The following is a 228,687-nucleotide window of genomic DNA, read 5'->3' on the forward strand; positions in this document are numbered from 1 at the left end:
CATCCCATAGCCTACCCTCCTCCTCCCCAGCAGACATTCCCCCCTCCTCCCCCACAGAATTATAACTATCCACCTCCGCCGGGCGCTCAAGAGGCTACCAAATTTTCCCCGCCTCCGACTGGCGGCCCTTTCTCTCCCCCCCCCCCCCCCCCCCCCCCCCCCCTCCCCCCCTCACCGCCTGCTCCTTCAGTGGCGAATCCGCCCGTCGCCCGCCTGCTGAGCCCGCCGGCGTCTTCCCTCCTCGCCGTCCGTCGCCTTCTTCCTCCCATCTCGCGCTGGCGGGGCTTGACGCTGCCTGCCTGTCTGCCTCTCTGCCGCTCTCCCACTCCCACTCCCACGCCCACTGCCACTCCCCGTCCACCACACCCCCCGCCCACCATGCCTCTCGACGAAGAGGGCGCCAAATGGTCCTGGTATGTGTGCCCTCGCTCCCCTGCGCGCGCGTGAGTATATATATATATATAACTGACCCGGCCTGGCCCCCAGCGAGCCGTGCATCAGAGGCCATCGCTCGTCCAAATGCCAGCACTTCGACCGTCTGATGATGAAGGTGCCCAAGGCCGGCCGTCCGCTCGCCAAATGCCCGCATCCCAAGGGCACCTGTAGCTGCCAGAAGATCTATGCCTTCATGGTCCGCATCCCCAAAGGTGAGCACAATTGAGACTTTTCTTGTCCCTGCTGCAATCCCGCTGCTTGTTTGTCCATCTGTCTGACGTCCGCTCGCCCGCAGGCTCGACGTGCCTCTGCCGGCCGCTGTATAAAGTCCCCATGGCCGGCACCGAGCCCGGCCAGTCGCCCGCCCAGCAGCTGTCGCCCAAGGCCAGCCCGTCGCTGTCCGCGCCGCCGTCCACCGGCCCCACGCCCAGCCGTGTGCAGAAGCGGACGCGCCGCCAGAACAGCCTGCAGACTACCTCCGAGCTCGTTGCCAAAGGCCTCGCTGCTCTCGCCGATGCCCCCGACCAGCCCGCCCGCGAGCCTCCCGCCGCCGCTGCCGTCTTCCGTCTCGCCGCCGTGCCGCCCGAGCAGCCCTATCCGCGTCCCGCCGCGCTGTCCAGCAGCCGTCCTGACCTGGCCTTGCGCCCGCCGAATGGCGCCCTGGTGGCCCCGAATCCCCCGGCCCCGGCCATGGCCCCCTTCAGCCAGCCCGCCAGCGTGCCCGCCTCGCCCACTGCCCGCTGCCCCGCGCCCTGCTGCGATACTACCCGCACCGCCGAGCGGAACTCGACGCAGCAGCAGCAGCCTAAGGCCTCCTCGCCCTTTGCCTATGCCTATCCCCAGTCGCCGTATCCCTATCTGCCCTTTGAACGCCAGTTCTCCGCCCTCGACCGCCCGCCCTCTGTGCATGTCAAGGCCGAGTATGCCAACGGCATCTTGCCCCAGAATCCCAGCCTGGCAGCTATCCCGGTCTCGTTACCCGGCCCGCCGTCGTACGCCGGCACGCATTTTACGACGAACGACATCGGACAATCCGTGCTGCCGTCGCACATCCCCAATATCTTTACTGCTGATTACAGCGGGCTGGAGCCGCAGTCCCGCCACAACTGCGGCTGCGGCGATGGCTGCCAGTGCCTGGGCTGCGCCTCGCACCCGTTCAATGATACCACCCGCCAGTACATCCAGGAGATGGGATACATGATGGCCTTCGAGAACGAGGACGACGCCAACCAGCAGACCTCGCAGTATAACACGCACGGCTTCTCGCCGCCTTTTGACGCCTACAAATTCCACCAGAACCTCTACGACCAAAGCGCGGCGGCCGCTGCAGCCGCTGCCGCGCAAGACGCCTCCTCCAGCACCAACACCGCCGCCACCAACAACCACAGCAACAACACTCACACCAACGGCACCAATAATCCTAATTACCGCTACCAGTCCACCACCGCCGCCGCCTCGTCCTTCGCCCACGATTTCTCCCTCCCCAGCCCCGTGCTGTACGACCAGTCGCACGAGGCCGTCATGCAGCCTGCCGCCTACTACACCCTCGAGTACCCCGTCGGCATCCCCGCCCCGTCCCGCTGCTACAACGCCGTCGGCACCTGCCAATGCGATATCAACTGCAAGTGCATCGGCTGCCTCACCCACGACGGCCACAACGGCATCTCGCTCGAGCCCACGCGCCCGCCCGAAGCCGCCGCCGCCACCACCACCGCGAAGAAGTCGCCTACCACGACGAAGAATACTATGACGACAACAACAACGACGACGGCAAATGGCATTGCGGCGCCGCCGCCGCAATCGATTCTGGAGGAACCGCCGGCAACGGCGACTCCGGCCACCACGGCGACGGTAACGAATGGTGCGGTCTTGGGCTCGCGGGATAATAGGACCACGGATTGAACAAGAAAATAAAAAAGAAAAAAAGTTGCTTTGCCTGGTTTTTATATTTTTATCCGGCTCTCTCCTTGGTTCTCGCCACCATCCGCCATCTAAATGCATAATTCTTTCTTTTTTTTTTCTCTTCTTATGATACCCCCCCGCCGCCCATCCAATACGCTGGCAGGTGATGATGTGCCACTCCCCCCCCCCCCCCCCCCCCCCCCCCCCCCCCCCCCCCCCCCCCCCCCCCCCCCCCCCCCCCCCCCCCCCCCCCCCCCCCCCCTCCCCCTCCTCGCACTCTCTTCTTTTTTTTTTTTTTTTTTTTTTTTTTTTTTTTTTTTTTTTTTTTTTTTTTTTTTTTTTTTTTTTTTTTTTTTTTTTTTTTTTTTTTTTTTTTTTTTTTTTTTTTTTTTTCTTTTTTTTTATCCCCCCCCCCCCCCCCCCCCAAACCCGCGCGGGGGGTAGTGTGCCCCCCCCCCCCCCCCCCCCCCCCCCCCCCGCAAACTTTTCCCGCCTCATACCCGCGTTGATCGCTAGAAAAATTGTATTTTTCTTTTGATGTGATTATTGTGTGTGTGTATCTGAAATCTTCTTCTCCTTTTTATTTTTCATGTTACTTCCTTTTTTTTATTGCATTCAAAACACGTGGATTTTTCTGTCTGTAAATAGTGACATTATTACTCTTTTGTAGATAATCACTAAACTACCTGCTACTCTCTTCTCAGGGCGTTTTTTTTGTTTTTCTGTACCTTTTATTTTTATTTTTTTTTTTCTTTTTCTTTTTTCCTTCCCCGTGATAGAAAGAAATAGTCCCTGGAGGCCTTTTTTCTTTTCTTTCTTTTTTTTTTTTTCTGAATTTAATTGCCGAACATCATATCCGAGGCTTTTCCGATGGTGCATGGTTAATAGTTTGTTTTTTGACCCCAGTCTGCCCAGCAGCACTCTAACCAGATCTTGCTATTACTGTCCTGCTCTTTTCTTTTCATGTGTGTATAATGCAAGACTTTTTTTTTTATTCGTTGCAAGTACCAATAGCGCAGAAGTGCAAGAGCAAGCAAGAAAAAATACACAACAAGTTTTCCCTCAATATATCATGGACTCGATCTAAATTGCTTTCCAACCAACAAAAACCAAGGGCGAGAGGGAGATACACACACACATAGATCCCCCCTGGGCCCTTTCTATAAAACCAGCCGCACGCGTAGAAATGTTAATACAGCATATTTTGCGTTTTCCTCTCCTCCTCTCTTCCGTTTCTCAAGGCTTTTTTTTTGCTATACAGAACTCCCTCGTAGTCTCCCCCCCCCCCCATTTATTTCCCCTTGAAAGCGCATGCGTATGTTTATGTATGTACGTACGTCCATCCTCGAACCCCAATATTACCCTCCCCTTCTTCACGACTTCCGCTCCTTGCCCCAGACCTTATCTCCCCGGCGGAACGACGCTACCCCACATAATCAATCAGTATACACATACATACCCTACCTACCCACCACAAGGACTAAAGGAGTCATACCATCAGCCTCCTCCCACGCCCTACCGGCGCCAAAACCCAGCCCGACCCACGCCGGCCACGCGCGCCGCTTGAACAGCAGCACCGAGAAGATCACGCCGAACGAGAGCCCGAGCGTCGAGCGGATGAGGAGTGAGGATACGGCGCGGTCCCACTGTGGCGGGGGGGAGGGGGAGGTGTGTTAGTATTGGGTGCTGGTGTGTTCCGTGGGGGGGGGGTGGGGGGAGAGTGTATTCACACCTTGTCGTTGAGGAGCGCTTCGCTGACGGGCCGCGTGGATTGCGGGACGGGCACGACGGGCGCTGCGGCGGCGTCTTTGGAGTCTGCCATGGTTGTTTTTGTGTGTGTTTTTGCTGTGTGGGCGTTTGGTTCAATTGTCAGTAGGGCAAATCATTCCTTGGCTCCTCAATGGCTCGAGGGGGTAGTGTATTGTACCTGGTGTCTAAGGATCTGGGGTTTGATATCGGATCTTCCGCCTTGGGGCCGCCGGGTCTCGATGTTGGGCTGGTTGGTGCTGGGAAAGACCGGTTGTGGTGCTTCCCGGGCGGTCCGCAAATAACTACATAGTTAACCCGGAAAAATAACGGCCCGGCGGCGCTGGTAATCGTCAAGTTTATTTTTCTAGAGAGAGAGAGTGGAATTGGTTTGACGGCTGCGAAGCTTTCGGGGGCTGCGCTATTTTGCCAGCATGGCTGTTCTAGCAGAGGTAAGATGCCTTACTTGCGCTTTTATTGAATGGCGCTGATTGTGCGTGTGTGTTTTTGCTAGGTTCCCAAGTCCTACGAAGCTCTGGTGCAGCTGGAGAAGAGCAGCTATGGTTCGCCGCAGGACCACGTCAGAGAGGCGGCGCGGATCATTGGGGTTGATCTAGACACTATCCTGCAGATTGAGAGTGAGGGAGCTAAGAGTGCTCCCGGAGTGCTTCCTGCCGCGGCACCAAAGGAGGAATGGGTGCTGCGGTGGCTGCTGAAAAAATTAACGGTGCCAGCGAGCAAGACGACGTCGAATTACCGGCTCGAGAATCTTACGTGGACACTTTTCCATCTGCTGCTGGACAGAATCCCCGCCAGAACGGTGGCGATACTCCTGACCGAGAACAAGTTTCTGCTCGTCTTGCAGACGTCCTTGGAGGAACTACGGGAGCTGATATCATCACCACCTTCGACATCGGATGCCCCGCGAGATGATGGCTCGGCCGGCAAAAAGCATGCCAAAAGCGGTAAAAAGCGAAAGAGAACGGAAGATGATGCCGCCGACGGCGGCCCGCAACGCTCGTCCACGGCGCCCAACTCCCCCGCGGACACGTTCATGTCGGTGATCGCGGCGGTGAAGCACCTCGTCGAGCTGGCAGACAGGGTCCCGGCTGCGCAGGCTGCACTCAAGGCACAGCTGAAGCTGGTCTTACGGGGAGATCCAGCGACTGCGGCGAATATTCTCCGCCAGGCCTTGCAGAGTGCCGCGGCGACGGGGCACATGACCGAGCGGTCATTTGTTGGCTTGTCCGCTGTGGTGGAAATCTGGAACCTGAGGTCTGAGAGCTTGGACGGATCTGTGAGCTTGAGTAATGTTTGTGGCTCCCTCCCCCTTATTTTTGGCAGGATGTGGCTTTTTGAGTTTATATTAATGTCTTACAGGGTCTTTTTTGTTCAAGAGTCTTGGGACCTGCTCTGCAGCTGCTCCTAAATAACGCATCAACTCAGGATGAAACGAGGACCAGGCATCCCCTTGTGCAAGCTATCGAAAGATTGGTTGTACTACATGTTACCTTGCCTCTCCGAGAGCTCTTCTTTTCAACTCCCACCAACAATCAAAACGCTCAAGACGACCGGGTTTCCCCAGATACCATTGACACTATTTCGAAGGGACTTGCTTCCCGGTTAGGGGATGATGCAAACATAGCCCCTAGCCTTCTGTCGATTCTACTTGAGATATCTACCCGTGCTCTGCCGCGAGACACGTTCAAACGTCAGATGAAGGAGGCAGCATGGCTGGAGACCCTATTCGTGGTTCTCTCTGCGCGCGCTGGGTTTGATTTGTATACAGACTCCCGGAAAAAATCTGACCCGGCTATACTACAGTGTCTATTCCAGGTTGCTATTGATCGGGCATTTACCTTGTCTCTCGGTACACTCGTGCGATACACTGTGCGATTTTCCGGGCTGCTTCAGAGCAGCAGGAGTGAAATACCATGGAAATTGGTCTCACAGGTGATTCAACTTGGCGTTGATGTTTTCCTGCCCAATTCAGGACTCAGTGAATCAAAACCCCTTCTGGATTCCCTGGTGACTTGTCTCACTTCGGTCTGCCAGTCTCCCCAGCAGACTTTCGACGTTACGTATACGTTGATGAAGAACGGTGTTGTTCTACCTTTACTAAAGGGCTTCTTCGCGGCGAGAGATGGAGATGCATTCCTTCAAATTTGGAGTAGTCAACTTAAACTCTTAGACAAACGTCGTTCAGAGTGCGCCGATTTGCCTCCTTTTTCCGTCTGGGAAGATGATGACATCTCTCGAGCGTATGGAGAGTTACTCTCTGTTAACTATGCCTCTGCACGCGTCGAGTCTCAGATCGAGAGGGTCGTCTCGGCTTTGTCCAACTCCGATGATATACCAACGGCGTATGCCGATGTTGTGGTTTTGGACTCGATGCTGATGGTTGGATCAGAGAAGGACAGAAAACTGCAATCAGGCCTTTCTTGTGGGAATGTTTTAGAGACTTTGATAGCCTTTATCAAGTCCTCTTCTGGCGCTCTTTGGAAATGGCGCTTATGGAGAATTTCTCGGAATTTTATTGATGCCTCCGGCGCCCCAAATAGCACCCTTCCTGAAACTGTTACCTCATCTATGCTGCCTACCGCTCTGGAAACTATTGAACGATTTCGCAAGAAGACTTCGGCCTCGACCAACAATGCACAATGCCAAGAAGCCTTTTGGAGCTGTAAATTCGCCACTTGCTTTGCTGAAGAGCTAGAAGAAGCCGCTGCTACGCAGTATCTGGATAAAATCGCTTCAATACTTTGTGTCCTGCTCAGAAACTCTCCGGAATTTGCGGGTGTAGGCTGGAACGGTCGCATTGAAACTCTTATTTCCCACCAAACTGTAGCAATTGGGTGCCTAGCAACGTTATTATCAAACAACAAAGCTTTGGGTCTTCTATCAGCGGAATCCCGACGAAAGCTTTTTTTGGTATTTCTATCTGCAGCCTATCCAACTGAAGCAACGCAATCAAAAGAGGTTGTGCGCAATGAAACTCTTGAAGATTCATGTCCACAGCTACCAAACCTTTGGCACGACTTTGTATCCTACGATTTTCTTTACACTTCGTCGAATGTTGTGTACGACTTGACTTTCGTTTTGTCCGAGCAACTAAAGGAGGGCAAGAAAAACCGTGAGTTTCTTGTGAAAAGCCTTTTAAATATCCCCGTTAAATTGATGCCGCGCCACCAAAGAGGCAGTTTACTGGATCTCCTTGAGCAAATTCTCATGGAAGCTCCCAGGCCGGAAACGAAGGTTGACATTGTTTCTCTCATGGCGAAGTTGGTTGCTGCACCAAAATCGCCTGCCAAAATCACGAGCGATAGTAAAAATCTTTGGAAGTTGGCGGCATCTGTATCTACTCAAGATGTTCGGGCCGAGTCGGATTTCTTCCGTGCTTTTGATCAGCTACACTGTGCGGTGGTCTCAAAGATGTTGACTCCGTCAGGAGAGTTGGATGCATTTGGCGAAGAGACATTTGCCGTGGTTTCTGAGATAGGTGGGAAGATGGCGACTATCAATCTCGATACGGCGGAGCATTATTTGTTGTTCTTGTCCCTAAATCTGCTCCACAAACACCAGACGGATTTTGATGATAGGAAACGAAAACACATCCAAACGTTGCGAGCAAAAACCTTTAAGAAATTCGTTTCAGATCTCAAGACTTTATCACGAGAATTAAAAAAGGAGCCGTCCAGACCGCATCTTGTGGTCGGGATCTTGGAAATTTCAAAAACTTTAGAAGATCTGATACGGAAAGATAAAAAAGCTTTGCGGTATTTCCAGAAGCTTGACAAATATTTAAGTGTCTCCAGCTGTGCTGAAAGTATTAGAAATTCTGTTAAACGGCAAAAGATGTCATATGAAACCACGGAATCGGAGGTCACCACCAGCCTCCTCAGTTACGCTCCGTTCCTCAAAATACATCAACTCCAAACAAGAGACCAGAAATTGTCTGCTCATACAATTTACGCCCAGTTGTCATCTTTACCAAAAGAAGCTCTGGTTGGCTTCATCCGTGACTCGCGAATCTCAATTTCTTCAGGGGAGCACTTGGCCTATCGGTTACTGTTGATTGGCATGGCTCTAGCCTTGCTAGATCCGATTGAAGATAGAGAAAGTTCGGAATCTCTTGAATTAACCGCAACTTTCACCGAAATCACCGAGGTTCTGACAAAATGTACGTCGATTGAGGCCTTCAGTCTCGCGTCGGAATGTCTTGATATAATACTACGCACGCAAGCCCGTTCAGTATCCCAATGGAACGTTGACAATATCATCGCCACTTTTGCTATTATTGCGTCGCCAGCGGGCCCCCAGATCGCACGCTGCGATGCGGGAGCTGTATACACACGTACATGTCGTCTGCTAGGGACAATTTTTGGACTATACCGTAAGAAGATGAGCGGGAGGCTTCACCTCGTCCTCCCGGTCTTGCAACAACTATTGCGATGCCTCTTCTCGGGCGATTCCCGATCGATGAAGCAGTCACGCTTCCTGTCCACATTGCCCCCATGGCTTGGAAGCAGGGGCCCAACGCCCCTGACCGCCGAACATGCTGGCCAATATACACGCTTGCTGACGTCGCTCTGCGACCCAACGGTGTCGGCGGTTGAAAATCACCGTGGAGGCTTTAGTCAAGGCTTGAGTGACAACACGAAGAAAGTAAAGAGCCTCGTCAGCCAACACCTCCAGTATCTCATCATAGAATATGCAGGGTTGCAATTACGTGGCCACCTAACGCCTGACATGAAAGCGGTCCTGATGCCAGGGTGGTATGCCGTTCTAGATGTCATGTCGAAGACAACCTTGCGAGCAATGAATGCGAGCATGGATTCATCGTCAAGGGCGGTGTTCAAAGGGTTATATGACGATTATGTGAAATTTGGGCGGTGGAATCATGACTGATTTTGGGGGTGTTGAGATGGAGATGGCCAGTACAACACTGGACACGGCCCCTTATTTTATCGACAGTGCTGTATCCCACTCTGTACACTATCGTCTATAGATGCTCCACGCCCAAAAATACTGTTTTGAGCGGATTACTCGTACCGGTTTTTAGCGCTGGAGAGCACGCAAGGTAGCATTATCCGCACGCTTGTTTAGGGTGGGATCCAATCGGCGATGGCCGCTAGCGAGCATCTGTACATCATCCTCATCGGCACGGAGGGCTCCGTCAATCTAGCTCGGACCTCGAAAAACACGTATTTCTTCCCATGAGTACGGAGTAATGAAAACGTTCCCACAACATGCTTGGTGTTGCAGGGGCCCCGTTCTGACCCCCTGGCACCACACAGCGGTAGAAGGTCCAATTAGTGGCTGAGTCGCGTCGCGGCCAGCCATAACAGTCTACGAAAAATAATACACACACACACACACAGACATCCTCTCCTATGGGACTATTTGGGGATGATGCTGCACTTGAGGCGAAGGCAGAGGAAAGATAAAATATTTTGTCAAGACACTGCATGTCCTGCCGAGGCTGTGTGATGGTACTAGCTGGTAGCCTGTTCCTTCAAGGTCGAGCCAGGTCGTATGTGCTAGCAGAACTATGCGGGGCTAGGCCACGGCTTTTAATTAAACACGAACGCTGTGTCATTGAAGAAACTCCGCTCTTTCGCATGGGTTCGTGCACTGCGCGTAGCATCAACCTCCAACAATAATTCCCAGCAGTAACTCGTCATGAATTTGGAAACGCGCTACGCTGCTTTCATTGCTAAGCCTTGGGGCTCTGAGACTGGGTTTGCCCTCGCCGGTGCTGGTGCTGTATGAGACATATCGAGCTTGAATTCAAGATCTCTAAAGCTGAGAGCAAACCCCCACAGACCGTGGTGTTGCTTGGGATTATTGTAACCCAGAAATGCCCCGCTTAAATGATTCAATAAAGAAATATAATTACAAGAAAAAGCTATCAAAAGTCATCAATACCATTTTTGATGCCCAAGACAAGTTTCCATGAGAGAAAGGGAAAAAAAAAACGTTCATGATCGGCGACGATGTTTACGAGGTCTGCAGACCTTCGTCTGTGATGGTGGCTTTGACACTGGGATAGGGGCCTGTTCTGGATTTTGCGATGGAGTTGGCATTGGGGTTAGCGTCTGAACTGGAGGGCGGCTTGCCGATGGGAGCGGAGATTGAACCGGTGGGCGACTCGCCGATGGGAGCGGAGATTGAACTGGTGGACGGTTTGATGATGGAGCAGGGGATTGAACTGGTGGAGGAGATGGCGATGGGGTTGGCGTCTGGACTGGCGGTTGACTTGACGATGGCGCTGGTGACTGTCCAGGGACTTGAATGGGTTTATCCGAGCCAGGTGCTAAATTTGCAAGGAGGAAATCAACCATAACGCCAACTCTGGAATATACTCCGGCGTATGAGCTGTTGGCGCACCCAATTCCCCACGATACCACGCCGACAACGGTATTCGTTCCGGTGATGAAAAGAGGACCGCCGCTGTCTCCACCGCAGGCATCTTTGCCCTCATCTTTGGCGCAGATCATGTTTTCAGTAATAGTGTGAGAAGTTTTCGCATACAAGGCTTTACACTCCTGGCGGGAGACGACTTTGACCATAGTCTTTCTTAGTTTATCAACGTGCTCTCCTTTATGCTTTAACTGTCCCCTGATTTTAGAATAAGCACCATTCTTTAAACAAACAGAGATAAGCACATACCATCCCGCAACTGTAACATTTGTGCCTGCAGTAACATCTGATCCTTTTTGTTCTATTTTAGCATAACCAATTTTGCTGCTTGCTCGGATTGATGCATTCAAGTGTAAAATAGCAAAATCATTGTCGTGTCTAGGCTGAGGAGCGTATTCAGGGTGAAGTATAATTTTTTCAACGCCCACTTGAATGCCACCTGAATTCCACAACTATGAAAATGTGAGTATAACTTCCAGAATGAAGGCGAAATGACATACATTAGACCCCGCCCGGACTATAACATCGGTATCATACGCGTGAATACAATGAGCCGCTGTAAGGACAGTCTTTGCATTGATCAAGGCTCCTCCGCATTGCTTCGTGCCGCTTACAGTAAAATGAACGAGAGAAGGGAAATCGCCATCACCAGCCTCGACGCCGCCGACAATTCTAGAATCACCCTCGGGGAGTTGAGCGATAGCTGCTGCCATCGCTACAGCCGGTATGGCGAGGGCAGCAGCAATTGAAAGGAGTGGAGCCATAGTTGGAACTATGAATTTAAACGAATGTATATGGTAAGGAACGACTGAGAAAATGCTCTGAGGGGGTTATTTGGCTTGGTCCCGGGGGGATAGCTTTTATAATAACAAGCCAAACAAGGCCCTGGGCCCCTATTCTCACATGCCCACTTTCTCAACTCCACCCACGTCTAATGTAGACAGCCCACGCAAGACCGTACCGCAGACGTAGCATGCCACGGGTTATGGAGTTCAAGAACCAGTAATTTTCAAGCGCGTATTATGGTTGGTGAATTATCCAAGTTGCCGCGCGGAAGTGGGGATAAGGGTGAAGCGTTTCTAATTTCGCCCCGTACTTCGTATCAGAAGTAATTTGGCCAAGTACACTGCGATGGTCCGTTTCTGGCTCAATCTGCACAAGATCACGGTTCAGGCTCTCGAAGTCCCTTATTTATATTTGTCTTCATGTCGCACTTATTATTGCCGCTGCTGACGCGACATGAAGATATTTATCAACGCATTTCTAGACGGCCATTATTGGAGGCCGGCCTTCGAAATTTTTATGCCAAGTCTGCAGATATCAGCTATCCTTGTGTTGTCTGTGTGCTGATCGTACACCCAAGACCAGATGGGATTTTTTTTGAAGCACCGGGCATAATTGCCCAAAACACACCATCATCGAGGGAAAAATAATATCCCGAACCAAACCAATGGTAGTCGGAGACTAGAGAGAATGAAACGAAATACCGTACGGAGTATGGCTTTCCAGGCGCACGGAAAACCAGAACCGTAGCTTGGAGCGGAGAAGAAGATCGAAGGCTTTAGCGAGCGGGCTATTCCCAAACATACTTCATCTGTACGGAGTATAAGGTTAATCTCCGCGGCCGAAATTTGGTAGCAGAATTGAGCTGTCCAAAGGCAAGCCGTAAACTAATGAAAATAATATTAACAGAAGGACGTTTCTTGGAGAAAACTTGCCGGTTCCCGTTTTCCCCACCCGCTGTGGCGAACCCAGGAGCTCCTCCATCAGACGAAACATTTAGGGGCTTGACTTTCTTGACTCTTTTAGGGAAGACGCTGGAAACATAATTTAACAAATGATCATCAGGTTCGTGGGTCGTCAAGAAAACTTCCGACTTGGCCCACTAGTTGACTAATAGTCTTGGTGGAGCTTGCAGGCAGCCGGGCTGGTGCAGGCTATGGAACGTACGGAGTAGTACTGTTCCTTACATGTCTGGACCGAGAACTTGGCCCGCGTAGTACGATCATCTGTAAGATCCGAGGGGTGTTTTGGCGGCCCCGCTCCTATGCCTTGACCCAATTTCCCGTCGCGATTGCGATGCCTTCGCTGGGCCCTTTTTCTTGCGGAATGGCGTTAAATGATAATAACTAGGTCATGCATCGAGACCTCGATCTCTATCCTCCCACGGCATCGTATTTCGGCCGATTTTTGCCGTCCAAGGAACGATAGCCTCAAAGCTGCTGCCGGTGGCCGGTAGGATGCGGGGCAAGGGGGCTCCGTAGAAGTAGCGCGGCGGCTCGTGGCTACCACTTCAGCCAATTGCTCTGACTGGGCGCCGTGTTTGAGAGCATATCATCACAGGCTCAGTCCACTGTGCTGTCTGGCTGGCGGCTGGCTGCTGGCCGACCTGGGTGTGCTGTCCGCCAGGCTGCGCAAGGACTGTGCGATGTGTTGCTTGCTTGTGGTTGGGATAGCGAGTGTGGAGGTTGTTCCCGCTGTGGGTCGGGTCCTGAAACAGAGTGGCTCGCAGCGCTAACTAGTCCGCTTTGGGCCCTGCTGCCTTACGCCCCGTCCGTACAGTGAACAGGAGCTGTACGGCCACTGAACGGCGTCGAGACCGTGCCATAATACTCAAAGGCCCTGCCCTGCCCGCTGCCGATTCTCACGCTTCGGTTTCTGGCATAAGTGGTATCTGCCACCGTCCTGGATGACGATGTGTTTTGGCCCTCCTCACAACGCCGCGATTGTACCACGGATAGAAGACGCGTGACGGCCTGGCGGCTGGACCATCATTGAAATGGATCTGATGGCTACACCCATACGACTGCGCGAACAGCTATGGGTAGCCATGCCGCTGATATGTGAAAGCTGTCCTGAACCTAAGGGTAGCTGCACCGCCAATGGAAGGTCGTGTAACTAATGCGGCCTCCGAGAAATAACTATCGAATGATGTCAACCCCTGCAAACATCGTTTCTGCCTGGTTGATGCGTTGGGTGCCTGGAGGTGAATGTTTCATACTGGCAGAAAATCTCTGGTATCGATTTTCTTTAGCTTTCAATGCAATTTTGCATGGTCATTGTTAACTAATCCACACACTGCTGGAACTTGGAAGAGCCCGATCAAAGGAACATAGGCGGAGGCCAAATCGGGTAAGGTCCTCTTGAAGTCGCACAGCTCGAAACGATCACCGCCAGCCTTTCTCTGGTCCCATCTTGGGTGTCGGGCAGCTGGACAGGAAACCGCTCTCCGCCGAAGTATGTGTATAAAGAGCCTGACGAGGTGAAGCCGCCGAAATGCGATTTGGATACGGTCTCTGTCTCCGCATAGCTTCGAGCAGCCTTCCACGCAGTTCAACTCACCAATTTCGCGCAATCAATACATATCTTCAGTCCCCATCTTCAAAGCAGCCTTATTCCTCCTCGAAGACTCCAAGTGACAAGCAGTCCATACACACGATGACTTTAGCAGCTAATGACGCTCTGCCCGCCACCCTTAAGTCGATTACCGACACGAAGCTCAAGGAGCTTTCTAAAAAGCAGACACTCTTTGAATCTCGCAAGAAAGCAATATACGATGAAGCCGCAAATCAGCAAACTCTCGAAGATAAAGTCAGAATTCTCCTAGAGGGCGTGGCTCGTGTCAAAGGGTTTCCAGACGATGGTCTAGACACAACCGACGCAGATGACGCCGTCATTAGATCTGATGGGCAACGGGTCTCGGCTCGACATGTATACTATAATATTCGTCGAGAGCTCGTTCAACGTAAATACGACTCTTCAATATCTGATGCCAGACTAAGGCAGTCCGAGGAAGAGCTCCGCAAGCAGCTCGAGTTCATCAGCGCTAAACATGAACATGCCCTGTTCTTCAATCGGCTGGTGACGGAGTGGCTAAACAACCCTCGTAACCCTGTACCCGAAGTCCCTGATGGTAAAGATCTAGGTGCATCCTACAAACAACTTGAACGCAAGGAGGTGCAGGAACAGCGTACACAGTGGGAAAAGTTGGTGTTTGAGCGCCGGCAGGTGGATAGTGAAAAAATCAAGAGCTATCTTACGAACCTATTCCACCAATCCAGCTTATCTGAGCAAGCACTCAAAGATTTCCGTAAAAGGATCCAGCTATCTAGCAAACAGTTTCTAACAAAAGATGATCACTTTACTCTCAGCTCTTTAAAGTGGATCATCGGCGGGGTGATCAGTAAAGACATTTTGTCTACTGACAAGGTGGCTATCCTTAGAGAGTTCCTCGTCAATGACGCCGTTGCGCAAGAAGTTGCGGATGTGCTGAATGTTCGGATGGCACAGCTGGATAACTGGTCGTGGAGCTCCAGTCCAATTCCTGTGGAGATGAGGCGGCACCTAAATGGCAAATACCGAGCTTACATGGATGAGGATATCTTGGATGCCATGTTCTTACACTACATTGGTGTCAAATGGAGCATTCAATTCAAAGAACTTTTCATGTCGCTTTTCAATTCGCATGCCTGGAAAGCACAATCCGCAAGAATCCCAAAGCAGGATATTGAGAGGCGAAAATATTTCTTGTACGAAAATGGTAGAGAAGGTCGAGACGAGTACAATATTGTTGGGGCTAGAAAGAGCGATTTTCTGGAGAAGTACTTCATGTGTCAACTCCCTACAGATACTGACTCGATGGTGGTATACAACACCGATGCAGATCCGGAGGAAGAAAAGAAGAAAACCTTTGCTGATCTCAAACACTCGCTCCTCCATCTCGTCATGGCGGAAATCTGGCTTCACAAAGCACTACATGGAGAAATTACTATTGTCCAATCGGACTTTCGGTGGTTTGGGCCATCCCTACCCCACACAACTCTCTTGTCTATCCTCGAGTTCTTCCATGTTCCTCAAATATGGATAGATTTTTTCAGGCGTTTCCTCGAGGCCCCCTTGAGGTTTGTGCAAGATGGCGACGATGCGCCCATACGGGTGCGGCAAAATGGAGTTTCACTCAGCCACTCTATAAGTGACTGCCTCGGAGAGGTTTTGCTTTTCTGCCTCGACTTCTCTGTCAACCAGAACGCCGATGGATTGCTTCTCTATCGTCTACACGACGACTTTTGGTTTTGGGGACAAGAATCAACTTGCATCAAAGCATGGAAGGCTGTTACCGAGTTCTGCAGTGTGATGGGTTTGAATATTAATGAAGAAAAAAGTGGGATGGCGCGATTGTTTGGTAAAAAGCTGATGTCTCCAACAAACGATGACGGCGATTCTAAGTCGAGCGGCATTGGAGGTGATAATTCGTCTGTCTCCTCCAAATCCGAACCAATTATTTTGCCAAACGGATCAATAAAGTGGGGGTTTCTCAAGCTTAATGAGACCACGGGAAGATTTGAGGTCGACCAGAGCCAGATCGACGAACATATTCAGGAGTTAAGGCGACAACTTTCAGCGTGTAAAAGTGTTTTCAGCTGGGTTCAAGCATGGAACACATATATGGCACGGTTTATGAGCAACAACTTCGGAAAACCGGCACTCTGTCTTGGTCGTCCGCATCTCGAAATGGTCTTGTCAACTTTGAGACGCATCGAAAAGGAATTATTTGCCGAGAATACCGCAACAGGCGGCGTCTCAAATCATCTTCGCCAGGAAATTGAGAAGAAGTTTGGAATAACAGGCCTCCCAGATGGCTTCTTCTACCTTCCTGAGGAATACGGTGGTTTGTCATTGACCAACCCGTTTGTTTCCCTCATAGCGATGCGAGAAGGGATTAAGACCACGCCTGAGAGAATATTACGCTCCGCATTTATTGCGGAACAAAAAGAATATGCGACGGCGAAGGAAAAATATGAGAAACAGGGCCCTAATCAAACCTCTGTAGTATTAGCGGGCTCCAGCTCATCAGCCAGTTCGCCGTCCTCCACCACAGAGTTCATGCCATTGGAAGAATTTTTCCGATACAGTGAAACCACAAGCTATCTGATGAAGAAGGCGTACGAGGTGCTCCTGGAGCAGCCAAGCGAGGTTCCTGCTGCCTTTACTCCGGAGCTACAGAATGTGATCTCAACAAACGAATCGAATAAAAGCCTGTCCAGTGATTGGTATAGGTTGTCGTCATATTCTAAAGGTATTGTGGAGCTGTATCATCCTGGAATGCTGGAAAAATACGGTGGCCTCGCGGGAGTAGAAGATAAGACTCTGCCCCTGGGCGTGGTGAAGATCCTCAAAAGGGAGAGAATTAGATGGCACAGTTCGTTGTAATCGTTCCTTGAAGACCTTTGGAAAAAATGCTGTACGATTATGGATGAGAAATTTTGTACTACTTAAAAAAAGATACCCTCTGCTCAGCAATACTAAATATGTTACTCCCCTTTATGTAAAGTTCTCTGGGCTCTGTCGACCCTTCACCGACCTCTGTGTGAGCCAAATGGCCCCTTGAAACGGACTGTAGGCGATCTCCGTAGCAACCCAGAAGTGCGGGGTAAATCACATATGTAGCAACTACTCCGTGCTTACTGGGAGCTTGAGAAAATCGAGTTTATTTTACCCCTTAACTCGTAAGATCGAGCATGCAAGCATATAAACGAAGATGGTACAGTTGTCGAAACAGCCAGTAGACCTGGCTTTTACAAAAGCACTTCCAAAAATCGAAGTTAGTTCCTGCAGGGCTTTAATACGCAATGCTGGAACTTGCTAACATAATGTTAATCACCTTCCTTTAGCTACACGCTCATCTGAGCGGCAGTATATCCCGAGAATGTCTGCAGGAGCTTTGGGTCAGGGCAAAGGAGTCGGACATCAACTGTACAATTCCAAACCCAATGGAGGTCATGCCAAAAGGCAAAGTTGATTTTGACCTTGAAACGCAAGTACAAAATTTTTTTTTCACATCGGAGAGTCGATAGTGACTCGGCGAGCTGACTCAACTGCTTACGAGCAGGTTCTTTCCAATGTTTTCAAACTTGATATATCATCTTTGCAGTGACATAGAAGGGCTGCGATACTCTACACGTCGCGTCTTGCAGGACTTTCAAGAAGATGGAGTCCGATATCTGGAGCTGCGAACCACACCGCGCGAGAGCCAACGTCATGGAGTTTCAAAAAATGATTATGTGTCGACAGTTCTCGACGTGATCGATGAATTCGAGAATGATCAAATGTCAACATACTTGATCCTCTCTATTGACAGGACTAAATCGGCTGCAAACGCTCTTGAAGTCGTGGACTTGGCCGTCAAGTACAAGCACCGTGGGGTTGTTGCTGTAGAATTGAGCGGAGACCCATCTCGTGGAGATGTGTCCATATTCAAGGATGCTTTTGCCAGGGCAAAGGAGCATGGGCTCTATGTGACACTGCATTTTGCAGAAACAGCAAGCTCATCGTGCCCGGCCGAGCTAGAGACGTTACTCTCTTTTCAACCCGAAAGGTTGGGCCATGTGATCAATGTTCCCAATGAATTCAAGGAAGAGATTGCCCGACGTAGACTGGCCCTGGAGTTATGCCTGTCTTGCAACGTCCACGCAAAACTCATTCAAGGGAGTTTCCCCGATCACCATTTTGGATATTGGAGGCATCAAGATTGTCCAGTGATTCTCTGTGTAAGTCCTTTTGTTTTTCAAGCAAACAGGATGGCGAGAAGACTAATACTTCAAAAGACGGATGATGTTGCCTTTTTTGGTAGCCCACTGTCTAATGAATATCTATTGGCGGCTGAGCACTTTCAACTTGATCGCTCCTCGATTGTTGATTTGTGCAGAACTGCAGTTCCGGCAATATTTGGCAGCCAAGGAGAAAAAGATAGGATCCTCCAGTTGCTGTCTGATTTTGAAAAACAGGGTTGGTAGCTTACTAGCAGAAAATGGTCAAGTCGGTCTTCCACTCTGTACTTGCCATAGGGTCTTTGACGGCCTGTAAGCTGAAGCCAAGGTAACATACCTGGCATAATGTTAAGAAAATACCAATAGCCCTCCTTAACGGTTGGAAAAATCAGAATTTTTGTATAAAACAAATGATGATTCCCTGTGCAGTAGTATAGATGATCATTGTAACAACTGAAGAAAGAGACTGTATATTAGTTTTTTATTATCATATCCGAAATATGGTCATCCACTTGGCCGAAAGACCAGTACTGAAAGACCAGTACTCCCACACAACACCACAAAGAAGAGTGGAAATGATTTTCCTTGATAACCGACATCTCAAGTAGCAGTAATTTTCTGTTGGGTATGATTCAATTCAGTATATTGCTAGGATGCATGATTTTTGGCATAATGCTGCTAGGCTCAGAGGTCGTTTGCGTTTGTTTATTGTGATGATGCAATTGGGAGTGGATTTCGTAATCTGAGCCAGAAAAGACGTCACTTGCCACAACCCAATTCCGCAACCCATTGGACTGTTTAAAAAAAGGGAATAATCACTATTTTACATTCTTGCTGTCCGGAATTAAAGAGCACGAATTGCGCTGACTTGTCTCGAAGCTCCACAGAGCACGGAGTGGTAAATAACTACTGTTGAGTCGACTACCCCACCTGCTACCTTGTCAAACGAACAGCTTCCCCCGGAAACATCCCCGTGACCCCGTCCTTGCAAAACTCAACATGAGGCCAGGATACGCGATTACTGACGTCCTCCCACTCCCCAAATCTTCTGTCAAAATCCCCCGTCTTGGTTTCGGTGTCTACAAATCTCCTACCAGCGTTTGCGAAAACTCCTGCCTAGCCGCGCTTGAAGCTGGATATCGTCACATCGACACAGCTCAATTTTACGCTAATGAGCAAGAGGTGGGCGATGCGATCCGCGCGTCGGGTCTCGAAAGGGGGGATATCTTCGTGACTACGAAGATAATGACGCCGGCGGGGTCTTCGAAAGCGACATATGACAAAGTATTGGATAGTGTGCGGAAAATTGGTGGGGAGGATGGATATGTTGATTTATTCCTCATTCATTCGGCGAGCGCTGGCGCGACGGGTCGGAAGGAGATGTGGCTTGCCCTAGAAAAATTACTGGAAGAAGGCAAGACGCGCAGTATCGGCGTAAGCAACTATGGGGCCAAGCATATTGAAGAGATGAAGCAGTATGCGAAGATATGGCCGCCACATGTCAACCAAATAGAGGCAAGCATATTGCTTAATTCCCCAGTTCATTGAGGGTTTTTTCTGACCGCAATATCCTCTTTCAGCTGCATCCATGGTGCCAACAACGAGTTGTTGATGCATATTGCAAAAAACACGGGATCGTCATCGAGGCTTACTGCCCCTTAGTGCGAAACTATAAAGGAAATGCGCCAGTTTTAGTAGATCTAGCGAATAAGTATGGCAGGACCACAGCCCAGATTCTGCTGAGATATTCTCTGCAAAAGAATTGGGTCCCTCTTCCAAAGAGTGACAATCCGGAGAGAATCAGGGCCAATGCAAATATCTATGACTTCAGGCTTGCCGACGAGGATATGACAACTCTTGACGATTTGGAGATGGGCGCCGATGGGGCGATTGTCCAGGCAGTTGAAAACGAGTAAAATCATGTGAAGATACCCATGCCACTGTTAGGAATATGAAATTTTGTCTGATTTCAGCCTTTGCATCGATCCATTGCAGTTCAGTCTCGCCGTTCCATGAGATACCAATTTATCGACTGCAAGGTTGACCGTGATGGGTTTACATCATGTTTTGACGACACTATCCATGCCAGCCGTTGGCGGATATATTGTTTAGTTATGGGTTCCTGTCGCTTTTGGCGGGCGTAGACTCCTAAACTCGTCAGCGAATATATACCGGAAAATGTCACGGATATCGGAAAGTGAGGTGCCTACCATTTTCACCAAAGAATAGGCAAAGTACCATAAGAGCTACACCAACAGATAAATCTTTCCCAGTGTCACAGACTATAGTTAAATTTTGAGACGAGTCTTTGTTCAGGTTAATGGAAACAAATTCCTCAATTTTATCCAAAACTTTTCGTAAATCGCGGCTCCCAATCTTCCCTGTGTGGCATCCAAGATTGAATTGTGTGTTCTGTGAAACGGTTGGATCCCCATGACAATCGATTATTAGGCCGACAGCACGAGTTCTTTTGTCCAAAATTTTTCGATTACCAACAAAAATGTTTCCTGTAGGCGCGATAAGGGTTGTTTCCTCAGATGAGGGTGTTTGACGGTGTTTCTCAGTTAAGTCACGAATTATTTCAGGTAAATCTTCCTCTCTTGAATCCATCAAAATGCCTTTATGCTTCCAAAAGAGGTCTGGCGTGAGCCCGCAAGCCCACCCTTCGCTGTCATCTCCGGCTCCTTGGATATACCCACCTTCCGACATCTCAGCGCCTCGCACGCGTCTCGAGGCCGAGCATAGAACTATTAGATGGAAATTATTGCGGTCTGAGTAATCGGGATAATAGTAATCCCTGGTAGCCCATGCAATGCGTGCGGGTTTTCCCATTCTATGTTTTAGGCTACATAGGTCAAGCTGCAAATTCTAGAAAGGAGGTTAGACTGCCTTAGCTGTACGTGGAATTGGGAGGCTTACCTTGAACTGATCTACAAAACCATCAATCCGGCTTTGGATTTGCGATTCTTCAGACGCACCAAGAAAGTTTGGGGGAAACTGAACATCGCGGTATGCGATTTCCTCGGGAAACAGGGTTCTGTTCATGACAGCAGCCCAAATGGGAGCTGTCTTCGAGAGGGCATCTGGCATTGCTAAGGCAATTGTTAGCAATGCTGAGCGCAATACACGACCTAAATTTCGTACATTTCCCCCTTCTGGTCGAATCCACGATGATACATCTGTGAGATGTTTAGCTGCTTCCATCTACCGTGATTCACCAGCGCACCCACCCCCCATGTTCATTAAGAATGTCCAAAACCTGTAGATTTAGCCGGCGGAGGCTGAAATCCCACTGCCCTGCATGGCCATCGGTGCTCTTGAAATATGCACTGCCGGACTTGTGCTGGGTTGGAATATACCAGCTTCCACAACGCTCGTTGGCGACCAATGGCAGACCATAGTGGCCGGCCACTTCTTGGACGAATCTTGAATCTGTTTCAACGGACTTTAGCCTGTTCGTGATGGACAGGGTTGATCTTCGAAGGTCTGACAAGATGTGCGACAGGCTCTGGCTCTGGGACGGGAACTCAATGTCCGTAATCGAAATGGGCGCCGCCATGGCCAGCGACCAACCTGGGAGCCCGAAACCGCACGCCCTGGTTTGGTGCGAATGGCGCGTCACACGTGTTGGGGATCTGCGAGCAGCCCGCTCTCAGCAGCGCTCGTTGCGCGCACAGCGGGATGAGCCGGTGGCGGCTCTCTGTCCGGCGTGCAGTCCACTGGGGCCAAACTGACAGGCTCAGCGTCTCTGAGCCTCGATAGCACGGTGGCTTTCGTCGTCGGCCGGCGTCGTCGCCGTCGAGTTGACGTTGAATTTTGCTTGGAGAGGGGCACGGCGGTCCACTGAACTGGCGGATGAAGCATGTCCCCGGCTAGCATCGCGCGATGTGGACCTGGGTTTGACACCGTGGGCGAGTGCCAGCTTATCCGCAGCCAACACCTGGTCCACAGACTGGCATCGCGTCAGCGGCAACGGGGCCAGGGCGACGAAACCGGGCGTGGATTGGCCTGGGGCGCTGGAGAGCGGAGACGCTTCGCAGAACGGGAGACTCGCTGGCCTACAATCCCTGCTTCTCGCGCAGGAATCCTGCAGGCATTAACCGGCTAGGAGTGATGTTAAGAAGGGCAGACACAAGCAGCGCATGCACGGCTGCTGCACAGGCTGGTGATACTGCTGCTGCTGAGAACTGCCCCTCCCCCTCCAAGTGACGGTGCCTGCTGCCCCTCCAACTCACGTAACTTTCCTCCCTCTTTGTTTATCTTCTGCCGGAAACCTTCTCCAGAATTATCCCTCACCTCACTTCGCTGGCCCCCTTGCCTTCTTCTTCCTCTTCCTTCATCAACCACCTGCTTCTGCTCTGCTTGCCGCTCATCATCCTCCATTATCATCCATCTGCACAACCCAGAACGTTCTAACCAGCTCTCCATCATTCACAATGCCTAAGGTTTGTGCTTCATTGCAACCATCTCTTTGCCAGCTGGCTTTTGCTCAGTCTCTGTCTGTGAAATGACACGAGCCAGCAGTCAATCCTAGCAATTGCTCAAGGAGACTCGTTAAGCTGACGCTTTTTCTTCTGTCACCAGATCACTGAGATCCTTTTCGACTGTGACAATACTCTTGTCCTGTCTGAAGACTTGGCCTTCGAGGCCTGTGCCGATATCTCCAATGAGATCCTCGCGAAGAACAACATCAACCACCGCTACACTGGCGAGCAGCTCATCGTCGACTTTGTTGGACAGAACTTCCGCGGTATGATGGTCTCCTTGCAAGCCAAGTTCAACTTCACCATGGCCCCCGAGGAACTCGAAGCCTATGTCAAGGAGGAGGAAAACCGTGTCATTGCCAAACTCGTTGAGAAGGCTCAGCCCTGTGTTGGAGCTACCGAAGAGCTCGAGAAACTTGAGAAGTCTGGCAAGTACGGCCTCGCTGTTGTTTCTTCCTCTGCCCTCCGCCGTGTCCGCGCCTCCATCCAGAAGGTCAACCAGGAGCGTTTTTTCGACAAGGACCACGTTTTCAGTGCTGCAACTTCCCTCGAGAAGCCCACCACCAAGCCTGATCCAGCTATTTACTTGCATGCCATGAAGGTGTTGAAGAAGGAGCCGACTGAGTGTGTTGCTATTGAGGACAGCAAGAGCGGTGCTTTGAGTGCCATTCGCGCTGGAATCCCAGTCATTGCGTACGTTGGCAGCTACCACGGAGCCGCGAAGCAGACCGAGATGGCTGGTGTCCTTACCGATTTGGGATGCAAGGTTGTTATGAAAAACTGGTCTGAATTCGAAAAGTGCCTTGCTGAAATCGAGGCTCTTTAAACGACATTCGAGAAGACACTTTCCACCAGGTGTTCCATCTCTTTTTCCTTTGTTATCAGTCACGAAAAGACACGGCAGCTATGACAGCGATTCTCCATCTAGTTTACTTCTGCGATAGGCGATACGGTTCTTTTCTCGGCGTCAAATTCTTCAATTCGTTACTCACTAAACCGCTGTGGAGAGGAATGGGGTCGTTTGGTCGTTCTTCGATAGCAATCATAGCTAGTCACCCGAAACAGATAATAGACTTTTCATCTACATAGTCACGCTCCAAATCCTTTCCCTCATCATCGTCTGTTTCCAGCTACAGGGATGAGATCGTAGAACGTGATGTCAAGCTGTTGAAATCTATTTAGGTTGGTTGCAAGGCGTTATAGTGAATTAGTTATTAAAGGACATGAAAGGTGGCCGGCGCCATATGTATAAGACCTCATAGAATCAATCGCGGCCTTCAGGAAAAGGAGTTGGAAGCTGTCTTTTGATGGCACGACGAGCAAGACCAGATTAGGGTTGGACCCTGCTATTCCGGGGCTTTAGGTTGCGGAAGCCATGAACTCTAGCACGGGCCGCTCGCCTAACCGCACCCCTGTGCGCCCACAACAAGGGAAGTGGGAGCGATGGCGGACAACGGAGTATTTTCGGGCAACTGCAAATACGGACTACTCTATGGAGTACTGACACGTCGAGCGAATGACCCCCCTGCGAGCTTCTCCAATTTTACCCACTGCGCGGGCCTACATATACGCCGCGATGCTCACCGCCGCAGTAATACCAAGGTGCAAGAGCATGGAATATGGGGACCCTGACAACGACGCTGCAGAAGGTGTGACTTTGGGCGGGGTGGCGCTGTGAGAAGACCTTTGCAAATGATTAGCATCGTCGTGTCTACGCTTCGCGGGGAGCAGTCAACATACGATGTAGCTTGGTCTCCTTCAAACGAGGTCGAAGTCTCGCTGAGAAACTGTGCTGTGGGCTCCACCACCAGAGGCGCCGGCCAGGGTGTGATCGAACACGTCTGCAGCGCGGCTTGGTCCTTGAATTCCTTCTTGTACGCGTCAAACCCCGCGACGACTGACTTCATCTTGAAAAGAAGGCCGTTCGGGTCCGGGCCTGCCGGGTGGCTCAGCGTTTCGGTCGCTTGAGGCTGAGGAAACGATGAAAAGGGGACGTATACGGGCGTCGATGCCGTCACGCATGTCTCCTTGTTGTTGGATTTGGTTTGCAGCGTGCCGCTCCAGGTATATCCATCCGGCCAGGATACGAAGCTTGTGGGAAATGTACTGATCACTTCGTCAGCAGAAGCGGGCGCAAGGTGAACAAAGACGCTGGACTTACAGGACCGTTGTCTTAGCTAACCCTTGCTGAGTGTATGTCAGAGTTGACACTTGTTTCCCGTCCGAATTTGTGGGCGGGAGTGTGTATCCGCTCGGCAGACTATTATATATGGTGGACGTTCGAGTCGTGCCTTTAACCGTGTTGACGATTTTTACAATTGTGGCCGCCACGATAGTAGTTGAAATTGGCATAGGGAACCACCTGTATTCGTGCTGGACTCCGACCTTCACACTGCAAGATGGCGTGCATCGCTGGAGGGCCTGGCGTGCTGCAAACGCTTTGTACGCCACTGTATCATGGCCGGTTTTCTGCGCTACAATGAAGAGAGTTATTAACAGGCCTAGTTCCCAGACGAGTCTTTCATCACCTACTTGCCCCGAGACTGGCAGCAACAAGTACACTAATACAGCTGAAGAGAATCATTTTCTTCTTTGTATTAGGGTAAAATTTATAGATTATCAGATCTGTCGAGGCTAAGGAATGTGGTTGAGAAAAGCAAGACCTTATATGTTTGTGAACATTGACAAGCGCTGTCCGCGGGAAAAGGAATTATCTTGCGGCTCCATACAGCCACCCTACGCGAGTAGCCTAACACCTTCCCCGCCTTTGAATTCTTTTAAAAGATCATAGTCCTTTCAAACAGGATTTTGGGAACCAAAGGCAAATCGGTAAATTATATTTTTTAAAGAAACTGACAATCAGGATCGAAGAGGTATTGATATGCAGACAGCATGTAAGATCAACATGCAACGAACTGATTCTAAGAAAGTAGTTTCCAGCCAGAAAATTCAACGCTCTCAAGAGTGACAGGGCTATTTAAATCTTTCTCCAATAAGAAGAAATCAACCCACTATGGGGTATCTTCTGTCTATTCTTTTTCAGACGTTCCCTTTTGGCCCCCCCAAGCTTATTTTTGAATACCGATTTCCACCCACTGATATACCAGCGTTTTGCGCCAGCCTAGCGTTGCAGAAATAGCTGCCATCCGTTGAATTGAATTGGCCAATGATTGGGCGTCAATGCAGCCCAGATCCCTGGCTGATTCCCAGCAGCTCCGGCTGGTTTGCAAGCCTGAAGGCTCGAGTGTCCGGCCGTCTTGCCGTTCCCGGTGCGACATGGGCATCCGAAGTCATGAGGGCTAAACTGCTCGCCAAATTTAAAATGCAGCGGGCCAGCTTCAAGATGATTGGATGAAAAATAATTTATTGAGGTCGCAGCAGCCTCGTGCGAGATTTCTTGTTTTTTGATTTCGCTGTCTTCTTTTTCTTTTCTTTTCTTTTTTATTTTTGGAAGCTCCATGCCAGCCTGATTGATACGATGCTTTCACTGCTCGGTCTGTACGGAGTACATTGAAGTGACTTTCTCTTTACCCTAACCAGGTAAAGAACTGTTCTTTGGGCTCCCGCGTGGCCCAACTGACATGAATTTTTCAGATAATGGCAAACTATGTTCCTATGGAACAGGAGGCAGACGCTCTTCCGACGAATGCTGACGACACTATGAAGGAAGATTCTCAGAAAAATAACACTAAGCCAAATACCCCAAAGAAAATAAAAGCATGGTTTAAAAATATCGGACACTCCCCTCTAACTCTTCTGCTTTTGTGGTGCCTATTGTCAACAGCCTTGTTCAGTATTACTGCTTGGATTGCACAAGCAAAATTCTCGACGAGCTCGACGCTTACATGGCTTCGTACTTCGCAGGGTCTTCTATCAACCTGCTCAACAATTGCTCTTGCAAAAGCCTTTGAGTTGATACAATGGGCCCTGACTGGGAGAAATGGGGGTCTCTATTTCTTAAGCCTTCTTGGACTAACTCCAACAACTGGGGCTTGGGGAGCTACACAAATCGTCTTCGCAAAAGGGGCGAGAATTCTTGATAGGCTATGGCCTGCACTGAGGTACTGCCATGCGTCGAATCTTTCAAGATTTGGAGTCAATACGCTTTCAGCTACGGAGCTAACTGCGTTTTAATCCAGACTCTTTCTAACGGCGGCTGTTTGGTTATCTGGAGTCCTCCTTTTCGGTGAGATTTCTCCTCGCTATATCGAGTATATTTCTGCTAAGATCAAATGTAGCAAATACTTCCTTGGCGACTGGTTATGACGCTCTATATTCTTATAATGTCACGGCTGGTGTAGGCCAGTTCAATGGTTCATTTGTCGAACCTTACCTGCAAAAGCTCCAAAATCTTACTCCAGAGTATCCATATCGGATCATATCATATACCACACTGTCTACGGCCTACAATTTAGTTGTCAATCCGATGCATTCCGTTATAATACCGCCAATTTCTTGCAAAGAGGATGGATGCGACTCGTACCTCTTAAGCGGTGGTCTCGTTATGACGACCCCGTGGCCGCCTACTGATCACCCATCACATTCTGTGATACAAATATACAATGTGCCCTCGACCCAAATTGAATTCAGGCGAAACATAGACGAAGGTGAGTCCTTTCTATATGATGATTGCACTATGTTTGGCGACCAGTCATCCTTGATTGGGATAAAGCTATGTTTGGCACATAGTCGCAAAGTCAACGGATCAGTGATAGCAGGTAAATATCGCTCAAATACCCCCATAAAACACACAGCTAAACAACTGTTAGCTTTATATGTATGCCCTAGAGGTATCCAAGATGGCCAATGCAATGGAACAAATCTACCTAACTTAAAAACGACATTTACGATTTATAGCTGTACAGCAAACATTGCAGCATCACGGTCAAACTATAGCATTGTATCTGTCTCTGAACTTCGCGATCCAATCTTAACTACTGGTATTGATCTCATTGGCTTAAAAGCTGCACTAAGTTGGCTCCTTGATTTCAATATGGCGGCAATACCCCCGTCATCATCTATCGCAGGGCATTTTTGGAGCGGTCAGCAGCAACTTAGCAATCAGTATTGGTCTCGTGAACTGTATCAGACCTTTCAGAGCATTCTAACTTTCCCCCTTTGGAAATTCAATCCGAACAACTTCGGCAATGTCGAGCTATCAGCCCAGGAAATAACACCGTCTTTGCCTCTAGAATTCTATACTAAAGCAGCAATTGCCACCCCTTATACTAGAATCAAGCTGAACACTTCTATGTTCATTGCATTTCTGGTTTTGGAATCTGTCGTGCTCTCCTTTATTTGGGCCGTGTTTCTGTGGCTACTTATTAGCCGACAGAATCTCCCTGAAATCACGTCTTATCCTCTTTTTGATTTTGCCTTTAAAACAAAATATACAGTTCCGCCCCGTGCCTCGAGTCTGCAGGATGTAAACAAGCCGCCAAAACATCTACTGCGAACTAATGATGGGAAAATACTTTCTGTTCTGAACGGGCTGGAATTTTTCTTGCGAGGAAACCAGTTGGTGCCGCCACCATTTGAGACTATTGACAGTGTATTCTTTGGTGAATCAGCGCGTGAGGAACCAAACAGCCGTCATGATGAAGCGCTACTCTCAGAAAACGAGGACAGTCGGCTCGTCCAAGAATACACTGCCGAACCAACCACTCTGCCTTCGAACCATAGCATACACAATTTAAACACAGACTGAAATTATAATAAATACATATCGTCCTACCACTTAGTAGGCAAAAAAAGTGATGGTACTGTTCTCGGCATTGACTGTAATGATTGCGGGGAATTTTTGGTGACGTAGTTTCCTAATTTTAGCCTAAAAGCACCCCTAGTAATATTTTCTGCTTGGACAGACAAGCAATCTGTAGGTACATTCCGCCTAGGACAGGATTCGCCGTATGTTCTCTTCCAGTCCAGCTATTTGACAATCGGATTATTCCTTGTGGATTCAATAGTATTTAACGACATATCGCTGATCAGGACATTGCTTTCCTGTAGCCATCCAGAACGCAACATACCCCACTAGTAAATCGACCACCATGTCAGCCAGACCAGAGAATGTGAAAAAAGAGAAAATTCTCTCTATGGAGCCTTTGGTAAGACATCAAATATCATATCTCCTTAAACTATTCCTGGGACATACTGTTTTCCTCTGCAAATACCACATAGCCTGTGGGTTGCACTCCTTCGGGAAGCCATTCCGCCCATGGAGAACGCGACTCTTCGCAATTCTCTTCTTGTTTGCGCTCTGGATTTTTGAGAGGAATATATACCCCTTTTCAATATATACATGATCATAAAGTTGCTGATTTTGGCTTGCCCATTTTTGGGAAGCCTCTGTTACCGATAGGACCCCGCTCAAGCGCGTTGGATTCGGCTTATGAAATGCACTTATCAGGATCCTGAGGGCAAGAAACGGACATGGGAGAGTGCTGAAAGACAGGTACTGCCAAATTTCCCCATTATTTACCCTCGCTACTAAGAGGCTGAATCTAAATTTCTTATAGACACGGCCCAAAGATTGTCCAATTGATGGCGTAGGCATTGTTGCTATTCTCCAAAAACCGACTGGCCCAGAAATTTTGCTTCAAAAACAGTACCGTCCACCTGTCGATAAGATAGCTATCGAAGTCCCTGCCGGTCTTATTGACGCGGGAGAGACGCCAGAAGAATGCGCGGTTAGAGAACTAAAAGAGGAGACTGGATATGTTGGGATTGCAGAGCAGAGAAGCCCAATCATGTGGAATGGTATGTACGGAGTACACGGGGGAGCGTTTTCCAAGAGTCTTCGTGTCTTTCCAGGGCCCGACAAAACTCTTTGAAAAGTAGGAGGCTAATTTTAACTGACCAACTAACGACTAGACCCTGGCTTTTGTAATACAAATCTCAACATGGTACATGTGCGTGTGGACATGTCCTTAGCTGATAACTTGAACCCCAAGCCGCAACTGGAAGAAAGCGAGTTCATTGAGTGCTTTACGGTGCCTCTTAGGACTTTGTTTGCAGAGACGCGGCGACTGGAGCAGGAGGGGTACGCGATTGATGCTAGGGTCGGGACTTTAGCAGAGGGAATAGAAATTGCGAGGAAGTGGATGGATGTTCTTGGATAATTAATTCCCCTCCCCGAAGATTTGTGAACGGTCTTCGCCAAGGCTTTCTTTCCATAGATCATTAGGCAGTTCGTGCTGAACACCACCCTCCTACGCATTCCCCATATTACACCATAGTGTTCCTCAGCGAATTAAGTATGATTCATATTGATGATATCGAGCAGAAGAGGGCCGAGATTTTGAAATGTGTTCTCTCTGCTGTTTTGCAAACTTCTATTACAAGGGACGTTTTTGCGCAGGTCATTGATGGCCTTCCCATCAGCGAAACATACGAACTCACAATAACGCATCGGTTTGACCTATTATCACATTCTAGGCCTTCACAAAAAGCGAAGCTGCTTGCTCAGAATTTCTGTAACTGCACTGAGATACTTGATAATCTGAACTTGAATACAAAGGTTTGAGTCCCGATGTTACACCGCTGTGGGTTTACTAATAGACATGATAGGTTGCTCAGCAGTTTCAAGACTCAAAGGTTTTCTCATCATTCTTTAATATGCACTTGCTGGAACTGGTTGTAATCATAATTCATGAAATGGCTGGAAATCTGTTCCACAAGTTCCACCCTAATGGTGAACCCCACACTATTGATGTTAATCAGAAGCAGTTTTGCCCTGCTAATAGTGTATCCCTGTCTACCATGTGCTATACTGTGTCTGGCCGTTACTCCCGTGGTGTTTTGGACGTCGTTGGCTATTGGGCAGAAACACACATCTTTGGGGGTGTCGTTGTATTTGATCGAGGGCCGAATGAAGGGACTAGGCAGGTGAGCCAAAGTTCATTCTGGCTAGCTAGAGTACTCCATACTCCGTACTTCATAGGAGCTATTTTATCTGAACATTACTCCGTATAGGAGCAGATGAATTCATCTGTGTATACTAACTCCGGTTGGAAACGATTTTAGTGCAACGCAGCGTATATCCATCCTCAATACTCATCCGCTTTATTCCAGCTCGCCAAGCACCAGCTTGACGCATTCAGCCGAGCTGGCTACCCTGGAAACAAGGAACAGTCAAAACTTCGGCTTCCATTTCAATGCGAACCTGGAGCCAGAAAAATTGACGGCTATACCGCCTTTAGAGACTTGAATATATATCGCGACCGATATGAGAGAAGGGTGGATCCTATTCCCCGAGGAGGACCCTGCGTTATACGGCTTGAAGACCACCCGGAGCTTCAAGAATTTGGCAAGACTGCCAGAGAGATGTTTGAATCACCACCTAATCGCAACCGAGACAATCTCTCAAAAAACCTGGCTGGTTGACGGTGTTGAAATAACCACAAACGGACTTCTTCTGTTTGTCACTTACTCTCTCTCATAATAGAAAAGGCCTTTTCCATGGATTATGACTTGATATAACTTTTCCCATCATCAGATTCTATGCTGTACTGGGGACAGTAAAAGGGGGGGTGGCGCGGGTAGTTGTTAGAGTGTTAATTTTGGGTCGCAAAATTATAGATATGTTATCCTATTGGGCTCATTCATAGCTGATCAATGCACTAGTGGACGGCCTGCTTCAGAACGCTGAGGTCGGTGGACACGATTCATTTAAGTAGTAAAGGCGCAGGTTGGGGTCGAAGCTGGGCGGATATAGCCGGCTACTGAATCGGGTATTAGTAAACGGCTGACAAAGCAAGGTAGAAGCGGGATTAGGTAATCCAGAGCGAGGTCCGGCATTATTCATCATCGAGCTGGGCTGCTTTGGTTGCATCTCTTTGGCCTGTTGTTCCGCGCCCTGGAAACTTTCTGCTGACGCGAACTGCCGCTCCTTTCCCACGCTGAGGTACACGTGCGCCCTCCACGCATTCTCCAGGTCTCTGTTGGCGTTGGCTTCCCCACTCCATAGCTGCCCAACCTCGTTACCCAAGGCATTTCATTTACAAATCCGCGTGACCACGCCCGCCCCCCGATATCTTCTTATGCTTTCACTTTTGCTACGGCTCCCGCCCCCACCCCCTTTCATCTTCGATGCCCCGATCTATTGATCGTTGTCCGTCCCCCCGTCGAGAAGATAGAAGAGCCAGGAGTCGCAGTCAATCACCTCATCGCAGATACAATGACCACAATAATCAAGATATAAACAGGGACAGAGGACGCAAGAAGCAAGGCGGGTTTCGATGGAAGGAAAAACCTCGCCGCGATGACGACTCAGCCCGGGAACCCGAAAGGGGCCTAGAGCGCGGGTACCGATCGAGAAGGTCACCTCCGCGCGATCGAAACCGGGACCGTGACGGTTTACGCGACAATGGCAGGGAGAGAGACCGCGATGCTGACCGCGATCGAAGACCACGAGACAAAGATCGCGATTTGGAAAGGGTGAGAGATCGGAGTAGGGACCGCGATGAAAAGAAAGAACCACAACCGAAAGAGAAGAAGGAGAAGAAGCCTGCCGCCCCATCAGAACCCATGATCGTCGTTCATGTTAATGACAGACTAGGCACCAAGGCAGCGATTCCTTGCCTTGCCTCTGACCCAATCCGTAAGGCTACCACTTGAGTTGATTGTCATCGGGGTTCAGACGCGTTGTCCTATTTTACATTTTATTTCCACATTTACTAACACACTCTTTTTTAGGTCTCTTCAAAGCCCAAGTCGCTGCCCGAATAGGCCGTGAACCGCACGAAATTCTTTTAAAGCGGCAAGGAGAGCGGCCGTTCAAGGACCAGTTGACGCTGGAAGATTATGGAGTTAGCAATGGCGTGCAGCTTGATTTGTGAGCCGTCTTTCCCCCAACTGTGCGACACACTAGGTACTAACTGTTCGTAGGGAAGTAGATACTGGAGACTAGTTAACCGCCATAGCTCTGCTTTCTCCGTCTTGACGAATGTGATGATGAATTTGCATACTTCTTTGATGATAATGTTTTCAAGTACATGTACTATTACCAACGGTGAAGCAATGGATATCATGGAGCATTGACAATTCGGCCGTTCATCCACTGCTCAACTTTGCCGTCGAGGCTCTAGCTATCGCGCTAGTCCCGGTGCGGCCTAGGACGTATTATCTGACTGTCGGCGCGACGATAACCCGGATCACCCAATCAGCCGCCGGTCAACTCTATTTAAAACTCTTCGCTTTTTTCTTGATCGCGCAGTCCAAGCAAACCCACCAAAATTCTAATTTACTCACCATGGCCCCTCCTCTTTTGCCTGCCTTCATCTCTCGCCGTTACTCCCAGCGATGAGATGAGACTTTTGTTATTCTGATACTACCATCCCGTCTGTCTGTTTCCTTGATTCTGAACCCGACTTAGCCTTCAGCTGTCGACCATTCTGGGTTATCTCACGACTTGCCAAAGTAGTCAGTAATTGCCATCGTTCAACATCACTTGATCGTATTTTCCTCTGTCTTCCAGGGTATTTTCGCTCGTCTCAGACAACTATTCCATCTAGATGGTTCGAAATATTGTTGTTTTGGGCGGTACCTCGCACCCACATCTCAATAAGACGATCTGCGACCAGCTCGGGATCCCTGCAGCTGACGTCTTGCTCTCCAAATTCTCCGTTGGGGAAACTCGGGTGGAGATATACGAATCCGTCCGTGGAAAAGATGTATATATCATTCAATCCGGCGGAGGAAAGGTCAACGACCACCTCATGGAGCTTCTGATTACCATATCAGCTTGCAAAACGGCCTCGGCAAAGCGAGTCACCGCCGTGCTCCCACTTTTCCCATACTCCCGCCAGAGTGATATTCCATACAACAAAGCCGGAGCTCCACTTGTGAAGTCCTCTCTCGCCAGAACCGATTCTCAAGCTCCCTATACCTTCGAAAGCACCCCTCCGACCCCGCACCCCGGGAAGTCTGACAGCCTCGGCCTCACAAATGGTATTGATGGACTACAGAAAGGTCTTGCCATGGCGCAGCTTGAAGACCGAGATGGCTCTAATAATTCGAGCCCGCAAAAAGCAAGGATCTCCCATTACGTCAATGGCGTTCCTAAGCGCAGCGACACGCTAGATTCTGTCAGATTTGAAGCAGTCATGAAAAGCAATCGAACTTCGGCTCATATGAGCGGTGCCGGCTCACAAGAAGATGCCGCGAGTATTGTATCGAACCATTCGAAAATGGGCTCTTTCCAACCCCGCCCGGGATACCGACAATGGGTAGCCCAAGCTGGAACGCTTGTGGCTGATCTACTTACTTGTGCTGGTGCTGACCACATTATCACAATGGATTTACATGATCCTCAGTATCAAGGCTTTTTTGATATTCCCGTCGATAACCTTTACGGTCGCCCATTGCTTAAGAAATACATCCAGGAGAACATCCTCAAGTACAAAAGCTGTATCATCGTGAGTCCCGATGCCGGTGGTGCTAAGAGAGCTACAGCGATTGCGGATTCACTGGGGATGGAATTTGCATTGATCCACAAGGTATCTTTGGTCTGACGTGTCTCGCTGTTGCTTGATCAGACTAACAGGTTTCTGCGCAAAGGAACGTCGTCCCACCAAGATCACAGACAGACAAAACGCTACCATGATGCTAGTTGGTGATGTGAAGGACCGTACATGCATCTTAATTGATGATCTTGCTGATACGTCTAATACCATTACCCGCGCCGCTAAACTGCTGAAGAAAGAAGGTGCATCGAAAGTCTATGCTCTCGTCACACACGGCATTCTTAGCGGTGACGCGATTGACAGAATAAATGCAAGTGCTCTCGACAAGGTCGTTGTTACCAACACCGTTGATCAGGATGACCATCTAAAGCGCTGCCCAAAGCTAGAAGTGTTGGAAGTCGGCCATGTATTTGCCGAGGTACTCCTAACTTTCCCTTCGCTACAGCAATATATCTATTCAGGAGCTAACCTTGCTCTTAATTGTAGGCTATTCGTCGTGTTCACCATGGAGAAAGCATTAGTGTTCTCTTTCAATATGACTGAGCAAGTGTCGCCACTCTTCAAACATCCGTTCACTCGCTTCAGAAATAAACCCAACCCGCATGTTTTACAGTTTGCTTATTCCCGATGCAATACCTTCAGCAAACATAATGATGTCTGTGACCTTGAGGCCCTCCGCCCCAAGTCTAACGTTAATCGCAATCTCATTACATGTTTGCAATTTGTTTTTCACGTCATGTTGTTTACATGGAACTATTTCTCGTAAATTCCCCGATTTGTCGTTCTTTTACTTGCACTTACTTTTGCGTGCTTGCCCTGATGCATCATAAATGCAGTTAGACAGGGAGGTGAGCTGTTTTGTTTCTTCAGATGAGTTGATCGAGAAAAAAATGCCGGGAGATAAAAGAGACCATGTTTTTAACCAAGTGCTGGATGGAGGTGGTCGGACCGCTATATTTCTTGTTTCCCTTCTTTATACAGCACTCTTCGACTCGACTTTCATTAATGTGCCTTTTTTTCCTTCATACGTACGTATGTACAATGATAAACTTGGCAAAATATTTTGGATATCCTGTTTTAGATTGTTTCTTAGAACACAACTAAACTCCGTCCTGTATGGAGACATTTTTATGTCATTCAATGTTAATTTGATTCCCTGGAAGGTACAATATACGCCGACAACTCTGTTGATATATGCTACGGATATTTGCCGACAAACTTTGTACATATATACATAGGCATACCTGCATATTGGGTGTCCACCTTTTTGAGGCCGATTTTGTATATAATAATTCTATCGTCCCGCAAGATTTTGCTGGGAGCGAACTTTTAGAACTTGCCATCAGCAAAGTGTGACCCAAAAGATTTTTCCAGCCTTGTTCAAGAAGCTTGTTGTGTATAGTGCTATTTAAATAACCCACATAAACCAACCCCATTTGATATCACTCGGTACACAAATAAACTCGGGTTCAGTATGTTCCGATCAAAAGCAACCAAAAGTTTTGAAAAAGTGCTGTAAGGCTGACAGTAGTATCTACTCTACAGATAGTGTCTCGAGTAAAAAAACATTGAACACCAAAAAGAATTAACACTAAAACAGATGAAGCCAGAAGGCGCTGATATACCTAGAATTATTTCCCAAACATGTAATATATCACTAGAAAATACGCTGAAATATAGTATCTAAAAGACACTGATATAGTTTCCTATCCTTTCTTTCTGATTCTGAGCAATGCATTCGGCGATCCATGTGATGTTTCGGATTTCCTATGAAAGGTCAGCAAAATCTCAAACCTGGTGTCGTTGCAAGCGGCGAAAACCAACCTGCTCTCTTAGTTTTACCCAAGCATATACTACCGCTGGCGTGAACTGACGGGTAAATACGAGTTTCGAGAGCTCCATTTCTTTATGGTAGAACATATCTTCCAAGCTCTTTCCATCGCTTCCCGCACCACCAGCCATATTTCCAAGACTGTTATTTCCGGCTTGGTTCAACCCAACAGCATCAAAAAAGGCTTTATAATCACCAACACCACTGACCGCAAGGGCGACTCCTTCTACATCTTCTGCTCGTGAAAGCATGTAGGATCCTTCGGGATACAATTTTCCAAACTCAGGGTACAGTTTCTTCCTTTCATTTTTCGAGAGCTCGGTGCCGAAGGAGTTGAGGGTGATATTAATAGCTCGACGATCAGCCTCAAACTCCAATATTTCCGACATAGCCTCTGACGTCGGGGAATCTTTGAGATCGGGTTCCGTATTTACAAACCGATAGAAATCTTCTAGGTAATTTTTATATAGCATGTTCCTCACAATCTCGATATTTAACTCATCAAGGTCTTGATGACTCAGGCTCCCTTTAAAATAGGGCGCTAAAGGGGTCTCGACAAGAACGGAGTTATATAACTCCTCCATGTTTGTTGCGACGCAAAGAACAGGCATCGTTTCAAACCACCCAAGCGGGTGACATCTTTCAAGTAATTCTCTCGTGTCTCGTTCATGCAGAGTTCCTGTTATGAGAAGAGCAACATTATCGATCATATATCCGTAAGTCAAGTATTCCATGAACTTGGCTGTAGATCCGTTGGCTTGAGCTTGTAAGTAGCGAAACTCAGCGACCATTTTTTCTGTCGTTTTGCTGGCGAGGGAGGAGGTTGAGGGGTTCGGAGGAAGAGAGGCAAGGAAGTCGCCATATGCAGGGCCAAGTTGAAGTTTGACATCTAGGTTAAAGATGGTTAGATAACGGGGGCTATAGTAGAACGGCAGTAGAGTTATATACCATCAATTGTGTCGCATTGCGTTAAGTTGCCATAACTCTGTTGGTTGAGGAGATTATTGCGGTAACCTCGAACGATGCCCTCCACGTATCTATGCACAAGGTCAGAGCGAGTAGGTGAACCAACGTTGTAGTCTGGGCTCACCCTCCATCCACATTGAAATAGAGACCCTCCATCACGATTCAACTAATTTTCCGATATGCTATCGAGAGTTCGGTTGCGATGCACCATTCATAGCTGCTGCAGCGACTCGTTTCCATTGAAGCTGGTCATCAGCGTTGCCCGGCGCAGTAAAGCGGCCAGTCCGTTGCTGTATTACATAATGCAGCCAAGCTCTCGCTAGTCCAATAAGACCGACGTAATGTTGACGTACTGTACGGTCATCGCCAGCGTTTTTTGAGTGTGCGCGATTACATAATACAGCAGCAAAAATCCAAAATTTCGAAGAAAGAAAAAAACCAGCAACAAGAGCAAGCTGCGAACACACGACAACACGGACACAACACAGCAAAGCGCAACACAGCAGACATTCGACCAAAACAGCTGCCTTCCTATCCGGTGTGTTATTCTAAAGCGGAAGGCGGTGCCGACTGTCCCGCTTGAGCCGCAAAGATGACGCTTTTCATTCTCACGGAGACCAGCGCGGGCTATGCTCTGCTCAAGGCGAAGGACAAGAAGTTACTCAAGCGAGATGACTTGGAAGCTGAGACACAGACAGCGGAAGGTGTCTCAAATTTGTAAGTGCCACCTTCTCCGATCTTGTTTGCCTGGCACAATATGGCTAACCACTATGCTATAGAATGAAATTGAAGAACTTCCAGAAGTTTGATAGCGCAGCGACAGCTCTGGAAGAAGTTGCTTCTTTAATGGAAGGAAAGGTCACACCTCGACTAGCTAGTCTTCTAGAAACTATCAAAGACGAAAAGAAGGTCTCCTTGGCCGTTGCTGACCCGAAGCTTGGTATGTTCTCATATTACGCAATGCCTTCATCTGCAGCGTACCAGCTTTACTTACACGTTTCTTTCTGTTGTTTCTAGGAAATGCAATTGGAAAACTTCCGGGTATCTCAATACAAGCCATTGCCGATTCCACAACAGCCGATCTCTACCGTGCCATCCGAGCACACCTTCCCACTCTTATTCCAGGACTTTTGCCAAATGATATGTCCACAATGGCGCTTGGTCTCTCCCATTCTCTTGCAAGACATAAACTGAAATTTTCACCCGATAAGATTGATACGATGATTGTCCAGGCAATTGCTTTATTGGACGACCTTGACAAGGAGCTGAATACATATGCGATGCGAGTAAAGGAATGGTACGGGTGGCATTTCCCGGAAATGGCCAAAATCTTAAATGACAACATGGCATACGCAAAGGTTGTTTTAAAGATGGGCATGCGTTCAAATTCTGACTCGACAGATTTGAGTGAAATTCTCCCCGAGGAAATTGAAGCTGCTGTTAAAGCCGCGGCGAACAGATCAATGGGTACTGAAATTAGCGATGAGGATCTGGACAATATTCATGCCCTAGCGGAGCAAGTGGTTGGTTTCGCAGAATACCGTCAACAACTAGCGAGCTATCTGTCAGCTCGTATGAATGCAATCGCCCCTAATCTTACTACTTTGGTTGGTGAACTGGTTGGCGCGAGACTCATTGCTCATGCTGGAAGTTTGGTTAATCTGTCGAAGAGCCCTGCCAGTACGATTCAGATTCTTGGAGCTGAGAAAGCGTTGTTTAGAGCTCTGAAAACGAAACACGACACCCCAAAATATGGTCTGATCTACCATGCCTCCCTAATTGGCCAAGCTACTGGTAAGAACAAGGGCAAAATGGCCCGTATATTGGCCGCTAAGGCTGCTCTTGGTCTACGTGTGGATGCTCTTGCTGAGTGGGAGAAGGATGCCGATGGCAATGAGCCAACGGAAGAAGAGAGATCTGCCCTCGGTATGCAATCGAGATATTATCTTGAGAAAAGGCTGGCAGCCTTAGAAGGCAAACCACTCAAACCAAGGGGCGTTGCTGTGGATCCAAATGGTATTTCGATTGACCAACCGAAAAAATGGGAGATCAAGGAAGCTAGGAAATACAACCCCGATGCTGATGGTATGGCTGGTGATGAAGTTGCTGCAGCAGAAAGACCTAGCAAGAAATCGAAAAAAGAGAAGAAGCTTGTAAAGGAAATCAAGGACGCTGAAATGAAGGATGTTGTATCAAAATCTGAATCGGAGTCTGAATCGGAGGCGGAAGTCAATGGCGCTGTTGATTCTGACGAATCGGAGAGCGAGGAAGAAAAGCCCAAAAAGTTTAAAAAAGAGAAAAAGGAATCGAAACACAAGAAATCAGATAAGGCCAATGTCGAAGAGCTGGCTGCAAAGGCAGGCCTTAGTGTCAAGAGGTATCAGAGAAAACTCGAGCGCGGCGAAATCAATTTTGATGAGGATGGAAACCCGACTGCAGTGAGCAAGAAAGACTTGAAGAAGGCGAAAAAGGAAGCTAAAAAGGCCGCCAAAGCCGCTGAGAAAGATGCCGGCAAGAAGCGCAAGCGAGAAGAAGATGAAGATGTCGGAGAGTCGAAAAGCGAGAAAAAGAAGAAGAAGAAGAGCAAGGCATGAACCCATGAAGCTTGACTTGGAATTTCTTGTATGATATTACGCTATTTTTGCCTTTGTCTTTGATTCTTTCTTGGAGCATTTGGAGATATTTTTGTGACTTTTTGCTGTTTGGGGTTGGGGCGCTTGGGGTCGTAATTTGTTTGAATAGGTTCTACCATAAAGTAACCAAAAAATGTCATTATATTTAATACTTTGAAGCGTTTCTCGCATGTCAACGACCCAATCAAGTCCATATAGGCCCAAAGTTCATTTGTCGTTAAGATACCTACGTAGAACAACTACTCGTCCTTTGTTAACTTTGTTTTTTCAACCTACCCCTCGTACGGAGTACATCGATAGGTATGCCTCCGACAGTTCCTGCCCCGTCATAAAATCGACATGAAGGTAAGCCCCCCTTCGCTTGGAACTCGGCTAAGGCCTTGTATACTAATCCAGATTCTCTAGATTCTCGAACCGCAATCAGCGATACTAACCAACGTCGAAGTGCTTGCGCATTTCACCTTAAACCCACCCCATCGATCTCCGCAACCTCCGCCCAATGCGCGCAACTTCACTCCCCGCCCAGATCTTAGGGATCACAATACTGTCATTAAAGAAGTGAGTTTTGTATACGCTTTGGAGATGAACAATGGAAGACAATAGCACCTTTGGTGACTTAGGGAGGGTTGGTCTTTATCTGGATTTTAGGCACTCCGCCTATAAAATTGACTTGGTTTTTTCCATGGCCTCGTATTTCGTTCGTTATTCGAGATGGCAAGGGATATATCTAATGTGATATGACGTTCTCTAGCTGCATAACTACGTGACACGCCTTTCGCCACATCTTCTCAAATACCCTAGCTTTACTCCAAAATCCGACTCCGATGCTTCCCAACCTAGCTCGCTTGATGCCGAACCTACTGACCTCGATATCGCCTTGCGAAACTTGATAAAGGACTTGAAGCCCTTTGGTCTTACGAAAGGAGAGGTATTAACCATCATAAACCTTGGAGTTGGCCTTGATACAGCTGCCGTAGGCGATGGTGAAGTGGCACATGATGGCTTTGCAAACGGGGACGTCACCGCTGGAGAGGCGGATGAAGTGGAAATGGGCGATGCAGATGATGCGGATTATGGGGCGCTGGCGCTTTTAGACACCGTCATCGAAGATAGAGAGGAAAGGCTGACGAATGAGGATGTCACTGCAATCCTAAGAATTGTAAGAGAGACGTTGGGGACGAAGAAGTGAGGAATCTTCCGGTGAGATAATGAGAAGATGTACTATACTTCTGGCTTGGAGGTTGAACAGTTCTAGCATTATCTGGTGGAGTTTAGATAACTGTTTAACCCAGCGCCCATGAACTCGAGACGATAGTTTATCGATGTTTCAATCTCGAGCCCTGCCTCAGGGCTACTGGTCGCTGTGTGTATTCTGTACGGTCAAGATATGCTTGCCTAACCGCCACTAGGTCACCAAAATACATGCCTTTCAGAAAAATTTATGGGTAGCAAATTTTGAAGTATTTAGTCTAGGTATATCTCATCCCTTAAACGCTGCAGGTTTCGAAATAAACCACCACCGCTACTCTCTTGATTCGACCCTTTACCAAAATCTGACGGTTGTCTGCTTAGAGTCGCAGGGGGTTCTCCTCTTTGTCGAGATCCTTTACTATCTCGAGCCCTTGCCTGGCCCTCAAGAAGCTTCCGTCGGTCTTCCACTACCTTCGCCAGGCTATCAACAAATTTGTTACGTGCCTTTTCTTCGACGGTGCCTTTCCACACAACAGCCAGCTGACGCAAGGATTCTACGCGTAATGTAGCCTCTCGAAGTCCAGCTTCGCCTCCACCATTGCTTTCCAGAAGCTCCATGACCTCATTTTTCAACCTTTGGGCTACCTCGCGCCCTTTCTCTTCGCGGCTGTGATTTTGAGCACCAGGTTCAGGAGCGGAAACGGATATAAAAGAAGAGGCGATTGATACTTCTGAGGGAGGTATTGGCCATTCCATCGCTTCCCCAAATACATGAATCACATCTTCAAGCTTCGATCTAACATGACATAGCGTTCGTAGGTCACGAATATAATCTGGAACATGCTCGGTGCTTTCTAATTGAGGTTCGCTATTTGAGTCTGTAGATTCTTCCACAGGCTCACCCTCTTCCTGCTCCTTGGCATTTGACTGTTTGGGCAATCCCCCAGGGATGAGTTGTTCGATATCTTCTTGTAATACACCAGTGAGCGTGTCTGAGAGTCCGATAGTCTCTCCGCGCAACACTTCTACCTCATACGCTAAGCGGCCACTACTCCTCAGGATCTCATCTGTGAGTTGGGTTAGGGTGCTCGATAGCCGAGCACTCTGCGCACTTAATTGAGAAAGTAGTGATTGTGTGTGGGACGAAAGATCGGCTATCGAGACGGCACGGGAATCCTTTGAAGCATCAGATAACCGTGCTAAGGGAGGGAGAGAGTCGTTCAGGAAATCAACGGGGTCAAAGGCAGAATCGGCAAAATGATTGAGCGAAGAATGCAGTTGTGACTTTGGGCGTTCAGGTTCTCTGGAGGCGCCCATGGATCTGTGTGTAAGCGTAGTTTGAGCCATTGACAATCAACAATTGCAAGCATCGCGGGTCGTACCGAAGACGACCACCGAGCTCCTAATCGACGAGTCGAAGTCGAGCTTCCGATCAATGCGTGGCATATATCAGTGCAGGTGAGAGTGTGGACAGAACGTATCAGTGATGTAGTTACGCGATGTCAGAGACCGCAACAGAGTTTGGCCCCGTCGAAACCTAAAGCTTGTTGGTGGCAGCGCTATATGCAACTAGCTACTTAAGCAACATCAGCAAACAGTGAACAACGTGTCTGGCTGCTGGGAGATATACCGGAACATACCAGCAATGCAGGACGCAAAGGAGGGGGCTGGGACGACGCGTTGTTGCTGGCGTCTCTACGCCCGACGCCCTCCGGCAACAAAGCCTGGTTACATAGGCTAACTTTCCTGCCTGGAGGTTCCGCCGCCTCAACACGTCAGCCAGAACCAAGGCAGACGATTCCATGGCTGTTTTTGGGAGAGCCCCCAGAAAGTCTTCACTCTCCTTCCAGTCGGTGCTTTCTTTGCTGCCTACCACTGCGGTGCCCCCAAGAACCTCAAACACGGCCGATCCTAGTCTTCCATGGCTGAGCACCCAGACAACACTTCTAAGAACACACAAGGCCTATCGACTGCCCCATCACTAAACCGGGTAGCTGTTCTGCTCCGTTTTCTCATACTTTCCCCTCCATCCATTCTTGCTTTCGAGTAGCCGGAGCCCGTAGGCTTTATCGTCTCCCTCCCCCAGCGCTCGATAAACATGCCGAGAAAGGACTTCGTTCGCGATCTGGAAACGGCGATAAATTCTGCAGCATATTCTGGCTTTTCGCATATTGGCCCGGGTGAGGATGACGGTGTCTTTTCTTGCACCTTCACCTTTGCCGAAAACCCTGAAAAGCCTGTTGATATTCAGTGCTTGATACCCGGTAACTACTGCTACCCGATGTGTAATTTCTAGCTGTGTCCCTGATACGCCATATCTAGATGTCTCTGATTATCCTGAAAAACATGATTGTTTCGTATACACCACATCTGATGATATTCCTCGCGTTGCGGCGTGTTTGGAAAAGGCTCAGCCTCGTCTCCGGGGGCTGCGAGTAGCTGATGTCCTACTACATTTGTCAAACAGCTTAAATAAAGCTTTATCACTTCATACAGAAAACAATTCTTTATTATCTGACGATGCTAGACCTACGCCAGAAGGAGAAAGTGACAGCGAAATAGCTGATATAGACAGCTTAGAAGAATGTTTTGAAGATTGGCCACCCGCTTCTTCCTCTCTCCCTCGTCCCGCCAGGGGTTTCATTAAAGCCTTGGGGCTGGATTCCTGCAATAATCCAGCATTGTTGCATCAACTTGCATGTGACCTCGAAGCCGCAAAATTAGCCGGTTTTAGAGTGGGCTACCTTGGGAATCAAACAGCTCCGATTATTTGCATTTCTTGCCGTATTTCTCGTCTAGAAATATCAGAAGAAGCGATGAAGGCTTGGAGAGTTGATGGGCGCCAGTATCTAGTATGTCTCATTCGCTACGGTGGAAGCTATCAATCCTTTGAGGAGATTTTACACGAGGATATCGACTTTGGAAAAACATCGCTCGGCTTTACTGTTGATCTATGCAACTCTTACAAACCCACGTTTGAAAGCGCTCTTGAAGCTTTGAGTGAAAACTGTGCGCTATCAAATGTGTCTTTGGAGGGTTCTAGTAAGGGCTCGGGCACCAGTACAAAATCTAAAAGAATAGTTCGCTCCTTTATCAGCGGCCCTCTTAATTCACTTATGAATGAACGATTTGTCAAGGTTCTCCGCTATCGATTTACGTTTGGTTTATCGTGGGAGGGGGCAGAGCTGTTATTCAATGATACTCAAGGAAAAGCGGCACGCTATGGTCATCCAGAGGATGCTAGGCACTATATGCAGGATGCGAGAGGCTTATCAGATGTTCTCCCCCAATTTGTTACGGCTGATCACCTATCGGAAAACAGTGGAACCAAAATTTCATTTCCTTTGATTGCCATGCAATTTGCGCTTCGACACTTCGTGAGATGCACAGAGTTTTGTCTTGTATGCCATTGCAAGACCAATGCTTCGTTTGAGGCCTTGAAACCATATGTGTGCTCCAAACACCTGTGCCTCTATCAGTACATGGCCCTTGGTTTTGGTCCTAGCCTAGAGTGGGAGATTCTCTCTCAGCCTGATGTTGTTGATCTTCTCGTTAGTTTTACGTACTGCAGTGCTAAGGGAAGTCGGCTATGTGATTTCCCCATCGGCCTCGGCTTTTTGGTTCCTTCCAAACTCATAACCCCTATCTTATCGAGACGATTTGCACATCTTAGCACTACCGCTTCAACCAACGAGCCGTGGCAAACGATTGATGCCAGTCTTAATCGCCGTACTATGAAATTAACATTTCCCCCTTGTTCTGACGTCCTGTGTCTTCCAGCTGGCACTTGGATTGTTATTACTGAGTATTCCGGGGAAAAAACTCGGCTTCATTGCCGTGTCCAGGATGTCTCCTATTGGCCGACAGTTCAACTTGGCCGTCCGTTTTCAACTCAACCAAAAATATCAGAATATTCGAACCAAAACAGCCAAGACGTTCTTGGTGGATCTGAGGAACATGATATTAGCTTTGTTGTTTATGATACTAATTTTGACGATCTCGACGATGGCCGTCGACGGGCTGCGTTATGCTTTCTCCTTGACACCCTCCCGCCAATTGATGATATGAAGGCATATCTGAGCACAACCACCGGCACCTCTCAACCAAGTCTTAGTAATTGGAAGGACAGAATTTCTAAACCGGCACTTGATGTCCTACGTTGGATCGTATCTTCTAATCGCTCTTGTATAATTCAGGATAAGATAGAAACGCCATCGGACCCCAATTCCCGCGACTCCATTCGCCATCGAGTGTCCGGTCTAAGTGGATATATGCAATTCCGATTTGCACAGGGAGCGCCTGACAAAGAGCAACGATTCATACAGTCTGTAGCAAATTCGAACAATAACCCAGCATACCCAACGATATTTGCTTGGCATGGCAGCCCCCTGTATAATTGGCACGGGATACTAAGAGAAGGATTGCACTATAATGAAAAATTGCATGGTCGAGCATTTGGAGACGGCGTTTACATGAGTACGAAGTTTTTTACGGCAACAAGCTATGCTGGCACTCATCCGAGAAGCGCATGGCCTCAAAGTAAGTTAGAGATTGGAAGTGTGATATCTCTCAACGAGGTTGTCAACGCCCCAAAAAAATTTGTGTGTTCTTCGCCGCATTTGGTTGTTAAGCAACTAGAGTGGATACAGACAAGGTACCTTTTTGTCCGGTGCAAACAAACTATTAAAACTAGTAAACTGGTATCAGGTGAAAAATCTCAATCCCCGGGATATTACTATCAACAAGATCCATCATTTACCGCCATTGGCCCCGATTTAAAGCCAATTATGATACCAATGAGTGCTTTTAGTCGTCAACGTCGTACAGAATTAACAACGGGCACCGCTTCTTCCATTTCACTTGGAAATGGCGCAGGCTCAATTGGACTAGCATTGGGCAAAAAGGGACAGCCTACGGTGGATGTAATGGGGCCGACAGGACAACCTAACACTCTACAAGCAACGAAGGATCAAGATGGCTGGACAAGCGACGAAAGCGACAGTGACAATGTCGGCATTCTAGGTTCAGCAAATACAACTGGAGAACATCATGCTTCAAAAACCCCACAACAAGTCAAAACCGACTTCATTCCTGGGACTCTGATCAACACCACTCTATCATTGCTGGGACCCCCTGTAAATGCTACTCCCGCAGCCACCAAGGCCCTGCAAAGAGATTTAAAGACGACACTTCAGTTGCAAGAAAACAGTCCCCTACACGAATTGGGATGGTATATCGATCCTAATCTCATTACTACAGTTTATCAATGGATAGCTGAATTCCATTCTTTTGATGCCGACCTTCCGCTAGCATCTGACTTGAAACAGGCGGGGCTGACTAGTGTTGTGCTTGAGCTTCGTTTCTTCAAGGACTACCCCATCTCTCCGCCGTTTATTCGTGTCATTCGTCCCCGGTTTCTGAATTTCCTTCATGGCGGGGGCGGCCACGTTACGGCCGGTGGGGCACTGTGCATGGAACTACTTACGAACTCGGGCTGGTCTGCGGTATCTAGCATTGAGAGTGTGCTACTTCAGGTTCGCATGGCAATGTGCACCACTGATCCGAGGCCTGCTCGGCTACAACATTGTCAGAACGCGAAGGATGGAACAGTCAAAGAGTACGGAGTGGGTGAAGCTGTGGAGGCGTACATTAGAGCGTGCAGAATTCATGGTTGGGAGGTTCCTAGGGATTTTTCGCAAAGTATGAGCAGGTCCGGGTGGTCTGGAAGTCATTAATTTATTTTGCTTCCCCCTTAATTTGCTATGCACGGGTAACTACGCGAGACGCCAAACACAAAAGCAACAGCAGCATGGCATGGCTCTATACTTTCGTGCGACTTATTTGCTCGTTACCTCGCCTGGAATCTTACAGCTGAAGGCTTGGTTGATATCGGCTCACGGACCATCTCTTCAGAACCGTGCTTAACTACATACAGTACGGCGCAGTAGAGGTCCCACGCTATGCCGCACGGCAATGGACGAGACAATTGAGAAGTCAACTACCCACATTTTATGCGGTGAACACCGTACATTACATATTGCTGCAAAGTTGCGGGCGTACCCTACAATGAAAACTCCCAGGATGTATGTATATATTTCCATCCACAGCTTCGTAGCTATGAAGAAACAACCTTTGCACATTACTGACTTTAAGTCAGTGCCCTTCGGTATCATTCATAACAACATTCGTGGATTTGCCAACTGTTGCAAGAGTGCTCTGGAACATGCTCTGATTGCAGATTTGGTTGTTGGGGCGTGGGCCATAACGGTCTCTACAGCGCCTTCTGCCTGATATGGCGTATAGTTCTTCTTTCGGCTGTTGTCTATCCCTACTTGGGCCAGAAGCTGAACCCTTTGGTTGCTTGGACACTTGTAGGACTCATTCATTACATGACCATTTGTGCTGCTTCGGCGAATAATGCCTCTACTTAAAGCAACCACTTAAACTAGTCTTTGAATTTTCGCAGAGTTGCCTCTTCCATTATTAGTAAATGAAGCTTACATATATGGCTGATTATATAGAAGAACTGGTTAGATGGCTGGAACGTCAGGCACGTCCTACAGCTTAGCAATGCAGTGGCCTGCGGTGCACTACCATTAGATAAGGACTGGGAGAGTTAAAGGCTATGCAAGACTTAGTAAGCGTAAGGTATTATGGCGATAGACAGCAAGCGGGCTTCGCGATATGTATTACCATCCTGGGAAGGTAAAGGGCGTTCCTGGAGTTGATATAAAAAGGAGCTATGTAAGAGGCTAAAGTTTAGGCTTTGGGGAAACACCACCACAGTGTAACAAACTACGAGCTGGAAGAGCTTCCCGTGCAAAGTCAAACCGTGGCCTCTGAATCGCAGACGGCGTCAGAATAAGCCCCTGAGTCAGAACAGGCGTTCTCTGGGCAGGGTACGGAGTACAGGATAAATACCACGGAGTAATGACTCCGTGATCTCACTCAACAGCTTTCACATATCCCCAGTCGAGCACTCACAATGTCTTCGCCTACATCATACCGACAACCACACGACTTACACTGGACCGAGCACGTCAGCCTTGACCTTTTCCTGCGCGCTCTCCATAAGACGTTCCTCCACCCGTTCATCGCATGGCTTATTCCGCTATGTCTCCGCGCACAAGCCACCCCGTACTCTCATCCTGCATTCATCACCACGGTCGCATATGCCTCCCTCCTCTCGCTAGTCGTCCTCCTCGCAATGGTGAATAGACGCATTGCGTATGGACTGCCGCGCACTGTGGATCTAGAAGAGGAGGTGGTGGTTATTACCGGCGGCGCCAGCGGGGTGGGATTGCTGATTGCGAAGATATATGGAATGAGGGGTGTGAGTGTTGCGGTTCTGGATGAGAAAACACCAGACAGAGAGGGTAAAGACGGCCTTGGATTTGAGGAAATGCCCAGTGTGGAATATTATCGATGCAATGTAGGCGACGAGGCCCAGGTGGAAGAGGTAGCTAGGAGGATAAACAATGATGTGCGTTCCGCGATCAATCCATTCATCTATTTACCCAGCTACAGGCTAATAAGTCTGTTGCAATAATATGTTACTAACTTGCGTGAAGCTCGGAACGCCAACTATTCTCATCAATTGCGTCGCTGCATCCATCAATGGCCTTCCTCTTCTTTCCCTCTCTAGTAACGCTATTCAAAAAACTATCAACGCAAACCTCAGCTCTTTTTTCCATACCTTGCAAGCCTTTCTTCCCGGCATGCAAGAGTCCCCTAATGGCGGCACAATCGTGACTGTTAGCTCAGTTCTAGCGTACCTTACGGCAGCTGGTCTGTCGGATTATACAGCTACCAAGGCTGCTATCACTGCCGTTCACAAAACTGTAGAGGCAGAGCTCGCGTTATCCGGAGCAAATGTGAAAGTGAAGATGCTACTTGTGGAGACGGGACAAATAGCAACTCAATTATTTGAACGGATTAAAACCCCGAACAAAGTTTTTGCACCCGTCTTAGAACCTGTTCAAGTCGCCCAGAAAATTGTGTCTGTTATTGATAGTGGAAACGGTGGGCTTATCCGGATGCCAGCTTATGCATCTTTGGTTAGCTGGTATACGGTCCTTCCAGCGTCAATCCAGAAACTCGCTAGATGTCTGAGCGGGATTGACAAAGCAGTCCAAAAAGCAGGATATTCGGCGGACGAAAAAAAGGAGGCGTTGAAACTTTCGTAATGATCCAGGCTGCTGACACTTCGGCAATGTCTTAAAGAAATAATCATTAACCTGATTGCAATCAATATCCAGGGGTCATTCGTCAGAAATGGGTATCCCTGGTGTTTGTTCCTTTGGTAATGCTGATCCATGGGTGGTACAGGACAAAGGGAACGGGTAGCATAAATAGGGGTTTGCGTGAATCTGTATTAGTATTTATGAATTATTTTTCTTTCGCAAGCACCATCTTCTCTCGTTCGCTTCGTCGTGCAGGCAATGACCCCTTTTTACTATTCTTCCGTATATTCTCTTGCCTCCTCTTGATAGCATTGAGCTCCTCATTTTTAATCTCCCCGGCTTTCTTTACAGCTTTGGGAAGATGTCTATGGCGCTTAATGCGTCTGATCTCCGGCATGTGGGCATATCTTTGTTTAAGGGCTTCGTCATATTGGAGTTTCTGGCGTTGACGTGCGCTTTTGATTCCACTTCTGGAGGAGGCTTCCGCACGCCAGAGACGAATATTGCCGTCATCCGACCCGGATAACACGTATTTGCTATCTGGTGTAAATTTCACGGAGAACACCCTACACAACATGTTAGTTTGTTAAAATCCGCTGTGTCTAAGGAAACCGTACCTCTGCATTCGTTTCGTATGGTAGATATCTCTAGAGTGCCCATTGGAACGGTTCCATAATCTAACAGTACGATCATATGATGCCGTGACAAGTTCTTCACCGGTTGGGCTAAACTCGACATCCATAACAGCTGCAACGTGATCCTTCAAAATATTCAGAGCACGATCCATTTTTCGCATGTCAAATATATACACATTGTGATCTTCATTAGCAACAGCGAAATTGAATGCCTCCATCGGATTCCAGGCAATTGCATTTGAGGCAAGATTAAGAACCACTTTTGTAAGAGGCGAGGATGTGCGTAGGTCATACATTATAAGAGATCGATCCGTTGCAGCAGATGCTAAAATTGACGTTTCTGTGCGATTAAATGCCAGTGAGGTAATCGTATCGATGCTTGTTGGCCAGTGGAGTGTTTGGGATGGCGTAGAAGACGGCCGAGAAAGATCATAAATGGAAATGATCGATGACGAAGCAGCAAAAGAAGGATGTGTCTCATGCTGGGACAACCCGGTAAAAGCTCCCTGGCCAAGGTATGTTGCTAAAGGAGGTGTGTCGGATGCTGTATTATAAGGGTCAAAAAGTTTGACGGTTTTATCAGCGGCACATGATAGCAGCTTCTTGTCAGAAGTCCAACAAACGCTCTTAACAACATTTTCATGCCCTTGAGCCTGCCAGACTTCATTGCGATTCTCTAGATCCCAGACTTTAACCACACCATCACCGCTTCCACTCGCAAGACGCTCAAGCGAATTTGGATCTTTTGCCATACAATATACTCCGTCAACGTGACCATTTCCAAGCTGCGCAATAAATGGCGCAGCAAACATCCTTTCCAATTTGGTGGCATTCAAAGCCCTGGTGTATTCTCGTGCTCTTTCAAAGGGATGCTGAGAGGGATCGAGGTTTCGTGCAAGTCTTGTCGTGCCCGTTCCCGGAGTCTGCTGCGAAGCAGCAGACCGTGAAAGAGCTTTTATTTTCTACTACCTTGTCAGCACTAGCAGTTGAAAGTATATGAAGGCCTAAGTTACCGACCATATTGTCCGCAGTTAATAGCTTGTGAAGTAGCTCGCAGGGTATTTTATTATTTTTAATAAGAGTTGAGGCGGGCTTTTTATCATACCGGATTATTATTCTTCCGTATTGAGCTTGACTTGCTTGGCTGTGGTCTAGCTGGAGCAACATCAGAGCTCTTCTTTCGCATTCAACCGCCAGCATATCTTGCCTCTCTCTGCTTTTTCTATTTAACTGCTTTGCTTATTACTCAAACGTTGTTAAAATAGGGTACTGGATTGGGATGGCTCCTAACGACTCACAAAATGCTAGCCTTCTGAAAGAGGCCGCTGCCTTGTCCAAGACAGATCCGCCAAAAGCAGAGGCTATCTTTCACAAAATCCTTTCATCAGGGCCGGGCTCGACGGATGCTTCATCTAGAGATTACGAATCTGCCCTAGTTGGACTAGGCGAGCTATATCGCGACCAGAGGAGACCCAATGAACTTGCTGAACTCTTGAAGACCAGCAGATCCTCCTTCTCTTCTTTTGCAAAGGCAAAATCGGCAAAACTTGGTATGCTTCTTTTTAGAATATATGTGCTCTAAATTGCAATTGTCTAACTTATACAGTCCGACAACTTCTCGACTTCTTCGCTGCGATACCAAATACCCTTGACATTCAGATCTCGGTTATTAAATCATGCATAGACTGGGCTGTATCAGAACGACGATCTTTTTTGCGCCAAAACCTCGAAACAAGGCTTGTTTCAATATATATGCAAAAGCAGTCTTATTATGATGCACTTACTTTAATCAATTCACTCCTCCGCGAACTTAAACGTCTCGATGATAAGCTCGTGTTGGTTGAGGTACAGCTCCTAGAATCGCGTGTCTATCACGCGCTCGGTAATCAGCCAAAAGCTCGGGCTGCCCTAACATCGGCCCGCACCTCCGCAGCGTCAGTTTATACACCACCATTACTACAAGCTGGTTTGGATATGCAAAGTGGTATGCTTCATGCAGAAGATAAAGACTTCAACACCGCGTATTCCTACTTTATCGAAGCACTTGACGGCTATAACTCACTGGAAGAGGAAAGCAAGGCCACTTCTGCGTTGCAGTACATGCTTCTTTGCAAAATCATGCTGAATTCTGCAAACGACGTGAATACGCTTCTGGCCTCAAAACATGCTATTCGATATGCCGGGACAAGTCTAGAAGCTATGAAGGCAGTCGCTAAGGCTCATTCAAATCGATCATTAGAGGAGTATGAAAGGACGCTGACGGACTACCGATATGAGCTGGGAAGTGATATTTTTATCAGAAACCACCTTCGGAGGCTCTACGACGCCATGCTCGAACAAAATTTGATTAAAGTGATTGAACCTTTTAGCAGAGTAGAGATTGATCATGTTGCGAAGATGGTTGGCCTGGATACGCAACAAGTCGAGAAGAAGCTCTCGCAGATGATCCTTGACAAGGTGATTATTGGCGTATTGGACCAGGGTGCGGGTTGTTTGATTGTTTTCGACGAAGCGGAGAGGGACCAGGGCTACGATGCTGCCCTGGAGACAATCGACAAGCTCAACAGCGTAGTGGACGTCCTGTATACGAACCAGGCGTCGCTGCTGGAGTAGCCTGCAGCGATTATGTAATATATACATTAGCGCCAAGAAACCGACCCCATAGATCTATCACGTGAAGTTCTGTCCGTATGTAGTTTAGCGCGTGTGGGCATCCCAGAATCGACTGGGCTAGCAAAGCCAAACCCTTCCGCGCAGCTTTGTTCGCTGGCGCGGTTTCACGACAACAATCTGATCCTGTCGCGACGCATCCACCGCTTTGCAGTTCGCGAGCTCACTGCTGACCGCTCGTCTCTTTGGTCTAATTGCCGCCCCGGCTATCGCCAAGATGCACGCCCCAATGCAGCCCAACTATCGTTCTTACCCACAGCCTATTCATCACCGCCAACCCAGTACTCCGCGAAGAGTCGTTGGGGTCCCTGGTCTGTAGCATCCGCCCTCTAAAACTGAAGCTTGGATTTCTACAATCACTGCATTCTGGCGGATTCAAGTCCTTCAGTCGGTGCTGACCTTCCTTCGCGTCCATAGGAATGATGCCGGTGCCAGTGCCACAGCACAGTATCCCCAACCCACAGGTTCTCGCCGCGCAGCAGCGACACGTCCCCCTGCATCCAGATTCTTCGAACCGTCGGAGTCGCAAGCCGACCGATAAATGCCTACCTGACGCTATTGAAGATGTTGCCATTGGTGATGGAGTTCAGCAATATAAGCGGCTACAGGAGATCGAGAGAAGGCTCGATTCTGCGATCATGAGGAAAAGACTCGATATTCAGGACTCTGTGAATAGGAATATAAGAAGATATCGCACGATGAGGCTGTGGGTGTCAAATACGGTTGAGCAGCAGCCCTGGCAACAGATTGAGGACAATCCTGATGTTCCACCAAGAATCGGTACTGGCCGCTATAAAGTGAAAATTGAAGGACGCTTTCTCGGGGACATGTCAGACTTTACTAGCCCAGATGATGAAACTACTGGAGATCTAGAGAAAGATTCAGATGCGATGGAGGAAGAGAAGCCGCCGCAGAAACAAACCAATAGCACAAGGTCCAGTTTTGCAGTTAGAAAAAGACTGTCGCATTTTTTCAAAACCATAACAGTTGAGTTCGAAAAACCCTCCGAGCCTGGAGTAGCGGATTTGGCTACAATTGTCTGGAACAAGCCACCTTTACTGCCAAACCCAATAAACCCGTCTCCCGTCTCCGATTTCGACTCGTTACAGTTTTCACGAGCAGCTGAGGTCAACATCAACGGTTTTATAACAATGACAAGAGACGAGAATCCAGAACGGTATCTGTTGAGTAAGGACCTAGCATCGATACTTGACGTGGAAGAGGAATCCCGTGCTGGTATCATTATCGGGCTTTGGGAATACATTAAAGCCGCCGGTCTCCAGGAGATTGAAGAGAAACAAGCTGTCGCGTGCAACGAACGTCTAAGAGCGGTATGTATAACGCACGCCATACATATAGTACGTATCAATTGGTCCGAAGATAGTCATCTAATTCTCAGCTCCAGGTTTTTGGAAGAGACAAGATCTACTTCCCCGCAATCCCCGAACTCATTGGACCACACTGCACCCCCCTTCCTCCTATCAAAATTCCCTTCACAATTCGCGTCGACAAAGAATTCCATGATAATCCCGTTCCTGCAATCTATGACATTCGCCTTGCTGTTGATGATGTAATGCGTCGAAGAATGGTTCGACTCACTGCAGCAACGGAGTTTCCATCGATGCTCCGACAAGTCTCTAAGCTAGACGACCAGCTTGCCCTCGTAATCCAGGCCCTTCACCACTCCAAGGCCAAGCATTCTTTCTTTATTAACCTGAGTAAGGACCCCGTGCATTTCATCAAGCGATGGTTCCTTAGCCAAAGACGTGATCTGGAAATTATTCTGGGAGAATCTGCGAAGGCGGGTCGTACGGATCCTGATGCCCCTGAGTTTAGGAGAGGAGGGTCGGGCAGCGCTTGGGACACACCCATCGCGAAGGAAGCTGTTCGATATATGCTATCTAGGCCCACCCACGTGGGAAGGTGAGAGTACGAATGGGGTGAAAAGGAGATGTTGTTCATGTTCAAAAGGCGTCTATGGTCATATCAGGTATTCGGGGTGGGCGAGTTAAGGAATCTTGGTGTTGTGCAACAGTTCTAGATTTTATACACTTCTTTTCAAGGATTTTTCTCGTTAATCCTAAAACACTATAGTTATAGGTCGTCAAATAAATAATATGTTTCGGCAGTGATTCGAAGTGTAGGGTTTAGTGCAAAAGAATAGTCGCCTACAATTACAGTAACAAGAACTACAATAGATCCGAGAGGTTCACATCTAACATCTAACTTGATAATATCAATCACGAGTCATTATATCTACATTTCGAGAGTAACAGACCAGCCACCAGAGATCGCACAATTAAAGCGATGGAGAAAAACGCAAAATAAGGGAAGGGCTCAAACAGAACGTTTACGCAAAAGTCTCCCAACAGGTACATAAATTCATAGAATATTAGGCCTTTCGTCTTCGGGTCCCAGGGCCTTTATATTGAGCCGCTGAAGAAGGAGCTGCCATGGGCTTGCGGTCATCAACATCCTCGTCCTTCATACCACCATTAATAAATACTCTTTCCTCCTCTTCCAAAGTAGCAGCCGCTTCAAGCACCATTGCTTCAGCCTCTTTTTCAACAACTTTTGGAATAATTTCCTGTTTCACCTTACCCTCCGCGGGCGCCCTGAACCTCTTCATGACGGTATCAATCATCTTTGAAAACCAAAAGAAGTTCAAAGAGTTAAGGATGAGGTTGCTGCCGAGGTATAGAAGCACAAGCCAAAGTGGAATGCCATCTTCCTGATGATGCGCAAATTTGGATATTTCATTGCTGGCTTTCACGCAAGCCTCATCGATGCAAATCGTATTATTCCGTCCCTGGAAAACCATTGTGTAGATGTCGAATGGAGTTCGAAGATCTTCGGAACCACGAGACTGACTAAGTGCCTTGAAAATATCCGTGAAGACCCGTACTGACTGGTATGTTCCCCATACCAAACGACAACTAAAAAATACAGCGAGAAGTATTATGCCATTGTACCACTGAGCCCTACTTCCAGTCATGTTGACTTTGTCGAAGAACCAGTGAAAATTGAGAAACGGACTTGAAAGTTCGTAAAGAATAAATATCGGGCTATAGAAATTCACAAAAGGTCGCTGGATGAATCACAAGGGGGAGTTAGCAAGCCTTTGTGGATGGATAAGACAAAAGGGGTGGCGCTTACGAATCCCAAGCTGAAGACGCATAGAGCGCTAACGGCATGAAAGAATAACCCGATTCCGAATATATCAATATGGAGAGTGCTGACTATCAGATCCCAGAGGAAATACCCTGTAGCAAGGGCCTGGATCATTGTACAGCTGCTGTTGTAGCCGAATACCTTTTCGGCTGTATTCATGTTCTTCCTTTCTTTATCCACAAACAACACCCAGATAGCAACAGAATTTATCAGAGTACTCTGAACAAGCGAGACAACATGAACATCCCAGTTTAACTTGGTTCGTCGCGGGAACTTGGGATATATAGTCGGGAAAAGCCATGAGGACAGCATGGGTGAAATGACGGACTGGACAAGTTGGTAGAAAACAAAAGCACCAATAACTTCATGAATATGATATGGCAAAGAGGGTAAAGCAACGTATTCAGAGAAGGGGCGGACAGCATCTTGAAGCCATTCTGGCGGCGGAGGGATGGGGTCCAACATGGTAGTTCGCGCGCAAGCCAGACCCTGGGGTGATAGGAGAGAGTGGACGCGAAGCGAAATAAGGAGCAAATAAAGACCAAGCGCTCGCACCCTAGGACGAAGTGCGGAAGCCGGTCATGGCCTCAAGGCGAGAAGCAGAGCAAAGGCAATTCAGCGGGCCAGCATCGCGTTGGAAGGAGGATCAAGTCGCACGACCTGTGCCTCTGAGCAGTACTGCCGCGTGACGTCGGCCAATCGCGTCAGGTGGAGCCGTTGACCGCCCGCGGAGGATTGTTGGGGAGAATCTAGCCTCTCTAGGATTAGCTCCCGCAGCCCAACGCCCCTGAAACGGTCTAGCCAGGATGTAGATGACATAAGCGGACGAAAGAGCTTCATTATATAATCATTCTAATGACAACAATCGTCGGTCAACGACAGTGGTATCATCAAACACGCGTGCATACGAACACCTCGCTCAAAAACTTCAACTGGTAATTACCTGCTGGAGTGAATCCAGCAGCACACAAAAAGCACAGTAGAAGCAATCGCTGTCAAAACCACTGGTCAAAAACATACAAAATCACAAAGGAAACTATCAGCCCTCACACGGGGCGCCGGGAGAACAGTCATAGCCTACGCAGTAACCGACTCCTTCGCCCCATTTTCTGCTAGGTCCGCCCCGATACCGCTATCAGTACCCTGGGCATATCGAACTAGTTCATTCTCGTTCACCTCCGCCAGCCCATCGACACCATCTTCATCTCCAGAATCGGGCTCTAGCACGCTTTGCTCTTCACCCTCGTCTTCGATTGTATCCCCTTTTGAATCTATTTTATCACCGCTATTTGCTTCCTCAACGAACGCCCCTTGTTGCGCTGAAACGAGAGCGTTGGTCGAGCTGCAGCTAATCTTTCGATCAGCTGAGAAAATACTGCCATTTATTGAGGACAGATCATCCTCGCGGATACTTGAATAGCTCGTTCTTCTCTCTGTTCCAGTATCACTTTCATCAGCAACAGATGTCTCATCCTCTTCCTTTACAACTTCATTTTCTTTATTTGCCATGAAACTTGTTGTATCCCAAGAGGCTTTGCGAAATGGAAAGGTGGATTTAACAGAATGACTTCTCTTGAGATTAGACAGGCCACCACTGCTAGTTTGTGGCAAAGACTGTCGGTCTTTAGGTCCACGATTTCCTGAGACATGATTGAGACTGAGGATCCTCCTCTCGTTCCCCGAACTCGAGGATAAGGTGGATGAGGCTTTCGATCTCAAAGGCGGTCGTCGTTTCAGCGCTACATTGACACCACTTCCTAGAATCCCACTGTCTTTCGTGGACGTACTAGCAGTACTGCGCCGGGTCACTGTACTCGCAGAGCTTGGAACGCGTTTCATGTTCGCCATATCAAGAGGTATAGATCGACCAAGGAGTTGGCTTCGAGCATGATCCAAAACGCCTTCAACGATTCTACGTTCGAGATCTTCGGCGCGACTCTCCATAAGCTGAACTTCTTCACGGCGGATGCGCAAGGCTGTCTCTAGGCCTGCTACTTCTTTGGCCAGTCTGACGTTCTCTTTCGAAAGTTCATCGTTGTCTTTTCTAAGCAGTCTCATCGACTCGAGGAGGATTTCTTTCTCTTCATTAAGTGTGACAACCTCGGCCTCGACTTTCTCCTTTTGGGCCAATCTCTTTTCCAAAGCGATTGCCGTTTCTATTGCCTCCTTCTTCTTGCTCTCGTGCTCCTCGGTAATGATCTTTGACTGCGTCGCCATTAATTCGCCGACCTCCTTTGCCATGCTTGTGAGACGCTCGTGAATTTCATCGAGCTTGTCGATTCTCGCAATAGATTCGGTTGTTGCGTTCGATTCCTTTAACAGCGTGTCAAGTTTGTCATGTACCTTCGAGTCATCGTACACCTCTGCCTGTGGCTGCTCTTTTGCGAGAATGGCATCCAACTTCTCATGTACCTGCGTATCGTCGTACTTCTCCACTTCTGGAAAGTCCTTAAGAATAAGTGCATCTAGTTTTTCTTGAACTTGTGAATCGTCATACTTTTCGCATTGTGGAAGCTCCTTGCCGAGAATTTCATCCAGTTTCGCATGTACTGGACCATCGTCATACCTCTCCGGTTCTGGGATATCCTTCAGGAGCAGCGCATCCAACTTCTCTTGGATTTGTGAATCATTGTACTTCTCACATTGCGGATTTTCTTTGGAAAGGAGTGTATCCAACTTCTCTTGCACCGTGGTGTCGTCATATTTCTCGTACATTGGCTCTTCTTTAGGTTCCTCTGGAGCTGGCAATGCCAGCATGGGCAAAAGCGGAGTAATTGCCTGAGGTATTGTTGAAAGATCAGTCTTGATCTCTGCGGTCGCTTTTTGAGAATGCTCGTAGTGCTGGCCAACGATATCTAATATTCCTTTGAGAGAGCTCAGAAGCTCGGGGTGAGAATCTGCGGCATGGCGCTCCAATCGATCAGTTGCTGCGAAGGCTTGTTCAAACTGGCTCTTTATATCTTCATGCTGCATCTTTACATCAGAGTGCAATTCGTCAACTTTTGAAAACGACTGATCCACTCGTTCGAAAAATGTTTTTGCGTCGTCACTCATCCTGTCGCATGCTTCCGTCAAAGTGGTTCCCAAGCCATCTATGACAGCCTTGATATCTTCGACAAGGTTCTTTGTGCCAGTGAGTGACTCAAGCGCCTGCACGTCCCTTTCCTCGGTGGAAGAAAATTTATCTTCTAAGGAAGTTTGAGCATCGTCATATTTCGCAATAACTTCAGCAAATTTTTCGTCGAGTTTCGCGCCCAGGTCTGAGAGGATAGCACCCTTGCCGTCTTCCTGCTTCGCCAGCAATTCACTGTGCTTTTCCTCCCATTCCATTTTGACTGCTTCACGGTCCCCATGAGACCGTTCAAATTCACGAGTCACAAGGTCGGAAAGCTCTTTAATTGTTTCTGCTTTAGCCAACTCCTCAGCCGCATCGTTGAAGCCCAAGACCATCGTTTTAATATCACTAAAACTCTGGTCACTTTCAGCGAGCTTTTCCCTAATCTCGTCGCGGAGTCCACTGATCAAAGCCTTTGCGTCTTCAATTTTCTCAGCAATACCTCCGTGCTCTACTTTGCGGGCCTCAAACGCTTGCGCTGTCATTTGATTTTCAGCCTCTACCTTTTCTTTGAACTCATTTACTAAGGACGTGAGTAGACTGAGCTCATCTTTAGTGGGTAGTGTCTCCACATCTGGAAGGACGAAGTCATCTAGCTGGGCTTTAATCTCGAACATCAGGGTTTCCAGATTCTGGAAGTCCTCCTTGTTGATTTTTGCAGAGTCATCCTCGGGCTCCTTTGATGATGAGCTCTTAATTTCTTCTACGACTGTCCAGATGTCTTTCAAAACGGTCTCTAGATTGGTGACTTCGGCCTTTGTAGGTGCTTCTTTTTCCACGTGCGTGACAAATCCGCTGATTAGCTCCTTAAGTTCCTTTGTAAGGACTTCCAAGCCTTCCACACGTTCAGCAGTGACAAAACTAGCGTTTGTTGAGGTAGACATCTCGTCTAGGCGCAATTTGATATTGTCAACAAGCAATCCGACAGCTTCAACATCTTCTTTCATTGCTGCGCCATCCATTGGATTTTCACGAGAACCAATTTCCGAAACAAGGCCCTGCATCTCTTTGACAGCGTCGAGCATTTCTGTCAAATCCTCTTTTTTGGCGATGTTTGGATCTATTTCAGGGGTTTTAGGCGTTTGGTCGATGGAGTCCACTTTAATTTGCAACTGAATAACCAATGCCTTGAGGCTCTCAATATCGGCGCCAATTGACGACTCTTTCTTCAGCATCAACTCCTTGCCTCGTGCAGCATTGCTTTCATTTTCTTCCTTCTGGAACTCACGGAGCTCCTCAATTTCCGCCCTAATGTTTGACAATCCGTCTTTAAGTGTCTCGAACAGTTCATCATTGAAGCTGGTGTCTGAAGTTTTGTTCAATATCTTGTCCATATCAGACCGAAGGGCATCAACTCCGTCATGGAACGCGTCGAGGAGCTCGCTCGTGTTAGATAGGATGCTCTCATTGTCTTTCTTCTGGGTGTATTCACCAAGCAAAGTCTCGAGGCTTTCCTTCATGGCAGATATGATCTCATCCTTCTCCGTTGTTGGATCTGCCCTCACGATAGCCATGCTGAGAGTGTCTCGCAAGTGCCCAAATTCCTCTTGGATTGTATTTGTTAGCTCAGGATTGTCTTTCTTGAAATGATCCCCTTCTGTGATATCACGAATCGCATCAAGAATCTCATCTTTTTCACTGGAAACATTACTTCGGATAAGAAGGCCGCTAAGTGTCTGGCGGAGGTGTTCGAATTCCTTTTCCATAGCATCCAATAACTCGACAGTGTCGGTTGGTCGACCCGCTGAAGATTCTGCGATTGTCTTTTCTAAGTCGCCTTGTAGAAGTCGAAATCCGTCCTTCACTGTGTCAATTATTTCGTCTTTGCCAGTGACATCTGCCGCCCGGTCAACATATGATTCAATCTCTCCGCGCAACACTTCAAGGCCGTCTTTAATGGCATCGAGCACCTGTTCCGTGTCTCTGCCATTTGCTGCGGAGTACTCTTTAAACTCTTCTTTCATCTCCGTGATTACTCCATTGAAATGCTCAATTACTTGACCGCCGAAGTTATCACCGACCGAATTAGACGCGTCGTGAAAACCAGTTCGAACAGCTTCAAAGACATCCTCTCGGCTGATTTCGGGCTCTTTTGCGATGGGTTCTCGACTCTCAAAGGCTTCTTTAACAGCTATCAAGATATCCTCTCGTGACAGTGCTTCTCTTTCGAAAACTGCTGGAGGAACTGGCCACTCGAAGCTCTCCAGACATTCACGCACAGCATTAACAAGGTCGTCACGAATAGAGCATATATCCGGCTCCACGCGTGGTGGATTGAAGTCTTGAAGAGCAATATTGATGGCCTCCACAACTTGTTCGTAAGTGGCGCCCGGTTCAACGGCCTCTTTTTGGGGCTGGTATTCTTTGAGCCCCTCCGTCAAACACTCCAATATTTCTTCTCTTTCGAGCCCAAAATTTTGGAGTTCTATTTCAGGCTTGTAAGTTTCCCAAGCTTCCCTAACCGCCTCAAGAATTTCTTCTCTCTGAATTCCAGGCTTCGCTGGTTCAGGCGGAGGTTGATTGGCAAAAGAACTTTCTTCCACTGCTTTTTGACATGCCGAATAAATTTCTTCGTTACTCAAGCCACAGTTTACGACCGGTGGTGCTGGTTCTTGACGGCTTTCGGATATCAGCTGTTCCATCTGTTTCCGTAGCTGAACCAAGCCCTCTTCGACAATGTGTTCAATCTCCTCTTTGCTTGGTACAACCAACTCGGTGTCATTTGCGGGTTGGCGTGTCTCGGCCTCTTCGAGCTTTCGAGCAATCTCCCTGCCCATGCCCAAAACCTCGCCGCGTAGTTCTCGAACAAGCGCCTTGACTTCATTGGTAATTCCCCCACCTTCCGACACGCTGGCCTTGACCCGCTTTAAAACGTTGAGGATATCTTCTGCTTTGGATGGAGACGGCTCTGGTGAATCGCCCCTTGGGTCAGTGTTTACAAAAGGGTCGGATAAATCCCCATCAACCGAACCCCTAGACTTCGATTTTACCAGAGCCCGGCTATTAGAGCTTTCCTTCACAACATTTAGAATTTCCTCCAACATTGTAAGCATAGGCCCATCTGTACTTTTGTCGGTAGAATTTGACTTCATTCCTTCAACAAGTTGCAACAGCTGCTCCTGCCCTTCTTTCGTCGCCATCTCCCTCAAAACTTTCTCGAGAAGTGCGATGCTTGCGGACCCATCTGTGGATATAGCGGGTGAGCCTGCAAGCTCTCTTTCCATCGCGATGGCAAAGCTATTTGGACTTGGAATACGCGGTAACGTGTAGCTTTTTCTCGAGCCTGGAGATGCGTCTTTGTTTTCAATCATAAAGGGGCCTGCCCCAGCATTCATATATGAGCGACTTCCAGATTCTTCCAGCAATTTGGCAGACAAATTCGTCGCTAGCTCTTTCAAGCTTTTCCGAATGTCTTCATCTCTTGCGTTGGTGGCAGCCTTGAGGCTCACAAGATCGGTCGCATTATCCTTACTCCTGCGGCTGAGCTGCGCCATTTCTTGTTGCAAGGATGTAGCAATGCCAGTTAAACTAATTATTTGGGCAGAAAGGGCTTCAATGCTCTGTGGGGCTTGCTGCGGCGGCTGCTGTTGTTTAGCGACACTGTTGGTGGTATTTGACAAGGCTGACGCGGGAAGATCAATGTCAATAGGCACTTGCATATTTTGAAGCGCAAGCATTGTGGCAGAGGGCGGTGTGTTTTCCCCCAGGATTGGCTTGGACAAATATCGACTGGCCGGCCGATGGGTAGGAGATTCTCTTCCCGGGGGCGTTGCCGTACTGGATCGAGGTGGATTCTTTTCCGGAGTCTTTACTTCTTGGTCATATACGTTCGCACGAAGTGGTTTTTCCGGCGATCTTCTCTCGAGATAAGATGCAAATTCACGGCTATTTGTTGTGGCATTGTGATATGATTGCATTCGTTTATGATATTGACCTTTGATGAGCGATTTCTCCGCCGAAGGCTTCAACGGCATGGGGTTTACTGTGTATGTGCTGGGCGTGCTGTCATGGCTCTTTTCTACCAACGCGGTGGCAGCCGCTTGTATAGATGCAGAAATGTTGGCTCTTGTTGCTGGGCTGTTTGACCCCGGGTTTAACGGAAGCGGCGGCGGTGCTCTCTCGGGGTCAGCACTATCCCACCTGTAGAGTTGTTGGGTTAGGCATCAAGCTCCTCAATTCTAGCTGATTCGAAATGGAGCTGACATACATCGGGATATGGGGGCGGCTTGCTTCAGACATGGAATGATGGTGCCGGTGGCTTTTGAGCACAAGCTCTCGATCTGAATTGGGTTCTCTCTCGCCCGGCGCCATAGTTTGGCTGTGGGAATCCAAAAATAACGTGTCGCAAATGAAATATTTTGAGGTATCGTAAAATCGTTAACAACAAAGGGACATAAAATCAAAACGCCAGTACCTATGAATCACGCAAGTGTCATGATGCGGAGTCAGTAGATATCAATTCGGGAAGTGGTAAACAAAGCGGAGCAGCGCAGGTCACAGCAGTCTTGACATGGCAACTGCGTAACCGCGCGGCATCATTGGGCGGTTGGTCCCGGCGGTGAGTAAACAAGCACGAGGTTGCCGGGGCGACTGAAGGATGCTGCTTATGTGATCCTGCTCAGTACAGCGGAGCAACTATCCAAATAGGGCTAGACCAGTCCTCGATAAGCGGGCCAATCACCAGCCGGCACACAACAAACACACCGACTCTCCAATTTCGGTGCGTTTTTTGAACTGGTTGAACCCAACAGGCGTGCCGAAAAGTCGACCAGCACACGCTCTCTCCAACATCCCGCCTACCCAGAGCCCGCCGACATTCGCCAGGACTTTTGAAAAATGAAGTGTATGTTCCACGGACTCCGCGCCAGATAATTGCGATTCGGCGAGTGGCGCGATGCTGACTCTTTGAGATAGTCATGAAGGTTGGCCGTGTGGCCATTATCACCAGAGGTCGATATGCCGGCAAAAAGGTACGAAACAATTTTCTTTCGCATTCCCTGGGTGGACGATGGGCCTGCCTGTGTGATATCGATTTGGAATTTTGAGTATCGGACGAGTTATGGATTCAAAGAATTGGACTTGCGCATCTCAAAGTTGAAGATACCGGACACGCGAGGGCTCTCATGGCGGAAAATTTAGTTAAATATGCAAATTATGGCTGACTTTTGGCAAAAATTTTACAGGTCGTGATCATCCAACCCTACGACAACGGTTCCAAAGCCCACCCTTTCCCCTATGCCCTCGTCGCCGGAATTGAGCGCTACCCTTCGAAAGTCACAAAGAGAATGGGCACTAAGAAGGTAGCCAAGCGCAGCAAGGTCAAGCCGTTCATCAAGACCGTCAACTATAACCACCTGATGCCCACCCGTTACACGCTCGAACTGGAAGGATTGAAGGGTGTTGTCACAAACGATACATTCAAGGAGGTATCGCAGCGAGAAGAGGCCAAGAAGACGGTGAAGAAAGCGTTGGAGGACCGCTACACAAGTGGAAAGAACAGATGGTTCTTCACTCCTCTGCGTACGTCTCTACTATCGAAACTTTCTACCTATGATATTGGTGGACTTGTTTAGTATGAAGAGCTAACGAGGATTTATCTAGGTTTCTAAATGTTTTATCTCTTTTCCTTTTTTGATGGGATGGTCCCGGTTGCTATAAGTGCTTCGCGTCTTTTATGCATAGATATGCCATAGTGAGAGAGGGATCAAAAAATGGAAAAACCATGCATAACAGGCAATGAGATAACGAAGTTAATATTCTATCTTGCACTCCGTGCATCGTGAAAAACTCTCGATGAAACTGGGTCCAACGGTCAAGGACCAGCACCCACACCCAACCACGGTTATGTATGCTTTTTTCTAAGCCGAAGGCTTTTGCCGATAGCAATGGAAATAAAATATATGGCGAAATGTGCTACCATAACAATGTCAACAATTAACCTACTTCATCATCCTGACATTCATAGTGATATCTTTCCTGGCAGATAGTGCCATTGATCGTATCATGCCGGCATTGACCGCAGGCCCACTGTCGGGTAGTCATGGCAGATGACTCCCTACTAACCTTCAGCATAGCTCCCATATATGCAACAGTAATGCTCATTATTGTGCAAACCGCCAATTTATGTGTAGTTGCTCGGTGGGGGCCTGGGTGGCCAATTCTCTCTCGAATAGCCTCATTTGCTACAGCGGTTCACATGTGAAAAAGCTGTTCTTGAAACAGTATTGGCAGGCAGCACATACGCAAGATAAACGGGTCTCTAGTCTGTAGCCCCTGGTGGGTTTGCGGTTATGATAAGCACAGCGCCAACACTAGGCGCGGGCAAGCGCGCACAATTATGATAAGACACGCATAGACCTTTATCTACCCACCCGACGATATCGATCTCCGAAGCCAGCGGACATGTGGCCATGTATTTTCGGTTTTGCTTCTGGAGTTTGTGGCAAGATGATCAGCCAGAAGGGTTGGGCTGCCCATAAACTAGCAGCACTAGGGACTCCATTCTCGTCAGCCTCCTACCCAACTCGACACAACTGAACCACTCTACGAAGCAAAACAAGGCTGTAGCCAAGACGTACAGGTCCTACGGTAAAGATCCTCTTATTACGTCCGTCAAACAATTGTAAATTAATTGACATTATTGTGAGGAAAGCGCCGGGAGGACGAAGGGGGACCGCGCGCTAAATCCATAGGCAAACTCTTGCCAATAACGATCATGAAAACGTGAAACACGTGTGGGAGTGGGATGCCCAGAGCAGGCATCAGATGGGCACTCCGTGGCCTAGCAAGGATTCCAGGAGTTCGCAGTATCGGGGCGGGGCCAGATTGGTCCTAAAATAATGGCGCAGATTCCGGCGTCCCGCCCGGTAGCTACCAGATATCCAATGGAATCCGACAGTCATATTCCCAGAATGAGGCCATATTTAGACAAATGACTGAGTAATGTAGAAAGACAAGGCGTGGCGGTATTTCGCGGGCCGCAGCCGAGCAGCATCCCTGGCCGATATCAAACATGCATAATTTCGGTCGCAGATTTGCTCAGAGAGGCCGGACGAAAAAAGATGTTTCAGCGGGAGATGCAGGACGGTACTATCTGTGCGCATCTGCCTACAATCTATGCAGAAACATGTCGCAATCATCTCGCGAGATAACGCACCCGGGCATGGTTGCAGTTGATATGACCAAGCAAGGGTCCTCGCCGGGCGGAGTCTAGGCGGCCGCACAAGGTGAGGTGGTGAGGCAATCCAAGCCCGGCAATCAGGAAAAGATATCATGCCAGAAGTTGCGGTGTCGAATTTCCACCCCTGCGCTTGTGGTGCATCAAAGGGGGCCCAGCAAATGTCGCAGCGCAGGCACAGCTTCAGACAAAAAGCGGATCGCCCCGTCAGCGTCGGGCCCGCTCCGACCACCGCGAGCGCAGTCTGGAACGTGCAGCGGTGGATATGGGCGCTCACGGCAATAACAAGAATGCTGGTCTGTACGGCATTTCCCGCGCCCTGCAGCGAGGCCCGTAGCTTGACAGCGAGCGGTGCGGGTGTTCCCTCTGGCAGGGCCGGAGTGAGACCGCCCGCGCGCCTTAGCTAAGCAGCCATGACATCAGCGGCCTTCACATGTCAACCAACACATTCCGTTTTGGGCGGGCAGCAAGCAAACACGGCAAACAGTGACAGCCACTTCGCCGCCGCACCGCTGCCATCCGCGCCAGGAACAGCCAGAGAGCGAGCGTCAGCGAGGACGGGACGCAGCGTCGAAACAGAGCAGCCGCCAGACACTACTAGCCCGGCAGGCGTGGCTGCAGAGGACGGGCGGCGATTGCATCATCCAATGCCGCCAGCAAGGCCCAACAGGGCCGTAGAGTTTCCTGGCTGCCATGGAAGAGCGTCGCACACCGCAGGGTCTGCGTATCAGCCCTCGCACCGCAGCAGCAGTGCAGGAATGCCGGTGCCTGCTATCACATGCCGGCGTCGTGCGCCAAGGGTCGTTGTGCGGACGCCCGCTGTGATTTGCTGGGCGGGCAGCAATCTAGACGCCGCGCACACAAACCTTCGTGCTGAACGAGGCCAGGCTCAGAGTTTCGAATGGCTGTCGCGGCGAGGGGGAAGCTGGACGAAGCTTCAGCGAGCCAGCGCGCCAGTCGCTGGCATGGACGAGTGCCCCCGTCCCGGTCTATTTACTAGCGGTTCTGCTCCGAGAAGCCTGTTTGCCTCCCTCTGCTCCCCTATATAGTTTGCCCTCCCTGCTCCGTGGCCTGTGATAAATCTTGTCTAGTACCAGTTCAATTGCTTCTCCGTTTCCCTGCTGACCACGTTGCTCGTGTTGTGACTTTCTGCGTGTTTGCATCAGGTAAGCTGGCCCCGCGTTGGTTGGCAAATCGCCCGTCCTGCGAGCTGACTTGGATATTTCCTGCCTGTACAGAGTATTCCTCCTCCCACATTCTCACCCACCACCATCTATCTATCCATATATGCCGCACGCTGAAAAGGACGTCATGGGCGAGCCAGTTGTGAACGGCGACATGCCGCAATCCCAATTCATCAGCGTATGTCTCCCCCAGTATCAAAACGCCCGCTGCTCTCCATACTGACCCAATGCCTTCACCCAGCACCTCACCTCCTATCCCTTCGTCTCCGACTCGATTGAAAACCTAAAGACCAACCCCTACGGCAAACGCTCCCTCGAGCTCGCCGACCAGGGCTACGCCAACTTCGCGAAGCCCATGCTCCCCTACTTCGCGAAGCCCTACGGCCTCGTGGCGCCCTACGTCTCTAAGGCCGACGCTCTGGGCAACGAGGGCCTCAACCGCATCGACAACACCATCCCCGTCATGCTCAACACCTCCGAGACCATCAAGGAGACCTTCAAGGAATACGCCTCCGCCCCCTTCCGCATCGCCGAGGACGGCAAGGGCTACGTGCTCAACACCTACTCCTCTGAACGCACTGCCGTCGGCGACGGTGGCTACCTAGCTCTCAGCAAGGCTGCCGTCTCGACGGGCCTGAGACTCACGTCGGACTCGTGCCTGTGGCTCCGAGGCTACTTGGTGCCTACAGGAGTGGCGAAGACCGGTGAGGCCAGTCGAAATGGCAGGCCACGCCAGAACGGACATCACCGCACGAGCGGGAAGTCCTCTGAAAAATGATTTCTCGGCTCTTTTCTCTTCCAGGGGGGAAGACTCGTACTGCTGGCAACAGATAATAATGAATGACATTTAGATTGCAGGGTTCGGGAGCAACTGGGATCGCGGGGTTTCTTTTTTGCTTTTCTGTTCATGTTATTATTATTATTATTATGATGTTACAACACGTTTATACTGTCTATAACGGGGAAAAAGTTCCACTACAAGGCTCTCATCTTTGAATTTGCTGGTATTTCCTGTTTCCTCGCGGCTATTCTCTCTCCCTTCTTTCTCCCAGCGTTGGTCGAGAATAATGCTTCTTGCTATGTACCGCTTGTAATCCTCTTGTCCCCTCCAGATCTTCAGTGCGAGCCAAACCGTGTACTCTTAGTGACTGTAAAAAACTCTTCCCTGCCAACTCACCAATTCCTGCTCGATAATCCTTCGCGATAGAGAGAAAAATTCTGATACAAGACAAAAATTCTCACAATCACGAGCTTGTCGCGCATGTGATAGTGGGGGGGGCCAATGATCGCCACCGGGCATAAAGTTGTGATCGCGCCCGCGGGCTAGCTTTTTGCCTGGGAACGCTCCTAAAATAAAATCGTGAAAAAAAAAAAAAATACCAAGCTGATGCCAAACCGCGAAACCGCGGATAACGGCCGGACAAGCAACGTCTTGCTCCCGAACTGCCGTCCAAGCGAGATGGCCCGAGCAAACTAACTAACGGACGCTACGGGTGACCAGAGTAAAGGTCTGGCTCTGCAAGCGACGAGGAGGTCGAATACGATGCACAGCTGCGGGTCCTCTGAGAAGAGAGAGAAAGCAAGCCTTCAAGCAAAGACGTCTTTGCTCGTTCTTGTTAGCTCGAATGCCATGCATCACTATCCGTGCGCTTTTCCCAGTTGCAGACACGGGAGCCATCCCGAAGATCCTATTTCCTTTATCTCGAAATTAAAAGAAGACATACGTATGTTTTGTAACCGCATATCTCTCGTACTCCGTAGATAGCAACAGTGCATCGGGGCTAGGTCTTACACTTGAGATTGGTCTGCGAGTGGAGCCCGCCACAGCTGCCTCGCTTGACAAACAGGCATCTCAAGTGCCTAGGCTGATTGAGCAGGGCAATACGCGACAAATACCGGGTGGTCACAGTCAAAGACGCGATAAACCTGTCGGGAGTTCGTTATCGGCGGTGGGGGTTATTAAAGCGCATTTCGGTCAAAGGCCGTGCAAACAACAAAGTAATTGCATTAAAGGCCGAGCCACAGGCATCTTGTGGCCGAGTGTATGTAGTACTTATGCCCTAGACTCTGCTGTTGAAATATTACCTGATTGGAGATGAATCTTACACCTCAATTCTTATGCTGTTTCTCCGTGGATAAACTACGGGCGGAACTAGGCAGCGAACTGGCATATATGTACTGCTGTACGGAGTACATAGATGACGTACACTGAAAGAGCACACCATGCATACTGATAGTTGCAATCAATATCCACAGACATGGACAAGCACTTGGTGCCATGCTCACATGCATGGCCTCTGCTCACTGCAGGGGGAGTTGAAGACAGGTACCTTATCCCCAGGCACACCGCAGCGGCTCTACTAAGGCTCTTCCAAGAGTGCAGCCCTCAAGTGAAGGATTGGAGTTACCTGTTCGTTGAATAAGCAGAAGGGAGCTGGACCTCGAAATCGATAACAACCAATATCATGACTCATGTTTTGTGGGATCGTATGGCACTCTATCGAGAGGCGGAGCAAGGCATTTTGTATTCCTCCACCAGACGGCGCATCCAGATTCGCTGCAGAACAAGGTGGCCCAGCACTGCCCGGATCGCGCCGGCACTGCCTTCGCGGGTCGTTCTCGGTTGCGGATGGGAAAAGGTTGCGGGATGATCACGGTCAACGAGCGTGTTTCCTCGCTGGCAACGGCGTGTCTAGAAGTGAAATTAGCTGCAATACAGGGTACTCACCAGCTCGCACAGGCTCGACGCGTCGAGTTGTCCTCAATATGAGGTTCGCGCGGTGTCTGTGACCTCAGCCGCAGCCGCAAAGCCTGGGCGTCCCAAGCCCTGTGGAGGTGGAGCACGCGGCCGTCACGAGGGCATCCCTGCCGCCAGCCGCGGAGAAACAGCACTAGCTCGTTCACTACTTACCATCAAACTCGCTACCTGCTCAGCGATCACTGTTATAAAGACCAGTGTCCCCTCTTCCGTTTCATTCTAGTATCACGATCAAAACGCCCTCCCATCCAGACCGCCTAATCTAATCAATAATCCAATATGAATACAGACGGCCCATCCGTGTCTACCAACAGCGCCAAAGCCCCTCTTCGCAGCGAGTCGCCCGTCCAGCTCGGCTTCAAGTCTCAAGCCGCTTCGGAGACCCCCGGCATCATCGCTGTTCAGCCAGCGCGTCTCGAGGATCTCCAGCCTAGCTATGCCCAGGTGCTCCAGCACCCTACTGACAGCAACTCCGGCCATGGATGGTATTCGACCCTGAGTAAGTCGACACCAGCAGCTACAACTCTCGCTCGCATCAGACACTGACAATTCGCTTGCTACTGCGCAGTCCACGGTCTAGGTGAGATCATCGGATGCTTCGGCGCCATTCCATGCTGCATCTGCTGCCCCAACCCGTTCAGACCCGTCAGCCAAGGCAACGTCGGCCTGGTCACCAAATTCGGCCGTTTCGAGCGCGCCGTGGACCCGGGTCTGGTCAAGGTCAATGTTCTCAGCGAGCGGTTGAAGACGGTCGACGTGAAGATCCAGATCGTGGAGGTGCCGCGCCAGGTCTGCATGACTAAGGACAACGTTACACTGCATTTGACCTCCGTCATTTACTACCACATTATCTCCCCTCACAAGGCCGCGTTCGGCGTCACGGATATCCGGCAGGCGCTTATTGAGCGCACTCAGACCACCTTGCGACATGTCGTTGGTGCTCGCGTGCTGCAGGATGTTATCGAGCGTAGGGAGGAGATTGCTCAGTCCATTGGGGAGATCATCGAAGGCGTTGCCACTGAGTGGGGTGTGATGGTGGAATCGATGCTCATCAAAGACCTCATCTTCAGTGACGATCTCCAGGACTCTCTATCTATGGCTGCGCAATCCAAGCGTATTGGCGAGAGCAAGGTCATTGCCGCTCGCGCTGAAGTCGAGGCTGCCAAGGTAAGTAACGTCAGGATTCTACTCAGATACCCACCATTGATATTAACTACCATTTTTCCTTCTAGCTCATGAGAGCTGCTGCCGATATCTTGTCCTCCGCCCCTGCCATGCAAATCCGTTACCTAGAAACCATGCAACAGATGGCCAAGACTTCTGGTTCTAAAGTCATCTTCTTGCCCGCTCCAAACCAGACCATGGGTCAACTTCAGGAGTCCCTTAATACGGCAGAGAATGCTGGGGAAGGTCCAAGCCATTACTCCAACCCATTTGATGCCAACGCAAATAGTGGCTTCCAGCAGGCTATGAATGCGCGTGTCGTCGAGAACATTTAGGTTTCTCCCCTAGTGCATTTGTGGTTTTTTTTTTTTTTTCTTTGGTCATTTGGTGATGATATGATCTATTATGTATTCGATACCCCTTTCTGAATTCTTGATAATTTTTCTTACTCGTTTTTTTAACTTCTCATATTCTCCTTTTCCACCCCACACAATTGTATCAAAGCGGGGAATATCGAATACAGCGATGTCTCCGGACTGTGATTAATATCTTATCCCACGACTCCTACATTGCTGGATGTATGTACATAATCTAGCTCATAAACTCCTGTGATGCTTGAAGAACCATACTAATCGTAACTCCTGGCACCACTGCGGCCCTTTTATGATAATGAGGTTCAATAACAATCCCCATCAAATAATGAAATACATACATCTCAAGTTTCAAGCCTTGGCAGCTTCTTGGCCAATGCTGACTTTGCTGCTTATGCCAGTGACTTTGGCTTTTGGACCGTGCAATATATGACTGAATGTCGGACAATTCGGATCTTCGAGCAACATATTAAGGTCGAAGGAGTCAGGAGGTAGGCGAAATCCATTTCCTGGTTTCGGATAGAGACGGTGCTCGGCAACATACTCTTCGTCAGAGTCGTATTCTGCATGCCGAGTAGCACTGGCAGCAGCTGTTACGGGTGTAGATGCCGAAGACTGCGCTTGGGGCGTATCTTCTACCGTCTTGCTTGACGTCTGTGAAATGGGCAGTGGTGCGATGGTAGATGATGAGGGAAGGTCTTTCAGATTCACGGGGAAAATTGGTAGATTGGGGTCAGAGTTGGCTATTCCAGCAAGAAGCTCCACAAGAGCGGCGTGAGAAAGATGCGATAGGTACTGCAACCTTTCTGCTTGGGTGAAACTAGACCCTCCAACCAACTGTGGGGAATGCGAGTCGTGAGACGTAGCAGTTGATCCTATGGCCTTGACAGGAGGCTCAGCCGTACCCCCACGGTTGGACGAGGAAATATTGACAGGTTTGCACTCGCTACAGAACCACTGCGCCTCCTTCACAGCAATCACCTCCGCTTTTATTGGGGGGTCGTGGCAGTACTGATGCCATGCCCCATTGCAATCATCGCAAAACACAATCGAGTTACTCTGCGGGCTGTAGCCTCGATCGCAGCGTTCGCATGTGATATTCACCTCTCTTCCCTTTTTATATACCCGTCTTTTTTTCCTTGGAGGTGTCTGTCCAAGGGATGCTCCAGCAGATGATTGTGCTCTCGATTGCCCAGATATCGAAGCAGGGGCATCGTCTGGAAGAAGATACATGGGTCTATGAACCTGTCGACCGGATTTGGTCTGAGTTGTAAGAGGAGTAAATTCATCAGACTCATCTGAGCTTGAGTTTCCAGCCTTGACAATGCTCTCTCCATCGTCATCATATTCCCCAGCCCTCCGTCTTTTGCCACGGTTCAACGTCCTTTTCCGCCAACGTTGAGGTGTTTTAACGACTTGCGGGTCGGGATTTGCAACACTCTTTTTGTTTACTTCTGTGGCGGGAGAAGGTGCTAGTTTCTTTAAAGGCGCCTTCTGAGTGGTGGATGAATCGGACATTGTAGCTGGACCAGAAGTGGCATGCGTAACAGCCAGGAGTGATTTCTGTGATGCAATGGAGGAGGGTGACTGCAGTAGAGAATTGGGAGAAATAGACGATAGCTCAGAACTACTCGATAAAGGCGTAGTTACTGGCAGTAACGCTGCTCCATCGGCACCACTGGGTATATTTTCGGTTTGCCGTATAGTATTGGGTTTCGTCACTCCTGCGCCTGATTGGGAAGTGGCCGTAAAGCAGCTCGACACAGAGTCCAGGGAGGATAGCGGGGTGGGGGTGCTGAGCCGGCTTAGGGACACGTCTGGCTGATGTATATATGGCTGTGATTGGAACTCAATCCCGGTCGTACGACTCGATGGTAATCGGGTATCATTAGAGTCTGATATCGGGTCGGTAGTGGCATCAAGAGAAGAAGCTTTTGAAGAGCCCATGAGGTGTACGGAGTATCTGCACCGATATTTCGTCTAGCCAATTGAAGAGGCGGCGTTGCCAGCACTCTTTCGTCAATTGATCCTTGAGGAGGGAGTGCAGGGAGGAGGTAGTTAGCCTTACAAACAGAGTTTCGACGTCCGCCATTCCTAAAATGGAAACACCGATGACCACCTACCTCTGCACATTCAATGTTTCAACCGTCCACCGACCAGGACAAAACTGAAGCACAGATTTAGCCCAGACAGAACTCTCAATTCTTTGTCTTAATGCATGGACGCGAATCTTGAGTTAACCTAAGCTAGTTCCGATAGGCGTGGCCCTAGGTGCGACTTTCTCGATTCACCTATCACGGGCACCTCCCTCAAGCCTCCACGATTTAACCAGCCAGTTATAAGATATATCTTAAGGCAAATTATCCATAATCCCGGCTGAACAATGCTACCAACTCTTGTGCTTGGTTGTGGGCCATGAAATCACGTACGATTAACTCTAAAAATCATAAGACAGCAGATGTACGTTCGGGTAGCGCACCGGTACCTTTACGACAAATTATGGGGCGAAAATGAAATAATCGCAGACTTAACTCTATTTTATTTGGACCTCAGCAACAAAGTACCTACGATGTGCTTTGTCCAGGTACATGGATTCGGAGACAGCCAGACGCTAGTTCATATGAGAAAAGTTCAAGTGTTGCCCAATGTTGCCAAAGGTAAGTGGACTGTGGAAATATAAGTGAATTTTAGAATTATGTCTTCATCGGGCTGAAGATACATTTACTGCGTAATCGGCCGGCGTTATGGCATCATGGTGCAGTTCCTACATCATTAACCAGATGTTCAGCCTAAACAGCTGATCTTCTTTTTTGCCCTGCAGCTCTTTGAGGAGTGGTCTTTTCCTATTAAGTACTCTGGCCCCCGCAAAGTTTGAATATCGATTCAAAATGTCACTATTAGATGAAATAGGTTACTGAGAGTTGAACATCTACTGTTCAGCACATGAATGAACGCAGAGTGGGTATGGAGTATTCAAGGGCCATGTCTTATGAAATATGAGAAAAGCTGCTTGAATAAATGGGGCACACTTTTTACACCCATATAGATTTATGATGCTAAAATAGAGCTCATAATTTAGTTAGGCATTCATCATGCACCTCCATATAACAATATATTTGAAAATAACTGACTCTTAAGCTATGTGAGGCATCAAACAAGCAGCAGTACTCACACAATATCATGACTAGGAAAAATATATGCAGGACATTCCCTGCCGTCGACTGAGAAAAGACGACAAATGATCCAGTCTGCAGATATATAGAGGGTATTATTGTGAAACAAAAGTCTATCCCAACTTCCCCATTCTACGGTGTTCATGAGACAACACCGTCACGTCGTAATTGATCTATGCTCTTTGTACCAAGTCCCAAATCTTGGAGGACTTCGGTAGTATGCTCCCCAAGAGTTGGCGGGGGTGTTCGGATGCCAGGGGTTGCGTGTGAATACTTCACGGGGGTATTAACAAGCTTAATTGGCCCACATGTAGGATGCTCAACCTCTTGTACCATGCCACGTGCCAGAACTGACCATTCAGCTAGTGCCATAAAACAATAAATCAGGGGAGTTCACTGCTTACCATGAGAGTGGTTGAGAGTTCCTTTAATATCATTTATGGCCGAATACGGCATACCACTACCTTCGAGAATTTCGAGCCATTGCCGGGTTGTTTTTTCCTTCAGGGTTTCCTCAATTAGGGTGTCGATTGCCTTACGGTTTTTCACACGCTGATTGTTAGTACTGAATCGAGGGTCTGTTTTCCACTCAGGGTGATTAAGTTGTTCGCAGAGAATGCCAAATAGATTATCGTTCCCACCGCCCAGTAAAATATCGCCATCTTTAGTCTTATATCCTCGATATGGAACAATAGATGCTATAGAGGTTAGTTTCCCTACGACAATTCGGCATTTATGAGAACTTACGGTGGGCAGTCCCCCATCTACCCGAATCCTTTTCGCCGCTGATCAGTGCGGAGCTAGCAAGATTAGACAACGTAGCTACTTGACAATCACATAAGGCAGAGTCAATATGTTGTCCTTTGCCAGTCCTCATTCGGGCCAAAAGGGCAGCCATGATGGCGTTCGATGTATACAGGCCGGTGGTTAAATCGGTCACAGCGACGCCAACTTTCACTGGAGGCCCGTCTCGGGACCCAGTAATGTGCATCAGGCCCATCTCAGCCTCAACCATCACATCATAGCCCGCTCGTTTGCTATAAGGCCCTGTTTGGCCATATCCAGTAATGCTGGCGTAAATCAGACGCGGGTTTATCGTGCTAAGTGTGTCGTAGTCTAGTTGATATTTCTTCAGAGAACCGGGGATATAATTTTCAACGAGCACATCTGCGTTTTTGACCAGTTTATGAATTATTTCAGTCCCTTGAGGGTGTGCAAAGGAGAGGGCGAGCGACTTTTTGTTCCGATTAACCTATGCGAAGAAACCCGTTCAGCATGTACAAACAGAAAAGAGTTTCGAGAGGAATCTTCACAGCTAGGTAATATGCACTCTCTCCCGGGCCGTCCTTTGTTCCTTTTTTATATTTGGCGAACGGAGGTCCCCAGGCCCTGGTGTCGTCTCCTCGCACGGGATGCTCAATCTTTATAACTTCAGCCCTGTAGTATCCTCAGTCAACGGGGCCCAGCCTCTTTCCTCGGCCCAGGTAAGTCTTATCTCACCCTAGATCGCCGAGAATCTGTGTACAATACGGCTTCGAACGCAGAAATGTCAGTCCAGAGGCTCCTGGTCAGCCCAATGCTGGTTAAGAAAGAAACTGACTCCAGCAAGAACCCTGGTCATGTCCACGACCCGAATACCCGACAGGGGCAGCGTGTCCAGCTGCTTCGCCGGGGTTGAATATGTCCGTCTGTGCATCAAGGCTGTGCTGTTACTCAGGAGGGTGTAGCTGGTCCTCCTGGTAAACACCCGCAAAGAAATGTAGGCCACCATGATTGCTGTCGTTCTGCAAAAAAATGCTCTCGAAGTAGGGTGTGCCATCCGCGATGTCCATCCATCGCTCGGCGAAATCAACGGGGGTTTGAAGGGCCGCGCGAAATGCCGGCGGAGCGCTAAGCAGCATCTTTAGGCCGCGCAGCCCGAAAGCTTCTCCACGGTTCGGCTTCGGGCAACGGCGCCGTCAACTTAAACGAACGAGAGCCGAGAGAGCGCTCGACGCCATTGTCAGACACTCCAGCAGGCCGATTGCGAGAGAGATTCGCCCAGGATGTTCACTGGTCTCGTAGAAACAATTGGCAGTAAGTCCTTTGGCCGATGCGTTCCAGCTCCTGCGACTTGGCTGACGATGAGCTCCAAGCGGTCACGGCCCTCGAGCCCCAGGACGGAACTGCAAGTGGCGGCGGTGGAACGTCTCTGACCATCTCCAACTGTGCAGAAATACTCACCGATGCGCAGCTGGGCGATAGCATCTGCGTGAATGGTGCGCGCCTCTCGCTGAGCCCGCGCACTGCAAACCCCGCGCCCCTTGAGCTACCCCGCTGATCCAGTATCAAATTCCGTAGGGACATGCCTGACCATCACGGAGTTTGATAAGTCCTCGTTCAAAGTTGGTGTCGCGCCAGAGACCCTTCGCCGTACAAATTTGGGCTCTCTCATCTCCGGATCTCCTGTCAATCTTGAACGATCCGTCACCGCCTCGACGCGCATGGGCGGCCATTTCGTGCAGGGCCACGTCGATACTACCGCCACCATTCTTTCCATTACTCCAGACGGGAACTCGCTCGTATTTAGACTTCAGCCAACAGACAGAAGTGTACTACGATATGTCGTGGAGAAGGGCTATATCGCCCTAGACGGCACCAGCTTGACGATTACTAAAGTCGTTGATGGCGAAGATGGCTGGTTTGAAATCATGCTGATTGCTTACACACAAGAGAAAATTGTCACTGCTAAGAAAAAGGAAGGAGATCTAGTTAACGTTGAAATTGATATGGTTGGAAAGTATGTGGAGAAGAGTGTCGAGGCGTATTTTCAGGGCAAAACTGGAGGGGATGCCGAAGTACTAGAGAAGTTGGTCGGGCGACTTGTTGATGAAAAGATTGGAGGTAAACAATCCGCCTGAATCTCGTACACCCCCCATTTTAACTGTTTACTATATAGCCTCCCGAAAAGGTCAGGATGATGGGTATGTTCTATGAAAGCTATGGTCTCATCACGTCAACTGGCAATATTCGTTCATATCCTACCAAGAATCCCAATGCTGGTCTCCTGCCTACTAGAGATACATTTTATCCTCGCTGAACCCAAAAGGCAACCCAAACCTATCACATCTCATTTTTATGCAGGGGAAGAATGACCTTCTTCTGCGAGCGAATAACTCTTGAATTCTGTCTCCTTCAAAGCTAGTCATGTAAGCACAGAGAGTTGAAGAGAAATATTCCCGGATGCCCGGTATATAATACACTTCTTCGTCAGCCTCGGGCGTTTGATCAACGACATTTTGGAAAGACCCTTCGCGATATAACCAGAATTGACCGTGGGCCAGGCCGCATAAACTTCTCTCTCCCTTTTTTGACCCTTTCTTTTCCAGGCTGTAGTGATAGCATTCGGACTTTTTGACGCAATTTATGCAGAAAGGATCCTTCATTGTCGCTTCCATGTTATCTATGAGAGAATCCAATTGACACCTAGTACGACGGTCGGTCCATGGTAAATATGGGCCCATAAACACGTTTATGGAGCCGATTTTCATTGTCGGGTCATCGTGTCTATAAACCTTTGCCCTGACCTTTTTCAACAAATATAGAATTCTGATAAGGGAATGTTCCTTAAGGCGCCGTGGAGGCCAAAGCCGACAAACCTCCAATAACACATGGAATTGACAGCCCCTTTCCGTAGATTCAACACATATCTTAGTAAGTAATTCGCATATGGAAATGAGCAGACGGCTTCGGGCGCTGATCAGCTGGGCTTAAAGATTGTAAGCAGCTATCAAATGCAAAGAGTGAATGGTTCCCCTTACTACGAATTTCTCCTAGTAAATGATGCGGTTGATGAATGTTATCAGACACCGCGAGGCTTGGTATTGAGTGCTTAAGAATACAGTCCAATAAAGTGTTCAAGTACTCCCAGTGACGCCCATTGAAGAGGTAAATGAGATTTTTGTCGTTACCAAAAGGGGTACTGGCCATCAGCGGCACATTTACATTACCCAAAGTCTCGTTCTCTGGCAAAGCAGAGCTACTAGCCTGTCGAAGTGGGGCTGCGTAAATATTTTCGCTGACATTAGCCTCAGGGCCTGTGGTATCCGTACATGTCAGCCGAAGGCTTGAGCACGATTGTCTTGACAATCAGGGTTGACGCGCAGAAGAGGAAGAGATTCTTACCCACTAGCGCGTCATCGAGGCCTGTAAGGGCCATGGGTATCAAACCAAAACAAAACGAAATCAATAAACAACAGATCAATAGAAGAATAGAAAGGAATGGACCATAGATATCATGTAATATAATACAAACCGATCCACCAATATAGAGGCAAGCTAAAAGTATGCCTGAGTTCTGGAAGGACGCCAAAGTTGAGAAAAGTCAAGGGTCGCAGGGCTTTTTGCTTCTCACGCGCGAGATAGACGTCGGAATCAACCGCGTTGAGGGTGGTACTGGCCGGACACACCAAACATCTTTTCAGTTGACATCATCGCCCTCGTCCTCGCTAAAATCGTCACTATCCCACATCTCACTATCATCGTCAACATCCATTCTATCCTCGTCTTTCTCTGTCTCTCCTTCTTTGGCTTTCGTCTTTTTCTTCTTTTCGACATTTTCTTTTTGTGTCTTTTTACGAAGCTCTTTTTCCTGGCGCCGTTGCTCCCACGTCTTTTCCAACTCATCGGCCTCCGCTTGTGTTTTGTCCACCAAAGCATGCCACATAACTCGCCCTCCACATAGTCCTTCTTCTACCTTCATCAGCCTTAACCGCATGCGCGGGCCGATTTCAACTAATTTCACGGCTCTTTTCTCGACATTGCTGGAGGATTTGTGGTTCGACTTCCTTTCGCCTGCCTTCACGCGCTGCAGCTCTTTTTTGTTCAGTACCTTTCTCGTTTTGTTCTCCATGATTTCAACTTCAGCGTCTGTGTCGACTTCAGTTTCACTCGCAGATGTATAGCCTGCAGCTGAAGGATCAAGCAAATAATCTGCGACATCATTGAGCTTCCCTAGATTCGGGACGTTCCTATCCTTCTTGTCTTTTCGGCGCTGTTCCCGTGGGTCTAGCCGCCGTATTCTTTTTGATACGTCGACTCGCTTGGTGGTGATTGCATAATGCCGGAGGTTTAATATGTAGGAGTCCTCGTCTATATCATTTGAAGAAGTCGAGAGTTCTCTATTAAGAAGCATAATGCGGCGAATAGAAGATAAAGGCGTAGTCTGAGGGGATATGGGCGGGAACAGGGACTGGAAGACTGTTGTCGTAAGAGATTCCAAATGCTTGGGTATTTTCTTAGAAGTAGACTCTTCCTCTGGTTTCGAGGTTGTGAAATTGTTCATTACTAGCAGCGGGGGGTTCCTGTGGCTCTTGCTAGACATTGTGGGGTGCTTCTGTGATTTGGCGATGTCTTTACATAGGGAGTATTTCTCAACTCGAAAATGGAGTGTAGGGCCTCGTGGCGTCAGGGCAATTCGAAGGTTTGTATTTCCAGTGGATGACTTGGAAAATAGGAATAAGTGTGTGATCCCTAACGGGCCGGTCATTACAGTATAGTCCTTTAATTTGTTTCCTCTCCGTTCCTATGCAGTGTTAGCATTTGCAGACTTGTACTGGTATGGAAGCCAATCACCCTTAATCGAGAAGCTGTATCTGGCTCCATCATTGATCGGACATCCTTAACAAGTTGACTCACGCTCGGCCCAACCTCACCAGCACCCATCCGAATCACCATGCTCTTTGGTGTCCGGACTTGTGAAGCAAGGCCAATTTTGGCGCTAGAGTTTCCATTTTGTGGAGCTGCGTTGGCATGAGTACGCTTTTTCGTACGCCTCTTAGCCATTTCCCCTTGGGTAAATAGGTAGGTAAACGACGCAGGTCAGCGGGCTGTAATATCCAAATCTGTGTACTCCGTAGTTGCGGACTTTTCTTCCCTTGAGGTAAGAAAGTTAATCTAAGGATCATCATTAGGCCGATCTCCGTGATAACGAAACTTTATTTTTGGCATTATCAGCCGAGAATTTTACATCGCAACGCTTCTGTCTTGCTCCGTCGGAGTGAACCACAGAATATTGTATTTCGCCAGTATGCCGGTTACAAAACGAAGAAAACTGTCGCATACGCCTTCAGAGCCTGGAACAAGCGATGACTCTTCCAGCTCAGAGGCACCTCCACCCACTTCCCGCAACAAAGAGTCAGCTGACAGCAACGGCCATGAAGCTGTAGACGGCGAAACGGTAACCGCTGCCAAATCATTCCGAGAGCTAGGGATCATCGAGCCGCTATGTGAAGCTTGTGAATCACTGGGCTACAAGGCTCCGACACAAATTCAAGCCGAGTCGATTCCCCTAGCACTACAGGGACGTGATTTAATTGGGCTGGCGGAGACAGGCAGTGGTAAAACAGCCGCGTTTGCGCTGCCTATCTTGCAAGGTGAGAAACTTCCACATTTTAACGTTGAAGTTTATCCTAACTGTTTTAGCTCTTATGGATAAGCCTCAATCAATGTTTAGTCTTGTCTTAGCCCCAACTCGCGAGTTGGCATATCAGATATCCCAGCAATTCGAGGCCCTGGGCTCTCTTATCTCCGTCCGCTGCGCTGTCATTGTTGGAGGAATGGATATGGTCTCCCAGTCAATTGCTCTTGGAAAAAAGCCTCATATCATCGTTGCTACTCCAGGGCGCCTTTTGGATCACCTAGAAAACACCAAGGGCTTCTCACTTCGGAGCCTCAAATATCTAGTCATGGACGAGGCTGACCGTCTCCTGGACCTGGATTTTGGCCCTATACTTGACAAGATTTTGAAAGTACTTCCCAAAGAACGACGTACCTACTTGTTTTCGGCAACAATGAGCTCAAAGGTCGAATCCCTCCAACGCGCATCCCTCTCTAACCCGCTTCGCATTTCAATATCTTCAAACAAATATCAGACTGTTTCAACTCTTTTACAAAAACTGCTAATTTTACCCCTCAAGTATAAGGATCTTTATCTTGTGCATCTCCTTAATGAATACCCCGGGCAATCTGTGATCATCTTCACACGTACTGTGAACGAAACCCAACGTCTTGCTATCCTCCTTCGCTCCCTTGGATTCGGTGCTATTCCTATACATGGCCAGCTCTCGCAATCTGCCCGCCTCGGGGCACTAGGAAAATTTCGTTCCCGTAGCCGGAACATTCTGGTAGCCACCGACGTCGCGGCGCGTGGCCTAGATATTCCATCTGTGGATATGGTTCTGAACTATGATCTCCCTTCCGATAGCAAAACGTATATCCACCGCGTGGGCCGGACGGCTCGAGCAGGCAAAAGTGGGCGTGCATTCAATTTGGTTACCCAATACGACTTCGAGCTATGGCAGCGCATTGAGACTGCACTGGGTAAAAAGTTGGATGTATATGACCCTGTAAAGGAAGAAGTTATGGTGCTCAGCGACAGGGTTGGTGAAGCTCAACGTCATGCAATTACTGAAATGAAAGACTTGCATGAGAATAGGGGGAAGAAAGGTGCCACTCTGCGAAACAGAAGAGGCGGTGCAAAGAGAAGCCGAGATGAAATGGATCGCGAAGAAGGGTAATAATTCTCCCAATGATATACCAAGTTGCCTATGTAACTCCTTTGTCTGTTACAGCTAGGGGAAATTCTACATATTTCAGTCACATTGCTCATTAATTCTCAAACTATGAAGTAGTGTCGCAAAGCAATGTAACCATAAGTTTAAACTGCAATGACAGGGGTCTGGATCTTTGGTATTCGTTGTTTTTTAGCAGTTAGATAATAAGCATGGCAGAATCATTAAGCTCCCAGGTTTCAATCCTCAAATCCCTAAAACCAACGGACCTGAAAAAAAATTTTGAACACGATTTCTCCAATTGCCTTTAGATAATTTGGAAGGAAATTTTTGTTCAATAGCTGGTGTTAGACTTGGTCACCGCAATTTGAGAATGCATTTCTTAAAGACGCAAGGAAAATGTCAAATAAGTTCAAGTTATGCTTTGCCAGCCTTGCCAGCCTCCTGGACAGCGGCAGCAACACGTGTGGCCAAATCGTCAGCTTCAGATCTACTTGCAGCTTCGGCATACACGCGTACAGCATCCTCCGTTCCGCTAGCACGAGCAAAACTCCTACCTCTATTGTAGCGTGACTGAAGAGAGTCAATCCGCTGCTGAAGACCGGCCGGAGACTCTAGCTTGCGTTCTGCATCGACAGCTTTGAAAATCGATCGATCAGCGACCTCAATGCGAACAAGACGGTTGGGGAGATCTGTATAAGTTGAGATCCATTCTTTCGGGGTCCAAGTCTTGTGGGCGAGAATGACCTCAACTAGGAGAAGATCAGAAAGCGCATCTCCGACCGCCTGGTTAATTAGTTCGGTAAGGGCAACAAGGCTCTGCAACGCATACTGCTGGGCTGGCGATTGAGGTTCCGTGGTTTTGATAATCTTTAAAGCTGGCTCAGAAAAGGTGATGGTGCCATGGCCATTAGCTTCAAAATAAACACCAACGTCAAACCTCATAGCAGCGTGGTGAAGATGTTTGACACCAGTAGGCGTACAAATAACTGGAAGTTTTAAAACCTTTTCAATATACTCGGTGCTTGCACCGTTTGCATAAGCGGTCTGAACAACACCAATTCTTAATTTGCTCGCAATACCAGCATTTCTCGCTAGCTCACCAATGAATGAGGCAGCCAGCGTCGCGATACGATCTCCGTCTAGGAGCTTGAAAATACTTCCAGTATCAAGATAGTAGTATACCAATCTGTCAGCATCGCCATCCAGAGAAGCGCAACGATCGTAAAGTGCGGCCTTGGATGAAGGTGGAGCGCGTTGTTTCGTTTTTACAAAGTCAGCTCCGCACTAGAATGGTAACTGTTGTTAGCCAAGTGAAGAGATAAAATATAAGGTAAGAAAACAAATACCTCGTGATTCAAGCTATCTGGGTTAATAACATTATCGTTGACGACTTGAATGTCCACACCACCTTCTTTAGCTGTAGGCAAATATTTGAGAAGTTCTCTTAGCTTCGGCCCACCAACGCCATTAGCACAGTCGACAGTAACTGGGCCATTGGTACTTCGCCCTCTCATCACGGTCTTAAAAGCATTGCTTATTTTCTCGTAGTAGGCCTGTTCTGTTGGCTCGCCATATTCGTACGGAGTTCCAAGTGTGTTCTTGCACCTCACAATATAATGAAGCTGCGGAGTGGTCAGGTACTTAAAATCGATAAATTCGACACCGGTAGCTTTGAATGCCGATGTAAGAACGCCGACAAGACGAGATCCTGAGGCACGAGTGTCACGAGCAAACACGACACGAGCAGGGTTTTCCATATTGACTTCGATATCCTTGATAAGATATTCATACATATCTCCCAGCTTTTCCAAGGGGGTGTTTGCCAATTGGGTTGCATAGCTCTCCCATTCAGCCTATATCTCAACGGCTTAGCCACTTTGGTTCACGACTATCAAGCACTTTTAACTCACGGCCAGCATTTCACCCTATCAAGACAGAAACACCGTTAGAATGGACTCAAGACTAAGTACAGTTCTGGTGAAAAAAACATACCATAGGATCGATGAGTTTCACTCCATTGTCGCATGCGGGGTTGTGGCTCGCTGTGATCATAATTCCAATTGTCTGGCTCTTGAGCTTCCTAGAGCGTAAGCCTGCCAAGAGCCCAACAGCAAATACGACAGTATTGAGCATGTCCCTGGATACACATAGAAGCAGTTCCGGTCAGCAAAAGGGTATTCATCACGAAGGAGTAGATAGCAGATGAGCGAAACCATGGAAGGGGCCAAGCTCACGATCTCATGCGAAACTATTGAAGGCGAGCTATTAGAATTCAATGTACGAATGGCCTGCTCAGTGTGAACTTACCCCTGCAGTGCCATACTCAAAGGTCTTGCCTTCAGGCTTGGTGTAGGCCGAAGCGGCCTCCACAATAGCTTTCTTCGTATCCACGGAGGCCATGGTGAAGCTTGAAGGGCTGGCCTAGCAAGCTAAGGAGAGACAATGATTTGTAGCAGAGCAAATGAAAGACAAGAAGTTGATTGAATGACTGTGCTGGGTTTTCAAGTGAGGAGCACCATTAAGAAGGAGCCTGGTGACCTGTTGACGACAGAAACAGCTGAAGCACCGGCGTGGGGTGAGGCGGGGGATATCATAGGACGGAAGAGTCCAAACATGGCAAACATGCAAGTGACAACAGGGGTAACAACCAATCACGCACAGGAACAGCCAACACACAAGATGGTAAGGTACATGTTTGCGGTGTTTGCATGGCTTTCGTCGGATGTTTGGTTGCGTGCGCATACGTCTCAACTCATGCAACAGACCATTTTCCAGACCGCATGTATGAGGTATTGTTTGCTATTCTACGTATTCATGCATGGCAATGACGACATAGAACCCACTACGTGAGCACCTAAGATCCAACGTGTACCATACAGTAGTGTATCCCTTGTATTTAGCATAGCAGATAAGAGACCCATCCTTTCAAGAAAGAGTATGTATGTATATACATATGACTCACGCTTTTAGTCTCTGACCTGCCAAATCATCCTGCGCATCCTTTATTAAGAAGCTAAGGAAGCTTGCTATCAGCAATGAGAATAACAACGACCAGTGGGCATCACTTACCTATACCACCAAACAGTAGGAATGACGGTTCCTAAATGCCACAAGCTGTGTGCATCAAGCAAACCCCACACAGGAGGGAAATCAAGCAGCTCTAAGCTCATTGCGAGAATGATCCATGCTACTATCATGCCTGGCCACGCAGTCCACCCTTTCATATATTTCCTATATCGTCGTATACTAAACCAGCTCCACAGCAAGTTCTGAGTAATACCTATTGCCACATTGGCGGCCATATTGTACGAATAATCCCATGCCCAAAATGTCAGATATGAAATATGAGACAAATATAGTCCGCAGCACAGGATGGTCCACCAGCGCAGTAAGGTAGGTTTAAAACGCGGACGGCCTTGATCGAGACGGAATACTCGAACAACTGACAAATATAGCCCATAAAGCACGCTCGCTCCAGCGGCAAAGTAGTCGAGCTTTTCAGTCAGCGGGAAATCTCGGGTGTGAAAAAGCATACTAAAGACCCAGCTTGCCAGGCCGAAATATCCAAAGCCCAAGTAGTATGGCCGCAGGGGATATGATTCTGGTACCGAGTCTCGAACTCTCGCCATACCCTGCTGGTGTGCCAGGAAATTCAGGAGAGAAAAGAAAACGGAAAAGAATTCCTGAATTCCAAGTATACGATGAAACGGCCATTTTCCATGAAACTGGAGTACCGGCTCAAGCATTGGGGGATCTCGTGCGACCCGCTTGTTAGTTATAACATGTTGGCAGGTATAGTCGCATTCAGATGGGCAGTCCCAAAGAAGGAGTCGAAGATGTAGGGCTGTACGTAGCGATTAGCACTCGGCCATCTCGGATGCAATTATATGGCAGGACAAACGCAAATAAAAGCGACCCGTTTCGCAGTTCTCTTTTGTGCACACCTAAGCATATAAGAAAATGAGCAAATGCAGGCGACAGGGATAACGGAGCTCCGAACCTGCAAGCATTCTTTAAAATCAGGCAGCCGATCCCCAAGAGACGCTTCCGCGGTTTGAAAAAAATACACGCATAAGCACAAAACCAAAACCCAAGGGGTTTGTTGTAAACGGGAACTTATCCCCCTAATATTCATCGTTGATATCCAGTCAACGAAATTGACACTATAGCAGCTACAGTTTAGGGGGCATATGGCGGTGGAGGCTGGCAATTCCAGAGTAGCCAGCCAGGCCTTTTTTGATCAAGAATACTCCGTACGAAGGAACGATATCACATGGAAAAAGCACAGAGGTGTCAAAATTGTAGCGAGCGGGCAAAACTACTCCGTAGTGAAAGGAGTATTGATAGGAATTGTTCGAGGATCTTGGATTAGGCGTTGTGGGGAAAACAAAAAAATAAGACTTGGACGATGGGATAATCGAAATCCCGACCTTCTGTATTCACGATGATGCAAAACAGACGTTATACCACTAAACCAATCGCCCTTGTTGTTGAAAAAGGTTTAGTCTGTATAACCTATGAGCCCAGATACTTCTTGGCAAATCCAGTGGTGGACAAAGTTTTTCCTTGCGGCTGGGCTAGTCTATTTCTGATTTAGCGGCAAGACCCAATTATATCGCCGTTATCAAAAAAGCTCAACTGGGAGGATTGGAAGAGCACTTCAGTCAAGGGATACCCATATTTCTTCCAGCATATCTATTCCTAATCTTTGGATAGCTTGGTCTCGCTCTCGTTTTACTTGTCTACTGCAACAATTCCTCCTGTTAGCTTTTGTTCCTCCTTTGTGGGTTACATCCCCCACCATGGATAGCCCTCCAAACACAACTCCTACTGCAACAATGACCTCCAGTGCTGACAGAATGGTCGGGATGGACCACGCTGAGGTGCGCTATTTTACTAGGTATGAGTGTTACTGACTCATGGCTCATTGGATTACTGATTTAATGTGATTCTTTCAGCTATGATCATCACGGTACGCCGGCCCTCAAACTGGCATCCGCCGCGTATTTTTGAAGTACAACTTGAAGTACAAATATACTAATCAGCCATTCATGCACTAGGTATTCATGAGGAAATGCTTGTATGTGCAAATCAAAAGAGTCCCTGTGCCTAGAATCACATTAATGCGTTTACACATCTTAGAAAGATGAAGTTCGTACCCGGTCGTACCGTGATGCGATCTACCAAAACAGGCATATTTTTAAGGACAAGATTGTTCTTGACGTCGGATGTGGGACGGGGATCCTTAGCATGTAGGCAAATTTGTCAGATCCTGGGTGTACCTATCAATCTTAACAATCGCGCCTTGACACAGGTTCGCCGTTCGTGCCGGGGCCAAACATGTCATTGGTGTCGATATGTCGTCGATCATTGAGAAAGCCCGCCAAATTGTTGAAGCAAACGGGATGAGTAACAAAATAACTCTCCTTCAAGGCAAGATGGAAGAGGTTGTTCTGCCTTTCCCCAAAGTCGATATTATCATCTCTGAATGGATGGGGTACTTTTTACTGTACGAGAGTATGTTGGATACCGTCCTATATGCCCGTGATCGCTACCTGGTCCCGGATGGGAAAATTTTCCCCGATAAGGCTACTATATACCTGGGCGGAATTGAGGATGGCGAATATAAAGATGAAAAAATCGGCTGTAAGTAATTTCATCCCAATTGAGGAGACCATATTTGCTAAGCCCTTTGTAGTTTGGGATAATGTATACGGTTTTGATTACTCGCCTATGAAAGAGATTGCTCTGGCTGAACCTCTAGTCGATACTGTTGACCTGAAGGCTCTGGTTACTGACCCCTGCCCCGTCATCACCTTCGACCTATACACAGTGACCCCCGCGGACCTCGCATTCAGAGCCCCTTTCAACCTTATTGCCAAAAGAAACGACTTCATTCATGCTATTATTGCTTGGTTTGATATCGATTTTACGGCATGTCATAAACAAATTCGCTTTTCCACTGGGCCCCATGCAAAGTACACTCATTGGAAGCAAACGGTTTTCTATATCAAGGAAGTCATTACCATCGAAGAAAATGAGTGTGTTTCTGGGCACCTTACCAATCGACCGAACGAAAAGAACAAACGCGATCTTGATATCCAGATAGAGTACAAGTTCGAGACTCCGGATGAAAATCGCTATACGCAAGGTTCTTGCGAATATAAGATGTACGATTTTCTCATCACTATACAAAAGCGGACTTTTCTGACCTTCATTCCAGGTGTTAAACACGCTATGTACGCATTTTGCTTGCATCTATGCATCACTTGGATCTCTTGTTTCCACAATTTGCATATATGGTGCACGACATTGATTAGCTATGGGGTTTTCATGGGCCCTTCAAAAATTAGGCGTTAGGTGTGTTTGTGTATGGCTATTAAACGATGGTCACGATTACCTCTCACAGCTCCTCGATTTGCAATAGATACCCTCGAGTCGATGCTCAGTCTAACCAATTCATTACCTTAAAATACTATATCCAATAGTGGATATACTTGAAATGTTAGAAGTAATATTATTCCACCTGAACCTTTCAAATTTCACGAGAAGTATATAGCCTATCAGATACCATCTTGTGATTCCCACATCTCTTCTATTCTGGTAATGATATGTCCAAGTCCTGGAATAAATCCCCAACATTTAGACAAGCTTTATAAGAATAAGAGTATAGAGTATGCAGTAAGAACTAATACAAATCTTGACCAGTACTATGTGCCAGTACAGTATAACTGTAGTCTAAACTTCCATCACGGCGGCTTCTCGGCCTTTATTGAGAAGCTCATAGCGAGACATGAAATCATCGTGATTGACTAGAGTTGAGTACTGGTCAATAACATTTCCTTGCAAGAACGGGTCAATAAGTTGTTACTCACTATAGCCTCCGCACAATCTTCTCTCTCCAGAGAAGGCCGTTCTTCCATGAAGCATTCTCCAATTATCAAATACTAAAAGTTCAGTAATAAGTCAGCAGCCAATAATAACTGTAAGATAGAGAAGTATTTTCGGGGACCACATACTTAGAGGTGTTCCCGGCTCTAGCTGGAATCGACGCTCGAGAGTTGTTCTTTTCAGAATCGCAGACCATTCCCTCGCAGCAGCATACCATTTTCGTAGTATATGGGTTTCTGCACAATACGAAGCGCGTCGATCCTCATTATTCCAACGGACTTGACAAAGCTCTCTATCGGAGTTGCGGTGTAAAAAGGTAGGAAACTCGTTACTGGACTTGATGCAAACGTCTTTGTTCCCGCTAGAATGGTGGCCAAAGACATGGGTATTTAAAAATTGATACGCAATTGGGTTCTCGAGAAACAAAGTCTGAGCAGCATGGAAACCATCAACAAGTAAAGATTCACCTCCTTTACCTCCCGTATGAGAAAGGAGATGAAACATTTGTAGACCGGCAGGATCAGTGAAGTAGGCAGTATCGGTGTGAACACCGAGGCCTTCTGTGGTATACGCCATATCTTTGAGTTCTAAATTCGACGTAAAATCCCAGAAACCACCTAAAAATTTTAGTTTTATTTAGGCATAGAGGTTCGTGTTGCTCACCGTAGTGTGTCTGTCTGATGAACGCTATGCGTTCCAGTAGCTCCTTAGTGGCCTCTGGAGTGACCGGGCAACCTTTAACAAAGCAAAAGCCATAAACGTGCTAAGTAATATCAGATATAGGTATCGTAGATTAGGTACCCATGTTAAATAAACTAACAATTTTGCGCGTCCACTGGCGTACTCCATCATCTGAATCCATGACCTCGCTATAGTCAACAGTTGGAAATGACTCAGGGTCATTAGGCACGAGTTTGGCATCTGATCTAAAGAAGTTTAGTACTAGCAGATGCAAGGCATTTCGCAGGGTAGATGACCTAAAGTGAAACTTTAAGGAAGGTGTTGTTGGCTTATGGTTGCGCAGCCAATCCCAGCTGTATACACTCAAATGGTCATTTTCCTCCCCTTTATTTGGTAAGCTATTGCCAAACATGGAATGGCGGTAATATAGATTGCATACATGTTATTTTAAGACCCTCTTGAGGGTTTGTTTCTACAGATCTAGGATTGATATCCAACGGAATCTAGGTGGAGTCAGCATCTTTGTCTGGGAAAATAAAGGTTTCAACACACCGAGTTTGTGTCAATTAACCGCTGTCTTGTTTCTGGATGAGTGCACTTAGGGCATGGACAGTTTTCTCTGTGGCACTTTTAGACACGCTCCGACTCATGCGTAGAATTAGGAATGCCGCACCTCAGCCAAATAGGATGCCTAAACGCCATGTTAAAACAGGAAACCAGAGACACATGATCTCCTCTTACAGACTTAACTCTGAGTCCCCAGGGATAGTAACCGATATTGGAAAAGCGAACATATGCTTTATCTCTGCTGGGAATCTCCAGTGGTCAGGCAAGTGCTCGTGGTTGCTAGTCTTCCAACCATAAGCCTTCTTCCGCACTATTGGCTGGAAATTGGACTATATGCAAAAGTCAGGATCTGAATTCACGTCAAGCGGAGACACTTACCAGGTATGCAACTGGCGTCCGAAGGTGCCATGCCCGCGTTCTAAACCTATGGATTTTAATATTGGGACATGTACGAATAAGCACTAGATCTCACTGTAACGGCGCGATTTGGAGCGGGGCATTAAATGCCCTCAGCAATCGGGAACTCATCAGGATACAAGAAATGTCAGCCTCGAATGAATAGGTAATCCATCCGCCTCAATGGGGTGTAGTGGAGGTTAGCGTTGGGAGCCGAGGTTCTATGAAATTGGGGGTACATAAGTACGGAGTACTCCATATGGCGGTGCTATGAGAATAGGCACATAAGGCCCTAAACCCTAAATTCCCAATACATCATCCCATCAAAATCCTCGTACTGCGATTGCTCTAAATCCAAATTCAATTTTACTAGCCATTGATGACATAATAGAGATTCCCTTTAATCAGCTAACAACTTTATTGCTGACCTCAAAGACTCAAACAGGCGCAGGGCGCAGCTCTGTACCCTTTTTGCTTACAGTTTGCTTAGAGAATTGTGGCAGGAGCACTTATTAGCAGCTACTATGTAGCAAGAGTGGAGCAACAAAATGAGCAAGCTCTGCTCGTGTATGACTCCCACAATTCTATAAGCAAAAAGGACGCAGCTCACCACTTAACATCCGCCATGGCGCCTGAAGATATTGTACGCCCAGGTACTGAAACGAGCCGAACTGTGTTTGAACAAGGATTTCGTATCTGGACTACGCTTCGCACATGTGCTCAACAAGAACCCAGCCTTCCTCAAACTTGTTTCCAGATCCAGGATGCATTTCAACTATTACCCCCCTTGGTCCAGGATGTGGATCTGAAGTGTAAGCATAACAGCCTCTACGCGACAGGAACATCGATTTGGGGAACTTCGCAGGGACAGTGCAAGATACCTGTTGTGGAAAAAAGACTTGAGCTACCGGTTTCTATCAACCATTCGACACGGCTTGCTCTCTCTGAAAGCATACCGAATTGTCAGAAATGGTTTCAGCAGGAAGAAAATCACCTTTCTGTGCTAATATTGGCATGGAGCTATATATTCTCGGCACGTTGGGTCGAGCTCATACCCGGAGCAGAGCTGACTTATACTGGGAAGCACGCGGAATATGGTAATAGCAACGGAGACCGACAAACCCAAGTTGTGGTGGACGTAGGAGATGTCGACAATGATGCAGCCAGATGGTGGGCTGCTGTTTTGTCTCCTGATGAGGGGTGGCAGGCTTACCTTACATGGGAGCAAAGAAGATTCCGATCGCCTTGGTCAACTGCTTTGGAAACACGGGTGGACTTTACACTTGCCTGCCACAAACCTCTCTGCCATGTATCAACTACCGCACCTCCATTCACCACTGCAGTTCGTTTTCTCGCAGAATACTGTAATCTCCACAAAATTGTTGACCAAGCCCTAGCAGCGCTATCCTCGACATTGTTTCTTCCGACATTGAATAAAAAGGAAACTCCAATACCACTCCCGATACCCAATTGCCATAAGAGGAAAAGGCTGAAGCCGGCCATATCAGAGTCAAGTGAGCAGAAGGAATTTGACTTTATACTAACGCAGATAGTGCCAGAGCTGGACAAACTTTTGACATTGAGTTGCAACTCATGGGGCCTACGCTCTCTTTTGTCAAGTGTATTTTATGAACCTGAGATACCTTGCAATGCTGTAAGCCCATGGCTGCAGTCTGTGTTCGCTATTCTTGACTCTGTGAAAGATGACCATCTACTTGCCCATATCCTAATGAACCGAGTCCCGCGAATTTCTTTCCTTTGGCTTGGAAGTATAATTGTGGGTTTTCACAAAAATATCCTCCAAGATTGTCGATTCGGTCTAATACCGGTTGAACTCCATGCTGCATCATGGTGTGGTGTCACACAGTCGTTTTTACAGGCACCCGTCTCCCAACCTCTAATAGCAAATGGGGATATTTTACGATCAGATGAATGCCGACTTCTCTATCTGACCCAAGCAGAGGGGCACAGTCGGTGGCCGGTGTCTCCCTGGATGCCTTTTGGCACCACGACACTAGAAGATACTGAAATCGAGGTTCGTCTGCATGCACAATGTGTTGACCATAGCCTTCAATATTCGGGTTGGCATTGGACTTGCGGAAAGGGTAAACTGTTACACCCAATGTGCGTTGAGAGCACTACATTTGCCCATCCACCGGCACGACACCTGGCAATAAGTACGCCCATCAGATACGAAGCTTTGAATCTCGAGGAAGAATCAGCATCAGAAAATGCTACACGGAATATCTTTGGCTGGCTCCGAATTGATGGATATCCCCCACGGGAAAGAGCAATAAGCAACCACGAGTGGTTCAACCTTGATGAATCTGATAATGAATCAGCACCACTGAATGAGTCACCAAAGAGCCATACAGTCCCAACACCAAAAGTTGCGGTGGAAGAATGGATACAACAGAGCATTCTGATACCTAACGCCCGTTAAAAATGGCCCCTTATCTTCCTGTTTGCCTGTTTCTGCTAGACGACGTTTCAACTGTGGCAAGGACAATATAGAATAAATACGAAGTACATGATAAGTAAAGAAACCACGTCATATATTTGTATAGTTCCAGCTAAAGTTTACTCTTGGATTCAGCAACTTTCACTAAGGCACGACCATTGCTTAGAACCACCTTGCCTTCTTGGTTCTTGGTTGCGAAGATAACTTCTTCGAAGCCGTCTTCTTTCTTTGCTGTTCTCCACATCTCTGTTGTGAGCTTATCGCCAGGCCGTACAGGCGATGCAAAGCGAGCTTGGAATTCGCACAGATTCCGGGGATCGCTGCCGCCTAGCTCTTTCAAGATAGCATGAGCAGCCATGTTCCAGCTAAAGAGACCATGAATGATTACACCGCCGAATCCCATCTTTTTTCCGGGTTCTGGATCGGCGTGGAGGGGGTTGTAGTCGCCGTTCAAGCTGTACGTGGTGTTAGAGAAAGCTAGCACTTTGCGAGTATTGAAACGTACCGGTAAAGTAAGGGGGTAATAGCTGTGGTTTGGTAATCATACACGACGTCAGGGTTTTGGCCTTTGGGCGGAGGGTAGTTAACGGTAGCAGGCCCTAATTTCAAAGAAGTCTGTCAGGACAAGACACAAATTACCAAATATATAGAAATTTGGAGCATTTTCAGACCTTTAGGCCCACCCCAATTGCCTTGTCCAACGTAGAAGCCGCTTCCTACAGCAGTTGAGTAGACTTCGCCAGACTCTTTATCGACAATCTCCTGTTGGGTTTCCACCACAGATCCAGCTTTGCCTTTATCATAGACCCCAATGACTTTCGATCGAAGCTCAAATTTACGGCCTTCACTGGTAACGGGGAGGGGTTTGTGGAAAATCATCTTTCGTTGCCCGTCGACAACGCGGCGGTTATCAAACTTAGGAACTCCAGGGATCGCTTCCTGGGACTGCGCTCCATAGAAATCGACTACGTCCTGTTGCGTATGCTTGAATGCTATACATATACTCTTAGTATTACCGTTCAATATAACATTTTGCAGCCCGGATCGACGTACGAAGGATAATGGGATACGTCGGAAACATGGTGAAATTAGGGTGAAGTTCCTAAAGCTTCTATTAGCTAATTTTTCAAGCCAAACTTCCTTCCATTACTGCAATACAAACATATAAAAAATGGAGTTCATCAGCCGTGCATCCAATACTATTAGCAAAGAGAAGGGTGTCCCTCTTCAGCCAGCTAACATCCCGGGAGGGAAACCGGTGTCCAGCTCCGGGGTCGGCCATATTGAGTCGAAAGGGTAAATTGGGAGAAAAGTTATACACGGATTATTGCACCAAGTTTGACAGCGATGAAGAAAATCTTCAAGGAATTAAAGGCAAGATGAGGAGGTTCTTTTTTAAACACGCCTAACAACTGGAGAGCTTTTGCGGGGATTCGGTATAACACTGGAAATCTGCCGAGCCGAGGCCCTTGGCCAGCCATCCACAGCTCCGAACACCTTTTTAGTCGAGTGGTTTAACTACCTGTCATCCGACACTCCTGCCGTTATGGCTAGCTAGCTACATATCACGCCCGGCAAAGAAGAAAAACGGGAATTTTCTTGTCGATATTCCACTTGAGACTCTCAGACCATGAATTGAAGCTTGAAATTAGCTTTCCCTAACCTTTTTCACCTGTGTAGTTAATTACTACATCTCGGAACTTCGTAGGCCCGAAAAACGGCCGGAACGGAAGATAACTACCTAGTTAGGTAACTACGAGCACAGCTCGCTCACTTCGTTCGCTGCTTCACTCTTTCTAGTAGCTGCGAAGTGCTCCTACCACGAATCCACGATTCTATAAGTAAAAACAGCGCAGAGCTGTGTCCTGCGCCAGTAATTAAGGATGAGCTGAATAAGCAGAATGCGGAAACGGGTATGGAAATTAGGGTAGGGTTTCAAAAACATTTTACTGACATTTTTTGACAATCCCTATTCTCATAGTAAAGTGCTATAGGATTCTGTCGTGAGTTGCTGCATTTGAAGGATGCTCTTGGCACATGTAGTCCCTCCTGCGCGTTCCATTGTTGATCCAGCGTCACATAGTTACGGAGTACATATTGATGAAGGAGCCCTGCTACATGGAAGCTGACCCATAGAGAGACAAATCCCAGCAGGTTTACACCCCTTGCGTATCTCTAAGTATGCATATTTCAAGAGACCGGCAGACGGTTGAAACCAGGTGAGAAGGGCTAAACGTCTTCCCATGGAGAATGAACAGTGTCACTAACGTCGCCAAAGTAGATTGTGGAAGTGGAGCTTGAAAATGAGGATGGCACTGGGCTGGAAAAGAGAGGATCTTGGAAAACAATTAATCCTTCTCTATGTGACGTTGAGAGGCTTGATATAAAGGTTGATGCCCGGCGGAATATATTTCAATTGTGAATGATATCCAAGGGCGCTGTGAAAGCATGTCTGGAACTTGGAACCCTTTAAGGTAACCCTGGCCTTTACTAATTAGGTAGGTGGTGACTACTGCCAGAGCTGCAGCTCAAGCCCGGTCGGCGAATAAACTCAACTTTGACCACAACTGCCATGCCCTTTTAATTTACCTATTTTGTTCGTTTTTTATGCTTGCTCTGTGAGAACTGACATCTGTGCACAGTACTTCTCTGGATTTCAGAGTATCTATATGAAGCCTCTGTGCATGCTCGCAGTATTCCAATCAAAAATATCAACCCCTGAGCAGGAAGACTTCGATCCCTCAGATCCTCGTGGATAGTATCTTCCATACATACCATGACGTCTTTTTATATCCATAGTCTCACGAACAAGTGATCGCCTCTTCAACACCCATCCATTCCAATCTAGGAATCCGCCGATTCCTTGGCCTTCTTCAAGCACCTAAAAGTCCTCTGAAAGCTAAATCCGATAGGATGATCCATATTTGCGTAAGAAATGGCTCCTCGCAACCCCCGGGACTGAGCGATGTTGGTCTATAAATACAAGGAATATGGTTATAAAAGTGTCTGGTTTCTTTTTCTCCTATAAGCCTACCCAAGATTAGAAAGGCACTTTTTTCTGCGCTTCTGCGCAGCTCTCCATTTCATTAATCTCTGGGAATAGTAAACTGGTCCAAATATAAAGCCACTTCTCACTCAGTTTGTATTTCTGAGTCAATTGCCTGCAGTGTTGGGTAAGTTAGCAACGTAATCTATAACTACCTCAATTGTGCCCTCTAATGCCTTTTATAGCCCAGTCTCCCGCAGCTGAGATCTGGGGGGATTTGAATTACGATGGCAAAGTTGATATCACTGGCGATGCCGATGTTTCTAAGAATGGTCGCGAGGCGATCTTTCTTGCCAATATCGGAGACACAGGTCAAAGATGCTCGCAAATGCCCCAATTTCAAGGAAGTTTATCATCCGAGAACGTTCTTGACACTTGCAATGATGCGTCGGAGGAGTTACAGCGCAGCCCTCAATATATGGCCCCCCTTCGTACAGTTCCGATGCCAGGGTTAAGTGCAGATGCAAGCGGCCGTTTATCCCTTTCAGGCAGTCGCGACATCAATACGATTATAAGACTCTTTTTGAAAAAGGGTGATAAATGGGAATATATTCGGAGTACAACAAATTTCTCCTCGGCAGAGCTCGTCGCGGGCTTGGAGCTTGGGATTGATTCTTCGACAGACTCGAAACCCTGGATGGAATGGTCGCGTTACCGTCACCTTCAGTGTGGAGGACAAGGGGGTCCAGCAAGAAAGCAAGGTTAATCTTCGTGTGGCTCCGGTTCTCACGCACCATCATCTGCAAAAAGCTGAGCATATTTTAATATCTGACCCGAATCAAGCGCTGAGCGAAAGGCCATGGTTTTCAGCATTCTTCGATCGACTGACGGCTGCATTAGCGGAAGCAGGACTAGCAGGAAAACTAACCAAACTCAACACGGATGACAGATGGGCACAGGACTTTTTGGAGACCGGATTCACCAGCATGCCAGTTCCAAACGGGCCAATTACCTTAAGAATCATGATCCGTTCTTCTCAGTCCTTCCGCTCGGTTGGTCGACTAGCCTATCTACAGCTTCGTAATAACGGAACCGGTGCAGTTCAATATATTGGAGGAAGTACAGGCCGCTACACTACAGAGTCTTTGGGAAATTTAGAGACGATTCCACCGTATGAACATAACAATGTCAAGTATCCGGGCGGGCGGACTATTATGGGTCTAGGCAATGATCCTATGCCCCATATCCTTGCTTTTCTTGACGCCCAGGAGGTACAAAAGCCTTTGACACTCGACACTTCATGGCTTGCTGCTGCGCACGTGGAGGAGTTTCTTACATTCATCCCAGCTAATACTCCCCGAGGCTGGCGCTTGATGTATGGAGGTGTGCAGAAGGGGTTGGACTTCCTAAAACAGGTGGAAAAGGATGGGCACGGAAGGACGCCTTTCTTCTCAAGACCGGCTGAAGATACAGAGTTTAAAAACTTCGCCATTTCTGATCTCCTGGCAGACGAGGAGTTTCTCGACTTGAATGCTGAATGCAGTAAACGCACCCTGGCAAACATTAATATTCTTAAGAACGAAACCGGCCTCACAGATTCCGAGATAATAGGGGTGCATGCCCTTTACCATGACCTAGAAAAGACGTCCAGTTCTCGTGTAAGAGCTAAGAAGTCCAATTCAGATCTTTGTCCGAAAGTTGCTCATAATATCATGTCCATGACACCAAATGATGCAGCAATGCTTGCTCGAAAGCGACCTTCTCTCAGTGAACGGAGAACTGGCGCTGCACAGATTCAAGCAAGACAAGTCAAAGAAGTACAAGCTGTCTCATTTTTCCCATCTTTTATGAATGGACTTTTGGTTTCAAGTTCACAGTACCTTGCTCCCCAGCCATTCGGGCCCAGTATTAATGGAACCGATGTTCTTCAGGAAGTTCTATTACAATCGATGAAAGAAAGCGGATATAATGTTCAATTTATCGACGACCGCAATTTTTTTCTCGATTTTGGGGATGTTCACTGTGGGACAAATGCCTTGCGCGAAAGCAGGGTTGAGTGGTGGAAGTAGATGTGATCGTACATATTTTTGTCTTAACTATGATATCTGGGACTGCAAGACATTCATATTCACCTTATTCTATATTATATACTCCGTAGATGTCACTCCTTATACTGAATTGTTCAGTTCCCACCTAGGTTTTTATGTAAAATTCCTTGTCAGAATGCCTGCTTTGCAATACTTGTATACTTCTAGATGACCAAGGACATAAATGATATAGTTCTATCTGTGATTTGAGATTATCCCATGCACACAATGGCGCGTCTGTGGAGGAAAAATGTGCTGACAAATAGCGATTAGTCAACCTTATAACTATGCCAAGAGTCACGTGTAGCTAGCTAATTACGGCTGGCGCCAACGACCATCAGCTCCGAAGCTTGAAGCTGCTCGTCCCGTTGATACATCAACATCGCCTCTCTTCTTTTCTTTTACATTCTTACCTTCTAATTACAACACCACTGCACTACTCTCTATTCCCCGCATACTGTACACTATCTGCTCTTTTTTACCTCTTTGCGAGGCCCAGCACTCAGGACCACCACCATGTCCACTCTTGAAGAACTCGAAGACCTGGAGCGTGAGGATAGAGATAAGAGAGGACGGGGGGACCGTGATGGAAAGAAGTCTGACAAGGATGGAGATGCACTAATGAATGATGCCGATCAGAAGAAGGAGGAAGACAACTTACTAGATGATGAGATCTTGCTATCTAGCACGAGGGATATTGTAAACCGACGGAAACTGCTAGAAAACGATATGCGCATTATGAAGAGCGAGTTCCAACGATTGACACATGAGCAGAATACTATGAAGGAGAAAATAAAGGATAACCTGGACAAGATCGAAAACAATCGGTACGTCTGAGTGTCAATAGGAGTATTACCCACTGTTTGGCTAACGTTAAGTATGATCTTCCCCACAGGCAATTACCCTACTTAGTCGGAAATGTCGTTGAGCTTTTAGATCTTGATGTCGAGAAAGAGGCTGCTGAGGAGGGTGCCAACATAGACCTGGACGCCACCCGGGTGGGCAAATCAGCCGTCATCAAAACATCGACTCGCCAAACAATTTTCTTACCCCTTATCGGTGTCGTTGATCACGAAAAGCTAAAGCCCGGAGACCTAATTGGCGTGAATAAGGACTCATATCTCGTTCTCGACACCCTACCTGCAGAGTATGACAGCAGGGTGAAGGCGATGGAGGTTGACGAGAAGCCAACGGAACAATACACGGATGTTGGTGGGCTAAACAAGCAGATCGAAGAGCTCGTAGAGGCCATTGTCTGGCCGATGAAGGAAGCTGAAAGGTTCAAGAAAATCGGAATTAAAGCCCCAAAAGGTATAGTTGTCTATGCTTGCTTACCTTGACCCAGTCAACTAACCCTCGCCTGCTCTTAGGTGCATTAATGTACGGTCCTCCTGGTACCGGTAAGACACTTCTTGCCAGAGCTTGTGCAGCCCAGACAGAGGCTACCTTCTTAAAACTCGCCGGCCCACAACTTGTCCAGATGTTCATCGGCGACGGAGCAAAGCTTGTCCGAGACTGCTTTGCCCTGGCCAAAGAGAAAGCCCCTGCCATTATCTTTATCGACGAACTCGACGCCATTGGCACCAAACGTTTCGATTCTGAAAAGTCTGGAGACCGTGAAGTCCAACGCACCATGTTGGAACTCCTCAACCAGCTGGACGGCTTTGCTTCTGATGACAGAATCAAAGTCCTCGCAGCCACCAACCGCGTTGATGTCCTGGATCCAGCCTTGCTGCGCTCCGGTCGTTTGGATCGGAAGATTGAATTCCCTCTTCCGAATGAGGAAGCTCGTGCTCAGATTCTCAAGATCCATTCACGCAAGATGACCGTGGACGAGGGTGTCAACTGGGCAGAATTGGCACGGAGTACGGACGAGTTTGGTGGTGCACAATTGAAAGCTGTCTGTGTTGAAGCCGGTATGATCGCTTTGCGAAAGGGAATGAGTAAGGTTGGCCACGAGCACTATGTGGACGCCATTGCCGAGGTACAGGCAAAGAAGAAGGATACTAATGTTGGCATATATGTTTGATATCCTGTTGCATCTTACTTCAATGGTTATTTCTTGTTTTTCCATTTGCAATAGGACGAATGATGGGGTGTAGAATGCATTTGAACAGCCCAGTGGATTTCAAAATTCAAAAAAGCTGCTTGCCACAATACGTACACCTTTCTGGAATACATGAATATGATAAAATTACAGAATTAACCATTATCAAGCATTCGTATCATACATAGAAGAAGATGGCCTGAGCCCATCTCCAATTTCTAGAAAATAAAAGACAGGAATTGTAAACAAAAGGCACCAGGCACACTAGATAACCAGTCTCGGAATCAAAATAGATGAAAACTCCTTAGTATATGAAAACGAAAAATTAAATATTAGAATAAATGGCTCAACTCCAGCAGCCTTCCACTGTGCCTCCCATTCCCAACGACCTCTCGCTCAACATGGATCCACCAGTCTTTACCCAGCCTATGCCCCTGATTCCACGAGCCATTGCACATCTCCCTCGACCACGACGCCTGCTCGGTCGGCGCCGGAGCAAACGGCGACATGGGAGGCATGGGCGACGTGGGCGTGCGCGGCGACGGCAGCGAGGCGGGATTGCTGCCGGCGCCGCCGTTGCTGCTCCAGATGGTGAAGCGCGAGGAGGTTGGGGAGGGAGACGGGACGTCGTCGTTGCCATTGCCGCCCAGGCTCGAGGCGGTGCCGGCGCGAACGACCGGCAAGGAAACGGGGGACGGCGTGGAGTAGAACCAGGTCTGGTTGGCGGTGAGGATGTGTTTCCAGCTCAGCAGGCCGCCGTCGGCGTCGGAGCAGGGGATGTCCGGGCGGAGGGTGAAGGTCGGCGTGGTGGGGGCCATGGTGCTGTAGACGGAGTTGTACACGCGTCCAATGCAGCCGGGGATGGTGAATTCTTGGACTTTGATGGCGGGGGGGATGCGTCGTTTGTGCTTCGAGGGGGGTTGCTTCTCCTGTTTTTGTTTGGTGGAGTCCAGTATGCCGTCGATTTCATCGAAGTCGTCTTCCGAGCTGGAGTCGGAGAAGGCTGGCATTGGTGGTGTCTGGTTTGCAGAATGGTCTGTCACGATAACTTTGATGCCACGGTCAACTTCTCTCGCAGCGGAATCAATGAGCGTTTGGGCGCGTATTCTGGCGGAAGATAGGTTGTCACCACTAGGCAATACCACAGGACGTTTGGATATGGTTCCATGAGAGCTCCTGGGAAGACTATATCGATCAGCGACCAGCATTATCTGGCCGTTCCGAGTTGGACGGCAGACGGACTGTAAAGCCCCAAGAGGATCAATATCATTTGGCGCGCGCAGTGTTTTTAGGGCAGGGAAACCAGCATTTAGAATGCTCTGAGAAAGATGGAAATTGGGAGTATTTTCGCTATTTAAAGGCCTGTTTATCTGCTGAAGGTCGGCCAGGCATAGAGCATCCGGGTTTGGGCTCGCAAGATCCCAATGCAAATGCTTTAAACTTGAAGATGCCAGGATAGGCTGGAACACCATACGGCCCTCTGGAAGTGTCGGGGCTGTTTCCTGCTGAACAACACTCAATCGTTCCAGGCGCCTCAAGGATGATAAAATCTTAGATAATACCAATAAAGATGTCAAGTTCTGTTCTATAAGCGTCAATGATTGCAGTCCTCTTGCTTCTTGCCGCGATATATAGCGCGACAGGCCGTTCTCCGTCACCCCAGGTAGGGATTCAAGGCGCAAGGAGATGAGCGGCGGCAAAAACAACAGCGTCCGATCTGTGAAATCATTGGCATGAAAGCAGGATACAGACAAGTGACGCAATGCTGGCAGGAAATTGAGCATTCGTAGCACGATCCCATGCTCGAGAATGCCATTCGAACCCAGGGAGTGTAACATCAATGTTTCAAGGTTGGACCAAAAGGTGTGATAGCTCAGAAACTGGTACACCTGGCCTTGATCCAGCAATTTAGACGACTGCTGCTTTGCGCGCTCCGTCACCGCGGCATGCTCGCCGATCACCCAGGCGTGCTCTTTGAGCTTCTTGCGGGTCGACAGGGCGTGCGTCAGTCTATCGAAGTCATGGGCATACGGCAGTATGATTCCCAGCAAACGCTCGAGGTTTGGGCAGACCATGACCACGGACGCCACCAAATCAAGGTACTCCTGCGAGTTGGCATTTTGCTTTCCGGTGGGCATGGACAGGTCGAGTTCCGGCACGCGAAGCTCGAGAACGACGTTTGCCAGCAGTTTCCTCTCGCGCAGGGTTCTGCGGAGGAGCTTTAATCGGCTGCCGCGCTTCCATCGATACTTCTTGAGCTGGGCGGGCGAGTCGATGCCATTGATGTAGATTTTCTGGTACCTGCAACGGGGTCTCAGTTAGTTGACGGGCTTTGAGATTATCATCTTCCTAGTAACCAGTCCGTTCACTCACAGCTTGTTCCTGACCACTCGCTCCCACGCTCTATTGGTTAGGCTTAACGAATGGAGATCTCGCATGAGGCACGTTATACAGCCCTCGCCGTGGCCGCCGAGATGCAAGATTTGCAATTGGGCCAGGATACACTCGTACACCTCGGGCGGCAGGCATTTCGGCAGCGTCGACAACGCGGTCTCAGGCAGCACCGGGCTCTGTCTTGCCGGGCGGGCCGGGAACTGGGCGGCGGTGGGCGAGTAGATATCCGGGCCGGTCGAGCTCGAGCTCGCGCTCATGCTCGCGTTCGCGTTCGTCTTCTTGGAGTAGTGGTGGTTCGTGTAGGCCAGGGAGGACGAGCGCGGCGACGGTGGCGGTACCATGGGCCGGGCATGATGGGTGGGCGACGGCGACGGCGACGGCATGCTGCGAGGCATTCGAGGTGAATCGGGGGGTCTTCTCGCCACGACGCTCATGCTTCGACGGCATCAGGCAACGCAGCTCAACGACAACGACACAGCAGCAACAGCAACAGCAGCAGACAGCGCATGGCCCGTGGGAGATCGGGTCCAGCAGCCGCTCGGCGGGAGGAAAAAGGAGCTTCCAACGGCCGGAGAGTAAGTATGGAAGTAAGTTCGGATCGCGCGTCTCCTGACCGGGACCGGCGGCGCTGCTAACAGAGCGATCAGCGATTAAGCTCCACCGCCGCGAAAAAAGGGGGCGCGCGCACTGCTTTGCTTTTTGTCGCTCGTGAGCTGCACGTCTTCGCCGGGCGTCGACAGCGTGCCGCGGGCATCACCGCGCTGGGCTGCTCGCGCGGTGTGGCCGCGCAAATAACAAGCAGTGAATGGCTAAGAATAGGCCATCCATGGCAGCCAGCGCGCCGCACAGCACGCCCGGCGGCCAAGCAGTCCTGGAGGAAGCGCATCCGCTTCAAGACCGGCACCCCCAGCTGTGGGTTCCGGCCATGTGCAACGACGTCAGCTGGAGACAGTAGTGGGTGGCTGATACTGATACTGCTGCTGCTGCTACAGAGAGGCTGTTTGGTCTCAGGTGGCGGGCGAGGGCGGTCGCGGTACCAGAGCTTGCATGCCCTTCTTCATACTTGCAAGCTCTCATTAACCGAGCCCTGGCCTAGCGTTCTACGAAGATGTGGTAGAGGGAAGCCAACCGGCTATATTCTTCCTCACACAGGCTTTTCCAAGGGTCAGCCCAAGATCCAGTTGGCCAACTAGCCAGCCATAGCGCTGCCCGTCCTTCTTGGATCCATCTCTCTCATAGCCCAACCAGGTCACAAAACTTGTCCTGACAGAATTGTTCTTCCGGCAGCAAGCTTTCCTGGAGCCCCGAAACCAGCGGTGGACATAACGTTTTGACGTTTCCACAATCCAGTTGTTTTGCCGTGTTTCTGCTGTGGTTCACGGGCCCGTCCGGTCCAACTTTATGGCCCTCCTGACGCTGAAACATGCTCCTGAGACCAAGCTACCCACCCAGCAACGCGTAACTACAGACGCTCAACTGGCAACTCACAGCAGCGGCAATACTCCGTAGTTCGCAGTAGTAAGAGAAAAACCGTCGAAGAGACAGAGTAGCTGCTGGGCCGGCGCCATTTATTACTCCTTCTCCTTAATCCAATGCCGCGCGCAGCGGCAGGCAGACCGCGGCGGCGCTCTGTACGATGTCCCTCCGTACCGCGTAGCCAGTCAACGGCCCGTAACGGCGACGATAGGGCAACGGGGCAGACAGGCAACCCCATGGTTGGCGAGCCCCTAAAAAAAAACCTGGTTATACTTTTCTCCGCCACGAGCAAACCCGCTCTTCCTCACCAAACGGGGGAGACCCAGACCAAGAAAAAAGGGGGCGGACCCGAGGAGAGACGGCAGCCCGTCACGATGTCATCATCATACCTTTAAAACCCAAAAAACAAAAACCAACAGGAGAGAAGAGAGAGAGAGCGAGAGAAGAAAAAACCGCCAAAGAAAAAAGTCAATTTTTCTTCTCCTTCAATCCGGCGTCGCCAAGCCAACGCGAACGAGACGCCGCGGGATCGCACGCGCTAAGCCGTTGTCGGCGGGAATCGCCCATCCGAGCCCCCCCCCCCCCACCCTAGCGCCCCGCGCCTGCCTGCTTGCGGCCTAGCGCGAACCGCCGGAGTACCGTACAAGCGCTGCACGGGATACGCCCGGTATACGGCTCGTACGGCAGGCGGGCGGGGGAGAAGGAAACAAGCCTGTTTGATGATGGATGATGGCCGTATAGGAAATCCCTTGACTGAATAATAATAAGAATGGTTTCTGGCAGATGCAACCGGAACCCCAACAGGGTGCGTGCGTGGTGTTGCGGGTCGCGACCCTGGTTGTTCTAGAAGAGTAACCGTTGCATTCTCGCCATCATCTCCCCTCCCCGCCCACCAAGGCCAGCGTCATTCCTACTACGACTACTGCTAGTGTCTGCAAGGAGAAAGGATCATGGAGGGGAAAGGCCTGTGCTGCTGCTGGGGGAACTAATTTCGATATAATATTTTAGAGCTATCGGAAAATGCAACTGCTGGAAAGAGATTTCATAAGAAGAAAAAAAGAAAAAGCATTGGCCTGGGCTACTGGGTGCCGCAGGGTTGTCACCTCGTCATTTCATGCATATGTTTGTCGCTGGAAGAACATTAAGAAGATCAGACCGAAGTGGGACGACTGAGAAAGAAAAAGAACCCCAGAGGAAACAGCATAGGTAGGTTTGCATTCATTAGAAGAAAAACACAGAAAAACAACGGCAAGCAGCAAACTCCATTTGGCAAATTGGGAGCAATATTTGAAAGGAGTGGCATTAGATAAGAGATACCTAAACTCCACGAGGGGAAACAGGGCAGGGGGGGTATTAGATTGTGGATGCATGCGAGGGGGTGGGCATCAGTTAGGCAGCAATTTTTTTCTGGTAGGTGGGGGAAAAAATACCGGTAGTCAAGAGACGGCGGCAAGATATCATCGTAGAGCGGATGGGTATTGGCCATTTCTGGGATTTTTTTTGTTTAAAAAAAAAGGCGCAAACGCACGCACGCATGCATCCAGCAGAGAGATAGAAACACGACGTGACTTTTGGTGGATTTCAAGTACCATAAAAAACACGGGCTCCTCCGAAGATAATGAAAAAAATAAAAGAAAAAATAGAAGAAATCAAGGCAGTGACGCAGCAGATTCGCAAAAGAAAACGAAGAACATCAAGATCAAATCGTCTGCCCCCGTCGTCATGTACATAGCGAAAATAGCGTTAGAAGGCTAAAAAAAGGAAAGCTGAAACAACAATAAGGGATATCTCATGGTAGTGGGCATGTTTTCTTTTTTCTGTCACATCTCAAAGTGGTAGTCGTCATTAAAAATCCCGCCCTCATCGTGGCTGGCCTTCGATGCGGCGTTCATGCGGTGCTCGTAGTCCAGATCGCCCGGGCGCGCGCGGTTGACCCACGAGTCGTCCTCGCGGAAATCCTCGTCCATGTAGTCCACGTGGCGGTCGCCCAGGTGCTGCTCCATGGTGCTCTCGTTGACGAAGGTGAAGCCCTTGAAGTTGGCCTGGGTGGCGGGCGACAGCGGCGTGGACTCGGTGGCGGCGCCAGCGGCCAGAGCAGCAGCACGGGCGTTCAGCGACGCCGAGTGGTCCAGCGCGGTGGTGAACTCGGGGTCGAAATACGATGTGTCGGACACGGACTTGAGCTTGGGCTTGAACGGCGGGATGACGTTCTTCTGGCACATGGCGTGCCAGTCGACGTCGTGGAAGAACGGATGCGCCATCAGCTCGCGCGCGTCGTCCCGGGCGCCAAGGCGGTGCTTCGGGTTTCGGTTAAGCAGGCCCTTGACGAAGTTCCGGCCTTCCGCGCTGAGGGCGTCGCGCGGAAAACGAACTTTGCCGAACGCAATGTTCTTGTACATCTGCTGCGTATCATCCGCGTAGAACGGGCTCCACCCGCAGCACATCTCGAACACTAAAACGCCCAGAGACCAGAAGTCGACCATCTTCGTGTACCCCTGCTCGTCCATCAGCACCTCGGGCGCCAGGTATTCCGTGGTCCCACAAAACGTGTTGGTGGTGTCGTTTTTCGTCAAATTCGCCTTGGACAGGCCGAAGTCGCAGAGCGCAATGTGCCCGTTAGCATCCAGCAAGATGTTCTCCGGCTTCAGATCGCGGTACACGATGTCGTGCTGATGGAGGTGCTGGAGCGCTAGGATCAACTCCGCAATGTAAAACTTAGCCCGGTATTCCTGGAACCGGCCCTCCTTCTGCAGGTGCCAGAACAGCTCGCCACCCGACATGTAATCTGTAACCAGGTATAGATCCGACGGCGTCTGGAACGAAAATTTCAGGCCAACGATAAACGGAGAGTCAGTCGTCGCAGTACGGACAAGGATGTTCCGCTCGCCAAGAGTGTGCGCAACCTCTTTCTTCTGGATGATGACCTTCTTCGAAAGAACTTTCATCGCGTATATCCGCTGGGTATCTTTCTTTCGAACCTGATACACCTGCCCAAAGGTGCCTTTGCCGATGAGCTTCAGGATCTGGAAGTCGTTGGGGCCAAAGTGTTTCTTGTCCGTCTTCTGGAAAAACATCTGGAGGTGGATTTCGCCGGAGACATGACCATCGCCAGGGGCGCGGGCTTCAAGAGGGAACCAGCCAACAACAGCTTTCTTGTCTTCTCTCAAATTTAGTCGTAGGCGAACATGACCCAGGAAATGCTCCTGGTTAGAACGATCGTAGACAGAGACATCGATTTCGGAATCATCACCAAGAACATCACTAGTACAATAATCAGCACGCCCGGGGCGAGAACAAAAAAATATAAAAAATTCAACTTACAAAACGGCCTCGTGGTTCCAATGAGGATCGGTGACCTGGGTTGACGCTCTATAATTGAAACTATCCATGATACTATTCTGGCTGCTCTGTCGACTCTTCATCGGGATAGCCATTGCGCGTCCAGAATCGCTGTTCGAACGCTGTATAGGCACGGGCCCTAGAGTATCGAAGTGGTTCCTATGTCTGCTCTCGGAGTGATGTGATTCTTCGACATGCGCGCCCTTGGAGATGTATTCATTCCATTCAAAAACACAAACAACGTACGGGTCATAACTGGGACGTAAACCTCTGCCGTCTGAGATCTTGACGTTCAGTTTCCCTTTCAACGGGGCGACGGGCGGACCTTGGGTTTCGGGCATGGCTCCTCCTGACGACGACGAGCTGGCCGGTGTCGCGACGCCATGGTTTCGCATACGCGGGTCGGGGTGGCTACGAGAGGGCGAGCCGGCGGTGGAGTAGGCCTTCTTATCGGCGGGATGGAGCTCGTTCGACATCGCTCGCGGGGTAAGTGGTGGCGTGTTCTTTAAACGCGAAATCGCAGCCGAGGTGTCAGTCAGCTTTATCAGTTCTTCAGAAGATTTGAACGTATTTTGAGAATCATTAGGAGATTTCAAAGAAGTTGAAGGATCAGGAAGACATGGGTTGGAAAAGTGAGAAGCATGGACGGAATCATGAGTGATGCTGGAAACAGGATGGGAAGTATGTCGCCTATTTTTCACACTTGTTTTCGGCAGGATCAAATTCTTCAGGGTCTGGTATATGGAGACCACCCCGCCATCAGGCTTGCCATTTTCTGCTTCTTCCCCATCTTTCTGCATGACAGAGCAAAAGGATGAACTTGAATGGGGGGGTGTAGGCAAAGGATTAAAGTCTGCATGTCTCAACTCCTCAAAAGAATCGCATCTTGGCTCAGCAACAGGACTTGCGCTCCGTGCCGGGCCGTGGCCATGGTCTAGCATGACGGCAGAGCCCGACAAAGAGGAAACAGAGTCTTGTTTGTCCTCCTCCGGCACAGATTGAGGAAGTGACTGAGACCCATGTCTTTCAGAAATTGTAGAAGAAGTTGGCTGGTTCTCAAGATCTGCAGCTGAATCGGAAGTAGCACGAACCTGTGCAAAGAAGCTGTGCGTGATACCCGGAAAACGCTTATCAGACAGATCAGGCTGGGGCGTGGCGATGCCTGACGGGGTGGTGCTTATTGAGCCAATGAGATCTTGGCCGTCATCGTCGCGACGTGAAGAACTGAGGATTCCAGCAGTGTCAGTCATTTGTCGTGAGCATAGGTTTCCCGTCTTGCAGCACCAGAAAAGAGGGAGGGTAGGAAATGAGAAGGAGAAGCAGGCAGAAGCGCACAGCGTCTGCCACACTTTTTATGAGCCCCAGGGTACCAGTGGCCAAACCAAGCAACCCCCCGGGACAAGTGAGGGCTTTTGCAGCATGATGGAAGAAGCAACGGGCAAGCACCATGGCGCAACAAAGGAAAACTTGGCGACAAGCACTGGACAGGTGCGTGAAACACGGCAAATTGTCACAAGTTGGTAGCAGACACGCACATCAAAGGACTGCCCTTTGGCCCAAGCGTGGGTGCCATGGCTTTCAGGACGACGACGACAACATCATCCACCACAACAGCAGAACGGCAGGAGGAGGACAGCACGCAAAGATCAGAGCGAAAGACAGCCTGAACAACACGCAGAGAGAGGGCTGGGGCAGACAGGCTGGGGACTCACTTCTGGAGCATGGCCTGGCGCAGGAGGTCAGCATGGGCACGATGGTTCATTCCGCCGTTGTCAGCCATGGCCGAAATCCCATGCAGCACGAACGAACGATCGATCGGTCGACTGGATTGCGCGAGACGGTGTCGAAGTGGAGGAGGGTTGAAGGCAGAGAGAGTCGTTTGGAAGAGTATTATGACGAGGCGGGTTGGTAATCAGCAGGGCGTCTAGCGTGATCGGAGGGCGCAATAAGGAGCGAAGGCGTGGCGAGAACGGGGGTGGAGGGGGGGGGAGGAGGGTTGGCGGCGGTGGTGGTGAAAGCGGAGGAGAGAGAGAGAGAGGATGAAGATGAAGCAGCGCGGCGGACACGAAAGAAAAGTCAAAGACGATTAGGTTCGCGAGCGCGTGGTCGAGGCAAAGAGGTTTTGCTTTATTACTATTATTTATCATTACAGTCTTCGATTGGGAAAGGATTCCGGTGGGGAGGCGAGGGCGGCGGGCTCGGGGCGAGTTGAGTTGGTTCGTGAGCGTTGAGGGTTGGGGGGTTGGCCGCCCGCGGGCTCGGGGGGGCCGGGCAGGGCCTGACGTCGGCGTCGGGGCGATTCGGGGATTGACCCAGCGGGCGGTGAGCCAGCCAGTAGATCTCAGAGCGAAGGATGATGGGCGATGGCAATGGCGCAAGCTGCACATCGAGGAACAAGAGCATGCACCGCGCAGAGCGGGCGCGCACACTGGTGCGTTAAATAACTAACTAACTAGCTAGTTAACTCACAGCTGTGTGAGTCACCACCACCACCGCGCGCCCGTCACTCTCACTCTCTGGTGGTGAGCGCGCACCCACCACCCTTCGGCTCACTTCCCGGCGGCTTCATGCGCCGCACAGTGACCGCACTCCCGCTGACTTCTCCCTCGCGCCCTGTGCGTGCACATAGCTCTACCTTAATTAACTACAGTGCTCTCTAGCTAGTTGGCCCCTCTCTCCCCTCCCGCACAGCTCCCCCGCCACTGCCGCGCGCGCTGCGTGCGAACATCCACCTCTGCGCCCAACATGGGCCAGTGCCCAGTCTGCGCCACCTCCGCTTCAGCTGTGGGCAGGGCCCGCTAACTTTTTCCCGCATTTTTCGATTAGAAGGCCGACACCACCGGCGCGCGCGGGGGCGGGCGGGCGCCGCTGAGAGCTCGCACGCAACCCGTGTGCGTGTGTCTCCTGCTGCGGACCAGCGATCAGCAAGTCGTCACTTCGCGCCGTGGCTATTGGCTGCTTCGCCTTTTCTTGCTCGATTGGAAAAGACGAGAGGCTCCTCGCCTCGCCACTCCTGACAGCGAGGCGCGCGGAGTGAGACATCCTCGCCTGCATGGACGCCCGTTGCGTGCTGATGCTGCTGCTGCTGCTGCTGGCTGGCGTCGTCTCGTCCGCCGATGAGTTACACATGGCACAGCGGCTGGAAACCGCGGAGAATACCACTTTGCTACTAACGAGCTGACTACTCCGTACATACGTACACCCACGCAGCCACCGGTCGGGCGTGGAGGCGCGAGTCGGCGGGCGCCAGCCACGGGCGCCAGACCGCCCACACGCCCTCGCTCCGACTCGCTGCCCGCCTCCTTTCTCGGGATGGCAGGCCCATGCGGTGGCCGGCCGTGTAAGGATGCACTGCTCCGTACTACTACCACTGACATATCACTTCACCAACTAACTAACTACGTCAGGGCGAGCAGGCCCCATCCCATCGTCTCAGCCCTGATTGAAAGCAAGGCCGCATCTTCCCTGCCGTGTTCCTCCGCTCGCTGTTTTCTCAACGCGAGGCTGAGAAGCGGCTGGCGGCCTCTGGTCCATCCATCCACCCATCCATCCATCGGTCTGGTCGGCTGCTGCTCGCCATGTCGTGTCGGGTCAGTCCCAGCTGCTATTAATAACAAAGTCTGCGCGCGCAGAGCAACGTAGTGCAGCCCTCTTGGCCTGGGAAAGCATAACGAAGATCTTAAGCTACATCATGTAGGCTCATGCTGGATGCGGAGTAAGAGTCCGGGGAAGTAATGCATAGTTACATGACTACGGCGTCTGATCCCATGGCATTGTGGCGGCGACGTGTGTGTGTATTTCTGGCTCAGGGTTCGGACAGCCTTTGTCTTGGAAAATTCTTTTTCTTCTGTTTGCGTTTGTTGCCTCCTTTCAACAAAGAAGGGGCTTGCGGCAGCAATTGCGCCCGTTCTGATGCAATTCAATCCACGGGCAGCAAGATGACGCTGACCCTGCGACCCATCCGCTATCCTGGAATTTGCTGTGCCAACCCAACCCACTTCCAGTAGCAAGTACATATCTTTGTGAGACAGTTCGAAAATATCCCGGAGACCTCGACTCTGGCGGCTGTGGGAGGAACCATGTTTCGACAAGCTCTAGTTCGGTATCGAGCCGCGGCACTGCCAACACTTCCTCTCGGCCCGTGTGGCAGTTAACTAACTAACTAGTTAACGAAAAGGAACCGTTTTATGAAGCGGTACTGGCAAGGACCAGTGCATACTCTCCGGCGCTCACTAGCCGCACCTGGCCTTCAAGATAGCGAGAATACTTAACTATACCGAGACCAGAGAATAAAGCTTACCCGCTGCCAGCCAAGCGCCTGGCCGCGACGGCACGTCAACCCCCCCGCGCAGCAGCAAGCGAGAGCGGCGGCCAGCCCCAGGCGTGGGCGTCGGGTGCGCGGGGGTCGCTGCAGCCGAGAGCCCGCATCGGTGATGACAGCGAACCCTATCTATCACGTTTCAGGCCTCTGATGATGTATGTTTCCAGGGAATAATAATAGTCGTAAGGAGGAGACTATACGGCATATGGGGGGCTTCTTGCTCGGCCAGCGAGCTGACCGGCTTGGCTCGCTAGGCAGCCTTGTCGGGGCGCCTAAGCAGACGAAGCCCCGGCAGCGCTGGTCTTTATTCGCAAATACGGAGTAGTTAGTGGGCACCTAGCTGGTATGGGTGACTCAATCTCCACGCGTTGAGCGAACCCCTCATCTTCCCTTAGTTGACTACGTTTCTTGTCTGCGATCAAGATAACCAAATCAACAGACCAGCAAAATGTCTCAAGACCCTTGCCTATTCGAAAATGCCATTGAAGGGCACCCTGGGTAAGCTAGTTACCGCTATGCTGCCGTCCCGCTTCAAACTTGTGCTGACTGTTGCCTAGGTTCGAAGCTATCACGACGAGAGAGCTACAGATGATTAGAATAATGGAGGCTATAACTGATAAGCCAGGCTGGGAGATGAAGGTAGAGACTCTCTCTCTCTCTCTCTGCACAACTGGCTTGTATCTCTCTAAGCCCGACGAGACTAAATCCAGTCTGGCGTCTAAAATTGTAGGTGTTCGACGATAACATAGTGAATAAATGGCGGGCCGAGCTTGCGGCCATGGGAAATCCTCCAACGACGAAGATGGTGGACTGGATCATGGAAGAGCTCCGCTTCAAAGCGAATATGTACAATGAGATCGACATGGTCTACGTCTATGATGGCGATATTGTTAAATCCGATACCATGGTTCCGAAGTCCCTTCAGGCATCATTGAAGGCCGCGGTCGCGCCTTTGGAGAATGTCCCGGACGAGGACAAGGACTACCACCCAGGCACGAACAATCAGGTGCTTGACCTTGTGCACCCTTCTCTGTTCCCACTTGTGTATGGAAAGACGCGCGTTATCGCAGACGGATGCCTAACCGTCCAAGACGGGATCAAGCGCGCCGGGGAGGGCGAGATCGTCGAGTGGGCTGGACCCTACCCTGAAGATTCAGAGTCTTCTTTTTTTAGCCAGACGTTCCAATGGCTCCCATGCGACGTTGCTTTCGTTCCTGTCAAACGAAAAGCAGACACAGACCACCAGAAGAGCGGTGACTTGGCGCCCAACGGCGTCCGCTGTAAGATCAGCAGCTACATCAATAATCTCCACCCAGATGACCATGGCGATTTGTATTCCATCATCGAGCAGCTCATCTCTCTCTCTGTGCCGCTGTGGAACCTGACATTGTCTGGCCTGAAAGCGGAGATACGATCAAAGCGTATCGAGTATGACACCGTCACATATGACCCTGATCCAGATACGATGCCGAACTCCATGAAACCGCCGCGGATGAAGGGCGAGCATGAAAATGAGTACTGGGGCAGGCTGCATAGGTGGGAGAAGGAGATCAGGAAGCTGGTTTTGCCGGAACCGGGAGAATTCACGCCTCGCCCTGTCATTTCGAAGTATCACTTTTTAGGAGACTATAAGGGAAAGCCCAGCATGGTGCCGGAAGAGCATATTGTTGACTTATACGCGGACTATAAGGAATCTGGCATTCAAGTTATCGTGAAACTGGCAAATATCCACTTGACCCCAGACAACCCAACGTACCCAGGGGGTTCTTGGCATGTAGAGGGACAGCTGGTAATGGGCTCTTTCCTCAAGACGTTGACTCTTCTCAAGCTGACCACTACTGCTAGAACGAAAGAATATGCGCTACCGCGCTATACTACTATGACTCGGAGAACATCACAGAGTCCCGCCTCGCTTTCCGAAGGCAGATCAACGAAGAATGGGAACAAAATATCTCCTACCCGCAAGAACACCGCTCCTGGCTAAAGGAAGTGTTCGGGTTGAGAGATGGCGGCCCCATGGTTCAGGAGGTCGGCAGCGTAGTCTGCAAGGAAGGGCGTCTCCTCACCTTTCCGAACACCTTCCAGCACAAAGTCATGCCGTTTTCACTACAGGACGCCACCAAGCCCGGCCACCGGAAGATCGTCGCGCTCTTCCTGGTCGACCCCAACCTGCGCGTCCGTTCCACCGCAGACGTGCCGGCGCAGCGACGGGATTGGTGGGAGAGGGTTCTTTCTATAGACGATATCCTGGTCGGCCTGCCGCAGGAGCTCAAGGATCAGGTGGAGGACGAGCTGGAAGGGTTTATGATGTCGATGGATGAGGCGAAACAGCTCCGCCTGAAGTTGATGGAAGAAAGAAGCAGGTTTGTTACACATCACACTAGCTCAATTGAGGCGTTCGAGTTCTCGCTATGTGAGCACTGAGGTTGGACTTTGGTTAGCATTAGTAGGTAGGATAGATATCATATCCAGGCCTATATATGAAAATTCTTAGGTGATTGCATTACTTGGTCTCTGGTTTTGCACTGAGAGAATCCAGGCCCAGCCTGGGTGGGTGGAGATTACCAGATTAGGACAGGAGGGCGGGATTATCCGTCACGGGAAAATTTTGATCCGAGCTAACCACATTTAGGTTTCTTTGTCAGCAAACGTTCCGTCTGATGATTTCCTGTCATGGTGGAGCTTCAAGCAGCGCTGTTGTTTCCTGTATGGGCATTTGCTCTCACAATAGAGCACGATGGCGGCAAGACGCAAGCCAGCTACAAGAGCTGGGGCATCTTCCAGGCGTGAGCTTCAATCCTCCCCCACCATAGCTACCAGAATATCACTGACCGCCACGCAAACTGAAGGTACTACGGCAACTCCATCAAAAAGCCAGCCAGCAGATTCGGACGTAGAAATGGGCGACGTGCCGGAATCACCAGTCATTAAGAAGGCAGAAGATCCAGACGAGATCGATGCAGAAGAGCCCATCGAGCAAGGAAATCAAGCCGAAGACGAGGACGAAGGCCACGACGACGAAGACCCCGACGCAGAGCAAGCGCGAGAACGCGACGACCACGAAGGCGACGAGGACGAAGAGGACGACGAAGACGATGCCACGGGCCCGTCCACGCCCCTAGGCGACTCCGAACAGGCGTCGCGACAAGATACACCGTCGCGAACCCCGGGACGAAGCTCGGCGATCCCCACGGGCCCCCGTCGCCGGCGCCCCGGCCGGCCGCCCAAGAACAGGCCGCCGGACTGGGAGCCAGCGGGCGAGCCCAACGAGCCTCGCTCCGACAGCGGGCCTCCGCGGAAACGCGGGCGCGGGCGTCCGTCGGCGGGCGGGCGCTGGAGCAAGGCGCGCGGCGGCCCGTCGCACGTCACGCAGGTGCCCGTGGACAAGGAAGGGAACATGATGGACGTGGTGAACGACGAGGTGGACTTGCCGGAGGACGCGGCGGGGGAGGGCAAGGTGGATAAGATTGGCAATCTGCTGGGCGGGCGCGAGTACCGCGTGCGCACGTTTACGATCCTCGATCGGGGTGATCGGCTGTATATGCTGTCGACGGAGCCGGCGCGCTGCATTGGGTTTCGCGACTCGTATCTGTTTTTTCAGAAGCATAAGCTGCTTTACAAGATTATCATTGATGATGAGGCGAAGCGGAATCTGATCGAGAGGAATATCATCCCGCATTCCTACAAGGGGCGGGCGATTGGGGTGGTTACGGCACGCTCGGTGTTTAGGGAGTTTGGAGCGAAGATCATCATTGGGGGTCGAAAGGTGATTGATGACTACGAAGAGAAAGCCGCGCGGGAGCGTGGAGATGTGGAGGGTGAATTGGCCGTGCCAGAGGACATCCTGCCGGGGCCGGGCGAGACGTACGACCGAAACCGCTATGTTGCCTGGCACGGAGCCAGCAGCGTCTATCACTCCGGCGTATCGTCGGTGCCGCTGCCAGCTGGGAAAGTGGTGGACGCAAAGAAAAAGAAAGTGATTGTGACAGGTGATAACTGGATGATCGAACACGCTCGAGCAGCCAGGTATGTTTTAAACCGGGCACGAACGCATCGGCATTATCACATTGAGGCGCACGAGGCTCGTATACTAACCCAGTTATTTCCTTGCTTTAGCACGTTCAACTCGTCGCTCGTCAGCTACCGCCGTGAAACTTTGGGCGGGATCTACGACATACACACCAACCAAATGCTGTTCCCCCAGGACATGCAGCCGTCGCATATCCGAGTGGAACGCGTCAACCCGGCTGAGGCTACCGACGACCCGGCCAGCAGCGCCAACCTGATCGACAGCGCCAGTCGCGAGCTCCAGCGTCTCGAGCAAACAGCGCCAAACGGCATGCCCAAAACCAACGGCATCATGGCCAGCGACGGCGACAGCCACGGCGACGCGGACCCGGACACCGCCATGGACGACAGCAGCGCCGAAGCGCCCACCACCACCACCACCGACACCAGCGCCAGCATCTTCCCGGCGGTGGCGCCGCTGGTCCGGCGGCACTTCGCGGTGCAGGACGTCTACTACCAGGCGCCGGCGTGCACGGCGGCCAATGACGGGTCCGGGTGGTGCTCGAGCGGCATGGTCACGGTGGACCCGAACACGCGCGAGCCGGTGCTCAACCTGGACGACGCGGTGCTGCACGAGTTGCCGGCCGAGTGCCGCCAGGCGTACGTCGACGCCGCGATGCGCGAGTGGGAGTGGAAGCGACAGTTCGGCCCCGTCGAGCATGCGCCGCTGCGGTACTCCTATCTTGCGTGAAAGGATTTCTTATTTTTGTTTGTTTGTTTGGTGGGACTGATTATACTATGGGTAGAGAGCAGGCGAGAGGAGGATCTTGATTTTGATTTGTTTTTTTATCCTTTTTTCTTACATCATGAACGTTTTTCCCTCTCGGAACAGACCCGGTCTTCATTTGTTTTTCATGGCGTCTTAATCGGGGTAATATGTGTTTTTTTCCTTCTTTTTAAACGAAAACGGTTTCGGAGTTGATGGCGCCAACTAGCTGAAAAAAAAAAGGGGGGAAGGGAAGGGAAGTAGGGAGATGAGGGAGAATAAAGGAGTAAAAGACTTTTTTTTCTTTTGCCTCTGGAATGTGTTTGACCATGGACAAATTTTGAGCCTTCATGTTAGACATTATTTTAAATCACATCTCAAGCGTATTGGCCGTTCGGTGTTTGGTCGAGGGGGGCCGCTGGGTTCTTCTTAAACACGCGGGTTTCACAATCGCTGGCAGGCCTCAAAAGCAACCACAACACCCACCGTACCGAGGAGTTGCATATGTATGTATGCGCATGCGTGGGTGGGAGTTCAAGAGCTGCTGTGTACCCCGTAACTAGTGCAGCTGCACCGCGGGAGGGGTGGGCTTCGTTCCCGCGCGCGGTGAAACAATTGTCATTAGAAACCTTTTTTTTTTCCAAGAGGGGTTTTATTATGATAAAAGAATGAAATGACACAATAATAGAAGTGTATCCGTCGGTATGTAACGCGAAATATACTTACTCCGTATTTCTGTCTTATTAGGAACTACAGCGGACGGGGACTGATGTTGCATACAAACTCGATAGTGCGGATAGAGCGCCAGCAGCAGCTGCAGCAGCAGCTTCATACTACGACGGAGTACGGAGCACTAGGCCAGGACGGCGGAATCAGCCCTTCGAATAATGCGCCCGCATTATTCTCCCACGCTTGTCCACGGTGAGCGGACCACGACATGCACATGCGGTCCGTCCGACAGGGAGGCCGCGGGCGGGCGGAGAAGGGCCTTGCAGCGCCGTTCGATCTTTTTTTTTTTTTTTTTTTTTCCCTCTTCCCTCGGCTTGCTCCAGGGGCCGCACAGACCAGCCTGCCCGTCTCGTTCGACTTCTTCTAAAAACAAAGAGAGAGGGGGAGGGGGGATGTGCTGTCTCTCTTGTTTTTTTTTTTATTTTTTCGCTGCTTTGAGAGGGCTGCCGAAGGTTTGGCTGCACGTCCAGAGTCTGTCTGCCTGTCTGGCTGGGCGTGCCAGGGGGAGCGGGGGAAGATTGGGAATACCCGTTGTTGCGCTGCGACCCCGCGATGCAATAATAATAATGATGGTTAGTTATGTATGTCGCTAGCTGGAGACGGCCACGCGCATCGGAATCGCGAGGCGCATCCACGGGGGGCTGCTGCTGCTGCGCTCTGGCACGGACAGAGTCCTTTTTTATTATTATTTATTGAATATTGGATATTGGATGGAGTCGTCGCAGCGCTATTAGTCTTGCGTGGTGTTCTATTCTTGCGTTGCGGGACGATCCGCAGGCGATGATGGGCTTTGGCCCCCCCCCTCCCTCTCGGTGTGCGGTGAGTTGACTCACGCGTAGTTTGTTAGTTAGTTGGTTGGTTGGTTGGTGGCTGCGCTGTGCTGGTCTGCGGCGAGACACCCACCACCACCACCCACACACACACGGTGCGTCTCGCCAGTCCGCCCGCGGCGGCGGCGTTCGTCATCGTCATGTGCGCAGGCCCGGCTGGCAGGGCTGGACGGAGTGGCGACAGAAGATTCAGGCTCGCTGCACGTCGGCGCTGCTTGGCCGTGCGGGCGCCGCGCCAGGGCCTGGCGGGCGGTTCGTTCTGGCGAAGTTAGTAGTTGGTTTGGTTTGGGCTATTTGTCATGGCGGCGAGCCGGGCAGGCAGGCAGGCAACAGAGGGCAGGCAGCATGGTTCATCATCATCATCATCATCATCATCATCATCATCACGACGTACGGAGTCGTAGATGGGAGGATGGCGCCGTGTATATGCATGATGATATAACTATTCAGAGTCCGGCGGCCGAATCACGATCGCCGCATTTCCGCGCGCCAGCCGCACACGCACGCACGCACGCACGCCTGCACGCCCTCGGACGGCGCCGGAACAACGGGCGACGCTGGCACCGTCATCGCCGAGGAGGGGGGTAGCCAAACGGTCGCGGAACGAATCAAGGGGCGGGCGTCGCGCCCCCAGCATGGCGTCAATCCCGGGTGGGGAACGTGGCCGGGCGGCCTGCCAGCCAGCCTGCCAGTCAGCAGCAGCATCCAGCAACATAGCAGCAGCAGAGCATCAGGAGGTGGGTGGGTGTCGACGGGCCATACGAGCCGGGCAGGGCAGGGCAGGGCAGGGCAGGGCAGGGCAGCGCGGTTGCTCCCGGCAACAAGCCCAGCAGCAGCGCGGAAGACGACCGGAAGCGACGAAAGGGAACAAGAATCCTTTGGGGCCTCCACCTCCCTAACTACGGCGTGCAGCGCTGCGACGGAGTACGGAGTACGGAGTAGTTATACGGAGTGAGTCCTGTGGAAGCCGGCGCATGTGAGTCAGCCAGGCAGCCAGCAATCCAATCCAATCCTCAGACCTGCGAAATTACCGCAGCGCTAGCCGGCACCTCACTCTCACTCGCTCGCTGGCTCGCCGGGCGTTTGGGCGGTCCATGCTGCTGCTGCTGCTACTGCGGTGGCGCAGGCACACAAAAGGGCGGTATGGCGGTATGGCGGTATGGCGGTATGGCGGTATTGGCCTGGCGGTACGCCGTGTGGGGGGCGTGGTATTGCCCGTACCGCCGCCGCCCGCCGCCTGGCCCGCCCGCTGAGTAATGCGTGGGCGGCGACGCGGCAGAAAAGCCTGTCTGTCAGCCGGCCGGCGGGGCCTGCGTGACCATACCGTACCGTACCGTACGCCCGCTCCACCCGCCGCCCCCCCAGACCTCGCCCGATGCGGCCTAGCCCGCCGCCCTCACCACCGCTCCTCCTCTCGCCGCGCTGTTCTTCTTCTTCTCTTCTTCTCTTCTCCTCTTCTCCCCCTTTCAACGCCCGCTCACTCTCTCACCCTCGACTCTCCCACTCTCTCCCACACTCCCTCTCGCGCTCCACGCTGCTCTTCTCTTCATCTCGCTGTTGTCCTCGCCTCTCCTCCTCAAAACGAGCTTTTCACTAAGTCTCGTTCCGTGTTCTCCGAACTTCGCCTTTTCGCCAACCCGCCTCCTCCCCCCATCCCCCATCCCCATCCCGGTCTTGCCGCCAACCCGCTCTTCTTTTTTCTTCTCCTGATTCCCTCCCCCAGGGCTGCCCGTTCATCCTCCCGCTACTCACTGCCATCGCCATCTACTCCATCCACGCCGCTGTGCCGTCTCACTGCGCGCCTGCTCCGTGTCCTCCTCCCGTCGACTCGTCGTGCAAGCAAATCACCAACCTCCACGATCCGATGTCGCTCTGCTAGGGACGCCGCTTGTCTGTTCAACAGTCGTTGCTGGAGCTGCGGCTCGTCCGTGAAGCGTCTCCCTCCCTCCTCTCCCCCTTCACAGCTTGGAATTTGGATCAGGTGTAGAAAAGGGTACGTTCCTAACGTCCTAGTCACACCGCATCTCCCCTCCCCGCCAAGACCCCTTGTTGACCGGTATTTCTAGCTTGCGCGCCGTCTACGTCTCATCCACGACCAAGCTCCTCCCCTTCGGCTCACTATGCCCTCCTTCTACTCTGCGGCCGCCAACGGCCTCCCAACGCCGCCTCATGTCCACATGGGCAACCGCGTCGACGTCGACCAGCCGTACTTCCCGCCCGGCCTCCCACCGCCCTACTCGGCACGCTTCGCCAATGGCTGTGACCCAGTCGATCACTATTCCGCCGCCTATGGCCCGCCCGTGTCTACGCACCTGCCGCACTTGCATCCCGCACAGTCCAACCGAGACATGAAAGCTGCTTTGTTCTCGCGCCCGCAGCAGCCCCTGTACTCCTCCATCGTGACCGGTGCCCATGCGGCGTCGCTGCGCTCCAGTACTTCGCTGCCACCCATGGACAACGCAATTCCCCCCCAGTATCGCCGTCGTGAGCATTCTGGCCAGCAAGAACACAAGGCCAAGGAGCAAAAGTCCACCGGTGGCGTCGCGGCTCATTTGGACTACGATATGGATCAAATGACAGATTTTGTGGCAGAAATGGCCCAGGGAATGTATGCTTTGTACACGTCCAAGATCAGACTTTCAGATATTGACATGCTTCGAAGCGTTTACCCAGGAACAGCAGTCCCCCGCCAGTTTAGGAAATATGTCTATCAGATTCTCTCGTCCACCCGTCTTCCGAGTTCGACTATTCTCTTGGGCTTGTATTATCTTGCCTCGCGGATGCGAATGCTGTCCACTGCCGAGGTTTATGGTGCCGGATCTGGCGAAGTCTACCGCATGCTTACCGTTGCTTTGCTGCTTGGGAGCAAGTTCCTTGACGACAATACCTTCCAGAATCGCTCATGGTCTGAGGTCAGCAACATCCCAGTTGCTGACTTGAATTCGATGGAGTTGGAATGGCTCTTCGCCTTTGATTGGAGAATCCACAACCGCATCCACAACCAGAACGATGGCTTCATGACATGGAAAGCCCATTGGGATACATGGCGCGCCAAGTCGGACGCTCGTGTCTACGAATCTCGTACCAAACTTGCCCCGATCGATACCACCATTCAGCGTCATCATTCAATTCAGAAGCCACTTTTGTCGCCAGAAGGACCAATTCCTCCTCAGTACCAGCGAAGTGGATGGTTGACCCCCATGAGCTCTGATTATTCTCCTCCATCTGCGCCCCCTACTGGTCCAAATACGCCTGATTATTTCCAAGCAGCCCCATGGCCTTTCAACAATCCGCCGCCGTATTCTCGGTCCTGGGCTGTTCCCCAGCAATTTATTACCTCTAGGTCCCAGCCACCATCCTACCAGCCCACTCCGTCCTACGCCCCGGCATTCTCTGCCGCAGGCTGGCACGGACACGGCATTGCTTGTGGCTGTCTCTATTGCGCAAAGGGTCCCGACCACTATCTCTCCGGCGTACCTTTCGGTTTGCAGCCGGTCGCGGGATAAAAAAATCTTATTCTTTCGGATTCTTTCTATTTCCGTTTTTTAAACCATCTCTTTAATCACGTCCACAATATTCACGCGACGACTTAATGCATCAGTTCCAGTCAAGCGAAAATTTCAAAATCACGCACGCTTGTGTTCCGAAAAAATTTCAAGAGGATAAAAATGACCACCACAAAAATCTTTCGGTGTCAAAAAAAAGTCTTTTTGCTGGCTTTCTCGGAATCAACGAGGGGCTCGACTCGCTCGAGTCATTTTTTTTTCTTTCTTTGTCTCTTTCCTTTTCTCTGCTTTCTCGCTACTTTTTCACGTTTTATTAGGGATGGCTACGTATTTGTTTTGTTCCGCCCTGCTTTGAGAATGATTTGATGATTTCATTACTTTCGCAAACTTAACCTTTTCTTCTCTTCATTAACACTTGGTTTTTTGACCCGGCAATTCCCTTGGGGGCATTTTATCTGGTGGCGTATTTTCCTGGCATAGAACATTCCCTTTTTTCCCCTAAACCAAAATTTGTTTTAAATTTTACATGGCGTTGTATTTGACTTTTTTTTATATTTGACTGCGTTGCGAAAAATTGCTATTGCTTTTGTCCCTTGTTGGAGTTTTTTTGTCCTATGTATGAGTGCTTAATTCACTCTGCTTTCTATCCCATTTACTTGTCTGGGATGACCATGCCTTGGGCATCTGGCTTTTTACAAAATTGTTACTATTGCTTTATTTCCCATTGTTTCGCATTGTTAGTCCCTACTCTTTGATCGCGGCTTCGCTTTGCTTTTGATTGGTTTTCTCTCACGCCTCCATTCCAAAAAAATTTGGCCAAAAAAAATTACTCGGGCTCCATTGTTTTTGTTGCAACCTGGGTTTTTTTGTCATCTGAGTACTTGTAATGTTGTCGTACATTTGCCGTTTCTTCAAGATTGACTTTTCCCGCCCTTTTTTTTTCAACTTTTTATTCATTATGACTTTTCGAAAATGGCTTGTTTGATTTGGCAGAGGAAGAGATACCCTCGCTTCTTTTTTTCTTCTTGATACTCCCCCGGTATGTTTCACGGTGGTAACATTTGCTTGTCTCGAGTTCTCAGATTGCTGTCTTGTGTGGCTTTCTTCTATTCAGTTTTTACATACTCAATCAGAGAGCTACCTTGTCTTCTTCTTTCAGGACTACCGATCTGCATGTGGTCTTTCAGGACGAGGTCACGCCATTCGTGAGAATTAAAGATTGTTTTGTCCTATTTCTCCTCTTCTCTGTTTGGTGGTTTTTTTTTTCCCCTTTTGTGGGAGTGTCCCCTCGTTGACTGTTTTCTTCTTCTTTCCTCTGCGGGCATTTTTACATATTGAAAGCTTAGCTCAAAGGTACAAAACTAGTGGGAGAAATGATGAAAATACAGAAAATTTTTGGTGAGGATCAGATGAGGTTATCCTTGTTTTTTTTTTATATTTTATTTTATCATTTACAATTGCCTCTTCTGTATCCATCCATTGATGTGTTGTATCCTATACCTCTGGTGAGGTCGTGACAGGATCCTGCGATGCAAGTTCTTGTCTTGCGAATATATGTCTTAAATACTTGTATTCCCCCCATATAAACCAATATCTTGTTGTATTACTATCTACTATATATAATAGATGAGAAATATAGATCTATAGATAATGACCTATACACAATACCCCGTTATTCTTTTGTTTTTGTTGTATCCCCATCCTTTTCGCCAGTGCGGAGTATGTAGACTTTTTGTGTGGAGCATTCTTTTTTTGAAGAGCAGCGGAAGATTAGAGCAGAGAGCGACCCGCGTGACCGGTTTTCTTTTTCCTTTGCCTTTCTTCCCATCAATACACGCCCTCTTCGAAGCTCTGTTCCCGTGCCTTGATCACATCCAGCGCCTCCATCTTCTCCACTTCCCGTCTCCTCCAGCCTGACACCGCGCTTCCAGACTCCCCACCACCACCACCACCGCCCACTCTCTGCTCATCTCCCTCCTCATCATCCGACACCACCGCCGCATCACCACTCTCATCCGTATCACCCAACGAATCCGCATGCGCATGCGCATGCCCCAGCTTCCCGCCGCCGCCAAACGCCAGAATGCTGCGCGGCCGCGGTGTCTGGTCGGGATGCCGCCCGCCATCACTGTTGCTGGTCAGCGAGCGGCTGCCGCCGCTGGTGGGCGGCGAGACGGGCGCGTTTTGGTCATCATCGTCGTCGTCGTCATCGTCAAGGTGGTGTGGGTGGTGGTGGTGCGGGATCGAGGAGGAGGTCGTGGTTGAGGAGGTGAAGGAGGCGCGGCTGGTGGCGCCGCTGCGCGAGCCGCCGGCGTCGCGGCCTCCGCCGAGGTGTAGGATGGCGAGGCCGCGGGTGAGTTCGCTTTCGGGGGTGGTGGTAGGGGAGGGTTTGGTGGTGGTGAAGTTGATGGGTTCGGGGTAGGGGGTGGTGGTGTCTTGGGCTGCTGATGTTGATGCTGGCTGGGGGGTTTGTTTCTGTAGTAAGGGGGTTTTCTTTTTATATGATCGTAGGCCGTGGTTGCAGCCATCTGGGCAGCCGCCCCATCGCCTTCGCGTGGGCACGGGAGACGCAGAGGCCACGGAGCTGGCGGACGCGATGTCGGTGCCGAAGGCGGCTTCGCGGGCAGCCTTCTCCTTCTGCTTCTCCAGGTCGCGCTGCAGCTGCAGCTCGGACCAGGTGCGCAGGTTGTTCTGCAGGATATACTTGCCGTTGTCGTCGTCCTTCTTCATGACGACGAACTCGCAGTGGTTGATGTTGCGCAGGTCCTCGAAGTACTCGACGCTGAAGTGATACCACTTCATCAGGAAGATGCGCGTCATCAGGCCGTGCGTCACCAGCACGCACACGCTGGCGAAGTCGTCCTCGCCGAACAGCCGCCACAGCGACTCGTTGAAGCCGCTGACGCGGTCGTACGCATCGGCCGCCGACTCGCCGCTGGGGATGCGGTAGAAGAAGTGCCCGTAGTCCGCGCGCTCCTGCCACATGCGCTCCATGGCCGCCGAGCACGGCTGGAAATTGCCAAAGTCCTGCTCGCGCAGCCGCGGCTCCTCGTACACCTTGATGGTGTTGCGCGGGAACGGCGACGGGCTGGGGTCGTCGGCCGTCAGCGACGCCAGGATGCCCTCCGTGGTCTCGCGCGTGCGCCGGTACGGCGACGTGAAGAAGTGCAGCGTGTCGTCGGGCCGCAGCATCGCGCGCAGCCGCCGCCCGGCCTCCAGCGCCTGCCGGTGGCCCTCGGCGGTCAGCTTCACGCGGTGGTCCGGCACCGTCTGGTGGATTTCGCGGTTCTTGTTGCCTTCGGACTGTGCGTGGCGAATGAGGATGAGGAGCTGGGCCGCGACAAGAGCGTGGTTAGCAAAAGGCCAGCGTGGAGAGATATAGGGATATCGTGCTGGAGACAGACTCGAGGCTTGCCCATGATGGCGGGGAGCGGGCGATCACCACCACGGCGACGACTGAGAGCGAGAGATGGGCGGAGGAGGTGAGGTCTTGCGATCCGGTCGGCGCAGGGAGGATGCCGGGCAGGGGGGATGCAGCGTTCTTATACGACGCCGTTTATTCGATATGGGTACGCAGTAGTTATATAAGTATGTAACTAGTCGGCCAGTGAGCGACGGCGTCGACGTTGCTGACCGACAGTTGCGGTCACGGGCCAAGCGCGGCCATCGCAGGCTCATCCTCGTCCGCCGACGACGACGACAACGCACATCCTGCGCTCGCTCTGCGTCGCCTCGCATGCTCTATGCGCCATGGCCGACTCGCTATACGAGCTGCTGCTCCCGTCCCTTGACCGCCGCCCGCCGCCGCCGCCCGCCCGCGATGCCACCACCGCCCGCTACCTGGCCCGCCTGCCGACGCTCTCGCTCGCCGCGCTGGCCGACTCCGAGCCACAGTCGCTCGCGCAGTCGACGCACTCCAACCTCGTCTCGCTCCAGGCCCTCGCCAATCGCTCGCACAAGGCCTTCATCTCCTCCGCCGACCACCTGTCGTCCCTGCGCTCCTCCCTCCCGCGCCTGGCCGCCGAGACGGCGACGCTGCGCGATGCCATCCCCGTGCTCGACGAAGAGGCTGTGTGCTTCTCGTCGAGGTACAGCCGGGCCGGCGAGAACCCGATTCTGGACCGCAGGAAGAAGGCCATGCAGCTGGCTCGCAATGCGGACCGCCTGTCGGACATCTTAGAGCTCCCGGCTCTGCTGTCGACGGCCGTCTCGTCCTCCTCGATCAATGCTACTGCTGCAGGCAATGCTGCGGCTAGTACGAATTACTCGTCGGCCCTCGATTTGTTCGCCCATATCAAGCGACTACAAGCGCTCTATCCCGACTCGCCATTGATGCGGGACGTATCTCGTCAGGCTGAAGATGCGATGAGAGACATGACCAGCAGCCTAATCGCCAGCCTCAAGGTACAGAATATAAGACTGGCCGCGGCCATGAGGACGGTGGGCTGGCTTCGCCGCGTGGCGCCAGAGCTAGAGCGCCCCGCAAGCAACGAAGGGACCTTTGGGGCCCTGTTCCTGGTCTGTCGATTGGCGAATTTGCTCAAGATGCTGGGCGCCTTGGAGCCCTTACGCGAGCTTGCTGACTTGGAGACAGAGAAACGGCTACAAGCGGGTGGAAATCAGAGCGACGCCAAAAATGGAGCTAAAAATCTATGGGCGAGCGGGCAGCAGACAGAGCGGTTTCTCAAGAGATACATTGAGATTTTTAGAGAACAGAGCTTTGCTATTGTGTCCTTATACAAGAACATTTTTGCACCCGCACCATTGGAATCTGGAACTATACCAGACGGGGGAAGCCCCGAAGGAGACAAGTCAGCCAAAGAGGAACCTAGCAAAAGGGACGACACGCTATCTCAGCTGCCTTCCGCGCTAGCTACATTCCCCATGCACCTGTCACAGCTTCTTCTGGATACTCTTTCGACATACCTCCCCAATGTCCAAGACAAAGGGTCACGCGAGAGCCTGCTCACGCAGGTCCTTTACTGCGCTGCCAGCTTAGGTCGACTTGGCGGAGACTTCAGCATGATTTTGTCATTCCTCAGTGGAGATGATGGCGATTCTGACGGCGACGGCGACGACGACGACGACGAAGAGCCCGTCGACGCGGATGTAGTGCCTGAATGGGAGAAAGCGATGAAGCAGCACCGTATGCTGGCAGAACGCCTGGATTCGCTCACGTCCAAGGCGGTGAGCTAGGCATCTAGGCCAATAGGAGCGCGGGTCTAGCCGTCATGATTAGATAATGTAACACTTAATTAGGACTAGCGGTGTCTTAGTCGCCCCGGAAAGGGATTCCGGGTCTTACCGTTTCCGTACTAGCGTAGCCAAGCCATCCACGGAGCCTAAATACTTGGCGCTGATTGGCTCCACGGCCGCCGTTCATCCCCTCCCGCCGCCTGAAGCGCCTTTGGCTGCGATCCCGCTTGCTTGACTTCCTTGTCCGCGGCCTGAGAGTCCTGGTCTGCCCGCGGTTATGCTGCTGGCTTTGGGCATTGGGTACATTTTCCTTTGCCAGGGCTATGTTTGTGCTCCTGTGAGCTCTTCTTTCTCCTTGTCTGCCTTTCATGGGCATCCATAGATAATTTCCCATCGCTTTCTCTCATTTCGTGATTTAAGTAAATTGAGTGAATGGCTTTAAGGGTTGTCCGGCCGCTCTGAAAAGTCGTTGTTTATCATTATTCTTGTATCATAGTTACTATTTCCTCCATACCTCTCGAATGGCCGCTGTTTCCACTACGTCCGCCTTCGCTGGTGGGCTGATTGACCCGTCCAAACAGGCGGAATATCCTATTCTTCTCGGGGACAAACTGGCTGGCAAGCCCTCTTCGAGACAATCCCGCTTCGTCAATGTCGCCTACAATTACAAAGCGAAATCTGCCTCGCCACAGCAGAAAACAACCATTACAAAGGGCAATACGCCAGACCTCTACCAGCTGACGATTCAAGATAAAGCCAGCAATGCGGAGCGGACTAATTTAACGTACCTTTACCATGGAAGCGTTGATCCTGCATCTTCCGTGTCGGAGCCGGAATCAAGCAATCTAGTACTTGTTTTTGACCCAAAACGCAAAGCCTTCATACTCGAGCCGGTCTCGACAAAGCTAAACTTCAACCTGCGCTCTGCACCCGGAAAGACTGACAAACAAGTGGCAGAACAATATGAGCAACTTAATACATTGTCAAACCATGAAAGAGACGATAGCAGCAGAGAAGACGATGATGATGCAGCTGATGAAGGCAACCCCTACGATTTTAGACACTTCCTACCGAAAAGTGAACCGTCCAGTGCCAAAAATACCGACTACACTCCCCCGAAAAACGGCCACGACTCTCATAATCCCCCGAATAAAGCACCCACGCACTTGACTCCTGCTGCAGCCTTGAACGCCTTACCACCTAAAACGAAGCCTCCTCCAAAACCTAAGCCTCAAGTTAACCCTCTCCGGCCTCAGCCAAAACGAGTTACCAAAGCTGCGATGGCCAAAAACGCAAGTGCACCCAAGTCCAAGCCGAAACCAGCCCCTATCGTTGAGCCCGAGCCGCCTGTTGTCGAGTCACCACCATCAGAACCAGAACCAGAACCGAAACCAACACCTCCAGAAACGTCGTCGAGTAACAATATAATAGTAGATGGCGATTTAATCATCGACATGGGCTCTCCTCCGCCAGAAAGACCAAAGTTCAAGCTTAACCCACGCCATTTTGCTTCGAACAATACGTCTGCCAACGAAGCAGGAAGCGATGAAGAGGAGGACGTTCGATCACCGTCGCCGCCAAGATTAGCTGGGAGCCGGGTATGGCAGAACCACGCTTCGCAACAGTACGATGGGCATGATGAGGAGGAAGAGGAAGAGAGTGATGAAGATGCAGGCGAAGTCGAACCGGAAACCAACGACTACATGGCTGACGATGACGACCTAGCCGCCGAGATGGAAGCTGCATTCGAGGAGAGTGCTAGGGAAGAGGAAGAAGAGAGAGCCAGAAATTTACTCCTACAGCAACAGCAGCAGCAGCGACTACATGTTGTGAGTGACGAGGAAAGCGAAATTAGCGAAGAAGAGTGATATTTGTATCTATTTTGCGGGCCTACGGGCCATCAATCTGAGCGGCTGACTCAACTTTTTTTTTGGGAGGGAGTTTGAAAATCGGGAGTTTTAGATGCATTTGAGAACCACTTTTTTTGAAGAGTCTTGACACGGCATATGCCAAAGTACCCAGTTGGCACTACGCAAGAGCCGATTTTGCATGTATGTATCATAGCCACAAGAGCAGATATTTTAACAATAACAGACTTGTTTCGCATTCATTTTATCCATCCATCCATTACGGAGTACGGCGTGAATGTCTTGCATCGGGCCATTTTTGATATTGATCGGCACGGAGTATCTTTCCTCCGACAGCCTGCTTAAGGCGCGTCTCGTCGGTATCTCCTACGCTCAACCCGAATTTCACTCCTCACCCCGTGGGTGCTTCTCACTTTTTTCAATGACTACACCGAGGTACTTCATTCAATTTTCTCTCGTTTTATTGTCCGGTATCTCAAAATTTTCCTGAAGCCGATTGCGCTCCCATAGCTTCACATTTATGACATCAGAGTTCCTTCCATGTCTCTCTGCCGTTGACTGCTAAGGAGAGGGGGAAATTAATATCCACTCCTTATAGGGAGTTGAACGCCCTCAGAACTCCTGATTTTCCCCTACGGCTTACCGGGAAGGGGAATCTGAGAGGCTCAAACCCGAAAGCTATAATCCGCCCTGTTACTAAACGCATATAAAATGCCTTCGTTCTCTTCCAATAGTGGATCCTCTGCTCCTCCGGTTCCTGGCCCTTCGAATCCCGTCCTCTTGGCCGCACAATCGCAATGGCTCTTCACTGACGCGGAGCTTCTTCGAACTCCGTCGGCTCTCGATGGCATGGCTGTTGATAGTGAGCATATGAGCCGAGGGAAGGGCGTGAATTTCATCATGCAGGTTGGGATTCTGCTGAAGCTCCCGCAGCTTACGCTTTGCACGGCTAGTGTCTATCTTCACCGGTTTTTTATGCGATATAGTATGGTGGATTTGCCACAGCGGTCCGGAATGCATCCGTATTCGGTCGCGGCTACGTCGCTGTTTCTGGCGACTAAGGTGGAGGAGAATTGCCGGAAGATGAGGGAGTTGATAATTGCGTGCTGTAGGGTGGCCCTGAAAAAACCAAATGTCGTGGTGGACGAGCAGTCGAAAGAGTTCTGGAAGTGGAGGGATACGATTTTACATAACGAAGATCTGTTGCTGGAAGCCCTGTGTTTTGATCTTCAGTATGAGCAGCCATACCGGCTTCTTTACGACTTCCTTTGTTATTTCAAAAAACAGAATGATAAACCGCTACGAAATTCGGCGTGGGCATTTGTCAACGACTCCATCTATACAGTATTATGTTTGCAGTTCACTTCTCGAAAAATCGCTGCCGGCGCTCTTTATGCGGCAGCTAGACATTGCAATGCTTCTTTTCCTGATGACGATGCTGGCCGTCCGTGGTGGGAACAACTAGATGTCAACCATGAAGACTTGAAGAGAACGTGCAATAAAATGGCGGAGTTCTATGAGAAGTCTCCAATACCAAAACCGGGGCTGAATTACCCATCCGTTTCTGGAAACGAAGAAGAATCAACCGACAGAACGCGCCATCCCGCTCGTAAGGAAAACGAGAATTCGGAAGACCACGATGCCGATGATTCCAACGGTTCTCTGTCGCCCGGGGAAATCAGCGAACGAAAGCGCGACAGAGATGAAGGGGAGATTTCTCCCACTAGAGAAACCACTACGACTGGCGTTAGCCCGTCATCTTATGGAAAGTATCGTAATGAAGAAAGGCGGTCTCCGAAACGCCAGAAGCGGGATGAAGACGAATGTCACATTCCTCCGAATCCTTCCAGCAGGCATCCTCAATCTCAAACGCACCCGTTACCACTGTCAAACACTTCACCCAACCCTCTTCCTGCCAACGGCCCTAAAGCTTCTGCGACTGAGAGCAATAATCCTATCGCGTCTCATAAAGCGATGCTAGCAGTATCAGCTTCAAGTGATCCGCATCGGATAAATAGGCAATTAGATGGACAGGACAACACTGAGCAAAAAAAGCCGCCGGATTTTTCGCCGGCTAGAAGCACTACCCATACTGCTACAGACAAGCCATGGCCATCCCATGTTCCTGCTAGCTACCATCGTCATAAAGACGAGATGCTTCCTCGCCCTCCGAGTAATCTTCCTCCTAAGCCTCCTATTGCTTAGAAGCATCGGTAGCGAGGAAAATACGACATGCTGTGCATGTTGAAGTAGTTGGTTTACGAGGCGTAAAATAATGAAGGGCCTTTCTTTTAATACCCTGGTTATCGATGGCGGAGTTTGAACATAGTGTTTGCTAGGGGAAAAGCCCTTGATATTTGTATTGTTATAAGTACAGTGCAAAAATGACATGAATAACACTAAACTCCATCCCAAACCCCAAACCGAAAGGTAAATTTTTCGTAGAAAAAGGAAAAGGGCAAAAGCCGACTAATTATCACCAGGATACAGGTCAGACAAAATTTCTTTTGGGTCGGTTTTCATTACCAGTATCAGGAACCAGGACAAAGTGTGGTAGGAATACAATAACCGAGGAAGAGTAGAGAAGAAGAACATATAACCGGATTGGTGGTAGAACATAAGTCAGAGCGGAGAGTATGTTGGAGGCAGGTCTTAACAACATCGCTTGAACAATCCATTAAATGTCATATTTTAAGTCAAAAAAGCGAAGAAAATAGACAGATAGGACAGGGAAGTACTTCCAGTCAACGCTAGAGTTCATCTAATAATACATGCGAAAGGCCCATGGCAAGATTGAAAAACGCCATGATGAATGACACCTAAAAATACAGCGAGCATAGTGAATAAAAAAAAACGAAAAATAAAAAAGGGAAAGAGAAAAAAAAAATAAAGAGTCGTAAGAGGTCGTTGATAGATTGAAGATAAATAGGAAAGGGAGATCGGTTGGGCGATCGCGGTCAAACGTCGGCAAATATGGCGTCCAGCTCCTGGATGTCAATCGCCTCGGGACTTTGGAGGTCCAGCCACGAATCGAGGCCAGCATCGAGATGGAAATCAAACCCGGTGCTGAGCATGTCTAGTGACCGCTTGCAGCCAGTGATGGTGGTGCAAGGGACACCGGTTGATGTGCTGGCACCGTCGATAGGACTGGTGATGGCCAAATCATCGATTTCAACATCTGAAGTTGTGCTTGATGCGGATGACGACAAGCACAAGTCAGAGGATTCGGACGGCGAGGGCGGTGTACCCAAGATCTCAGCGTTTGAAGAGTCAACATCAGCGCTGGCCTCGCTTCGGATCATGTGGGACGAAAAATAGTCGTAATCATGGCCCTGAGAGTGCTCTTCATGTGATGCAAAACAATCCTCTATGGTTGCTTCCACTCGCACCTCGTCGCCGCCCTCCTGGCTGGGGTCTAAGTTCTGATGACCAGCCTGTTTCGTCACCGCTTCTTCTACCGACGACGTTCGCTCCCGGACCGCACTGGCGGTCATGGTGAACTCCTTTTCGTCGCCTTCCAAAGGCGGTGAGACCGCGCGGCTGCTGTGTGATAGGCTGTAATTTTGCGCAATTCTATTTCGAACTGAGTAACTACCAGTGGGGGTTGGTGGTCTCCCAGGCGCACAGTCCTCTATTAAAACGGGATCATCCTGCTCAAATGCCGGGGTAGAAAGGTCTACTTCGGGACTTGGACTCATGCGCGATCGTTCTGGGTAGTCGTCCTCATCGTCAAGGTCGACGCTAGCATTTGAAGGGCTGGGGGTAAGGTGCTTTACCCCGGCGAGCGTCGAGATAATATCGCTCGAGTCTTCCGGTAAACCTTGCGCGGGCGAATTGGTAAGGTAAAAAAATACCTTTCGCGGATGCACTTGTATGTGCTCTTTGGCGATCGGGCAGGGAGCAAGAGCACTCCAAGGGCGTTTCAGATACAAGCTTAGGCGGGATGAAATTAAGGCAGCCGCATTCGCTGAGCTGTATGGTTTATTAGTAAAGCTTAATATGGGAGGAGTCGGGGGAAGGGAAAAAGAATCAGCCACGAACTTTGCGATTGTCTCGTTTTTCGCCGACAGAACAGTGGCGAGCTCTTTGATGAGATGGGGCCTGTTTCCCGTTTTTTCCAGTTGCTCGATAACGGCGATGATAATGTCGTCGCTTATGCCCTCTGTATCGATCTTTGCGACGATTCCCAGGTCTGCTGGCGAAGGCGGTGGCGTTTGACCGTAGGCTCCAGCGACACGCGCGCCGGTTTTCCGGACGTGTATTTGCTCCTCAAGAGACGACGATGCCGCAGATTGCGATTCAGAGTCGTGTGACCTTTTGACCTTTTTAGGCGGCGGTTGGTTTTCGCTAGCAGCGGCACTTTGCGCTTTGGACGCGGAGAGCGAGCGATGGGAACGCGATGTGTTGGGGAGCTGGATGCCGAGAGAAGGAAGAGAAAGCGATTTTCGACGGGTGTTGTAAGGCATGTTGAAATAATGAGCGCAAGCAGATAGTAATTAGACAGAGATTGAAAACAAGAGGAAAATCTGGGTGTATTTGTTATGTTTGAAGAAATGTTTGGAGTGCAATTTTAGGGGAGAAGGGTAGAGCTGAGTGGTAGGCTGAAAAGAATCAAGGACAAAGGAAGGCGATCAAGGAAAAAAAGCAGTCAGGAAAGGATCGGTGCTTTGGCTTGCTTGTGGGTTTCACCCAGGAGATTATGGGCCGTTTCACGTTGGTGTGATTGGATATTCGTGGAGGATGTGTGGATCGGGGTGCATCGTGGGAAAAAGCCGAAGCGCACGCACTAGAAAAAGCAGCTCTCCACCGTCTGAACAGTAGTGAGCAGGGGGCGTCGAGCTTAGCGGTCGCTGGTGCTTGGGCGGATCCAGTTGTGGCGGTTGAGAGAACAAGAACCCTGTCCGTCCCAATCAGCTCGCATGGCGAATGCTTGGACTTAAGACCAGGAGCGCCGAGGTTTGAGCTCGCAAATGTCACACCGTTTTTGCAAGAGAGACCGGCTCTGAGTAGCAAGCAAACATCGTCTCTGGATCAAAAGGACAGCCTCTCACTTTCAGAAACGGTCAAAGAAATGCCGGCGCAGCCACCCGGCTCTATCGGTACAGACGGCGAACTCAGCCTGCCAGAAGCGAAGGCAAAAACGCGCATCGATGACGAGACTGGGTTGACACAGCAACCAATCCGCGAAACATAGTTTTCTGATTCGCCTTTTGGCCGAGCCTTTTTTCGTTGAACGTTATGTGGAAAGTTAAGGCTGCGGAAGTTAATAGGATCGTGCTTATGTGATCGCGTTGGACGAAAAGCAGCCGCTCACGATGCGAAGAGAAATCAAGAAATATCGATGCAATAACGCACCTACCATTTCAGGGACCCTCGGAAAGCACGTATGCTCACCTCACCATACTTCGTACTAAGGGGCGCCTGGGAGCTGAGTATAAGCCCGCTTGGCCGGATAGCGAAAATGGCGTCGAGGGCTGCATAATATGTATGCACTCCGTATGCAGGCACTTGGCCAATGCGAAGGCAAAATTCACGGTTGCCTGCACGGAGCACGGGGAATTGCAGGAAGAGCTCCAAATCCTCCTTACGGAGTAGATGGAGAGGTACGGAGTACCCCGTAGGTACCACACTGAGCACTGGGCAAGTCCTCTCCTTCATCGTGTCGTGTGCCATCTGTAACATGACCCCAAAAAAAGGCGGCGCAGTCTTTCGCCCAAACCTTCTTCTGATCAGTCATTTCAACTGGGGCCAGTTTTCCCGCAGTGCGAGCTCGAGGCTCCAGGGTGCGTCTCAACCCCAGTCCGGTGGGCCCCCCAAAGTTTGAAGGTCGTTCAAATATCATCAGGGGATTGCAGCGTTCCCCGACCAACTGAAAAAATATTTTAGTTTCGACTGCAGTGGACAACCCAAAACCGGTACCGCTGTATCACCGCCCAAGCACCAGGAGTCACATTTTTTTCTTGTTGTGGCCAGGTATGGCTTTGGCGTACATACGTAACTAGTGGAATGGATCTGTCAGCAAGCGGCCGCCGCCTCGCCGGCCTCTAATAATGAAGTCTGTTCTCAGTGCGTACCCCGAACCAGTTTTTCGGTTGAGTTTGTCGAAATCTTATTGTTGGCGTTTCTATTTGCAGAGAGTCGAGGAGGCGGAAACGCACCTGTCACATCGCATGATGTGCGGAGAAGGTTCGGGTGATCTTCGGTTGCTGGAAAGCCGTGAAATGCTTCTGTGCTGGTCTGGAACGGCCACTATCTCGTGGATCTTGCGGTTGAACCGCTGAGGGCTTCAGGGCTGAGGCGTTGAGAGTGCGCATTTCCCGTTCGGGCCAGCTCTCGTGACATTCATCCATCCCCCCATGCGAAGAGCGTCCAGCCTCTGCCTTTCTCGAGCACAATACTTCGTGCGGTTTACACATATACGGAGTACTCAGTACTCAATACTCTGTAGATCATGCATCTTTGTGAACTCTGCTCGCACCACCATAGCTTCGTGGGTACCGAGTCCTTCTGCGCCGTCCAAGAATTGCACCTTGTGGCAATATCCAGTGCCGCTTTATGTCACAGCTCAATATTGGTATCGCTTTGAAGATTACTTTGTAGAAAAAACTTGATCTACTACCTTGATAAGTCTACGTGGCGTCTGACGTCTGCTTCTGGCCCCGCTGGAGATCGGATGATATCTCGATCTAGAGAATGCGGCCCTCCACGTTTTCAAGGACGTCTACTGTGGATATACATACATTAATCCCCAGGCCTACATCCTGAGTAACTACTCTCACATTGACCATGAACTTTAATGTTAATCAACAGCCTGTTTATCCAATGTGCGCCTGACATGCATATACAGTGGGTATTTTTATAACAAAACAAAACCAAATTTCAATAAAGAAAATAGGAACATGATTACTTCTGAGCCCAGGGAGACAAACTACCCTCAGCCACAGAGCTTCCGTGGTTCTTGTGCTCAACCTCCTTTTTCGGACGCAGGACATATCTCCATGTCGTGCCCAAGTGCCATCTCTTAGACTCTACCACTTCAAGCCCGCTTTTCTGAACAATATCCCCAATATCCTTATTCCACCAACATCCATGTTGGTCTGCATGCGCAGGAGCAAGATCATCTAGGAGTCTATTGACCCATGCATAATATGAGCGGCCATGCTCGAGTAAGACAATGCGACCCTTTTCAGGTTCTGTAATGTCTGCAAGATGTTTCAGGAATGCAACCGGATCAGCAATGGAACAAAGCCCCATGGTCTGAACAACAGTATCAAATTTAGGCCCATTCGTTCCCATGGGGATTGTCATTGTTGTTCCTGTTGGAGGAAGAATAGGGTCCATCGCGTCCTGTGTCCGGAAAACAACTTGTTTAAACGCTGGGTATTTCGCCTCGAACTTCTCTCTGGCAACCTGAACCATCTCCCCACTCTGGTCCACAAAGGTGACTGATCTACAGCCGCGAAGCGCTGCTTTTCCAGCTGCATCCATCCCCCGCCTTTCACCTAGAAGGTAGTAATCCATATTTCGACCCGTGCCGCAACTGACTTCCAGCACATTCCCTCTAGCCATTTCAATTATCTCTTTCCGTCGCTTCCCAAGTCTCATAAGCATCTCTGCCGTGTTCACTTCAGAGTCGTATGTTCGAGCGGATCGGTCATATCGGTCGGTCAGATTAAGGGGCACGTCGAGTGACCGTGAGGCCTCGACGGCTTTCTTGTAGCTCACGAGCAGGTAGGTTCCATAAGTCGAAAAGGCAAAGACCGCAACCGCGGCTAGTGTGAGCATCTTGGGCCGAACAGACGGTGGATTCGAGGGTGTTGGCGATGCGGGAGAGGCAATGGGGGTATGCTTTTGCGCAACTCTGAGGGCGCATGACTGTTAGCTATAGGACACATCGAGACGGCGCAATTGTCGAGCTCATTGGGCAAATCATGTAGGCAATGCATAAATGAGAGAGGAAACAAAGCGCAGTAGTCGGATCGTACCGGCGCCCTCCTACACAACCAAGAGTATTCGTTCAAAGCAAAGACAGCTTTCGCGGTTTCACACTGACCTCCGGGGAGCCGCAGCGGCGGGTAGCGCGTCGACAGGCGGCCTCCGTCGCATCGTGAGGCCGCTTTGTTTCGCGCCAGCCTTGCCCAGCAGCCGTTTGGCGGCCGGCGACATCGTGTGCAGCAAAGACTAGTGCCTGTCGGCACCGCCTGAGAGCAAATTTCGGAGGCTTGCGAGATCGGCCGGATTGGGTTTTGAAGGATCTGTGGACGGGGATAACGGCGCGGGTTCCGCGGCGGTTGATAGTAAACGGGCAGAAGCAAGGGACCGCAAGGTAACTAACCAAGTCGCCCGCGAGCAGCGCGTAGACGATAAGGAGGCTTAAGGGGTGCGAGAAGACCGCCAGAGTGGCCCGTGAGGCCGAGCGGGCGTGGTGGTGTGGTCGGAGCAACAGGCATCCTGGCCCCGGCACGGCCCAACCCAACCCAACGCAAGCTTGCGCAGCCCAGCCTACCTGTCACAGAGTCACGACGCATGTCCAGCCTACCGTCGCCGGCGGTGCGATAATGGAGATATCGGACCTGCGAGCCAGTTTTTGGCTGGTCGGCAGCATTCCGGCGATATGCGGTCCCAAACGGGCGAAGGAAGCCCTCATCCCCACCCGCGGCGCCAGTCTCTCGCACGACACTCGCAAGCGACGCCGCCCACACATCGCGCGAGCACGGCGAGCCATCGACCAGCGGCCGTGGTGAAGGGACATGGCAACGAAACAGCTTCCGGAATCGATCCTCATTGTTGGGGGCGGCGTCTTTGGCTGTACGTGAGCGGACACCGCACTCTCGCCGGCTGGCTGGACTAACACGCCTCATGCAGTGTCGACCGCCCTCGCCCTGGCACGCCGGCACTCCGGCAAGATCACACTGGTCGAGTCTGCGGCCACGATTCCGAATCCGCACGGTGCTTCCGTCGACTCCTCTCGCATCATCCGTGCCGACTATGCCAATGGTGCCTATGCTGAGCTAGCAACGGATGCTATTGAGCAGTGGCAGGCCACCGAATGGGGTCGGGATGGCAGATACACCCGCAATGGCCTTGTGCTGGTGTCGTCCGATGCCGATGGGATTGCATACGTGAATCAAAGCTATGAAAATGTCAAAGCCCTGGATAAGGACGGGAAGGACGTAGAGTCCTTGCCGACCAAGGCGGACGTTCAGAGAGTCGTTCCCGGATACGGCACTGGCAAGAGCGTGGCCGGCGGCTACGTGAACTGGGGGTCCGGCTGGGGCGACGCTGAAGCAGCCGTGCGGTTTGCAAAGCAGAAAGTCGATCAGACAGGCAGAGTGCAGTTCAAGACCGGCACAGTGGACCGGCTTCTCACTACTCTAGGAGAGAATGGTGCACCGGCCATTGTTACTGGTGTGCAGCTCTCTGACTCAACCGTTCTCCATGCAGACTTGGTCATCCTTGCAGCTGGTGCATGCACTGGACGCCTCGTTGACCTGCGCTGTCGCGCCGATGCCACAGGCCAGGTGTTGGCGTATATCCGTATCACAGATGAGGAGCAAGCCCGCTTTGGCAATATGCCAACAATCCTGAACTTGTCCACGGGCATGTTCATCATCCCGCCTCGTAACAATGTCCTCAAAATCGCTCGGCATGCTTATGGCTACCGGAATCCCAAAACCATCCCCAACCCATCTCAAGAGACGGGCACCATTGAGGCCAGCCTGCCCGAAGATGACATCCATATCCCACCAGAAGGAGAAGAGGCTTGTAGAGCTGCGCTGCGAGAGATGCTTCCAGCTCTGGCAGACAGACCTTTTATCAAGACCCGTATTTGTTGGTATTCAGATACGTATGTGGTCATCCCTCAATTTCCCATCGTATCATGCTGACCATTGATATCCTACAGCCCGAAAGGTGACTTTCTAATCACCCACCATCCAGGCTATCGCTCTCTTTTTCTTGCAACAGGGGGCAGCGGCCACGCATTCAAGTTTTTCCCAGTAATCGGTGACAAAGTCGTAGACGCGATTGAAGGTAAACTTGATGCCAACCTCAAGGAACTCTGGGCATGGCCAGCTTCTCCCTCTTCAGCAACCAATGGCACTCCAGTGGTTTGCGAGGACGGGAGCCGCTCGGGCTTAAAGGGGATGATTTTGAAGGATGAAATGTCAAGGAAGCCAGAGGTCACGAGCAAGTTGTGACTTGTATACTCCGTACACCCGTAGAGTACTTCGACTATTCTATTTCAATCCGTCTTTGAATATTTTTTTTTGCACACCTTTCCTCTTCATTACTACCTAAAAGGTATGATACAATTTTTGATGCATGGTGTTAAGTGTGCAAGAGAATCCACCCAGTAGATACTTGGAATGAGTCTCTGTTATGCAGTTTATGCAAATTAAAAGTCTTCCTGTAACCACGTCAATAAGCCAGAGCATGGCCACTCCACCATTTCCCGCCAACGCCGGTGTATCCATCCCAACCCAGCCCACGATTCATCTAACTGAGCCTGACGGAAAAAGAAACACGCTGCTTTTTTTGTAACTGAGTCCAGCAATAGAAAACGGAGAACCATCGCTAAAACACCATGAAATGCAAATATGGCAACTAGAAAAAAAAGAATAAAAAGGCAAGGGGACAATATCAAGGCCCAGAAAAAAGGGCTGAGAAAGGGATCAAAGATGTGTTAATACAAAGAGACGAAGTACAAGAAAAGTACTTTGCTGTTTAGAAGAATTAAACTTTGCGGAAGTCTTAAAAAAAAGTTAGTCTAGAGTCATACCCGATACGGAAGAGCTAGCTTACCAGTGAGCACAGGGTAGATCATTTCAAAAGCCTGATAAATTTCTTCTCGGACTTTTGCACCTGTGAGGACGATTTTTCCACTGACAAAGATGAGTAGCACGATTTTTGGCTTCATCATACGGTAGATGAGACCGGGGAACAATTCTGGCTCATAGGAGCTGAAGTTATGATGGCGACTTGCCAGGCCCTCCAAACGAATAGGAAACTTGATATCGCAGGATCCAACAATGTTTTGAATCTTGAAATCAGTAAATTTGGCATTGAATCCAAGTTTTTGAATGATACGCGCATATTTTCTGGAAGCAAGCTTTGAATCATCTTCAGATTTTGCGCCAGTGACAACCATTTTTCCAGAGGCAAATATCAAGGCCGTGGTTTTGGGCTCGCGAATGCGCATGATGACAGCAGCGAAACGCTATTGGAAAAAACAAGATACATTTAGTACGTGTGGGGCTTGGTAAGAGTAAGTGATGGATGCCTACCTTTGGGTTGTACTCCGCATTTCGCGCGTGCAGAGCGATGGTTTTCAAGTCCAAACGGCAGTCGAGATTGACCGTGGCAACAATGTTTCTTTGCTTTTCAGCATTCTGGCAGACCAGATGAGAAATAGGAGTATAATACTCACTGCAATGTTGGCACAATACCACTCACACCCGGGCCAACACCAGGAGTTGCAGCAGGCGTAGCCAGAGCAGCACCATTATTGGTCCCCTGCTGACCGTTTGCCTGAGCATTGTTCATTCCATTGGGCTCTTTCTCAGAAGGCGGCGTGAGCTCAGCAGCCGCAGCACCTCCTGGAAATGACAGGGATGCTGGGGATGTAAAGGCCTTTGCCTGTTGCGCGGTGGATGGGTGTGTGGTAAGGGAATCCATCATTGCTATTAGATGTATGGAGGATGAAAGCACACTTCAGTAATCTTGTCAGTTCAACAAAGATTCAGGCCAGTCTGCAGATCAATGGCGCTGTTAGAGCCGTGTGCCTTAAGAAGAAAGAGGATCGTGATGTTGCTAGTAAGAAGATGGAGATTGCCTCAGGAAGCGCCTCGTCTTGGGCAAAACGAGCTCCAGTACTAACACAATATAGGAAATAGAGGATTAACTTACATCTGGATGGAAGATGAACAACTGAATGTCTCCTCCACTGGTTAACTGCAACTCTAGAGCTTGAAGAAAATGCTGAATTTCAAGGCAAGCTAGGTGTGAGGGTGAATTTAAGCGAGGAGATGGAGTGTGCAAGCCAACTGAGCAAACAGTAAGCTTGAGCGACGAGGCCAGGCGAGGACAACGATCGCGAGCGATTCCCGAAGCAGAAGGTAGGGCAGCAGCGAGGTTGATCACGCAGAGGCCCGAAGCGGCGAACGGCGAGGTCACTTGATATAAAATCTACCGGCGGCGATGAAGCGGGGCGACAGCACAATGCAGAGAGTTCCGTGTTGGACTCTGCAGCAGGCAACGGGAATTAATGAGAATACGGGTGGTTTAAGCAAGCTCGACGCAAGGAACACTAACCGCCACCAAGTCCTGCACGGCCAGTCCTGCTCTGTGCGCTGGGCGCGATGGGGGGGCAGGCGGAGAGGCGGGGTGTTGATTAGTCAGACGGCGTGACGTTCCAGGCGGGCGCCAAGACCAGCAGCAGATGCCAACGAGCGAGTGCAGGACAGAGCGAGGGCGACGCCCGCCTTATATACCCGTGACTCATCCCGGCTGCGCGGCCGTACGCGCACTGCCGCCACGCCCCGTCCATGCCGCTTTGGGCCGCAGCCTGCCGGGGCGTCCGCTGATTGGCCCGTCTCCAGCGCCATTCTGGGACCGGGGGGCTCCACCCCAGCTCGCGCTCGCCCGCGCCCGTGGCTGCGCGACATCACCAAGCGCCGTCCCAGCCAATCGTGCGCGCCACACCGCCCCTGCCGGAACCCTTGGCACCCCCTGATTGTCGCCACCCTCGCGCAATCGCCCCGCCGCGTGCGTGGCCCGACGTCGCTGCGGCCACCAAGCCCGTAACCCCACGCCCGTCGCCCCTGCGTCACATGGGAAACTTTTCGACGCGTCGTTTAGGCTTCCACATTCCTCTGCCCAAGCCGCACAGGCGCTGTGCCGTCGAACTTTGGCGTCGCGCCCGCCGTCTCACTAACCTGCCCTGTCCGCTGGCGGACGTCGCACCCAGTCTCGTCGCCCGTGTCTGCGGCGCCAGCGACGCGCGGAACGACCGCTTCTGCCGTCCTCACCGCGGCCAGAGACGGTAGCCTGCACCCCCAAACAAAGGACCCAGAGGATGGCGGATGGAATGCGACTCTGAAGTCGACATGCGCCATGGCTGATCAGCTCCACCTTCATAATGCAAGGAGGCGACGATCTCGGCTTTTATTTTCCGGCTGTCGAAAAATTTTTAAGATCAATAAATTGCGAGGTTGAAAGAACCTCCAAGCTCGCCCGTTCGTATTTCTAGCCCCCAAGATTATTATTGTTATTATTATTACTACATATCCTGCAGCCGGCATCGCAATAATAAGTACGGAGTGCTGGCTAGTTCTCAGCGATGCTGTTCGCTCCCCCCTCCGCACACAACATTGCGGTTTTTTTTTAACGTTTGCATCCACCAAATAATGGCCTGCAGGATCACTCCGCTTCGTGTTGTGACGCAAAGAGAGCTATGTGCGTAATTGTATGGAGGAGAACAGGAAAAGAAGCTGCCTGGTATTTGGGTGGGCAAAACCTGTACGTAGTAGGCAGCGGCACCAAATGTTGCTCTGCACAACACGGCACCTACGCCCGGCCCAGCCCAGCTGCAGGCTATCGGAATCCAGGCACCCACTGTGTTCCACCATCACACAGACGCTGTCAGATATAGAGTACAAACAGCCCAAGAGATGCGGCCCAGCGTCGCGGCCAACCTGCCAGCGCTCGACTAAAAGCAGCGGCCATCACATGACCACTGATTGATATCGGCTGCACGCGATTGGCCGGCGGCCGCTGGTCGGTTGGCCTCGGGCGACAGCTTCTTCTGGGCCTTGGCGCACTGATGACGGAGCCCAGCGCCGGCATCATCTAGCACTTCGGGATTTTCCACCGGGCCTCTCTCTTCGTCAAACCCCTCGCCTCTCACCCTCTCTCTCCCTGTGTGGCTTGTTGGGCGGGCATCTACTGCGTTTGCCGGCTTCCCTCCCCATTCCAAGTCGCACAATGGCTTCAAAATCCGCCATTCTGCCGCTTTTGAGACGGGAGGTGCTCCCGACGTCCGGCCGGCCGTGGGCCAAGGCCGCACCGACGAAGCGCTGTGCTCGATACTCTACGCGGACTACAGAAGCTCTTCAGCCGCTGTCGACGTCGCCGGCGCCTTCGAGGAAGCTCAGACACAGGGAAAACTGGCTTCGGACCGCAATTGTAAGTCAGCGGCGAACTTTGTCCGGCACACCGGCTCGACAGAATGCGGAAACTAGCGAGGATACGTTTGATCCGTCGCAGCTGGAGAGGGAATCGGATAGTGTGGATGTGTGCATAGTAGGCGGAGGTACGTCGCCTTTTGCTTCCGAACGGGTGAAACCCCCGCGAATCACCTCATGCTGAGTGTCGCATGGAACATAGGTCCCGCCGGTCTTGCGGCGGCTATCAAACTAAAACAGCTAGCGAACGAGGCTGGGAACGACGAGTTTCGCGTTTTGCTTCTAGAAAAGGCTGGCGAGATCGGAGACCACATCGTATCCGGCAACGTCCTTCAGCCCACGGCTATGAACGAGTTGATTCCCGATTGGCTATCTGAAGACAATCCTTCGCGATTTGAACATGTTACGCCTGCGAAGGTTGATAGAATGCGCTTCCTTACTGAAAACGCTGCAATATGGCTGCCCGAACCCCCGCAAATGAACAACCATGGCAATTACATCCTCAGTCTAAGCCAGCTTTGCAAATGGCTGGGGGAGCGGGCGGAGGAAATAGGGGTTGAAATATACCCTGGCTTTGCCGCAAGTGAAGTACTATATAAGCCTGACGGCTCTGTGAAGGGTGTTGCGACAAATGATCTTGGAATTGGACGGGATGGAAAACCGAAAGATTCTTTTGAGAGAGGCATGGAATTCCATGCTCGCGTTACACTTCTCGCGGAAGGGTGCCATGGAAGTTTAACAAAGCAGGTTATCAAGAAATTCGACTTACGTCGAGACTCGCAACCACAGACATATGGACTTGGGATAAAGGAAGTTTGGGAGGTGAAGCCGGAAAATTTCCGAAAAGGTGAAATTACTCACACTATGGGATGGCCTTTACCCCCCGATACGTATGGCGGATCGTTCATGTATCATTTTGGAGACAACATGGTGGCTTTGGGCCTGGTAGTTGGCCTTGACTATCCTAATCCGTGGTTATCTCCGTACGGTGAGTTCCAGAAACTCAAACATCACCCTTTATTCAAGTCAGTGCTTGAAGGAGGAAAATGCGTGTCTTATGCCGGCCGTGCTCTTGTTGAAGGCGGGTTGCAGTCGATACCGAAATGCGCGTTTCCAGGTGGAGCGCTGATTGGAGACAGTGCCGGGTTCATGAATGTTCCAAAAGTCAAAGGAACTCATAGCTCTATGTTGTCCGGAATGTTAGCCGCTAAAGCTGCATTTTCGGCTTTGTCGGGAACAGAAGACAGAGGTAGCGTATTCCTCTACGAATATGAGGACGCTTTGCGAAACTCTTCAATATGGAAAGAGTTAAGTGAAGTGCGTAACATGCGCCCTTCCTTTGGCACCTCATTAGGTCTGTATGGTGGCATTTTATACTCCGGCCTGGAGGCATATTTGTTCAAAGGCAGAGTCCCGTGGACTCTGAACCACCATTCGACAGATCATGCGGCCACAAAACCAGCATCTCAGTTTCAAAAGATTGAATACCCAAAACCGGATGGCGTGCTCAGTTTTGATATTTTGACCAGTGTGAGCCGCACCGGCACAAATCACGAGGAGGACCAGCCAGTTCATTTACAGGTTAAGGACTGGGACAAACATACAGATGCAGCTTGGCCAAAATACCAAGGTGTGGAGAACAGGTTTTGTCCGGCCGGTGTTTACGAATATATTGAAGATTCGTCGAAACCTCACGGTGTGAGGTTCCAGATCAACTCCCAAAAGTAGGTCTATTCGTATCGCTCGTTATGGTATTATACCACATTTTCCCATTCTAACATGATTTTTCTTCCATAGTTGCATCCATTGTAAGACTTGCGATATCAAAGTCCCCACTCAGGATATCAACTGGCAAACGCCTCAGGGAGGCGAAGGCCCAAAATACTTCATGACCTAATCATCTACCCTCAAACGTATATACACGGTAGGAAGACCAGTTTTGCCTTGTACGTACATAAATGCCCAATCTGCAGCTGCTTCTAACACCATCGGCTCAACCGTTACTAGCCGCCAGCGAAGCTGGAGGACGAGCTAATCACCGTTAAGCCGTTATTGGTGGCCCCAAAACGCCCTCTTTAGGCCGCAACTACTTAGCATGTAACGGCATATGTATTCTAAAACTGCATGTAGAATCCCGACCATTTTGAATGAAATATCGAGTAAACCCCAGTACCAGAAGCGAAACTAGCAAATGAAATGCGATGCTTGAAGCGGTTTAGTGGTGGCACGTGGTTTCCGCCAAAGTGAGGCTGAGGCTTTCAACGTTCAACCGCCTCCCACCACCACCACCTCCACCCATCGTTGCTCCAGACCAGACACCCCCCCCATTCCGTCCCAAGCTGGATTCAACGCCATCGTTTAGGATACCACCGGTGCTTCATTCATTCTAGAGGACTGGTAATCTATAAAACAGAGACGACCTCTCGGACCTCCGCCTGCTGGGAGAAAAACCCATCTGCTCCCTGCCGCAACGTTCTCAAGATCAGGGAAAATACTGCCTGCCCACTATGAGCGAGGTTTCCTCAACGCGCCTATATCTCGGCAATTTGCCCCGAAATGGTATGCTGGCTCTACATCCTCTTACTCCTTCTCGTCCTGTGTCGTCTTGGTACAAATGAGTCTGGCCATCTTACCCCACACTATCACATCCACAATATACACCACCTCTCATGTACTGGATATCTGGATCTATCTCCCCTTCCTGATGGATAAATTAAAATGCAAATTAAGGTGCAGGAAGTTGGAACGCGAAAGCGCGAAAAAACAAAACTGAATATTCCGCCCATCCCTTCTCTATTCCTCTTCTCCACAAATTACTCAATCATGGACTCTGGCTTGACCAATCTTGGATTTTGATTTCTTTCGTTTGGCCGCGGAGTGGCTGACGCAGACCTGGGCAACTCTTCTTGCCTGGACTTTGTTTTTCCAGTCACCAAACAGGACGTCGAAGAACATTTCGGCCAACACGGCTCCGGGAAAATCACGGATATAAAACTCATGAACGGCTTTGGTTTCATCGAGTATGAAGATGCCTTGGATGCGCGGGATGTTGTTCCTGGTGAGGCCGTTTATCCGTCAATAGCACTGGCTTTCCTCCTTTCCTCGACAGTGCCGCAACGATGGACCCTTTTCACTAACTCAAGGACTCTATGTTTCATTTAGCTTTCCGTATGTGGTTCAACAAGCCTTCCTCTTTGTGGACCAGGGGGATTCCCATTTTAATGCGTAAATTTTGCAGATGGAACCGACTTCAAGGGTTCAAGACTCACCGTTCAATTCGCCCGTGGCCCACGACATAAGGAGACATTCTCAGGACCGTCAGATCGCTCCACTGCTCCCCGTCCGCGTCGTACCATTTATCGTATGCAAATTTCTGGACTTCCAGAGACCAGTTGGCAGGTTAGATCACTTCCGTTTTCCTCTTGGATCCGTTGGACGCCCTATCGTATTTTCTGAGCCTGTACTTCCACTATTCGCACATTTTTGCATTCGCGACACACCCATAACCAAGAACCTTTGCAGCTTCAGTTTACCCCCAGCAATCTTCTGTGCACCTCTGTGTGGATCTGGTTTTTCTCCTGGCGTTTTCCCGTCCTCTTCACTTGACTGTTGTTGAATGTCCTTTATCGACCACCTTGCAGAGCTGAGCTCCAGGCACAACTTAGAGGACATCCTGTCCTCCAGGATTTAAAGGTCCAACAATTGTTCCACCAGCTCGCACGTCCGGATTTCCGGAATCCATAATGCCATTGGAACTGGACTCACATGAATCTGTTACTTAGGACCTCAAAGATTTTGCGAGACAATCTGGACTTGACGTCGTCTACTCGGAAACATCACGCGACCATGAAGGCAGAGGGTAAGTTTGCTACTAACTGCTAATATGATGACCTTGAGCTGATCGATGTCAGCTTTGTCGAATTCGAAACTGGCGCAGACTTAAAAACTGCTGTCGATAAACTAGATGGACGTGAATTCAAAGGTGCTCGTGTGACCTGTACCCAGGACGTAGGATTTTCCCATATCTCTTTGTTTTAATCATTAGTCTCATCCTTGCCTAGATTCAAAACGCTGACGATCGCCCTCCCCGCGACCCGTATCGTTCCCGGTCTCCCATGCGCCGCGGACCGCCGCCGGATGATTATGAGAGGCGTGGTGGGCATCCACGTGGGTACAGCCCTCGAGGACACTACCGCGAGCGTTCTCCTCCCCCTATTCGCCGCGAATATTATGACCGTGAAGGTTATGGCCGCCGTTCTCCCCCTCCCCGCACTCGGATAGATGACTATCCGCCACCCCGTCGACCTTATGATGACCCGTATGATTTCCGCCCTCCACCTCGCCATTATGACGACCCATATAACCAGGGTAGATATGGACGTCGCCCGATGAGCCCTCCGCCCAGAGGCGATTATGGAGGCTATGATCGTCGTGGTTACTGGTAGATATCCCTCCTTCATATACTTTGCTCTCCAAAAAGCCCCTCGCCTCTCCTTCTTTTTCCTTGCGGTTTTGCATCGGAGAAATTCTCGGGTCTAAGCCTGATATTCATCAACTTAGAACGAACGCTTTCGTAGATTCTCCATTCCGCTTCGCCCTTCTGCTTTCATAGCAGGTTTCCGGTGATAATGGTTGAGGATTATGGCTTACGATTAGATATCCGTACCTATTGGTTTTTTTAAGCATCTCATTTGAACAAATAAAGTATGTCACCTTCCTTCTGTTGCTTAAGTACAGACAAGATACCTGTTGTATGTGATTTTGTGCTTTCATGACTGGTTTTTATGTATCCTGCTTTCTTGATTGTCATGTTATTGAGTTATGATTTGGGGGAATTTGCTACGGGCAATTTGAGGAACCGGTCAGTTGGGATTAAAAAGTCCTTATCCAGGACATCTTCTACCATAGTCATGAATAAAATTCATTAGCCCAATAAATACACTGGTCCTACAATTCACCCTGATGGTCCTGGAATATTTATTAGGTCTCGCTGGTTTTTCGTTTGACCGCGCCCCACCTATGACTAACTGTCTGTGTTTGTCACATAGTTACTCCGTACTTACATAGAAAAATGGTTTGTTGAAAATTTATTCCACGAAACTATCCCTCCCGTAAAAATGACTTCCGAAGCGTCCTGCGCCGTTGACTATATCAACTTGCGGAATATCCGCCTTCCTCTACCTGTCGTACTTCATCAAGATGCTTGGTCGCGACACAGCAAACCACAACTAGCTGTGATATCACTTCGCGTCGCTTTTCCAAGGGTGTTGCTTCAGGAAGCTGGAGAAAACGATGATGTCGAGACTACATTGAACTACAGCTCTCTATATCGCGCCTTGGAAAACACCATTCGCAAAGCGAGTAACGATACTGGTAGCTCAACCTGTACTATCAGCGGAAACCAGACTCTAGGAGAATTCATGACAATGATAGAGGACCTTGTGAAGTCGGAGCAAATCAACGCTATACAGGCTACAAAGAGAAAAGTCTCCTCTGACTCAGTGCAAGAGGCTATTGATAATGTTGAAATTACTCTGCATCTCCCGAAGGCAGCACTACGAGCTGCCGGAGGAGTGGAATGTGTCTCACGCCGCCATGGTCCTGGCTGGGGCAGGAAAGAATTTAGAATTGTGGGCATACGCTCCTACTGCATTATCGGCGTTAACGACCATGAGAGAACCGAAAAGCAAGCGGTTGACATAACGCTCAGCTTCCAGTTTGACGAGTCCAAATGCGAAGAGTTGACAAGCCTATCTCTCAATTATCTTCCGCTTACTAGCAGTATTGCGAAGGTATAACCTACCTAGAAATTATCTTATATTGCCTTGGTGTGAAGGGCACTGATGGGCATGATCTAGGCTATCGATGTATCGAGCTTCGAGACCGTTGAGGCACTAGCAACGATGATTGCCAAAACCGTTATTATAGGGAATGGATTCAGCGAGGTGACAGTCAGCGTGGAAAAATTAAATGCATTGGCCTTCGTGGAATACTCGGGCGTGGAAATTACGCGAACAGCCAGTTTCTTTCCATGACAACCTCATGATTGGCCTCTAAAGAAGATGACTTTCTAGGGATTTGGAAGTTCGGTTCTGGAGTACTTGGAGCCCACTTTACGACGGTCTAGCATTGATTTCGGCGTTTAGAGAATTAAATGTGCTCATAATAATGCAGGACGAAGAAAACTCTTCCTATCTTCACTCATGGGTTAGTACTCCGTACTCCGTACTACTATCCACTACGGAGTAGTTAGCCCATATACGGACTATTTAGGCTCTACAAGATGCATATATTGAGAAGATTGTTAGGGGTTTAACCTGGAGCATGCACGACGTGTCAATTCTCCTCTTTCGAACCAATACTGGGTCAAAAATGAAGGAGTGCCAGCTACACTTAAGACTGTTCACGAATACTACGTAGGACAATATCGGCTCTATTACTGCACCGAACTAGCCCTCGAATTCGACGGTCACATTGGCCAGAAGGCGGGGTTCTCCGTGTCCAGAGCGGTATCCGACGCCTCGTTAGGGAATAGAGCAGATGTGCGGGAATCGCCATACCATATTTTTGCCAATAAAAAAGAGCTCACTGCCATCTGCTTGACTACAGCTGAAAAAGGGCACTTTCAGTGTCGTCCTTGACTAGGCCGTGACCGGCTAAAACTAGCACCGTTCTGTAGGTTTCTAGAGACCGCCCTGACCAACCACAGAGGACATGAACAAGGAAAAGGAATAAGATCGTTCTGTCTCCTCCAAGATGAAAAAGCCATTACCCTACGTCACTGGATGCGACCTGTATCGCCTCCCTTCGCTCCTCCCGCTCCGGCCTAGATCACGTGTTGCAGCTTGCGGTGTGGGGGGTCAGCATGGAAGTTTATAGGTAAAGGGAGGGCTGCCCAAACTAGTCAATATTGTACTAGTCCTAGGGTATAGCATACGGCATGACAACGATAACTACTACGAAGAGGCCACTGAATTTTTAAGGGTTTTTGTTGCGAGAATTTTGATGCCATCTGCTGATATAAGCAGCCTTTGCTAGCCGCAGCTATTCCTAATATGGTTAGCTAGACTAGCCAGCCGCACAAATGACCAATGGTAGGGCGTGCTTTCCCATTGGGCAGTTTGGCCTCAAGTTCCGATTCTCTTCAACTTCTCGACTTCACCTTTTGGTGTTTCATCTCGCCGACATCCAAACAACCGCTATATTTCCGGTAAACTACATCATTTCACTATCACAACTTCACGCCACCAGAATACGTATATTAAACGACGTTATCTATGGGCTTACGCGCACCGAACTCTCTTCCGTCAACAACCGCTGTGCTTTGCTTCTCTCTTACGTTTTCTAAACCGTCGTCCATCTCCGATATTCCGACACTTCCGATCGTGTATCTAGGTGACGGCGTGCCAGGATCAGCCGCTGACAACGTGGTTTGGCTACCGGTGCAAAGTCCGTCCTGAATAGGGCGGACGGTAATCTAGTACAGGCGCCGTCCAAAAAACGGCACCTGTAACAGAAGCTACTCGTTATTCAGGTACTGTTTGAGCTGGTTTATTGTATCCGGCTGTCGTGCTGATATTTAGACTTGGACAGGGGATAGAGAAATTGTTTAGAGACTTCGAATTCACCCGTATCCTTCCACCGTATAAACCTTTGATGTGAAAGTGTGCAAGGTTTTCGGTCTGTTCGAGTTCTGCCAGGCGCAAGAGGCGTGATTTCCTCTGTTTTGAGCTAGCCAGAGAACGGAAATCATATGTTGCCTATTGATTTGGCTAACGGCATGGCCTCAGGCGTGGCGCCGTGCGAAGATCTTATTGTCGCCGATGTCTTTGCTCCTCAGACAATCGAGAATCTGGATGACTCTCGAGATTTTACTTCCACTGGAGAAATAGACCAGCCTGCGTCTTTGGGTAGCGGAAATATTAGTACTGGATTTCTTATCACCACCGAGGCCAGTCCAACTAAGGCTTCACGGGCTACAGGTCCCTGCCCGGGAAAGGACGGCGAATTTGCATCTGCGGGAATATCCAACCTAAAAAAGAAATTGAGAAACAAACGTACCCAGAATTCCCGGGGACGTCAGCACCTGCTTACTGACAGCGATATCGTTGGCTCTCCAAACCAGTTGCCTGCGATCACTAAGATGAATATCTTATCTGGCCCTTCAACACCAAATGGGGGAATTAGTGCGCTAAGAGCCCAGCTCGAGGCAGTCAGCCTAACAGGAAGCCGACCACCATCAAGCAATGCAAGTGCTGTCGAGTCGGAGACCGAAACCAGTTGTGCCAGCGTGGCATCAGATAGCGACCAGACTGAGACATATGAAGTTCACCTAGAACATGATTTTGTTAGCTACGATACTCATGTCGGGAAGGTAGCTGAAGATGGTTTTACACAGCCGGAAAAGCAGAGTTTGCTGTGTAGGAAGATGACAGCTGAAGACTTTGAACCTCTGACATGTCTGGGAAAAGGCACTTATGGAACCGTCCTCTTGGTCCGACATAAATTAACGGGCGCTCTTTATGCCCAAAAGCAGTTTCAGAAGGCATCCCTTACTGTGCACAAGAAGCTAGTTGAGCAGACGAAAACCGAACGGGCTATTCTGGAGAGCGTCAACCGCTACCCATTCATTGTCAACTTGTATTATGCGTTCCAAGACCATGAGAAACTTTACCTCATCCTCGAATATGCTCAAGGTGGCGAGCTGTTTACTCACCTGGCAATTGAGCGCATGTTTTCTGAGGATGTCGCCGCTTTCTACATGGCTGAGCTTGTTCTTGCACTGGAGCACCTCCACGTTAACATTGGAGTTATCTATAGAGACCTCAAACCCGAGAACTGCCTTTTGGATGTAGACGGCCATCTTCTACTAACCGATTTCGGGCTCAGCAAAGTGGCTGTTGATGGCGATGATCGTTGCAATTCGTCTCTAGGAACCGTTGAATACATGGCACCTGAGGTTATCCAAGGCAAACCATATGGTAAAGCATGCGATTGGTGGTCTTTAGGTGCATTGGGATTCGACTTACTTACTGGATCTCCGCCGTTCAAAGGAAACAACAATGCAAAAATTTCAGAGAAGATTCTTAAGCAGAAACTAGTCGTCCCCTATTTTATCGGCCCAGATGCGAAGGATTTGCTGATACGATTGCTTCGTAAAGAACCCCATAAACGCCTCGGCTATCATTTGCAGAAGGACATCAAAACCATCAAGAGCCACCGATTCTTCCGCAAAATCGATTGGAAGGCTCTTGAGAGGCGTGAACTTGATCCGCCGATTAAGCCTGTTGTAACGGATCCAGCCCTAGCTGAGAATTTTTCTGTGGACTTTACCGGTCTCTCTCTAGGCCCCATTGTGGCGAAAGGCGACTTTTGTGGGAGACAGGGAAAAGATGAGGATATGCTTTCCGTGGATAGCCCAGTTGGTGGTGCATTGCCAATGGAGTCGGTGCCGTCTTATGATGATCCATTTGGTGGTTTCAGTTTTGTGGCCTCAAGCAGCCTGCTTGATCATGAGTATCTTGGGCGAGCATACCCAGCTTGACCATTTGCCTTTATGGAGCAGCTGGCAAAATGCTCTTCAATGCAGCATTTGAGTCTAGCATGAACTCTGGAATCGCCGGATTAGTGTTATGTGTGACGTGGAGTATATAGATCGTAGTACCTACCGGATCTAAGCCAATTTGATCACATGAGTTCTGAACTTACTATGCCAATAATACTATTCGTTATATACGAAGTAGGATCCATTCTTTTTTGTCCAAGATAACACAGGTACTTGCACAACTGGCATCTTGGATGTTTCTCAACCAATATTTTTTGGGTTGACATTTACAGTATTGATATTCACCATAAGCCAGTTCTGAGTTATATGCATCCTACTATATATGGAGCACATCCTTACTACAGATACTAGAGCTATATTGAGCACAATATACCTTAAATAAAATACAAAAGCACGCCGATACCACCGTGTCGACGTGGCCAAAACAAGGTAAAATATAATACAGGAAGTGAGAGACACTGGCTTATGCAGCGTTCTCAGCGACTAGTTTATCCCATTGTTGTCGCCATTTAGCCGTTGACCGCGTCAAATGACCGTCCAATTCTTTATCGATATCCCTATCTCTTAAACCAAGGTCGAAAAATATTCGCATGCACCAGTCCAGTACAGAATTTACGCTTTCAGCTGTAATCTCATTCGATAGCATCTCATGCCCCCTCGTCAAATCATTCTGTTCTTCAAGTGCGCTCAATGCAATGGTACGAACGACGTTGAGGTCTGGCATGACTAATTTGTCGTCCTTAACATGTTGCCAGCGTTCTAATTTTTCCAATCCTAGACTCAGTTGGGATGCAAGTATGTCATTCCCTCCTGAGTCGATACGACTAGCTCGAGCTGTAGTTGGAGATGCACACCACTTCAGGTATAATCGTTGCCCTGAAGAACTGCCGTAGACTTGGACCACCGCAGCTAAAACAGCGGAAAATGTCTCAGCGGGTATGTAGTGATGTTGCTTTACCTTGCTATTCCACTCCAACTTACAATTCTTACAAACTTCAGCAAGCGAGGGCGATTGTATCGACTCAAAAATTCGATGAAGTTGAAATAGCGTTCGTTGACTAATGATATCATGGCTTTTCGAAAAATCCGGAGGGATATTAAACTTTCCTTCAAGGACGTACGTTAGGATTTTTTTGCCTTGAGATAGAGCGTGCGCTTGGTCCTCAGGCGATGAAAATTGGGTTAATTTTCCATATGGCTGCTCTAATTTTATAACAGCAGCGGCCAGAGATGCGATGTTTCTCGGTTCCCATTGTATATGCCTGACGTCGCGAAGGTATAAGAGTAATTCAAGTGAGTCTTTCCAATGAAACATTGCTATCGTATAGTCAAGCATAGCATGCAAAGTTGATTTCGACAATGGTCGGGGAATAGAGTCTAAAAGATCGGCAACGAGAGCGGGATCGTTAATAGCTGCTGCGAACCGAATAACCGCAGGAGACAAAATTTCATTTTCTTGTATATTTTTTGGAATTATCGGTCCAGCAGATTCATGGGGATTGAGAATCCAAGACGCAATGCTAAAAACCTTGGCGTCCGTCAAGCTGTTGAGAAGCAGGTATAGCGAGGATGGCGAAAGCTGAAGACTGGCAAGAGGGCGGAGTGCACTCGACTGATCGACCGGAGCGCATTTCCCGCTAGTTTTAAGAACATTCTGTGCCCTATTAAGGTATTTGGAATCCATAATCAACTCTCGAATCAAGTGCACTTTTGTGCTATCCACTGTTCCAATAAGGCGCTCCAATACTTCAATTGCGCCTGATATGTGGCATGTTGAAGTGTACAAATCCAGGATATAGTGGTATAAACCCAGCATCATTGCGGAATCATTAGGCTCATAGCCGTTCTGCCATAGCTTGACAAGTTCCTCGGAAAATTTATCGAGTTCATTGGCGGTAGAAATCGAAGGAGAAATATTTAAGAGTGCCTCAAGCGCTTGAGGTTTCACATCGACGACAATTCCCCCAGCTTCAAGAATTCGAAAAATCAAGTAGTTGAAGAACCTTGGGTGAACGTATAGCGAATTGGAGTTTAAAAGCCCCCGAAGCAAACCGACTGAGCCCCAAATTTGGGCAACAGAATCCCCTCTGAGGCCGACACCAGATCGAACAGTATTGGTAAGTCCCTCCATAACTGCTACAACTACTTCTTGTGTGATGGTTCTCTCCCCCATTCCCAAGAATGTGTTGTCAGTTCTTTTCGATGGCGATGCCATCGAAAGCTGGCCGCAGTTTTCCCAAGTATCGTGGGAATCTATTTTCCTGTGATCTATTGGTCCACTTTTCTTGATAATACGGGTGAAACTCGCCACTTTCCATTGGTTCGAGCGTCTCCGCATGTTACGCAGAATCCAAGAAGCACCTCGCGCAAAACCGCCTTCAACACAACACCAAAGAACAAGTTCAAGCCAGACACCAAATCCAAGCAGTCTTTCCGAAGACTTTAGCAGATCCATAGCGGATAGATGGCCGTTACTAGCAGGTGTCTCTTTGACATTCGCTTCCAATATTGTATCAGTCAGTATGCTTATAATTCGTGTTGATAAGAGATGCATTATCGGTGGGCGTAGTGGTGGCTCAAAGTTACTTTTCGGCACATCCTTATACACGTTTTCTGGGATATAGCCGAGATTATGCAAACGTGCAACAATATAGTAAAAGTGGCGCATCACTATTGTGGACTCTTCTGTTGACATATCCGCAACTTCGAGAATAAAATACCCCAGGGATTGCCACAATTCTTCCATGGTTCCAACGCGAAGGCTCTGTTCTCCCATTCGAGAGTCCAACATCGGCTCTTCAGAATAGTAGTCGTAAAGTACTAGCGAATTGAAATTCGTATCACTTGTCATGGGGACGGTGGGGGGAAGGGAGAACTTGTCCGCTGTAATGTCATTGAATGAGCTACCCATCTTTTTCCAATCTATGTTTGAGGGAAGAGTGGGTCTCTGGGAATCGTGTGATCGTAAATTTTCCGCGCTGTGCAGCAACTTATCCACAATCACCGTAAGGGCCTGCCATCTTTTTTGCTTAAATCCAATATACGTCAGGAGATCGAAATTCATGAGTGTCCTAGCCTGGAACAGTAGTTGCAATATAGCTTGACATTGCTGGGCCTCTGATTGAGATTCAACCTCCGGTAAAGCTATAGAGCTTGCGCGTAGTTGTGGCGGGAGATATCGGTCTAAGTAAGGAATCCATTTCGAAATATCGGAGCACTCCGTACTCGGCACAGGGCAGCGGAGTCGTTTGCCCCTAGAATCAGGGGGACGATTGATCTGATGGCCATCGTAAGACTGATGCGGGTAAATCGTTGTACCGAATTTGCTGACATGGAGGGCTGTCGGATATCTCTGAATAGGGAAGTGTAGCTCGTGGCTCAGAAGGATTCTACCGCCTTGTCGCAGCCAAATGAGCATGACACGACGGGAGCTCCAGCCAGGCCAAAGAACATTCAACACCCGATGAACGTGCATAAACCATGACTAGAAAAAGATTCTGTCATGTGGGCTATTGACTTGGTTGTACCCCGTATGTGCCTCGAAACGCGCAACTGTGATTCGAGCTTCCCAGGTCGTCGATGCGAAGAAAAAAATAAAGTTGGATAAGGAGCTTAGTCATGGTGAATCACGTGAATATCTTGGCGGCACGGGCAATAATATCTAGCATCGACGCGCCGTCACTCTCAATCTTTGAGATTGCAAACAAACTGGACCTGTGGTTACAGAAGGATGAAATATTCTTTCTATATTCGGAATTGGTATGAAATAAACGCCTTCGCCATCCGAGTGAACCGCAAACAAATACCAAAAAAACAAAATTATAACACGCTCCTAAACTATCATTAATCATCAGTGTTTTTGCTAGAGTCCCAGGGCCGTTGTGAGTTCATTCAACTTCAGCATCGTTAATTTCACCTTCAGCATCATCCCCACCTAGCTCCTGTTCCACCTGATCGACGACAAAGTTTTCGTAGTCCTCCAACCCTTTTTGGATATGAACTTTGAATCGGATCGTATCATTTAGCATACTTTCAATTCCGGTATGAAGCTCCTCCCGCAAAGCATTTGCTCGCAATACCAGTTGCTCATACTCGATGTTCGTGTTCATCTCTCTTTGTTCCATGAGTTGAACACTTTCTGTCAGACTCCCACGCATCTTTGCAAGCTCTTTTTCCATCTTTTCTATCTGGGCATCGGATGCAAGCTTTTGGGTTGTCGTGATCTCCTTAGTTCTTTCAAACTCCTCTTCTGCGGCTCGCCGTTTGTGTTCCAAAGCTTCAACCTCGCTCCGTTTTTCTTCCATCGCTTCTTTGATATTATCGAGTAAGTCCCGGCGATTCATGTCGTCGTCAAGAGCAATCTTACGCCTTTCGTATATTTCTTTTCGTAGCGCAACAAAATTACTTCGGACGACACCACGAAGATCCAAATTAATGAAGTTAGCTGGAGTATAGCCAGTGAATGTGTCTGCCAATAATCGATCCCCTTCCGGTGACCCTCGAGTTTGCGACCTTCCGAGTTGTGAGGACGAGAAATTATTTTCGTTCAAATCGAGCCGTAGCTCGAGATCCGTTCCTTTCGCATTTGTCGCGGTAGACGGGATCAGTCCATTTTGATAACCGAGCGTATTATACACTTTAACAATTTCTTCCAGCTCTTCGAGTTTTCGATTGGCTTCCCCTTCTTTTTCCATTACTCTGGCATGGGTCTCTTCTAATTTGATGAGGATGTCATCCACGCTTTTTTGAAGCCGATCGCGCTCTGTATTCATGCGGTCAATATCCTGTATGGTAATTCCCTGTTTATCAACACTCGACTGCAACCCACTCCGCTCTTCTTCCGCCTTTTGAAGCTCGCCATCTACTTTCTGAACCTCGTCTTCAAGTAATTTTATACGGTTATCATATTTATCGATCTTTCCCTGAACATTCTGGTTGTAGTCCTCGAATTTCCTTTTATCATCTTCCAAAATCTTGAAATGCTTTTCCAGTTTTGCAATATCTGGGGCGTTCTTCTCAAGTTCTTCAACTTGATCACGAAGAGCTCGGTTTTCACTCTCCAATGCTTCCATTTCCTGAAGGTATCTTTCATTCCCCCGTTCAAACTCCGCAGCCATTGCTTCAATATGTGGAACAAGCCGCTTCTCTGCTACTTCGTCATCTTCATCCTCACCGCCTTGGAGCCAATCGTGATAGGCACCAGACAAAAACCGAAATATGATACGATCTCCAGTAACATCAACACCAGCCTCGGCACAGGCATAGTCGTACTGTTCCATGTAGTACTTATCCAACATTTGCGCTAGCTGCATCATCCAATGTAGCATACCCAAAAAGGTAGGCCAATTTTGTCCTCCAACAGCAGCAAGTTGTGATTTTGTAATGCTCTTCTCAAAAGGGTATCTCAACTGTTTCAATATCGGTGGTACCTCAGAATCTATGCTTTTTTGGAATTTATACCCCGGATCAATCCTTCGATAAAGCCACTGAAAAATGAAGTTGAAATCCTTTTGAGTAGGGGACCTGAGAGTATTTTGGGTCAAGGAATGTTTCATTTCAAGCTCAAAATTGTTGTGTGTTAGATATTCCAATATTTCCTGGCTTATCCGCGCTTGGAAGCTTCGGTCTCTCAGGGGACGTGGGTCCCTAGGTACCCCTGCCGGGACTGGTGTTTGCGCGAAAAAGGACTGGTGAGGGGTAGGGCCCATTGAAGGCCGTGAGAGAACACTACTCCTCCGTTGGAGTTGTGGAGGAGGAGGGGGAGGAGCCATCGATGTGGGGGCATAGCTTTGCCTACGGGCACTGGCGCTGTGGAAAATGTTGCTAGAAACAGAGCGTCGTACAGAAGATAATGCGCCATCTGCCCCAAAATTGCCACTTGATGAGTTTCGTTGGAAAACTGGTTGCTGTAGTCGGCCTCCAGATTGTGCGATGGAGGTAGATCGGGTATGTTGAGAAGTATATTGTGGATTCTGGAGGTTTGCGACAGAGCTGGATCGTTTCAAAGCGGAAGATGGTTGAGGAATGGAAGATAGATTTTGCACATTGCCCAGAGTCTGCAACACATATCTCAGTCAGCATGCGATAGCGCTATCTACTTTTTTTGGATGTAAAGATAGTTCGGTCGAATGCAACTTACCTCTCGCGGCCGGCGTATGCTAAAGAGTCCTGTGTCTTGCGCCATGATTGACAGCTTGACAGTTTGCGCGCTAAAGTGTATGGCAGGGATACAGGGATCGCTACTTCGTACAGATTTCAGAATTCTAGTTCAAGAGCGAGAACCAAAGGTTGCACCCAATACACGGGACAAAACTGGAAACTCGTTGATCGTTCGCGATGCCGCAATCCCTCATTTTGGGTTTCGACGTAAACAATAGATGTTCATTATATAATCATGACACTTAGTCATGCCTGGGGTTATGTCAGCGTGTCACGGGGCCGCCGGCTTTCAGCCTCGGCATCACGGTCTCTTGGCTGCAGCATCCAGGTTCACGATTCTTCAGTTCCCGGGCAGGCAGTACTGCAGCATATCACTGCCTCATTTCCTGTGCTCTACACCGAAGTTTTCCTCCTGTTCGAACCGCATACTTACATGCTCCGTCGTTAAGTCGGCCTAAAACTTACACCATGGCCCGCGAGGAGCTCATATCCTCTGCAGTGTGTATTCCCTCTGCTTGAATATAGTCTTGTTGCCCCTAATACTAATTTCATCCTGCTAGGTCTCGTGTGCGTATAATTTTGAGCTACGATGATTATCCCCCGGAAACTAACATCAATTCTACTGTTATAGTTCTTCAAGATCCGTCCGTTTCGTCGGCGCCCTTAGAGAAGAAGGTTGCTTTCCTCCAGTCAAAAAACCTAACGAAAGAAGAAATTGATCTTGCTTTCGCGAGGGCGGGCGAAGATAAATCTGCGGTTCCTGCCTCAAATCAAGTCGCCTCATACCCTCAATCATCAATTAGACAACAATTTCCGTTGACTCAGGGCTATGGATACGGGCCGGGTCAATGGCAGGCTCCTCCGCCGGAGTAAGTGGCTAGTGGCTTACCTTGAATTTGAGAGTCGATATGATTTTCATGTAAAAATCTTATTGTAGTATTCTTCTCCTGGTCATGCTAACGTGGTAATCCCTCAAGGCTTCCAAAGCGAGATTGGCGAGATTGGTTCATTATGGCCACAGTTGCCGGCGGTGTTAGCTATGGACTATACGTCGTAGCAAAGGTAACTTTATTTATTCCTATTATGTATTTGGGTCGAAGCTCACTTTCATTTTGCAGAGATATATCACACCGTTGATTGCCCCTCCAACACCTCCACAACTTCAGCAAGACAAAGACAGTATTGATGAGCAATTCTCTCGTGCTTTCGAGCTCCTAGACCAGTTGTCCTCGGATACATCTGCATTAAAAGCTACAGAGAACGCACGAACAGAGCGTCTGGATGCAGCTCTCCGGGATGTCGAAGATGTGGTAGCTGAGCTGAAGAGCTCCTCGCGACGTCGTGACGATGAGACTAGACGGATGGGTGAGGAAATCAGAAGCTTGAAAGATGGAATTCCTAAAGCCATTGAAGGCTCGAGGGAAGGAAACGAAAAGCGACTACGAGAGTTAAGTGGAGAATTGAAGAGTTTGAAAATATTGCTTGGGAGCCGTCTAGGCTCCAGCGCAACTCCAGGGCCCTCAACGGCGAGCGCATCAAGTCAGGTGGAAGCAGAGAAATCACCCACATTACCACAGGCACCAAATACAACGTCGTCCACCCCTGAGCCACCTATGCCAGTGGCATCTCCAACTCAGAGAGAAGCCTCCTCGAAAAGTCCATTTGGAGCATTGGGCAAGCCAGCAAGCATACCTGCATGGCAAATGGCTGCAGCAAGCAAAGCAAAGGATACTGTAGGATCCTCTTCGACTAACAACGCTGAAAGCGCTTCTCCTCCAAGTTGAAAAATATTGGGCGGGGCTTAGCCTAGTTATGTACTCCGTACCAGATTTCTTTTTTCTGTTCATCATAAATTCTTATAATCATGGTTTATTTTCACTTATGACTGCTTCTCAATTTATATACCAGAGACTCAAAGACCTTTGAGATTTAAAATCTCTCTTTCACTCTGATATTAGAGTCCCCTTGGCCAAATACTGACCATTTTGCCCTTCGAACGCAAGCTAAAGCTGAACTGTCTAATCGCTCTCTATCGTGGATAAGCAGATGCTGGGCTGAACTCAATATGTGGGGTCAGATTACCCCATCCGATTTAGAAATTGATCTTCAGCAACACCGTAGAGAATACATATCAAATGAGCTATGTAGGTAACCACGATATAAAACGTACCTTCGGCCACAAGTTCGTAAGGCTGATCATCCTTTTAGCTCAGTAGCTAGGGCTGCTGTTGTTGTAACCCATTATCTTTCATTGGCCTCAGGTTAGACTATGACTATGGAGAGTCACTCTCTCTAGCCCAGGTTTAGTTACAGCATGTGTTTTCCTTGATATCTGAACTCCCGTCACTCTATTCTATTTAAGTCTCAAACTGTAGCATATCCAAGAGGGGCCATGATCCCTTACACATCGTTTCACTATATTCTCCTATTAGATAGTTAGGGCTACGACACACGAAGTCTGCACCGGGAAATCAATTCCAGGAGAAAACTTTATCGTAATCCATTGTCTACTTTCATTTTTCAACTGCCGTACATACATCTCTCAGCAAATAAACTTCTCTCTTCATAAGTGTCATGTAGGCTCCTGGTGTGTACTCTGTATAGATTACAACTTGTCCTTGCCCCCAAGAACCACTCCTTGAAGCCATTCCCTAAGAATGGCATTGACCTCATTTGGTTTCTGTTCCATGGCAAAATGTTCGGTATCCACCGCCCTGCGAGTCAATTTCGGGATAGATCGTTCCATACCTCGGGAAAGGATCGGCTTCAGGACAGGGTCCTGGTTAGCAGCAATAAAAAGAGTTGGCTGACTGATACCCTTGCCAACAAGGGAGAGTTCATCCTCGTAGTTTTGTCGGCGGGTTCGATACCAACCCACTAATATAGTTGCAGTCGTCAGTATTTACTCAATTGGAGAGAAATATGGATACAACTTACGTGGAGGAGTAATCCCGTGGCGCATGTATTCGTTGACAAAGAATTCCAGTTCCTAAGTAGGAAAATATTGTTAGCCTGTCCTCTGCTTCCTAGAATAAAATCTCTATTAAAGGTAGGTAAAATACCTCTGGAGTGAATAAGGGTGATTTTTGGATCTGAGGTAATAGTTCGTAGAGCACACCCTTTGTCGGATCAAGTGCGGTCTTTCCATCCGGAGTTTTCCCGCCATATACGGCATCTAAAAATCTCCTCATATCATCCTTGGTCTTGATGTGCTTCGCTGGGACAAGATCTCTAAATGAGATCTGATAGCCAAAAAATGAAAGTTTCTGGACAAGCTGTTCCAGCGTCGCATAGGTAGGAGAGGCAGCTGTGAAAGGAGTTCCAACCACAGCAATATGTGAAATTAGGTTTGTATGATACTGCGCGACTCGATACGCGGCAACGCCACCTCTGAGATCCATCAATGGTAGTCTTTCAACGGAATAGAAGGGACGGAACATACAAATCATGACCGACAACAATAACTTTCGATAGCCCCAACTGACGAACGAGGCTGGCCATATCATCCGACGCCCTCTTGTAACTGTAGAGGGGAGCGGAAAATTCCGGTGCGTTCTAGAGCAAAAGATTAGGCTTAGAAGCAAAGCAAAGGTACCATGAAGCTTCTCACAGATAGATATACTTACAGTTTTCCCATAGCCCATTAAATCGGGCACGATAACACGAAATCCTAGTTGAATTAATGCTGGGACCTGATACCTCCACGACGCAGCAAGGCCCGGAAATCCATGAAGCTACAACAGATATTGTCAATGAGGAGATATACAACAGGTTGTTTTTTGGGCAGGCAGACCATAAAAATGGTCCCTTTGCTAGGGCCTACACTAGAGGCATCCCAATATGCTACAGGGTGACCAGAATTAGTATTATCAACAGGAAGTCATTTAAGTGTGACATACAATATGTTTGTCCATTGAGACTAGCCGTTCGCACTTGTATCCGGCTGTCGCCATTGACATTGATCTTATCAACAGCCGGAACCCTGGCATTTGGTTCATTGGGAATGGCAGAAGCGGATACAGTCCCTACAGCACCACACATCTAGTTAGTTGTTGGTTATGGTCAGAAGAAGAGCAGCTTATTAACTTACCAAGAAACCCTAGGGTTGCTGCTGCCAATGCAAACTTCATGGTTAGAAATGGTATAATCAGATGTGTTCTGGTAAAAGAAACTGGATGTGGTTTTATAATAGGAATGACGATCACAGTGAAAAACAATCATGGAAAAAGAGGGAAACAAAATTCTATATTTATGTGGATTGAACATGCGTCTATTGCGAAATCTAGATCATGCTCTGCTTACATACTAGGCATTGTCTGACACCAGGTGTTTGTCCATGGGGCGGTAATTGGGCGTGCAAATACAGAGTATTTGGTTTAGAACCATCCATTATCCATAATGTTTGATCCTCCAAATTTCTATGTAGTGGATTCGAAGTATTGACGTACGCATGCGGGACGCTCCTTTTTCGTCAGCTTTTCATGCTAATATTAGAGCAGGGAGGGGTCGAAAGGAATAGCAGTGAGAAAGACCTAAGCAACTACTGATCAATTACAATGCTGAACATACTCGATCCCTCAGGAACTAGTGAGTTAGTTAGACGGTGAGTTATGGAACCATGATCAATGATACATAGTTACTACTTACTGCCTAAGATCCGAAACGATAAATAGCCGCGGATGAGTCGGAGGCTAACTATAGGGGCTAGGTAGTTTCCACAGCATTGTGGATCTGTTTCCCTTTTATAGTACTCCGTACTGCCCTTGTGATACTCCGTAGGTTGCGTGCATGAAATCGGGGATATAATTAGTATTGAATATGGGGTACGGAGTAGACCGTACCGAGTACGGAGTAGATGAGGGAAATTTCAGCTAGCAGAAGGTTAGGAAGGAATGGCGCTTTGGCGGCCCGTACTCCGTAACTAGTTAACGAACCGAAGGCACAGTCATCTTGGCATGAACCTCGTGGGATTGGGGATCCTCAGACGATCATCAGGTGTGGCTGTGTGAACTTTCTTTCCGTTATGTGGCTCATCATGTTGAGAAATAATGTTAGTCAATGCTGTAGAGGACTACGGAACCAGGCTCTTTATCCCCTTCAAAAAGAGAAAAACCGGGCGATCTGTTTCTTTGCTTGATACTTGATTCTTCTAATAGGGGTTGTAAATATGTTTCAATATACTGGAAGAGCCCAGAAATCCATACTGAATGGTTTTGACTGTGTTGAATAACGCCGTCTTATCCGTACCTAAATAACCGTTTCTCGAACACCATGCTTGCTAAATTTTGGCTAAAGAAGCAGGCTAGTTGTAGTAAATTTTTTGAGTGCTAGAAGATATCATGTACGTATTCGATCATATGCTTGTTTTAAGCCTCAGAGAATCAAGGGGCAGCATTCTTCTTGTGATCCCAGAGAGGTTGTCCCGAAACAGACATATAAGAGAGGCTTCTACGGCCAGAGTCGGCTTGCATTTGATAGTAGCGTGGTCTTGAAGTTCACCATTTGGGGTGTCGCAAATGCCATGCGAATCCCTCCCAGTTCCGCATACAATTAATAGTCAGCATTCTCTTATTATTTACCTAGGCAGGTTTTAAATCGTTGTAGAACGGTAGACTGTAACAAGTTAACTTTCTCTCTTTTTCTATACATCACTAAGTGACGACCGGGCCGAATTTAGCTCCATGTGTACCAAGCTATCGTCTCTAGTAATTTGGCTCAAAAGTCTAGAACTCATCACAAACTGATGCAATGAGCCTTCAGATAACAATTCATCCTCGAGTGGAGCAGGAAACTTCCAAGATTCATATTCTTTCCACATTTGTGTGGTCCTTGGAGACTCGGGGTCTGAGAATGGTTTTCTGGAAAGGTATTGTATTAGTTAGAGTAATAGAATGCCAGATTATACACACCTACTCAAGCCTGTTTAACGTTGCTTTTATAGATTTAGAGCAGATTACCATGACTGGTCGAGCGAGATCCGCAATAATTTGCTGAATTGGCGCGGAGGCAAAAGCTGAGAACACAATAGATTTGTCGTCCAACTCTGCAAAGCCTCCGGCTCCATACTCGCCTACTAACTCAAAGCCAATATCCCGTAAAAAAATCTTCGACTCGTTCGTATAAGCCGGGTCTTGAGTAAGGAGCTTTATTCCAATGTTTTCATTTTCTGCGTACGACCTGGCGACATTGGCAATCGTCAACGCCATGGCATGGTGAACCAAGGCGCCTTCAATGAAAATTGTTTCCGCTCGCCGTTCATTTTCTGGCTTTCTATTATTCTCCTCGCTCCACCAATGCCAGGGTTTGACGTGCAGGTCCCCTAGGCCAAAACATATAATTTTTGTTATTTTCTTAGGATTTCCATTTCCGTCCAGAAATTTACAAAACTGCGATGTGAAGGCATCGCAGACTGTGCTCGACCTCCATTTGGCTTGGAAGTTTTCAAACAAGGTTTGAATACGATCGAATGGCCCATCGAAGTCACGAATCGTGGTATTTTTCCAGTCTATGAGGTATGTGCAAGTGTATGCCTCTGGGGGGCCGTTAGGTTGGCTAAACACGAGGCGCCAGTACTCTTGAAACATAACAACGGGCGTCCTGCAGATAAGTAGCTGGATATTTAGCATAGGATCCGCTCATTTATCGAGTCTGAAGGATCACCCCACCAGATGGGTTTCTGAACACCGAACATCGGATTCTTGATGTAAACAATGCTGCCATCGATACGGCGGACTGCGAACTTCTCTATAGTAAGAGTTTGTGCGAGTTGTTGCTCGATATCTGTGAAGTCCTCCTTTTTCCACAGCTTGACTCCGTCATTGTAAAAGTCTGCTACGCGCTGGCTGCTTGCTCTCCACTCCGAACACCCATAGTCAAGCAATATTGTTCCTGGGACGGTTTTTTCTTCATGTATTGCCAACCCTGACATATCTACTTAGCACAAGACAATGATTATTGAGGTTGTTGATTGCCGCAAGTACTCCATAACGATGGAGTACGGAGAGTTTTGCTGAAAAGGTGATCAAATTTGATCCTGGGCCAACACTAATTAATTAACTAGGTAACTAACTAACTAGTTAACTAGTTAAATAGCTAAGTAGTTAATTAACTATGTAGTTAACTCCGCTCCCTAATATGCAACTACAGAGTAGTTAGGGAGCAACCAGCTGCCATGAGCAGCTAAATAGAACAGGTTAAAGACGAAGGCTTAGCAAGATGCACCTGATATTCATAACAATTTGTTAGTTTAACTAGTTAGCTATATAGCTGTACCTATGAAAACTGGGCAAGTTAACCATAGCTGCCATTTAACTAAGTAATCCGAATACCTCTGGCCAGATTCTCGGACACCATGGAACTTCGAAAGAAAAAAAAAGAAAAGAAAAACGAAGCCGATTGCTTGCAAGATGTTTTGGGGTTTTTAGGAGCTCTCCATTGACTAGATTCTCAGATTTTCTCATACACCCTTGCTTCTCTTTCGTTTACGGAGTATGGTGGCCGTATAACATGGCGACAAATCACTTTCAGCTAGATACACCTTTTTCCCATACTTATTCCGTTTCCCCTCACCTCTTCTCGCCATATTTCTTGTTGAATGATTAGGCTCAGTTGAACCTAATTGCCTTTTTCGTTATTTCTGCCATAGTTGCCTGTGGCTGAATTGAAGAGCCTTCTAATGTTCCCAGACACTGATAGTGTTTTTAAGATTTGCTTTTTCAGAAACAACCACGCCTATGTTAAGTGGCATAAATTGAAACGTTTTACCCCACCAAATTCCAAGAACATTGTTGATTGGAATGGGTTCATCAAGCTGAATGCCACGGGGAGGCAATGGGGGTCTCCACTCACCATTGATTTGAAACTAGATCAATATTAGTAGACTCCAAAGATTATTAGAGTTAATGACATGCCTGCAGGTATGGGTATTGAAATGTGTGCCAAGTAACTTTTGTTCCACAAAGTATGTATCTTAAAGACTGAGGAGGATGAGAGAAACAAACAGAGTAATATCTGTTTCTCAGATTTGAAATATTGACTTCAATATTGACAATACCTGTCTGTAGAGGCTTAACAGTGTAGCTTATGTTTTTAAGTGTTGAAAAAGGAATGTAAACTGCATGTGTGAAGTATGCAAGTGGATCACAAGACTCTGTGAGAGTAGACTTCACAGAAAACCCAGAGTCAACCCAGCTGTCTAGTGAAGGAGTGTGCTGGCTGCAGAAATATGGCTCTGCTCCAGTCCTATTAAGAGGAATAATTGCTCGGCATTTCAGAGGCTATTATGTGATCAGCAATTGCAAGATATATAAAGAAGAAGGCATGATTACATCTTGAATAATTCGCAGTCTACGGGTGTCTGCGCATCGAATCATGGAAATTTTGCTTTGGAAAGGGTGGGAGTGGTTTTTTAAAACCCATTTTGGTCCAGCCAAGTCCTTTTCAAATGCAATGTCAATCACACCCATTTCATCACTTTTGATAACAAGATATCCCCCTGCCTGGAGTTTAACGTCGTGAATCATGGCTCGATATTCATTTGACTCCTCTAATCCATTCGATAGATCCGTGTAAACCCAAAGACAACTATAGTCAGAAGTGAAAGGTGTCCAAGCTTCCATCGCCGTACAGCCATGTAGAGTATCAAGTCCAGTAGCAGAGCAAACACAAGCCCGGGGATCATATAATAAACGCCATAACCGCCATCTTCCCGAAGTTGCGGGGCTGTAATATCCCTGACATAAGTCCTACCACCGACAATGACCAGATGGATTCGGAGTGTGTTGCCCTGCGTAATGAATATTGTTTCCAAAAATCTATGTTCAGATAAGGGGTGGGAGGCTTCTATTGCGTAGTTGTCTTGCAGTTCTCATGACATATATTAGGCGCCCGATGTCGTATTTGAGGATTTGGTCCCAGATCTCCGATGGCAGTGTGTGGATCAGTTGTCTCAACTCTAGTTTTTTAGGCCCTTCCTCCGCTTCAGAATTCAAAATTTCCAAATCTGGAGAATTGAGATTGACAGAGAGGCTTGCCTGTGAAGAAAGATGAAGAGGAGGGGGGAAGAAAGCACCATCTATGCTTGGAGGTGGGAGTGTACGTGAGAGAAAGGTTGGCTCAACAACATTAATTAAAGAATATATTTGAGAGGGTGAAAGACCTTTGAAAAGTTGATAACATCTCTAGTGCAAAAGAAACGACCTGAGCTTGTATGGAAGTGCGGGATAAATTTGGGTACAGCTCAATCGAAGATCTTGTATCATTATCACGGAAAATTCCTCAAGTTGCCAATCATCTGGAGTGGAAAGACGGGCAGAAATGGAATTCATAGTAGGAAGAATATAGAACCGACCTAGCTGTGTTATTTTAACATCTTGCTGGCATAGTGGGCAGGCAAAATAATAGAACCCTTTCATTGTAAGCTAGAAGTCGGCACAGAGTAACTGATGAAGGGTACTCCGTATATGGAGTGGAGTATTGATAGTATCAGGTAGTTTCATTCGAAAGAGTAAGTTACTTCACACTGATTGCTAGTTAGTTATGGAGTAGATAGCTACTCTTAAGTAGTGGTTAGTGGTTAGTTACACAATCTCCATGCAAGGCTTTGCCTCTGTTGCTCATATGTTCCGCTCAAGTGAGGCTGGGATTAGTTAAGTAACGTTACCCGTGACATTGCCAAGCCTCTTAACTAGTCTGCAAAGAAGATTCACCGCGATAAGGAAACTAGTTATATAGTACTCCGTACTCCGTACGGAGTATATTGCGGCTTCGGGCCATATTTATGAAGGGTGCTGGAAGCACAGATAATCATCAGTAACCAAATAATCAAACATGGCTGACTACGAACGCGAAGAGCACAGAGTGTATCGTTCCAAAAGATCCAAGCCTTCCCATAATTTTTCAAGATCACGCTCCCGTTCACCACGCAGAAACAGCCACCGGCATGCCCGCCTACGAAGCCCCGATGCCAGCAGTACGATCCCGCCATCGTTGCCGTTCGGCGCAATACCACTATCGAAGCGCGACATATCCCGTTATCAGCCTATGTTTGGGACCTATCTGGATATTCAAAAGGGCCTCGATATTACAGAATTAAGTGAGCGGGAGGTAAAAGGGAGATGGAAGAGCTTCATGAGAAAATGGTATTGAAGCCCACCCTTTGAGTTTTTCCTTTAACGATATATATGCTAGCTTTAGCTACTTGTAAAAGCCATGTACTGACGTACTTGAGGAACCGTGGAGAGCTCGCAGAAGGATGGTATGATCCACAGACATTTGAAAAAGCTCGAGATAGCACATTTGCTAGCGAGCGTCCCGAAGCTCGGAGCTCGCAGCAGCCAAGGTCCTATGATCTATCTCCTTGGAGACGTCGCTCAGCGACGCCCAACACAGGACGGCCGAAATCTCGCATCGATATGGAAACCACCGACGTTCGAGAACGAGGCTTTGAGGTAACCGAGAGTTTGGATAATGAAGATGAAGAATCTTACGGCCCTCAGTTACCTATCGACAATTCGTCTCTCGTTCTAGACCGTCCCGAGCCGATAGAAAGACCCGGCCCTAAGATCCCTACGATGCAGGATTTACAACTTCAGCGAGGTATTTACAATACCATTCCTTACTAGATATCATTTCTCTAATCAGCTCCCCACCCACAGAAACCGCGCTTTTGTCCGCGCAAGAAGCCCAAGAAGCCCAGAGGCTCTCTCAGAAACACTCCATTTCATCCCACAAATCCGAACTACGTCAATTCGAAGAGGAAATCGCTCCTCGCGCCGAGCCAGGAACCCGCGAGCGCCGCCTTGAGAAGCGCCGCGAGGCCGCAGCTTCAAACCGCACCTTTGCGGAATCTCGTCGAGGGGCATCCCCTGGTGAAGCCCCCGATGCGGAGATGATGGGCGAAGAGGGCGATCTCGACTCTTTGAAACGCCAACGTGAGAAGGAGATGCGGAAGAAGAACGAACGTGAGATCCGGAAAGAAGAGGTGCTCCGCGCACGAGCGGCAGAGCGTGAAGAGCGATTGAAGACTTATCGGAAGAAAGAAGAGGAGACAATGACCTATCTTAGAGCTCTTGCTAAAGAGAAATTTGGATAAATAGCATCGAGTATGGAGTATATATATATACTACTCTACCGCCCTTGTTTCCCGTGTCAATTCCAGTGAAACGACATTACATGGTTATGTATGCAGATCTATTCAAAACATGCCTTCCTTTTTTTTGGGGGCAGTGCAAGCTGCTCCGTACAAAGCACTCTAAATATACCAACAAAAAGATACATGGATTTTCGCTATATAAATACATCTCTAAAATCAATGCTTATGAGAACATCATTCGTCATTTCGTCAAAGGTGTTAAAAAGTCTTTCAACAGAAGCAACTTCCTGAGGTAGTAGATCCCAAATTGTTTCAACACCTTGTATTAACTTAGAACAAGGCCCAGGCTGAGAGGGGGTAAAGAAGACTCCGTTAAGAGCACGAAAGCCATGACAGCCGCTCCATAAAAACAACAAAATAGAAAAAACACATGGAGATAACAATCAATCCGCTAATCACCTTCATGAATACCGAAGCCCATTTGCCGTTGATCGGGAACTCAAAGTACTCGTTCTCATTTCCCTTCTCCTCTTCCAATTAGTTCGGCGGCGTCGTCGACGGTGTTGTGTTAAAGAATTCTCATCCGTTCGAAAAACCGAATTTTGACCTATCGCTGATCCGGTGGGCTCACCATCCCCTTGAAAAGAATTTGTATCCCCATTCATCCTGATCATGAGACCTGGTGGCTCACTTTTCGACTGTGTTCGACGAATAAGGCGATTCTTTAAGTTATTTTCCACAGTCAAAGGCGTTTCTCCATCGTCATCATCATCGTCATCATCATGAAAGCTAACGCCCTCTTGGTTTCTTGCTAGACAATGTGGGAAGGAAGATGTCTTGTTGGCATTGGCAGTTGTTACCAACGAATTTGGGTGGAAAGCACAAGTAGGTCCATGTATATCATGATAGTCGGCTTTTGTCTCTGTGCTTTTTTCGCGGCCAGTGCGAATCTCCACGCTCTCTCCGGTATCACTTGCATAGCCACTAGGTGGCTGGTCGCTTGTGTATCGCTGATTTACAACACTTGGGTTCCTATTTTCCTGTAAGTAATATTGGCGCGAGGTACCCAAGCCATAGTTCTGTAATGCGCGGGGAATGAATTCTGGGGCCTCGGGTTTTAAACTTCTGCCGGGGCGATTTACACTCCTGGAATCGTCAATCACCGATACGGTTTCGCCGAATTCACAACCGCAATGCTCGCACACTTCGGGCTGGTTAACTGACATCTGCGGGGATATCTTACTTGGTTTCGAAGTACGGTGTCCATCAGGCAGTGATTCAGCACATTGCAGATTCGAGGGAGTTATTTCGATAAGATCTCGAGGATCCATTCCCAGAGCGGTATCTGCTAACATTTGAGGAGGAGTAACATCATTAAGAAGAGTCGGCATGGTTGCGTCGACAATAAAGCCTTGCCAGCTACACAAACGATGGTAGTAGCCTTTGCGCTTAAGAAGGGCGGAATGGGTCCCACTTTCAACTATTGCACCATCATTTACAACCAATATTTGATCAGCATTCATAATTGTGGAAAGGCGATGCCTAATGAAAAGGAGTCAGCCACAGAGTAATTATCGCAAGGACAAGAACATACGCAATCACTATTGTTGTTCTCCCAGCACATAGCAATTTCAAACTTCTTTGAACATGAATTTCTGTCTCACTATCCACACTGCTGGTTGCCTCGTCTAGAAGAACAATCTTCGGATTCTTGATCATGGCCCTGGCAATAGCAACCCGTTGCAATTCGCCGCCAGAAAGTTTCACACCTCGCTCTCCAACCAAAGTATCATAGCCGTCAGGGAAGCTCTTGATTTTATCATCAAGGGCAACTGCCTTACATGCATTTATGATTTCTTCATCGGTAGCATCCAACTTTGCATAGCGAATATTTGCCATGATTGTATCACGGAACAATACAGGGTCCTGTGGAACAACACCTAGGGTATCGCGCAAGCTACTGGTAGTAACCCTGGAGATATTTTGTCCGTCGATATGGATAGTGCCTGTAGTTGGATCATAGAGCCGACAAAGTAGCTTTAGTATTGTGGATTTTCCCCCTCCGGTTTTTCCAACGATTGCAGTAGTTTGACCAGAAGGGGCACGAAAACTCACACCTCCTAGGATTTTTCTTTTTCCATCATAAGAAAACCCGACTTGTTTAAACTCAACACAACCCTGTTCAAAAACCAAAGGCTTGGCATTGGGTATATCAACAATGGTGGGCTTTTGACGTAATAGCCCAAGTAGTTCCTCAGCATCGACCATGTCTCTTACAATAACACCAAATCCATTCGCAAGTGACTGAAGTGGGGCAGATAATTGAGCCCAGTAGCTGAGCAACATTACGAAGCTCCCAATTGGTTGAGCCCCGGAAGCTACTTCATACGCAGCAATAAAGCAGGCGGCCATCAGTCCTAATAGAAGAACCAATGACTGAACCGTGTTCTCCATACTATCCCAGAATCTATAAGCCACTCGTGATTTCAAATGGTTGCTGACAGCTGAACGATATCGAGAGTTTTCATAAGGTATTCGATTGAAATACGAAACTGTTTTCCAATTGTCGGTTGATTCACAAAGTATAGTAAATTCCTTCGATCGTGTTTCAACATAAGACTTTCGCTTTCGCTTCTGTCGGTCAACAACCTGGCCAGATGTCCATAAAAACATTACCGTGACGGCCGCTGTAACTAAAGCCATATAGGCATCAAATAGGTAGTAGAGGATACTGACAGCCAATGCTAAATCAACAATGGTAGGAATCACAAAAAAACAGATGTGATTGACGACATCTTTGATATACTGGCCACGAGCGATGGTCTGCCACACAGCCCCAGAGCTTTTGCCATCATGGAAATCACATGAAAGGGACATGGTATGATTGAATGCCGTTGTGCTCACTTTCTCATAGGAGAGATCTTCAAGTGGCATCCACATGAGAGTCCTCAGTGCTGATAAGCCACCGCTGGAGTTGAGCAAACGAAGGAAAACGAATATTACTATTTCCTTCCAAGGAACAACTCCTATTTCATAGTTAGGGGGATTGAGAATAACCTTAGGCATGATGATAGTTTAACAATAGAAAATAAATATTTTTCTTACCATTCGACTTTGATAGGAGGTTTGTGATTAATCCAAGCTGCAATGGAATCATTATGTTCATGACACGTTCCACGAGTAAACAGAGTCCAATTCCAGCGTAAAGTAGCTGGTAACCGGGCTTCCCTGAAGGCCAAAAGAACGGAAAAAGAGTCTATACTTTGATTTAGACATCGTATTCAATCATCCATGGAGAAGCAACGTACTTTCAAGAAGGCTAGAATTGCCCAGAGACTTTTTGGATCACTTATAGGAGTAGATTTATTATTACTACCGCTTTCTTCCTGGTTGCTTATTTTGGATGTTTCGCCCGCGTCAGGCTGGGGTTGCTGGTTCATCTGTGAGTTGCAGGAGCCGTATGCTTCGCCGTTGATACTATCCTGGGTCGCTAAAAGTGGTCTAATTTCTTCATCGAGAACTTTCTTTTTAGTTCGGAGGAAATGCAAACCAACAGTAGATAGCAAGAGCGCAACCAGGGCAGATGACCGGAAAGCTAGAATGAAGAATTCAGAGCTAGCATGTAGAATGGGTGTTTTTAAGGAAACGCAAAGAAGTATGCCTTCTGCAATTAAACAAATTGCCCATGTGCCATAGAATGGGTATGTTGGTGCCATTTGCTCTGAATGCCAGAGTAACTGTATGAACCAGAAAAGGGATGACACCCAGGAAGAGAACTGTACAGACAGCTGTTAGTGACCACAAGTGTGCGCAAGATAGTGCAAACACTCACGATTCTACTCTGTACCATTGCAGATCCAGTTTCAGGAGCCGAAGAAAGGGTTCGAAGTAGAGCATCTGCTACCTAGGGTTACAAAGGATACATCAGTGCACAGCCCTCTGTATCTGAAGTTGGTGTCTCACATGGCTCAAGAGTATTGCGGCCATAAGGCAGCGTATGACAAGTCGCCAACGCCATGGTAAGGGCGACTTCGTCTCGTCCCGACAGAATGACACAGTTCGAGCGCAGGTAGCAATTAAAAAGAAAGATGCACAAAACAGCGGCACTATGGAGTATAGAAGCTTGATAGTGGCTTGGTTGTTTCCTTCTGGAAGATCAGCCATGCTGCCGCCTGATTAAAGAGGGAGAATGAAGCACCGGGCACGACACTCAGGGCCACCGTGCGCAGGAATGGCCGGTGTACACGGGCCAGCTCGCGGCTCTTTAGTGACTAGTTAGTTAGTGCAAGGTTTGTTAACAGCCTAGTTGTCGCAGTAAGCCTAGCAAAAGAACATCGCCGATACAGCGCTGGCTGTGGAGCAGAGAAGAGAAGCGGTAGAGGTGACGTTGAAGCTGAGCAGCAGCGGATGAGGGAGAAGCAAAAAGCAGCGGCAGGCTGAAAGAGAAGGAAGCAGGCGCACGCACGCATGCGGAAGGTGCTGGCCGGAAAGAGAAGGGGTCAGGCAGCAGGCCCAACCACAGCTGAAGGTCGCGCCCGGAAGGGTAGGAACGCGAGGCAGCAGCAGTGCCGGCGGATAGACTGGTATATATACGCGGATGGGTGAATATCCACGCAGAGGTGACAGAAAGAGAGGACAGGCATTCACGCCAGCGCCGGCATAGCTGGAGGATCAAAAGGATGGCGCGGCTGATTGGCCTTGATGCAGGACGACGCACTTGCGCCCCCCCCGGTGAGGCCTCTGTGGACGGCAAGATTGTTACAACAGCATTGTTGCTTCGCCGCGGTGGTTCTGCGGCCACCGTCCTTGAGCGGTTGGTTGGGCCCTGTCACACAGGAGCAGGGGGACAAACTGGAAGAAAAATTAGCCATTCAGAGTCCATAGGTGTCCAGTTACAAGCTAAGTAGCGACAGGCTAGCAACCAGGACCCATACCGACCTCTAGCCAAACCTTCCAGGCTAACAGGAAGAATTGTCGGGAGTGGCGATGGAGCAATAATCGAGAACGAGATGTTATGGAAGTTCTACGAACGGCTCTATTATTCCATCTCCAGGTCAAAGGCCGAGAAAAAGCATAACTAGCAAGGAAGGTTGCAGCCCCAGAACGCGAACAAAGTCTGATTCGGACAGGGGCCAATTGTTTGGGCTTAACATGCTTCGAGCCGCGAGTCCGCGACATCTAATCGAATCAATAACCCTGCCATGCAGCCAGAGGGCCGCTTCGCGATGGCCATTATTACCCACTGGGGCGCGGGCGATTTTGACCCTTGTCTAGCACCTGCACTCGTCGCTTCACACCTGGAAACGTCAAGCATCTGGCCTGTACGGAGTACAAAATGTGTCTGTCCTACATGCATACATCGTTACGGTTCACATACGTACACGCGGATACAAAAAAATGTCAAGAAACTTTTAGATTCGATCACTATATCGAGCCTGTGCGGATACAGTGCTCCAGGCAAACTTTGAAACAACGCGCTGTACGGAGTACATGGCCGCGATGGATCCTGTGGAATAACTGAAAATTAAAAAAACCAAAAACTAACCGTCCCCGGGAAGGCTCGAACTTCCAACCTCCTGATTAACAGTCAGACGCGCTAACCAATTGCGCCACGGAGACTTGCTGTTTTATACTTACGGGTATTGTGTGTATTAGAAACAATAACTAACACTTTTGTTGCTTGAAAAGAAAACAATGTGATCAATATTCTTTTTTTCTTTCTAAAAATTCTATTTCATGACTCTCTTATTATAATTCTGAAAGTCTCTTAGCCATAGGAGTTTTTTTGACTACTTAGTAATACATTCTTGTAGAGGTAGCCTCGACGCTACTTGAGTCGTAAATCGATTGATAAAGGATTAAGGCTGTCTCTCTTCAACATCTGGCATTTTAACCTGATTAAGATGTACCTCTCTGCTGTTGCTAGACAGTATTCGGGAGGCTTCAACCAAAGATCACCGAATAAGCATAGAGATTAAAACGTATGCTCTCAATTAACATAGTATGGAACAGGATAGAAATACTCTCAAAACATTTCAATGATACTGGTGTACAGAGGATTGGAAATCAATATATATGCCTAAAAACGTTGTTGGTTTAGGAGGCGCCTCGGAGGCTAGGAAAATTCCGGGGTCAACTGCGAGATATGTGTACACAGCTGTGGACATATGTACGCAGTCTTTTTACAAGTATAGAACAAAGCTCAATAATAGTAGCATCTGCTTCCACAGTAATTATGCACCACTTGCACTACCGAATTAAGAAGGTTGAAGTACGATCGCCCTTCAAAGAAAAGTATTCTGTTCCGTACTCCGTACAAATGAGAATTTCAGGCGCACGTGATACCATAGTTGAGTCTCCGTGGCGCAATTGGTTAGCGCGTCTGACTGTTAATCAGGAGGTTGGAAGTTCGAGCCTTCCCGGGGACGATATTTTTGCTTCAAAATATCGCAGTATAGGATTTTTTAGTGTTACAGTACGGAGCACCTACTCCGCCATACTGACCAGATTAATCTAACAATTTTAACTTCACTAATCCACTCAGAGCGGTTTTTACCATTCCGCACTTGCAAGGATTGCCTGGTGCATGCATGGGGCGATTTTGGCGACACCTGGCAGAAATCTGATAGGTGAACCACCAGGCCAGAAGTCCAAGCACAGCTCGTACCAAACGTGGGCATCAAAACCCGGAAAACGCATGGCAATGTGCACTCTATCCACCAACGAAAAATACCCCCCAAGACTATTCAATTTTGAGCCTCCGAATTTAGAAACGATATGCTGCACCATGGAATTGCCATGAAATTGCAGTCGAAATCTGCTCGAACAGGACTCCACTTGTTGTATTGAAAGATTTTTCAACCCCATATCTTTGAATTTCAGGTTAGCCGGCGAAAACCACAATGCCACACGTGCGGAACTTCGAATAGAGATTAAGACTCAATTCAATATCTCCTCCTGACTGATCGGTTAGCACTGCGACATTTCACAACACATACAATGTTGCGCTAAGCCGAAGTAGAAAGACAGTAAGTACGGAGTATACTCCACAAATATGTATAGTCAAGTCAATAATAGTTTAGGGTATGAAAACGTAGTCTTGTGACACTAATCGTAAGTACTCCGTACTCCGTACGGAAAATAAAAATCAACTTCTGTTTGTTATGCCAAGCTTTCAACAAAACACAGTTTCGCGGCTATCCACTTCTCAAGACGCCATGGTCACCGGTTGAGCCCCAGGTCTAGACTGGCCACAAGGCGAAGCGACGTTGCGTCCTCATTGGCAGCCTTCTTTGAGTTGGCAAGATCATCGCCGCTGTCAATTCCAAAAAATGGCTTTACTGCAACGCTCATCACTTCCTCGAACAGTGTTCTGACAACTCTGTCTCTCAATTCCTCTCCCGTCTGTCGAAAATCGGGGAAGGCGTTCAATTCCAAGAGCCAGACGATCCCTTTCTCGTCGACTAAAAAGTCGATACCAAATAGCTCGAAGGCATTCGGAAGAGTCTGGAAATGTACCATCATCCCACGAGCCGCAGCCTCGAATACTTCTCCGGCCACAGCGCAGATCTGCTCGTAAACCTGCTCTTTCCAGTTCGATGGTAGCGTATCGGGCTTATCATCTAGCGCCCAGAAACGACGGACACTCCCTGTCGCGGCTGTGCCCGCAGTGCCCACTTGCAAGCATGTGTTTGTAAGGTGCCGGGTAAGCTCCTCGACCCCTCCTTTTTCCCACGGTGGAGCATAAGGCTTTTCCGCAAATAACGCCAGCATCTCCCTGTGTACATAGACCTTTAGGGAGCCTATTGCAAGTGCGTATACGCGAATATGGAATTTTCGGTGGCCTGATGAAGGCAACAAAAGCGGTGGGTGGATGTAAGGCTGCGCAATGAAATGGCGAAGTCGAGATGTTACAACCGCGTTATCAGGGACGTGCTGTTCGTTGAAAGACAGAGCCGCATCTGCTGACTCATCACTATGTTCTGCTTCGTCTTCGTCGTCGCCTTCGTCTTCGTCCCATTCCTCAAAAATGGACTGCAACGCTGATTCGCTATTAAAGAGTCGGATTCCTTGTCCGCGATCACTCATCCCTGGCTTCAGGATCCACCATTCTTTGTCTCGTTCCGCCTTTCCTTCGTTCTGCTCAAGACTGTCACGCAGCTCATACGCCTCGAAAAGAGCCTCATCTAAAAACTCTGCGAAGTCCAATTCAAAATCGACAGCGGGTTTGAAGTGCTTCTTGAGAATGCTATTGGGGTATTTTGTAATCCAACTTGAAATCGTGTTCGACAGGTAGTGTTTGCGAATAAGAGCTTTGCGAATCACATAGGAATTTACTAGTGAAGTCGACGGATGTTCAAACACATGGTCAAAATCGGATTTCTCGTAGACACAATACTGTAAGACCGGTGACGATGGGCTTGGAAGTTGGGATAGCGAAGGAATCAATTGATAGGGAATACCACTGAGCTTTTTCTGAAGAGATTCAAGGACAAGTGGCTGGACATATTTGTCGTCACAATCCACGATCGTGTATAACTTGGTCGCATTACTTGCTTCCCTGTGAAACGATAAACCCGACGCCGAGTTAGATTATTTCTTTTTTTTATTCTTACTTGTCCGGATATGCAGTAAGGCGGTGGAATATGAAAACAAAAACACAAGCATGCATGTCTATGATTTCTCGGAGAGCAAATCTACCTTCCAAATTTCTTTGAATGCCATCGAATCTATGCAAACAGGAACCGGGACTCACAACTTTATCTCGCCACTATAGCTTTGGAGATGCATAAAATTGGCTTTGAGCGGCGTTACACTGTGTAGGAAGAGAATGGTCAATAATACCCGCAGCCAATGAAGTATGAAGATGGGGGTTCCCGTCTTGCTGCCGGATGCTTCGTACCTAGTATGTCCCATTTTTACCGCCCATCCATCATTCCCGGGCTCGCTTTCGTCAACACTACGGTAGACATCGGTAAATTTTGGCGCCCATTTGAAATGCCTGTGGCGATATCGAGGTGCAGATGAGTTGTCACCGTCTTTCTGCGTCACCTCGCCCTCACGCAGTTGCTGCTCTTGTAGATCGGGCCCTTCACCACTGGACCCGGCATCAATTTCTTCGAAACAGCTTCCTGACTTCCATCGGTTGTCCAATATCGGCGTGTATAGTATCTTTCCGTGCTCCACGCCAGGCTCCAAGGGAACATTGATGCTGTATAGATCCACATCTTCTCCCCAATTCTTGTAGAGATGCTCGATTAAACGAATTGAGAGTCTGCATGCCTCGGCAATGATTACCGGGTCATGATGTCTGGAACTGAAAGCGTAAGAAAGTGCGATAGCCTTCACTCCACACATCGCAGCCTCCATTGCACCACCAATCGTCCCACTCGACAAAGAAAAAACCGCCGTCGTATTTCTCCCATAATTTGGACCGGATACCACTATATCTACTGGACCTCTGTCTTGATTATAATGGAATAACCCAATTTGGGCGCAGCTCGCGGGAGTTGAGTCGACGAGCATCCATTCGTCGACCCCACAATCAGGTTCGCCATCGAACCCTTGCGGTAGATGGTGAATTGTTCCATCGTCTTTATGGAGAGTACCTGGGCGGAAATACAAGGGTTTCACGGTGACACCAACAAGATGGGCTTTGCCGATCCATGACCTTTGCCTGTGAGGGAGAACAACAGAGACAGTGTGGCCAGCATTCTGAAGTGTGTTAACGAGAGAATGAACGTAAGGGGATGATTGATTTGAAGGAGGTCCATCGTCATTAATGATCTGAAACAAAGGCAGTCAGCAGGGTATTTCATCAACCCACCCTCCATATGTATTGCCTGGAACCCACAGCCCCTCCAACTCAGTAACAAGCACACTTACAAGAATATGCATTCTGAAATGCCAAAAGTCTCGGTCTCTAGTTTTATTTGCTCAATATATCCCCTTCAGGTAGAAAATATCGCACTAGATGCCTCTAATATGAGTGAACGTTCCGCAAGATTTTATCTGGTCATCTTTGCTCCGCAGTTTTCCGGAGAGTTTCAGTCAAACATGAAGGTTGCAAGCCAAAAAATGTCAAAAGAGCGCCAAGTGGAAGTTTGACTTTGCCCGAGACATAGAACTACTTAACATATATTACTTTTTATTAATTAATTGTAATTGAAAAAAGAGTCTATTGAGTCCATAAAACAACCCTCAGGTAAGGGCATAGTATATGATCAAGACTTCCTATTAGAAACTACTGGTATGAAATAATATGAAATAGATGAAGATATTCAATCTTCTTCGGCGACAGGCGCAACATGGCCTATTCTTCGTTTCGAGATGCCCTGTTTCTGAGAGCCTACATCAGATTGCGGTATTGATTGTATGGCGGCACTCTCTCCTATAGCGGAGATGTCTTCAAACCCTGTCAGCGATTCAATTGTTGTAGAGCCCGCAGTTCCGTCTTCTTCTTTAACCAGTGGGTCTTCATTTTTTGATCTATCTTTTGTCGAGAACCCCAGGATTTGAGAGCTATCCTCTCCGTCACTTTCGTCCTTTATTGAGATATCACTGTCGTCAGTGTCCGAACTCTCAGTCTTGAGCTCTGATTTCTTGGGTCCCTGTGCGGAATTTATTGCCATCCAAACAGAGGACATTGCTGCAACCGATGTGAGCCAGAACGTCGAGCTAAATATCACAAAGGAGAGAACCCTCCACTTATACATAAGCCACCTAATTAATTGTTAGCCTAAGTCCACTCAATGTCACATTGCTGGAAGTATTAGTGAGTAACATGAGACTGATATACCTTAATCCAGTAAACCTCGCATCAAATCTCACAGAAGCCGTGTAAAATTGCATCCGCTCCTCACTATGAATCTCCAGCCTCACAGTTCTTGGCAAGGATTTCTTTCCCTTCAAAAATTCCATCCGTTCCATCATAACAACATTTAATACCTCCGCTTCACGTTTCCAATTAAGAATGAAAAGGGGCATTCTTGAAAGCCTTCTGGCTGTATCCACCAGTGGTGAGGCGTACGGTAAAATTGCCGGCCTGCGAGACCGTCTTATTGTTGAAGAGTTGCTATCAACAGAATGGTGTGCTTCTAACAGAGTGAGATCGACCATAAAATTTCCTGCTGCAAGATTCGAGGGAGTACGCGGGAGGTAGAGGATGACCGACACATCGTAGGCCTGAGAATGGGCTAATCCTGGCCCGATCGCGACTGTACCAATTGGATTTCCAAACCTGAAAGCTCAAAGTATCACTCAGTCACTCACGAATAGCTAAAATATAAATCACTGGGGCGCTCTCGAAGTATTGCTTACCCAAATTGCAAATGCACTGGCCTTTCAACGCTGATTTGAGGCACGAAATTGTAGTAAAACGCGCAGTAGGACGCGATCGATACGCAGAATAAGAAACCAACAGCAGCTACAAAGAACAATGTTCCAACATAGGCACGTCGAGCGGACTTCGACGCGAGTGTTCGGAATGGAACAGTGATTGTAGACTGGCAATATCAGTTTACATGTGACTGGAAACGTGGATTTGGGTCGAACCTCACCAATGCATCTCCCGAGCCCATGCCATCTCTGAATTCTAGCCGAGCCATCTCATCATGTTGTAGAGAGGGTAGAATCGCGCTGATAGAGCTTGATGGAGGGCTATACGGAGTAATGAGTTAGGAAAGTTCATATTGTGGGAGTAACGAGTGGCACACGTCATACCCAGTTAAATAGCTAAGTAACTAACTACGGAGGAGTGGTTCGCGAAATATTGACTTGATAAGGAGTCCAAACTAGGTTTCATAGGCAGTTAGATGCTCCGTATATGAATACAATTATTGAGTTCACTGACTACCATCCAACCACACCGGTGTTAGTTACATGTGTTCAGAATATCAAGCTAGCCTGATGCTGCAAACAGAGAACAATGGGGAATAAAGATCTATAAACCACGGGCGCATATACATGTACATACATAGGTAAGGGGATTAAGTATTGATGTATTATTTTAATTCACGTTGACAATGGCAACAAACCCCTGATAATGCATGTCCGTCCAAGAAGCAAAAGTTGAAGAAACCCCCGGACCATCCCACCAACACCGAGAAATCAATATGGAAAAGACAAAAACCAGGGTCGGATACAAATAATACAGGTCCCCCCCCCGTCGCGCGGTAGTCTCATAATCGTCATAGGTCACATTCCATTCAAACGACTGTCTTAAAAATGCAACATCTAGTAAAAATGGTCAACTATAGGTGGAAGATCGGACCCCTAAAGATCATAATCCATGTGCAAGAGTCAAACGCCCCCAGTATACCTAGGGAGTTGCTCCAGGGCTTTGTTGCTGGATATGCTGAAGTAGTGCCTCAAATAGGCGGCCGATCTATAACCACGGGTTAGCGACGTGCTTAATGGGAGGCTGAGATGGGACATTTCTTGCATACCTCTGGAGCTGCTTGAATAAACGGCAAGCGGAAAAAGGTATAGCTGCCGTTTTGTAAAAGCTCCTGTAGTGTAATAATCAATCCCCAAGGATGTGGTCGATGAACAATCAATCGTTCAAGTAAAACGCGGATGATTTGCTCACGAATGTCGGTTCCCTGTTGATCTGATTGATTGGATCCGAAGAGCTGGAGAATTACATGACTGAAGTAATGCGTGTGACTGTTCGGGTACCTGAGTTGATTCGCGATTGAACTAAGGAACGAATACCGGGCTTCTGGGTTGAATGCTTCAACTAGCTTCTCCAATAATGTTGACTGTGGCGAGTTGCTGAAGGACGAAGCTCCGTTCTTCTGGGTTATAGAGGAAACAGCACTCTGGCCTATATAAATGACAAGGCTCTCCAGTAAAGTTACATCGACATTGACGGGGACGAAAAAAAGGCCAGTGGATTTTGTAGGTGGATCATAAACGGCATCGCAAATTTGTCGGACAGCAGAATCGGTGGAAGAGGTGTTTTTTAAGGCGTTGTCAATAACGGTTATGAGATCTGCATCCTGGAGGGGGGCCACAATGTCACCTGCAATTTTAGGCGCTTGCCTAATCTCATCCAGTCGATCCACTCTTAGCCCGTCCCGAAATGGATCGGGCAGCTTCTGAAATGAAGAAGGGTAAGCACTTAGAACCAAGTTTCGGAGTTGGCTGCAGTGTGCTGGAATGACGGTACAGAATCGGAAATGGTTCTCGGCCACAAACTCGGGAAAGTCGTGGTGCAATATGAGCAGAATTCGTAGGACTCCTTTGTATAAATCTTTTGCCACGAAAGAAGTGTTTCCAGGTTTAAGTTGCTCGCCAATGTACGACAACATAGCCTGTACAATCTTACAGTACGATTCCCACCCCTAATTCTCTAGTCAGTATAAATCTTCGATAGCAGCAAAGAGGCACCTACCTGCTCGTCCTCCGTCGTAAGCATTCCCGCCATAAAGACACGGTGCGATATTAGTGATAGCCAACCGTAAACAAAGCTCGGGCAGTTGTTCGGCTGCAGCGACAAAAAGATATCGGAAAAGACAAGCATCATTTCATGGTTTTCTGTCTGATGGAGATCATTCATTGTATATTCACAGAGGATACCTGAAAATAGCCTGAAGAAGATCCGCTGATTAAAATTATCGCCCCTCATAACTTGATGATGGTTTAATACTAGCACCAAGAGGGAGAGGATTGAGTTGAGATAGGCAGCCTTATTCTTCTGGACGGCACCGTCAGTTTCTCCTTGGAATTTCACTAGCAGGATAACCAATTTTGCCAGGGCATCGATATAGAGGAAGGCTTCGTCCAGGTTCCCATTCAAGCTTTGAGACTCATGCTCAAACATTGCAACGGAAATGTCAATGCTTAGCCTGAAAAACAAAGCTGAATCCTCTTGGTTATTCATAACCTGCCGTTGGTGAACGTCTTTTAGGAAAGTGCTGTATAATCTATCATTTGCACCAGAAAACTTGTAAACTCCAATCCACTCACTAAAAATATACTCCATTTGATCCCTCTTGGAGCGAGCCTGGTCGCTAAGGAGCGTGTGCACAGATTCAGGGATGCCAGATTCACGAAGTTTTGTAATGACCTCGTTGCCAACAGGTAGATTTGGGTCTTCAACCAACCACAAATTCAAAGCTGTCAAGCTCCCTGAAAAATCTGATCTCAGCGCAGAAGGTTCGTCACTAAAAAGGACCCGAGCCATGAGGGAGGACAGTAAATCCAATGCTGCGACGTTCTTTTCTTTAATAAGTTTAGCGAGAATCATGTCAACACGATGGAGGTCCATCAGGCCGGCATCTATTAATGCCACAGTCACAGGAACGTTGAACATCTGACCATCCTCGACTTCGGCAAGAATGGCCCAAGTATATCGCGCCACTAGGGACGATAGCTCACAAATTTTAGAGAGTAGATGAACAAGCACTTCGATTTCCAGAGTATTTTCGGCTTGAGTGTAAAGTGCGCTGCAAATTTTAACCGCGGTCAACCTCGCAAATTCTTCGCCATTTGGTGATGATAAGATGGCACGGAGAATTTGGTTATATTCTTGAAGAATAGGGCTGTCTCTCCAAAGGTCCTTAATATGTTCCTCTGGGGCATCGCGAGCCGTTTGCTGAAGATCTACAACTAATTTTTCGATCTTCTCGCGAGGATTCACCGAATCATGGAAGCCATTCAGTTGAGGTTGGGAACTAGTAAGCATTTGTTGCTGAATGCCGGTATCTTGCTGTGCCTGAGACATTTGATGCGGTAGAGCTGGCTGTTCAGCTGGAGTAGATAAGTTAGGAATAGCAGGGAAGGCTTCTTGAAGAACATCGGGAAGCTGCTTTGTTGGGTCGGCTGACACGTTTTGAATATGACTTTGCACCACTCCGCGAGGCTGGCTGGCAAATTCTTCATAAATTGCCAATTGTTCTTTGTTTAGGCCACCTGGAACCTGCCTATATGGCTCGGGAATAAAGAACCCCCAGCGACTCATGTTTGGATCGATATATGGCTCATTTGGACGAGAGATCCTATGTTCACGGCGTGCTTCCAATTGAGTTTCCATAACTTTCTCGATTTCCGGAAGCGACCTTTCTTCGGCGGCCTTTTCAACAATACCGCATGCTGCATCGAGGTTATCATTAACACACATGAGAATCAATCCTTCAGGCATTGCTTGATCTGAATAGTCTTGCTGGATCATGCGAATGTAGTTTGTCATATTGATTTTGAGAGGTTCCTTGCATGTCACTACAGCCAAACTTCCAGCTAGTGCTCGAACCATGGCACATGCTGCCTGGCGAACTTTCTCGTCATCCGGCTCCATAGCGAAATCTTTTACGATTAGCTGGGCCGTCGAAATCGATGCAATTGTGATAGAACGTTCCACAACAGGGGAAATTATCTCCCCAATTGCACGCTCAACAGCGTTATGAACAATCTGCCGGAGTACACTAGGATCGATGACCGAATTTGCGGATGGAGGATAAACTAAAATCTGGTCAAGATTAGATATGCTCGAGATTAGGGCAGCCGGTGATACGCGTTCATTGCGACTGGCCCGGTTCAAACCAGCAAGTGACATTTCATCAAAGCCTTCTAAACCTTCAGCAATGCTTGCGGCTGTCAAACCATCCTCTAGCTGCGGCGGCCGTTCCCTGATACAGGTGGATGGCTCAATACTCTTATGGTCAAGGTGCAAATCCCCACACAATACCTCGATTTCAAATTTCAGGATCATTTTAATCTCGGCAAAATGATATATTTCCATTAGCAATGCGATGATATCCATGAGCCATGGGTTGGGAGGCTTGAAAATCGTGGACTTCATCGCCTGACCTAATACTTTACAAGTAAAAGGAATGACGACAGTAAGACGTTGGGTGTCAAAGGCCTCGATGAGAAGGTCTTTAAAATAAATGTTTTTATGCTTTATTGGCCTATCTTTTGCAATAGTCAAAGATCCAAGCCAGCCTCCAATGTTTTTAAGGTGAGCACGATCAGTGGTAGAGTTTAGTGTAGACTCAGCATTCAAGAGGCGAATAGCGCTGACATATGTTTCTCTTAAAACTTCAGCCCAAAGAATCTTGCTGTCAATCAAACCCAGAAGGTCAAGGTAAAGCTGCTGAAAGTTTGGCTGTACTTTTGCCCGTTGCTCGACGATGTATGAAGCGAACCATTGGTGATGCTCTTCTTGAAGAACATCGCGCAGATCCTTTAACTTGGCGTCTATATTTTGTTCAGAGACGTTGTTTAAGATGAAGAGAATTTTGTCATGGACATCCTCGGTCGGCTCACGGGAAAAATCAGGGCGGAGCGGAGGATCGACATAGAGCGAGCGGAATTTGCGAGGAGTAGCATCATTGCCCACAAGGTCATCGACAGCACCATTTGCAAGTGCTAACCCGTCAACTAATCCATTGGCATCTCTATCGGAGTCGTTGACACGGTGGCCTTGTTCACGAAGAACTTCCTCTGCCTTTCGATATATTGCGCTCCCTTGGAGGCTTTGGACCTGCAGAAGGAGGCCGCAGAATCCAGGCCATTCCGAAAGGCGGTTGATAAGTTGTTCTATGGCCTCAACGCCAAATTTGTACATGGAATCATGTGGTTCATGGTCTCTGACTGCATCAAGGATCAGGCCGAGTCCCACCTTTAAAGGAATCCCAGATATCAGTTTAAAATTGATAATACCGCCAAACATGACGGCCGTTTTTGATAGGGCCTCCAGTGGGTATTCATTGTAGCAATGATATTCATCAATAAGGCCGTGGACCATGCATGTGAAAAGGTCTTGCTCAATAGGATCAGGGGAAGCTTTATAACGCCGCATCAATTCTAGAATTTCCCGCAGAGACAATTCCTCATGGTACATTTTTCCAAAGAGATCCTGCATTTGCTTCTCAACGCCGTCTGGGATAGCATTACTGTTTACCCCATTTGCTTCAATAATTTCATCAAATCCCTCACCATAATTTATAAGTCGAGGATAGGTCTGCAAACAAATACGTTGAATAGGAGTCAGATGCTCGTGGTCGGTAATATAGTCTTCTAATACTAGAAGTAGTGCGTATACTGTTTTGACAGCTAAGCTGACCATTTGGTGGGAAGCTTGCTCTTTTCTTTGCACACGTAACTCATCTTCGGCTTTGATTCTTAAAAATTTAGAAAGAAAGCCACCCATATCAACAGGTGTCTTTCGCGCTGCATCTTTGACCCATTGCTCTAAATCATAAGAACCTTTTTTGTGAGCCAAAGAGGCGAGGTCCATAGCCAAGCCATTGGTAAATCCAAGTAGATATTCAAGCCAGCCATGATCGACTGCATGGTCATAAATTAATCCAGTACATGAGGGATCTTGGGTGAAAGCATGAAACAACTGGTCGCCGACCCATTGACGATCAAGTTTCCACACACCATGAAGAGCGAATTGGTAGCCTTCTTGGCGTTTTGACACGAATATCATAAAAGACCTAATAACGAAATTGACTTGCACATTCGTCCACGGTTGAGGAATGGCGAAAGCAGAGCAAAGAAATGTGGGCAAGTCGTATTGTAAGATAGTCTTAACAAACGCTTGACTCTCTGGGGCAGCCCAGGTCACTGGGGTGAGAAGGATCAAGTCAAATATGGCTTTCACCGCGTCAAGAGAGCGGAGAGAATTATTGCGAATAGATTCTGCCTGTTGGCGAACCATTTCGGACGCATCATCAAATATTTCAATTGGAAATGTAGATCGAAAATTTGGAATAGTCGAGGTATCGATGTTGGAAGAAAGGAAGGCAGCTACGAAAGAAAACTGGGCATCCTTGTTTTCCCATTCACCGCCCCAAAGAAGCTGTATATCAAAATCTGGGTCACCATGAGCAAGAGGAAGAAGCAGGCTGAAGAGCTGAGAAAACTGGGCTGTATCGATCTCTAAGCTTTCCTTGTCAAAAAATCGAATTACTTTTTGCCAGCTAACGGGGTGTGTTGCTTGATTGTGCTGGATAGTAGCGACAAACAAATCTAGAGAGGGTTTTTGCCAGATTTGGGAATATATCATAAAAAGGAGGGTAACCGCGATTTGTTCCTCGTTGTAAGCATCAGGGCCAGAAGCCGCAATAGCATCAAGGAATGCATCTTGGGTGTTGAGTAACTTCGGCCCGCGAGCTTGTATTTGACGAACGAGGGAATATCTAGGATCTGAGAAAGCGAAGGTTTGCAGCGAGGCGTCAATTTCAGGTGGGACATCGGACTCTGAGGATTGATATCGCATTTTGGCAGCATATATGAGCTTCCGCTTCAGCTCATCATTAAGATTGCGAGGTGGATTGAAGACGAATCGCTCAATAGTGAGTGCGATAAAGGATGAAGTGAGGTCACTGTTCGATTCAGAAACAGCAGAAAGGCTTCGTAGAAATTGAGGCATAGAGGTAGAGAGAATGGCATCGGCTATAAACAGTCAGAGCCCAATCGGTGAGGCTAGATGTGGGGCACAAACCCTTAGTTCGCAAATCTGCCCTGTTCACAATTTTGAAGGCCAGAATTAGTGCAACTTTGGCAATAGGGTCCAACTTGAAGTGGTCTACAAAAGTGGACAAATCGAAGTCGCGAAATATGTCACCTTCTGAAGCGTCGATTGTTTCTGCAATCTTTCGGGCTTGATCGGCGTCTTGAGAAACCTTTTGCATCTCTTGAACTAGCAAAGGGTAATTTCCGGCATTCTCGACCGCCTTGTTAGTGCCAGGGAAAATCTGGGGAGCATTCCCAGAAAGAAGTCGCCTAAAATATTTCGAAAAAACTTCCATGCCGTTCGAGTCAACCAGCTACAACACTTCGGTTAGCGTGCTCACCGGTGATTTTAGGTCACATGAGAAATCAGAGAGCGATACCTTATGAATTTGAGCAGCTTTGGTTTCCCACTTTTCCTTCCCTTCTTTTTCGTTTATAGAATCCAAAAGAAGAAAAATTTGGGCTACTGATATCTTGGATAACGATGATTGACCAGCACCGATTCCGGCGATAGATGTACCCGCAGAGTTTTGCTTATCTGAGAACCCAACTGGGGAATTGACACCTGTCAGGAGCGGAGAAAAGGTGGCACCCCTTGATACGTTTGAATTACCTCCTCCTCCACCACCACCACCGCCGCCGCCTCCCCCGCCGCCTCCGGTCGCTGCCGCCGAGGTAGCCAGGTGCGATGCCGACGACGGAGTAAGGGCTCGAGATTTGGGGGATGTGAGCGACTGGCTAGGGTGTTGCTGGTGCTGGGCGCCAGTTTGAAGAGCAGCGAATGAAGCTGGTGTTGAAGCTGGCGAGGGGTTACTGCGGGCAGCTGGAAAGCGACCCGTGGAGCTTAATATGGCGGAGAAGGACGATGTTAGCGGGGACGTAGCGGAGGCACTCGGGCCAGGACTTTGGGATTGGGTAGGACGGCGAGAAGGAGATCCACCGGTGGAGGGGGAAGGGATATTCGTCGCAAGCGGCGTAAGCCCACGACGGATGCTGTTTTGGGACGCAGTAGTGCCCCAGGGAGACTGCTGAGACCTTGCGGGTCGGGAAGATGGTCTTTCGGTGCCAGAAGCAATCGAAGATTTGGCCGAATGCGAAGGAGAAGGGAAGGTCATCTAGGAGACGCGATCATCTGATCCAGCCTTGAAGAAGAGAATTGTGTTGAGGATGAGAGAAGGCCTGTGGCAAGACTACTGGTGGTCGAGATGCAAAGGTAGATCAAAAAAGATGGCAGCAGAGTGGGCAATTCCAATTGTTTCTAAGGCACTTCTTTACTCGATGGGGGGGAAGCAAGCAAAAGCGTAAACGTTGGCTGGTTGGGCTGCAGGAAGGACGATGGGAGGTGGTGAAGTTGGAGGTTTTCTGTGGTTCAGTCGATTTGGCTGCTACAGCGGGCGCAAAAGGCCAGCTCAGCAGTGCAGCTTGGGCCACAAAGCACCTTCAGCCTGATGGGACGGAAATCATGTGTTCATGATAGAGCAGTGTCGCACAGGTTATGACCTGGAGCATACCAACAACTTAGATGAGACGAAAGCTACCACTACATGCATCACCGCGCGGGGCCCTGGCTGCCGCTTGCTGGATGGTGAGCTCCCGCACTTGAAGCGCATTCGGCTTTCTAGCCTGCCGTAGATGCGTTTGTCACGTGCTGCAGCTGTTTTGCAGGTGTGGCTTGCGCGCCCAGAGAGACGATCGCCTCAGACCGCTACAGAGGGAGCACTCAGAGGCAGGGGTGCCCGCTCATCGGCGCCCTGAAGACACCTTGCTACAGCTGAGCGCCATATGGATTCTCTTTCGTCGTTTCCCCACTGCTCCCACTTCAAAATTTGTATCTTATGCTCGGTGACGGATAGGAATAGAATCAGCTGCGATTTATAGCTGTGGTATCCCTATTGGTGACCCCTGGACTGCGATTGGCTCACAGACCCCTTCACAGGGTGCCACAGCGCGATGTGATGTGCGCCTACTGACAAGTAACAGGGATAGGATGTGGTGTTTTGTCTCTCTCCACAAAAATTATTCTATCCCCCCAAGCGTGCGTTTAGGGTCGCATAGCAGTACCTAAACAGTTGTTGCCTTCCCCAGCGCAAAGTTAAGAACCGTGGTCCTTGCTGGCGCCCCTTTCCATACTGGCCCCAGCAGCTTCCAGTGGTGTGCGAGAGCTGTCTAGCCGAAGCCTACTATCCAAAAGAGCACGACGCAGCCGCCCGGAGTAAGACAACCAGGCGAAGGCCCCTTCATTACCGGTAATTCTATTCTGTAGTACCTTTCTTCAAACACATTGGCTATGTACGGAATAATGAACAGTGAGTGCCACATGGCACTGGTGACAGCAGACAAATGATACCACACGAATCCAATGCAGATTCCCGAGAGCCACCAAACAGCAGCTATGACAGCCCATACGGAGCACATAATCACTCTACTCCGCGGCGAGTGCGCCAGGTTCCTTCAGCAGTGTAGGGCTGAAGACGCGAGTTCCGCAAAAGAGGCGCCAAGCCCTTTCGGCCGCGCCTCGCTCTCGGTTGCCCCGTGAAACGGGCGTAAACAATGCCCGCCCGTTTGAATGGCGGGCGATTCTCACGGACAGGAGAGGGCCTGGGCTTGTTAAGGTTGGGGTCGATTGACGTTCGTGACCTTTTTGTGTATTTGGAGTTGTCTTTTCTCGACACGTACGCTTGCTTTGCTTTCATTTTTTCATCTAAGCAACGTCCGGTAAGGGCGGCCTCGGAAGAACAATTAATTATCTTTCTTTATGATCAAGTAATACTCGGCGTCTACGCGTTTAACATATCACAATGCCCGGAACTGTGGCGGCAGCTCCAACAGTATCGTTGTCCTGTAAGTGTTGATACTTTCTTGAGGATGACTACTTCTAAGCGGCTAATCGTCTACAATTCTCAAGTCGCGAATAATTTTTGGGGAAAGGATGATGCTGGCGTTGGTCCTATGCTGGAGCGCATGCACAATGCGAAAGTTACATGCGATGAGTTGAAGACCTTTTATAGCAGTGCGTATTTTCTTCTCCCTCTGGTTGACACGCACGGTCTCTGACAGAACGAAAGCCCGTGCTGCAATTGAAGATGAGTATGCTAGAAAGCTGTTGGCCCTATGCCGGAAACCCCTGGGTTCTTGTGAGGCGGGTACCCTTCGTGCCTCGCTAGATACAATGAGAGGGGAAACAGAAGCCATCGGGAAAACACATTCTGCCATTGCGTCACAGATGAAGGGAGAACTAGAGGAGCCTCTTGCTGCTTTCGCGGGGGGCATGAAGGAACGAAGAAAAATTGTCCAATTTGGAATCGAGAAGCTCCTTAAAACTAAAATACATCAGCTTCATGCAGTCAACAAGGTAAGAAGAGGCCAGCCCGCCTGTAACTCAATGGCGCTCATCAACGTATAGTCACGAGATCGATATGAACAAGACTGCCTTCGAATTAAAGGATATCTTGCTCAAGGACACATGGTAATGGGACAAGAAGAACGGAAAAACAAAGCGAAGCTCGAGAAAACGCAAATTCAACTAGCTTCTAACAGCAATGAGTACGAATCCGCAGTAAAAATTCTCGAAGAAACGACTGGCCGGTGGAATAAAGAATGGAAAGCTGCTTGTGATGTAATTGCCTTACGATGACTTTTGCGATACCCTGCTGATTATGGCTGCAGAAATTCCAAGATCTAGAAGAAGAGCGTTTGGACTTTACCAAAAGCAGTCTTTGGACTTATGCAAATGTTGCATCTACGGCCTGTGTTAGCGATGACGCGGTATGATGCTCCCCAGTCTGAATGATTTTTGGATATTTACTGAATTATGTATATCTAGTCTTGCGAGAAAATTAGGGTATCATTAGAAAACTGTGAAGTTGAGAAGGATATCAGCCTATTTATTCGGGACAGGGGCACAGGGCAAGAAATACCAGCTCCTCCAAAATATATTAATTTTTGCCGAGGAGATGTAAACGACGCAAGCTCCGAAGTATCAGAGGAGGAAGGCTATTCGGTCGCTCAGTTTCAGCGAACAATTAATCCTGCATTTCGAAGTTCTTCTCCGCAGCCATCAACCTACGAATCTCACCATGACCCTGACTCTGAACTTGCAAGAAGAATGAACCATTGCGATATGGACGCGCCGTCGAGCAGGGAGGCGACTGTCACCCCCCAGAAATCAGCACAGCACGCCCAACTTTCACAAGCCAACAGGCCATCTCTGCAACCAGATTCAGATCAAATATTGCAGCCAATACAACAACATATGCAACCTATGCAAGCGATCCAGCCTATTCAACCGCCACAGCAAACTCATCATGTACCACCATCACAGGTGATGCAACCAATCCAGACCGCGCAAGCAACGCATCAAGCCCAACAGATACGGTCCATGCCACCGGCACAGCAGATGCAGATGGATCCGAGGCGTGGGAATGCTTTACCGCCGAATTACGAACCTAGCCAGCACGGAGATATCCCAGCAGTTCCTCATAATGAGTATCCAACGGATGGCATGACTATGTTTTGTCGAACAGGCCCTCCTTCGGACAAAAGTTCAACTTTGAGTGCCAATCGCCCTTCCAGTCGAGAATCTCATTCCTACAGTGAGGTGTCGAATCCTACATCTTTCTCCAGCATCGAACCGCCAAGCGGAAAGCAATCCCCCACAAAGCCTATCAATGGCGTTCCCATGCCCGGTATGACTGATGCCAAACCACAAGTCCAAAAGAAACGCAGTGCATTTTTTAGCAACAGCCCATTCCGTAGGAAGAGTAAGCATGAGAAAGAACGTCAGGCCCAGCAAGCTACTCCTCCCCAGACGAATCGTAATACATGGGCAGGCCCAAAGCAGACGAAAACCCCAAGTCGCATATATAATCGCCAGCCTGCCCTTGAAGCTGAAAATGGAAGTGGAAGCCCCGAACCTGTTGACCCCAGAGCAAATTTTCAACTGAACATCGGGAATAATGTTTTTGATGTTGCCTCACCTGAAGCAACAGCACAGCGAGGACCTCAAACAAAGAAAGACCCTGATGCGGACCCCATTGCCCAAGCCCTTGCTGATCTTAAGGTTGTTGGAAAGCAGTCGTCTGTACGAGTTTCGGCGGACAGATACCATGGACTCTCAACCCCAATGGGGCCTGCAGCCCCTGCACAGCAATCTCAACCTCAACCACAAGACAACAAACAGAGAGTGAAACGAGTTACACCTCCGCCATCATATAGCGATACACCACCTGTGAAGCGACTGGATGCACCCCGACCAGCATTCACTTCTGCTCAGATGCAAAAGACCACTCAAAAATATGTAGGACAAACACAGAGCTTGTTCAATACCCCTACTAGAGCGCAGCGAAACACACCACCAGCCCAAAATATCCAGCAAGCCAGGCCTATTAGCCGTGCTGCCTCCCCTGCCCCGAGAAGAAGCACAAGTCCACAGCCACCAGCGCAAGCGGAGCGTCATCAACCGCAGTACAGCACAAACAAACCGAGTCCTAGTGCATATCAATCTAGCAGTATGGGTAGTAGATATCGACAATCGCCAGGTGCCTCTACTACCACTACCCCGACTAAACCTACTATGGAGCGTTCTTACTCACCCCAATATACTCAGCGTGCGTCCCCTAGTCCCGCACCTCGAGCCTCCCCAAGCGTTGCATCCCGTGCCTCTCCCAGTATGGCGCACCGCTCTGTTTCCCCTCAGCCGCAATTTATGCGCGCGGAACGGCCTGCAAGCTCGAATGGTATGGAGCTCCAATTGTCCGCAAACCAGATGGATATGCATGGGGGAGGAGCTGGAGAATATACCGGCCATTCCAGGTCTTACAGCAATGTAGACAATACCAAACGTCCGATGAGTATGTATTATGGCTCCGCATCCGACGTTGGTTCCAGCGTGCAGCCATACCGGAGCAGAAGTAGAAGTATAGCAACACCAGACTCGCGGCCTTTGAGCAGAGATGGACGCCCAATTCTACATTTTGGTAAGCCTTTTTCACCATCTGCCTCATGTGCCTTTTCTCTTTCTAATACTTCCTTTCATCTAGCTCGAGCAATGTACAGCTATACAGCTGCAATACCAGAAGAGCTGGGTTTTATGAAAGGTGACATTCTTGCAGTTCTCCGCCATCAAGATGACGGCTGGTGGGAAGCTGAAGTTACCGGCAATCCTACTGCTCCTGGTCTCGTACCAAGTAACTACTTGCAACAGTGCTAGATTTTGGCTACCAAGGTTCGTTTGTATTTGCGCAAATGGTTTTTCTTGTGGATGTTTTGCTAAATGAGTGACATGACGCATTTACTGATCAAGTCTCATAACGGATTTCTTTTGTTACAGACTGACCTTTTTTGTTCGCAGCTTGAGTCGACTTTGGCTAATTTCTTTGATCTCTCACTCCTTCATAATTTTCCCTGCTTGCTTGGCCCCCCCTTTTTAACCTGAATACGATATCCCGCCTATGATCATGATGTTGACCATCTCCTTCTTATTTGACATTCCCGATACGACCTGTGCATATTGTGCCGTATACTTCCGATAGCTGTCTGCAATTTGCTATTGTTTTCTAGCTCTCACGTAAAATTGGGTTTGATTTATGTGATACGTTTAATGAGAATGGTATACCGTGTCCATACTTTTGGTTTAACCTGGGATGCAGTCTAACGTAAGAAAACATAAGAATCTTTCTTGGGGAGGCAAACAAGTATATACTACATGGTACCACAATCTAACCAAACCGTTTGGGTGGAACGGAGAAGAACTCAACTTGCTCATAAACAGATTTTTGGGGACACAGCCTGATTGCATTGTACTATAATCCGGAGTATAATTCAAAAACAAAGTCCTACCAAATAAAATAGATCGGTTTGAAAACAACTTATGGCTGCCCTGCAGTATGCATATATGGAAACTGATAAAGCGTTTGGTAGACATGGCGTACAATACAGTGATAAACTCCAGCTCAAACGCCGGAACCAATCAAAAAAGAATGATAGTTATACACGGCTGAAAATTATAGACGATTGAAGTAGCTTCCCTTGAAAACCAAAAGTATGAAGAAGCTATTCGTCGTCAACGAAGGAGTTGGCTAGGCGACCGAAGAAAGGCACTTCGTAGTGTTCGAGCGTGTCAACTGCCGCTGTCAGCTATTAGATATTACGTAGCTTGGTATTACAGTCTTACCATCCCGATATGCATGTGAGGCAAGGAATGCGATTAAACCGATATCAATGACGAAAAGGAGCCACGAGATGAAGCTCGTCCATGCAAATAACATGTGGATTATCTGCATAAAAAAGTCAGCTATTCTTCACGTTAGAAGTAAGCCCGAATCGACGTACAAAGAGTGCCGTAAATACCATGCTAGATTGCCAGGCATGAAATCTAGGAGGATAGACCAGTCAGACATTGCAAATCTAAACGCATTTATGTGATTAAACCACGGCTATTTTCATCTAGTACATACCGCACATAGTCACTCTTATGCTCCAGTAGCAAAAGAAATACGCCTCCTGCTGGTGGCAGTAGCACATACGCCAACATGGCCTCGATATGGAGAGGTATCGGCAGACTCGTTTCGAACGCGCTCACATCCAGCCGCCCAGCCTCGACATATCTCTCTCTTCCAAATCCCGAATTTCCATTGTTCTCTAAACTGTTTCTTCCCTGGCCAGCAAAAACACTTGGAGAAGGTAGGTGGTTTGGGGAGGTGCCTTGCGCTGGCGGGGACGACCTTGGTGACTTTGTACGGTTGGCGTCTGTGATAGAAGGGGAGAGCGCGCGTTCGGCATCAGGAGACTCATCTTGGTACGGCGCGAAATTCATGGTTCGTTCGTCTTCCTTAGATCCGCAAGCTATCCATTGATGAGTTTGAGTGTATCCCAGCTTGGAAATTGACTGTTTCGAAATCACGCGTAAGTTCAAGCTCAAGCTTCGCCCTTGGCAGTGCGTGGGGGAAGTTACATAGTTACAACATCTAAATACTCAGTACTCCGTACGGAGTACAAAAAGGTGTATATAGGGCCAAATTCGTCAACATGAATGTCGGATTTACTCATTAGGTGGCTGAATATTCATAGATATGATAAGATGTTAGATGCATCAACGCGAACACATATTTAACTATAGGAATTCACGGATGTATGTATTGAATATTTGTGATTGGGGTATCATAGAGACGATGAATGCAAAAACGGCCTTATACAACCAATTACTTCAATTGCCACGAAGCCGCCCTCGGTTGTTTGTACCAACTGTCCCTCTTGTGGTAGTGGATGGTGGTCTCCTAAGACCGGCTGTCCCTCTGCCCGTCGCGCCCCTCGACACACCGCGTGTCCCGCTTCCGCTAGTCTGTGATGTACTTGAAGTAGATGAAGGATTTCGCCCCACTGTCCTGGTTCTCCCTCTTGATGAGATTGTCCGTACATTCTTGTTCGTGGCTACAGTGGTCGCAGCTCTTTTACGTTCCTCTTCGGCCGCTTTCTGAGCCAACGCCTCCCTCCGTTGTTGCTCTTCTAATTCTCTTCGTTCAGCAGCCTGTTGTTTCAATAAGGCCTCATTTTCAATGTCTGCCATATCCTGGGTTGCGCCTTGCCAGGATGGGTTTAAAATGAGCCTCTGGTTATGTTCCGTCTGAGAAAGAATCCGTGTCCACGTATCGAGAAGGGTAGAGGCTGAGCTAACCGTACGAGAAACATTCTATTGTACTACCTGTAAGTAATAAGTAGAAATAAGCACATTGAACTCTGCTTTACCTCCATGTTGCCCTTTGCGCGCTCTAAACTTTCAACCACGCCTTCAATCACGCTATTAATGTCCCGTACTGTTTGCAATTCTGTTCTCAGAGCCCGTTCCCTTTCTTCCACTGACGGCAACTCTTCAGTATTGCTAGAACTTTGGTTTGGTTGGTGCTTCGTGTCCGAGTTCCAAGTATCCTCTTCGGAGTTCTGTTGCAGATGTAAATCTGCCATCTCATTGGTAAGGTGGGCCATGATTCGTTGCTCCCTCTCCAAGCAATTTGTGCTGGATCATAGACGTAAACATCCGGGGGATATTAAGTCGTTACCATACAGATAAGGCACCAGATAGCCCGAACAATGAAGCGGCTTCGCGGGTTTGAATCTTTTATGTTGCAAGTCATGGCCGGCGTTGATTGGCCTAATGGAAGAGGCACTGGGCGGCTAACCACTTCAGGCATTAGGTTGTGGCTGGTATACCACCTGAATGCACTTCAACATCATGAAGCCGACTTGATCTCCTCTCCTCATATACCTCAACCTTTGGTCTCCTTTACAATATTCCACAGCTACCGTTACTCGATCTTTAGGTCTTGGAAGTATATCGGGAATCGTGGCTCGCTTGCGATAGCTTGTCGGAAATTTTGTTGTTGCGACTCCTGCCTGGACGCGACCTCGCGGGACTGCGGATGTACACGAACACTTGCTGCTTGACTACGATCTCTTCACTACTCGTGTCTAGATACTCCGAAAATATAGCTGCATTCTGCTAAAGCTATAAGTCTGATTGCTGGGAGACCCGGCCCCGACTCTGTCTGAGACGCGTTTATCAACTGCGGATGATCTCGATTTCTTACTGGCGCTCGCGCTTACCAGCCGCTTGTTCAGTCGCTTGGATTATCTTCATACTATCCCGATAAGGTTGCTCTGGGAGTCGGATCTTACCCTTTTTTTTGGTTGTGCCGCCGATTTCAGTAAGCATTTCAAACTACTCTGACCATCGCGAGAATAAACTTGTAAACACTGACCAGGTTATCCTTCAGTATATCCTATTGCAATACCGAGATTTAAAGGGACAATTTTGGGGACCAAGAATCTTTCAAATGGCGACTACTCCTCCCCCTCGAGGAAGGCTGCGAACCCCCCCTGCTCCTCTTTGTGGTGCTGGATATGACAATTATTCCCCATATTCCTGTTCACCAAGACGGTCAAAGCGTATTGCAACTCGTGATACATCTGAATACTGCTTAATTCAAAGCCAAAAATGCACTGGTTCCAATGATCCTATACAGGCTGGTGAGTCAGAATGCTCTGATGTGCAATCGCCTCATTGGTTTTCAAGCCAATATTCTGACGATGCACTAGGATTGGACGGCAACTCCCATCATCTCAGTTTTGATTCAGACGAATCACCGTTTATCCCCCGCTCACCTGATAAGTCACCCATTGCTTCACGTGAAGCAGAAGAAATCAGAACCAACTCTAAGCGACAACACACTCCTCATTCATTATTCGCTAAAACACACACTGGCCATAACCCCAAGAACACTTTCACCTCACTTCAGCCTTCTCACAACACCATGGAAAATTCACACAAGCAAATTTCAATGACAGCAGGGATGCTTCCAACGCCAGCAAAAACGCCTCGTAAGAAGCAGATTGCGAACCCTGAGCCTGTCGCGCGAACTCTATTCGCCAAATCCCCGCACAATATGGACTCTCAGAATCGTTCGAAAGGCAAAAAATACAGTGGATTTTCTCTAGAAAGCTTCCATGGCGACCCTCAGCCGACAAGCTCCAGCTCCATTGAAATTTATACGGATATTAGGGATCGCATTCCTTCTGTCAATCCTGCAGAAGACAATCCTTTTATTACTGGAACACAGTTTGACACACCCAAGGGCGATAACTGCGACGGGCAATCGAAAAGAAGAAGACTGAGCAAAGATAAAGAAAAGCGCGACCCTGCCGTGGATGAAATGGTAAAACGCGATGACGGTATACTCTATGTTTTGTAAGTTCTATCTACCCAGGCCCTTTTGTGCTAAGTCGTTTCTAATTATAATTATATAGCCGTGGAAGGAAGGTGTTTCGCAAATTCACACCAGATGATCCCGAAGAATCCGATGGCAGTAGTGAATCCGGTCTTATGGATTCTCTAGATGACATCCCCACCGGCAGAACTCGCCCTATGACTCGTTCATCCATTAAACCCCGCGTCCTTTTCCCATCCACCGAGCAATTCCGCACTCGTGCGTCAAAGGCAGATGCTATGAAACAAGTCCTACATAATACACAGACTGATGATGATGAAGAAGAAGAAGAAAAAGAAGAAGAGAATGACACACCTGAAGTTGGACCTGTTACCCCTAGACAAAAAGCGACTTTTGAGACAGCTGAGCTGCCAGTTACCCCACCAACAAAAATGACGTGCCTGGAGACGCCCTCAACCCCTCTTGCTTCAGGCCGCTCTCTTCGCTCCCATGTCAAGAAAACCGAGCCTGAGATTACTCCAAACAATCATATTACGCCAAGTGGAAATCGTTCTAGTCCTTTCGATCGCTGGACGCGTACCAAAGCGAAGTCTTCTACCAGCGAGAGAGGAAAGAAAAGGACCTCCAGCACCCTTGGACGTAGCACTCAGTCTCAATCCAAAAAGGTTCATCAATCGGGGTGAGTATTTGGACCACGTTCAACAGTAACATTTCCGAAATGTTTTTTCAGTTGTTGGACTCAAGGTATCAACTATTTCAATTTCATCAACCTACAATACTCCTCTCCTTCTAAGCTCTTATGATGCCTATGACTTCTTTTCTCTTTCTCTTTATTCCAGCTGCTTACCCTTTTTTTTTGTCTTTATTCTTTTATGGAAATCAACCAATCAACTTTCTGTTTTGTGCATTTCTGTGTTAGTTGGCAATCTTATTCTTCCCCCCCCCTCCCCCCCTTTTTTTTGAGCCAAAGACTTCCCTTGTCTCCTTGCTCGCCAATATTGGCAAATCTGGAATTGGTGAACTATGGTATTTGATGGAAAGAGGAGTGGAACGAGTGGAATTTGTTTTCCTTTTTGTTTTGCCTGTCGCACCACGGACTCAATTTGGCGATTGGGCTTTTTATTAGGACGAGGTACATTAGTTAAGGCCAAGCCAACAACGTAAATTTGCATTAATCAAACTGCAGTAGCAAACCGAAGTACTAATTCTCAATTCCTCCCATGTCTTGCCATGAATATCATTATCATAACCATCATTAAACAGGCAACTTCTATCCAACGTATGCACCAAGGCATTCTATGTACACTTCTAATGCTATCAGCCGTTTTGGTAGCCCATTGATACTAATACAAGCAAGAAAATCACTCTTGTTACTGTACAATATCCAGATCATCGTCCGAATATGCGTCTTGGCTTGTTTCCAAGCTGTCTCTACCGGCTTCACGAATCCCTTTTGCGGTTATAAATCTCGTCTTCTTCACTGGAGACAGCCGCACATTGGTACTTGTTACACCATTGCTGCTCGCAAAATCCCGTTTCTTTATTCTTCCCAGCTTAACGTTGCTTGCACTTTTGGGGTTTTTGTCTAAGCCTAATGCTGCCCTTGCTGACAGTAGGTCGTCACCTGTGCGATATTGTGATGAAGTTCCAGAAGATGCCGGCTGTGAGTCACTGCACGACTGTTCAGATTGCTGAGCACGCATGTACTCGGAGCCGACGCTTTTGAACTCGCCGAGTCTTTTAGCAATATTGCGTTCTTTTTCTCGATCTGCAAGTCGTTTTCGAAACCTATCACTCTCACTTTCCCCACGGCGATGAAAGGAATCTCCGCCATTAACAAAAGGGTTATCGGCATCTATCAGACTTGCAGCAGAGCGCAGACCTAAAGCACTCGATCCCGCATGTCCTGGAACTGGAGGTGCAACGTAGTACATTGATCCAGAGGTCCGATCATAGACAGCACCTTCGCTCTTAAGGCCTTTTTCTGATCTTTCATGACCTCGGCCCACACGGCTACCAAACCTCCCCCGCCGAGGGTCTCGACCGAACCCCGGGCCACTGTTAACTTCCATTCTTTTTGAAGTTGTTTTTTGCAGCTGAATGTCGACATGAAAGTCGCAAAATTCGGTTTTGCGGCCGTCAACCCAGGCATCACAGGTTTTGCCATCTTTCTTTACTGCCTTGCAAAAACCAATGTCCTGAGCAGTTCCAATCTCTAGAATTGTATCATCGGAAGATGATATAGTAAGACTGAAGCGGTTTGTATTGATTTTATCAGGTGGCGGGGGCATGATGCAAGGATTCAAAATGGCAATCAGTGTTCCCGGTGACATTTTGTAGTATTTCGGAAATGCAGTAGAAAATAAGAAGAGATCAAGACTCCATTTGAGGTCAGTTAAGGTGAGGACCATGTATTTACTTTGATTGTTAAGGCCATCATCGTAGGGGTCCTTCTTGTTTTCAAGCCCCGGCTTCTTCTCTTTATGCTCCCTGGGCGTTGATTTTGACGCAATGACACCAAATACAACATAATCGCCATCAGTATCAGGGAGGTCAAAGTCAGGAGCTTTCACTGTTTTGAGCAAGTCAGGTATGCACAGCCTTTTCATTGATTCTGTTTTGCGTGTAATGTATGAGTGTGGTAAGATTCGACTTGAGAGGTGAAGACCGGAAAATGGCTCAAACTTCGAAGGATCAGGAGCTTTTATCCCATGTCTATGAACATCATTTTCGGTACGGTTGCTTCGTGAGGTAGAGTTACTGCGCTCCAGAGACGTCGTGTCTCTTGATGAGGGTCTTGAATCTGTGACTACAGACACAGTATTATTCCGACGCAGGGGCGAGCGCGGCCTATCATACGACTGCATAATGTCAGCACGGCTGAACTCTGGGACAGGAGGTTTCCCAACTGCAAGACTGGTGTTGGCTGGATTCTGTTTCTCTGCAGCCACCTTGAAATGTTCTAGCTCTTTCTTGTTCACGTCAAACCCGGCTCGTCGATTTCGCGCTACATTTTGAACTCTGTCCCATTTGGCTTTTGTTATTGCCTTGCTTTCACGAAGCCTTTCACTAAAGCTTTTGATTTTGGGGGTTTCAAAGGTTGGGAAACTCTGCGACACCAGCGCAGAGTGATTCGTTCCTCGCGTATGCTGTCTTGTAAAACTAGAGGAGCTTCCGGGTCGCGAGGACTCTCTGGATAGTGGAGGCCGTTTGAGGGAGACTTGGTCCCCTTTTAGGCCCTTGTCGATACCCCAGGCGACCCGCCTTGGAGATATTGGATCCCTGGGAGTCGCCGCTTTCCGTAGAGGCGACAATGGCACCTGAACACCATCTTGATTGCCGCTGACTCCTGACTTAACCAAAGAATGTATGCTGGTGTTGGAGTCTCTCGATTCTCCCCGAACGTGACTACTGTCTGTCCCAGAGCTTGGAGGTTTCGATCTTAATTCGTTCTGGTGCTGTAATTTCTTCAGCTTCAAGCGGGCCTCGATAGCTGCAAGTTTCAGTTGCAACGTCTCCTCGTCATCGTCCTCATCGGCACCATAATCCGTGTTGTCCAACAACTGGCTGGCCCTGCTCTTGCTCGGACTCAGATTCGTGCGAGTCGTAAGCCTCCGCTGCTGCATCTCTTGGAATTTCCGGCGACCGCCAGGCGAGCTCATCAGAGCGTCGTGCGGGGATTTGGGAGGCCATGGTATTTCAGCCACTAGTCTCCGTCAGCTGCGCAAAGTGAAGGCTAGTAGAAAAGACATACTTATACGATAAGCAGGCGGGGGGTCGTCTATGTTGTAGTAACAAGCATCGCACGTAGCTGGATAGTTAACCCATCGCAGTCACGATCGCAGTGCGGTTGCCGAGCAGCAATGTTGTGGCCCACAACACCCCAAAACACGGAAGAAGCAACGGCGCGCCCAGATGGTTATAATTCTCGTTTACTCCGTATGTAGCTATATCTCACACCGCAGGTCTCGAAAAGTCGTTTTGATAGATCGGTTGCCGGTTTTCGATGAAACGCCCGTGATCGTTAAATGAAGAAATGCCACACGCGACAAGACGCGTCTCTGTCGCGTCGCCAAGTCTGGACGGTGTCATGACATGAAGACCGCGAGCTTATCATTAGGGTTGACTATGCCGTGCCGTGATTAGCAGCGAGTCCCTTTCCCTTTTTCTTTCTTTCTTTCTTTCTTTCTTAGCATATCCCTTTTTTGAAGAATATGAGAACCCGTTCTGCTGCCCCCACTAGCAAGGCATCTCATGGCGCAGCAGAAACAGACCCAACTCTGCCGCAAAAACAGACCAAACTTCTAATTCTTCCAGCCGGCGCCTCTGGAGACTCTCGATTCGTGCTCCTTGAAAATCCGAGGACTGGCAGCAGAAGTCGCTACTATTTTTGTCCAAAATTGGGAGTCTTTGAATTCACATCGCTGACGCTTCCAGCTTCTTCACCGCGCAGCGTTCTATTTGTGAGAGAGCAATTTGGACAAGATGACACCGCCAATGATACCGACAGTCTGCACGGGAACGGGAATTTGCAAAAAGAGGGATTTACGTCTAAGGCAGCCGAGCTTTTTATTGCTACTCCAATAGATCTGCTCTTCTTTCTTTTACCAATTCTCAGTACACCATCGAAACCATCATCCCGCCGTTTATTTCAGCCATTGGATGATATTCTTGATACGCGAGAAGACCTGTCAACACACCTTCGAAACATCTTGCTTGATAAAGAGTTCCGGCCCAAAATTGAGGGCCGAATGACTGCTGTATGCGACACAGTTGAAGCGGGGGAAACGATGTTTCGGCTAAATGAAAATAAGCTAGTTAAAGAATTATTATCAAAGTCCGAAAACATGGCGACCAACGGCCTACCCCCTAGTATGGAAGAGCGATTTGTTCAACGAGCCTTACAGCTCCCAGTTCTGAGTATTAGCAGTAAGGATGACTCACAGTCTCCATCTGACATACTTTCAGGGAGCAATGGAAATATGATTCGAAATGACTGTGAATCACAGTCTTCAGGAACCACGACTATCGATCACACACCGTCTTCAATATCCAGCACACCTGCCACAGACTTAAGCCAATCATCTGTTTCTAGTTCCACGCCGTCCACAAATACCGAGATTATTCAACTACTGCGTGTCCGCACTGCCCTTCAATATATCCAGTCCTCCTACCTTCCACCACAACTATCTGCCAAGATCAGTGAAATAGTCGCCTCTCCAGCGAGCCCGACAGACTTTACTAGTCTAGACCAGCATCTAGAATACGTCGCCAAACTTCGGGCAGAGGTTGTAGCCTCGCGTACATTGTATGACAACGTGAGCCGGAAGCGAATGCTTGATGATGAGCAGGTTGAAGCAGCATCCGAGAAAAAAAGAAAACAGGAAGAAGAAGAAAAGAAGAAGAAAGCAAACCAGTCACGAGGAATTAAGGACCTTAAGAAGGTCAATACGTCCGGGATGAAGAAATTAAGTTCTTTTTTTGGAAAGAAAACCTGAACCTTAGGCTAAATATCACAAATATATCTCTCCATATACTCCGTATACGATTTGCGACCTTTTTGCTCAACGGCACGGGTGGTCAGGTCAATTAAGCTTCAGTCACTATCACAGAAATATCGGAAGCTATCCATAGCCGCGTAATTTTACTCCGTACCGCTTTGAGTATTCAATACACATGAATATGAGATTGAAGTCCTATACTGATTTGGGAGCCACCTCTGGCTGCTACACTACGCGGTCAAAACGCCAAAGTACTCGAAAAAACCCGACTACGTACCCGACTGCATATTGACGGGTTTACAACTATTTGTCGTCCACGAACCACGATTATAAGGAGTTGGATGTGACTTTTGCCTTTGGGACGGCCGGAGTGGCTGAACCCAAACCTTTATCCATGCTGCTAAGCAGGTAGAATAACTATTACATGGTACTTCCAACTTATACTTTTATTCAATATATTATTCTCACTAGATTAGTACTATATTACTCCATAAGCCAACCTTCCTTAAGGAGAAAGTATATCGGTGATGGCAGAGCCGTGAATCCTAGAAGCGTATTAATAGCGGCGCTAAGACTGGTAGGATATATTGGAGGACATCACATACACAAATGCTCCGGTTGAAGGCTTACTAATGACCATTGCCACTTTCATTTGTTCCTCAGTCAGCTCTGATCGCTTTTCATAATATTTCTTCTTCAGAGCTGATATTACACTTTCAACCTTTGTCTGAGGAATCATGTTCACAGTACATCCACCCCAGCCAGCACCAGTTAGACGACTTCCAAGGGCGCCGGCATCACGGGCAATTTTGCACATCTCATTGATTTCAGGACACGAGCAGTCATATAGGGTACGACAAGATTCCTGTGACTCGTTCATAAGTTGGCCAAGGTACTTGAGCCTGTGGTTATCTATATGGTCTGATTTTGTTAGACAGGCAGTAAAGTCGATAACACGCCGTGCTTCTTTAAAACAATGGAGAGCGCGCTGGCGCAGATAGAAACGGTCTGCCTTGACCGGAAAGGCAGATAAATGGGTTGACTCCAAATCGGGAACGGAAATCTCGAGAATTTTGGCAATTTCTTCCCGGGTATAGCCTTTGTCCTGTTTGAGTAATTTTGTTGCACCAGAGATAATAGAATCCAATTGGTATTCGAGGGGATCGTTTAAGCGCCCTTCCTGTTGCATCAACTCCTGGTGAAAGGAGCGAAGACAGTAATTTAGGGGGCTTGTATCTGGTGATAAAGTAACCTTGTGCAGTTTTGCTAAAACCAGTGCTGCCAGAGTGCATTCAGCAACCCTCAGATTATAGCGGGTGGGAGCGGTGTCGGCCTTGTTAGAGATAACAAAGCTTTGCGCCACCAAAAATGTTATCTCCGGCTTGGACTTCGGAATTGGCAGATTGGCAATGCAGTATGTTGGGTAAAATTGGGTATAAAGAAGATATCCACTGCGACAGAAGACAGATGCGGATTGGTCCATGCTGCCAAGTGGTAAGTAAAATACCTATTATCTGCAGAAAAGAGCATATAGCAATACATACCCTCCAGAATACACCCCTACGCTGCGCTCAGATACTAAGGATAAATCCAGGAGCTCTTGCTTCGAAAGGTTATATCCGTGCGTCTTAACTGTAGCCAGCGCACTGGCACAAATCAATGCTGCGCTACTGGAAACTCCACCTCCGGGGGGAACGTTGCCATCTACTAGTACCTTCATGCGCAGTGGTGGAGAAGGGTTCCCGCTAGACTTTGCGCGGAGAAAATGGAGAGCTATCCGCATACCTGCTTTAAAATAATTAGCCCACTCATGCTTGTTGATGTCAAATTCAACATCACATCCGCCAGGAACAGAGAAATCCTGGCCCGGAAATTTGGTAGCGTTGAAGTTTGCCAGCTTCACAATGCCATCTGGGCCGGGTATTCTGTAGGCCCGAACACCAATCAAGACGTCAACACGCAATGCGGCGGGAAGAACATCATAGAGCGAATAATCGATATGCTCTCCAATAATGTTCACACGGCCTGGGCTCCTGGCAACAATTTCAGGGATGTCGTCATAGATCTCCTTAAACCGTTTGAGAAAGACAGTCCATCTGGCAACCTGATCTATATCGAGGCCGGAGTCGCTGGTTGTTTCGGCGGGGTAAACATCGGCAATCGACTGTGTGCGGGGCACAAACTCATTCATGACTGCTAAAAAGCGGCGTAAAGATGAAGGGGATATAAAACGCCAATTGCTGGCTCGTCAGACTCGTGGACGGTGGTTGCTGGCGTGATCAGCTGCGGGACAAGGTACCTGCACGATGATGCAAGAGCGTTAGTCAGCAGTAAGCCCCACTTCCCGACCCGCAGCAGCCGACTCCAAGCGACCCGCCGAGCTGACCCGCGACATAAAAGAATATAAATATCCTGGCACCCCGGCAACAGCTTACGATTTTCTTCAGGACGTCGATTTTTTGAAACCGAGATCTCCTATGCTGTGCGTCTAACACCACACAGATATGCCCAAACAACAGCAGAGCAGAGCAGAGCGCCTCAGAATGCTACGGCGTGCTCCATCTATAGATCCTCTACTCCGCACATTTACTTTCACTAACTAGATAGTTGCCAGCAGGCTCTCCACCGCAGTACCCTAGCTCTCTCGCCTTTGTCTAGGAGGAACCGCTATGCAGACAAATCAATTTTGTCCAAGAACAAACGAAGCTTTGTTTCACAACTGTTTGTCTCGAAAACAAGAAGACAAATCATACTTTGTACGGAATATTGATATTCCGGAAACCGGGCAAACAGGACAAACAACATGCCCCGCCATTGTCGGGCCCGATCAAAACCGGCTGGGCCGACGCCAGGCCAGCCAATCACCACGCCTGGATTGCCCGAAAATCGGAGAATCCGCCGATGTTCGCTTGGGCGAGCTCCGCTGAAGATTTGGCTTAAAAAGGATTGCTTGTGAAAAGAGTCATACCCGCGCTCTCACCCGCTCCTCGACTCTCCACCCTTCCACTGCTCGTCCTCTCTCTGCTGCCTTCTTTTGGTATTTCGTTTCTTGTCTCGTTCTTTTCATTGTTTCGAAGCGCTTAATCAAGATGCTGTCTATTAGACCATCGAGGAGCGCCCTGCGCGCCATTCACTTAAAGCCATCACAGATCACCTCGAGGCAATTTTCTTCCACACCAATTCTAGCTGCTCTGTCCCCTCATCGCCGGTCAACACAGAAATCCGCAGCTGCAGAAGCCTCAAAACGTGGGCAGAGTACAGCAAGTGCTCCTGCAACGTACGATCCTCTTATCTCGTGACTCATGCTGGGGCCAATTCAATTGCTAACAGGCCGGCGTCTTCGATGTAGAGAAGGAAGGCCAATTCCAAGCCCTGCTTTTAACCAAGACTCTCGTCAAGATGTATCACCACTTCAAAACAGACAACACCCTGCATTGGACGATTCGTATGTTGCCTCAGCTGATGTCGCCTAACCGCCCAATTGGTTACTGACAACATTGTTCTGCAGCTTTGTTGGACTAAGCGGCGGTGAAATCTTCCATGAAATGATGTTAAGACTGGATGTCAAGCATATCTGTAAGTTATTCGCTGCCTACATTGAATACGGACACGACACCTAATAGAGAGCAGTTGGCTACCCCGGAGGGGCTATCTTACCTGTTTTTGATGCGATCTATAACTCGAGACACTTAGATTTTGTACTCCCACGACATGAACAAGGCGCTGGTCATATGGCACAGGGCTATGCAAGGGCATCAGGAAAGCCCGGCGTCGTTCTCGTCACTTCCGGACCCGGAGCGACGAATGTGGTGACGCCACTGCAAGATGCTCTTTCGGATGGCACACCAATGGTAGTTTTCTGCGGTCAGGTGCCCACAACCGCGATTGGCACCGATGCCTTTCAAGAAGCAGATGTGATCGGGATCTCCAGGGCCTGTACTAAATGGAACGTTATGGTGAAGAATGTAGCCGAACTCCCAAGACGCATCAAGGAGGCCTTTGAAATTGCAACTAGTGGTCGACCTGGACCTGTTCTCGTTGATTTACCCAAGGATGTAACCGCCGGAATTCTGCGAAAGCCGATTCCAATGACCTCTTCTCTGCCTTTACACCCCAGTGCCGCAACCATCGCTGCGCGTGAGTTGAGCCAAAAACATATGGAAGCCACCGTCAAACGTGTGGCCGACTTGGTAAACGGCGCCAAGAAGCCTGTCCTCTACGTTGGCCAGGGTCTTCTTGCTCGCCCTGACGGTCCAGCCCTTCTCAAAGAATTAGCTGATAAGGCCTGTATCCCTGTAACGACTACATTACAAGGCCTTGGTGGTTTTGACGAGCTTGATTCGAAATCGCTGCACATGCTTGGTATGCACGGATCAGCGTATGCTAACATGGCAATGCAAGAGGCGGATTTGATCATTGCCCTGGGTGCACGATTTGATGATCGTGTTACCGGTAATATCGCAAAGTTTGCTCCACAGGCTAAAGCTGCTGCTCAAGAAGGCCGTGGTGGCATTGTACATTTTGAAGTTATGCCGAAGAACATTAACAAAGTTGTTGAGGCTACAGAAGCAGTTGAGGGCGACTGCGCTGAAAATCTTGCCCTTCTTATTCCTCAGGTTAAACCAGTTTCAGAACGAATTGAATGGTTTGCTCAGATCAACGACTGGAAAACTCGATTCCCCTTGTCCTTGTATGAGAAACAAACCCCTGAAGGTCTGATTAAACCACAATACGTCATTGAAAAACTTAGCGACCTCACATCTCATATGAAAGATCGTACCATCATCACAACTGGCGTAGGCCAGCATCAAATGTGGGCAGCTCAGCATTTCAGGTGGAGGCACCCTCGCACAATGATCACTTCTGGTGGCCTTGGTACAATGGGTTACGGATTGCCATCAGCTATAGGCGCAAAGGTTGCCCGCCCAGATTGTTTGGTCGTTGACATTGATGGCGACGCGTCGTTTAATATGACCCTTACTGAATTGTCAACTGCTGCTCAATTCAATATCGGAATTAAGGCGCTCGTCTTGAATAATGAAGAACAGGGTATGGTTACTCAATGGCAAAGCCTGTTCTACGAAGACCGCTTTGCCCACACCCATCAAAAGAACCCCGACTTTGTTAAATTGTCAGAGGCTATGGGAGTACAAGCGAGACGGTGTTCAAAACCAGAAGACGTTGAGTCAAGTCTCAAATGGCTCCTTGAGAGTGATGGACCTGCTCTACTGGAAGTATTTACGGATAAAAAAGTCCCTGTCCTGCCTATGGTGCCGGCCGGCAAGGCTTTGCATGAATTTTTGGTATACGATGAAGGTAAGGCTATGTATGCTATCTCTAAAGTCGGAGTTTCAAGCTAACTTATGTTTGTAGCCAAAGAGAAGGAAAGAAAAGCTTTAAGGAAAAAACGATCTGGACACTAAAATTTCGTCCTGCCAGTTTCTGAAGCTTCAGTCTTACCAGGATTTATGTGCCTCCTTGATACCTTTTGTATTCTGATTTCTGATATCCATGGTGTTGATCTTGCATTTTCAAAATCTCTGTTTATTATGGCTGGACGCGCTTTCTAATCTTGGGGCTAAAAATTGGGATGTGAACAACTATTTTGACTTGTCCTTTTCGCGCTTATGGAGTATAGTGGGGGAATATTTTACCTTTATTACTACGTTGATTCTGTACATAGGTACTCAGACATTCTACCTTGTGCCTGAAACGTTACGGATTACAGGATTTCGTGATATCTCATCTCCGTATATGGAATTAAACTTCTTATATAAGCAGGAAATTGTCACGTGGATAATTTGCCTCTGACGTTTGTTTGCTTTGGATTAATTGTACTCCGTAAGCTGAAGATCGCAAGATCTGGCAGTGAGCGTTGTGCTTTCCGCTCTGGTTCTAAATACTATGATTACTTTTAGAAGATGACAGAAAGCTTCCAGGGAACTCTCTTCTGTGCTCACTATATTTTTGACAATTCAAGCTAAGCTTCAGGAGACGCCATGGCTTCACTTCCGCCTCAGTCCACTTCCACTGGCCGACGACGGCAGCCGAGTTCCGAGCAACCTCAAAGCGAACACAGCTCATTTGACCACGAAACTGATTCGTATATGAGTACATCGGACTCCTTTAGCGATGATCAAGAATCTACACCTGCCCCAGTTTGCCCACCTAGCTCATCCTACTTGGCCAATTCAGAGGCCAGGCAAGCTACCGAATCTTCCTCACAAGAAGATCAGACCAGTGATGCAGATAGCCCTACCGAAACACAAACTAGCAATATATCAGCCTCCACACCCATTCCAATTAATGAAAACGAGCCTAAAAAGTGTTGGATTTGTTATACTGATGAAACGGAGGACTCGCCGCTGAACTCAGAATGGCGATCGCCTTGCCCGTGCGCACTATATGCCCACGAAGCGTGCCTTCTAGATTGGCTAGCAGACTTAGAGAATCCAAAGTCACGACGGTACGGTGGTCGATCGGCAAAAATGAATTGCCCCCAGTGCAAATCGGAGATTGTCATCGCTAGACCGAAGAATATTGTGGTGGAGATGATGCGGAAAATTGAACAACTAGCTGGACGACTAGTTTTACCAGGGGTACTATTTACTCTAGCCGGCACTGTCTGGGCTGGCTGTTGTGCGCATGGGGTGTATTCAATGTACCTCATTTTTGGAACAGAGGAGGCAAGACAAATATTAGACAGCGGGCCTAGGCGGTGGAATCCCAGAGTGAACCTAGGACTGCCCGTTATTCCTTTAACACTTATCTTCTCGCGGACGAGATATGCAGAAAGCTTGCTGCCTGCCATTCCTGTACTATTCTTCGCCACGCAGCGTGCTGGGGATACGCCTGTGGTAGATCTGGATTTATGGCCTCCAAGTGCGTCCGTAACGTTCGCGGCACTTCCATATGCAAAGTCATTCTATAGCATACTATACGAGAGACTATTTGGCAAATTAGAACGGAAATGGATAGCCGAAGTTCAACCTCGGGCGGGGGAGAACGAGGAAAGTACACAAGAAGCACAGAATCAAAACAACAACGGTAACCAACATCCTAGGCCTGCTCCTGAAAATGGCGATGAGCTTTTGATGGAAATTGGCCTCGAATTGGAATTGGGTATTGGAGAAGGCGAAGATCCACCCTTTGCCATACAAGCTATTGCTCAAGGAGGAGAGGATGCAGCGCAAGCAGACAATCCACCAGGCGAAGCACAAAATCAGTTCCTTGGACGGCGTCAAAACGAGCTAATCCATGATACTAGCAGTATTGCTGACACAGTGCTCGGCGCATTGTTCTTTCCCGCGCTCTCTGCCGGTATGGGTGGATTATTAAAATTTACTCTACCAAGATCATGGACAACACTGCCAGCATCGTTTGATAAAAGTCGGGCAACCTTTCTCCAGACCAGATGGGGAAGAAGCGTTCTTGGAGGCTGCCTATTTGTTTTACTAAAAGATGCATTGGTACTCTATTGCAGATGGAAGCTGGCACAGGCACATCGCAAACGACGGGTATTGAATTATGACCGGGTTCAGAAACGCGTCGTTAACTCGTGACTACATTGAACATACGGCTTTTTTTAATTTATAGAAGATATACCTGGCTTTTCTTATTACTTCCATCGAGCGCTTTCCTCTGCCTAGGCCTATCACGAACCAGTGTCATTTCTTTTGAGGGCATTGGCATTTTTGGTTTTCTTTTTTGGCGGTTGTTATGGAACTTTTGATTTGGCTGGTGTAATTACTATTCAACGAAGGCTATCTAAATGATACGACGACTTCTATTGAGATTGTTCTCTATATACACATGTTTTGTCACAGTACGGAGTACACGCTAGATATACCGCGGCTAAATGAGCCAATAGCCGTATGAACTAACTATATTTGATGAGCTAATCTTGCGTCTATTTACTTGGCGCGTCATGCTTCCAAAATCAAAAGTCTCGACCTCCAATCCCCCAGGGAGTCGGTTCTCAACTCACGGTCCATTGAGGATTAAAATACCTTCTCGCTATGAAGCAATATCTATCGCCGACGCTTGCCTCGCTGGCGAATGTTTTCAGAATCCCTATCCGACCGTCCATCCGACCAACTTGTGCCGAAGTATCAACAAAGGATTCCTCTTGTTCGACAATTATTCAAGCGAGCAAGGCGTTCTCGAGCAGTACACCGCGAGAAAAGAAAGAAAAGGCGAAGCTCGACCAGAGAGTTAGTAAGTTTTGCCCGCGCCCCCCGGAAAGCAGCATCATTTGCTCTTTTTCCTCTTCAAAAGTTGATTCGACTAATCACTTCTTCTCCAGCCCTAATCCGCTACTTCCTCTACCACCCTCTCACCCCTCGCCCACTTCGCTTCTCTCGAAACCGCTTTCTCCGCCATTGGACTATCCACCGTGCCTGGAACCTCTACCAGGCCAAGCGCCGGGCAGCTCGGGATTTAGAACTAGAGCGCATGTACGCCAGCATGCGTGATGCATGCGAGGAACTACGCACGGGTGTGGGCGACGGGGGTCGTTTATTTCGAGTCTCCATGAATAAGAAAGGCGTTTTCACAGACGGAATTCCGATCGAGTATGGCCGATTGCAGACGGAGACCCCAAGTCGGGAGGGATGGAATTATGACTGGAAAAGGTGAACATGTATTGCGAAGTGTGATATTAAAGCAAGTCCATTGGCTTTCATTGCGATATTTACAGTGGGCTGTTAATATAGATGGGTTTTCTTATTGTTTACCGAAGAACATTATGCTTGGTTGCTTCTGTTCCTCTATCAAAGATATGATTTTGCAATTATGTATATTACTACGGAGTACACGCTGTATTTCGGATTCTGGTTATGACTAGATTGCTCTGGATAAGGTAAATAAAGATATTAGACTGCTAATCTCCGGTACAAGATAATATTCTCTTTTTCGACTAACCCTAGGCAGCGACACGAGCCCATTAAAACAACCAAATGTGTAAGTTATATTGCTAGAGTCTTGTAGTATATTCAATAATTATACTTAATTAACAGATTCAAGCAGAAGATCAAGTCTGAGAGGTAGCAACACGATAGAAAGGATTAGAATGTAATGTAGGGTGAATCGGATGAAAATGGCATTAAAGGGGAGAAGGGCCCAAGGAAGCCATGCCGCTTTGTACAACGCAAGAAAAACCTGTTGCATTGAAAACACAAGAAGGGAGCGTAGGAAAACAATAATATAATAGCACAAGGAGAAACGAGAAAAAAGGAACCGTAACAAATGACACCACAACTCCGCTGATGCATGACATGGCCTGGTAGAGTTCAAGACAACGCATCCCAGCCGACTTTTGAAAGCCCTGATTCATGTTTTTGTTTCTTTGTTTGTTCGCCCTATTTGCATATAAATCGATATTTTGGGCGAATGGAAACAGGGAAAATGGCGCAAGGAAGACCAGAGACTATTGCGCCTGGCGATGGGCTGGATCCATTGGTGGGTAAGACAATATTTATGGTCTTCGGTGTGCCGGAGAATAAGGACCGAACACGAATCCGATTTATAAAATGACACAACAAGACCCCCTGTTATCTTCGTCAAATGTTACCAAAGCAGCACGGGTGGCGGCCTCGAAAACGTCGTCTACCCCTTCCCCGGTTAAAGACGAACACTCGAGATATTTCCTAGCTCCGATTTGGGCGGCTGTGTCGCTACCGTCCCTTGGCGATACGAATCGAAGAGACTTTTTTCTCATTTCTTCAACAGCGAGAGGATCTTCACGGAGATCTTTCTTCAGGCCAACGAGTATGATTGGAACGTTTGGACAGCGCTCCTTCGCTTCTCCAATCCACTATGATATGGAATTAGTAACTCCTAGCATAAAATACGGTTAAAAAAGAAACAAATGGTCTAACCTTGTGTTTCACGTTTTCCAAAGAATCAGGCGTATCGACAGAGAATGCAATTAATAAAACATGAGCTTTGGAGTATGCAAGAGGCCGTAGTCTCTCATAATCTTCTTGGCCAGCTGTGTCCCATAATGCCAGCTGCACCGATCTGCCATCTACTCGACAATCTGTGACATAGTTTTCAAATACAGTAGGCACCTAAAATGGACACACCAATGTTAGCAGAAATAGTGAGGCGAATCGATTGTAAAAAGCGCTTACATAGTGCTATAAAAATTGTTAGTTAACATATGAGTAGAGTACCAGATATAATACTCACTGTTGGAAAATAACCTAATGTAAAAACACTTAGGAGACTGGTTTTGCCGCAAGCTCCATCTCCAATAATAACGAGTTTCCTATTCCCGCGAAAGATTTAGTAACAACGCCAGGAAGAGAACGAGTGGCCACCAGGGAGAAAGAAGGCAAGTGTTTAAGTAATTGCAGGTGAAAGCAACTATCAATATATGTTGATTGGGGATAGTATCAGGATACAGGGCGACATCACGTGCAGGGCCTCTTGACTAGCCTACCTTCGAAGAACGTTTTCTGCCTGCTGATGGGCCATTCTTTCAAACAAGGCTTGAGCCTTTCACAGTGTATACCAAGCAGTTTTAGCAAAATCTTCTGGCCAGGCTAGACTGTCCAATCGTTCGTTGTGCGGAGAGAGGGTCGCAGGACGAGGTTGAGGAGGGTGAGAGCAAGAGGAAGTGATAAGGCTGATGAAGTGTCTAGAGCTGGACTCGCAAAACTGTGACCTATCAGTACGCCGCCTAGAGACACCAAATCACCACGGGCCAGCCAGACGAGTATTTTCACAGCTAGGAGTTGGGGTCCCTAGGCAGTAAATACCTGAACAGCGGCCGAGGCTGAGGGACGTGCAAAATAAGGAGCGTACGTTTGTGGAGTGGGTGACGGCTGAGAATGGGATCAGGCTTATTATTGGTCTGGCGGCCTCGAAGGAAATGGCTTGGGGTCAGAATGGCCGCCGTTAGTCTGCGGATGATCACGTCGGCAAGGCCGTCAATTGCCAATACGAAGCATGGGGCGGCGAGACTACTTCCGACGACGCTGTGGACGGAGTCTAGCAACGTGAAGGCCTATGTGAAAGAGAGCGGCGAGGAAGGCGAGAGAGCGACCGGCGTGCAACGAGGACGACGAAGCGGTTAAATCTTCCGGCTCGGGGTGCGTTGCTGAAAATAAACAAGACGGGGGAGTCGCTGCAGACTTTCAGCCGGCACAGCGGCGGCGCCGCATGACTCAGCGCCGGCGGTTAGCGCCCGCCGTGTTTAGCGGGGTACGTGTCTGCCCGCCGCTGGGCCGCGGCGGCGCGCTAGGCTGCGTTGGGCGGTGGCCGCACGTGACCAGCTCCGGAGCGCGCCGCGCCACGGCCGGCCTCAGCCCCCCAGGCACTCCATCCGCTGTCGAGGCTCCGGGCAGCACACTCACTTATGCTGCCCAATCGCGCGGTTGCGCGGCGGCGGGCCTACGGATGGACTGACATACACGCGCATATATGCTCGCTTGCTGGACTCAGCCCTGAGGCGCCAGCGGGAAACGGTCGTCTGCTGGCGGCTGACTTGCCCGGCGGCCCTTCCCCAGGCGCTGCTGTCGCAGCCCAGGCCAAGTTCAACCTTGTCCCTTCATGGCCCGTTTTCCCTCGCTTAGGTTGCAGCTGGAAATGGATAGGTGTTTGCATCGCCGCCATATTGGGAATGAAGGTTTGGCAGGAAGTGAACCTTGATAGGCGCTTGGACGCTGGAGTATAGTTAGCGGTTAGTTTAGCTGGCTATTGCTGCCGTGATTATTATTAGCACCCTTCACCGTCCTTCCACGTAAATTGCGCGGGTTGCGCGGCCGGCGGCGCTGAGCCGCGGCAATGCAAATCGGCCCATGTCTCGCAGGAGAGCCTTCAAGGGCGGCGCTATGTGACGGCGGAGTGAAACATCGCGCCAGGGCGGCCCGTCATTTGGCACGGCAAGTCGCCCCTCCGCCAAATCTATATGGCGGGGAACCTCGCCGGCAACCGCGGGCGCTGTTTTGTCGGCGCGGCGGCAGAATGGTACAGTACAAGGCGGTGAGGCCCGATCGGGCAAGGCGCGGCGCGGTCGCTTAGCGCGGCTAGCTCCTACCGCTTTGGGACGGCCGGCGGCATTTCTGCCGTTTCAGCCAATGGCGAGCCGCTGCCTGGCGTGCACGCATTCCCACACCCACCACCGCGCAAGGTGAATCGCTGCCGCTGCCTCTGACGCCCGCCCGCCGCCCGCTGCTCGTCTCCAGACGGCTCTCCTGCTTGCCGACGGCCCCTGACGCGCTGTCTGCCGCCCGCTGCTCGCCCTGTCGCCGTGCCAATCCGCCTCCTTTGCGTTTTGCACCAGCCAACCAAACCTAAAAACTGCATCCCTCCAGCCCCGGCCCTCGCCTTCCTCTTTCCGCCGTTCCCGCCCCTCGCGCTCGTTGACGTGCGATCCGCCTGCAGGACCGCCTCTGGCTGCTGTGTGCTGTGCTCTGTCTCTCTTTTCCCCCGTCGTCCGCGGCCGTCGAGTCGACCCAGCCGCCCCCCAGTGATATCACGACATGCCATCCCACTCCAAACGATCAATGGCTCCGCCCGCCGGTGCAGCAAAGCAAGTTACTGCCGCCAGCATAACGAAGAAGTCTTTGTCGCCTTCCTTGCCATTTACCTCGGCCGCCCCCGCAAAGCCCAATGCCACTGCGACGCCGGACCCACGTACAGACTCCCCAAACAGCCAGGAACCCTCCGGGACGCCAACGACGGGTGTGAACCGAAAGAAGCAAAAGCGACGGCAGAAGCTGGCTGCTCGTCAGGCTGCCGAGCGTCAATTAAATCATTCGGCCGGTTCTACCTCGCAAAATGGCGACATTAGTCACAATGGTGGGGATCCAGGCGGCGCTGCAACGCAGGGACAACATATGAGCTTTGAGCTGGGAGATTCGGACTACACTGAGGATGAAGCTCAGTATCTCATACACGCACACACTGCTACCCAATATGATAAAAATGGGATGGTGCTTCAATCCCAAGACTCCACGAAGCGAAAAGGTAAGAAGAAGAAAAATAGGAAAAGCCGGTCTCATTCGCACCAAGCTGAGGGAAGCGCTACTTCTATGTCAACGCCATCGGCTTCTCTTCCACGACCCGTCGGTCTTCAACCATTATCAAGTTCCGCATACCGGTCTGCCCACAAGGTTACCAAAGATCGCATTTGGAACACATCGACGCATGAGGAACGGGAGAGGATAAAAGAATTTTGGCTTCAGCTAGGAGAGGAGGAGCGCCGATCTTTAGTCAAGGTCGAAAAAGAAGCAGTCCTCCGAAAGATGAAGGAGCAACAAAAGCACTCGTGTAGTTGTACGGTCTGCGGAAGAAAACGAACTGCCATTGAGGAAGAACTAGAAGTCTTGTATGACGCATACTACGAGGAACTCGAGCAGTATGCAAACCACAAGCAAGGAGCTTTCGAAAATGGGGGTTTACCCCTTGGTGGACCTCCACGGCTGTACCAAACTCCAATTCGGACACTCGATCGACATCCTTCTCATCCCAGCGCACATCATCCGTCTAGAGGTAGAGTACAAGAGCTTCAGGATGACGACGAAGAGCCCGACGAGGATTACGACGAGGACGAGGAGGACGATGAACCATACAGCGAGGACGAACTAGAGGAAGTTGCCAACTCAAGTCGTGCCGACTTTTTTGCTTTTGGGAATAGCTTAACCGTGAAAGGTCAGCGCACCCCTTTTTTATTACTCCTTTAAACAATATTGACTCTTCTTACAATAGACGGAATTCTTACGGTAGCTGACGATCTGCTGAAGAATGACGGGAAGCACTTCATCGATATGATGGAACAATTAGCTGAGCGACGAATGCAGCGTGAAGAAGACACGCAGTACGCTGCTGCTTCTGCGGCACATCAGTCAATCCATGGCGGGCATAACCACGGTCCGCTTTTAGATGACGAAGATTACGATGACGAAGAGGAGGAAGATTACGATAGTCAGGAGGAAGAAGAATACGAGGAGGATGAAATGGTGCGTTTTTCGCACATACTATTTATCACTATTCCCTGCTGACGGATGATATTAGGACGCGATGACCGAAGAGCAACGCATGGAAGAAGGAAGAAGGATGTTTCAAATATTTGCAGCACGAATGTTTGAACAGCGGGTATTAACTGCTTATCGCGAAAAAATTGCTCACGAACGGCAGCAGCGCCTTATCGAAGAGTTGGAAGAAGAAAATCGACTCGACGAAGAACGTGAAGCAAAGAAAGCCCGCGAAGCTCAAAAGAGAAAGGACAAAAAGCGCATTCAGAAACAAGCTAAGGAGGAAGAGAAAGCAAAGCGGGAGGCAGAACGAGCTGCTGAAGAAGCCGCCCAGAAAGCTCTCGAGGAGAAGAAACTCGAGGAGCAACGGCGGAAGAAGGAGGAGCAGCGCAAAAAGCGTGAAGCTGAAAAGAAAGCTCAAGAGGAGGAGCGCTTGCGAAAAGAAACCGAGCGCCAGAAGCGCTTAAAAGAAGAGCGCGAGCGGCAAGCCGAAGCCGAAAGAAAGCAACGGGAGCAGAAAGAGCGGGAGAAGAAGAAGCGCGACGAGGCAAAACGAAAAGAACGGGAAGAGAAGGAAGCTAAAGAAAAGGAAGCGCGTGAAAAGAAAGCCAAAGAGGAGCGTGAGCGAAAGGCACGAGAAGAAAAAACCAGGCGAGAAAAGGAGGCGGCAGCCAAGGCAGATCGTGAAGCCAAGGAACGCGCCCGACTGGAAGAACAGGCGGCTCAGCAGGTTGCGGCTCAGGCGGCGGCTGTCCAGGCAGCCAAACGAGCATCGCAATCCGGGCCAGCCCATCTGCCTCCGGGATTGCATCATACTCAGGGCCCAGCCAACACCCAGTCCCCCCATTTCCAAGTTGCCACGCCCGTCGTTCCCAAAGCCCCAACGCCCATGCGTCAGCGACAATCTTCCCAGCAGGACTCTCACGCTTCGTCACCAAGATCACAGGTAGCAAACACCGACATTCTACACGTTTCTCCTGGGCCAACGGGCACTCACTCGACCTCTACCAGCCTAATGATGGGAAAAGGAACCTCACAGCCTCCGTCCTTGCATCACCCACAGCCTGCAGCACCGCTCTCTCCGATAGGCGCCAATCGTAGTCCCCGCAAGATGAGCTTCATTAACCCTATGCAAGGGCTATATGAGATGCCTCCCGGTCTCGAAGGCCTTCCATTACTAGGTCCTCGCATCTCCATGGGGTCTGACGTGTCTGGATATCCAAATCAAAATCGCCCGGTTGGAGACCAATTTCGAGGCTTTGTTGCTCCAGAGAGCATCCCACTTCCCCCCGGAATAGCTGCTCCTAGACCTTTTGGCCAAGGGCGTGGGTTTCCCATAGACGGTGTCCATGGATCTCTCCCATTCCACCCATCTGGAGGTACTGGATCTGCACCTGCGCAGCAGTCCCCGGCTGTGCAGACTCCAGCAACATCTTTCGCACACGTTCGGCAACCTTCGCTCTCTTTCGACAAAAGCCCACTTGAAAACCAGCCTATTTCGCGCCCTGCCCCTATTCAGCGACCCGCCAGCACGGTGCCCCACGATCAACATAAGAACAGTGAATCGAAGACGAACCACCAAGAGATCGACGAGCTCAGTGCTCAACTTGGAAGTAGTGCCTTGCTCGATGATAGCGACATCCCTCTCACATCAACTCCGCCCCAAAATTTGTCCAGAGTAATCCCACCAGGCCTACCGCTATCGTCAAGACGTCCTTTGGGAAGCTCCAGTCTCCTTGGCGATCCTATTGGCAGTAAGTCTGCCCCAGCTAACCGAGACGAACTCATCTGTAACAATTGCACTATAGGCTCTAAACCTCATTTTCCCTTGGGGGCACCTGGCTCTGCAGCTGGCTGGGCACCACATAATGTGTTTGGGCCTCCGGGATTCACATCCGCACCTTCATGGGGGCCCAGTGCAGGTAAATTAAATGTTACTAGTCATATGATAAGTTAGATTGCTGACTTGTTGAAATAGGCCCTTGTTGGTCAACTAGTCCTTTCGGTAGTCTTTCTAGATCGCATCGTGTACACACATCTCGGCCTGTTGCAATTCGATTATCGATAATCCAAGCTTGCAAGCAATTAAATGCCGCTAGCGGTACGGACGCATCCGCATACCACAATGTTAGAGAACTTCTACGCTTAGTTGAACTCTCAAATTCTCCAAGAGATGCTCCAGTTGTACTTGAGGAGATGTTAGAGATATGCGACACGGAAGGCGACTCACATAATGGAGGTGGTTCCTTTGTCATCAAAGATGAAGGCTCTGCAGGTACATTTGTTAAGTTCGAACCGGATAATAACAGCATAACATCGAGCAGCCGTGGAAGTATGGTACCTGGGGACATTGGCAGCCCCGTGCCCGCCAATAGCGTACTCGCTGCTCCTGGAAGCGGTTCAAGGCACTTTGCTCCGTCAAATACCTCCCCCACATCGGGTTTCTAGGTCATTTGGTTTCTAAAGAGCCAATGAAAAAGTCACCCGCTTCATCACGTCGTTCCTCCTCTGCTAATGATTCTATCCTTATGTCTTCACTTAATGCTCCGGCAATGCTAGCATAAACTTCAACAACTCTACCCCTCTCTCATACACCATGCCTTTCGATTTTTCTACTAAGATTACTGGCGTTCTTTATTCCTTTCGACCCACCATGCTGCCCGTGTTTGGCCGCCTTTGTTGCTCTGCATTTTAAGCTGGTTGTTACGAATTCTTTCAACTTCTTCTCTTCTTTTATGTTTTTTTTTTTCTTTCATTTTCAAGCCGCTACTTGGGGTATGAACTTTCATGTACTGTACTACGCAAGGAAGGCAGGCATTCTGGCAGGCAACCGACAGCAGGCTAGCTGTCAAGGGATATCATATTTTCACGTATCCCATGCATGAGGCGTGGAGAAATGAAATTGAACTTTGTTCGACTGCCAAATTTTTAAACAATCTTTTTAAGTGTGTCCTTCTGTACTGCGAGAAATAAATATACAATTCGGCTAAAAAGCAACGAAAAACGACCACCGCAGAGAAGGGCAGACTGTTATACAAAGGCTGGCGGTGTCCAGCGCATGTTTGCATACATCTCTAATAGATTCATGGGTAACGCAATCAATGTAGCTACCAAATGAAAAAGCTGTTTTCACATGGCTGCCTCTGTGACGACGCCTTCATATCCTCTCGATTTTATATAATCCAAGGTACGCTGGAAATGCCGTTTGGGGTTGTCTAGGCTTGAGTTAACGTTTCCGTCGACTTGGTTGGTCTGGAGATTGGAGTGAATAAGCTCGATGAGCCCATTGAGATATTTCGTAGTGACGCTCTCGTTTTGCTGGTCAAAGTAGTAGACGTAGCGATTGAGGATTTCAATGAAGAGTTCAACAGAGACAGCAGTGTCCATGCAGGCATCGGCCACGCGGAGAGCACGTTGAAGACATTCTAAAACTCGTTTTCCGTCGCGATATACCTGTAAAACAGAAAAAAACGGGTATTAGAAACAGTATCACTTCAGAATGAAGCTCCGGCAGAGATAGAAGGAACATTGGAATTACATACCACTTTTGGCTCCTCTCCTTCTTTCTGAGGGCCATCCATAACCCACCAAAGATGACTAGCAAGATAAACTGCGCGACATTGGTCCGGCTTCTTCAGTAACTTGCTTCCATGCAAGGCAGCCTTAGTAATTAGGGTGTCATAATTTTCTCTTGTAAAGTGTCGTGTTCCGTATAGTGCACTGATAAGAATGCAGACAGCTTGAAACTGCGCTCTTGAATCACTAATCGAATCCTCATATACTGTGAATGCCTGTGCAAAGAATTCATAGCTAAATTCCTCAAATCCAACCTCATCAGCAACTTGCCCGCAGAAAACGAAGAGACGTAATGAAAGATCCGCGCATCCTGAATTAACACGTTGATATAGAGTGCTCACGCACTGATGCATGAATCTGAACAGTGCCGTAGACTGTGATTGGAAGTTATCTTCGAAATGCTCTCGTTTTTTAAGATTTCTAGCTAATTTCAGCGACGCGGTGATAAGAGGGGGGGTGGTATATCGGATCCTCTCGTTTCCGTCCGTATATGCTGTTTTTGTTTTTTGAAGGAGCTGAATAACATTAGCAAAACAAAGAAGTCTTAAGTTAGAAAAGATCTAACCTTGAACTGAGTCTCATTGTCAGGAGCCTGAATAAAGTGCACAATCCGTGCAAGCCATCCTTGTTCCTCAATCGTCTCATCCGTTTCTCCACGCCGTTGTGACGAAACTCCAGGATAACCCAGTGGCTGCTGCATTCCTTCTTTGATCAGAACTTTCAGGATTTGAAGGACATTATTAAGGTTCTCCATTGTCCTGATCCAGATGTTATTGTTCAAAATTTTGCGAGCAATGTCTCCAGCAACAGCTCTTCGAGTTGGGTAGGATTGCGCAGCGTATAGGGGAATATAGTTCGGGAGCGACAATGGCGTAAATATCGAGGTATACGAGTTAACAGGAGCTAGGAGCAGGTTAAGAAGGCTAGACTGTGCCGGGGCCGAGTGTAGGTCAGCGCTGTCAGCATATTCTAGCGTTTTTTTGGTCGCAAAGTCAAGAACTTGATCAACATATTCTACACGGCCAGTTAGTTCTATACCAAGCTCAGCAATACTGGGTAGCGCAACCTAGTCTATTCGGATATATATTTCTAATAATTCGAGGTTAGCTTAGATCTGAAAGTTTTAACCAGTAACTTACAGTGCGAGGTTTATAAGAGAGCCTAAGAGGGCAATGGTATCCTGGATGGGTAATGATCTAGTTTTTACCAAGTTTATCACCTGCTCATAAAATATTTCATAGAGCTTGATATCTCCAGGTAACATTGGCTTGGGCGCATCGGTATCATCAGTCGTCTCCTCTTTCGTTGGTACTGTTGCCTCGGGCTCCTTCTCTAACTTGGATTCCTGGTTGCCGTCTTCCTTATCGACGCCTTCTGGCTGGACTGAATCACCCGGTTTGGCGTCAGTACTCTCGATCCGCTCATTCTCCTTGGATATCTTGACACGTTCCAGTAATCTTCGCGTGGCTTCTTCTTCAGCTTCTCTTTTAGCTTCAGGAGTGTTATTACTCTCAGGTTCACGGCTCGCATATGACGACAACCTATCCATTAAACCAATGACGATTTTTTTCATATCGACATGTGGGTTTAGTCTCGAAATAGCAGTGAGTAAAGTATCAAGGGTATGAAGGTGGTATTCGTCGGGGAAGGCTTTTGTTATCACTATCCAAAAAAGAAAACGTTAATATTAGCTCGAGCTGCTGTTTGACGAATAGACTCACCTTCTAGTAGATACTCTTGAGCCAGCACATCTCGACATTGAACGACTTGCTCCAAAAGTGGCTGCAATATCACAGATTTATAGGTTTCTAAATCCACTAATTGGCTCAGGCGAACCAAATTACTGCCAACTAATACTTCAAGTTCCCGTCTCTCCTGAGTTCTCTGCTCCCGCTCCCGCGAGTGTCCTTGATGCTGAAATCGAACCCACAACTTGTTCATTTCAACGAAATTGGTCAAAATAAAATTGATTGAATCTTGAACGTTTCCCTGAGGGCCATCTCCAGTGCCACTTGGCAAATGATCCCGAGCCTGGCCAGACAGGTAGTATCTCAAAAAGAGGCCGCGCACTGGATGTTGCACGCCTCGGCTCATTTCCATCATATCTTTCATAATTTCCTTGACCGGCGCATCCGGAATCGCCATATATACGGTGCCAACCGTGATCATGAGGTAGAGGCGGGGAATGATGTTGCCAGCATATTGCACGAGTTCGTACAAGTCGGCTAGGTGGTTCACCGGGTGGCTGTCACGAAGATAGTCGGACAAGTGACGAAGCGCATCGAATACGGCCATATATAGCTCATAGTATTGTTTTGGGGGTAAGCTGGGCGTGCGAAGCTCCGAAATCAACGTAGAGCTGGGAGTCGTCAGCAGGTCGATTCAAAGTAGGAGCCCGAAGCAAACAAGGGGAATACATACGCGCATTTCAGAGCATCCATCAGCTTCCCAGGAGTTTCCAGACATCGTCGCATCATCAGCGACTGCTGCCGGACAACGCCGAGAGCATCCTCGAGCAGGTGGCCCTGGTCTTCGGCGGCGTGTGGCCCGCTGGCCATGGTGTCTGGTGGGGAGGTGCTCAGGCAATAGAATACGAAATGCGAGGAGACTCTGTTTGAGCGAGAGAAGGTGGGTTTGAATGGTCAGAGGTCGGTGTGTGCGATTGGCAATTGATGGCAGTGCTTTGGCGTGGGCTGGAATGCGTGATCGGCTGTGTAGTCGGATGTGCTACAAACAATGCCAACCAGTGACATATGTAGTTCGGCTGGCCCGCGCAACTCGCTCGCTACAAAGGCGACGACAATACCACAAGAGAATAGTTCATTTTAACAGTCTCCTTCGGCTGAGCAGCAGCTGAGCGCTGAGATTTGCGGATACACCATCCACCTGCCAGGTCAAGAGTTTAGGCAGCTAAATAAATATTAAACTTCATGGGCTCCTTCATAGGGTCAATTGAGTACATTATCTAAAGAGTAATCTATCTGACGTTAAGCACATGAAACAAAATCCAGCCCACTGTTCTAGGCCACCAGATGCGATGCTAATTTCAATCCAATTTCCGAGACATGATCCCCCAATGCCCAGACTCCCATCAAACACCTTGATCGCTGCCCCAAAAATAGCAATAATAATACAAGTCATGCAAATGTACCGAAAATAATAGTTTTGGCTGCTTGAAAAAGGAACACACCAAGTCCTGTGTACTGTTCATATTAAAGGAAGAGGTGTTAGCTTGGGTGGGTGGAAAACCAGGCGAGAGCTATTTGTGTGCGAGGGCGTATGCTCTATGGATATGCCCATGGAAGCTGCCGAAGGCAAAGGTAATAGATCGGTTGAAATAGGTGGCAAAGCTGTGGTAGTAGAGTAGGCCTCCGAGGGCAAAGGTAACAGATCGGTTGAGACAGGTGGTAAAGCTGTTGGAGTAGAGTGGACCTCCGAGGGCAAAGGTAACAGATCGGTTGAGACAGGTGGTAAAGCTGTTGGAGTAGAGTAGACCTCCGAGAGAGTGCACGAGGAGGACAAAATCGGCGTGGGAAATGGGGAGTTCGGTTCGCTATGCGTTGTCATTCCGGTCGTTACAGTTGTGTGCATCGTTGGAGTTGGTTTTGCTGCGGTGGGCGCCTCGGAGCTACTGGGAGTTTCTGGGGGGCTGATTGAAGGTGTCGGATGCAAAGTCACAGTCGAAAGGACGGTTCTGGTCGTAGGGGGCGCTGGCACGGGAACAGTAACGACATTTGGGGTATCATCAGTTTCGACAGCGCTAGGTCCTCCATCAACTTGCACAACCGAATATGATAGGCGTCTCGGCTCATAAGGCAAGTGAGTTGAATCTATTTGTGAGAGTGGCAGTGCGTTCGCGAGGAAATTTAGAACAAGGCCTGAAGCCATCAAACAGTGAAACTTCATGATGAGTTAAAACAGTTGCTAGCGACAAGCCAATAATGGGGATAAATAAATGGCTTCTGTTTCAATCTGCTGTGGGAATTGAAGCAATAGAGCTGCAGCAAAAGCGGAAACCAAAAGGAGCCTCAAGGGAAAAAAGAAATACGGGCTTGAACATCGCATTGAAGATACTTAAGCCGTGGTTTTGAGGTCGCGTAATCTCCCGTCTTCTGGCTGGTTATGTGGGTGGTTGGGATGCCCCAGCCCCAGCCCCTCACATTTTAATAGGCCAGATGGGCCGCGTAAACTGGCAATTACCAGCTCATCTTCAAATTTGTTCAAAAACAAAAGATTTGCCTTTCTTGTGGCAACTTGGGATCTTCGAATCCACATGCCGCGTATGTATTCACGCAGCACAGCGTAGCAAAGCACAAAGAGACATCGAGATAAGAAGAATCATAAAAACACCGGATAAATGGTAACTGCGAGCCGTGATTATATAATTATATGGTCTTGGCGTCACTTGTAAGCGGAGAAATATTGAGCCGCTTAATCTTCCAAAACTTTATTGTTTTCAAGTCGAACAACGTTCTAGGCCAGTGGCCGAAGAGCCAGATCTTCCACTCGAAGCAACCCACACCCTGTTCCTGCGCATGCCCATCCGGCACACTGTTCGTTGGGATTGCAGGCAATGGCAGTAACGGCAGTCTCGTTTTCGTATACAATAATGACGTTGTTTGCTAGGCCTCCTTGAGTTGCGCTCCTCAACAAATTTACGCTCTCCGCTTTGTAGCCATCATAGAATCTGCTGGCCCCGAGCCTTTCATCGTGTGGATCATCTTTAGCATGCACCCATTCATGAGAGAACCAGGTCTGCTGAAAATGTTTGTTCTTTGAATTCAGCAGCCTCCTTAGTGGGTTGGTCGCCATAACCACACCTCCCGCGTTGCCAACAAGGATAGAGGGGTGGCAAGGGCTGCAGGGTGCCAATGTAGTAGTGCTGGAAGTAGAACGAAGCGCTGATATTGTTGAAAAGAAACGACGAGCTGGCAGCAGACGAACAAAGTCGGCCTCATCTGTTGTCACAAATGCTTGAAACATCGGTGAGTACGACAGGTTTGCCGTGCCCATTCGCATTCTAACCCCCTCAACAATATCAACCAGAGGATCGAGAAGAGAAAACATTTTCATCTGACCATCAATGCAACTACAGCCAAGTAAATGCGGGTGAGCTGGGTAGGCCGCGACGATTTGCAGAACGTAGGAAGTATGAATTGGTGCAAATATATAGGGCGCCGAATACCGTTGAAAGTCTTTGCTGGCCATAATGAGACTCCAAACTCCAACAAATCCATCGGAGCATCCAATTGCCAGATCACTTGGGGATAACCAGGTAAGACAAGTGCACATTGAGGACGGAGGCTTTGCTTGAAACATAGGAGCGTTGATTTTAACTATGTATAAGGTTAGTGTTTTTTTCTAGTCCAGATAGACAAGAGACGTACTCCATTGGGTTTCGGGGGGGGGTTTTCGGAGACGGACGTCTAAAACTTTGACACTTCCGTCACCCCAAATTCCTGCTAGGAGGCCGATGTTGACTTCCTCCTCAGAGGTATCCGCTGGACGAAATTTCCGTGGCATAGGGCACCATTCAAGGCGTCTCACGTCACCGAAGTCCGAGCATATAACTAAGCGCAATTTTGGCTTAACACTCATATCCAGGGTTTGAGGGATTGCAGTCTCCTTTTTTGCCTCAAAGGACCATATCTGGATTGCTGCAGGATATGGTGGGGAGGGTGTGAACGCAGGCGCCCCGGTAACCTTTTCATCGCCCGCTGCGGTCTTTTGGGATTCCAGGAGAGGAACTGCAACTGCAAGATATTGGGTTGTTCCTGGATGATTAGGCGCCCATGCAATGCATTGTATCTTGTTCCCCAAGTTGATGATCCAGCCCTCGCGAATCCGCCCACCTTCCTCGGCCATAGAAGAGCCGCCATTGCGACTTTCTTCCGGGATGGCGGAATGAGTGGATACTTTAGCATGTTTTTTCGGCCGCCCTCGTTTACCATCTTTTAATTCCAACTTTTCCCAGGCTAATCCGAAATCAAATGATTCATTGTTACCTAGGTGGAATGCTTTTTGCTTCCCAAACGGACCCGTCAGAACCGTATGCTTCGTGTGTTTTTCTTTGGGGACATATTTTAGCCCTTCACTGCCATCTAGAACCTGGACCTTTTGCCGTTGTAGCAGACTACCCCCAACTGTATTTTCATAGTACCAATCCCAGGCCTTTGTTGACTCTATTAGTATTTTCGCACTATCATGGCAAAATGAGGCGCCAATTCCATACAAAGAGTCATCATGCGCTGCACGAAGACTTTTGGCACTGGGAAAGGTAGAATCTCTTCCAGATGCCCAGTGGTCTCGTACATATACGGCTGGAAGAATATCCTCAGCACCAGACCCAAAGGTTAATTTGATATGTGTGGGCTTTGAAGTGTGTTCGGCTGGCTTAATCAGGCCTCGAGAATGCACCGCATTCCGGCTCTCCCGTGGGTGGTCCTTCCGCCGCATTCCTTTTTGGATATTAACATTCGATCCTGCCACTGAGCCAGCTTCATCGAAATCTATATCCATCAGTCTCCCGCCTAACATGTCCAACGGGATCCGTACCATCAACTGCTTCATCCTCCGCTGTGCACCGCCCATTCTCTTCTTCTAAGAAGTCCTCATCCGATGCATTTTCCCTGTCAAGTTCTCTCTCTGATGCAGATTTTTCTGGGTCCAAGTCAGCCTCTTCAAAAGCATCATCGGTATACCTGCGTATTGTGGTACGACGCCGGCTAGACCGCCCCCTTGTCTGTGTCGCCATCATAAAACAGCCTGAATACGGTGTACACTAGACCCCTCTCAGGAGTATGCTGTCTTGAGGGTATCTAGAACTGGATATTGCCCTGTTGCTTTGGTAGCATTATCAAAGGATCATCAATCAAAAAGCTCAAGCATATCCACAGCAATGACATTACAAGAGAGTATATTAGTTAGCTATTACCGGTCCGTGTTACCGTTTTATGACTCTCCACCAGCAGAATGGCCACTAGTTACGCCCTCCTTACCTCATCCCCTCAGACGCGTGCTGCTAAGGTTCTTTAGCGCGAATTTAGTGTTTTGAACTAACCCATTCTGGTAATTCTGCCAGAGCCTGACCAGCACAGCGTCTGAGCCGGTTTTCACAAAA

The 228,687-nt window shown here is 48.8% G+C and overlaps 81 protein-coding genes and 3 non-coding genes across 84 annotated transcripts; 46 read left to right on the forward strand and 38 right to left on the reverse strand.

The window, feature by feature from the left end:
• Positions 1-378: 378 nt before the first annotated feature.
• LOZ57_006021 (uncharacterized protein) lies at positions 379-661 on the forward strand (the record flags this gene model as incomplete). The annotated part of the gene is made up of 2 exons (XM_049255045.1): positions 379-413; positions 487-661. The coding sequence occupies 2 exons, from the start codon at positions 379-381 to the stop codon at positions 659-661; spliced, it is 210 nt and encodes a 69-aa protein (XP_049105900.1).
• A 107-nt stretch (positions 662-768) lies between these two features.
• Positions 769-2,337, forward strand: LOZ57_006022 (uncharacterized protein; the record flags this gene model as incomplete). Its single annotated transcript, XM_049255046.1, has 1 exon — positions 769-2,337. The coding sequence occupies one exon, from the start codon at positions 769-771 to the stop codon at positions 2,335-2,337; it is 1,569 nt and encodes a 522-aa protein (XP_049105901.1).
• A 2,180-nt stretch (positions 2,338-4,517) lies between these two features.
• On the forward strand, positions 4,518-8,991 carry LOZ57_006023 (uncharacterized protein; the record flags this gene model as incomplete). The annotated part of the gene is made up of 3 exons (XM_049255047.1): positions 4,518-4,535; positions 4,598-5,395; positions 5,464-8,991. 3 exons carry the CDS (start codon positions 4,518-4,520, stop codon positions 8,989-8,991), a joined length of 4,344 nt encoding a protein of 1,447 aa, XP_049105902.1.
• A 1,073-nt stretch (positions 8,992-10,064) lies between these two features.
• On the reverse strand, positions 10,065-11,270 carry LOZ57_006024 (uncharacterized protein; the record flags this gene model as incomplete). Its single annotated transcript, XM_049255048.1, has 3 exons — positions 10,065-10,704; positions 10,756-10,958; positions 11,007-11,270. The coding sequence occupies 3 exons, from the start codon at positions 11,268-11,270 to the stop codon at positions 10,065-10,067; spliced, it is 1,107 nt and encodes a 368-aa protein (XP_049105903.1).
• A 2,512-nt stretch (positions 11,271-13,782) lies between these two features.
• On the forward strand, positions 13,783-16,716 carry LOZ57_006025 (uncharacterized protein; the record flags this gene model as incomplete). Its single annotated transcript, XM_049255049.1, has 1 exon — positions 13,783-16,716. One exon carries the CDS (start codon positions 13,783-13,785, stop codon positions 16,714-16,716), a length of 2,934 nt encoding a protein of 977 aa, XP_049105904.1.
• Positions 16,717-17,044: 328 nt separating this feature from the next.
• Positions 17,045-18,299, forward strand: LOZ57_006026 (uncharacterized protein; the record flags this gene model as incomplete). Its single annotated transcript, XM_049255050.1, has 4 exons — positions 17,045-17,107; positions 17,178-17,359; positions 17,438-18,053; positions 18,111-18,299. The coding sequence occupies 4 exons, from the start codon at positions 17,045-17,047 to the stop codon at positions 18,297-18,299; spliced, it is 1,050 nt and encodes a 349-aa protein (XP_049105905.1).
• A 753-nt stretch (positions 18,300-19,052) lies between these two features.
• On the forward strand, positions 19,053-19,969 carry LOZ57_006027 (uncharacterized protein; the record flags this gene model as incomplete). The annotated part of the gene is made up of 2 exons (XM_049255051.1): positions 19,053-19,528; positions 19,594-19,969. 2 exons carry the CDS (start codon positions 19,053-19,055, stop codon positions 19,967-19,969), a joined length of 852 nt encoding a protein of 283 aa, XP_049105906.1.
• Positions 19,970-20,049: 80 nt separating this feature from the next.
• Positions 20,050-21,612, reverse strand: RIT1 (tRNA A64-2'-O-ribosylphosphate transferase; the record flags this gene model as incomplete). The annotated part of the gene is made up of 5 exons (XM_049255052.1): positions 20,050-20,201; positions 20,264-20,921; positions 20,973-21,145; positions 21,198-21,232; positions 21,284-21,612. The coding sequence occupies 5 exons, from the start codon at positions 21,610-21,612 to the stop codon at positions 20,050-20,052; spliced, it is 1,347 nt and encodes a 448-aa protein (XP_049105907.1).
• An 877-nt stretch (positions 21,613-22,489) lies between these two features.
• LOZ57_006029 (uncharacterized protein) lies at positions 22,490-23,363 on the forward strand (the record flags this gene model as incomplete). Its single annotated transcript, XM_049255053.1, has 2 exons — positions 22,490-22,498; positions 22,638-23,363. 2 exons carry the CDS (start codon positions 22,490-22,492, stop codon positions 23,361-23,363), a joined length of 735 nt encoding a protein of 244 aa, XP_049105908.1.
• Positions 23,364-24,097: 734 nt separating this feature from the next.
• LOZ57_006030 (uncharacterized protein) lies at positions 24,098-25,121 on the reverse strand (the record flags this gene model as incomplete). The annotated part of the gene is made up of 4 exons (XM_049255054.1): positions 24,098-24,221; positions 24,278-24,643; positions 24,699-25,011; positions 25,070-25,121. The coding sequence occupies 4 exons, from the start codon at positions 25,119-25,121 to the stop codon at positions 24,098-24,100; spliced, it is 855 nt and encodes a 284-aa protein (XP_049105909.1).
• Positions 25,122-26,134: 1,013 nt separating this feature from the next.
• Positions 26,135-28,244, forward strand: LOZ57_006031 (uncharacterized protein; the record flags this gene model as incomplete). The annotated part of the gene is made up of 4 exons (XM_049255055.1): positions 26,135-26,598; positions 26,677-26,723; positions 26,776-27,255; positions 27,307-28,244. The coding sequence occupies 4 exons, from the start codon at positions 26,135-26,137 to the stop codon at positions 28,242-28,244; spliced, it is 1,929 nt and encodes a 642-aa protein (XP_049105910.1).
• A 343-nt stretch (positions 28,245-28,587) lies between these two features.
• YSA1 (ADP-ribose diphosphatase) lies at positions 28,588-30,922 on the forward strand (the record flags this gene model as incomplete). The annotated part of the gene is made up of 7 exons (XM_049255056.1): positions 28,588-28,644; positions 28,899-28,991; positions 29,056-29,296; positions 29,411-29,646; positions 29,724-30,056; positions 30,107-30,424; positions 30,563-30,922. The coding sequence occupies 7 exons, from the start codon at positions 28,588-28,590 to the stop codon at positions 30,920-30,922; spliced, it is 1,638 nt and encodes a 545-aa protein (XP_049105911.1).
• A 705-nt stretch (positions 30,923-31,627) lies between these two features.
• PRS5 (ribose-phosphate pyrophosphokinase) lies at positions 31,628-34,768 on the forward strand (the record flags this gene model as incomplete). The annotated part of the gene is made up of 5 exons (XM_049255057.1): positions 31,628-32,138; positions 32,234-32,372; positions 32,426-32,429; positions 33,052-34,035; positions 34,097-34,768. 5 exons carry the CDS (start codon positions 31,628-31,630, stop codon positions 34,766-34,768), a joined length of 2,310 nt encoding a protein of 769 aa, XP_049105912.1.
• A 917-nt stretch (positions 34,769-35,685) lies between these two features.
• VMA6 (H(+)-transporting V0 sector ATPase subunit d) lies at positions 35,686-36,955 on the reverse strand (the record flags this gene model as incomplete). Its single annotated transcript, XM_049255058.1, has 4 exons — positions 35,686-35,769; positions 35,827-36,722; positions 36,782-36,870; positions 36,924-36,955. The coding sequence occupies 4 exons, from the start codon at positions 36,953-36,955 to the stop codon at positions 35,686-35,688; spliced, it is 1,101 nt and encodes a 366-aa protein (XP_049105913.1).
• Positions 36,956-37,391: 436 nt separating this feature from the next.
• On the forward strand, positions 37,392-39,393 carry NOP58 (Nucleolar protein 58; the record flags this gene model as incomplete). Its single annotated transcript, XM_049255059.1, has 3 exons — positions 37,392-37,516; positions 37,579-37,739; positions 37,817-39,393. 3 exons carry the CDS (start codon positions 37,392-37,394, stop codon positions 39,391-39,393), a joined length of 1,863 nt encoding a protein of 620 aa, XP_049105914.1.
• A 378-nt stretch (positions 39,394-39,771) lies between these two features.
• Positions 39,772-40,621, forward strand: LOZ57_006036 (uncharacterized protein; the record flags this gene model as incomplete). Its single annotated transcript, XM_049255060.1, has 3 exons — positions 39,772-39,777; positions 39,838-39,990; positions 40,184-40,621. The coding sequence occupies 3 exons, from the start codon at positions 39,772-39,774 to the stop codon at positions 40,619-40,621; spliced, it is 597 nt and encodes a 198-aa protein (XP_049105915.1).
• A 275-nt stretch (positions 40,622-40,896) lies between these two features.
• Positions 40,897-41,940, reverse strand: LOZ57_006037 (uncharacterized protein; the record flags this gene model as incomplete). Its single annotated transcript, XM_049255061.1, has 1 exon — positions 40,897-41,940. One exon carries the CDS (start codon positions 41,938-41,940, stop codon positions 40,897-40,899), a length of 1,044 nt encoding a protein of 347 aa, XP_049105916.1.
• A 781-nt stretch (positions 41,941-42,721) lies between these two features.
• On the forward strand, positions 42,722-46,358 carry LOZ57_006038 (uncharacterized protein; the record flags this gene model as incomplete). Its single annotated transcript, XM_049255062.1, has 2 exons — positions 42,722-42,887; positions 42,946-46,358. The coding sequence occupies 2 exons, from the start codon at positions 42,722-42,724 to the stop codon at positions 46,356-46,358; spliced, it is 3,579 nt and encodes a 1,192-aa protein (XP_049105917.1).
• Positions 46,359-47,608: 1,250 nt separating this feature from the next.
• On the forward strand, positions 47,609-48,809 carry LOZ57_006039 (uncharacterized protein; the record flags this gene model as incomplete). The annotated part of the gene is made up of 2 exons (XM_049255063.1): positions 47,609-48,106; positions 48,195-48,809. The coding sequence occupies 2 exons, from the start codon at positions 47,609-47,611 to the stop codon at positions 48,807-48,809; spliced, it is 1,113 nt and encodes a 370-aa protein (XP_049105918.1).
• A 202-nt stretch (positions 48,810-49,011) lies between these two features.
• sof1 lies at positions 49,012-50,461 on the reverse strand (the record flags this gene model as incomplete). The annotated part of the gene is made up of 3 exons (XM_049255064.1): positions 49,012-49,372; positions 49,424-50,403; positions 50,459-50,461. 3 exons carry the CDS (start codon positions 50,459-50,461, stop codon positions 49,012-49,014), a joined length of 1,344 nt encoding a protein of 447 aa, XP_049105919.1.
• A 259-nt stretch (positions 50,462-50,720) lies between these two features.
• Positions 50,721-52,054, forward strand: RPN6 (26S proteasome regulatory subunit rpn6; the record flags this gene model as incomplete). The annotated part of the gene is made up of 2 exons (XM_049255065.1): positions 50,721-50,991; positions 51,048-52,054. The coding sequence occupies 2 exons, from the start codon at positions 50,721-50,723 to the stop codon at positions 52,052-52,054; spliced, it is 1,278 nt and encodes a 425-aa protein (XP_049105920.1).
• A 479-nt stretch (positions 52,055-52,533) lies between these two features.
• Positions 52,534-54,038, forward strand: ssr3 (SWI/SNF and RSC complex subunit Ssr3; the record flags this gene model as incomplete). Its single annotated transcript, XM_049255066.1, has 2 exons — positions 52,534-53,442; positions 53,517-54,038. The coding sequence occupies 2 exons, from the start codon at positions 52,534-52,536 to the stop codon at positions 54,036-54,038; spliced, it is 1,431 nt and encodes a 476-aa protein (XP_049105921.1).
• A 465-nt stretch (positions 54,039-54,503) lies between these two features.
• On the reverse strand, positions 54,504-55,747 carry LOZ57_006043 (uncharacterized protein; the record flags this gene model as incomplete). Its single annotated transcript, XM_049255067.1, has 2 exons — positions 54,504-55,199; positions 55,268-55,747. 2 exons carry the CDS (start codon positions 55,745-55,747, stop codon positions 54,504-54,506), a joined length of 1,176 nt encoding a protein of 391 aa, XP_049105922.1.
• Positions 55,748-56,359: 612 nt separating this feature from the next.
• Positions 56,360-62,708, reverse strand: LOZ57_006044 (uncharacterized protein; the record flags this gene model as incomplete). The annotated part of the gene is made up of 2 exons (XM_049255068.1): positions 56,360-62,537; positions 62,605-62,708. 2 exons carry the CDS (start codon positions 62,706-62,708, stop codon positions 56,360-56,362), a joined length of 6,282 nt encoding a protein of 2,093 aa, XP_049105923.1.
• Positions 62,709-63,313: 605 nt separating this feature from the next.
• Positions 63,314-63,970, forward strand: RPL27B (60S ribosomal protein L27B; the record flags this gene model as incomplete). Its single annotated transcript, XM_049255069.1, has 2 exons — positions 63,314-63,367; positions 63,581-63,970. The coding sequence occupies 2 exons, from the start codon at positions 63,314-63,316 to the stop codon at positions 63,968-63,970; spliced, it is 444 nt and encodes a 147-aa protein (XP_049105924.1).
• A 2,915-nt stretch (positions 63,971-66,885) lies between these two features.
• Positions 66,886-67,536, forward strand: LOZ57_006046 (uncharacterized protein; the record flags this gene model as incomplete). The annotated part of the gene is made up of 2 exons (XM_049255070.1): positions 66,886-66,936; positions 67,000-67,536. 2 exons carry the CDS (start codon positions 66,886-66,888, stop codon positions 67,534-67,536), a joined length of 588 nt encoding a protein of 195 aa, XP_049105925.1.
• A 2,259-nt stretch (positions 67,537-69,795) lies between these two features.
• LOZ57_006047 (uncharacterized protein) lies at positions 69,796-71,015 on the forward strand (the record flags this gene model as incomplete). Its single annotated transcript, XM_049255071.1, has 3 exons — positions 69,796-70,015; positions 70,085-70,683; positions 70,749-71,015. The coding sequence occupies 3 exons, from the start codon at positions 69,796-69,798 to the stop codon at positions 71,013-71,015; spliced, it is 1,086 nt and encodes a 361-aa protein (XP_049105926.1).
• Positions 71,016-71,402: 387 nt separating this feature from the next.
• Positions 71,403-72,998, reverse strand: LOZ57_006048 (uncharacterized protein; the record flags this gene model as incomplete). The annotated part of the gene is made up of 1 exon (XM_049255072.1): positions 71,403-72,998. One exon carries the CDS (start codon positions 72,996-72,998, stop codon positions 71,403-71,405), a length of 1,596 nt encoding a protein of 531 aa, XP_049105927.1.
• A 1,367-nt stretch (positions 72,999-74,365) lies between these two features.
• On the reverse strand, positions 74,366-75,995 carry LOZ57_006049 (uncharacterized protein; the record flags this gene model as incomplete). The annotated part of the gene is made up of 6 exons (XM_049255073.1): positions 74,366-74,574; positions 74,629-74,922; positions 74,972-75,476; positions 75,538-75,661; positions 75,725-75,756; positions 75,825-75,995. The coding sequence occupies 6 exons, from the start codon at positions 75,993-75,995 to the stop codon at positions 74,366-74,368; spliced, it is 1,335 nt and encodes a 444-aa protein (XP_049105928.1).
• A 274-nt stretch (positions 75,996-76,269) lies between these two features.
• Positions 76,270-77,124, forward strand: RIB5 (Riboflavin synthase alpha chain; the record flags this gene model as incomplete). The annotated part of the gene is made up of 3 exons (XM_049255074.1): positions 76,270-76,300; positions 76,360-76,482; positions 76,565-77,124. The coding sequence occupies 3 exons, from the start codon at positions 76,270-76,272 to the stop codon at positions 77,122-77,124; spliced, it is 714 nt and encodes a 237-aa protein (XP_049105929.1).
• Positions 77,125-78,683: 1,559 nt separating this feature from the next.
• Positions 78,684-80,047, reverse strand: SSF1 (rRNA-binding ribosome biosynthesis protein; the record flags this gene model as incomplete). Its single annotated transcript, XM_049255075.1, has 2 exons — positions 78,684-79,787; positions 79,838-80,047. 2 exons carry the CDS (start codon positions 80,045-80,047, stop codon positions 78,684-78,686), a joined length of 1,314 nt encoding a protein of 437 aa, XP_049105930.1.
• Positions 80,048-80,291: 244 nt separating this feature from the next.
• On the forward strand, positions 80,292-81,780 carry RRP3 (ribosomal RNA processing protein; the record flags this gene model as incomplete). Its single annotated transcript, XM_049255076.1, has 2 exons — positions 80,292-80,637; positions 80,687-81,780. The coding sequence occupies 2 exons, from the start codon at positions 80,292-80,294 to the stop codon at positions 81,778-81,780; spliced, it is 1,440 nt and encodes a 479-aa protein (XP_049105931.1).
• A 411-nt stretch (positions 81,781-82,191) lies between these two features.
• Positions 82,192-84,177, reverse strand: PCM1 (Phosphoacetylglucosamine Mutase; the record flags this gene model as incomplete). Its single annotated transcript, XM_049255077.1, has 6 exons — positions 82,192-83,061; positions 83,124-83,630; positions 83,688-83,702; positions 83,770-83,914; positions 84,012-84,025; positions 84,085-84,177. 6 exons carry the CDS (start codon positions 84,175-84,177, stop codon positions 82,192-82,194), a joined length of 1,644 nt encoding a protein of 547 aa, XP_049105932.1.
• A 2,002-nt stretch (positions 84,178-86,179) lies between these two features.
• LOZ57_006054 lies at positions 86,180-86,261 on the reverse strand. The gene has a single exon. It is a non-coding gene; the product is annotated as a tRNA-Ala (tRNA).
• A 318-nt stretch (positions 86,262-86,579) lies between these two features.
• On the forward strand, positions 86,580-88,007 carry HMT1 (Nuclear SAM-dependent mono-and asymmetric methyltransferase; the record flags this gene model as incomplete). Its single annotated transcript, XM_049255078.1, has 7 exons — positions 86,580-86,677; positions 86,736-86,749; positions 86,838-86,857; positions 86,920-87,029; positions 87,092-87,423; positions 87,476-87,947; positions 88,001-88,007. 7 exons carry the CDS (start codon positions 86,580-86,582, stop codon positions 88,005-88,007), a joined length of 1,053 nt encoding a protein of 350 aa, XP_049105933.1.
• Positions 88,008-88,515: 508 nt separating this feature from the next.
• On the reverse strand, positions 88,516-89,761 carry LOZ57_006056 (uncharacterized protein; the record flags this gene model as incomplete). The annotated part of the gene is made up of 5 exons (XM_049255079.1): positions 88,516-88,589; positions 88,653-88,724; positions 88,797-89,285; positions 89,332-89,431; positions 89,489-89,761. The coding sequence occupies 5 exons, from the start codon at positions 89,759-89,761 to the stop codon at positions 88,516-88,518; spliced, it is 1,008 nt and encodes a 335-aa protein (XP_049105934.1).
• A 1,176-nt stretch (positions 89,762-90,937) lies between these two features.
• Positions 90,938-92,755, forward strand: LOZ57_006057 (uncharacterized protein; the record flags this gene model as incomplete). The annotated part of the gene is made up of 1 exon (XM_049255080.1): positions 90,938-92,755. The coding sequence occupies one exon, from the start codon at positions 90,938-90,940 to the stop codon at positions 92,753-92,755; it is 1,818 nt and encodes a 605-aa protein (XP_049105935.1).
• A 130-nt stretch (positions 92,756-92,885) lies between these two features.
• Positions 92,886-94,055, reverse strand: LOZ57_006058 (uncharacterized protein; the record flags this gene model as incomplete). Its single annotated transcript, XM_049255081.1, has 5 exons — positions 92,886-93,228; positions 93,279-93,372; positions 93,445-93,765; positions 93,827-93,875; positions 93,936-94,055. 5 exons carry the CDS (start codon positions 94,053-94,055, stop codon positions 92,886-92,888), a joined length of 927 nt encoding a protein of 308 aa, XP_049105936.1.
• Positions 94,056-95,991: 1,936 nt separating this feature from the next.
• LOZ57_006059 (uncharacterized protein) lies at positions 95,992-97,828 on the forward strand (the record flags this gene model as incomplete). The annotated part of the gene is made up of 2 exons (XM_049255082.1): positions 95,992-96,352; positions 96,378-97,828. The coding sequence occupies 2 exons, from the start codon at positions 95,992-95,994 to the stop codon at positions 97,826-97,828; spliced, it is 1,812 nt and encodes a 603-aa protein (XP_049105937.1).
• A 534-nt stretch (positions 97,829-98,362) lies between these two features.
• Positions 98,363-99,875, forward strand: RPT5 (26S proteasome regulatory subunit 6A; the record flags this gene model as incomplete). The annotated part of the gene is made up of 3 exons (XM_049255083.1): positions 98,363-98,673; positions 98,742-99,157; positions 99,217-99,875. The coding sequence occupies 3 exons, from the start codon at positions 98,363-98,365 to the stop codon at positions 99,873-99,875; spliced, it is 1,386 nt and encodes a 461-aa protein (XP_049105938.1).
• A 350-nt stretch (positions 99,876-100,225) lies between these two features.
• LOZ57_006061 (uncharacterized protein) lies at positions 100,226-102,721 on the reverse strand (the record flags this gene model as incomplete). The annotated part of the gene is made up of 2 exons (XM_049255084.1): positions 100,226-102,194; positions 102,267-102,721. The coding sequence occupies 2 exons, from the start codon at positions 102,719-102,721 to the stop codon at positions 100,226-100,228; spliced, it is 2,424 nt and encodes an 807-aa protein (XP_049105939.1).
• A 2,862-nt stretch (positions 102,722-105,583) lies between these two features.
• SCH9 (Serine/threonine-protein kinase) lies at positions 105,584-108,882 on the reverse strand (the record flags this gene model as incomplete). The annotated part of the gene is made up of 3 exons (XM_049255085.1): positions 105,584-107,024; positions 107,085-108,326; positions 108,815-108,882. The coding sequence occupies 3 exons, from the start codon at positions 108,880-108,882 to the stop codon at positions 105,584-105,586; spliced, it is 2,751 nt and encodes a 916-aa protein (XP_049105940.1).
• A 2,989-nt stretch (positions 108,883-111,871) lies between these two features.
• LOZ57_006063 (uncharacterized protein) lies at positions 111,872-113,847 on the forward strand (the record flags this gene model as incomplete). Its single annotated transcript, XM_049255086.1, has 4 exons — positions 111,872-111,921; positions 111,981-112,062; positions 112,154-113,212; positions 113,269-113,847. 4 exons carry the CDS (start codon positions 111,872-111,874, stop codon positions 113,845-113,847), a joined length of 1,770 nt encoding a protein of 589 aa, XP_049105941.1.
• Positions 113,848-114,160: 313 nt separating this feature from the next.
• Positions 114,161-116,182, forward strand: NPL6 (chromatin structure-remodeling complex subunit RSC7; the record flags this gene model as incomplete). Its single annotated transcript, XM_049255087.1, has 2 exons — positions 114,161-115,449; positions 115,540-116,182. 2 exons carry the CDS (start codon positions 114,161-114,163, stop codon positions 116,180-116,182), a joined length of 1,932 nt encoding a protein of 643 aa, XP_049105942.1.
• Positions 116,183-119,876: 3,694 nt separating this feature from the next.
• On the forward strand, positions 119,877-121,262 carry LOZ57_006065 (uncharacterized protein; the record flags this gene model as incomplete). The annotated part of the gene is made up of 1 exon (XM_049255088.1): positions 119,877-121,262. The coding sequence occupies one exon, from the start codon at positions 119,877-119,879 to the stop codon at positions 121,260-121,262; it is 1,386 nt and encodes a 461-aa protein (XP_049105943.1).
• A 1,827-nt stretch (positions 121,263-123,089) lies between these two features.
• On the reverse strand, positions 123,090-124,681 carry LOZ57_006066 (uncharacterized protein; the record flags this gene model as incomplete). Its single annotated transcript, XM_049255089.1, has 2 exons — positions 123,090-124,592; positions 124,667-124,681. The coding sequence occupies 2 exons, from the start codon at positions 124,679-124,681 to the stop codon at positions 123,090-123,092; spliced, it is 1,518 nt and encodes a 505-aa protein (XP_049105944.1).
• Positions 124,682-125,012: 331 nt separating this feature from the next.
• On the forward strand, positions 125,013-126,458 carry LOZ57_006067 (uncharacterized protein; the record flags this gene model as incomplete). The annotated part of the gene is made up of 1 exon (XM_049255090.1): positions 125,013-126,458. One exon carries the CDS (start codon positions 125,013-125,015, stop codon positions 126,456-126,458), a length of 1,446 nt encoding a protein of 481 aa, XP_049105945.1.
• Positions 126,459-126,979: 521 nt separating this feature from the next.
• LOZ57_006068 (uncharacterized protein) lies at positions 126,980-128,326 on the forward strand (the record flags this gene model as incomplete). Its single annotated transcript, XM_049255091.1, has 1 exon — positions 126,980-128,326. The coding sequence occupies one exon, from the start codon at positions 126,980-126,982 to the stop codon at positions 128,324-128,326; it is 1,347 nt and encodes a 448-aa protein (XP_049105946.1).
• A 711-nt stretch (positions 128,327-129,037) lies between these two features.
• LOZ57_006069 (uncharacterized protein) lies at positions 129,038-130,531 on the forward strand (the record flags this gene model as incomplete). Its single annotated transcript, XM_049255092.1, has 1 exon — positions 129,038-130,531. The coding sequence occupies one exon, from the start codon at positions 129,038-129,040 to the stop codon at positions 130,529-130,531; it is 1,494 nt and encodes a 497-aa protein (XP_049105947.1).
• Positions 130,532-131,283: 752 nt separating this feature from the next.
• LOZ57_006070 (uncharacterized protein) lies at positions 131,284-132,792 on the reverse strand (the record flags this gene model as incomplete). The annotated part of the gene is made up of 1 exon (XM_049255093.1): positions 131,284-132,792. The coding sequence occupies one exon, from the start codon at positions 132,790-132,792 to the stop codon at positions 131,284-131,286; it is 1,509 nt and encodes a 502-aa protein (XP_049105948.1).
• A 2,437-nt stretch (positions 132,793-135,229) lies between these two features.
• Positions 135,230-136,492, reverse strand: LOZ57_006071 (uncharacterized protein; the record flags this gene model as incomplete). The annotated part of the gene is made up of 2 exons (XM_049255094.1): positions 135,230-136,187; positions 136,380-136,492. The coding sequence occupies 2 exons, from the start codon at positions 136,490-136,492 to the stop codon at positions 135,230-135,232; spliced, it is 1,071 nt and encodes a 356-aa protein (XP_049105949.1).
• A 584-nt stretch (positions 136,493-137,076) lies between these two features.
• On the forward strand, positions 137,077-138,525 carry LOZ57_006072 (uncharacterized protein; the record flags this gene model as incomplete). The annotated part of the gene is made up of 3 exons (XM_049255095.1): positions 137,077-137,134; positions 137,192-138,173; positions 138,231-138,525. 3 exons carry the CDS (start codon positions 137,077-137,079, stop codon positions 138,523-138,525), a joined length of 1,335 nt encoding a protein of 444 aa, XP_049105950.1.
• Positions 138,526-139,060: 535 nt separating this feature from the next.
• On the reverse strand, positions 139,061-140,002 carry tbp1 (TATA-binding protein (TBP); the record flags this gene model as incomplete). The annotated part of the gene is made up of 4 exons (XM_049255096.1): positions 139,061-139,077; positions 139,130-139,544; positions 139,612-139,716; positions 139,781-140,002. The coding sequence occupies 4 exons, from the start codon at positions 140,000-140,002 to the stop codon at positions 139,061-139,063; spliced, it is 759 nt and encodes a 252-aa protein (XP_049105951.1).
• A 2,307-nt stretch (positions 140,003-142,309) lies between these two features.
• LOZ57_006074 (uncharacterized protein) lies at positions 142,310-144,237 on the forward strand (the record flags this gene model as incomplete). The annotated part of the gene is made up of 2 exons (XM_049255097.1): positions 142,310-142,637; positions 142,712-144,237. The coding sequence occupies 2 exons, from the start codon at positions 142,310-142,312 to the stop codon at positions 144,235-144,237; spliced, it is 1,854 nt and encodes a 617-aa protein (XP_049105952.1).
• A 779-nt stretch (positions 144,238-145,016) lies between these two features.
• On the forward strand, positions 145,017-146,954 carry LOZ57_006075 (uncharacterized protein; the record flags this gene model as incomplete). Its single annotated transcript, XM_049255098.1, has 7 exons — positions 145,017-145,068; positions 145,439-145,567; positions 145,672-145,677; positions 145,748-145,908; positions 146,292-146,368; positions 146,421-146,517; positions 146,571-146,954. 7 exons carry the CDS (start codon positions 145,017-145,019, stop codon positions 146,952-146,954), a joined length of 906 nt encoding a protein of 301 aa, XP_049105953.1.
• A 672-nt stretch (positions 146,955-147,626) lies between these two features.
• Positions 147,627-148,544, forward strand: LOZ57_006076 (uncharacterized protein; the record flags this gene model as incomplete). Its single annotated transcript, XM_049255099.1, has 2 exons — positions 147,627-148,301; positions 148,368-148,544. 2 exons carry the CDS (start codon positions 147,627-147,629, stop codon positions 148,542-148,544), a joined length of 852 nt encoding a protein of 283 aa, XP_049105954.1.
• Positions 148,545-150,289: 1,745 nt separating this feature from the next.
• On the forward strand, positions 150,290-152,053 carry LOZ57_006077 (uncharacterized protein; the record flags this gene model as incomplete). Its single annotated transcript, XM_049255100.1, has 1 exon — positions 150,290-152,053. The coding sequence occupies one exon, from the start codon at positions 150,290-150,292 to the stop codon at positions 152,051-152,053; it is 1,764 nt and encodes a 587-aa protein (XP_049105955.1).
• A 484-nt stretch (positions 152,054-152,537) lies between these two features.
• Positions 152,538-155,492, reverse strand: LOZ57_006078 (uncharacterized protein; the record flags this gene model as incomplete). Its single annotated transcript, XM_049255101.1, has 1 exon — positions 152,538-155,492. The coding sequence occupies one exon, from the start codon at positions 155,490-155,492 to the stop codon at positions 152,538-152,540; it is 2,955 nt and encodes a 984-aa protein (XP_049105956.1).
• A 469-nt stretch (positions 155,493-155,961) lies between these two features.
• NDC80 (kinetochore-associated Ndc80 complex subunit ndc80) lies at positions 155,962-158,258 on the reverse strand (the record flags this gene model as incomplete). Its single annotated transcript, XM_049255102.1, has 2 exons — positions 155,962-158,130; positions 158,214-158,258. The coding sequence occupies 2 exons, from the start codon at positions 158,256-158,258 to the stop codon at positions 155,962-155,964; spliced, it is 2,214 nt and encodes a 737-aa protein (XP_049105957.1).
• Positions 158,259-158,701: 443 nt separating this feature from the next.
• Positions 158,702-160,017, forward strand: PEX14 (peroxisomal membrane protein pex14; the record flags this gene model as incomplete). The annotated part of the gene is made up of 5 exons (XM_049255103.1): positions 158,702-158,731; positions 158,794-158,800; positions 158,865-159,102; positions 159,211-159,295; positions 159,352-160,017. 5 exons carry the CDS (start codon positions 158,702-158,704, stop codon positions 160,015-160,017), a joined length of 1,026 nt encoding a protein of 341 aa, XP_049105958.1.
• An 821-nt stretch (positions 160,018-160,838) lies between these two features.
• LOZ57_006081 (uncharacterized protein) lies at positions 160,839-162,363 on the reverse strand (the record flags this gene model as incomplete). The annotated part of the gene is made up of 8 exons (XM_049255104.1): positions 160,839-161,110; positions 161,171-161,222; positions 161,296-161,623; positions 161,676-161,788; positions 161,860-161,967; positions 162,027-162,076; positions 162,133-162,258; positions 162,324-162,363. The coding sequence occupies 8 exons, from the start codon at positions 162,361-162,363 to the stop codon at positions 160,839-160,841; spliced, it is 1,089 nt and encodes a 362-aa protein (XP_049105959.1).
• A 1,511-nt stretch (positions 162,364-163,874) lies between these two features.
• On the reverse strand, positions 163,875-165,161 carry LOZ57_006082 (uncharacterized protein; the record flags this gene model as incomplete). Its single annotated transcript, XM_049255105.1, has 3 exons — positions 163,875-164,091; positions 164,147-164,830; positions 164,899-165,161. The coding sequence occupies 3 exons, from the start codon at positions 165,159-165,161 to the stop codon at positions 163,875-163,877; spliced, it is 1,164 nt and encodes a 387-aa protein (XP_049105960.1).
• Positions 165,162-168,061: 2,900 nt separating this feature from the next.
• Positions 168,062-169,325, forward strand: LOZ57_006083 (uncharacterized protein; the record flags this gene model as incomplete). Its single annotated transcript, XM_049255106.1, has 3 exons — positions 168,062-168,372; positions 168,441-168,829; positions 168,889-169,325. The coding sequence occupies 3 exons, from the start codon at positions 168,062-168,064 to the stop codon at positions 169,323-169,325; spliced, it is 1,137 nt and encodes a 378-aa protein (XP_049105961.1).
• Positions 169,326-169,786: 461 nt separating this feature from the next.
• On the reverse strand, positions 169,787-173,343 carry LOZ57_006084 (uncharacterized protein; the record flags this gene model as incomplete). Its single annotated transcript, XM_049255107.1, has 6 exons — positions 169,787-170,867; positions 170,920-172,351; positions 172,431-172,581; positions 172,634-173,101; positions 173,158-173,225; positions 173,289-173,343. The coding sequence occupies 6 exons, from the start codon at positions 173,341-173,343 to the stop codon at positions 169,787-169,789; spliced, it is 3,255 nt and encodes a 1,084-aa protein (XP_049105962.1).
• A 1,527-nt stretch (positions 173,344-174,870) lies between these two features.
• Positions 174,871-174,944, reverse strand: LOZ57_006085. The gene has a single exon. It is a non-coding gene; the product is annotated as a tRNA-Asn (tRNA).
• A 735-nt stretch (positions 174,945-175,679) lies between these two features.
• Positions 175,680-175,753, forward strand: LOZ57_006086. The gene has a single exon. It is a non-coding gene; the product is annotated as a tRNA-Asn (tRNA).
• Positions 175,754-176,546: 793 nt separating this feature from the next.
• PBY1 (putative tubulin--tyrosine ligase pby1) lies at positions 176,547-179,222 on the reverse strand (the record flags this gene model as incomplete). Its single annotated transcript, XM_049255108.1, has 3 exons — positions 176,547-177,885; positions 178,081-179,111; positions 179,211-179,222. 3 exons carry the CDS (start codon positions 179,220-179,222, stop codon positions 176,547-176,549), a joined length of 2,382 nt encoding a protein of 793 aa, XP_049105963.1.
• A 383-nt stretch (positions 179,223-179,605) lies between these two features.
• Positions 179,606-180,931, reverse strand: LOZ57_006088 (uncharacterized protein; the record flags this gene model as incomplete). The annotated part of the gene is made up of 4 exons (XM_049255109.1): positions 179,606-180,047; positions 180,124-180,564; positions 180,645-180,829; positions 180,884-180,931. The coding sequence occupies 4 exons, from the start codon at positions 180,929-180,931 to the stop codon at positions 179,606-179,608; spliced, it is 1,116 nt and encodes a 371-aa protein (XP_049105964.1).
• Positions 180,932-181,644: 713 nt separating this feature from the next.
• Positions 181,645-188,905, reverse strand: CDC39 (CCR4-NOT core subunit cdc39; the record flags this gene model as incomplete). The annotated part of the gene is made up of 5 exons (XM_049255110.1): positions 181,645-181,710; positions 181,772-182,671; positions 182,722-187,730; positions 187,780-188,104; positions 188,171-188,905. The coding sequence occupies 5 exons, from the start codon at positions 188,903-188,905 to the stop codon at positions 181,645-181,647; spliced, it is 7,035 nt and encodes a 2,344-aa protein (XP_049105965.1).
• Positions 188,906-190,588: 1,683 nt separating this feature from the next.
• Positions 190,589-193,998, forward strand: HOF1 (formin-binding protein; the record flags this gene model as incomplete). Its single annotated transcript, XM_049255111.1, has 7 exons — positions 190,589-190,631; positions 190,696-190,800; positions 190,856-191,142; positions 191,194-191,406; positions 191,457-191,555; positions 191,614-193,765; positions 193,829-193,998. The coding sequence occupies 7 exons, from the start codon at positions 190,589-190,591 to the stop codon at positions 193,996-193,998; spliced, it is 3,069 nt and encodes a 1,022-aa protein (XP_049105966.1).
• An 842-nt stretch (positions 193,999-194,840) lies between these two features.
• LOZ57_006091 (uncharacterized protein) lies at positions 194,841-195,603 on the reverse strand (the record flags this gene model as incomplete). The annotated part of the gene is made up of 4 exons (XM_049255112.1): positions 194,841-194,911; positions 194,962-195,064; positions 195,120-195,162; positions 195,245-195,603. 4 exons carry the CDS (start codon positions 195,601-195,603, stop codon positions 194,841-194,843), a joined length of 576 nt encoding a protein of 191 aa, XP_049105967.1.
• A 390-nt stretch (positions 195,604-195,993) lies between these two features.
• On the reverse strand, positions 195,994-196,769 carry LOZ57_006092 (uncharacterized protein; the record flags this gene model as incomplete). The annotated part of the gene is made up of 2 exons (XM_049255113.1): positions 195,994-196,476; positions 196,533-196,769. The coding sequence occupies 2 exons, from the start codon at positions 196,767-196,769 to the stop codon at positions 195,994-195,996; spliced, it is 720 nt and encodes a 239-aa protein (XP_049105968.1).
• An 848-nt stretch (positions 196,770-197,617) lies between these two features.
• LOZ57_006093 (uncharacterized protein) lies at positions 197,618-199,191 on the forward strand (the record flags this gene model as incomplete). The annotated part of the gene is made up of 3 exons (XM_049255114.1): positions 197,618-197,810; positions 197,880-198,528; positions 198,588-199,191. The coding sequence occupies 3 exons, from the start codon at positions 197,618-197,620 to the stop codon at positions 199,189-199,191; spliced, it is 1,446 nt and encodes a 481-aa protein (XP_049105969.1).
• A 687-nt stretch (positions 199,192-199,878) lies between these two features.
• On the reverse strand, positions 199,879-202,170 carry LOZ57_006094 (uncharacterized protein; the record flags this gene model as incomplete). The annotated part of the gene is made up of 1 exon (XM_049255115.1): positions 199,879-202,170. One exon carries the CDS (start codon positions 202,168-202,170, stop codon positions 199,879-199,881), a length of 2,292 nt encoding a protein of 763 aa, XP_049105970.1.
• A 552-nt stretch (positions 202,171-202,722) lies between these two features.
• On the forward strand, positions 202,723-204,006 carry LOZ57_006095 (uncharacterized protein; the record flags this gene model as incomplete). Its single annotated transcript, XM_049255116.1, has 1 exon — positions 202,723-204,006. One exon carries the CDS (start codon positions 202,723-202,725, stop codon positions 204,004-204,006), a length of 1,284 nt encoding a protein of 427 aa, XP_049105971.1.
• A 508-nt stretch (positions 204,007-204,514) lies between these two features.
• Positions 204,515-206,200, reverse strand: GAL1 (galactokinase; the record flags this gene model as incomplete). The annotated part of the gene is made up of 3 exons (XM_049255117.1): positions 204,515-204,554; positions 204,615-205,493; positions 205,554-206,200. 3 exons carry the CDS (start codon positions 206,198-206,200, stop codon positions 204,515-204,517), a joined length of 1,566 nt encoding a protein of 521 aa, XP_049105972.1.
• An 898-nt stretch (positions 206,201-207,098) lies between these two features.
• On the forward strand, positions 207,099-209,432 carry ILV2 (Acetolactate synthase, mitochondrial; the record flags this gene model as incomplete). The annotated part of the gene is made up of 5 exons (XM_049255118.1): positions 207,099-207,304; positions 207,359-207,454; positions 207,518-207,585; positions 207,640-209,325; positions 209,383-209,432. 5 exons carry the CDS (start codon positions 207,099-207,101, stop codon positions 209,430-209,432), a joined length of 2,106 nt encoding a protein of 701 aa, XP_049105973.1.
• A 576-nt stretch (positions 209,433-210,008) lies between these two features.
• LOZ57_006098 (uncharacterized protein) lies at positions 210,009-211,571 on the forward strand (the record flags this gene model as incomplete). Its single annotated transcript, XM_049255119.1, has 1 exon — positions 210,009-211,571. The coding sequence occupies one exon, from the start codon at positions 210,009-210,011 to the stop codon at positions 211,569-211,571; it is 1,563 nt and encodes a 520-aa protein (XP_049105974.1).
• A 456-nt stretch (positions 211,572-212,027) lies between these two features.
• On the forward strand, positions 212,028-212,646 carry LOZ57_006099 (uncharacterized protein; the record flags this gene model as incomplete). The annotated part of the gene is made up of 2 exons (XM_049255120.1): positions 212,028-212,226; positions 212,315-212,646. The coding sequence occupies 2 exons, from the start codon at positions 212,028-212,030 to the stop codon at positions 212,644-212,646; spliced, it is 531 nt and encodes a 176-aa protein (XP_049105975.1).
• Positions 212,647-213,532: 886 nt separating this feature from the next.
• RHO2 (Rho GTPase) lies at positions 213,533-214,488 on the reverse strand (the record flags this gene model as incomplete). Its single annotated transcript, XM_049255121.1, has 5 exons — positions 213,533-213,823; positions 213,888-214,079; positions 214,143-214,148; positions 214,201-214,279; positions 214,454-214,488. The coding sequence occupies 5 exons, from the start codon at positions 214,486-214,488 to the stop codon at positions 213,533-213,535; spliced, it is 603 nt and encodes a 200-aa protein (XP_049105976.1).
• Positions 214,489-216,497: 2,009 nt separating this feature from the next.
• NST1 (Stress response protein nst1) lies at positions 216,498-220,439 on the forward strand (the record flags this gene model as incomplete). Its single annotated transcript, XM_049255122.1, has 5 exons — positions 216,498-217,668; positions 217,726-217,976; positions 218,032-219,745; positions 219,800-219,913; positions 219,970-220,439. 5 exons carry the CDS (start codon positions 216,498-216,500, stop codon positions 220,437-220,439), a joined length of 3,720 nt encoding a protein of 1,239 aa, XP_049105977.1.
• A 681-nt stretch (positions 220,440-221,120) lies between these two features.
• On the reverse strand, positions 221,121-224,125 carry vps35 (retromer complex subunit Vps35; the record flags this gene model as incomplete). Its single annotated transcript, XM_049255123.1, has 7 exons — positions 221,121-221,444; positions 221,534-222,082; positions 222,133-222,581; positions 222,634-222,656; positions 222,707-223,229; positions 223,289-223,926; positions 223,989-224,125. The coding sequence occupies 7 exons, from the start codon at positions 224,123-224,125 to the stop codon at positions 221,121-221,123; spliced, it is 2,643 nt and encodes an 880-aa protein (XP_049105978.1).
• Positions 224,126-224,774: 649 nt separating this feature from the next.
• On the reverse strand, positions 224,775-225,473 carry LOZ57_006103 (uncharacterized protein; the record flags this gene model as incomplete). The annotated part of the gene is made up of 1 exon (XM_049255124.1): positions 224,775-225,473. One exon carries the CDS (start codon positions 225,471-225,473, stop codon positions 224,775-224,777), a length of 699 nt encoding a protein of 232 aa, XP_049105979.1.
• A 567-nt stretch (positions 225,474-226,040) lies between these two features.
• On the reverse strand, positions 226,041-228,321 carry LOZ57_006104 (uncharacterized protein; the record flags this gene model as incomplete). The annotated part of the gene is made up of 3 exons (XM_049255125.1): positions 226,041-226,903; positions 226,955-228,076; positions 228,123-228,321. 3 exons carry the CDS (start codon positions 228,319-228,321, stop codon positions 226,041-226,043), a joined length of 2,184 nt encoding a protein of 727 aa, XP_049105980.1.
• Between the last annotated feature and the right edge of the window lie 366 nt (positions 228,322-228,687).

Source organism: Ophidiomyces ophidiicola, assembly GCF_022830035.1.
Source record: "Ophidiomyces ophidiicola strain CBS 122913 chromosome Unknown scaffold_35, whole genome shotgun sequence".
NCBI lineage: Eukaryota > Fungi > Ascomycota > Eurotiomycetes > Onygenales > Onygenaceae > Ophidiomyces > Ophidiomyces ophidiicola.